Source organism: Stegostoma tigrinum, chromosome 2 (genome assembly GCF_030684315.1).
Source record: "Stegostoma tigrinum isolate sSteTig4 chromosome 2, sSteTig4.hap1, whole genome shotgun sequence".
In the NCBI taxonomy this organism is placed as follows: Eukaryota; Metazoa; Chordata; class Chondrichthyes; order Orectolobiformes; family Stegostomatidae; genus Stegostoma; species Stegostoma tigrinum.
This window is the reverse complement of record NC_081355.1, coordinates 119,286,268-119,573,946: the sequence shown is the minus strand read 5'-3', so window position 1 is coordinate 119,573,946 and position 287,679 is coordinate 119,286,268. Positions and strand designations below refer to the sequence as shown.

At 42.6% G+C, this 287,679-nt stretch overlaps 2 protein-coding genes across 4 annotated transcripts; both read right to left on the bottom strand.

The window, feature by feature from the left end:
• Positions 1-50,464: 50,464 nt before the first annotated feature.
• On the bottom strand, positions 50,465-97,263 carry msrb2 (methionine sulfoxide reductase B2). Its single transcript, XM_048524483.2, has 5 exons — positions 97,068-97,263; positions 83,416-83,522; positions 56,372-56,448; positions 52,350-52,497; positions 50,465-51,348 (listed from the first exon to the last, which is right to left on the bottom strand). The coding sequence occupies exons 1-5, from the start codon at positions 97,186-97,188 to the stop codon at positions 51,241-51,243; spliced, it is 561 nt and encodes a 186-aa protein (XP_048380440.1). The 5' UTR covers positions 97,189-97,263; the 3' UTR covers positions 50,465-51,240.
• A 17,325-nt stretch (positions 97,264-114,588) lies between these two features.
• On the bottom strand, positions 114,589-278,354 carry armc3 (armadillo repeat containing 3). Of its 3 annotated transcripts, XM_048561212.1 has the most exons (18): positions 278,276-278,354; positions 261,009-261,057; positions 253,600-253,717; positions 242,159-242,284; positions 232,041-232,109; positions 221,874-222,049; positions 210,330-210,524; positions 201,851-202,034; positions 191,926-192,078; positions 191,697-191,805; positions 181,576-181,825; positions 163,956-164,092; positions 161,464-161,632; positions 150,525-150,625; positions 143,023-143,130; positions 123,465-123,659; positions 115,057-115,219; positions 114,589-114,947 (listed from the first exon to the last, which is right to left on the bottom strand). In XM_048561212.1, exons 2-18 carry the CDS (start codon positions 261,054-261,056, stop codon positions 114,666-114,668), a joined length of 2,583 nt encoding a protein of 860 aa, XP_048417169.1. In that variant the 5' UTR covers position 261,057; positions 278,276-278,354; the 3' UTR covers positions 114,589-114,665. The 3 variants fall into 3 exon arrangements, with proteins under 3 accessions (XP_048417169.1, XP_048417175.1, XP_059497942.1); XM_048561218.1 differs by lacking the exon at positions 143,023-143,130; XM_059641959.1 differs by lacking the exon at positions 232,041-232,109.
• Positions 278,355-287,679: the final 9,325 nt, after the last annotated feature.

The following is a 287,679-nucleotide window of genomic DNA, read 5'->3' as shown; positions in this document are numbered from 1 at the left end:
GAGAGATTGAGGGCAGATAGATCAAAAGATCTTACAACTGGTGTGAATGGAGTATCAAATAATAAGTCTCTGCAGATCAGGAGTGTTAGATGGTGTGAATAAAGTGTCAACTGCTGAATAAGAAGTGAAAGGATGACCTATAATGCAATTAACTGAGGCAGGGAAATAACTACAAAAAATTAAACATAAGGTGGCACTGGAGACAAACCAAATGATTGGAATAACATGATGGATTTAAGAGTTGTATGCCAAGGGTCAAACCAAGGTAATAAGTAATCTAACACTGTATAAACTAATTAAGGTAGAGAGATCATAACAATTTGTCAAGGTTATGGTGTCAAAACAGGGCACTAAGGAAGGTTTTACAAATACAAGACAGTATGGTGGGGTCACATGTAGTGCGACATGAACCCAAGATCCCAGTTGAGGCCATCTTCATGGATACAGAACTTGGCTATTAGTTTCTGCTGGGTGATTCTGCATTTTGTGTATCTTGAAGTCCCCTTTGGAGGACACTTACCCAAAGACTGGAAGCTGAATGTCCTTGACTGCTGAAGTGTCCTCCAACTGGGAGGAAACATTCTGGTCTAGTGATTGTTGCTTGGTGTCCATTCATCCATTGTCAAAGCATCTGCATGGTCTTGCCAATATACCATGCCTTGGGCTATCCTTGCCTGCAGCGTATGTGATAGACAACATTAGCTGAGTCACATGAGTAGCTGCCATGTACTTGGTGAGTGATGTTCCCACATGTGACAATAGTATCCATGACAATGACCTGACATCTCTCGCAGAGGTTGCCATGGCAGGATTGTGTGGTGTAATGGTCGATGTTGTCCTGAAGGCTGGGTAGTTTGCTGCAAACTATGGCCTGTTTAAGGTTTGGCGGTTGTTTGAAGGTGAGAATTGGAGCTATAGGGAGTTTTGAGATCGACCTGGAGAGGATATGGTGTTGAGTCTGCTGGAGCTTAGAAAAGTAAGAGGCGACTTGATTGAAACATTTAAGATTCTGAAGGATCTTGATAGGGTGGATGTGGAAAGGATATTTCCTCATGTAGGATAATGAAAAAATTGGGATCCCTGTTAAAAATAAGGGGTCATCCATTTAAGACAGAGGTGAAGACAATGTCTTTTTTCACAGAGGGTTGTAAGAGCTCTGAATTCTTCTTCAAAAGGTGGAAGGAGAGCCTTTTAATATGATAAGGCAGAGATGGATAGATTCTTGGTAAGCAACGGGATGGAAGGTTATTAGATTAGCTGTGAATGTGGAATTGAGGTTACAATCAATCCAACATGATTTTATTAAATGGTAAATTTGGACTCGAGGAACCAAATGGCCTAATCCTTCTGTAAAGTCACATGTTTGTATATACATGTGTAATATCTCACAACCATAGACGTGCAAGAGTCTAGAAGTCTTACACCCATTCAGGTACTTCTGTAGTGTAGTCGCCATTGTAATATAGAAAATGTAGCAGTCAGTTTGTGCACAGCAAGCTTTGAAAAATTCCAATGTGGTAATGATCAGAAAGTCTCTTTTTCTGATATTGATTGTAGAATTAATTACTAGGATTAATGCACCTGTCCTCCTCCTTGCTAGTGTCAAAAGATGTTTTAAAATCCACACGAGAGAATAGATGGAGGCTCAGTTTAAATTCTGATCCAGAAGAAACCATAGAACACCTGATAGTGGAGCATTCTTTCAGTACTGTAAACTGTCAAACAAAGATATAAGTAGAGGAAGGAGGGAAAATAAAGGGATCATTGAGAGTTACTAATTAACATAGGTAGAAATGGGTGGTGAGGAATTGAAAGGGATATAAAGCTAGAGAAGGGAAACATTGAGATTGAGACACAAGATGAACTATTTCAATGGAGGCACAGTAAGAAAGTGATAGCCAGAATAGGACAGTGAGAGATCAAAATCAAAAGACACAATCCAAGGTTAGATAACAGAACAGATAGAGGGAAATAAAATGAGAGAGGAATAGAACAAGGGAGAATATGAACAGAATGGAAAAACTAGACGTAGATAAAGAGAAGAACAATAGCAAGAAAGCATGGAGTTAGAAATGATAGCGTAAAGAAGGGAAACAGAAATAAATACTGTAGTGAATAAAGAATTCATAGGATAAAGAATAAATAGAAGATAAATCAAATGAAAGAAAGAGAAAGAGGATGACTGAATTTCGCAGAGAGGAGAAGGAGAAGAAAGAGAGAGAGAGAGAGAGAGAGAGAGAGGAAAATGTGGAAAAAGTGACAGAGGGTAAGAGAAAGGGAGAAATTTAGAGAATGTCAGGACAAATAAGGAGAGGAAGTGAAAGATAGAAAAATAGAGATTGAGATGGAGAGTTGAAAAATACCTCCACAATCTGCCTATTCCTCAGGGCTGCCCATCTGAAGCTGGAATCTTCATCTCTGCTTTTGTTATGTCGAGGCTCAACTATTCCAAAGTTTTCTCTGTCAGACTCTCATCTTCCACTGTGAATAAACTGAGGCTCAACCAAAACTTTGCTACATGTTTCTTAACTGATTCCAATTCCCAATCGTGCAATACCCCTATTGGATTCAGGTCCACTATACCTCAAGTTTAGAATTTTCATTTTTCTGTTCAAAATCTTCTATGGACTTGACTCTATTTACTTCTGTAATCCCCTCAAACCCTATAATTTATCCAAATAATTTAACTTCCTCAAATTTTAACCCATTAGGCACCCACCACTTCCTTTGCGCCATTATTGGCAGCCATGATATCAGCCATTAATTTTTTTTGTGATTTGTTATTGTCACAGTGAAACGTTTTGTTTTGCATGCAGTACAGACAGATTATACCATTGAAAGCTCTTAAGCGTAATAGAAAAAAGCAAGAAATATAATGGGAATTCTTACCCTAAATGTTTGTGCTTCTCCACCTGTCTCTCATTTTTACAATGTTCCTCAAAACCTAGATGTCTGACCAAGTTTTTATTTACTCTAATGTAATCTTCTTGACTTAAATCAATTTTGAAAAATTATGCTCTAATTAAGCAGTTTAGGACATACTTCATGAAACATGCAATATAATTGTAAATTGTTTGTTGTATACATGGAGACTAAATTCACTCTCAAATAAAGCATGCAATTTTGTCATTGTCTAAAATCTAGCTTAAACCCTAGTTAGATTACAGTGTCATCATTTTGTTAAATAAAAACCAAAAGAACCGTGGATGCTGTAAATCAGGAACAAAAACTGAAGTTGCTGGAATTCAGTAAGTCTGGCAGCATCTGTGAAGAGAAAAATCAGAGGTAGCATTACCAAAACATTAACTGATTTTTTTCTTCACAGATGCTGCCAGACCTGCTGAACTTCCTGAACTTCTGTTTTTGTCATCATTTTGTTCCCTCACATGTTGGACATATTGAGAGATTGACAACAGTACAGAGGAGGCCACAAAATTCATTCCCAGTTTAAACCCTCTTAGCTACCCAGATAATTCCAAAAAGATGTGACTGTATAATTTTGAGAAGAATCTACAATGGGGCAATTTGATCAAGGTTTACAATAAGATGAATGGTCTACCTTGTGTTTATGTATACCAATTCTTAAAACTGGATGAGATAAGGATCAACTACCAAGGAGTATCCACAATTTGTTTATTCTCAAGTGCTCGGAGACATTTGTACTGCTTAACCTGAGCAATGTGTTAGACTGATACCACTTAAGAATACTTCAGAATTCAGAAATAGAGGTGAGTCCTGCAGATGATGTGCTCAAGTCATAGTGTAAGAGGACATAGCTGAGCGACTGGATAAGCTAAACATTGATAAAGTTGCAATTTTAGAAAGGCTGATTATGCTTTCTTGAAACTGATAAGTCACTGGACCAGCTGAGATGCATTCAAGGATCTTGAAGAATGTGGGAGTGGAAATTGTGGAAGAACTGACCATAATCTTGCTTAGATATCTGTGCGGCACCAGAGGATGAGAGTCTTGCACCAATGTTACAACAGGATGTAACAACAAACCCCTCACTACAGGCCATTCATTTTAACACTAGTTGTGAGACAATTTTAGAAACATATGCCAGAATCTTTCCAGCCCCAGAACAAAGTGCAATTTGTGCATTAGTTGCAGAAAAAGGGCGAAATTAGCAGAAAATGATTCTCACTGTCAAGAGGAAAAAGTACAATTCTCCAATGAAGTTTTGAATGGCAAGGAGAGAATGTCATTGGTCTTTTTGAATTCATTTGCATGGAGTAGCATACCATTATGACCTAATCTCATGTCATTTATATGCAGTTTCTTATTCTCCCAACCATTGGATAGAAACCGTAAGCTAACAATTCCCAACAAGAAAGTCAGTGTAGGAGCCTAGTGACCCCAGCTCACTGCTTGCTTCTCCAGACCTCTATGTCAACAGCATGTCATGGCCAGTGACCACCTGCACCTGCTGACCATGGATGTTGTCTCTGCAAACGTAACAGCCTCACTGTACCTCCATTGAACATCCCTGATCCACATACAATACAGCTCTGAACTCCACAGCTGTACTTTGGAGAGAATCAGTACCTTTCGTTGTAATGCTGTTGTTAAGAGCCTTTGCGTGTAGGGAAGTAACCAACTCATGAATGAGGGTGTACCTCAGAGCTCCTTACTAGCTCCTTTAGCACTGACCCACTTTGCACCTACGATGTATAAGGCGTCTCTACCCTGGCTTGCCTTTTTACACCTTATTCCCTCAAGAAGAGTTTAAAGGCTCATAGTACTTCTGTCTTGTCTTGCTGTTTAGTGCAGACACAAAGAAAAACACTTGACATGATTGCCAGTGATCAGCTAAGGGAGTGGGCATGTCGCTGTATAGCACCTTGCTATGTCGATATCACAACTGCACCAGGTGCCAGCAGTTTACATGGTAAACACGCTGCATATCATGAACCAAATGACTATGCCTCAAACTCTAAAGAGAGTAGTCCTCAGTGAAGCTAAAGGAGACAACCTTCGGTCAGACATCCTGAACAGTAAGTCGAAGGCAGCATCTGTTATCAATCCAGGGACCTGAAAACAGTGAGACTGCCACTTCAGGCATTCAGGGCCAGGAGTGCATATCACTGCAGTCAGGGAATGGGCTATGGTCAGTCCTCCAGGTCCATGACAACCAGTCAGCTAAGGCAATCAGGAGATGTACAGAGATTAGTCAGGGGCCCAGTCAGTCACGTCCTTCCATTTCAATCAGAGGATTCAATTCAATGAAAGGCAAGGGGAGATCATCAGTGATCGTTGCTGTGGTAGGGACAGTGGAGAACTCAACTGTGGTGATTGAAGGCAGCATACTGGTATGCAGAGGTACAACAATTGTGCAGGGGATCAATCCAATGCATAAGTGAGGAGACAATACAACATGCAAGGGAAAAGGGGAATAATGCAGTATGAGTCTCATTGACAGTCAACACTATCTTGACTTCAGTGGAAAATAGCTCACTGCTACATCTGTCAGGACATATCCTACAACTGAGGTACACAGGTTAATGTGGGCACCTTCACCTCAAGTTTCTCGAGGCCGGGCAGTAAGCCCACTACACTGTGCTGGGAGGACACCTCGCCAGGCTTGGAGGCCGTTGTGTCAAGCTGTTGAGAGATGCCATGCAAGACTGGGAGGCTGCCCCGTGAGGCTGTGAGGACACCACACCGTGCCATGAGAATGCTACGCCAGGTCTGCACTGAGGCTGGGAGTCCGAGGCCAGGTGTCTAAAATGCACTGAAACTGATCAAATTGGTAAAAATGAACACATTTGGGGTATGGACAGACATCCCTGTCCTTTTCACTGCCTTCAGTGTTTTCTTCCTCACTGATGTTCTGTGATTCACCCAGAAATTTATCTCCTGTTTTAGGAGAGCCTCTATTCGGAGTCAGTGAATCAGGGTTTCCGATGGTGGAACTGAACAAAATTATAAAGGCCTTTCAAGTGAAGAGCTACTCTTCACTGTTGTGTATATATTCACTTAATTATCAATCTTAACTTTGTAGCTGTCCTTCAAATTTAGCATTTTCCAAGGTTCCCCCAATGCTGCTCTTTATCCATTTAAGAAGACTGCTGATTCCTCCACCTCTGAAAAGCCTGTCTCTGATCGTCTCCACCATTACCATTATTTAATTCTCTGATTAAATGATGCTAAAAATTAGATGTTCAACGGCCTAGTTCACAACTTATTCTTCTCTATTTTCTTGTGAGCAATGCAGTAGTCCCTATGCAGCAAATGACTCATTTGTACCAAATCACTAACAGAATAAATCAAAAGGAATGTTAAAAAAAAATCGGATGGACCACCACTTAAGTGCCAGAAATAACAATGACATACCCAGTCCTGATGACCCTGCAGAGTCCAACTTACTAAAATTGGGAGAGCAGACATTGACATAGCTGACATTGTCAAACTCAGCACATCATACCTTATAGGTTAAAGCCCCAAACAACATTATCAACATCCCTGGGTATGTCCTGTCCCACTGGCTGGACTGACCTTCCAGGAGTCATGAAATAGCTGTATACAGTCAGTCAGGAGACGGTTACCCAGGGAGTTCTCAACATTGATTCCAGATACGTGATGTATCACAACACAGTAACAATGAACCATCTCAGCCTCCTCCTGAGGTCCCCCTTTTATAGATGCCACTCTTCATCCAATTCAATGCTCTCCATGTAATATCAAAGAATGGCTGAAGACACTGGGTACAGCAAATACTGTAGGTCTTGACAATATCCAGCAATAGTACTGAAGACTTGTTCTTCAGAACATGTAAAACCAAATTTCACTCAGATCTTATATTAATTTTACCATTAGCTGGAATTATAATGTTAGCACAATCGAACAAAATTGTGGTTATTGGTGGGAAAATCATCCACTTCTGAGACAGGTGTTCATCATGGTAGAGTACAGGCATTACCTTCTTTCCATCACCACATCAGTGGTCAGTGTACTGATGATGCTTACACAATCGTCCAGTAACATTTACAACTTCTAACATATTAAAGTTGTCCATGTTCAAGCCTGGACAATATCCAGACTTGAACTTTAAGTGGCAAGTGACATTCACTTCACACAAATGTTTGGCAATGACTATCTCCAACAGGAGGTAATCTATCCATCTCCTGTTAACATTCAATGGCAATGCAATGGTTGAATCTCCAACTGTTAACATTCTGGGGTAACCTTTGACCAGAAACAAATCTGGACCAGCCATATAAATACTATTGCTCCAAAACCAGGTCAGAGGCTAGGAATTCTGTGGCATATAACTCACCTGCTGACTTACTAAAGCCTTTAAACCATCCATAAGGCATAAGACAGGCATGTACTAGAATAATCTCCGCTTGTAGCTCCAAAAACATTTAGGAAGCTCAAATTAGTCCAGGACAAAATAATTCATCTTATTGATACCCCATCCACCCCTTTAAACATTACTCACCTCTACCAATAAAGCACTGTGGCAACAGTGTGTAGCATCTACAAAAGGCACAGTGGCTCAGTGGTTAGCACTGCTGCCTCATAGCGCCAGGGACCCAGGTTCAATTCCAGCCTCGGGCAACTGTCTGTGTGGAGTTTTCATGTTCTCCGCATGTCTGCATGGGCTTCTTCTGGGTGCTCTGGTTTCCTCCCACAATCCAAAGATGTGCAGGCTAGGTGGATTGGCAAAGCTAAATTGCCCATAGTGGCCAGGGAAGTTTAGGTTGGTGGGTTAGACATGGGAACTCAGGGGTAAGATAATGGGTCTGGGTGGGATGCTCTTCGGAGAGGTGGTGTGGACTTGTTGGGCCGAATGGCCTGTTTCCATACTGTAGGGATTCTAATGATCTATGAACACATCATGCTTCTCTTGACAGCACTTCTCAAAGCTATGATCTCCACTGCCTAGAAGAACAAGGGCAGCAGATACACAGGACATATCCTCCAGCAAGTTCCCCTTCAAGCTACACACTATCCTCACTTGAAACTTGGTCACTGTTGCTGCAGTGTCAATGGGTTAAAATACTGGAACTCCCTTTCTGAACAGCCTTGTGACTTTGCCTGTAGTAGATGATTTTCAATGATTCAGAAAGGTCACCATCAATTCCTCAAGAGTAATTAGATGTGGATTGCAAATGCTGGCCTACTCAGCAATACTCACATCCCCCAAAGCAGAAAAAAATTATTGCTCATTGATTATAGGACAGATGTGATACTAGGCAGTTAAGAAAGAAGACATTCATCTCAGGCACTGATTTGGGTCTCATGACTTTAAAGGCTTCATTCACTTCATCCTGGACATTATGTCTCTCTGGATTGTGTAGAGGGGTGTCATACTTCCAGCTGTACTTCAGTGCTTGCAAGGGCACTTATACCTTCACTTACTTCAGTCAGGAATATGGTGACAATGACTGCACTGCACACTAGGACTTTGTTGATTATGGAGACCTTTGTTGTTGAACATTTGATTCAATAGTTTGTACAAGGCTGAACTGGCACATCTGATCTGGTGTTGTATCTCTTTCTCAATACTGGCCTCTTGGGAGGGGTAACTGTCAAGATATGGAAAGTGCTCAACATATTCTAGAATCCCAACTTAACGTTAATGGGTGAAATATTTGACTGACTGAGTCTGGTCGAATACAAGATTCGTTTTGGCAATATTCAAGAACAAATGAAGACTATTGTATGGAGAATTGAAGAGATTGACAGTTGATTGCAAATCTAGTGCAGAGGTGGCAATAATACTGCAGTCATCATATATTGTGGGTTGTGAATGTCTTTGGTAGTCAATTTAGGTTTGGCATGGAAAGGGCCAAGTCTAAAGAATTTTTCAGCTAGGGTGTATTTCATGCTCTCATCAGAGACCAGTTGATCTTTGATGAAGTAAATAAATATTGTTAGGTTGATTGTAAAGAATTGGAGGCTATAACATAGCCTTGCTTGACACCAGTCTGATTTCAGATCTCCTACTCAAGACAGCTGCAGTCATGTAGCAGTTGCAAAATTGTGATGAAATTTCTTGGACAACCAAATCTCTGGAGTACAATCCACCAACTTTGCAATTTATTGAATTGAATACTTTGGTCATTTTCATGAATAAAATGAAGAGTTTCTGACATTGTTCTCCACAATCTTCATGGCAATAAAGACCATGTCAAAAGTCTCTCTGGAAGGTCTATACTCAAGTATCTCTTGGAGGATTTCCCCAGCCATGGAAAATAAGCAATTCAGGAGGACACATGACAGTTTTCATGCTATGGACTATAGGAAAATACCACAAAAATTTCCACAGCTTGATTTATTTCCCTTCCTTAAGACAGTTACAATATTTTCATTCCTGATATCATGGAGGAGAGAGAGGGTGGGAGGATGGGGTATGATTCTCTTTCCTCGCAAATCCATAGGATGTGTGCAAGCAGTTGTGATGTGAGCAAAACATCAACATTGCAAAGCTCAGATGAAATAATTGTTGCTCTTCATCCATCTGATTTTTTGTTACATCTCCCTGTTGATGTTGGTCCATCCGTGGATTTTCATGGCAGACTTTTAAGGAATATCTTGAACAGTATCAGATGCTGCAGGGGGTGCGTGGTTAACCGTTGTTGAAAATGTTCTCTGTATACAGATGTCATTATAATTCTTGAGAAGAGAGACACCAACCCATGAACAAAGATTTTGTCCATTGGACCTTGGTGTATAAATAGTCCTTGTGGCTGGAAACATGTTTTTTCATGTCATGACGCTTAGTACACTATTGGATCTCTTGGGTTTCCTCTTCACAGCAATATCCTTTATCTTTCAATTTTGTCTTTGGGCATCAGCATTGGAATGTTCTGTCAGTCAGTAACAGCTGATTATTTTTGTTCCAGGCAGTTGTATATTTTATCACTTTTCATAGAATCCCTACAGTGTGGAAACAGAACCTTCAACCCACCAAGTCCACAGTGACCCTTGGAGCATCCTATCCAGGTGCTGTGAGGCAACAGTGCTAACCACTGAGCCACTGAGCTGCCCCTTAAACTAATCCTAGCAACAGTGATGCACAAACCTAATTGTGGGGACACTGTTGTTTTGTGCAACTGACTTTATTTGATTTATATTGGGGCTAGCGTTCATGTTACATTAGTTCCATCTATTTTACTGATGTCACACACCTATCCCCTCCCTACCTCCCCACCTACACTCATCTCCACTGGCTCCATCCCCACCCCTTTAACTTTTCTGCCTTGTCTCCACCTATCTTCTCCTCCATCCATCTACTATCCACCTCCCCCTCTCTCCCTATTTATTTCAGAACTCTCTACCCCTCACCCTTTTCTGATGGAGGGTCAAGGCCCAAAATGTCAGCTGTTGTGCTCCAAAGATGCTGCTCGGCCTGCTGTGTTCATCCAGCTCCACACTTTGTTATCTCACACACAGTCTGTTGGTAGAGGAAAGTTGCTCCACTTTCAGAGGCAGGTGATATGTCAGGACCAGCTTCTTAAGGTCATAATCATCATGTCTAACCAAATGCTTCTGTACTTAAAATCTTCATGTTATCCAAGTTCATTGGCTGTTTTGTACATAATCAAGTATGGAGTCTGCTCTCCTGCTAATCACTATATAATGATCACAGCACGAATAACTATAATGAGCAAATATACTATATAACAATCACAATACAAAGCAAAGATTAATAAGAATTGGTAACAGAGAACTAACATCAAACAACCCCTTCTCAGTACCACCTACTGATGAAGGTAATAAATACCCCCAAATGTGGTCATTTGGAAAAGGCCCCAGACTGCACTACCACAGGTCAGACCCCACCCTCTCAACCATGAAATCCCTGTGATGTGAAAATAGGCCATCCAGCCCAACAAATCCACACCACCTCTCCAAAGAGTATTCCATCTAGATTTATTCCACCCACCCCTATTACCCTGCATTTTCCAAGGCTAAACCACCCAACCTGCACGTTTTTGGACTGTGGGAGGAAACCAGAGCAAACCCACACACACACAGGCAGAATGTACAACCTCCACACAGACAGAGTCACCCAAAGCTAGAATTGAATCCCAGGCCTTGGTGCTGTCAGGCAGCAGTGCTGACCACTGAGTTGCTAATGCCACCCCATGAGGGGAAAGAAAACCAGAAGACCCAGAAGAAATTTTTAGAAATTGAAGCAAATAAGTTTACTATTTTAAAAATGTTATTGCTGTAGGAAGACACTATTAGTTAGCAGTGAAAATATGATTACTAAAAGAAATAGCGACAGTCATAGAAGTAGCAAAAAAGACAAGCTCAGCAGTCTGAAAGCAAAACCTCATTCAGAAGTAGGTATGAAGTGCTGAGCTAGGAGTGCAGAAGAAATAGAGTGAGAAACCAATTCTGTTCTGCAAATAGAGATCTGACCAAAGGAGACTCTGCAGGGAGCAAAAGATGACTCCAGAAGTAAAATTAGATATCCCCAGGGAAAAGGGGATAACTTTATGACTTCAAGACCAAAAATGGGAGGTAAGGGAATGATAGAAAAGAATTCTCATTTCTTGAAATGAGTATCACCACCACCAAGATCAAGCTCCAAGAAGTAAGGAACAGTAAAGGGACTAGAAGACAATTTTAGACCAAAGTTGCAGAATCAAGAAGGCCTCAGAATTCATTTTAACTGGAAAAGAGCATATATAAAGAAATCTATAGAAAATGCTTAGAAAAAGAAGAAAAACCAAGAGAAACTAAAGATTTAAAAGGACTGGAACTTGGTAATTAAGCCATTAATATGTTGGGAAGATTTATAAAATCTGCAGTCAGAGACGTTATTTAAAAAATTGTGTCGAAGAAACAGCTTGCGGTTTTCCAAAAGCGTTTAGGAACTTTCATCACAGAGATCCTTTCATGATAATTTCGTACACGCCAAACGTCTTCACACCCAAAATAAACACTTCCGAACTCGGTCGATGTTTTGATATATAATGTAGGAAACGTGATGGTTGGAACGAATGTGTTCTTTGAAGACTAACTTGTTTTGTGAATATGAGTTTAATTGCTTCAGTTGCATTCACATCTGAGATTATCTGATACTACTTTAACGTCGGATTTATATTTAAACAGTGACGATTAATAGTTGCGTTAATTATTTAATGTTATATAGCATCTTAGATCATATAATTTGGAATACACAATGCAAATCTGAAAGTTCTGGCACATTTGACTTCTCTTTGCTCTTCGTTTGCTCTGATCGTGCGGTGTATTCCAGGGTGCCCTGTTCGGTACCCACAATTACTTTTGTGTTATTAGTTTTCATCCTTTTCTTTTCCTTCTCGGAACACGCTCGTTTTCCCACGTATAATGTACAGTCCATCTCGCAGCAGTTACCGCAATTGCAGCTCGTCGATCGGTACAGTTCTTATGGCGGCGGTTCGCTTTTAGCAAACTTAAACATAATGCTCTTGCGCTAGTGACCTGCACCAACTCGACTATATGACCTCGAATTAATTGCTGGTAACATCCACCTATTTAACGCTGCCCAGGGTACATATATTTTACAATAAGCATCAGTAACCTACTGACCCTGATGAACTGTAAAGTTTTCATAGGAGGGCAGAGATAACAGAAGCAGGATCATCAATCACGGTGACCATAGCTCTGATCAATACTATGTCGGTGAAAACCAACTGATTGCAAATAGTCAATGAGACTGTTCACGCGGTAATGGGCATAGAATGGGTATGCATTTCATTAACAAAGAAGGGGCGTTCTGTGTCTTTTCAAACGGAACTAGTTTCCAACCCGAAACATCTTTTTACTAAATGAGATATCCTCCCTTCCCCATTAAAATGTTGATGTAACATATTGTGGAAGTTTAACAAGAGACAACCAAACTCTAAAGCTGACAATCTGGGCAGATGGTCAGAAACTGAAAAGCCGAGTCAGATCCTACGAAAGGAAAGGCGGAACATTCTCCGGGTTCCTGCCTGGTTAACCCCTTGTTGGCTTCACTGACATTCAGTGATGCCATTTGGGATAATCACGTAGGAATTTTTCTCCAAGACAACAGTTTGGTTTAATTGCGTCCAAATGTAATTTTTGAAATCACCTAAGAAGCGAAATTTGGGCAAGTACTTCTGGTTTCTCGAAACAGTCAACCAGCCATCTTCTACTGAGAACTATTCAGAGTATAATTATAGAACAAAAAGTGAGATTCGAAAAGACCGGCTTGTTCTCTGCATCAGAATTTGCTTTTCTGAAATTAAAATGTACAAACGAATTATGATTAATGATAAGATGTCTCTTTAAAACAAACCTCTGAAATAGGCCAGCGGGCACGATTTTACCGTAAAGCCTTCCTTCAAATTCTAGCATCAATTTGCTGTCGTTTTGCTGTGCAGGGCTGAAGCAAAGATTTCAGAATGCAGGAATGACCAGACCGGACAGACCCGTCCTCAGACACTTGACACTTCCATGTTCACACTCTGACTGTTACATGCTGATTTGAAAACATTTCCCCTGCAGGTGAATCAGATCTGCCGTTTATTGTGCACGTGTTTGAAATATTACTTAAAGCGTCACATTTTGGTGCACAGCTTAATAATTAAGAGGTAAATATGATCTCGAACACGGGTGACACATAGAATAGGATGGAATCGTCTCTACAACACAGAAGAAATCCATTCACAACCTACCCGTTCTCATAAGGAGCAATTCATTACCTCTTCAGCTATTTAAAAAATCTTGTAAATAGCGCGGCACAGGAGGCCATTCCGTCCATCGTGTTTGCACTTACAGGAAGAAGAAAGCACCGAGCCGAATGTTGTTCAACTAGTTTACGATAACTAATACAAATCAACATCGGATAACATTTACATATAGGTTACTTTGAAGAGTTTGATAGCTACTTAAGTGGTTAACATTAACAGATCAAACGCTAGGCATTAGATGCTCACCTTTCACATAGTGTTTGCTACAATGGCCCTTATCATCTTTAATGAGGTGTGAAACGCCTCTGGGTTTTCGAAACAATAGTTCCAAATGCAGCAATAAGTTGGTAAATCGACGTATGCATCATAAATTTATTGCACAGGATCCTGAGTTTGTAAAGTTCCTTAGATTATTGTGTACACCATGTAAAAAGTAGAAGACTCCAGAGGTGGATTTCCAACATGCTCATACGGACATCATCCCATCCTGGTCAGCGAGAATAGAGGTGATAGGTCAATGGCATTTGGTGGGAGTAAGAACTTGGGCAGGAGAATTGAGGTTGACTCAATTTTATAGAAGGTGCAATGTGGAGAGTATTCTGGAGTAGTCAGATCTAGAGGCAGGGCAGAGTCTGATTTTTTTTATTGAGTTGGAAATAGGGAGTCTTAATAGTGGTACAGATGGTCAAAACTCATTTTGGGGTCAAATGTGACACCTTTTTTAAACAGTGGTTCATAGATCATAGAATCCCTACAGTGTGGAAACAGGCCCTTCACCCCAACAAGTCCACACCAATCCTCAGAGCATCCCACCCAGACACATCCCCTTGTAACCCACCGAACCTACACATCCCTGAACACTATGGGGAATTTAGCATGGCCAATCCACCTAGCCTGCACATCTTTGGACTGTGGGAGGAAACTGGAACACCCAGAGGAAACCCATACACGTGCAAACCATACCCATGAACGTGCAAACTCCGCACAGACAGTTGCCTGAGGGTGGTAACTGAACCTGGGTCCTGGCGCTGTAAGGCAGCAGTGCTAACCACTGAGACACTGTGCCACCCTCAGAAATTTGGCACTGAGAGACTTGAAGCCAATGGCTGGGGAACAGTGTCTGTGGTGGGATCCAATGACAATGACTGTCACTTTACCAAAACCTATTTGGAGGAATTTCTGCATATCTAGGACTGGATGTCATTCAAACAGTTTGACAATTTAAAGTCTGTCAAAGCCACTGCCAGATCACACATGTACAACAATGGTTTTGTGCCAGTGTTCTTGATTACTTGTGTGTAAATTTTAAATTCAACTTTTCACAATTATTTATCTACAATTTGCTAAATATATTGATTCACTGGTATTAAGTCCCGAGTCCAGGTACATTTTGTTACAACAAGCAGTCACCCCTTTGGCAATGTGTTTAATTTTTAATGTTATATGTACGTATTTGTTGTGATATTAATATTCACCCGTCAGTCCTTCCAGTGCTCATTGACACTGCTGTCCCACCATGTTACATTCTTCTCTAGGTGACACTATAGATAAGATTTTCATGCCTGTCCTTGATTTGGGTATTTGTAGTTAGGTTTAAGTTTTATTTTAAGTTGACTTTAAGGTTCTAATTCTATCCCTCCTGGCTTTTACTGGTGAGACAACTGGTATCTTGAGGCCTCTTCTCTGGCCTCATATCTCCCACTTGGTTCCCAATGTCTTCTATTCTCTTTCCATTTCTCAGTCCCCCAGTTGCTCTATCCCAACTTTGTTACTCCTAAAAATGACCTCTCCAATGGCTCTTTCCTTGGGGGTCCTCTGGATACCTTTTAACAGCTTCCTCATATAGAACTGGAGACTTGTCCCTTAAGTATTAAAGTGCTCATTTAATTTTTATGTACCTGTTGACTATGTGTTACATTCATCTGTGTGTGTTTTTTTTGGTGGGCTTAGTATTGGGCTAAGAGGAACTTTTAGAAGATGCTTTTGAAGGGAATTTGATAAACCAGGAGATGAGAATAGGGGTTTTCAGGCAGAGTCTTTGAAGGTGCAAACAAGGACACAAAAGGACAAGAAAATCCAATAGACTTGGAGTTACGAAATACAGGCAGAAGCCTTTTCCAGGAAGGAAGACGTAATTAGAAAAGATGATCCAGAAGACATAGAAGGGAGTATGACTGTAGGATTTGGTGAGTGGAAGGGAGAAGAAAGAGGAGCCATCAGATCTAGTGGTGGTTGGAGTGGGACTAAGAGTGGGAATGGATGAATAGAAGAAGCAGGGGGAATACTTCTAGATGACACTATAGGAAGTAGTGAGAAATGGAGCATGCGATTGATGAGCTGATGAGGACAAAGAGAAAGGGAAGAAGAATAAATAGATCATGGTGAAAGGGCTTTAAGGTGAAAGTCCAGAGGGAGACAGCCTGACCTCATATGAAACAGTAAGAAAGTGGGAGAAGTGGGAATAGATGGTCATAGTGGTCATGCAGATAGATGGTCAAAAGCTCAACTTGGAAATCAAAAGTGACATCAACTTTGTTTACAGACTTCACAAGTTGGATACAAAGTTCATTAAGATATATATTCAGATAGATGGTCAAAAGCTCATCTTGGAAATCAAAAGTGACATCAACTTTGTTCACAGACTTCGCAAGTTGGATACAAAGTTCATTAAGATATATATTCCAAGTCATTAAAGAAATATAGATAACAGGAAGGCTGGATGTGGAAAGAACCAAGATAAATAAAGCAAGGAAGAATAGAGGATGGACCAGTAAACAGAAAGAGAGGAGGGATGTGGAAGGACAAAGACTGAACTGCAGGAAGAAGGAATAGAAAGATGGAGGCTGGATAAAGAAGAGGAAATGGCAAGAAAAGACCTTGTAATTACATGGGTCAGAATTAGGGCTGCCCTCATTTGAGTACCACCTCTTTCCTAAGAGACTTACAATCATATTTTGCAGAGCCATATCTTGTGCACCTGAGCCTTAGAATGCCCCCAAAAGGAGTTTTAAATTAAGTCAAATGGCTTCTAACAGTAAGGGGAATTAAAAAGTTCAACAAGGTATGCATTGTAATGTTAGAAAGTGGTTGAAACAAAGCATTTGCTGATCATTACATTTTCCATTTACATACAATGTACAGAATTGTATAGCATTAACATAATTGAAAACAAGAAATTAGATGCATTAATATGCTGTCAATATTGATTGGCTTAATTTGATGAGTAGGGAAGATGCCCATGATAGGCTGTCTGCAAATGTTTTTGAAGCCAGTAAAGTTTGATCTTCTGCTTCTCATTTGGGCTGTTTCCCTTTGTTAGGTGTAATATCCCAGCTTTCTCTTCTCCTTCCTCATGGCAATCAATGTCCTTTCTCAGGGAAGAATTGAATGAGGCATTGAGCACAATCACAATACTACAGACTCTGCTGGATGTATACTGGAGACCTCCTCAATATTAATCTATGCTTTCATAGAACATAGAATATTACAGCAGCACAGTACAGGCCCTTTGGCCCTCAATGTGTGCCGACCTGTTATACAAATCTGAAGCCCATCTAACCAACACTATTCCATGTACGTCCATATGCTTGTCCAATGATGACTTAAATGTACTTAAAGTTGGCGAATCTACTACCGTTGCAGGCAAAGCGTTCCATTCCCTTACTACTCTCTGAGTAAAGAAACTACCTCTGACATCTGTCCTATATCTTTCACCCCTCAATTTAAAGCTATGCCCCCTCGTGCTCGCCATCACCATCCTAGGAAAAAGGCTCTCCCTATCCACCCTATCTAATCCTCTGATTATTTTATATGTCTCAATTAAGTCACCTCTCAACCTTTTTCTCTCTAACGAAAACAGCCTCAAGTCCCTCAGCCTATACTCATAAGACCTTCCCTCCGTACCAGGCAACATCCCAGCAAAGGCAACATCCTAGTAAAAAATTTCAAATTTAACAATGAGCATTTCCACTTCATGAGGTGCAGTGGGCACCTATACATATGATTATTCATAATGGCAATGGATAACCATTCTCATCCAATGAACTAGAATAGTAGCAAATGCAGGAATTGCTTTACAAACTCAGCAGGTGTGTCAGTATCTGTGCAGAGAAGGCTGCGTCAATGTTTCAAGACTAGTGACTCTTCTTCAGAATTGTTCAGAAGTAGTTGCTTCAGAACTGAAGAGTCACTGACTAGAAACATTAACTCTGTTTTCTCTCCACAGATGCCAACACACCTGCTGAATTTCTCCAGCAATTTCTTTTTTTGTTCCAGATCTTCAGCATCTGCATTCCAATGTTCTGGCTTAAATAAAACAATGAACTTACATAAAGTGAATTAAGGCAGCTGCCAGAAAATCTAACATTTACATGAAACAATGTCACTATCCCAACTGCCTCAGATGCACCTGTACCCATGGTCACTGCTGTTGACATCCTTCTTGAGAATGAACCAATGGAAAGCAACTCGAGTCTCTGATGCACTCAGATCCTATGTGGACCAGCTGGCGGGAGTACACACAAATCTTTAACTTCTCCTTACTACTGCTTCAAGAAGACCACCATTATCCTGGTGCCAAAGAAGAATCATGCAGTGTACCTCAACAACTACTACATTAGTGGCTCTGACCTCCATAAATATGTTGTGCTTTGAGAGGTTAGTCATGGCTTATATCAACTCCAATCTATGAAATTGTCTTGATTCTTTGCATTTTACCTATTGGTGCATCAGCTCCAAAACAGATGCCATCTTCCTGGCCCAACACTCAGCTCTGGAACATCTGGATAACAAGGAAAACTTTTGTCAGGCACCTAATTATTGACTACAGTTCCACCTTCAATATGGTAATTCCAAACAAGCTCATCCCTGAACTCTGAGACCTAGGTCTCAACTCCTCCATCTGTAACTGAATTCTTGACTTCCTAACCCATAGGCGGCAATCAATAAAAATAGACAGCCTCTTCCACCATTATCGTTGACACTGGTACCTGACAAAACTGTGTACTCAGCCCCCTAATATACTCCATCTAAACTCATGATTGTGACCAAATTCCACTGCAACTCTATTTGCAAGTTTGCTGATGACACCACTGTTTTAGGTCAGATCTCAAACAACAATGAGACAGAATATAAGAAAGAGATTGAGTGCTTAGCAGCAAGGTGTAAAGATAACAATCTCTTCATCACTATCTGCAAAATGAAGGAGCTGGTCAGGGACTTAGGAAGTGGAGGGAATTGGCACGCCCCTGTTTGTATCAATGGTGCCAAGGTGGAGATGTCGACAGTGTCAAGTTCCTGGGAGTGATGATCACCAACTATTTGTCCTGGTCCACCCATGTTGACATGATGGTCGAGAAAGCACAACAACATCTCTACTTCCTCAGGAGGCTAAAGAAATTCAGCATATCCACAGGGTTCTTATCAATTTTTTATATCTGGGTGCATCACAGCATGGTATGGCATCTGCTCTTCCCAAGCCCACAAGAAACTGTAGAGTCGTGAATACAGCCCAGTTCATCACGCAAACCAAGCTTCCCATCCACTGACTCCATCTATACTTCTTGCTGCCTCGGAAAAGCAACCAACATAATCAAAGACCCTTCCCAACTCAGTTATACTCTATTCCACCCTCTTCTGTCAGGCAGAAAATGTACAAGTTTGAATATACGTACAAATAGATTCTAGCCATCTTCTTCCCTGCTGTTGTCTGACTTTTGAGCAGACCTTTCAAATGTTAATTCTGATCCCTCTCTCTGCAGCTTCTTTGTGGCTGTAACACATATTCTGCACTCTGTTCTGCTAGTCTGATGCACTTTGTACAGTACAATCTGCCTATGTAATATGCAAAACACTTTTCACTATTTCTTGGTACATGTGACAACAATCAATCATGTGGATAATTTTACATTACATTCCAGATTCACATTCAACAAGTGGAAGCCCTTACAGAATCAATTAATTTTGAAACAGATAGACTGTACTCAGGCTGACACATAATAAGAATCTATAAGGGTTCCACTTCAGAAATTCAGCAAGTGGCATGTATGTGCTCCTCAGCTGCTACTCGTGCAGTTATCACAGAAGTCATTTTTATAAAACAGCAAGAAGCCAACAAAGCTGGCATTCCTTCCTGAAACTCAAGGAATTTTTTTTGTAGATTATAGCATCGTAGCAATTTACAATAAAACTTGAACTCATATGAAGGAATGAGGTTATATGTGATCTGGGCATTACCATACCATGCTTTTCTATTAACTTGAGGTTAATAGTAGAATCTATTATGTTACACAGGTGACATTTAAGCAGTGTGCACTTAAATTGCAGCAATATAAAACTATAAAGTCCTATCAAATTGGTGACTTATGTTTGTCCTGAAGACTATGTACCCAGATGTTACCCAAGTTAACAATACATCAATCTGGCTTCTTGAAATTAGCTTGCAGTACAAATGTTGATGCAATTTCATTTTCTGTCACTGGCAGAGCTATTTACATACATGATTGTAGTTGTAGGTCCTCTAGTGTCTTTTTAAGGAATCACACTCTTCGAACACAAGACTCCTTATTAAGGTCTTCATTGATCTGGAATGTAACTTTAGAGCACTGTTAAATGAGGTTTAGAAAAAGCTCATGGATTCTGGTTTTGCCATTCAGTTAATTGGTTGACTTTGAACTTACTGTTTCCTTTTACACAATTTGCTTCTCCTCCGAGCTCAGTGTCAACTGTAATCTTAGATGTATAACTCTATTCTTCATAAAAGTCATTGATAGATATGGTGAATAGTTTAGATCCCAATAGGAATTACAGAGAACTATTCCACAAGAGTACACGCCTTTTATTCCTCTGCTCTAACTACTACCTCACAACAAACTTGCCATCTTAAATGATGGAAAAACAAAAGTAAAACAGGTAACTGTAGCTCGTAGTTATGCTACCTGATCTAATAATTGGCGAACATTGCTTCACATGCCAGCATGGCAGCTGGGGAACTTAGATTTAGTCAATTAAATAAATTGAATTAAAATCAAATATTAGTGATTGTCCAACCCTGGGATTATTGTATCTCGTTCATTACTGTCTTTCAGGGAAGAAAACTTAGATTTCTTATCTTATCTGAGTTTAGAAGATTAGATTCCCTACAGTGTGGAAACAGGCCCTTCGGCCCAACAAGTTCACACCATCCCCTGGAGCATCCCACCCAGACCCATCCCTCTATAACCCACACACCTCTGAACACTATGGGAAATTTAGCATGGCCGATCCACTTAGCCTGCACATCTTTGGACTGCGGGAGGAAACCGGAGAACCCGGAGGAAACCCATGCAGACACTGACTACATTAACACTAAAATAAGGTTGACTTTGAAAGCACCTTCTGAGGTGGCCTAATAAGTCATTCTGTTCTGCTTTGAGCAAATAGCAGCAGCAAGATTGCATTCTCCAACAATCAGTAACTTCTTGGCCAACTCATTCTTCATTCTATCATTACCATAATTTCTGGTAAAATCCTGGTTCACCAAGGAGTGTAGAAGAATGTGCCAAGAACACTAAAAATACCTAAAAGAGGATACCAACTGGGTAAAATTACAACACAGAACAACATGCCTACCTCAACACTCTTACCACTCTATACCTTACCTACCTGTCACCCTGCCACCATTTCCATCTACTACTGTATACACCTGCTACTCTAACCACCTATCTTCTTACCGCCTGCCACCTTACCACTTCACCACATGGCAACCTGCTGACTTGCCACCCTATCCATCTGTGATCTTATCCATATTGGTAACTCAGTTTAAGATCATGTTGCAAATAATCTGGTTCAGCCTTGGACAATGGTCCTGAAGAGGAATGGGTAGAGAGTCAATAGCTAGAGCACAGACATGTGGTACTGGCTGAAGACAATGACTTTGATCCTCCCACTATTTAATTGGAGAGAATGCTATTAATCTCATGCTGAATACTGGCCAAATCCAAGTCCTGAAGAAGGATAATACCCGAAACATTGACTGCTCCTTTCCACCAGGTGCTGCCTGGCTTGCTGTGTTCTTCCAGCCTCCTGTTGTCTATCTTGGATTCCAACATCTGCAATTTTTTTTGTCTCTAACTAACGCCTTTCCTCCATTGTCCAACTGATGGGGACTGCCATTGCTGTCTTCCATTCTCACCTGCCTGATCACAGCCACAGATAATTTCCTTCAATTTCTTCTCATCTTGCTCCCATGCCATTACCTCTGGATTCCCAGAGGGTCTATTCTTGGCCTCCATCCATTTCTTAGCCCTCCACCACATGATGAGAAAACAAAGATATTAAACAAAGAACGGCAGATTATTGATTGATTGATTGTCACATGTACTGAAAAGCTTTGCTTACAACTACAGGCAGATCACTGTAAGCAAGGATGTACAGACCAGAGGTTGTAAATAGTCTTAGAGGCATACAGATTACATTGCTCAGGGCACTAGGCATGATCAACATTAGCAAGATCAGCATTATTTGAGGCTAGTGAGTCTATTCAATCAGTCTAATAACAGCCAAGAAAAGCTGTTCTTGAACCTATTGGTGCGTGCATTCAGGCTTCTGTATCTCCTGCCTGATGGAAGAGGTTGTAGGGCATCATTACTCGGGGTGCAATGGGTCTTTGATGTTGTTTGAGCTTTTCCAAGGCAACGAACCACGTAGATGGAATCCATGCATAGAAGTCTGGCTTCCGTGATGGTCTGGGCTGTGCATACCACCTTCCATAGTTTCTTATGGTCCTGGGAAGAGCAGTTACCATACCAGGCTGTTATGCACCCAGGTATTGTGCTTTCAATGGTGCTTCCGAAGAAGTTAGTGAGGGTCTTTATGGACATGTCAAATTTCCTGAGCTGCCTGAGGAAGAAGAGATATGCTTGCGCCTTCTTGAACATCTACATGGGAAGTCAAGGACAGGTTGTCAGTTATCATCACTCTGAGGAACTTGATGCTCTCCACCCTCTCAACCTCATTTCCATTGATGTGGATGGGCGGGGGGTGGTATTCTCCTCCTTTCTTTCTAAAATCAATGATCGGTTATTTAGTTTTGCTGACGTTGAGAGAGAGGTTGTTCTCATTGCACCACATGACCAAGCCGTTTATCTCCCGTCTGTATGTTGATTCATCATTGTTAGATGTCCGTCCTTGTACACTGGTGTCATCAGCGAACTTGTAGATGGTGTTCACTCATAATTTGGCAACACAGTCTTGGGTGTACAGGGAGTGCTTTAGGGAGCTAAGGACACATCCTTGGGGGCTCCAGTGGTGAGTGTTATTGTGGAGGAGGTGCAGTTACCTAACCTCACTGATTGTGTTTTTAGTCAAAAAGCTGAGGATCCAATTGCAGAGGGTGGAGCCAAGACCAAGGTCATGCAGTTTTGAGATCAGACTGGAGGGGATAATGGTGTTGAGTGCTTGGCCGGAAACACCATCCAGGCCCATCGCTTTCCTTGGGTTGACTCCCAGGAAGACTGATCTGACATCTGAAGTGGTGACTGAGAGAACACATGTGTCTAGGGCTGTTGGGGCAGGTGTCAATGCACCGCGGCATTCTGCTAAAACTGAGCATAGAATAGAGTTATCCTGTATTGTAACATGTGCTCCAGTACAGAAGTACTATGAAAAGATTTTACAATGACTGACTTTAATAGCACCATCTTAGGTACGAGTCCATAGGTACAAATCTTACAAAGTGAAAAAAAGGTAATGTTGTTACAGAGTTAAAAGCAATTTAGATTAGCATGAAACAGTGAAAAAGTCCAGAATGATAATAAGTGACCATAAGTACTTAAGTTCCAGTCCATGCCTGCAGGCCCCAAAGCACTAGGCCATGTGCCAGCCTCCATCCAGGACTCGCACTGCTTCTGATCCAGGAATTGCCCAATCGCTCTGCCACGGGACTTGGCCTGCTCACTCCATGCCTCAACTTCACTCTCCAGTGATGAGGGCAGAAAAGAAAAGCTATGAAGAGGAGAAAAAAGGGAAAGCAAGAGGGACTAGTGAGCAGAGGAGCTCCAACCGGCGCATCCTACTCTGCCACCATGTTGACAGAAAAAAGCATTGAGCGCATCAGAGAGAGATGTGCCTTTGTCTGCTATCTTGCTTAGCTTAATTATGTATCCCGTAATGCTGCTTAGGCCTTTTCATAGGTGGCAGGAGTCTCTTTAGTAGGTTTGGGCATTTAACCTGGTCTAGTACTGCCTCTTGGCATCCCTGATGGCATTGCTGAGGTCATATCTGGATTTCCTGTATTGTTCTGCCTCATCCAACTTGAATGCTGCATGTCTGGTCTTCAGTAGGGATGCTGGTGATATGAAACAAAAACAGAAATTGCTGGAGAAACTCGGCAGGTCTGGTAGCATTTGTAGAAAAAAAGCAGAGTTAACATTTCTAATGTGGTGACTCATTAAAACTGACAAGATCAGTTTCCACATTAAACAAAACAAAGAACAGCAGGTATCAGAGATCTCAATCACACTAAAACAGAAATTGCTGTAGAAACTCAACTGTTCTGCTGAGGCCTCCAGGCCTGCTGAGTTTCTCCAGCAAATAATGTCTTATCCTTTTTCTGTCCATGAATGTAGATGATGTCCAGCTTGATGCCAGCACCACACCACATCGGGGAAACCAAGAGGAGGCTTGGAGACCACTTTGTGCAGCACCTTCGCTTGGTTTGTGACAAATGACAACACCTCCCAGTCATGAACCATTTCAACTCCCCCTCCCACTCCTTAGACGACATGTCCATCCTGGGCTCCTCCAGCATCACAACAATGCCACCTGAAGGTTGCAGGAACAACACCTCATATTCTGCTTGGGAACCCTGCAGCCCAATGTGGGCTTCACAAGCTTCAAAATCTCCCATCCTCATCCCAAGACCAGCCCCTCCCATCCCACCTCCTTGACCTGTCTGCCTTCCCTCCCACCTACCCACCCCTCCCTCCTCACTGACCAACCTCCATCCCAACTCCCTACCTACACACCTTTACTGACTCCATGCCTGCCTCCTTGACCTGTCAGTCTTCTCTTCCACCTATCTTCTCCTTTATCCACCTTCCATCATCCCCTCCCCTCTATTTATTTCAGAGCTCTCTTCCCCTCCCCCATTTATGAAGAAGGGTCCAGACCAGAAACGTCAGCTTTTCTGCTTCCCTGATGCTGCCTGGCCTGCTGTGTTCATCCAGTTCTACACCTTGTTACACCTTTTGAATTCTTCATTCGCTCTGATTTGTCGGGCTCATCGCCCCATTCAGTACTGCACGAGCAGAAATTTTCTTCGTCACTTCAATGTCAGGCGTTTTCGCTTTGTGATATGTTTATCACTAGAAAAGGCCTCTCTGTAATAAATTGGTTGCATGAGGGAACAAGTGAATCATTGTCAGATGTAGACAGCAGTATAACCCTGGATGACCCAGGAAGCGGTGATCCTGCTGTACAAGAAATCTACACCTAAGGACAACTGATAAAAAAAAGCTGTAACTACTAAATTCAATTTAAGTGCCTTCATTAACATAAATCCCGTGATTTAATTCCTGGCGTGGTCTTTTGCCCAAAAGAAGCATAGATCAGAAATTTTCCTTGGCTTATTCCTGATTTTACCTTAAAAGTGTGCAGGTAGCAACTTTGCCGCACTGACAATCGCAAAGCGAGTCTCAATGCCCACATCTGTGCTGCATGCCCTGCGGGACAGGGACGCACTAAATTAGTAACATCTAACCCATTGTTGGTCCTGGTTTTCATTGCAATAACTCTGAATACCTCCCCATTGCTTCCAAACAAATGTGCTCTATGCACATTTATAGATCTGCAAGAACAATCTTTATAAACGAAACCATGGTCTTTTATAATCATGTGCTATAAATTTAGGGTTGTATGTTGTGTCTGTTTCAACGTGTTGTTTGGTTACAAAGGAAAAGTGTCAGACACAAGTACTTGACTCTGTGTGGTCTGACTGCGTTGAGCCTGCGGGCGACACCTGCCGGAGGGACTGACAGACAGCACAGTGCCCAAAGCTGGTACCTCGCTTCTTTTACCGGTTTTATAACGAATGTCGTGCTTGTCTACGCCATTCTGTCCAGAATCATGAAGGTCACGTTGTTAAAAACATGAAAACCCTTTTCAGCCCCGCCTGGCAATGCCTGGAGAGCGGAAGGGAAAAAGCGCTGAGAATCCCAACACATGCGTTCTTTCAAACCAGCAAGGGGGCTGGACGCTATTCATGTACAGAAAACCGGGGTCTTCCATCTGAACGTTATGAATTATGCAGCCATTTCATATCGCTTCAGAGAGCCTTCAGCAATTAAATTAAATGTTACGTTGCATGATGTCGACGCTATGCAGCCTTGAGAAAGTAGTATGCTTAAAATCATTAATAATTTACTGATTTCTCGGCATCTTCCGCTATACGCGTTATGAGGTTTCAGTGATATCCAGGGAGTTGCCCATTTCCATCGATTCCTTGGAGCGTTGTCTAATGTCTAGACAATACACCGATATATTGATATACCAGAATTGGTTGGAGGCGTTTGCTGCATGCTGTATTAAGTGCACAATATTTATCGGCGCTTACTTTGATTTTTTTTTAAGTAACTCTTTTCTTAAACAAAAATGCCGTGCATTTTAACCTGAAGACTAATAGTGGCTTGACATCTTGAGACTGCAAATACTCTCCCAAATTTACGAGGGGAGCATGAATTTAATCGAACAAAGCTGCTACCGAGTATTTTAGTTTTGCTAGTGTAACTTGTTCCAGGCTGGCAATCGTACCTCAACATTTCCTCAGACTGTTACAATCAGAACTGCAAGTTGTTGAAGAAATGCAAATACTGAACTGATTACATACAGTATCATAATAACACAGGCCATTTCCCCTCGGAATCGTTCAACAACATCATCATCCGTCTCTCGTCTGAATCAAAATCGTTTTGAAATGATAGGCTGTACATTTGCCACTAAGGAAATTAAATATGCAGAAAACTTGGGAGCGTGCTGTTGCAATCTCTGTCCCGGTCATGAGGAAAATCCTCGTGCGTGCTATCCTTTACGGAAATACTATGGAAGTTACCGTGAACCGAACAGAAAACCATTTTAAATTTATTTTAAGTCGTTTTCAAGTTATATTCTCGGAATAACAGTATAGCGATAGCAAATTCTAAACGAAACGATGTAGAAATGTGGAACTGATTGAAATTTTGATACTGATCCAGTCTTTTAATGGAGTTATTAAAGCACAGGCGATTCATTCATACTCAATTTACCTGCATTACTTAATGCAGAATTCAGCAGACTACAATCCAGTGACTTAGTGAAAGGGAATACTTCGTACATTTCGGCACCAAACAAAGCATTTTCGCATTAATTCAAGTAGTTGGATAGGCTTTTATATTGCAATAAAGTTCCATGTTTCGCGTTTCCATTGAACGGGACATCGCTTTAATTATAGAGGAGCAAAGATTGGCCCAACAGTGACAATAATGAAGACTAAAAGAAACTAAAACTTTTGTGAGGCTTGTACATTTCATGATATTATTCTTCCGTGCATGTGTCTCCCCCTATCGAATTTTGTCACCCGTTAGTGAACCGTGCCTTCTCCAAGAGTACTGCACTTCCTCACTTCAGTGTATGTAGCTCCGCCTAGTGACCTGTCTCCCCCGAGCGAGTTCCGCCTTCCCCCTGTGAAGACCTGAACTGAAGACTGAACTGTGAGTCCTGCAAGAAAGTCCGAATGATGGAATTGGACTGAGGGTGAAGAATATTCTGTACATTTGTCAGTCTATAATTAAGGATAGTTTGTTTTGTTTTCAAAACTGCCATTTTAATGATAAACATTCATTTCGCACATTTCTAAGAAATGTGTTGTAACTGTGTTTAAAGTCTGAAAATGACGGCGAGGATTCCTCAGTTGTGAACACGGACATTTATGCACTTGTTTATAAGGCATGTCGACGACTTACACTGTGTCCAATTAAAATAGCTAAATCAGATTGCTGGAGAAGCTCAGCCAATCTGACTATCTGTGGAGAGGGGTATTATGGTTTTGGGTAAAATTATAGTTGTTGAATGTGGCCTTTGTTTATATTTTAAAGCATTTCAACTGACATATTCACTGCTTTTGACCAATAAGATTTTGAATTAACATTTAAAGATGCAATGTTGAACTATTTCTGGGCCCCTGTCTTTGCTCAAGTGTCTGGCGGCCTCTGGTGGAAAGTGTGTGGAACATGTTTTCTTCTATACATCTAATAATAAAACTATACACTTCAGTGTGTAGTTCTACAGTTGAATTGCAATTGAAAACATGGAGTTCACGTTTTGTAGTATTAAATTTAGAATGTTTTGACCATGCAAGATTTATTTGGAGTAGATCTCTCAAAACAGTTCTGAATTTTGCAAATTTGTGATGCAATATGCATGTATTGAAATAGTGTGATTTGCTTTGAAACCCAAATATATGAGTCCAAGGGTTAGTAAACTGGTCCAGTTTTTGATTCGTTCATAGCTTGTTGTGCTTCTGCCAGACCCACCTTTTATTGTCCATTCCTAATTGCCCCTGAGAAGGGCGATGAGCCACCAAATCTCACCCTCTTCTCACCAGCAGGTTCTCACTGACTAGAAATTGAACGCAACCCTCTATTTAAATTCTACGGCTACAAGTGGCTGAGTCAGGAGTTACCCTCCTTTTAATTTCTGCAGAAACTGTTCACATGTGTAAAATAAAGTTGAGTGTGATGCCTGGATGGCATGAACTCAAATAATGCTCAAAAATTTTGACACTATCAAAGTCAAAGCAACCCACTGCTGGTACCCCTTCACTGACACAGAGTGGCAGCGACAGAGTCCATTTGCAAGCTGAACTACAGCAACTCATCAGGGGTTCTTCACAGCCCCTTCCAAATCAACACTTAAAGATCTTTGCCTAGCAGGATATGGATAGCAGATGCACGTGAACATCATCACTTGCAAGTTCCTCTCCACATTATACACCATTCTTACTTGGAAATGTAGCACCATTGCTCCATTGTTGTTATGTCAAAATCCTGAACTTCCCCAAACAGCACTGTGGGTATCACTACAGGAAATTGATTGCAATGGCTCAGCAGCGGGCTTACCACACTTTCTCAATGGAATGGTGAGCTCACCTTCCGGTCAATAATTGGCCAATTTGAAGAAAATCACAACCAGGTGATTGCTTCCCACACACTGTAGGATTGTGACTACTAAAGGATCTTGGTGTCAAGCCACTAACCGAGAAGCCAAAATCCTGTCCCATGTCTCCAGATCATTCATCCAGCTTTTTGAGTTACTTGTCTGGAAATATACTCAACATGCTACCATAGCCCTCTTTGCAGCATTACCAGCTGAGATTGTTCTCATTCTCTCGAGAATTTCTGCCTACAAGAAATAAACTTGGTTGCCAACAAGAGTGGACTTGAGAAAGTCAGAATGTTGTTCCTTTTCCAGTGTGCTAACAGCCAAACTGAGGAAAACTGTGAGTGGGGAGGGAGAGAGCCTTTTGCATTACTTATTAGTAACATTTTATGTTTGTGAACATTGATGTCGGGATGAAATGCTAACAATTTGGCATGTATGAACTCACAATTTCTATTCTGTTTTTAGTAAGATCCAGAACCCACAAACTCATTGCCCACTGAAAGCCGATAATGAAAAGTTCCACATTCTCTTAGTTTTAATTCACCCAACTCACCCAGGATCTTACACAGAATGAGGCTGTGATTCAGAAGTTATTTTCTAACAATTGACTATTGTTCAAATCTATTGGAGCCTTCACATTTAAATTGTTCCCCCAAAATAAGATTATATTGAGTCAACTGGGCTCTAGCATGCCTATGTAAAGGATAACTTACTTGTTACTTAATATCAGGGTAGTTCAGCCAGCCCAGATTCCATGTTGGATTTTGAAATACCAGAAATCTTTGCATGCTCATTTAAGTTGGAGATTAATGTATACTCCAAAGCAAATTTTGCACACTTTAGAATGAATCATTGTTTGATTTCTGGAGGAAATAAAAATACATATTTTTAATTAATGTCACAAAAGCATTCAGAACACAGCAGAACCACTGTTTATCCACATGGTATGTATGAAATTATCTAATAGTTTAATATTTATATTTTTATATATAGCTAATATTTGAATCCTCTTGTCTGATGAAAATGCTAATTAGGCATTTCATAGTGACTACATGGTCGTAGCAGAACATAAACAAAGTGCCTATTGCATCATCATTTTTCAGATAAAGTCTTTATTTCTTTTTCTTGTCTGAAATGATGTTGTTGCACTTTTAATATAGACTATAAGAAATAGGAGCAGGAGTACTCTATTTGGTCCTTAATGCTGGCTCTATTTCTTAATGACATCTTTATTGATCTTCAAACTCAATCTACCTTCCCACGCTTTGCACACATTCCTTGTTTCCTTTGTGCCCCAAAAACTTATTGATTTTTATCTTCAGTATAACAACTTCTGGAACTACACAGCAGAGGATTTCTAAGATTTACAATACTTTGAATAAATTTCTCCTCATCTCAGTTATAAATGACTGACCTTCATTCTGACAATAAGATCCCTACTTGTACAGAGGCCAGCCAGGGAGAAACATCCTCTTAGCATCCACCTTGTTCAGCCTCATAAGAAAGTTATATGTTTCAATTAGATCAAACATAGTACTTGTAATTTAAAGGGAGTATAGCTTAGTCCACTCAATGTTTCCTCATAGGATAAACTTCTCACCTCATGAATCAAGATAATTAACCATCATTTCATTGCATATGAACATAAGAATCAGAAGTAGGAATTGACCATACAGCCCCCTTCAATGAGATCACACCTGATCTGATTGTAAAGTCAGATCTGCCTTCCTGCTGATTAGCACAACCTTTGATCGTTGTCAAGAATCTCTTCCTATTACCACTGCATTAAAACTAATCAATCATTGCTTCTACCATATTCTAAGGAAAGAATTTCAGAGTAATGACCCTCTGAGAGAAAAAAAATCCTTCTTTTCTCTGTCTTAAATTAAAAACTTATTTTTAAACTGTTCCTTCTAGTTCTCGTTTCTCCCAGAAAAAGAAACATTTCAGCATCCGCCTTGTCAAGTTCTCTTAGGATCTTTTATATTTCAATATGATTACCTCTTATTCCAAACTCCAATGGATACAGGTCCAGCCTGTCAAATCTTTTCTCATAGTTAACACAATGCCCTCGCCAATGCCCAGCTACCATCCACGGTATCATTCAAGTGAACCTTTCCTGAACTGCTTCTAACATATTTGTATCCTTTCTTGAAAGAGACTAAAACTATATACAGTATTCAGATGTGGACTCCTGAATGTCCTGTGTAACTGAAGCAAAACATCCTTACTTCTTTATTACATTCCCTTTGCAATAAAGAGCAACATTTGATTTGCCTTGCCTTCCTAATCACATGCTGTACTTGTGAACTAAATTTATGGGATCAATTTTATCAAAAATTGGCTATATGTCAATTTTGGTGAGTTTCACAGAGGGTCTTCTTTCCATGAGCCCTAGTTATTATTGTTCGCTACTCATTACTAATCACCATGTCTCAATGGCACCCTGCTTGCCCTGTCTTGACTCACATCAAAGGTGAAAGTGTACGCATTGTTGCGATCTCCTGGGATTCCTAATGCAATCCTTAAAGGCCGGCCTTGCACCAAGTCAAGCATTGCCAGCCAGGAATTTTGTGTTTATTCATTCATAGGATGTGAATATCACAGACTGGGCAGAATTTATTGCCCATCCCTAATTGCTCTAATTGCAGTCAATCACATTGCTGTGGGTATGAAGTTATATATAGGCTAAACCAGGTGAGGATGGTATTTTCCTTCCCTAAGGGATATTAGTGAATCAGATGGGTTTTTCTGACAATGGTTTCAAAGTCATCAGTAGACTATTAATTCCATATTGTTTTTTGAATTCAAATTCCACCATCTTCCATTCCAGAACATTAGTCTCGGTCTCTGGATTAATAGAATTTTGATAATACCATGAGGCCATTGCCTGCCGTGAGAACTGCCCTTCAATGTGAGGTAGTGGGAGGTTAACCAAATAAAAATGCTTCTGAGGACACTTAAGTGACACAGTGATAATTCATTGTCAATATAGGTGCACATTCATAAATATATTGTTATTTAAGAACCAAGTAACAGAAGTTTCCCATTCATAGCATCATCCCATCTTAATACCCTGTCTAAGTGAATGCTATTCTTTGCACAATGCACAGCATAGACTACCACCTTCTCATTGTTCAATGTGTGACCATCACATACTAGTAAGCCTTTAAATGTTTGAAAAGAACCCTAACCCTAACTTAATTCAGCAACAGCAAAAGCAAAGGAAAACTAACAAACGTTTAATTTGCTTTTGCGAACAGAGATTGCTTGCCTTTAAAGCAGCAACAAATTTACATCAGTAACAATCTACATTGCTTGTTACTTGCTCAAAAACTCTGATGAGTTGATGAAATCTGATTTCTCTTTCACAAAACCATGCCCACACTGCCTGATTACATTTGAGATTTTCAATGTGACCCCTCCTTAATAGAAGGTTGGGGCACTTTCCTTATGATAGATGTTAATCTAACCATTATTTTTACCAGAATTTAAGGAATGTTGAAAAATTAAAACCAATGCATCCACTATCTCTACAGCCACTTCATTTAAGACCGTCAGGAGTCCAACAGGGCCTGGGACTTGTCAGCTTTTAGATCTAACATTTCTCAACACCCTTTCACCGTTGAATGTAATTGTTTTAGACTATTTTACTTTCTGATTAACAACTATTTCTGAAATATTATTGATATCCTCTACACTGAAGACAGTCACAAGTGTCTGTTACGTTCGTTTGCCATTTTCCTATTTTCTAATATTAATGCTTCAGACTTCATTGTCTAGAAGCTTAACATTCACTATGTTCACCTTTATTTAAGATGCCTGTTGAAACTCTTACAATCTGTACTAATTTTTTAAAGCCAGCTTTCCCTCATACTCTAATTTCTCTCTCCTAATTAATAGGCTAGCAATGATTTGTTGTTCAATCTATTTTGTCTAATCTTCTGGCTGTTCCACTGACCATTGCAGAGTTATGTTTTCTTTAAGTTTGACACTGTCTTCTTTAGTCAGTCACAGCTGGTGTATCCTTTTCTAAGAGTCTTTCCTTCTCACTGGAATATACTTTTTCTGAGTATTCTGAAATACCTCCTTACATGTCACAAGGTTGATGCCAGGTTTGGAGGGGGCTGTCTTATGTCGTGAGGCTGAATAGTTGGACCTGTAAACTGTGGATTTCAGAATAAAGAGATGCAGCATTATTGAAATTCAAGACTTTTAAGGGATATAGCAGTTAAATACCAAGAGATTGTTTCCCCTTGTGGAAGAATCTAGGACCGGACAGCCATTGTCAGAGTAAGGGGTCACCCATTTAGACAGAGACAAGGAGGAATTTCTTCTCTCAGAGGGTAGTGAATCTGTGAAATTTGTTACCTCAGAGAGCTATAGAGGCTGGGTTGTTAAGTACATTCAATGTGAAGATAGATTTTTAATCTGCCAGGGGATCAAAGGATTATTGGGAAAAGGTAGGGAAGTAGAGTGGACGATTATCAGAGCGCTCTTAATCTCATAGATTGGCAGAGCAGCCTTGATGGGCTGAATGGTCTACATCAGATTCTGCATTTTATCGTTGAATATTATGCCTCATTCTATGAATTGTTTCTTTCTAAAGAGAAGGTCGAAGAAGTCGTACAACTTATTCATAAGCCAAAAATGCAGCACTCTTCTCTGGGTGAATCACTGCCTCAGCTCTGCGATATACCAGTCACACAGCGAGCCATTAAGTGTAACAAAACTGTCAGCTGCTGCCACTAGACGTGTAAGGATAAACATTGAAGAGCAAATCCAAGTAATGTGATACCATCTGCAGGTCATTCCTCAAATATAAGATCATGACAAATATATTTCAGGCACAGTGAACTGTATCTTTCAGGCAATGTACTGAGCTTAAGCTGAGGACATTATTCCAGATGGCAAATTTAAAGTAAACACCCGACATGGTCCTTGCTGATTTTGTACAAATGACACCTATAGTTACATTCATGTTGAAAATATGTGATATTAATGAGAACCTATTCTCTGTTATTTCAAGTGAATTTTTAGTTGAGCCAAACCATTATCTTCAAGTGGTTTCCTCAACAGTTTGTTCTCTGAATACAGGTCCATACTTAAAACTGTCCTGTTGATCATACTTCCAGATCAACAGGACAGTTTTAAGTATGGACCTGTATTCAGAGAACAAACTGTTGAGGAAACCACTTGAAGATAATAAACTTACAGTTTACATTTAGAAGGTGCTGTCTGAGGATTTTTGGTGAATTTCTGCAATGCCCATTAAACCCAATGTGAATTATTAGGAAAAAGTACATATAAATGGCATAAGACTTCAAGTTACGTATTGGAAGTACTACCTGTTGATCATACTTCCAGATCAACAGGTAGTACTTCCAATACGTAACTTGAAGTCTTATGCGTGAATTATTAGGAAAAAGTACATATAAATGGCATAAGACTTCAAGTTACGTATTGGAAGTACTACCTGTTGATCATACTTCCAGATCAACAGGTAGTACTTCCAATACGTAACTTGAAGTCTTATGCCATTTATATGTACTTTTTCCTAATAATTCACATTGGGTTTAATGGGCATTGCAGAAATTCACCAAAAATCCTCAGACAGCACCTTCTAAATGCATGGCCACTTCCATCTAGAAGGGCAAAGGCAGCAGATATATGGGAACACCAACACCTTCAAGTTCCCCTCCAAGCTACTCACCATCCTGACTTGGAAGTATATTGGTGTTCCTTTACTGGTGCTGGGTCAAAATCTTTGAGTTCCGTCCCTAATAGCATTGTGGGTCAATCCACAGCAGGTGGACTGCAGCAGTTCAAAATGGCAGCTCACCACCACCTTCTCAAGGGCAACGAGGGATGGGCAATAAGGGCTGGCCCAGCCAGCAAAGCCCACACCCACAAATGAATAAATTTTTAAAATCTAGTGTTTAGAAATATATAAATGGGTAAAAATGATATAGTTTATAGCAAGTAGTACAATGAAAAGGAGTAACTTGACCTCATAAGTTTAAATATGAAAATCCTCAGCAGAATTTGAAGATGAATGTAAAACTTATTTCACCTTGACAATAGTGAAGCCAGAACTTATTTGACTTCTGCTTTTAAAATAAAAATATAAATTACTGGGAGCACTCATCAGGTATGTGTATCAGTTGAATGGTTTCTGTGATTGGTGACATTAAAGGCTGGACTGCTGCTGTCTCATGAAAGGCAGTGTTATGAATTAATTTGTCATATTCCCTTTTTGATGACTTGTGACTTTTTTCTAATACTTGTGACCCTCTGAAAATTGAAACTTTGTTGTTCGATTTTTCGTTTTGCTTTGATGACAATAGTTTCAAAAGAAAAAGCATCTGCGCAGTGGTAGAAGAAAGGTAGTTAGTGTTTCGGGTTGCCTTGTTTGCATTTAAACTGTAAGTTTATTAATCTCTTGTACCTGCCTTTGTAGCAACATTAAACAAATATATCTTTACTTCCGAGATAGTAGGAACTGCAGATGCTGGAGAGTCTGAGATAACAAGATGTAGAGCTGGATGAACACAGCAGGCCGAGCAGTATCAGAGGAGCAGGAATGCTGACGTTTTGGGCCTAGACCCTTCTTCAGAAATGGGGGAGGGTAAGGGGGTTCTGAAATAAATAGGGAGAGAGGGGGAGGCAGATGGAAGATGGATAAAGGATAAAATAGGTGAAGAGGAGAGAGACAGGTTAAAGAGGCAGGGATGGACCCAGTAAATGTGAGTGTAGGTGGGGAATTAGGGAGGGGATAGGTCCGTTCTGGCAGGACGGACAGGTTAAGGGGGCGGATGAGGCTAGTAGGTAGGAGATGGAGCTGGGGCTTGAGGTGGGGGGAGGGGATAGGTGGGAGGAAGGACAGGTCAGGGAGGCAGGGATAAGCTGGGCTGGTTTTGGGATGCGGCTGGGGGAGGGGAGATTTTGAAGCTTGTGAAATCCACATTGATGCCATTGGGCTGCAGGGTTTCCAAGGAGAATATGAGTTGCTGTTCCTGAAACCTTCGGGTGGCATCATTGTGGCACTGCAGGAGGCCCAGGATGGACATGTCATCTGAGGAATGGGAGGGGGAGTTGAAATGCTTCTCGACTGGGAGGTGCAGTTGTTTATTGCGAACCGAGCGGAGGTGTTCTGCAAAGTGGTCCCCAAGCCTCCGCTTGGTTTCCCCGATGTAGAGGAGGCCACAACGGGAACAGCAGATACAGTATACCACATTAGCAGATGTGCAGGTAAACATCTAGTTGATGTGGAAAGTCTTCTTGGGGCCTGGGATGGCGGTGAGGAGTGAGGTGTGGGAGCAGGTGTAGCACTTCCTACGGTTGCAGGGAAAAGTGCCAGGTGAGGTGGGGCTGGAGGGGAGTGTGGAGTGGATGACGGATTCACGAAGAGAGTGGTCCATCTGGTAAGCAGATAAGAGTGGGGAGGGAAAAATGTCTTTGATGGTGGGGTCGGATTGCAGATGGCGGAAGTGTCAGAGGATGATGTGTTGGATCCGGAGGTTGGTGGGGTGGTATGTGAGGATGAGGGAATTCTGTTTTGTTTGTTATTGCGGGGACAGGGTGTGAGGGATGAGTTGCGGGAGACATGGTCGAGGGCGTTTTTGACCACTTCCAGGGGGAGGTTGCGGTCCTTGATAAACAAGGACATCTGAGTTGTTCGGGAGTGGAATGCGTCATCCTGGGAGCTGGTGTGGCAGAGGCAAAGGAATTGGGAATAGAGGATGGCATTTTTGCATGAAGGTGGGTGGGAGAAGGTTTATTCTAGGTAGCTGTGGGAGTCAGTGGGCTTGAAATGGATATCGGTTTCCAGGCGGTTGCCAGAGATGGAAACAGAGAGGTCCAGGAAGGAGAGAGGTATCGGAGATGGCCCAGGTGAACTTAAGGTTGGGGTGGAAGGTGTTGGTGAAGTGGATGAACTGTCCGAGCTCCTCATGGGACTCATTTTCCAAGAAAGGTATATCCAGAATAACTGGATCCATCATCTGGGTTGCACACAGAAGCTTTCCTAATCTGTCAATTATCCGTTTTCTCCAGATTGAATTCTCATCATTGTTAATAAAAGTGAGTAAAACAAGCAGTAGTCACCATGGTGATGATGCCTATTGGGTTGCCACCTTGCTTCGTTCCCTCAGCTCTGAAAGCTGAGTTGAAATGGATGGAGAATGTTTTCCTTTTGGACTGTGTGGCAATCACCCTGATCACCAGAGATCACAATTACTCCATGCCTCAGGCCACAACTATCATCCCACTTTATAACTAAGAGAATGACTGACCTATTTCAGGACTAAGCCTCTGCTGCCACTTTTAAGGAAGACTGGCCAAGTTATTGGACCGCTTTGGAAAGTTTCTAGGAATGTTGCTTACATAATTTGCTTATTTCTGATAGAGGCGCAGTGTCCAGATCCCAATCTTTCTGAGCAGGTTAATCTAATGGGGTGTTCATCAGCAATTGGATTACGAGAATTGAACAGAAAGAACAATTCACAGACAGAAATGTATTTATTTGGGACATTAAATCTGCAGTAGCATTTACTGCCCAGCCTGTATTAGGTGTCAAACTGTTTTGTTGATGCAATGTCCTACGGGTGTAGATAGGTTCCAAGATTTTGACCCAGCAAAGGAACAATGATAAATATCCAGGTCACAATGGTGCCAGGCATGAACAGGAACCTGCACATGCTGGTGTTCCTATAGATCTGCTGCCCTTGTCCTTCTAGGTGGTAGAGATCACCTTTTTGGAAGGTGCTGCTATGTAATCAGTATAGTGCAAATATCGATTATTTTAGGAGAAAGAGCCATAAAAGGGATTGCAACCACTTATGGCTAATAATGTACCAAGAACACTATTTCTTGGATATTATTGGTGTACAGTGCCATATAACTTCTACAGTAGTTTATTTGTTGGCTTTGTGCTATGCAGTTGTAAATGAATTCTGCTAAATCTCTGCTGCCTCCTCCCCTAAGTCTTGTGGTGGGGCTTTAATGCATGGTGTGACTGTCGATTGATTCCAGTTTCAAGGCACTACAGCAAGTTACCAGCGAACAAGAAACAAAAAAATGGAGCAGGTACAGCTTTAGCACATGGTCATGAAATTAAAATTTTGGAAGAATGCTGAGACCCGAGATGTATCAGGCAGCATCAAGGGTGAAAAACTTTTGGTTGAAACTGGCAGTTGCTTCTAGAGGAAATACAGGAACAGAGTGAGCAACTGGAATGGGTTGTCATTAGTTGAAGGATAGGTGATTAAAAAAGAGATACAATAATGAAATGTTAAGGCAAAACAGGTAATAATACAAGGAATTAGAAAAATAGGTATGTTTTAGAGACCCTAAGGATGTATTTTGTAAAATGATTATTCCAAAATACCAGAGAGGACATAGGCAAAAACTGGGAAGAACACTGTCTCCCGGATTTCCCGCAACACATCCCTCACACCCCGCCGTCGCCACAACCGCCCCAAGTGGATCCTGTCCGTCTTCCCTGGACTGACCTATCCCCTCCCTACCTCCCCACCTATACTCTCCTCTCTACCTATCTTTTTTTCTCTCCATCTTCGGTCCGCCTCCCCCTCTCTCCCTATTTATTCCAGTTCCCTCTCCCCATCCCCCTCTCTGATGAAGGGTCTAGGCCCGAAACGTCAGCTTTTGTGCTCCTGAGATGCTGCTTGGCCTGCTGTGTTCATCCAGCTTCACACTTTATTATCTTGGATTCTCCAGCATCTGCAGTTCCCATTATCACAAGAACACTGTTTCCAACCTCTACCTATGAACTGGAGAATAAACATCACAAGTTCAAAATTTGATCCCAGCATAGTCATTGCTGACAAGACTTTGCCTTGCCTCCGACGGGAAGCTTTGTAAAGATAGTATCTGGCATACATTTCACTTACTTCATTCCTTTAATAGTCATCAATTATGTTGCCATATTGCATGCACATTGAGGACTGCTTGATGTAACATCTGCCTGACCTAATTCAATTTAATTTTGCTCCATCTGACACGCTTTGATATGGCTCCCCTTTAGAACTGCACAAATTCGACAACAAATCTGTCAAACATAACTTCTAAAATTCATTTCAGCATTGTTTTGAGTCCACTACCCGTAATTCTGTTATCTTTCATTATGAGTCTGTGTCTGAACTGTTTCAAAATGATGCTAATCTGTTACACATATCCTTGGTCTCCCAATATTGCTTGTCTTTGCCATACTTCAGAAATTGCCACTAAATTACTGAGGACCTACATACACTAAAAGGATTCCTTCCTTTATTTGCTAATCATGACTGTCCGAAGATCTCACTTACAGTCAAATATATCAATAAACATCAATCAGCTCCCAGCTGACTCACATTGTAAAGAAAAGTATTTGGAACCCTAGCAAAATTTCAAAATTTATTACCAAAATACAGCCTAATAAACTGCTATGATTTCATTTCATCTTAAGTGAGGCTTGATATAGTATTCAAGCAGTATTTACAGAGAACAGTTGAGAATTACATTGCTCATAACCATTCAAAATTATCCAGTGGGACATACTCCCAAATCCATCCAGTCATATATGAGTCCATGTCTCGAGTCTAACTAACCAGGTGAAAATACCTGCAGTGACATAGCCTTTTGAACTTTGCTAATCTGCTGTCCAGCCTTAACACTCGCAATGAACCTTTCCATTTACATAGTGATGACATAATCCAGGATCTTGATGACAAAGTTGTATGTATTGCAGTAAAGGCCTGTTTTAACATGCCTTCCCTTGATTCTAAGAGGATTATGACAAAGTTAATAAGGCTACCTTAGCTTAATTAAAAATGCAAATTGCAAATCTTAATCACAAACAATGGTCTAAAAAGGTTAATGATGAAGATTAGTAAAATGAATTCATTTAGTATATTCGATAGTTTACATAAGTTTTACATTCACTTAGACGTTATATAGTTAAGAGCCAACACACAGAAAATTGGAAATGGTCTTTGTTCGTCTCCAAAGCCTTGCTTCATAAAAGTGCTGTTCTAGCTTGCGTGAGTTTCCGTGATGTACCCAACACCTGCAGTCTGAAAGCTATGGAATCGTGCAGAATAGCAATTCTAATATAAATCTGAAGTCATTTAACTTTTACAATGTCTGATCCCTTAAAATCACACAATTACCAGAGGATAAAGTTACAAATTACATTAATGTGTAATCCATCACATCCACGAGACCCAAAGGTCCTCAGAACCAAATAATAGGTGTGGGAATGAACAAAGAGTTAGCCTCAGTTGTGTCACCTTAGTTTTTTGCAGTTGTCTTCCTTTCAGATTACAGAAACTCAGTCGCAGCTCCATAATAACACATGATGTAGGTTTGTGACGAGTGTGTGCATTGTTAATTATAATCTGCTTTCTGTACTTTTGTTTTCTAGTGCATCCATTTTGACTTATTAAATGTCCGAAATAAGAATTTAGGTATTAAACAAAACAGCTTTTTATTTCAGTTGTTTTGAGAGACATACCATTTTAAGTAGCGGTAACATTAACTGGAAGAAAGATGGACAATAGACAATTGGTGCAGGAATAGGCCATTCGGCCCTTTGAGCCAGCACCACCATTCATTATGATCATGGCTGATTATCCACAATCAGTATCCTGTTCCTGCCTTATCCCCATAACCCTTGATTCCACTACCTATAAGAGCTCTATCTATCTCTTTGTTGAAAGTATCCAGAGACTTGGCCTCCGCTGCCTTCTGGGGCAGAGCATTCCATGTCCACCACTCTCTGGGTGAAGAAGTTTTTCCTCAACTCTGTTCTAAATGGCCTACCCCTTATTTTCAAACTGTATCCTCTGGTTCTGGACTCATCCATCAGCGGAAATATGCTTCCTGCCTCCAGAGTGTCCAATCCCTTAATAATCTTATACGTCTCAATCAGATCCCCTCTCATCCTTCTAAACTCAAGTGTATACAAGCCCAGTCACTCCAGTCTTTCAACATATGATAGTCCTGCCATTCTGGGAATTAACCTCGTGAACCTAAGCTGCACTCCCTCAATAGCAAGAATGTCTTTCCTCAAATTCAGAGACCAAAACTGCACACAATACTCCAGGTACAGTCTCACCAGGACCCTGTACAGCTGCAGAAGGACCTCTTTGCTCCTATACTCAATTCCTCTTGTTATGAAGACAGCAGTGTACCTTGTCAATATACCAACTAACTTTGCTGCTTTCAATCATTCCAAAGCTTGTTTAGACTTTACCTGCAGTAAATCACTAATAACAATATATTCAATTATATTTAAAATTAAAGTAGAATGTCATTGTTGACAAATGAGTTTAAGAATGTGCCAGTTTTCTACCAGCGTGGATACATTAGAACCAGTTGTAAAGGACTGCCTCAGATATGTCACACAAAAAAGGATAGTGTAGCCTTTGTTGTCTGTACGATATTCCAGATGAAATTTTGTTTTGTAAAAGTAAATTGTATACAAGGAAAGCATTAACTCCATAAACTGAGAATGAAACATTAATGATCATCTACTGGCATTGAAGATTTTTTTTCCCATTTCTCAACTACTTCTGAGGCTCTTACTACCCACCTATCTATAACTCTTGGTTAAGATGCGGATCATTGAGCAGATAAGTTACTGGAACCAATGCCTGAATATTTGGCTTTACTGTTTAAAACTTGAATCAGGTCAGCTAGGATCCCAAGATGGGGTCCTTGGTATGTTATCTCTGATCTCAAGAATTAGAACATAGAACATAGAAAAGTACAGCTCAGTACAGGCCCTTCGGCCCACGATGTTGTGCTGTGAAATAATCTGAATCCAAAAATAAAATAACCTAACCTACATTCCCCTCAATTCACTGCTGTCCATGTGCATGCCCAGCCGTCACTTAAATGTCACTAATGACTCCGCTTCCATGACTACGACTGGCAAACCATTTCATGCGCTCACAACTGTCTGGGTGAAGGACGTCCCTCTGACGTCTCCTCTATACCTTCCTCCTAACACCTTAAAACTATGACGCCTCGTGGCAGTCAATCCTGCCCTGGAGAAAAGTCTCTGGCTATCGACTCTATCCATGCCTCTCATTACCTTGTACACCTCGATCAGGTCACCTCTCTTCCTCCTTCTCTCCAAAGAGAAAAGTCCGAGCTCAGTCAACCTCACCTCATAAGACAAGACCTCCAGTCCAGGCAGCATCCTGGGAAACCTCCTTTGCACCATCTCTCCAAAGCCTCCACATCTTTCCTATAATAGGGCGACCAGAATTGGACACAATATTCCAAGTGTGGTCTCACCAGGGTTTTGTAGAGCTGCAGCATAACCTCGCAACTCTTAAACTCGATCCCCCTGTTAATGAAAGCCAAAACACCATATGCTTTCTTAACAACCTTATCCACCTGGTGGCAACTTTGAGGGAGCTATGCACTTGAACACCAAGATCCTGCTGTTGCTCCACACTGCCGAGAATCCTGCCTTTAATCCTATATTCAGCATTTAAGTTCGACCTTCCAAAATGCATCACCTTGTATTTATCCAGGTTGAACTCCATCTGCCATTTCTCATCCCAGCTCTGCATACTGTCAATGTCTTGCTGAAGACTGCAATAGCCCTTGATACTATCAACGGCACCTCCAACCTTTGTGTCATCAGCAAACATACTAACCCACCCCTCAACCTCCTCATCCAAGTCATTTATAAAAACTACAAAGAGCAGAGGCCCAAGAACAGAGCCCTGCGGGACACCACTCAGCACTGACCTCCAGGCAGAATACTTACCATCTACAGCCACTCTCCGCCTCCTGTCAGCCAGCCAATTCTGAATCCAGACAGCCAAACCGCCCTGTATCCCATACCTCCTAACTTTATGAATGAGCCCGCCATGGGGAACCTTATCAAATGCCTTGCTGAAGTCCATGTACACCACATCCACTGCTCAACCCTCGTCAACCTGTCTCGTGACCTCCTCAAAGAACTCAAGATTTGTGAGGCATGACCTGCCTCTCACAAAGCCATGCTGATTCCCTTTAATCATGCTATGCTTTTCCAAATAGTCATAAATCCTATCCCTCAGAATTCTTTCCAAAACATTGCTGACCACAGACGTAAGACTGACTGGTCTGTAATTTCCAGGGATTTCCCTATTCCCTTTCTTGAAAAGAGGAACAACATTTGCCTCCCTCCAATCTTCCGGTACGACTCCCGTGGAGGGTAAGGAAGCAAAGATCTTCACCAGCAGCTTAGCAACCTCCTTGCTCGCTTCCTGGAGCAACCAAGGATAAATCTGGTCTGGCCCTGGGGACTTAGCAATCTTAAGGTTCGCTAAAATTTCCAGCAGATCAACTTCCTCAATCTTGATCTGTTCAAGAGTGTTTTCCTGCTCCTCAAAGTTCTCCTCACAACAAGGTCCCTTTCCTTAGTGAAAACCGAAGCAAAAAACTCATTTAGGGCTCCCTCTATCTGCTCAGACTCCATGCACAAGTTCCCTATGCTATCCCTGATCGGCCCTACCTTCTCCCTGATCATTCTCTTATTCCTCACATATGAGTAAAATGCCTTCGGGTTCTCCCTAATCCTTCCTGCCAAGCCTTTTTCGTGCGCCTTCCTGGCCCTCCTCAGTCCACTTTTGAGCTCGTTCCGAGCAAGCCTGTAATCCTCTAAAGCTGTGCTAGACCCTTGCTCCCTCCACCATACGTAAGCTGCCTTTTTCTTTTTGACGAGAAGCACCTCTGTTCCTGTCATCCAAGGGTCCTTCATCTTACCCCTTCTTAATTGGCTCACAGGAACAAATTTATGCATCACTCGTAACAACTGCTCCTTAAACAGTCTCCACATGTCTGTTGTGCTCCCAATCTGTACTTCCCAACTCCTGTCTGATAGCGTCATAGTTTCCTTTTCCCCAGTTAAATATCTTCTCCTGTTAACTGCTCCTTTCCCTTTCCATGGCTATGGTAAATGTGAGGCTGTTGTGGCCACTGTCGCCAAAGTGTTCTCCCACCGTGACATCTGACACCTGTCCTGGCTCATTGCCAAGCACCAAATCCAAAATGGCCTCTCCCCTCGTCGGCCTGTCCACATACTGAGTAAAGAAACCCTCCTGAATACACCTGACAAAAGCGGCTCCATCCAAGCCATCTGCACTAAGGAGGTTCCAATCAATATTGGGAAAGTTGAAGTCACACATAACAACAACCCTGCTACGTTTGCACTTCTCAACAATCTGCCGGCCTATGAGTTCTTCGATCTCCCTACTGCTATTTGGAGGTCTGTAGAAAACCCTCAATGATGTGACAGCTCCCTTGCTGTTCCTAACTTCCACCCATACTGACTCAGTCGACAAACCTTCCTCGGCAACATCAGTAGACAAGTCCTCATCAAAAGTTCTTTCAGCCACCGTTATACTGTCCTTGACTAACAAAGCCACACCTCCCCCTCTTTTACCACTTTCCCTGATCTTAATGAAAGATCTAAACCCTAGAACCTGCAACATCCATTCCTGACCCTGCTCTATCCATGTCTCCGAAATGGCCACATCGAAGTCCCAGGTACCTATCCAAGCTGCAAGCTCACCTACCTTATTCCGGATACTCCTGGCATTAAAGTAGGCACATTTCAACCCAGCTTGCTGTCTGCCAGCACACTCCTGTGACAGTGAGTTACTGTCCATGTCCTCCCTACGCTCATCCTCCTGTGTACTAGGACTACACCTCAGTTTTCCATCCCCCTTCTGAGCTAGTTTAAATCCACCTGAATAACACTAGCAAATTTCCCACCCAGGATATTAGTGCCCCTCTGGTTCAAGTGGAGACCGTCCTGTTTGTAGAGGTCTCGCCTTCCCCAGAATGAGCCCCAATTGTCCATGTACCTGAAGCCCTCCCTCCTGGACCATCCCTGTAGCCATGTGTTCAGCTGAAATCTCTCCCTGTTCTTTGCCTCACTATTACCCAGCTTTCTTCACGCTTAGGAGTAACTACTTCCTTGTAACTCTTGTCTATCACTGACTCTGCCTCCCAAATGATCCAAAGTTCATCCAGCTCCCGCTCCAGTTCCCTAACGCGGTCTTGGAGGAGCAAGAGTTGGGTACACTTCCTGCAGACGTATTTGCATGGGATACTAATGGCGTCCCTCACCTCATACATCAGGCAGGAGGAACATTCCTCTTCCTGCACTGCCATCCCTGCTAATCCCCTAAACAGAAAGTAAAAAAAAAGAGAAGCTTACCTTGATTTGTCCCTGGTGTATAAGAAACAAAGAAACCTACAGCACAAGAACAGGCCCTTCGGCCCTCCAAGCCTGCGCCGATCAAGATCCTGTGTCTAACCTGTCATCTATTTTCTAACGGTCTGTGTCCATTTGCTCCCTGCCCATCCATGTACCTGTCCAAATATATCTTAAAAGACGCTAATGTGTCTGCGTCTGCCACCTCCGCTGGCAACGTGTTCCAGGCGCCCACCACCCTCTGTGTGAAGAACTTTCCACGCATATCTCCCTTAAACTTCCCTCCTCTCACTTTGAACTCATGACCCCTAGTAATTGAGTCCCCCACTTGGGGAAAAAGCTTTTTGCTATCCACCCTGTCTATACCCCTCATGATTTTGTAGACCTCAATCAGGTCCCCCCTCAATCTCTGTCTTTCTAATGAAAATAATCCTAATCTATTCAACCTCTCTTCATAGCTAGCACCCTCCATACCAAACAACATCCTGGTGAACCTCCTCTGCACCCTCTCCAAAGCATCCACATCCTTTTGGTAATGTGGCGACCGGAACTGTACACAGTACTCCAAATATGGCCAAACCAAAGTCCTATACAACTGCAACATGACCTGCCAACTCTTGTACTCAATACCCTGTCCAACGAAGGAAAGCATGCCATATGCCTTCTTGACCACTCTACTGACCTGCGCTGTCACCTTCAGGGAAAAATGGACCTGAACACCCAGATCTCTCTGTTCATCAATTTTCCCCAGGGCTTTTCCATTTACTGTATAGTTCGCCCTTGAATTTGATCTTGCAAAATGCATCACCTTGCATTTGCCCGGATTGAACTCAATCTGCCATTTATCTGCCCAACTCTCCAATCTACCTATATTCTGCTGTAATCTCTGACAGTCCCCTTCACTATTTGCTACTCCACCAATCTTAGTGTCATCAACAAACTGCTGATCAGACCACCTACACCTTCCTCCAGATCATTTACATATATCACAAACAACAGTGGTCCCAGCACAGATCCCTGTGGAACACCACTGGTTACAGGTCTCCAATTTGAGAATCTTCCTTCTACTACTACCCTCTGTCTCCTGTTGCCCAGCCAGTTTTTTATCCATCTAACTAGCACACCCTGGACCCCATGTGACTTCACTTTCTCCATCAGCCTGCCATGGGGAACCTTATCAAACGCTTTACTGAAGTCCATGTATATGACATCTACAGCCTTTCCCTCATCAATCAACTTTGTCACGTCCTCAAAGAATTCTATTAAGTTGGTAAGACATGACCTTCCCTGTACAAAACCATGTTGCCTATCACTGATAAGCCCATTTTCTTCCAAATGAGAATAGATCCTATCCCTCAGTATCGTCTCCAGTAGCTTCCCTACCACTGACGTCAGGCTCACCGGTCGATAATTACCTGGATTATCCTTGCTGCCCTTTTTAAACAAGGGGACAACATAGCAAGTCTCCAGTCCTCTGGGACCTCACCCATGTCTAAGGACACTGCAAAGATATCTGTTAGGGCCCCGGCTATTTCCTCTATCGCTTCCCTCAGTAACCTGGGATAGATCCCATCTGGACCCGGGGACTTGTCCACCTTAATGTCTTTTAGGATATCTAACACTTCCTCCTTCCTTATGTCAACCTGACCTAGACTAAGCAAACATCTATCCCTAACCTCAACATCCGTCATGTCACTCTCCTTGGTGAATACCGATGCAAAGTACTCGTTAAGAGTGTCACCCATTTTCTCTGACTCAGCGCATAACTTTCCTTCTTTGTCCTTAAGTGGGCCAATCCTTTCTCTAGTTACCCTCTTGCTCTTCGTATATGGATAAAAGGCTTTGGAATTTTCCTTAACCATGTTTGCCAGCAATATCTCATGTCCTCTCTTAGCCCTCTTGATCCCTTTTTTCAGATTCGCTCTACAGTCCAGATATTCTTGCAAAGGTTAGAGGAGGTGGATGGGTGGGAGACCCTACAAGGGTAGGGTCTCGGGTTTACACAGTGATCACTTATATAGCTGAGGGATGAAAAAACTGAGATTCAAGAATACAAAAAGACAATTTCTTAAATTGCTACAATGAAACAGAACGGTGGAAAATAAATCCAGGCATGCAGCCTTTAGCAATGAACAAAATTGGCAAAATGTCAGTAGTCATTCACAATAAGGTCACAGATGCCAGGATATTGTTCATGAATGAATGTACTTCCTGGAGGAAAGAAACAATGATTGTTGACGTACTGGCAGAGTCCAAAGGGGTTGTGGTTGGATGCATAGTAAAATTTAGTTTCAATTTGCCAGTTGAAGAACTGTGACACTAACTTTTACATTATTTATGTTAGGAGAAGTTATTTGCTTAGGAGTGACTAGGTCTCTTATACCAGATGTTTGATATCAGATAATTAAACAAATGTAATAATTAATAATTATCCTGCCCAACTTTGCCTCCTCATAAAAGATTGTCCAATTTAGAGACTGAACTCATTTTAAACAATTAACATTTCATAACAGCTTATTCAATATATAGGGTCAGATGGTGTAGAATCTGTGTGGGTAGAGTTGAGGAACCACAAAGGTAAAAAAAACCACAGTTGGAATTACGTACAAACCTCCAAACAATAGTCAGGCACTAGAGCACAGGAGACAGCAAAGGTGTGTAAGAAAGGGATAATGGGAACTGCAGATGCTGGAGAATCCAAGATAACAAAGTGTGGAGCTGAATAACACAGCAGCCAAGCAGCATCCCAGGAGCACAAAAGCTGACGTTTCGGGCCTAGACCCTTCATCAGAGAAGGGTCTGATGAAGGGTCTAGGCCCAAAACGTCAGCTTTTGTGCTCCTGGGATGCTGCTTGGCCTGCTGTGTTCATCCAGCTCCACACTTTGTTATCTGTGTAAGAAAGGCATCGTTACAGGATCATTGGGGATTTCAATCTGCAGGGACTGGTAAATCAGGTTGGTGGTACTGGATTACAAGGAAAGGAATTTGTGGAATGTCTACGAGATGGCTTTTCAGAGCAGCTTGTCACGGAGCCCATGGAAACAGGCAATACTGGATTTAGTGTTGTGCAATGAGGCAGACTTGATAAGGGAGCTTAAGGTGAGGGAACCCTTAGGAGGCAGCGATTATAGTATGATTGAATTTGCTATGCAATTTGAGAGGGAGAAGACAGAATCAGAGGTGGTAGTGTTATGGCTGAATAAGGGCAACTACAGAGGCATGAGGTGGGCCAAACTGACTGGGAGAGGAGCCTAGCAGGAATGACATTGGAACAGCAATGGCAGCAGTTTCTAGGCGTAATCCCAGAAACACAGCAAAAATTCACCAGCAGGGAAAAGAAGCATGGTACAGGAGCGATGTGGCAACCATGGCTGACTACTGAAATCAGAGATAGCATAAAAGAAAAAGAGAAAGCATAAAATCTGATGAAGGGCAGTGGGAAACCAGAGGATTGGGAAGCTTACAAAGATCAAATGAGGGCAATAGAAAAAGAAATAAGGAGGGAGATGATTAAATATGGGGATAAGCTAGCCAGTAATATAAAGGAGGACTGTAATAGTTTCTTGAGATATATAAAGGGCAAAAAAGAGGCAAAACTGGACACTGAAAATGACGGTGGAGAGATAGCAGTGGGGAACAAGGGAATGGCTGAGGAACTGAATAATTATTTTGTGTCAGTCTTCACAGTGGAAGGCACGAGTAATATCCCAAAACTTCAAGAGAGTCAGGGGGCAGAGCTGAGTATGGTAGCCATCACCAAGGAGAAGGTACTGGAAAAATTAAATGGTCTGAAGTTGGATAAATCACCTGGACCAGATGGACTACACCCCAGAGTTCTTAAGGACATAGCTGGAGAGATAGTGGAGGCATTAGTGGTGATCTTTCAGGAATCACTAGAGTCAGGGAGGGTCCCAGAGGACTGGAAAATCACTAATGCCGACACCCCTGTTTAAAAAGGAGCAAGGCAAAAGACTGAAAATTACAGGATGTTTAGCTTGATCTTGGTCATAGGTAAGAACTTAGAGTCCATTGTGAAGGATGAGATTTCTGAATACTTGCAAGTGCATGGTAAAATAGGGCAAAATCAGCATGGCTTCATCAAGGAGAGGTCATGCCTGTGGAATTAATGAGCAGGTTAGATCAAGGAGAACCAATAGATGTTATCTACCTGGACTTCACGAATGTCTTTGACAAGATGCTGTACAGGTTTCTGAGTAAAATAAGGGCCCATTGTATTTGAGGCAAGGTACTAGCATGGATAGAAGATTGGCTGTCTGGCAGAGAGCAGAGAGTGGGGTTAAAAAGGTCTTTCTCAAGATGGCGGCTGGTGACAAGTGCTGTTCCACAAGGGTCAGCATTGGGACCACAACTTTTCACTTAATACATTAATGGTCTAGACAAAGGAACAGAGGGCATTCTGGCTAATTTTTCAGATGTTACAAAGATAGGTAGAGGGATGGGTGTTATTGAGGTGGCGGGGAGGCTGCAGAAGGATTTGGACAGGTTAGGAGAGTTGGCAAATAAGTGGCAGATGGAGTACAATGTGGGAAAGTGTGAGGTCATACACTGTGGTAACAATATTGGAGGTATGGACTATTTTCTAAGTGGGGAAAAATTCAGAAGTCTGAAGTGTAAAGAGACTTGGGAGTTCTAGACCAAAATTCTCTCAAGGTAAACTTGCAGGTTGAATCAGTACTTAGGGAGGCAAATGCAACTTTGGCATTTATTTTGAGAGGACTTCAACATAAAAGCAGGGATGTGCTTCTGAGGTTCTATAAGGCTCTGGTTAGGCCACATTTGGAATATTGTGCGCAGTTTTGGGCCCCATATCTCAGGAAAGTTGTACTGACCCTGGAGCGGTTTCAGAAGAGGTTCGTGAGAATGGTCCCAGGAATGAAAAGCTTAACATATGAGGAACGTTTGAGGACTCAGGCTCTATACTCATTGGAGTTTAGAAGGATGAGTGGTATTGAATTGAAATTTACAGAATACTGACTGACCTAGACAGAGTGGGTATTGGGAAGATATTTCCATTGATAGGAGAGACCAGGACCAGAGGGCATAGCCTTAGAGTAAAGGGAAGACTTTTTAGAACAAAGATAAGGAGAAACTTCTTTAGCCAGAGAATGATGAATCTATGGAATTATTTGCCACCGAAGGCTGTGGAGGCCAGGTCTTTGAGTATATTTAAGATGGAGATAGATAGGTTCTTGATTGTCAAGGGGATCAAGGGTTGTGGGGAGAAAGCAGGAGAATGTGGTTGAGAAACTTATCAGCCGTGACTGAATGGCAGAGCAGACTTGATGGGCTGAATGGCCCAACTTCTCCTCCTCTGTCGTGTGGTCTTATTATTTGGCATTCATCAGCTATAAGAATAGATATTTATGTAAACAGTGAAGTAATAATTGATTTTCAAAATTACAAAATACATTTATTCACACTATAAGTCACACAATTATCTCTAGTAAATTGAGGGTTGCAGTTTGAAGAACAGTGGATCCTCTTGATAGCTAGGAAATCTAGTTGCATGAAGGCATTTGAATAATTGAAACGTAATCTTTAGTTTTGAATACGTCTTAGAAAATGTTGTTATTGCAATGAAAACACCATCTACGTCACTTCTTAAATGTGGGTTACTCTAGGCTGGGAGGCCAGAAGTTTAATGCTGCAAAGATAAAGAGGAAAACTGCAAATTCAAGAAAGGCCTATCATTTTAGGCAATTCCGAAAGTAGCAAGAATACAATATTATAGGTAGAATTGGATTCTGATGAAGAATCTCTACTCAAAACATTAGCCTATCATTTTATATCAGTGTATCACTAACATTTTCTATATCTGATAATGTAACATTTTTATGAAATTTTAAACATTATTTGCATAAAATAAAATCACTGATATTAATTTACCATTACTTTCTTCCAAAATTATATGGCTAGTGGATTGTACACTGTAAATACTGACAAACAATGACAAACAGTTTCTAATACCTTGACACAAACACCAATGTATACAATTTGTTTCGTCTGTTAATGCACAATAAATATTTTAAAGTTTGTACCATTCAGAAGAAGCCACTAGGGAAGCAATTAGTGGCATTAATTTATGGAATTGAAACTGTTTGGCCATCAGTCTAGGTTAAACCAGTTATTACAAAACAAATTACTGCACAATGTTTTGTTACAAATTATTCTGTTGTCTTGGGTTTGAAAGTTAATGCAATGCTGTTGATGCAAAATCGATGTCCTGTAGGCTCTGGTCCATCATCAAACACGTGACCCAGGTGTGCATCACACTAAATGATCAAAATAAAACAGAGTTCAGTTGGCTTGACACAATGCTAAGAACGTCTTTTAAGCAGTTTTATTTTTATCTACCCAGAAATATTATCACACACAACTGAATGACTTTGCCACCACCAAAATCACTGTAACTTTTCCTTGTGTTTCTTTTTACACAACTAATTGCCACCAGTAATCACTCATGTAGCCAATCAAAGCATAGTTCATTGTGGGCAATATAAACCATCAAAATGATGGGGAGGTAAGGAGAAAGGGGCTAATTCAAAATGGAGTTGGAGGGGGAAATAAAGCACTATATCTCCCCGGTGCCCACCTTCTCTGAAGGTACTGAGAACATTGAAAGACACCACATACTTCCTCAAGGACTCCCGGGCGTGAAGAGAGACAGGCAGTCAGCAGATATGACCTTCGCCACAGTCCACTGCCTGGACCTGTTTGTAGCCAACATGGCCAGGCCCTTGAAACCATCTTAAATCTTCAAAATTAAATCACAACAGGTGCTTATACAGTTTAAATGTTAGTTTTACAGGGAAGGGCTCTCAACATCAAGACATAACACCAGCCATTAACAGCAAACATTTTTAATCACATCTAAAAGTACCTGTATGTTATAAATCAAACATGGCTAAGCATTATAGTTACAAATTGTAAAGTTATCGGAAAATTTGATAGAAGGTTACAGAACACTGTAACCTTCCCTGTGGTCATCTAATATTCTAACCAAGTACTGAGGGGCTTCTTTTGAAACAAATCAAAGTGTAAAGCACTTTAAATTCTACTAAGTTGGAAGTGGTGACCTTTTTAAAAGTTAGCTTCTGGACAATCATCTTGTGGCAGTCAACCTTTATTTTCATTGATGGGAGGTAGTTTACCCTGATAATACACATGTACCAATACATATGTACTGGAAAATTGGTGACTTAACAACAAGAATGAATTTTGATTAGAAACTGGCATCACTTTTTGGCAAGATTGGTTGTTTGTTCATATCTACCTTTTTACAAATAACCTCTGTTCCAGTTGATCCCATAGAGTTATCTGTTCGGCGGAGGACGTTGGTATTGGTTTCATCACTGTCCACTGTACTATAAATTTGCCAGAAAGAAGGCCAACCGGTGCCAGAATCATACTTAGTTTCGGAGCTAATGTTAACCATATAAAGTATAACAAATTAATTACTATCAACTATATCAATACAGCTCTTAATTTAATCATTTGCAAATAAACACAGATAAAAAGAGAACACAGATAAAGAAGATATGCTATAATACTGCAATCTTCACACAAAATAAAGACTCTAAATGTACATGGGATTTTAAAAAATGTATTTATCATATTTCATGGAATATTACAGCACTGCAGGAATTTGTTCCATCCATTGTGCTTGCAAGGGACTCGAAAAATTATTTACTTCAAATTCATTTCTTTCAACTTGTATCCAGTCAACACTTTATTTTTTAAATATTGATCCACTTTCTTTTCAAGGGTATTATTAATTCTGCTTCTAATATTGCTTCTAATAGGACATTCATCTCAAATTATCTATCTTCAGGATGATATCTTTTAGCATTTCCATTTGGTGAAGGTCTTACATTTATGTCTCTATAAATAGATTGTCTTGTCTACGGCTTTTGTAATCAATTAAGTTTATGTCAAAACTTTCATAAGATTCTTGGAGGTGTCAGCACATCTTTGTGACTCTATAAAAGGTTATACAACACTGGGAGTTTCCATTCAATTATGTTCCAATATCAATAGTTAATCATTTGCATTTACATAGTATTTATAATATAGAAAAGAATCCTAAAGCACTTAACAGAAGTGTAACTACACAAAAATGGTTGCTGATCGAGAGAAAATGATATTAGGTGGGGTGAGTAAAAGAAACGGATACTAAAAAGGTATCAGTGATAATGGGAACTGCAGATGCTGGAGAATCCAAGATAATAAAGTGTGAAGCTGGATGAACACAGCAGGCCAAGCAGCATCTCAGGTTCTGAGATGCTGCTTGGCCTGCTGTGTTCATTCAGCTTCACACTTTATTATCTTGGATATTAAAAAGGTTCTTGAATTAAGAATGGTGGTGAGTTGAAGGGACTTGGGAAGTGCTTTCCAGAGCATAACACAGGCATGGCTAAAGTCATAACTGTATTTAATGAGTTTGCACTTTTCCTGCAAAATATTTTTATGGAGGTTGGTAATCAGTGACAATGAGTAACAGTACTCACATAGGTATATAATAGAAGTAGATTGATATGTGAATATAACTCCTTTTCTATACAACTGCAGATGTGGGAGCCACACATCCATGTGAGGTACATACTTACCATTGACTTTGGAACCCTCTGTATTCTGTGGATTATTTCTCTCTCTCAAGGATTTCCTGGCTGTCTCTATTCTCTTCTTTGTATTATTTTATGCTAATAACTAAACTCCAGATGTTCAAAAACATCTCCAGTTCTATGTCCTAAATATTTTGAGATTCCTAATTGTGACTGATGCTGCCAGCATCTCTTTAATCAGGATTGATGTATTTCGTGTGAGGAATTTTCAGAAAAGTAAAGCTAACAAATAAATGAGAATGAAACTGGAAAATAGGAACTCGGAAGACTCTTTTGCTATAATATCATTGATATTAGCACCAATTCCCTTGGATGTGCATCCATCATTTGGAAGTGTATGGTAAAGTAGGGCAAAGTCAGTATGGTTTCATAATGGGGAGGTCATGCCTGACAAATCTGCTAGAACTCTTTGAGGAAGTAACAAGCAGGGTAGACCAAGGACAGCCAATGATGTTATTTACCAACTTCAAGAAGGCCTCTGACAAGGTGCCGCACAGGACGCTACTGAGTAAGATAAGGGCCCATGGTGTTACAGGCAAGGTACTAGCATGGATAGAAGATTGGCTGTCTGGCAGAAAACAGAGAGTGGGGTTAAAAGGGTCTTTCTCAGGATGACGGCCAGTGACAAGTGGTGTTCTGCAAGGGTCAGCATTTGGACCACAACTTTTCACTCAATACATTAATGGTCTAGACAAAGGAACAGAGGGCATTCTGGCTAAGTTTTCAGATGATACAAAGATAGATGGAGGGCCAGGTAGTATTGAGGAGGTGGGGATGTTGCAGAAGGATTTTGACAGTTTAAGAGAGTGGCAAATAAGTGGCAGATGGAGTACAATGTGGGAAAGTGTGACATCATGCACTTTGGTAAGAAGAATAAAAACATGGACTATTTTCTAAATGGGGAGAAAATTCAGAAATCTGAAGTGCAAAGAGACTTGGGAGTTCTTGTCCAAAATTACGTCAAGGTAAACTTGCAGGTTGAGTCAGTAATCAGAAAGGCAAATGCAATGTTGTCATTTATTTTGAGAGGAGTTGAATATAAAAGCAGGGAGGTACTACTGAGGCTAAATAAGGCTCTGGTCAGGCCACATTTGGAGTATTGTGCACAGGTTTGGGCCCCATATCTCAGGAAGGATGTACTGGCCCCGGAGAAGGTTTGGAGGACGTTCACAAGAATGGTCCCAGAAATGGAAAGTTTAACATATAAGGCATGTTTGAGGACTCTGGGACTATACTCACTGGAGTTTTAAGGATGAGGGGAGATCTAATTGAAATTTCCAGAATACTGAATGACCTGGACAGAGTGGAGGCCTATGGAAGCCAGCTCATTGAGTATATTTAACACTGAGATAGATAAGTTCTTGATTATCAAGGGTTACGGGGAGAAAGCAGGAGAATGGGGTTGAGAACTTATTAGTCACAATTGAGTGGTGGAGTAGAATCGATGGGCTGAATAGCCTAATTTCTGCTTCTATGTCTTATAGTCTTATTATCAAATGTCCCATAATCTTGATTAAAAATCCAAAACATCAGCCCATCTGAAATTTCTGCTGATTTTTAAGTTAATTTATTTTAGTTAAAAATTAAAGTGAAACAGCAGGGTACTTAAAATGCATTAAAATTTAGTTGTGAAGTTGATTCTTTTTACTGTCATTCATAAGTGAGAAACTGTAAAATGATACAGGCAGTCAAATTTCATTTCACTACTGCAGATTGACAACTTTGATTCTTACCGTGCCATCTTTCAGGCCTAGAGACGCCAGAACCCATGCTTTTTCATGACCTTTCCCTAATTAGGTTCTGGCAGCAAGACACAAGCTCGACATTCCAGCATGGCTGTCAATGGAATTAAGGGACATAGAAGCACCCCAGCTTGCACATGGAATCAGAAACATTGGATTTACCTCATTGGTAAACCTGCGCAGTCTGCATGTTTATTTATGTGCTGTGAGATGGGGGGCGGGGGCGTTCCCTTGATAATTTAAGCCAGAATGAGGGACTGGACCTGGTCCAACTGCTATGAGCCAATCTTCACATTGCTGCCAAACCCCTGCTCTCTTCTACCTTAATAGGCTGAGGACTCTCACCTTGGAAATGCTGCTGCTTTTGGACTCACTCTAAAAACAGGAAAATCTAGCCTTAGATTTTCATTACTTTTGGAAACTGTATTCTGTGATTCCAGCTGTTCCATCATGGATGGGTGTCCTTGATTATTTATGATACCTGCAGCTGCCAGGAGCATCCACATCAAGCACCTCTGCCTCATGTCCCATTTTCACTGAGATTCCATGCTAGCTGGTTTATTCTGTTCCATTTTCATGGATCTGTAGTTTTGGGTAGGGCTCATTTCAGCACTAAACTCAGGGTAAATCCTAAATTCAAACTGCAAGCTCTGTTAATATTCATTATTTCTGAAACGTGCAAGTCAATGAGTACATTGATATTACCTCTGACAAAACCCTCAAGACAATATGATAATCACCATATCGCTGAAAAAGACAAAAAGCTTTGGTATCTTTGAATTACTGTACAGTTATTCTCATTCCTGCTAGGCAATTGCAATTTTGAATGTTTATTTCTGTTTAAATATTAAAAAATAAACACAGAAAGATCAGATACACATATTTAATACTGATTACAGACAATAAGGTTTTGCTTTGCTCTGGTGGCTCACCTGAACAGTGCAGCATTGCAGCATACACAGTGATACATGCCTTGCTCAGTATTATTCAGATAGATTCCACTGAAAGGCTGTAAATAGTAAAAACACTGTAGTTTATAATACTAAAAATCACAATCTGTGTTCCAAAAAAAAACACAACTGGAAAATAAATATAACAGTAAAACTCACATACCATTTACGTTTGATGCTTATTATCAACCATATTCAGTGAAATGATAGGGTTTTGAGGGAGTGTCATCAAACAAAGAGATCCTAGGATGCAGGTTCATAGTTCCTTGAAGTTAGAGTCACTGGTAGACAGGTTAGTGATGAAGGCGTTTGGTACACTTGCCTTTATTGTCAGTGCATTGAGTATAGGAGTCATGCTGTGGCTGTATGGGACATTGGTTAGACCACATTTGGCATACACTGTATGGCTGTTCAATTCTGGTCTCCCTGCTATAGAAAGATGTTGGTAAACTTGAAACGGTGCAGAAAAGGTTCATAAGGATGTTGCCAGGATTGGAGGGTTTGAGCGAGAGGGAGAGCCTCAGAGGGCTGGAGTTATTTTCCCTGGAGTGTTGGAAGCTGAGGAGTGACTTTGTACAGGTTTATAAAATCATGTGGGGCATGGACAGGGTGAATAACCAAGGTCTTTTATCGAGACAAGAGGAATCCAAAACTCGAGAGCATAAGATGAGAGGGGAAAGATATAAAAGGGACCTAACGGACATCTTTTTCAAACAGAGGGTGTTGCATACACGGAATGAGCTGCCAGAGGAAGTGGTGGAGGCTGGTACAATTACAACAATTAAATGGCATCTGGATGGGTATATGAATAGGAAGGGTTTAGAAGGATATGGACCAAATGCTGGCAAATAGGACTAGATTAATTGGATATCTGGTCAGCATGGATGAGTTGGACCTAATGTTCCATTTCAATGCTATACAACTCTACGACTGTAAATGTTACAGTCACTCTCACCTCAGAAATCTAACCACTTTGTCCTTGCTTGTACAAGGCTGAAATGAGGACTGGAACTGAAAAACACAGGCAGAATCCAGAGTGAGCAGGTAACTGGGCAATTGTAAAATCAAAATCATTTGCTGATAACTGAAATTAAGCTAATGTTAGGGGGTTGGTTAATTGGTCAGATTAGATTTATTTCTTTCATAGGCACATATCTTTGCAATTTTATGAAAGGAGAAAAGCTTTCGGTTTCTTTGCCCACTGTCCCATTCCCGCAATTTCTTCAAAAGATAAAATAATTAAGTTTTCAACTATTTGAACAAGCTCAAAAATAACTGACTTCAAGTTCACAAAATGTGTCTCATGTTTTCTGGTGACCCTACTTTCATATCTTGCAAGAATCAGGTTGCTCATGATTGGGTTTAGGACATTTCATTGGCTGTGCTTCTGAAATTCTCCTTATTCTTTCCACCATATCCAAACAAATAATAAGTAGAATAATATTAAAACACTCTAGATCTCTCTCAGCCCTCAATTTTATTTATGAGTTGAAGTAGGGATGAGAGATAGTCAACATGGCTTCTGTGTAGGAAATCAGGTCTTATTAACTTGATTGAGTTTTTCATAGAAGTGACAAAGAAGATTTTGAAAGCAGAGCATTGGACATCGTCTAGAGGGACTTCAGTAATGCAGTTGACAAGGTTCTGCATGGTAGACTGATTAGCAAGGTTATATTACATGCAACGATCACATGGATCCAGCAGAGGAGGCGGCACAGTGGTATACAGTCAGGCGGGAGTCCTCAGCATTTGACTCCAGACCCCATCAAGTCTCATAGCTTCAGGTTAAACATGAGCAAGGAAACCTCCTGCTGATTACCACTTACCATCCTGCCTCAGCTGATGAATAAGTACTCCTCCATGTTGAACAACTCTAAGAGGAAGCACTGAGGATGGCAAGGGCACAGAACGTACTCGGGGTGGGGTTTTCAATGTCCATCAAGACTGGATTGACAGCATTAATACTGACAGAGCTGGTTGGGTCCTAAAGGACACAGCTGCTAGACAGGGTCTGTGGCAGGTGGTGAAGAAGCCAACAAGAAGGAAAAACATACTTGTAGACAGATGCATCTGCAGGTGGCAGTAGCAGTATCAGCAACCACAGCACAGTCCTCTTGGAGACAAAGTCTCGCCTTCACTGAGAATAACCTTCATCATGTGCTAAGTGGAACAGGCTTTGAACAAATCTTGCAACTCAAAACTGGCCATTCATGAGGCACTGTGGGCCATCAACAGCAGCAGAACTGTATTCGAGCACAATCTATAACCTCATGGCCTGGCATACCCCCACTGAGCCATTACCATCTAGCCAGGCAATCAACCCTGGTTCAATGGAGTTTTTAAGAGGGCATGCCAGGAACAGGTGTGCCTTGTCAACCTAGTAAAGCCACCAAACAGGACTGCTTGCATGCTAAACGGCACAAGCAGCAAGTGATAGACAAATCTTAGCAATCCCACAACCAGTGGATCAAATTTAAGCTCTACAGTCCTGCCACATCCAGTCGTGAATGATGGTGGACAATTTAAACAACTCACTGGAGGAGGAGGATCCACAAATATCTCCATCCTCAATTATTGAAGAGCCCAGCAAATCAGTGCAAAAGATAAGGCTGAAGCTTTCACATCAATCTTCAGCCAGAAGAGCCAAGTGGATGATCCATCTCAAGATGATCCATCCAGTTGTCCCCAGCATTACAGATATCAGTCTTCAGCCAATTCAACTCACTCCATGCGATATCAAGAAACGGTTGGAGACACTGGATACTGCAGAGGCTGACAGCTGTGACAACATTCTGGCAATAGTACTGAAGACTTGTGGTCCAGAATTTTCTGCTCCCCTAACCAAACTGTTCCAGTACAGTTACAACACTAGCATCTAAAGCAAGACAAACTCAACCCGGCCAATTACCACACCATCAGTCTACTCTCGATTATCAGTAAAGTGATGGAAGGTGTCATCAACAGTGCTCTCAAGCAGCACCTGCTCAGCAGTGACCTGTGCAGTGATGCCCAGTTTGGGTTCCACCAGGGCCACTCAGCTCCTGACCTCTTTACAGCCTTAGTTCAAACCTGGACAAAAGAGCTGAATTCCAGAGGTGAGGCGAGAGTGACAGCCCTTGACATCATGACTGCATTCGACTGTGTGTAACACCAAGGGGCCCCAGCAAAACTGGAATAAATTGATAATGAGGTGGGGGGACCTCTCCAATGGTTAGAGTCAAAACCTGACAGGTGGGAAGATGGTCGTGCTTGTTGGAGGTCAGTCATCTCAGCTCCAGGACATCTCTGCAGGAGTTCCTCAGGGTAGTTTCCTTGGCCCAACTATCTGCAACTGCTTCATCAATGAAGTGGGGATGTTCGCCAATGTCTACAAAATGTTCAGCACCATTTGCAACTCCACAGATACTGAAGCAGTCCATGCTCAAATGCAACAAGATCTGGACAATATCCGGGCTTGGGCTGACAAGTGGTAAGTGACATTCATGCCACACAAATGCCAGGCTATGGCCATTACTAATCAGAGACAATCTAACCACCACCCCTTGTCATTCCATGGTGTTACCATCACTGAATACCCAACTATCAACATCCTGGGGGTTATCATTGACCAGAAATTCAACTGGACTCAGCACATAAACAAAGTGGCTACAAAAACAGGTCAGAAGCTAGGAATAATGCAGCGAGTAACTCAACTTCTGACTCCCCAATGCCTGTAACCATCTACAAAGCACAGGTCAGGTGTCTGATGGAGTACTCCCCACGTATCTGAATGACTGCAGCTCAAACAACATTCAAGAAGTTTGACACCATCCAGGACGAAGCAGCCTGCTGATTGGCACTGTGTCCACAAGCATCCACTGCCTCCACCACCAATGCTTAGTAGCTGCAGTGTGTACTATCTACAAGATGCACTGCAGAAATTCACCAAAGATCCTTAGAGGTCACCTTCCAAACTCACTGAAAACAATCAATGCTGGCGATTACAGTGGGTCTGACAGCATCTAGACTTGAAACAGTAGCTCGCTCTCTCTCCATGGATGCTGTCTGACCAGCTGTGATCTCTAGCACTGTTTTTTTTTCAGTATGGATTACAGCATTTACTCCTTCCAAATCCACAATCACTACCACCTAGAAGGACAAGGGCAGCAGATATGTGGGAACACCAGTACCTTCAAATTCCGCTCCAAGACATTCAACGTTTGTCACTTGGAAATGTATCACTGTTCCTTCACTGTTGCTGGGTCAAAATCCTTGAATTCCCTTCCTAATGGCATTGTGGGTCAACCCACAGCAGGTGAACAGCAGCAGTTAAAGAAGGCAGCTCACCACCACCTTCTCAGGGCAACTATGGACAAGTAATAAATGCTGTCCCAGTCAGCGATGCCCACACCCCACAAATAAGTAACTAAAAAGAAATACAGGGAGAACTATCCATTTGATTACAACATCAGCTTGAAGGTAGGAGACAGAGGGCGGTGGTGCAGGGTTGCTTTTCAGACAGAAGGCCTGTAACAAGTGGTGTGCCACAAGAATTGGTGTTGGGTCCACTGTTTTTTGTCATTTATATAAATGATTTGGATGTGAATATTGGAGGTATGTTTACTAAGTTGGTAGACACCAAAATTGGTAGTGCAGTGGACAGTGAAGAAGGTTGCTTTAGGGTACCATTTAGGGTATCATTTTGGTAGAGCATGTCAGGGCATTTACACTAAATGGTAAAGTCCTTGGGAGTGTTGCCAAACAAAGAGGCTTTGGAGTGCATGTTCACAGTTTATTGAAAGTGGAGTCACAGGTGGACAGGATGGTGAAGAAGACATTTGGTATGCTTGCCTTTGTTGGTCAGTGCATTGAGTATAGGAGTTGGGAAGTCACATTGCAGCTGTCCAGGAAATTGGTTAGGCCACTTTCAGTTTATTGCATTCAATTCTGGTCCCTCTGCTATGGATAAGATGTTGTGAAACTTGAAAGGGTGCAGGAAAGATTTATAAGGATGTTGCCAGGATTGGAGGGTTTGAGCTATATGGAGAGACTGAATAGGCTTGGAGTATTTTTCCCTGGAGCATCAGAGGCTGAGGGGTGATCTTCATGAAATCATGGGGGGCATAGATAGAGTGAATAGCCAAGGTCTTTTCCCCAGGATAAAGGAGCCCAAAACTAGAGGATGTGGATTTAAGGTGAGAAGGGAAGGAGACCTACGGGGCTACATTTTCACACAGAGGGTGGTGCGCATATGGAATGAGCTGCCAGAGGAAGTGGTGGAGGTTGGTACAATTACAACATTTAAAAGGTATCTGGATGGGTACATGAATGGGAAGGGTTTAGAGCGATATGGGCCAACTGCTAGCAAATGGGACTAGATTAATTTAGGATATCGCGTCAGCATGGACAAGTTGACCAAAAGGTCTGTTTACACGCTGTGCTTCTCTATGATTCTGAGTCTAAGTACCTAGTGTCATTTTCTCGGCCTTCCACTTCAATGCAGTGAAATGATATTTGAAGAATTTGTTACGCTGAGCCAGAAAGGAAATAAACCTTTCACTATGATAATATAATGGTGCACCAGCTAATAACAACATCTTCATTCTAACTCTAGCAATTGTTACAGTCAGACTCTGAGTGAGGTTCCCCAATTCATAACAGTTCCAGATGGGGTACCCAACCTGTTCTTTCCCGATAAGGAATAAGGTTAGTTTAAGAAGGATCCCCTTCTTTGTAGACCTTTCACACTAACTAAATGAACTAATGCTTTAAAAAGGATTTAAATTAGCCCAGCTTTCTTGAGTCAACAGAGTGAGTAATTACTGAACATGAGAAAAAAATTTGTAATGCAAAATGAATGCACACAGATCAGAAGTATGGGGTGAATTCATAAGATTAAAGTAAAAAAATAGTTAACAGATCATTCTCTGAGATGTTCGTGAAGGCTAGATAAGATGATGTGGTGGCCATTATTGGGTTTCAACAGCAGCAGTGACATTGAAATTCAAATAGATGATTTTTGAGATTCTTGGTTGTAGGTTGGTGCTAGTTTGTTTGCCCTAATTCCATTTTTAACTTGTCTGTAGCACTCAGAGTGAGAGAACATCTTTGCCTACAACTCAGGAGATATAGTTCTCTGGCTGTGATTCCACAACAGTCCAACATATGAACCCATATGGGTACATAACACTAAAGTGTTAGCTCTACCAGCTACTCCAGTAGAATTGAACCTTTATTTTAATCCCTGTTCTTGTGTATTCTTCAAAAGGATAACACTAAATATATCTGCAGGGGGTGGCTTTCTGTCAATCAGTGGTTCAGCAGCTCCTTGTTATCAAACTGAAAAATCACTTTTGCTGATTTAAGCTTACTTTACCTTAAATTAGGAATTCCTTAGGAATTTGTAATTCAAAGCAGGAGTAGACAGTTCAGCCCTTCAAAGGCTCATTCATTATACGGCAACTATAAAAGGGCTGGCATATTTGTTGGCTTACTTCCTGGGAATACTGAAACATTCAGTCCACTGAGCCTGCTCTGACATTAAGATCATAGTGGATCCAACACTTCAATGCCATTTTCCCACACTTCCCCTCATAATTATTTATGTCACTAGCAATCAGAAATCTATCCATCTCTACCACATACTCAAAATTTAAGCTTCCTCAGCCTTCTACCTCAGAGATTCATAACCTTCTGGATAAAGAAAAATGCTCATCTCAGTCTCCCTTATTCTTAAATTGTGACCTCTAGTTATTTGAGATCACCTCTCAATCTTCCAAATGTTAGAGGATATTGGTGCAGTTTATCTAATCTCTCTTCATAGGAAAGTCCTGCCATTTCAGAGGGTGGATATGTCTGGAATGTACTGCTTGGGAGGGTAGTTGAGGCAGGTAACCTCACAGCCTTTTAAAAATTACTTTGATGAACACATGAATTGCCATAAAATGCAAGGCTGTAGATCTAGTGCACGAAAGTGGTATTGGTGTAGGTAGTAGTGTATTTTTGGCAGTAAAATCTCAATGGACTGAACAGCCTCTTCTGTATTGTATGACTCTATGATCCTGGGAATAAGTCTACTGAACCTTTGCTGCACTCAATCTACAGCACCAATACTCAAATTCTCTAGCAAAAAGGCGAATGTTGTATTAGTCTTCTTAATAGATTGCCGTGTATCTCAAATATTCCTTTGTGATAATGCTGAAAAGATAAGCAAGGAAATTATTAATCTGTTTGAATCATGTAATGAATGCTTCATCCATCATAACCAACACAGTCTAGTGGAACTTGAACCCAGGGCTTCTGGCTTAGAGGCAGGCGCATGATCCACTGAATCTGAAGACCTCATGGACTGCCATGATATAAAATAGTTCGTTGCCCTAATATTGCAGTTTATTTTTTGACTATTATGTAACAAACAGCAGAGAACTGGGGATACAGTGGGCTTGTACATTGTTCTTTCATATCTAGGATCTAGATGTGAAATCAGTTTACATGGTCTTGAAGGGCCCTAAATGAGCTTGCCTTTAACAATTTATGGTAGTTTCAATGAGCCCAGGAACCCCAAAATCAAAAAGCACTCACTTGCAACTTGTGTAAGGTGTTTTTATTATGTTCTTAGAATCGATGTTTCAAAAAAGAAATTTGATTTGTTTGGCCGAAACATTTCACCTGGTGGTGAGAAAACGCTTGGTACAACATTATTTTGCTTTACAACGGAAGTCCACTGATGTACATGGTGTTTAGCAGACCAGAGAAGCAGGTCATTATTACACAGCAAATTAGGAGACCTGTAAAAAAAATCTGTCTCCACAACCATTGCCTGAATGGAAATCAGTCAATCTTCTTTGAAGACAGAATAATGTAATATTCACAGCTGATGATAAAAACACCTTGAAGTTAAAGCAGCATTTATACATTAGCAGTAAAACTGACAGAAACCCCACAGTTACCCCTCGATCAGTTGGCACTCCTTATCAAAATCTTGTTCCTCGGGTTACAAAGGGCACCCAAGATACATAACTCTGCCTTCAGTTGCTGCAAGTTTAGAGACTTTGTCCCTGACTTTGCAATCAGTAGTTATTAACTTTTCACAAAATGCAGATGAGCTGGGCACTGGAACAGGTTTAAATACAGAGTTCATTCTCTTGAGACAGGAACAATTTAACATAAGAGACTCGTGTCTTTCATTTACACATAAACACACCAGTGAGAAATCAGCAGTTATTTTGAAGGTGTTTATTTCTGTTGGTATATACACATGATGTTTATATACAAAACCTTATTATTTGCAAATGAAAAACTTGTTAACTTCTAAGTGAAATTTGTTTATGTGTGAAAATGTGCCAAGATTGTGTTTTTGAATTATGGTGTCACAATTACCAATTTGGTAATTTTTTTTCTCTGTTATTTATGATCAAACTTGAATAATTGGCAGGTAAGATGGTATTGGGAGCTTTTTGAGAGTGGTCATAGAGTCATTCAGCACAAAACAGTTTCATGGGTCCAACCAGTTCATGCCAATCATAATCCCAGACTAAATTAGTCCCACTTGCTTGCGCTTGGCCCATATATCTTCAAACAGTTTTTATTCGTGTACTTATTCAACTGCTGTTGTAACTGTACCCACATCCAATACTTCCTCTGGAAGTTCATTCCACACATGAACCATTCTCTATGTAAAAAAGTTGCCCCTCATGTTTTTCATAAGTCTTTTTCCTCTCACCTTAAAAGTATGCCCGCTAGTCTTGAAATTCCACCCCCCCCCCCCACCCCCCCGCCACCCCTCTTGAACTTCTATAAAGCCAATCCTCAACCTCCTACAGTGAAAAAAGTTCCGGACTGCCCAACTTCTCCTAAAAACTGAAATCGTCCATTCCTGGCAATGTCGTGGTAAACCTTTTCTGAAACTTCTCCAGCTTAATAACATTCTTCCTGTAATAGGACGACCAGAGCTGCCCACAGTTCTCCAGAAGTGGCCTCACCAACATCCTGTAAAACCTCAACTTGATGTTCCACCTCCTACACTCAAGGGTCTGAGCAATGAAGGCAAGTGTGTTAAACGCCTTCTTAACCATCCATCTATATATGACACAAATGTCAAAGAATGATGTACTTGAACCCCTTGGTCTCTCTGTTGTACAACACTACCCAGGGCCCTACCATTAATTGTAAAAATCCTGCCCATGTTTGTTTTACCAAAATGCAATACCACACATTTATCCAAATTAAACACTATCTGCCAATCCTCAGCCCATTGACACAATTCATCAAGATCTCTTTGTAATCTTAGATAACCTTCTTCACTGTCCATTAAATCCCCAATTTTGGCGTCATCCACAAACTTACTAACCGTGCTTTCTATATTCTCACCTAAATCATTCATACAAATTTATACAAAAGAAGACCCATCACCAATTCCTATGCAACACCACTAGTCACAGACTTCCAGTCCAAAAACATCCCTCCATCATCACTCTGTATCCTGCTATTAAGCCAATTTTGTATCCAGTTGGCAAGGTCACCCAGAATCCCATGTGATCCAACTTTACTAATTAGTCTATTAAGCAGAACCTTGTCAAAGACTTTACTAAAGTCCAAGTAAACATATCTATCACTCTGCCCTCATCAATCTTCTTGCTTACTTTCGCAAAAACATCAAGTTTGTGAGATACACTTTCCCTCACACAAAACCATGCCAACTACCCCTAATCATTCCTTGCCCTTCCAAAATGCATATAAATTCTATCTTTCAGAATCACCTTCAACAACTTATCCACCACCAAAGTCAGGCTCACAGGTCTACAGTTCTCGGGCTTCTCCTTATAGCCCTTCTTAAACAAAGGCAAAACATTAGCCAAACTCCAGTCATCTGGCACCTCATGCATAGTTAAGGAAGATACTAATATTTCTGCATGGAGCCCTGCAGTTTCCTCCCTAACTTCCCACAATGTGGGATACACTAGATGAAGTCCTGGAGATTTATCCACCTTTATATTTTCTAAGACCTCTTTTGTAATATGAACTGTTTTCAAAAAATCAGAACATCCCTGAGTTCCCTAGCCTCCATTTCCTTCTCCGCAGTAAAAACTGATGCAAAATATTCATTTAATGTTACCCCCATCTCCTGAGGGTTAACACAAAGATGATCTCTTTGATTTCTCAGGGTGGCTACTCTCTTCTCTTGTTGCTCCCTTGCTCTTAATGTACTTGTAGAATTTCTTTGGATTAGCCTCAATCTTTTGTACTAAGGCTATCTGTTACCACCTCTTTGCCTTCCTGATTCCCCCTCTTAAGAATGCTCCTACACTCTTTAAACTGTTCAAGAGATTCATTTGTCCAGTTCATCTAGTTGTCTATATCTAACATATGATTTTTTAAATATTTTTGACTAGAATCTCAATACCTGTGTTCACCCATTGTTCTCTAATCCTAACAGCCTCATCTTTCACTCTACCAGGAACATAATGACTCTAAACCTTTGTTATCACACTTTTAAAAGTCTCCCACTTATGTGGTGTGGGCAGACAACCTTGAAACTATGGTTGGGAGCCAGTCAGAAGTGCCACAGTTCCTTGCAAGCTTTCTTCAAGATTTTGCTCTGTATGATTTTACTTTATGTTATTCTACTTTTAAAGGTGACGCAGTGGTCCCTCTAAAAATTGCAATTTAAAAAGTCAGTTGTGCATCAGCTCAAGTCTATTAGAAACATAAAAGATTGGAGCACGTGGAGGCTACTCAGCTCTTTGAGCCTAATCCACCATTTTTCACAATCATAGCTGATCATCTAACTCAACAGCCTAATCCTGCTTTCTCCCCATAACCTTTGATCCCATTCACCCCAAGTGCTATATTTAGTCTTTTCTTGAATACATTCAATGTTTTAGCATCAAGTACTTCCTGTTGTAATGAATTTTACAGGCACACCACTCTTTGAGTGAAAAAATGTCTCCTCATCTCTGCCCTAAATTGTCTACCCCAAATCCTCATACTGTGACCCGTGGTTCTGGACACACCCTCTAACATGAACATTCTCCCTTCATCTACCCTGTCCTGTCCTGTTAGAATTTTCAAAGTCTTTATGAGACCCCAGCCCCTCATTTGTCTGAACTCCAGTGAAAGCAATTCCAAACTAGTCAATCTCTCCTCATACATCAGACCCGCCATCCCCGGAATCAGCCTGGTAAACCTTCACTGTACTCCCTCGAGAGTAAGAGATTCCTTCCTTAGAAAAGGAGACCAAAATTGCACACAATACTCCAGGTGTGGCCTCACCAAAGCCCCGTACAACTGCAACAATACATTCCTGCTCCTGTACTTGAAACATCTCGCAATGAAGGACAACATACCATTTGCCTTCTTTACCGACTGCTGTACCTGCATGCTTACCTTCAGCGACTGGTGCACCAGGATGCCCAGGTCCCACTGCACACTCCCCTCTCCCAATTTACAGCTATTCAGGTAGTAATCTAACTCCTTGTTTTTGCTTCAGAAGTGAATAATCTCACATATATCCAAATTATACTGCATCTGCCATTGATTTGCCCATTCGCCCAAACTGACACGATCATGCTGAAGGATCTCTGCATCCTCATCACAGTTCACCCCCCACTCAAATTGGTTTCATCTGCAAACTTTTAGATGTTATATTTTGATCCCTCATCCAAATAATTAATATATTGTGAATAGCTGAGGTCCCAGCACTGATCCCTGTGGCACCCCATTAGTTACTGCCTGCTGATTTGAAAAGGACCCATTAATTCCTATTCCTTGTTTCCTCCTTGCCAACCAGTTTCCTATCCATCTCAATACATTTCCCCCAATCCCATGCATTTTAATCTTGCACATTAATCTCTTATGTGGGACTTTGTCAAATGCTTTCAGAAATTCCAAATATACTGCATCAACTAGCTCCCCATTGTCAACTCTAGTAATTACATCTTCATGGAATTGCAACAGATTTGTCAAGCATGATTTCCTCTCCATAAATCCATGCGGACTCTGTCTGATTCTGCCACTGCTTTCTAAATGTTCTGCTATAGAATCCCTGACAATGGCTTACCTCAACCAATAGCAAGTTAAAGATTCATGTGAAAAACCAAATTGCAATTTGCTTCTGATAAACTGGAAAAGCTTTTGCTATACCAAAGGTTGTAATGTAATTGTGGCACTAGAAACAACAAATCTCTGTTCACTCAAGCTTCCTGGTGCTTTATTGAAGTTCACTATGTGGTATGCTATGGACCCCATAAGAACTAGGAAGGCCTCGGAAGTAGGATGGCCCTTTACTGATTGGAAAGGTTCAACAGAAAAAAAAAACACTTCAGCCAAGACTCTTACTCCTAATCTCTGGCTGCAGGTGCACATTGGTTGAAAGGAAGGTCAGGTTTGGCTGTGATATCCTAACAGTGAAATGTCTGGCCAGCTTCAAGAACAGCCACCCGAGTAATGTATCAAAAGGAATCCAATGCCAATTAAAAATGCCACTATATAACTCAGCATATGTAGAACATGCAACAATAGACATTGCTCAAGTTATATGACTCATGTTTTAATTGAGTTGAAGGACAAATATAAGCTAGGATATTAGGTATCCTGCTTTTCTTCAAGATAGTGTAATGTGTATATCATACGTTATTTCGATTTAGTTATGGGCATTAACTGGGAACTTATAGTGCAGTGTTCATGTCCTTACCGTTGGATCAGAAAGGTCTAAGTTCAAGCCCTAACTTCCCTGAGATGTTTTGTAATACTATAGAATCGCTAAAGTGTGGAAGCAGACCATTTGGTCCATCAGGACCACACCAGCCCTCTGAAGAGCAACCCCCTTCAAAACCACCTTCCTATTCTATCCTGCATTTCCCATGGCTAATTCAACTAGCCTATACATCCCTGGACATTATGGTCAATTTAGCACAGCTAATCCACCTACTATGCACATCTTTGCACTATGGGAGGAAACTGGAATATCCAGAAGAAACCCACACAGACACAGGGAGAATGTGCAAACTCCATACAGCCCGAGGGTGGAATCGAATCCAAGTCTCTGGTGCTGTGAGGCAGCAGTGTTAACCATTGTCTGCACAGGTTGATTATAAACACATTTTTCAATAAAGTGACCAACTGCGACCACAGGGAAGTGACATGTGCTTGTTATGTGTAACTCCAAAAATAAATACTTATACAAGTATGTAAAGATTACTGATAGTCTTATTCTTCATCACCTGGCCTTTCAAACCGTAATATCATATCCATCTTGGAGATAAATGATGCCTCATTTTAATGTCTTAATTAAAACATTATACCTGCAACAATGTAGCACACCATTAGTTCTATAGTGATGTGTCAGTCTAGTTTAATGTTCTAATCCATTTGGTTGAACTCACAACCTTCTGACCCAGAAGTGAGAATGCTACCAAAGAGCCACAGGCAACACCTCAAAGTGTTAGCATAATGCAGAATTTGACAATATGAGCTGGATTTAATGAGCCAGAGGTGCAGTCCACTGGCAGGAGAGCTGGCAGTACTCCACATCTGCTTTCTTAGGGGATGCCTGCTGAATTGATTTCTACATGAGCAATAAATCCAACAGAACTGGATCTTCCTCAGAATCATGGATCTTTGAGGCAGAAGTCCAGTCTGCTAAGAATTACTGGCTTTTGATTGTTGCTTGATCCCAAGTCATAAGTTGGAGATAGCAAGTGAGAATTTATAGGTGAGAGTTTGCATGAGAAGAGGGTCAGCAACAGGACAAGGTCTCCACATCTCCACCTGACCATCCTGATACTATGCTCCTCAATCAGACACAGAATAAGGTACCCACCTCCTCTATCATGTGAATTATCACTTTAGGGCCTCAATGGGAGCTGGAGCAGAAAGGCTGACCTTTGCAGCCATGAATTTTATCAGGGCAGAGGAGGGAAGGTGATGGAATCCCATCTGTCACCCTGTCACCAAACTAAATTCCAGTTGATGATTTTGGATGTTGTCACTGAGCACGACCAAGGGTAGTTCCTTGATGAACTCCAAGGGTAACTGCGCAAGGGCAGGAACAGAATGCATTGTAGGAAATTGACTGGTTGGGTTGGATAAGATTGAATTACACAAGGACTGTGTTTCACACAGCTGAACAATGGAGAAGAGGCAAATGGGAAGGACGATGAGTGTGCCTAACTGTGCCAAAGTTTGAAAGGAAGTCGAGAAGTTTTGGAAAGGGATGTGAACTTCGTTGGGTCAGTAGTTAATCCTCAACCCTAATTACACTTGAGAGGATGGAGCTGAGTGCATTCTTGAACCACTGCAGTCCATTTAATGTAGGTACACCCATGATGCTTTTAGGGAGGGAGTTCCAGGATTTTCACCCAGCAACAATTAAGGTATGGTAATATATTTCCAAATCCCCAGTACGCATAGTGTCTTGCAATTATGGTAGTTAATTCTTCTAATATTATGTGGAAAATAAATGTTGGTAGCTTGCAGAGGCATAGAGATACATATTGTTTGTATGTTTATTCCAGACTTATTTTACCCATCACAAGTGATTCCCTTTTGGATGGAATAAGGCAGCTTTTGACTACTATAGTGGGCATTGTGAGATTATAATTCAGGGTCACATGCTTCAAAGGAGCAATGGCTGTCATGAATCTCCAACCAAATGTTAACTGCTACAAAGACCCTTTAAATCCTCACACAGACAAGATCAGTGCTTTCATGTGTCATGTACAAAGGTGAAAATTTTGGAGTTTCACCAACACAAGCAATTTCTCTCCAGAATACGGGTGATGTAAAGTATGTTTAAAAGCTCTAATGAAATTTTACAGTAAACATTGAGCATGACAGACTGCACATGGGCTTTATGCTGACAGCAGTTCCCAGGCTACAGATTGGATAGTGCATACAATTAGGCAATATCTTGGATATATGGGTTTGAATCCAATCCAAATCACAGAAACTTAAATTCTTTTCTCTCTACTCACTTGAAAGACAAGTAAACTGTCTTTAGTGAGTTACATTCTGATTTCACAAGAGTGGCTGGTGTGGGGAATGGAAAACTTACAATGGTACAGAACTGCTGCCTTTTTGAGCTACACTGGTTGTTGAATAAATTAGAAGGAAGCTTCATCCTGTACCTTACCAGTCGTATAATTGAGCTGCAAGCACACAGTATGGCAACATTGGTGTGGAAAGTAGAATAAACATCTTAAATTAGATAATGTCAGTTATCATGTGATGGAGTGCCAGTGTTCAGCAAGAAACATAAAGCTAAGAAAATAGATACACTTTTGGATCAAGAAATGAGAATAGAAAACACAGAAATCATAACATGCATAACAAAACCTACATTGAAGAATTGGATAAAGTGAAATTGTATTCAATAATGTCATTATGCCTAATGTCATAATTTCATAAAGAAAAATGTAGAATTTGCAGTTATCCACTGGTCTTCAGGACACCGCAAAACCATTCATGACCAATGCACTTTGGTAGTATGATTCACTCTTGTCATACAGAAAATATGACAGCTAATGTGCACATGGAAATATCCATGTGATTAAAAACCAGGTAATTTGTTTATGCTTTTGGGTGAAGTAGAAATACACTGTACTGGGGAGAATTTCCATGTTTTTCTTTTAATGATTCCAGGTATCTTTTGCTTTCACTGAAAGTGCAGATTAGGCCTTAGGCTAATGTCTCATCAAAAAGAGAGTTCTTCTGACACTGCAGCATTTTCTTCATATTACCCAGATTTTGTTCCTAATTCTTTGGACTGGAATAACCATCTGACTCAGGGGCGAGGACAGACAACTGTCCCATATTTCATGAGATCATCCGGTATCCAGTTCATTGGCTCTCCAGGGTGCCATTTTACCAGTACTTCTTGGACAACAACTGGGAAACAGTAGTGAATCTGTTCTTGCTGCTGTCCTTGTATCTTTGGTATTTCTGCACTTGCAGTTTTAAATGTTATGCCTCTGGTTACTTGTCCACAAGGATGAGAGGAGAAAGACTCAAGGCCATCCCTAGAGAGAATTTTCTGAAAGCAAACATTAAAACACTAACTTTACCTTCCACTGTTTCTTGCAGTACATTTTAAACATCAACAGAAAAGTATTAATGTCTTCTTTTCCACTTGATCAGACTGTAAAGCTGCTGAATCTTCAGTGACTCCTATTTGTCTTCATCCTCCTTTGTCTCCAATAACTGATGAGCGATAACTGCATTGGAGGCACTTTAGTTGGGCGCATTCTCAACTGGCTAGACTCGAGTCAACCTGCCTGTACTCAATACTGGAATGAATGGAAGTGGTAGACCTATTAAATTTAACAGTGGTCACCTTGAACTCTAGAAGTCATTGTTACAGCTCTCATTGAGTTACCTTGCCCTCTTGCTGTAAGTGGTACATCAGGCTGTCTGCCTGCCTTCCTGATCACTGGGTTATGCACTGTTACACCCAGAACCTGTGTGAGGTTCTCTAATTCGTTATGGCTCCAGCTGGGATACCCTAAACTATTAAGCTCCCAGGTGAGGAGGAATGAATATCTATAGCAGTCTTTTTAAAAAAAAACATTTTAGAATTAAGAACTGAGACTGGCTATGGTATTTCAGGGTTCCAACTCAACATCATAGCAGTGCCATGACTGCCACATCAACAACAGGTTACTTTGAGTTCTGGAGGTTCTGTTCCTGGTCTGAGTGAGAAGAATGTAAGTCCCTGGTGTCTTTGCATTGCCTTCCCATTGCTGTTTTTGCCTAAGGTTTCCTCTTGCAGTGGTGAAAAGTGGAGGTGGTGTACAGCTTCCCTTTCCCTAGGAGAGTAGAGCTGCTTGAGGTAAAGCTTGGGTCAACAGCTACTCTGTGTGCCTGCTTCTCTTGCCTTCAAGTAAAGCCAAGGTGGACATTGTAAAACTCGAATTCCGGTTTCCCTTCAGTTTGCACCTTTCTCTTTTCACTGTAACTACTAACAGGAGCTGGGTGTTCAGAATTAGGTTTTGTCCATCAACTAAGTAACAGCCTTTGTTAAACCTTCCACCTTTGCAAAAAGAAGCCATCAGGAAATGTAAGTATAAAATAGGATGCATGTTGCCAGCATTCAGTTGATCAGATTGCTAAGGCTTGAAGCCAGAGCAGACTAATTCAAATAATTTTTTAAAATTAACAGCAAAATATCGTAACTATGTTTCATACCCCAGTACAAATAATAAACTGAAGTTTCATTATTTATAACAACTGATCAATACCTTGTATTTGAGACCAACAGCAAAGCAAGGAACAGAATGATATTCAGCTCTTCGGACCTGCTGTTCATAGTGTCTAGCATCTTAACTCAATCAGCCTTGTTTTTAATCATTTGTCTTCTGCGGGCAACGTTGGCTGGATGACTACGTATTGCCTGTCACTAGTTGCCCTTGAGTTTCTTAGTTACCTTAATACTATAACATAATTCTATCAATCTCAGTTTTGAAGTTTCAGTTAAACTGGCCTCAGAGCCTTTTTAAAGGAAGAGATTTCCAGATTTCCGGTATTAATTTTTTTGAAAAAATTCTCCTTTACAGCAGTCCTAAATGGTTTGGTAGGTAATGTTTCATTTCTTTGGACTCTGTTCAGTACTGGGTTTCACATAGCTAGATGAATGACATTTTTCCTTGTTCAACATTTTGTGTGCACAAAAAGTTGTGTTTTTTTATGTCGCTAAGGGATAGTAGTTACATAAGAAATAGGAAGTGGATATCATCAAGGAAACATCCTTGAGGGATGTGAAAGGAAACTGCAAAGAAGTCGGGTGAGAAGCCAATGGAGGTGACTTTCCAACTAGTTCAAGAATTCTGAGGAGAGATTATTTACCATGGTGGTAGTTACATTAGATGTTATTTGTGATTTTATTTTAAGCCGTTTCAACTGGAGAAGAGGGAAGAGATGTTGGAAATGGGCAAGCAGTTGCAAGTATCTAGTGTGCTGGATGGCAGGGCTGGGTGCTTACATAGTCAGCTTCCCAGTTTAACATGAACCTTTCCACAGTCGAACTGTACCATCACTCTGGACTGCATCAGCTGTGGTTTCGTTGATAGCTATCTTCCTTCTGATTCCCAAGATTATGGTTCAAATCCCACTTCAAAGACCTGAATACCAAAGCTTAGGCTTGGCCTGCTCTTTCAAGAAAAGTGTGCGTTTATGCAATTTTGAAAAACAGCAGGAGAGATCAGAGGAGTAGGAGAATCAACGTTTCGGACCTAGACCCTTCATCAGGGTCTAGGCCTGAAATATCGACTCTCCTACTCCTTTGATGCTGCCTGACCTGTTGTGTTCCTCCAGCTCCACACTATATCAACGAAGTTTTACTCTGCGTAGTTTCTGAGCACGTGCAGAAGGAGGACTGTTGGAGTGATATCAGATCACATGGAACAAAAGCCTGGGTCTGGAAGGCTCCAGCTAATGTCCCATCTTACCATTCCCTATATGTAGTTATGTTCAATAAAGTCAGTTACTATTCAGTCACAAGAGTGTATATCTGATCTTACTACGTTGTAGCAATGGTGAGCAGACCCATGGAAATGGAAATGTGCAGTAAAAGCCTGAAGCAAAGGCTAGTGATGACAAAATATAAAGTCAGTCCAGTGATCCAAATCCAGTGGAGAAAATTTCTGAAGTGATGTTCAGCAGTGTGCGAGGCCAATTAGTGACAGACTTGGAGTATCATACACTGTAATCTCTGCATGCAAAAGAAAGTAACCTTGTATTATTACAACCATGAATAAATCAACTGAAAATTTTTAAATTTCTACTGTCAGTAAAGTGAATGAAAAATCTGAAATTAGAATGATTGAGTCAGAAAAAGATCTTCAATCATGTAGATATGAGCTCTTAGAACTTCAAAACAATTTCAAGGGCATTGTGCCTTCAATCAGGGTGGATAGCACTGCACCTTCTTAGGCAGAAGCCAATTATACATAACAAATATTTGTGAACATGCACAATGTACATCAACGTGAACTTGACATGTTAAAAAAAGCCTTAAATCTGCAACAAAGGTCCACCAAGTTCAAACACAATAACTTCAAGTAGCTAATGAGGAACTAAGCAGAGAGAAAGAGAACCTCCAGCCTAAAGTGGATCATGTTAATATTCAGTTTGCAGAAACTGTGGATCTGAATATGTCGCAGTTGGATGCTACATGTGAAACTCATCAACAAACTGTGAAAGCACTGGAGTGGTTTCTCAACTAAAGCCTACAACACTAGATTATTGAGCACAGAAAGCCTTTTGGGAGTATGGGAACGGCTCAAATAGCTCAGAGCTCATTAAGAATTATTAATTATCTGAGTGAGACTACTGAACTAGAAGTCTGGCTGTTAATAGTCAAACACCACAATTAATCCTTACAGCCTGAAAACAAGAAACTTGCAGAAATCTGCACTTGGACAACTCAGGATTTGGCTCAAATGGCACAGCGAAGAGATTTTTGACGCAGAAAAATCCCTCTTTGCTATAGAAATGTTCAGAACTCCAGGATCAATGTGAACAAATAAATAAAGAAAGCTTTGCTGAACTTAATAATCAAATACCTAGTCAAAAGAAAGAAACACTGGAGGGAGAGAGATAGAGAGAGAACGAAAATCTTCATTTCCTTCTTAGTTATGGCTCTCTGTTAGAAGTTGATTAGCTTTTCAAGTAGTGCTACAAATCAGAGTACCAAATAAGAGTTTCCTATTGGTCCTGCTTGGATAGTTTATTCTGAAGTTTGTGATGGTTAGTCCTACTTTCTAAAGGGGTCCATAAGAAGCCTTTGCCTGTACCTCATCAGTCTTACATGCAATGCAGTAGGCGTTGAGACAATGCCACTACCTTCAGAAAGAATTCCTGTCACGTGGTTGTAGATAAGTCTTCTCCACTTCACTTCTAGCCTAATCTTCAAAATCCTTTTCAATCTAATTCTTGTATATTATAATTGTTACTAGATTAAACAACAAAGCACATAGAAAGCAGAGTGAGATTTTCATTTCCTAGTCTTCCTTTTCTAGAGGCTATGATCATGGGATCTTCACCTTCAAATGAGATTTTACTTGATTGTTCTTCGCAGATGCTACATTCAAGTCTTCTGTTGGGTGAGATCCAAAAGAACGGCTGTCATTATACTCCACCAACATTTTGGCCTTCCAAGAAACTGACAAGAAACAATGACAAAAAAGAACCAAGAATACAGATGGAGATTAGTCCCTCAAACACAAGAAACTTGGAAGGGGTGAGGGCAGGAGGAAGAAAAGTGTTAAGTACAAATGGCTAAATGTTAGTGATTTTTAAAAAATGATATAAGTAATTGGGAGAAAATTATAGTGGCTATATCATAGTGACATCAGACTGCACTAGAACTCAAGCTCAGGTCTGTAGTGTTCTATGTAAGGTGCTCCCTCTTACCATCTTTGGTTTATAGTTATGTTCAATGAAGCATGTTGCTGTACACTCACAAGACTAACATAAAGTCACTACAATCTCAGAGGGTTGCTCTCTCATTACAGAAAGATGAGTTTAACCTGAAGGTCACCATACCTCAGGTGACAGAAGAGGTTGAGAATAAGAGTTCTTCATGGTAACCTCAGCTGGTGCAGGAATTGAATACATACTGTTGGCATCAGTCTGTGTTCCAAGCCACCATCCAGTAAACTGAGCTAACTGACTCATAGATCCCATTTTACTACAGTTCTGAATTGTATCACATGCTCTTTTGTAGTTACAACAGACACCTCTGAGCAAGGAAATGGGATGATGCACCTTACTTGTGTACAGTACTACACTGCTAAGTATGGCTGTGTGACCAAACTGCTAGAATTTTTTGAACATTCAGCTGAACTACTAAGCCTACTGCAAATTAACATCTGATAGCTCTGGAAAAGACAAGATTGAATTTCTAACATGTGTCAACTTATCAAATGATAATACCAATGACAAATTGGGAATTCATCATTCACCAAACACAATACCTTCTGGCAAGCACCCTGAGCTTTTCAAATCTGGTTGTTTTTCACTCACATTGTCAATAGTGCAATAAAGCAGGGTTCCAGCAGATAGATGTTGACATAGATGCTATGGTGATGAAAATATATGGTAATTTCTCTTCATCAGCAATATGAAGCAAAAACCTCAAACAATTTGTGGAAGTTGTTGATCTCAATCAGTTTGAGTTCATTGAGCATGTTGTTATATGCTGTTTATAACTAAGGAAAGCTGTGCATTGTGATTTGAAAGTGTTGTCTACTTTGTTCTCATACTTCAGGAGCACTGATTGTTCAACGCATTTGCAAAGCTCCTGCAGTTAACAAAGACTACTGGTCTTTAAGGGAATGCAATCATCAGTCATTAAATAGTGTCACATGCAAACTCCACCTCCCCACGACCCCCTGGCAAAGTGTCCTGAGTTGGTCAAGAGTTGGTCCCTGTGGTTGACAGCTAACATCTCAACTATGGGAAAGAACAGGATGTCAGTGAGTACCTATTTTGAAATTTATGTGCATTACTCAGTGCTAATTCTGCATTCTTTACTCCATAACAGGATCATGCCTCACATGTTAATACCAAGCCAATTCCTTCATCATAAATCTTTATTCTTTGTTAGGGTATTAACTGAATCTGTTACTGCACTTTTTGAAAGGTTTAGCTACAATTCTATTACAGGGAACATCTTGGGACTCCATTGCATGGAATGTAGCTAATGTCAGGTAAGACTTGAAAGCTGAAGAAGTGTACAATTCAAAACCCCCAGAGGACTGGAAAGGCATTGAATCAAAGGTCAGGAATGCAGTGGTGTTCAATCTGAGCTATCTGAAGAACTGTCACTGAATGTGAATTAATTGCATCTTTGATTGCACCAAAGCTATCAGTCAGCGTAGTTCAGCCAGCTGTCTTCTGACACAGTTAATGAAATATGCATGTGTCAAACAGGATCCTTCCATAAAAAGGTCTGTCCCGTCAACACATCATTGGACATAGAGGCTTGAATCATTACACTGGAATCTTTGATCATTAATTTTTTTCCACCCCTTCCTACACATCACTGAATTTATTCCTTAATGATATTGCTAAATGACCACCAATCAATTTAATTAGAACATAGAACAGTACAGCACAGAACAGGCCCTTCAGCCCACAATGTTGTGCTGACCATTGATCCTCATGTATGCACCCTATAGAACATAGAACAGTACAGTACAGAACAGGCCAAATTGTGTCAATACACAAATTATCTTTATAAATGCCACAATAACAGATGACATATGAAACAGACATCAAAGCTAAGTATTTGTAATTTGCTTGCTGTCACTGTATCTGTTTTGGTGGTTAGCAGAGCATGTAAATAATTGAGAGAATTATCTAACCAACATTTCAGAATTCAAAATGGCAAACTTTCTGCAACTACTGCTAATGTACTGGTGGCTGACAGAAGCTCTGAATACGTGATAATAGACACTACTGAGCGTGAAAGAAGAATATTCTAGATATTTCTGTTTGTTAACAGTATACTCATGGTACATTTAATAGTTTGAGGAATGCGGTTGCAGGCATGGGATAGGAATAACAGAGCTGAGAGTGTGTCATCCAGGATTGTATTAATTGATAGAAAGCCAGGAATGTTTACCATACATAACAACAGAGGGCTTGGTCTAGGGTGAACATGTTGAAAATTCATCGCATACACATAAACTCTCGATAGATACTCCTGCCAAATCATAGAATCATCCAAGGCAAATTGGATGAAAATTCGATGTGAATGTGATTAGCATTAGCTATCAGATTATTTGTGGCAAGCACAGCAGTTTTCATCAAAACACACTGAACCTCATCTCAGAATGTATGCAAGAGTTGAAGCACTCCAATTCTCACACAACCATTGTTGAGAGGAACTTTTATCCAGTATCCACCACCACATTTGATTTGAAACTTGCATCTAACTTATGTTTGGTTAACTCCTAATCATAATCCCTCTATCAGACTTCAGTTGTTAGGCCTCAAGGTTTTGAATTCCTTCCTTGAACTTCCTCCACCTCTTTCAAGACTTCTTAAAACTCACCCATTTGATTAAGTTTTTGCTCATCTAACTGAGTATTTTCTTATGTGGTCCAAGATGGTGACAGAGTAGGATGCTCCAGCCAGAGCTCCTCTGCTTTGCCAGGTCCTTTTCCTATTTCTTTCCTTTTTCCTTCTTTTTTCTGCAGTTTTTCTTCCCGCCCACTCCAAACTTTTAATTTCTTAAACTTACCCAGGGCGAAGGGAGAACAAAGGCGTGTCAAAGTTCAGCTGGGCAGGACACAAGTTGGAGACCATGTCAGAGCAGGAGGCGAGTCAGTCTGAGTCTAGGCCAATCTGGGAGATGTGTCTCGATGGTGGGCTGTGGGCTGGAGCCCAGAACGGAGGCAGTCCAAGCCCAGGCTGGCCTGGGAAATGGATCATGGAGGTGAGTCATGGACCAGAGCCTAGAGCGGGAGGCAGCCTGAGCCCTAGTCAGCCTGGTAGACAAGTCCTGAAGCTGAGACGTGGGCTGGAACCTGGAGCGGGAGGCAGTCTGAGCCCTGGTCAGCCTGAAAGATGAGTTCCAGGGGCAGGCCGCAGGCTAGAGCCCAGAGCAGAAGGCAGTCTGAGCCTGGGCTGGCCTGCGAGACGAGGCCTAGGAGCGAATTACTGGCCGAAGTCTGGCATGTGGAGGCAGCGAGGGGTATTGTTCTGAAGCCCGGCAGGCATGGACTCACCGAAAAGCACCATATTTCATGTACTTTTTAAAGATACTTTTTATTCTTATTCTGGACTTTGAGTAATTTGAATACTTTTTAAAACTTTGTAACTAGTACCTATGATGGTGCCAAAGCAGCAACCTTACAAACTTGTCACTGCAGTCACTCGAGTGTATGGAACAATGAAGTCTGTTGTATTCCATGTTGCTTTATGTCAGATTTTGTTCTGTAATGCTTTGCTGAAACACTTTGAGCTGTTTCGTTGTACTAAAGGTGCTATATAAATATAAATTGTTGTTCATTTAATGTGACAGTCCTGGACTCTGTGTGAACTGTCCTTCTTAGATGCTCCTTTCCCTTTCTTCTACAAATCTTCCTAATTTAACACAGCCAACTTCTGTCAAGATACATATCGAACTTAATAGATTTGTATTAAGATCTTTTAGCCATGTCCATTTTTGTCCCTTTCCTCTTAGTAAGACCTCATTTCTCCAATGTAACTTATTTTGTGAAGTTCTTTGAGGTGCCTTGATGCAATAAAGTGGCATATATATTCAGATTTCTTTTGACCTCTGCCTCGTAATTGTCATTTTTTCCGTCAGGTTTTATGAAAGAAGTTGCCACTAAATGGTGCTCCCCATTACTGCAATACATTAAGTCTTAAAGTTTCTTATTCTAAAGCTATAGATCACTTTGTTTGGAACTGCGTCAAGGAATAGACAGTAAAAAAGAGTTAGCAATAGGAGCTTGTGTTTGGGATTCTTAGGTGATTCTTAGGCTCCCTTTTGTAATGTGTTGCATAGCTGCTGTGCCTAGATAAAATGAGTCGGATTTTGCAGACGTATGAGAATGTGAATCAGGAACAGGAGTAAGCCTTCTGGTCCCTCATGGATGCTTTTGAGTTACTTGAGACCATTACTGACCTGATTGTGGCCTCAACTCTACTTCCCTGCCTCTTTCCTAAATTCATTGACTCCATTATTGGTCAAGAATCTACTGACCTATGCCTTAAAACTATTTAAATGACCCTGCCCACCTTTCTCTGGGGAGAGAACTCCACAGGTTCATGACCCTCTGAGAGAAAACCATCTCTTTTAAATGGGCCACCCCTGAATTTTTGTACTACTTCCTTGTTTTTGTCTCTCCCATAAGATGAAACATCCTATCAGCAACCAACCTGTCAAGTCTTCCCAGCACCTTATATGTTTCAAGAAGATTGCCTTTCAATTTTCTAAACTTCAATAAATACAGGCCCAACATGTCCAACCTTTCCTCAGCAGATAAACCTACCCTCCCTGGAATTGGTCAAGTGAACCTTCTCTGAACTGCTTTTAATACAGTTATGTCTGTTCTTAAACAAGGAGACCAAGACCAAAACTGTATACAGTAATCTAGATGTTGTTTTTAGCATTGGAAGCCTGTGACCAGCAACGTTCCACTGTGATCAATGCTGGGTCCACTGTTGTTGGTCATTTATTTAACAATTTGGATGAGAATATAGAAGGCATGGTTGGTGAGTGTGTGGATGACACCAAAATTGGTGGTACAGTGGACAGTGGGAAAGGTTATTTAAAATGAGTACAATGGGATCTTGATCAACTGAACCAAAGGGCCAAGGAGTGGTAGATGGAGTTCAATTTAGAAAAATGTGAGGTGTTACATTTTGGTAAGACAAACAGGGCAGGGCTTACACAGTTAATGCTAGGGCCCTGGGGAGTATTGTCAAACAGAGAGACCAAGAGGCCCATGTGCACAGTTCTTTGCAAGTGGCATCACAAGTAGACGGGATAGCGAAGAAGGCATTTGGCATGTTTGCTTTCATAGGTCACAGCATTGAGTAAAGGATTTGGGACTTTACATTGCAGCTATACAGGATATTGGTGAGGCTGTTTTTGGAGTAGCCTGCACAATTCTGGTTGCCCTGCCACAGGAAGGATGTTATTAAACTGGAAAGGGTGCAGGTAAGATTTACAAGGATGTTATTGGGACTGGAGGGCTTCAGTGATAAGGACAGGCTGGGACTATCTTTCCTGGAGCATTGGAGGTTGAGTAGTGATCTTTTCGAAGTTTATTAAATCATGATGGCATAGATTAAGTGAATAGCCAAGGTCTTTTCCCCAGGGTAGGCGAGTCCAAAACTAGAGGGCACAGGTTTAAGGTGAGAGGGAAAGATTTAAAAGGGACCTGAGGAGCAACATTTTCACACGCAGGGTGGTGCGTATATGGCATGAACTGTCAGAGGAAGTGGCAGAGGCTGGTACGATTACAACATTTAGAAGACCTTTGGACAGGTACATGAATACAAAATGTTTAGAGGTATACAGACCAAACGCAGGTAAATGGAACTAGTTTATTTTGGGAAACCTGGACGAGTTGGACCGAAGGGTCTGTTTCCATGCTGTATGACTCTATGAATCTATGAAAGTACTGAATAATGTATCGAGATCACAGAAGATTGATGTGAGTGCTAAATTTTGAATGTGGAAGGGTGGAAATTTGATTTGTGAAGCTTTAACATGGAGTTGAAGGCAACATGGGAACTGGTAGACACTGCTCGCATAGAGGGTTTCTGATTTGGAGGAGATTGATGAACACAAAGTAAATCATCAGTGACAGAAAGAATAGGATTGATCGGTGAGTCATTAAGATGTGGAAAGAAATAAGTGGATCAGAGGACAAAGGAGAGAGCCTTTTCCCACTTGGGACTGGATTCAAATGCTGTCCGTTTTATAAGCCTCTTTCACTTGCTGGCTGTGAAAATTTTTACTAAATTATTAAAGCAGCACACAGTTCAAATTAAATGTAGGTCAAATATCAGGAGGACGTTCACACAAGACTGAGTATTGTTTGGAATGAAATGGTTTCATAATAGAGTGAAAAACCTTGGGAACTACTTGAGAATAAGATGGAACTGGGAGAATATAGGTCTCTGCTAGAATGGTATGACTCGTCCTAATGATGTCAAAATTTGGTTTAGGCTATTGTGTTCCCGTTTCTACAGTTTAAAACAGTCCTCAATTTCCCACTGGCAATTAAGCTTCAAAAGGTCTCAAGTAGCCAAAGAACAGAGTGTCACACCTTCTGAACTTGTGCAGATGAATATTGTTGGCTAAAAAAGACAGCACTTTAAGCTATGCTGAACTGTAAATTGCCTGGGAGTGGCTGATACTGACAATGAGTGACTGAAATATGAACATATCAGTCTATAACACAAATGTCCTTTATCTAATTCATGGGAAGAAATGTGTAAAATGGTTTTAATCATGGCCTCACAGAGGTCACAGTAAAGGCTGGTGCAGATGTTTCAGATTCAGAGTTCAAAAACAAATCACTCACCAGTTCTGTTCCCTTTTCTCGAGTTACATAATATTGCTCAGGAGTTAGTTTTTTCTGCCAGTCAATATTTACAGTTGTTTCATCATATCGGGTCAGTGATCTCAAACCTGCACAAAAATAAAAGTAAATTAAATGCTCCAAACCAGCCTTAAGATATGTGATTAGTGTACTGGAAAACATTTACAGGCCTACAGGAAGAAGGTGGGGGATGGAAGAAGCCAAGTAGCCCTTGTAGACAGTTGGCAATAACATCACAGACCACAGCTTCTCCTGTGTTGCTCAAGCATTCTACGATCAGAGAACGCTTTTCTAACGTGGTGTTCCAGCACTTCAATTTGAAACTTCACGATTCATGGCTATCTCCTACTATTACCAAGCAGGGAGCATTGCAGTATAGACTGATGGAGATGGAAACATAACCAAACTAGTGAATACTCATAAAATAAAACCTGCAGTGATTATACAGTTTCATTAGGCTAGTGAAACATTACTGTCAGCAAAAGTGAGATCACTCTGTACTTAAAACAATGTGAGTCATAATTTTATAATATGTGGCTGACAAACAAAAACAACACTAAGGATTAAAAAAACAAGCAGAAAACAAAGCAAACACCTCTCAAGAATGGTTTCATTCTGGGATTTGATTTGTCCAGTATTACCTTCAGCTGGATTCATAGCAGTTTCAACATAAGAAAGGTTGGGAGGGTGAAGGGTCCTGAGGCCACAATAGCATGGATGGAGGTTTAGTTTTTTTTAGAATTAATCAAAACATAATTTGCCCTATTGAGTTACAATATTATAAATTCTCTGTTCACCAACTCACTCCATTGTGGTTCTATTCAAGTCACTCAGACACATCCTGGATACTCCCAGGATCCGTGTACCACATGCTATTGTAGAAATGCAGGACAAAAGGCATGCCCTGAAGGAAATGGGTCAAACTGTCAAAATAAAGGGTCATACCCTCAAAATACAGGATAATTGGTCACTCTTTTAAGGAATGTGATCTTGCCTCTAATAGCTGTGCCTTTAATATGGTCATGATCGATCCTAGGTCTCAACTCAACTTTGCCATCTACTCTCCATATCCCTTAAGCTCCTTACAGTCCAAGAATTTATCTTGCTCAACTTAAATATATACAACAGTTCCAAAGATTCACAATTCTTTGAATGAAGACTTGCTTTGCTCATCTCAATCCTAAATAGCTGTCCCTATATCCTGCAGCTATGTTACATGTTCTAGATTCCCCAGCCATGGAAAGCAACCACTCAGTTTGCTCTATCAAAGTCCCTTCAGAATTTTGTATGTTAAATAAGATTTCTTATTCTTCTAATCTCCAGTGAGTAAAGATTCCAATTTACTTAGTCCCTCGCCATTGGACAATGCTTTCATCCTAGGAACACAATCTAATAATCCCTTACCATCCCACCTCCAATGCAACTATATTCCTCCTTAAAGACACTCAATTCCAATTGTACATTTGTAGCAAGACTTCCTTATTCTTGTAGTCCTTTTGTAATAAAGGCTAAAATAACATTTTTCTTTCTAGGACACAAATAGAAATTACTGGAAAAGCTCAGCAAGTCTGGCATCTGTGGAGAGAAATCAGAGTTAACGTTTTAGGATGAATGACCCTTCCGCAGAACTCAACCTGAAACGTTAACTCTAATTTCACTCCCTCGATGCTGCCAGACCTGCTGAGCCATTCCAGCAATTTTTATTTGTGTCTTTGATTTATTACATCCACATTCCAATTGCTTGCTGTACCTATGTCATAATTTTTTATGTTTCCAGCTCTATCTAACCTCCTCAATGTGAAAATTTCTATCTAGCTTTGTATCATTATCAATCTTAGAAACATTACTCTTGGTATCCTTGTCGAAATCAGTAATATAGGTTGCAGATAGCTAAGCCTTGGCACTCCATCAGTTACACCTACTAACTTCAAAACATCTTATCCCCCCAAATTTTGCTTCCTGTTCATTAAGTAATTCTCTATCCATACTAAAACAATAACCCAAATTCAACAAGCCTTTGTCTTATGTATTATTCTTTTTGAGTGACACCTTATAAAATACATTTTGAAAACTGAATCATCTACTGGTTCTCCTTAATCTATTTTACTGGTTACAATCTCAAAAGTCTTGATAATTTGTCAAATGCAATTTGTGTTTTTGTAAGACCATGTTAACTTTTGCTATTCACACTAGGATTTTCTATGTGTACTATTGAGAATTCCTTAATGAAAGATTCAAGCATTTACTTGACAACAAATGTCAGGCTAGTTCCCTATCTTCTCCCTCCTTTCTTAAATAGTGTATTTGCATAGTTTCAGTCTGCAGGAACTACTGTAGAATCTTGGGATTTTTGGGAAATCATAACCATTGCGCCTTCTATTCTCTGCAGTACTTCTTCTGGAATTCTAGGATATAGACCATCCAGTCGTGGGCATTAGGTAGATTTTAGCCTCTACCAATCAGAATCCATTTGCCAATCAATCAGCACTCTTCTTTCATTCAAAACAAAAACAGGTGGAACAGTGAGTTGAGAGGGGAGTACAAATAGTTTAAAGAGAGATATTCATAGGTTAAACAGGCGGACAAAAAGTTAGTAAATGAAGTACAATGTAGGGAAATGAGAAGCTGTTAATTTTGACATGGAAAACAATAGAACAGAGTATGATCTAAATGGAGAAAAACTGCAGAAAGCTGCAACACAAAGGGACTTGGGGATACTTGTGCATGAAACACAGAAAGCTAGCAAATAGGTACATGCAGGCAATCAGGAAGGCTAATAGAATATTGGCCCTTATTTCAAGGTGGCTGGAGTATAAGAGTAGGCAAATCTTACTGCAATTGTACAAGGTGCTGGTGAGACCACTGAGTACTATGAGCAGGTTTGGTGCCCTTATTTAAGAACAGATATGTCACTGGAGACATTAGATGATCCTTGTAATGGAATGACTGTCTCATGAGCAAAGTCAATCAGATTGGGATCTATGGAATTTAGAAGAATGAGACGTGATAACATTGAAACATACAGGATTTTTAAGGGGATTGGCATGGTAAATGCTCACAGGATATTTCTCTTCATGGCAGAATCTAAGACCGGAGGACATAGGCTCAGAGTTATGAGCCACAAATATAAGACTGAGATGAGGTGGAATTCTTCTCTCTGAAGGTTGAGAGACTTTGGTACTCCTAGCCACAGGGAGCTGTGGGGAGAGAGTCCTTGTGTATATTTAAGGACTGCTCACAGCACTCCAGATGTGCTCTCATTAGCACCTTGGACAGTTGCAGTAAGACTTGCCTACTCTTATATTCCAACCCCCTTGAAATAACGGCCATTATTCCATCAGCCTTCCTGAGATAGACAGACTCTTGATCAGTAGAGCAGTCAAAGAATATGGAGAAACAGCAGGAAAATGGATGTGACGGATGTCAGATTAGCTATGACCCAACTGAATGGAGGAGCAGGCTGAAGGGGACAAATGGCCTACTTCTGTTCCTTTTTCCTGTGGCCTATTCCATAAGAATGTTGTTTTTCCTTTAGGGTGGTATTTCTTGCAATTGATGAATACAGGTCAAAAATCTTCATCAACTATTTTTTCAGACATTCATATTATTAAGTCCCTCATTTTTTTTTCTTGACCCTTTGCTAATCCTTTACTTCTGCCATGTAATTTACTATGAAGACACAAAATATTTGTCCAATATATCTGCCATTTCCTCATTTTTGATGATCATTTATCTTGCTTGTGTCTCTAAGAAGGCACCAATTACTTTAGCTGCTCTTGTTTTGATACACATTTTACATTCTATTTTCGTATTTCTGGCTAATTTATTTTCATTTGCTGTGTTTTCCCTTTTCAATCAGCTACTTGAGATCAAAAGCAGAAATTGCTGGAAATACTCAGCATGTCTGGCAGCATGTGTGGAGAGAAATTAGACTTAATGTTTCGGGTCCAATGACCGTTCGTCAGAACAGTACTTAGGAAGGGTCCCGAACTTGAAACGTTAACTCTGATTTTTTCTTCATACATGCTGCCAGACCTGCTGAGTTTTTCCAGCAACTCCCGTTTCTGTACCCTCCTGCTAGTACATATTGATCACCTTATCATTAAATTTTCAGACTTTTGGGAGACTTTTGATGATGGATTCTTCCACCACCCTAGTGTATTTTGAATACTGTTCTTAAGTCACCTGTGGAGACCTGGAAGTTAAGACTCTGCAGTGGCTTCCCAAGATCTGGAAACTAAACTGCTTTGGCTACAAGATTCATATGCAATATATTAAAATGAAATGTTTTATAAATGCAGACATTTCAACAATGATAAAAAACGTGTTATTAATCTTAATAATGGCTCTCCATCTGCAACCTCAATGATTATATTCTCTTTCTGCAGTGTTTGGTCAGAAAGTGCAATGCAGAAGTAGAGATTCACATTTATTAGATTTTTGATGCATCCATTAGCTAACATGAAAACATCAAGTATCTGGTGAGGATTTAGCCATAGGTTTTAGCTAAAATTGGAGTGAATGCATCTATTCAAACATGGGACAGCACATTTGAAAAGATGCTTATTAAGACTTGCTTTCACAAGCACAACTCCTTTCTCAGTGACTGTCTCCCGCTCTGACTTACCATACACAGATTCTAACTATGTTCCATCCTTCACATTTTGAATTCACCCAGGATCACAGGTATCTCTGAGGCATTCAATGTTCCTCAGCATTCTTGCTACATCCTAAGATGGACACTCAGTGCCTGTGTCACTACATGCACATTCCCACATTCTTTCTCTCCACCAGCATCTCCTCACACCACTGCAAAGCTGTGCCAGTCTCAGTTCCATTTCATTCTTGATCTCATTCAGTGCCTTAACAAGATACCTTTTCTCTTTCTTACAACACAAGCACCAACAACAAACAGGTCCCAACTTCCCTCTGGAGTCTTCCTTACATCTGCATCCCTCTGATTCTATCCCTTCCTCTAATCTGTTCTTCCAGTCTTCTAAGCTGAACTCGAGAGGCAATGTGAGAGTGACAGCATTTGAAGACTAAGACCACATTAGACTTAGAATAATATTAAGGATTTAGATTCAATGGGAATCAGGCAGGGGAGATCTCTCTAAGTGCTTAGATGCTGCCTTCCAATGCCATGGACATGAGTTTGATTCCAGCCTTGGATGACTGTGTAGAATTTGCACGTTTTCCCCATGTCTGCATGAAGCTCCAGTTTCCTCTCATGGTCCAAAGATATGCAGGTTAGGCAGATTGGCCAGGCTAAATTGTCCTGTGGAGTACATGTTAGGTGAGTAGTCAGGGCAAAGGCAGGGTTATGGGGATAGGGTGGGTGGCTGGGTCTGTGTGGGATGTTTTTTGGTGCAGACTCAATGGACAGACTGGCCTCTTTCTGCACTGTAAGGATTCCATTCTAAGATGGCTGTGGTTGCTGGAAGTCAGTCATCTCAGTTCCATGTTATCTTTGCAAGAGGTCCTCTTCCCACCCACTTTCAGCAACTTCATCAAAGACCTTCCATTCAGCATATGGTCAGAACTGGAGAAGTTCACTGATGGCTGCACAATGTTTAGTACCATTCGCAACTCCTTAGATTTGAAGCAGTCATGGAGTCATAGAGATATATAGCACGAAGCAGACCCTTTGGTCCAACACATCCATTTAGTATCCTAAATAAATCTATTCCCATTTGCCAGCTTTTGGACCACATCCCTTTAAACCCTTCCTATTCATATACCCATTGTTACAAAGAATGGGAGGTAAATGAAAGAAAATCTCTGATATTCACTCTATGAGTAACAAGTTACAATTTATTTATTTAACCCTAACAGTGAACAAATTTACAGAATTACTAACAAACTGAACAATTTCCCCTTAACTACTAACTATTCCCTAACTGAATTAAACTTTACTGGTATGCTGTTCCAATAAACACAAGTCACACTTCTATGAAGTCAAGTAATAAGAAAATAAATTAAAACTTAGTCTCTCAAAGTCTATGTGCCTTTCTTCTGCTGTTTCCAATCACATATGCCTTTCTTCTGTTGCTCTGGCTGTCAGGGATGTCATCTCTGTGAAGTCTTCTGTGAGGACTCTTAGCTAGAAGTGCCAGGGTAACTTTTATGGATAAATAGTGCTTTCTTGGAGAGTTTAGCAATTTCTTGTAAGAGCTAGATACTTATTTCTTGGATGGTGGTTCACTCTGACACTGATTTTCAAAAACCCTCTCCTTATATACCTGGGATGACACATCAATTTTCTTACAACAGCTTTAATCTGAGGTTGTCAAAACCATCAGATTTAAATTCAATTGGCTTTCAATCGCTAAGTGTTTAGTTTAAATTAATTGGCTGATTCCAGCCAAAACATCAAAGCAAGCCTAAGGTTTCCAACCACAAATCCAATTAATACATGTTTCAATTTCAGAACTGGCTATCCATCTTACATACAGACATTTTTTTTCTGTGTAAATCTCTAGGCATGGAAAAGCATTTTACCTCTTAAAGAACCCATGCACGCTTCTCCCTTACAATTCTTTTTACAAACAAATTCTAGCTTCCTGCCCTCCAATTCATGATTACTCTACACAACTTCATAATACCATGCAGACACCTTTTAAATGTGGTAACTATACCAGCCTCCATTGCACACACTCACCACCATCTGTGTGAAAAAGTTGCCCCTCCGGTCCCTTTTAAATCTTTCCCCTATCATCTTGAACCTATGCATGTGTACATCCTATCTTTCAGAATCACCTCCAACAACTTAAACCCACCAATGTCAGAATCGCAAGTCTATAGTTCACAGGCTTCTCTTTATAGCCTTTCTTAAATAAAGGCACAACACAAGGCACCCTCCAGTCCTCCAGCACCTTTGTGACTATATGTGATACTAATATTTTGTGTAGGAGCCCTGCAATTTCTTTCCTAACTTGATAGTACCTTTCAAACTCACAATGATCTAGATGAACGAGGGCAGCAGAAATGCAGGAACACCATCTCATTTGAGTTCCCCTTCAAGTCATTAATCATCCTGACTTGGAAATGTATCATCATTCTTTGGGGTTAAAATCATGCAACTCACACCCTAACGGCATTATGGGTGTATCTACACTAAAAAGACTACAGCTGTTCATGAAGACAGCTCCCCAGCATCTTCTCAAGAGGAATTTAGGATAGAAAATAAACACTGACCCAACCAGGGACACCCAAACCCATGAAAGTTTTATTTAAAAAATCTAAGTCAATACAGTGTGGAGCTGGAGAAAGACAGCAGGTCAGGCAGCATGAGAGGAGCAGGAAAGTTGATGTTTTGGGTTTACAACCATCATCAAAACTGATGAGTCTTGATGAAGGATGTAAACCTGAAACATTGACCTTCCTGCTCCTCTCATGCTGCCTGACCTGCTGTCTTTCTACTGCTCCAATGTCCTGCTCTTTCCCTTAAAACTGTGCCCCCTCTTCTAAACGGAATTGTTTCCCCCTATCAATTCTGCCTTTGCCCGTCAGAACCTTGTACATGCCAATCAGATCCCCCCCTCTGCTCCTCTGCTCTAAGAAAAATAACTCTACCCTATCGAGTCTCTCTTCATGTCTGAATCTCCCAGGTAATGCCTTGATGAGTTCTGCTGAAGTGATGCCAGACTCAAAGCGTTAACTCTGCTTTCTCCTCAGATGCTGTAAGACCTGCTGAGCTTCTCCAGCAATTTCTATTTTAGTTTGACATTCTGGTGAATTTCTTGTGCACACTCTCTACTGCAATCACATCCTTCCTATAGAGGTGACCAGAGCTGCACCCAGTACTCCAGCTGTCGCCTAACTAATATTATAAACAACTCCATCATAATCTCCTTGTTTTTGTATTCAATACCTTGTCTAATAATGGCAAATGTCACAGGCACCTTCTTGACAACTTACCTACCAGTCCTGTCAAGGATGAATGGACATGTAGAAATCCATAAGTCCACTTCTCAGAATGAACATCAAACTAATTTAAAAGGCAGTGAAGATATTTCTGAACATTTCTACATCTTATTTATTTATGATTTTAGTGTCTGCAGAACATTGGTAAACTTAATCATGCTCTCCAACCTCAAGGGCAGAATTTTCTCCAGACCTGGCACATTCTGGCAGCATCATCCCTAAATCAGAAAGCTGTGGCCTTAAAGTCTAACCCAGAGAACAAAGGCACATAGTACAGGCTAGAAAGCGATGCATTCCAGACAATATAAAGTAGCAGATAAATCAACTTAAGGCAGAAAGAAAGAATGTATTTTTGTACATGAAATACAGAGAAAGAAAGGACTGGGTTTGTATACACACACTATTTCACAAACTAGAGATGTTTAATGGCATTCCAAAGCCAATGTGTAATTTTGGGAAATATGAACTGCTACAATATATGAAAAGGTGGTCCAGGCAATCTTCACAAAAGACCTTAACAGAAACCTAAAGAACTGCGGATGCTGTAAATCAAGAACAAAACCAAAGTTGCTGGATTAGCTCAGTAGGTCTGGCAGCATCCGTAAAGGAAAAAACAGTTAACGTTTCGGGACAGAACTGAGGAAGGGTCACCGACCCAAAACGTTAACTCTTTTTTTTCCTTCACAGATGCTGCCAGACCTGCTGAGCTATTCCAGCAACTTTGTTTTTGTTCGCAAAACACCTTGTTTGATCGCAGCTAAACGACGCCGGGAAAACTCCCGACTTTTTATTTCAAACAGTGCCATGGGATCTTTTACATCTACCTTAGAGGACAAGCATGGTTTTGATGAAATAGCTGGAAGACAGCCGGGTGGACAAAGCAGCATTCCCTTGCAAGCCTATACCATGTACTCCACTTGGATGTTGAACCCACAGCTTTCCGATTGTGGGTTGAGAATGCTTCCTCAGGCTGAGGGCCAAGGATGGCCTTTGTATCGTCTATGCAATGGAGGGAAGCTATTGTCCATGGCATCATATCTGGCAACAATTAAAAGCTTCAGTTTCCACAACGCTAGTGGAACGGGAAGTTTTGACTTCCAGTCAAAACGCACAACGGACTGCAGGTACCCCCTCCTCCCTATGTTTACATTCCTGCCCACACAGCACCAGAGAGAGAGATCGGACTGACTGGGAAATGGAACAAACCAACTACATGTGTTTTGTTTTGCTGATGTTGGCTCAGACGAGCACAGAATATACAAAAAGAAACCCTGTGACACGACTCTTGAGTTGGTCCCGTGCCATCTCTGACCACTCACTCCGAGCTGACAGAAAAAAAATCATTTACAATACATGACATAACAAGGTGCAGAGCTGGATGAACACAGCAGGCCAAGAGGCATCTTAGGAGCAGAAAAGCTGACATTTTGGGCCTAGACCCTTCATGAGAAATGGGGGAGGGGTAGAGAGTTCTGAAATAAATAGGGAGAGAGGGGGAGGGGGATAGAAGATGGATAGAAGAGAAGATAGTTGGAGAGGAGACAGACAGGTCAAAGAGGCGGGGATGGAGCAAGTTAAGGTGAGTGTAGGTGGGGAGTTAGAGAGGGGATAGGTCAGTCCAGGGATTCTGGACAGGTCAAGGGGGCAGGGTGAGGTTAGTAGGTAGGAGTTGGTGGGGGGCTTGAGGTGGGAGGAGGGGATAGGTGAGAGGTAAAACAGGGAGGCAGGGACGAGCTGGGCTGGTTTTGGGATGCCGTGGGGGGAGAGGAGATTTTGAAGCTTGTGAAATCCACGTTGATACCATTGGGCTGCAGGGTTCCCAAGCGGAATTTGAATTGCTGTTCCTGCAACCTTCGGTTGGCATCGTTGTGGCACTGCAGGAGGCCCAGGATGGACATGTCGTCTAAGGAATGGGAGGGGGAGTTGAAATGGTTTGTGACTGCGAGGTGCAGTTGTTTATTGCGAACCGAGTGGAGGTGTTCTGCAAAGCGGTCCCCAAGCCTCCGCTTGGTTTCCCTAATGTACAGGAAGCCACACCGGGTACAGTGGATGCAGTATACCACATTGGCAGATGTGCAGGTGAACACCTGCTTGATGTGGAAATTCTTCTCGGGGCCTGGGATGGGGAGGTGGGGGGAGGTGTGGGGGCAAGTGTAGCACTTCCTGCAGTTGCAGGGGAAGATGCCAGGTGTGGTGGGGTTGCAGGGGAGTGTGGAGCGGACAAGGGAGTCACGGAGAGAGTGGTCCCTCCAGAATGCAGACAATGGTGGGGAGGGAAACATGTCTTTGGTGGTGGGGTTGGATTGCAGATGGCGGAAGTGTCGGAGGATGATGCGTTGGATCCGGAGGTGGTGGGGTGGTACATGAGAACGATGGGGATTCTTATTTGGTTGTTATTGGGGGAACGGGGTGGAGGGATGAGTTGCAGGAAATGTGGGAGGCACGGTCGAGGGCGTTCTTGACCACTGCAGGGGGAAGCTGTATGGCGCACTGACCTCTACATTGCTGCGGCCAGATGCCAACTCTCTGACATCTCCTCCTACTGCCCCCTGGATCATGACCCCACCCCCGAGCACCAAACCATCCACAACCTCATTACCTCAGGTGACCCTCCAACCACATCATTCCCCAACCCCGCACGGCCTGCTTCTATCTCCTTCCCAAAATTCACAAATCTGACTGCTCTGGTCGACGTATTATCCCCGCCTGTTCCTGCCCCACCAAACTTATCTCCACCTATCTCGACTCCATTTTCTCACCCTTGGTCCAGGAACTCCCTACCTACATCTGTAACACCACCCACAGCCTTCACCTCCTCCAGAACTTCCAATTCCCTGGACCCCAACAACTCATTTTTTACAATGGATCTCCAGTCCCTATACACCTGCATTCCCCATGCAGATGGCCTAAAGGCACTCCACTTCTTCCTGTCTCGCAGGCCTGACCAGTCCCCCTCCAATGACACCCTCATCCACTCAGCTGATCTCGTCCTCACCCTCAACAACTTCTCTTTCAATTCCTCCCACATCCTACTGACAAAGGGGATGGCCATGGGCACCCGCATGGGCCCAAACTATGCCTGTCTCTTTGTAGGTTACATGGAACAATCCCTCTTCCGCACTTACATTGGACCCAAACCCCACCTCTTCCTCCGTTACATTGACGACTGTATCAGCGCCACCTCGTGCTCCCATCAGGAGCTCGAACAGTTCATCCACTTCATCAACATCTTTCACCCCAACCTCAAGTTCACCTGGACCATCTCTGATACCTCTCTCTCCTTCCTAGACCTCTCTGTTTCCATCTCAGGTAACCACCTAGAAACTGATATCCATTTCAAGCCCACTGACTCCCATAGCTACCTGGAAAACACCTCCTCCCACCCACCTTCCTGCAAAAATGCCATCCCCTATTCCCAATTCCTTCGTCTCTGCCACATCTGCTCCCAGGATGAGGCATTCCACTCCTGTACATCCCAGATGTTCTCGTTTTTCAAGGACCGCAGCCTCCCCGCCATCAATGGTCGAGAGTGCCCTCGACCGTGTCTCCTGCATTTCCCGCAACTCATCCCTCACACCCCGTTCCCACAATAACAACCAAAATAAACCCCCTCATCCTCACATACCACCACACCAACCTCCGGATCCAACGCATCATCCTCCGACACTTCCACCATCTGCAATCCTACCCCACCACCAAAGGCATTTTTCCCTCCCCACCCTTGTCTGCCTTCCGGAAGGACCACTCTCTCCGTGACTCCCTTGTCCGCTCCACACTCCCCTCCAGCTCCACCGCACCCGGCACTTTTCCCTGCAACTGCAGGAAGTGCTACACCTGCCAACGCATCTCCTCCCCCACCGCCCTCCCAGACCCCAAGAAGACTTTCCACATTAAGCAAATGTTCACCTGCACATCCTGTATCCACTGTACCCGGTGTGGCTTCCTCTACATTGGGGAAACCAAGCGGAGGCTTGGGTACCGCTTTGCAGAACACCTCCGCTCGGTTCGCAATAAACAACTGCACCTCCCAGACATGAAGCATTTCAACTCCCCGTCCCATTCCTTAGATGACATGGGCCTCCTGCAGTGCCACAACGAGGCTACCAGAAGGTTGCAGGAACAGCAATTCAAATTCCACTTGGGAACCCTGCAGCCCAGTACTATCAATGTGGATTTCACAAGCTTCAAAATCTCCCCTTCCCCCACTGCATCCCAAAACCAGCCCAGCTCGTCCCCTCCTCCCTAACCTGTTCTTCCTCTCACCTATCCCCTCCTCCCACCTCAAGCTGCACCCCTATTTCCTACCTACTAACCACATCCCGCCGCCTTGACTTGTCCGTCCTCCCTGGACAGACCTATCTGCTCCCTACCTCCCCACCTACACTCACCTTTACTGGCTCCATCCTCGTCTCTTTGCCTTGTCTGTCTGCTCTCCACCTATCTTCTCCCCTATCCATCTTTGATCCACCTCCCTTTCTCTCCCAGATAACAAAGTGTGGATAACAAAATAACAAAGGGCCTAGACCCTTCATCAGAAAAGGGATGAAGGGTCTGATGAACAGTCTAGGCCCGAAACATCAGCTTTTGTGCTCCTCAGATGCTGCTTGGCCTGCTGTGTGCATCCAGGTCCACACTTTGTGATCGTGAATTCTCCAGCATCTGCAGTTCCCATTATCTCCCCCTCTCTCCCTATTTATTTCAGAGCCCCCTTCCTCTCCCACATTTCTGACGAAGGGTCTAGACCCAAAACGTCAGCTTTCCTGCTCCTAAGATACTGGTTGGCCTGCTGTGTTCATCCAGCTCCACACTTTGTTATCTCGGATTCTTCAGCATCTGCAGTTCCTATTGTCTCTCATTTACAGTACTCGACTTGTCTTCATCATCACCGTTCAAAGAATTCCTACAGTGTGGAAACAGGCCATTCGGCCCAACAAGTCCACACCACTACTCCGAAGAGCATCCCACTCACACCCATTGTCCTACCGCTGATTTCCCATGCCTAATCCTCCTAACTTAAACGTCCCTGAGCACTATGGGCAATTTAGCATGGCCAATCCACCTATCCTGCACACCTTTGGAATGTGGGAGGAAACCGGAGCACCCGGAGGAAACCCACGTCGATGCGGGGAGAATGTCTGTGTGGAGTAGGCACAGTTGCCCGAGGACAGGACTGAACCCGGGTCCCTGCGCTGTGAGGCAGCACTGCTGAATACTGAACCATCGTGCTGCCCGTTTTTATAAAGCAACCATCAAACTGTTCTGACCAAATAAGAAACCAGGGCTCGACCAGGAGTTGAACCCAGGACATCTCGGAAGACGCACGGTACAGTACCCTAAGCGAAGATCGTACCCCTCGACCAACGAGCGATGCCCAAACTCGCTTAAAATCACTACTAGGAAATGCATTAAAACAAAACAGTCCCAACACTATGGTTTCAGAATCAGTGGAATCGCGATATGCTAAGAGCTCAAGAGACTAAAAAATCGCACGTTTCAAACCAAATCCGGTGCAATTATTAAAAAAAACACTAAGGAGCATGCTAAAGCGCGTTCGCTTCAAAGGTCTGAGCAGTTGTTTTTACTTTTGTAACTGGAAAAGCGGATCCCCAGACGACAGGGTGGAAATTTCCACTCCAACCTGCAGTCCAGTATGTTTTTAATCTCAGAACAGATTCAGATCCCAGCAAACCGACATCAGCTCCACCTACCCGTCAATACATAAACATGTCGTGGCCACTGATGACTCTTCGATGCGATGAGAGCTTTGGGAAAGTTTTCCCAGAAGAAAACTTTGGGAAGACGAGCGACGAAGCCAGCTGCCATCGCCATCGGGCTGCCGTCCCCGGAGCCGATGGATCCTCGCCTCGGCTCACAAACCCAGCTCGCTGACGTCGGCTGTTAGTAACATATTTGGTCAGCTTCGTCAGCGTGTCAAAGGGTAGTACCGCCCCCCCCAACCCTCTCTACTCCACACTCCCCATAACAGGCAGGCCGTACAGCCAGGAGACAGCAGTGGTGTTAAAATATTGCACCATTCCTTCTGTAAAGGATTGTCAGCCACAAACAGAATTCGGTTTGTTTCGGTTTGCACGTTTAAACGTGCGTTGGTGAACCCTTTCGCTGCCATCCAATTGCTCAGGCAAAATGAAGGCAAGCACCGCGAAAGAGTTGCATTTGCTTAAGATACGTCTTATCTCTGAGAGCCAATTCACCCTTGCTGGAAAATTGTTGGTAGATTTCGAGCTGCCTGGAGGAAACGAGTTTCATCTACATTCATTTTGCTCAAGTTTTATTCAGCTTTACCAAAGCCCTTTGATCTGGAATAGTTAAATACATGAAAACACAATTTCTTAAAATGGAATTTGAGTATAGAACATCACTAATAGGAACCCTCCATACTGTGAGTAATATATAGTGCTATTACAATTAAAATAAGTTATCTTAGATAATAATTGTTCATATTATCTCCATTTTACAAACTGCAAATAGAAAAGAAACATCATAATTCTTATTGATTCAGAGATAGTGGGAACTGTGATGCTAGACAATCTGAGATAACAAGGTGCAGAGCTGGATGAACACTACAGGCCAAGCAGCATCAGAGGTGCTGGAAAACTTATGTTTCCGGTCTAGCCCCTTCTTCGGAAAAAGGTCTAGACCCAAAACATCAGCTTTCCTGCTCCTCTGATGCTACTTGGCCTGCTGTGTTCATCCAGCTCCACACTGTGCTATCTCATAATTCTTACTGAGTTGGCACACAGTTACTAATGGAATCCCAACCTAATGCAAAAAGAGTCACACAAAAAGTTTGTTAGAAAAAAATGCACCTGTGCACATATGCTTTTGAACCTTTTCAAACTGTCATACCTTGAAGATTTCACAATTAAGGGTACTGCAGATCAAAATGGTCTACTTCATGTGCCCATGAGGCAAAAAAATTTCAACTGAAATTTATGATGATATTCCAACTTCTCAGCTTCCCTAGTCTTTCTAGGTGGTAGAGGTTGAGGGTTTGGAATGTGCACTTCAGAGTCTTGTTGAGTTGCTGCAGTGAAGGAAGTTAATGTTACACGTCCACTAATATCCTTCAGGGAAGGACATCTGCCATCCTCACCTGGTGTGGCCTACATGTGACTCCAGACCCGCAGCAATGTGGTTGATTCTCAACTGTTCTCTGATATGGCCTAGCAAGCCATTCAGTTGTACCAATCGCTGCAAAGTCTCAAACAAATTAAACTGGACAGATCAGCTGGCATCAACCTCGGCACCAGAAAATATAATGGCTGAAACAGTCCTGTTGACCTTCCTCACAAATGTCTGGAGGCTAGTGCCAAATTTGAGAGAGCTGTCTCGCAGACTAGTGAAGCATTGGCCTGACACACTCATATTGATGGTATCATACAATGTCCAAGACACCACCATTCCTGTCCCTGGATATCTGCCTGACTCACCAGCAGAAGTGGGGTCTCAGTGGCGTACAATTGGGAAGGAGTTGATCTGGGAGTCGTCAACATTAACTCCAGACCCAGTAAGTCTCATGGCTTCAGGTTAAACATGGTCAAAGAAATGTCCTGTTGATTACCATATACCGTATACCATTAATGCACCTTTAGCTGATGAATCAGTACTTCTCCATATTGAGCAACACTTAGAGGAAGCATTGAGGATGGCAAGGGCACAAAATGTACTCTGGGTGGGGATTTTAATGTCCACCACCAAAAGTACCTCGGTAGCAGTACTACAGACCGAGCTAGTCGCGCTCTGAAGGACATAGCTGCTAGTTTGGGTCTGCAGCAAGCATTGGGGGAACCAACATAAGGGAAAAAAATCATCTTTACCCATCTGGTAGCTGCAGATGCATCTTTCCATGAAAGTTTTGGTAAGAATGACCACCGCACAGTCCTTGTGGAGATGATGTCCGGCCTTCATGTTGAGAATAACCTCCATCGTGTGGTAGTACTATCACTGTGCTAAATAGGACAGATTTCAAACAGATGTAGCAACTCAAGACTGGCAATCCACTGTACTCCAGCATAATCTGTAGCCTCATGGCTTGGCATACCCCCACTCAACCATTATCATCAAGCCAGAGGATCAACCCTGGTTCAAGGGAGAGTGCAGGAGGGCATGCCAGCAGCAGCACCAGGCATACCTGAAGATGAAATTTTTTTTCTTTATTAATTTACAGGATGAGAGTGTCACTTTTTGGCAACATTTAGCTTTCCTGCTCCTAGCCTGCTGTGTTCATTCAGCTCTACACCTTGTTATCTCAGATTCTCCAGCATCTGCAGTTCCTACTATCTCTGAGGCAGTTGAGAGTCAACCATGTTACACAGAACATAGAACATTACAGCACAGTACAGGCCCTTTGGCCCTCAATGTTGTGCCGATCTGTCATACCGATCTCAAGCCCATCTAACCTACACTATTCCATGTACGTCCATATGCTTATCCAATGACAACTTCAATGTACCTAAAGTTGGCGAATCTACTACCGTTGCAGGCAAAGCGTTCCATTTCCTTACTACTCTCTGAGTAAAAAAACTACCTCTGACATCTGTCCTATATCTTTCACCCCTCAATTTAAAGCTATGCCCCCTCGTGCTCACCGTCACCATCCTAGGAAAAAGGCTCTCCCTATCCACCCTATCTAACCCTCTGATTATTTTATATGTCTCAATTAAGTCACCTCTCAACCTTCTTCTCTCTAATGAAAACAGCCTCAAGTCCCTCAGCCTTTCCTCGTACGACCTTCCCTCCATACCAGGCAACACCCTAGTAAATCTCCTCTGCACCCTTTCCAAAGCTTCCACATCCTTCTTATAATGCGGTGACCAGAACTGTACACAATACTCCAAGTGCGGCCGTACCAGAGTTTTGTGCAGTTTCACCATAACCTCTTGGTTCTGGAACTCGATCCCTCTATTAATAAAAGCTAAAACACTGTATGCCTTCTTAACAGCCCTGTCAACCTGGGTGGCAACTTTCAAGGATCTGTGTACATGGACACCAAGATCTCTCTGCTCATCTACACTACTAAGAATCTTACCATTAGCCCTGTACTTTGCCTTCTGGTTACTCCTACCAAAGTGCATTACCTCACACTTGTCTGCATTAAACTCCATTTGCCACCTCAGCCCAGCTCTGCAGCTTATCTATGTCTCTCTGCAACCTACAGCATCCTTCGTCACTATCTACAACTCCACTGACCTTAGTGTCATCTGCAAATTTACTAACCCATCCTTCTACGCCCTCATCCAGGTTATTTATAAAAATGACAAACAGCAGTGGACCCAACACTGACCCTTGTGGTACACCACTAGTAACTGGTCTCCAGGATGAACATTTCCCATCAACTACCACCCTCTGTCTTCTTTCAGCAAGCCAATTTCCGATCCAAATTGCTATATCTCCCACAATCCCATTCCTCCGCATTTTGTACAATAGCCTATTGTAGGAAACCTTTTCGAATGCCTTGCTGAAATCCACATCAACCGGTTTACTCTCATCTACCTGTTTGGTCACCTCAAAGAACTCAATAAGGTTTGTGAGGCATGACCTACCCTTCACAAAACCGTGCTGACTATCTCTAATCAATTTATTCTTTTCTAGATGATTATAAATCCTATCTCTTATAACCTTTTCCAACACTTTACCAACAACTGAGGTAAGGCTCACTGGTCTATAATTACCAGGGTTGTCTCTACTCCCCTTCTTGAACAGGGGAACCACATTTGCTATCCTCCAGTCATCTGGCACTATTCCTGTAGACAATGATGATGTAAGATCACTGCCAAAGGCTCGGCAATCTCCTCCCTGGCTTCCCAGAGGATCCTAGGATAAATCCCATCCGGCCCAGGGGACCTATCTATCTTCACACTCTGTAGGATTTCTAATACCTCTTCCTTGTGAACCTCAATCCCAATTAGTCTAGTAGCCTGTATTTCAGTATTCTCCTCGACAACATTGTCGTTTTCTAGAGTGAATACTGTTGAAAAATATTCATTTCATGCTTCCCCTATCTCGTCTGACTCCACACACAACTTCCCACTACTATCCTTGATTGGCCCTAATCTTACTTTCGTCAGTCTTTTATTCCTTAAGTACCTATAGAAAGCCTTAGGGTTTACCCTGATCCTATCCGCCAACAACTTCTCATGTCTCCTCCTGGGTCATCTGAGCTCTCTCTTTAGGTCTTTCCTGGCTACCTCGTAGCCCTCAAGCACCCTAACTGAGCCTTCACATCTCATCCTAACATAAGCCTTCTTCTTCCTCTTGACCAGAGATTCCACTTCCTTTGTAATCCACGGCTCCTGCGCTCTACAGCTTCCTCCTTGCCTGACAGGTATATACTTAGCTAGGACACACAGGAGCTTTTCCTTGAATAGGATCCCCATTTCTAATGTGCCCATCCCCTGCAGTTTCCTTCCCCATCCTATGCTCCCAAATCTTGCCTAATCTCATCGTAATTGCCTTTCCCCCAGCTATAACTCTTGCCCAGTGGTATACACCTATCCCTTTCCATCACTAAAGTAAACATAACAGAGTTGTGAGATAATAAAATGTGAGGCTGGATGAACACAGCAGGCCAAGCAGCATCTCAGGAGCACAAACCCCAACCATAACAGAGTTGTGATCGCTATCACCAAAGTGCTCACCTACTTCCAAATCTAACACCTGGCCGGGCTCATTACCCAGTACCAAATCTAATGTGGCTTCGCCCCTTGTTGGCCTATCTACATACTGTGTCAAGAAGCCCTCCTGCACACACTGGACAAAAACTGACCCATCTATAGTACTCGAATTATAGTATTCCCAGTCATTATTTGGAAAGTTGAAGTCCCCCAAGACAACTACCCTGTCTCTATCAGGATCAAAAAGGTTTTCCTTGTATCTCCTCTAAACCTTCTGTCCCTTCCCTTAAATCTATGCTCCTTGGTCACTGGTTCTTCCAGGAAGAGGGAAAATTTCTTCCCATCTACCCTATGCCCCTCATAATTTTGTACATCTCAATCAGGTCCCCCCTCAATCTATCCTCCTTGAAGGAAAACAGACTGTCCGATCTCTCTTCATAACTGAAACTCTCTAGTCTGGTAAATCTCTTGTGCATACTCTCTAGCATTATCACATCCATGCTATAATATGGATTTTAGAACTGCAGACAATACTCCAGCTATGGCCTAACCCTAGTGTCATGGCAATATCTCATGGCCTCTCTTGCTATGTTGGATTCTTGTTTACTTGCTAAATAATGCCAAGGGAGATCACTGTCATCATCACCAGAATTCAGTTTTTATGTCAATTTTTGACCAACATTGCAATAAGTTTAGAAATCAGACAAACCAGGTTATAGTCCAACAGGTTTATTTAAAAACACAAGCTTTCAGAGTCTCGATCCTTCTTCAGGTGATAGCGAGGTGGTATCAGACACAGAATTTATAAGTAAAAGACCAAAGGGTCACTCCACTGATGAGGATGTATTAACCAAACCTAGGATGCTGTTAAATCCTTAATCAGTTGGAAGGTTTTAGTTGATTAATACGTATATGTAAACCCCCAAATTTCTTTCAAGTCACTGCCCTGAGAGAATTAAAAGTTTTATTGGTGTAAGCAAGAGGTAACATTTTAGGTCAGACAATGCTTGTTAGGTATGAGGCCTTGTTTAGAATCTCTTTGTGTTTTGGTTTAGAGTCAGACTGGCTTTATTTTGAAAGTAGGAATTTATGAAACATCACATTGATTGACTGTCTATAAATTATGTGCTTTTTGAACAAAATAGCATGTATCTGCAAATACAAATTCACCCCATAGACTACATGTGTATATGTGCAATGAGGGAAGAGAGTGAGTGAGAGTGTGTGTTGAGGGGGTTGGCTGGGTGCAGAGACAGAGAGAGAGAGAGAGAGAGAGAGAGCGCGCGCGTGCGTGCGTGTGTGTGTGTGTGTGTGTGTGTGTGTGTGTGTGTGTGTGTGTGTGTGTGTGTATTTGTGTGAGTGAGTGCATGCGTGTATGTATGTGCATGTGAGAGTGTATAGTGCGACGGAGTCACCTGTAGTGCGACATTAACCCAAGGTCCCAGTTGAGGCCATTCTCTTGGGTACCAAACTTGGCTATCAGCCTCTGCTGGGCAACTCTGCATCGTTGTGTATCCCAAATTCCATCTTGGAGGGCATATACTTGATGTTTCAAGGCCAAATGTCCTTAACCACTGAAATGATCCCCCACAGGAAGGGAACATTCCTGTTTGGTGATTGTTGTGTGGTGTCCATTCATCCATTGTCGTAGCATCTGCACGGTTTTGCCAAAATACCACGCCTCAGGGCATCCTTGCCTTCAGAGTAATGAGATAGACAATGTTGGCCAAGTCACATGAATATCGGCCAGGCACGTGGTGGGTGGTGCTCCCACATGTGATGGTAGTATCCATGTCAAAGATTAGACATGTTTTGCAGAGTTTGCCATGGCAGGGTTGTACCGTGTTATGGTTGATGTTGTCCTGAAGGCTGGGTAGTTTGTTGTGAGCAATGGCCTGTTTAAAGCTCAGCGGTTGTTTGAAGGCGAGAAGTGGAGTCATGGCGAATATCTTGGTGAGGTGCTCAACATTATTGATAATGTGTTGAAGGCTGTGAAGAACATGGCATAATTTCTCTGCTTCCAGGAAGTCCATGCTGTTGTTTGCCATACAAAGAATTGACATAGCTGGATCCATCTATTTCAGACAGCATGAGTCAGGCTGCACTATTGATCAGAAACATAATAGTTTAATTGAATTTCACTTGGGTGTGTGTTGAACTTGTGTTCCCAATGGGAGTGACTTAATGTCGTAAAGTGTATTTAATGGTTTTATTAACTTCAGTGGGGATTCGTAGATACAGTCAGTTCAACACATCTTACTTTCGATGTGAAAAATCCAATTGTACAACAACATAATTTGGATGGGATGTGCAACTGAAAATTGTGCAACATGAATGTAGTAGGGATCATAAATTGTACTTGAAGTTGGAATATTATTTCAAGATTCTGGATTGATACAGTGTTGTAGCTTTTTGAATGAATGCTGGGAGATTCATATTCTTGTTACAATATATCATGTTGTAACCATAACAGACAAAAGCATCAACATATCACCTAACAAGAAGCAACTGAGAATAGATTTAACTATACTGTGGTACTACTAATAGTCAGGCACATCGCTGCAGATTTTGAGTCACATGATGGCCAGGGAAGGATGGTATATTTCCTTCCTTAAAGAACGTTAGTGAATCAGATGCATTTTTTACAGCAATCAGCAATGGTCATCATTAGAATTCTAATTCCAGATTTCTTTCCAAATTCAAATTCAATCATCTGCCAAGGTAGAATTCAAGCTCAGGTCCCTGGAGCATTACCTGGGTCTCTGGATGGCAGTGCAGTAACAATATCACAAAATCATCCCCTTTCTGAGAGTATTAAAATTAAGGACACCTTCAGCATCTTGAATCTGACATCAGTGAGGCAGTCGATCTCATTTTCAAACTAGATTATCAATCTGGTTGATCAAAGAACATTGAAGGGCAGATTGGAAGTAGCACCAGCTATGAAGGAACAAGTGGTATGGGAAGAAAACAGGAACAGGGTACTAAGTTGGATGATCAGCCATGATCATATTGCATGGTAGCAGATTTGAAGGGATGAATGGTCTACTGCTATTTTCTTTGTTTCACTATTCTATCCCAGATCCCATTTAGATCCCACTTGTTCCTGCTTTCTCTCTTTAGCTTGGAGAATTATATCTGATTCCATCTTGAAAACATTCAATGTTTTGGCCTCAACCACTTTGTGTGGCAGAAAATTCCACAGGCTCATTACTCACTGGGTGAAGAAATTTGTCCTCATTTCAATCTTAAATGGCCTACCATACCCTTTATCTATGACAACTGGTTCTGGACACTCCGGTCATCGGGAACATCCCTATTGCATTTACCCTGTCTCGTCTTGTTAGAATTTTATAGGTTTCTTTGAGATCCTCCCTCATTCTTCTAAACATCTGTGAATATCATTTGAACTGATCCAGTCAGTTCGCATATGTCAATTCTGCCATCCCAAAAATTAGTCAAGTAAACCTGTTTTGCATACCCTTCAAAGCTAGAACATCTTTGATCAGATAATGAGATGAAAACTGCACACAATATTCCAGCTGTTGTCTCGCTAAATGGCCCTTTACAAATGTAGCAAGACACTTCTCTTCATAGAGTTATTAGCTGCCACTGTAAAATTACCCATTTATTCCTACTCTTTGTTTCTTGTCTGCCAACCAGTTCAATGCCATCAATTTCCCCAGTATCATGTCAGTACACTATCTCCCAAGCCCATGTACTTTAATTTTACACGCTCTTTTCTTTTGTGGGACCTAATTAAAAACGTCCTAAAAGTCCAAGTAAACCACATTCGTTGGATTCCCCCTTATGCACTCTACTAGTCACACTCTCAAAGAATTCCAAAAGATTTATCAAGCATGATTTCCCCTTCAAAAATTCATGCTGGCTGTCCAAACCTGTCACTGTTTTCCAAGTGCTCTTTTATAATGGACTCTAGTGTTTTCCTCATTACTGATATCAGGCCAACTGGTCTATAAATATTTGTTTTCTTTCAACCTCTTTTCAAAATAATGGAGTTATATTCACTACTCTAAATGGGGTACTAGGTACTATCCACTCTGTGGACACTGTTACAGAGTTTACTGAATCTTGAATGATAGCCACCATTGCATCCACTATTTCTAGGCCCACTTCCTTAAGTGATCTGATCTGATCTGATTTGATTTATTTATTGTCACATCTATCTTTTTACAAAATCATAGTGAAAAGTGTCGTATAGTGTCGCCATTCTCTGGGGCCATCTTAAATTGCAGAAATATAAACCAAAACATTGAATATAAAGGCAGAAAAATAAGGAAATAAAGAAAAAAAAAATCCTTCTTGTTCAGTGCTGCAACATGGGCCATGGGCGTGGTGGCCAGACATGAGTTTCCTTTGCTGTACTTCCGCCAGCGGAACAAACCACTTTTTGGCGCCTTCTCACCTCCACTGACCTTGCAAATACAGTCGTTTCCATTGCCACCTGGAGGTGCACTAGCCCAAAATTGGACTCCATCACCACCATGAGTTTGTTTTGGGCCCACCTTGCTAATGCAGCTGCTGCTGATGCCCTCAGGTCTTGAACTGGGCCCAAACTCACCTCTGTTGCTGCTTCCTTGAATCTGCGCTGGACACAGACGCTGCTGGGGACCCAAATCTGCCTCCTTCTCACCAGGACTGCCTCAGCAATGCAGAAGCCGCCAGGAACCCAAACTCACTTCCAATGTCAATGCCACAAATTCACGCTGCTGGGCCTACCTGAGTCAGAAATGCTGTCACCACACCGAGCACTTCACCAAGACATAAGTAAAGTAAAAGAGAAAAAAGAAAAAAAAAACAAAAAGAGAAGCAAATGGAGTGGATGACCCCAGGCTCGGAAGCCCCACCTCGCTGCCATCTTACCTAGTGTCTTACCAAATTACCTCTGGGATGTAGATTAACAGCTCCTGGGATTTATCACCCTTAAATCCCATCAATTTCCCCAGTACCATTTCCTTACTCATACTTATTTTCTTCTGTTTCTCACTCTTACTTGACCCTGGATTCTGTTATACTTTTGGGACATCATTTGCATCCTCCTTTGTGAAGACAGAACCAAAGTAACCTCGACTCCATCCTCTCCCCCTTGGTCCAGGCTCTCCCCACACACATCTGTGACACAAATCACCCCCTCCAGCTCTTCAGAAATTTCCAGTTCCCTGGATCCTAGCGCTTCACCCTTACTATGGATGTGCAATCCCTATTCACGTCCATACCTGACAAGGACAGCCTGCAGGCCCCCAGTTTTTTCTTCTCCATCAGACCCATCCAATCTCCCCCAAGCAATGCCTTCCCCTCTGCCTCGCTGAATTAGTCCTCACTCTCCATAACTTTTCCCACAATTCTTCTCACTGTCTCCAAATCTAAGGGGTGGCCATGGGCACTTGCACTGGCCCCAGCTACATCTGCCTCTTTGTCAGTTATGTCAAACAGCCCCTCTTCAGTAAGTACAACGCTACAGTTCGCCAACTCTTCCACCATTACACCGATGACTGCATCGGTGCTGCATCCTGCACCCATGCTGAACTGAAGCAGTTCATCAATTCCGCTTACAACTTTCACCCCGGCCTCAAATTTACTTGGTCTATCTTGGACATCTCTATCCCCTTTCTTCACCTGTCCATTTCCATTTCTGGTGATGGTTTATGGACTGTTATTTACTATAAATCCACAGACTCCCATAGCTACCTGGACTACACCTCCTCCCAACCTGTATCCTGCAAAAACCCCATCTCATTTTCCCAATTCCTCTGTCTCTGTCACATGTGCTCTGATGAGGAGATATTCCACTCCCAAGCATTCCAGATGTCCTCCTTAAAACAATGTTCTTTTCCCTGCTCTGTCATCCAGACAGCCCTCCCCTGCACCTTCTCCATTCCCTGCTCCACAGCTCCAAACCCCCCTCAAACATATTAAAGATACGGTCCCCTTGTTCTCACTTTCCACCCCACCATTCTCCATATCCAACGTAGCATGCTCAAACACTTCCACCAACTCCAATTAGACCCCACCACCCAAAACATCTTCCACTCCCCACCCCTCCCTGCCTTTCACAAGGACCATTTCCTTAGTCCAGGCCACACATCCCCCAACTACTCCAATCCCCATGGTACCTATCTCTGTAACTGTAAAAGATGCAACACCTGCCCGCACACCACCTCCCTCACCTCCATCCAGGGCCCTAAACAGTTCTTCCAGGTGAGACAGAGTTTCACCTGCATCTCCTCCAAACTAATCTACTGCATCAGGTGCTCCCGATGTGGTCTTCTTTACATCGGTGAGACTAAACAAAGATGAGGTGACCATTTTGCCAAGCATCTTCACCTGGCCTGAAATGGCCAGCCTAACCTCCTGGTCACTGCCCATTTCAACTACCCCGCCTACACACCAAATGCCATGTTCACCATTGGCATCCTCCAGAGCCGTAGGGAAATCAAATCACAGATTTGAAGAACAACACCTTATCTTCCAGCCGGGCACCCTACAGCCCAGAGAACTTAACATTGAGCACTCTAATTTCAAATAACCTTCCCAGTCATCCCCAGGCTCCCTTTCCAGCCCCGCCTCCTCCCTTCCATTCCATATACCAACCTTCCCTTCCAGCTATCCACCGGCTTTGTCCCTCCCATCAACCAACCAGGTCGTATCTACGACTGGTCTCCATCTATCACCACCATTCTGCTACCGCCCATCCTTTATCTGCAGCTCCCCCTGCACCCACATCCAGTTCTAAAGAAAGATAATACCCAAAACATTGACTGCTCCTTTCCTCCAGGTGCTACCTGGCTTGCTGTGTTCTTCCAGCCTCCTGTTTGTCTACCTTGGATTCCAGCATCTGCGTTTGTTTTTGTCTCATGCATTTTATTGGACACCATTTATTTCTTCCACATTTTAACTTTGCCTGTTTCTGACTGGAAGGGACATACATTTGTTTTAACTAATCTTTTTCTTTTCATATACCGGTAGAAGCTTTTACAATCAGTTTGAATGGTCCCCCCTCTGCTTACTCTCATACTCTATTTCGCCTTTTTAATTAATCCATTGGCTCCCTTTGCTGAAATCTAAACTGTTCCCAATCCTCAGGTCTGCTGCTTTTTTGGGCCCATTTATTTTTGTGCTAGACAGGAATGACCAAATGTTGCAGTTCCTCCATATGTTCTTTAAATGTTTGCCATTGCTTCTCTACCATCATCCCTTTAAGTAGCATTCTCCAAGTTATCAGAGCCAGTTTGCACCTCATAGTTTCCCATATTTAGATTCAAAACCCTAGCCTCAGAATCAGCTATATCGCTCTCCATCTTAATGAAGAATTGTATCATATGATGGTCATTTTTCTCCAAGGGGGCCTCACACAGCTTGACTGCCAATTATTCCTTTTTGATTGTGCAATACCCAGCCTGGAGTGGCTTACTCTCTAGTTGATTCCTCAACATATTGATTCAGAAAACCATCCTACACACACTACAAGAATTTTTCCTCTGTGGTATTGTTACTGATTTGATTTGCCCAACTTACATGTAGATTAAAGTCACCCATAATTAAAGCTGTACTTTTATTTTGTGTGTCTCTAATTTCCTGCTTAATACCTTCTCCGACATTACCACTATAGTTTGGGGATCTATATTTAATGCTCACTACTGTTTTCTGCCCCTTTCTAAGCTGTACTCACACAGGCTTCACTTCACCAGAACAAGTGCCCTTCCTCACTACTGTGTTAATTTCCTCTTTAAACAACAATGTTAACCTGTTTATTTTTCTTTTTTGTCTGTCCTTCCTCGAAACTGAATACCCCTGTTCCCATACCTGGTCAGGTGTCTGTAATATTAACAGTATTATACCTGTTTATATCTTTTTCCTCAACTAATTTGTCCACTTTATTGCATATGCTCTGTTTATTAAGAAATAATGCCTGAAAGCTTGCTTTTTTAACATTCTCAGTCCAAGTCACATTTATTTTGCACTTTGGCCCTATTGATTCTTTCCCTCGAATTTCCTAATTCAGTCATTCAGTCTTTAGTTTCTGCTCTTGCCTCCCTCTTTTATGTCTCCCTGTATAGGTTCCCATTCTCCTGCCATTTCAGTAAACTGCTCCCCAATCACACAGGTACAACATCCCCTGGGACATCAGTTCCGGTCCTGTTCAGGTGTACACCATCCAGCTTGTGCTACCTCCAGCAGAACAGGTCCCAATGCCCAAGGAATCTGAAACACTCCCTCTCGCATCCTCATACCAGCCTGGTATTGATTTGATATATCCTGCTTTTTCTACTCTTGACTAGCATGTCACACTGGAAGTAATCCTGAGATCACTACCCTCAAGACCTTAATTTAACTTGCTTCCTAATTCCCTACTTTCTGCTTTTAGGTCCTCATCCTTCCTTTCAATATTGTTGGTATTGATGCGTACCATGACCACTGAGTCTTCACCCTCCCACTCCAGAATGTCTTGTAGAGACTCTGAGACATCCTTGCACCCAGGAACCACCATGCCATCCTGGAGTCTTATTTGTGGCCATAGAAATGTCTATATATTCCCCTTATTATTGACAGCACTATAATTATAGCCTTTCTACACATATTCCTCTTCCCAAGTGCAGTACAGCCAACCATGGTGCAACAAATTTGGCTGTTGCTATTTTTCACAGAGAGGCCAACTCCCACCAACTGTATCTAGTGGTATATTTATTTGGCAAGGAAATGGCCAGAAGGGATTCCTGCACTACATGCCTAGTTTGCTTTCTCTGCCTGGTGGTCATCCATTATTTCCCTGCTTTTGCAGTCTCAGCCTGTGGAGTGACCTGCTCACTCTACCTGCTATCCACAATACCCGTAGCCTCATGGATGCTACACAGTGTCCCCCAGTCACCACTGTGGCTCCGAAACTCAGGCTTTCAGGAGCTGCAGCTAAAGAATCTTTCTGCACACATTCTGGGCACATGCATCAAAACTGTGTCTGGCTTGCCTCATAGAGGAGGAGAAGCACACCAGACCCTTGAGCTCTCCTTCCATGACTTATACTTTCAAGTTAACCCTTAGATTGCCTTTACAATCAAACAACATTAATTATTCTAGCACTCTTATTCTCTGGATCTCTGTCCTATTGTCTGTACAAGCTATAGACATAAAATAAAGATTTTACAAATTATAAGCAATAAAAGTAATAGAAATACTTACGTGATCTTACTCTTGCAATCAGCTTCTTCTTTTTGACACTCTTCCTGGACAGCTTCATTGCAATGCTGACTGCAGGAGATTCTATCCAGACTGCTTCACTATGAGATAACACAGTGTGAAGCTGAATGAACACAGCAGGTCAAGCAGCATCAGAGAAGCAGGAAAGTTTGACGTTTCGGGTCGAGACCCTTCTTCAGAAAAAGATGCTGCTTGACCTGCTATGTTCATCCAGCTTTACACCGTGTTATCTCAGATTCTCCAGCTTTGGCAGTTCCTACTATCTCTGCTTCACTATGATGCTCACTGAGACACTCTTCCGAGCCTTCTTACTTTATCCTCTTCTCTTGTTCCTCCTCTTCTGTGCACTGTTGTCATTTATATTACCTCTGTTCCATTTTCAATTTGTGCTACAGCCCAAGAATAACAGCAACTACAGATACTGTTAGTGAAATAGACAAGCCAACAAATCCCAGTGCCCCCAAAAAAATTTGCTAATGCTGAAAAACTGAAATAAAAGCAGTGAGTGTTGGAAATAGTCAGCTTCCCTACAGTTCAGATAATGTGATTCTGAGAATCTTTACGGCACAAAAGTACTGAACCCTGCACCTCAGTAGAAACTAAATCCATATTCCACCATCCGAAATCCCTCCATTTTATGCATGCTGTTTGCTCATCTTCTGTTCTGGTCATACCATTTTCCTTAAGGCCATTTGAAGTTTGGAAGCCATCAATAAAAATAACTGGAAGGTGGAAATTAAACTGCATTTTCATTTACATTTGCCAATACATTAGGCAATGACATAGTTATAATGACATGTGAATTTCCTTGTGCAACTAAAATAAAGTTTTTTTTCTTCTATGTAGTGCTGTAGAGCTAGAGGCAGGTTACTAATTTGCCCATTTTTACAGTTGAGATACCACAGTGAATAGCCTTTGGATATGGGGCTCGAAAGGATCCTGCCAAAGATTGCCCTATCTGCATCTGTGCAGGTCAGACCTGGTCATCAGAGTGAGAGTTTTTTCATGTGAGGATCTTACTGTAGGTTAATATAAGTGGGTAAAAAATGAAAAGTGGGAATACCTTGAAAAGATTCCCCACTTTACTGCACCTCTCCTCTATTTTTCCTCTCATTGGCCATTCACACATTCCTGCTAGCCAAGAGGAGAAGATCACATTGATGCAATTCAGTGATGCCAGACTAAACATTCCTCCATCCTGTTTAAAGGGCTGTTTCATTGGTCAGGGCAAGCATATACTCAACTGCCTACCAAATCTGATCATTGAGGCAAACTTGATAAGGGAGCTTAAGTTAAAGGAACCCTTAGGAGGCAGTGACAATAATATGGTAGCTTTATTCTGCAATTTGAGAGGGACAAGCTGGAAACAGATATAACAGTATTACAGTTGAATAAAGACAACTACAGAGGCATGAGAGAGGATCTGACCAGAATTGACTGGGAGAGTAGCCTAGCAGGAAAGACAGTCTTTTAAAATTCATTCAGGAGATGAGGGCATCACTGGCTAGGCAGCATTCATTGCCCATCGCTAATTGCCCAGAGGGCAGTCCTAAGTCAACCACATTGCTGTGGGTCTGGAGTCACATGTAGGGCAGACCAGGTAAAGCAGTTTTGTTCCCTAAAGGACATTAATGAACCAGATGGGTTTTTCCAACCATCAGCAATGGAATCATTCATTATTAGACTCTTCATTCCAGAAATTTATTGAATTCAAATTCCACCATCTGCTGTGGCAGGATTTGAACCCGGATCCCCAGGGTCTCTGGATTAACAGTCCAATGATAATACCACTCAGCCATTGTCTCTTTGAGGAGGTATCAAGCAGGTTAGACCAAGGAGTGCTAATGGATGTTATCTACTTGGACTTCAAGAAGGCCTGTGACAAGGTGCTGCACAGGAGTCTGCTGAGTAAGGTAAGAGCCCATGGTGTTACAGCCAAGGTGCTAGCATGGATAGATGATTGGCTGTCTGGCAGGAAGCAGAGAGTGGGGATTAAATGGTCCTCCTTAGGAAGGCAGCCAGTGACGAGTGGTGTTCCACAAGGGTCAGTGTTGGGACCACAACTTTTCACTTTATACATTAATGATCTAGATGAAGGTACTGAGGACATTCTGGCTAAATTTGCTGACAATACAAAGATAGGTAGAGGGATGGGTAGTATTGAGGAGGTGGGGAGGCTGCAGGAGGATTTTGATAGGTTAGGAGAGTGGGCAAAGAAATGGCAGATGGAATACAATGTGGAAAAGTGTGAGATCATTCACTTTGGTAGGAAGAATGGAGGTATGGACTATTTTCTAAATGGGGAAAAAATTCAGAAATCTGAAAAGCACAGGGACTTGGGAGTCCTAGTCCAGAATTCTCTTAAGATAACCTTGCAAGTTGAGTCAGTAGTTTGGAAGGCAAAAATAGTGTTGGCACTTATTTCAAACGGACTAGAATATAAAAGCAGGGATGTACTTCTGAGGCTTTTATAAGGCTCTAGTCAGACCAGACTTAGAATATTGTGAGCAGTTTTAGGCCCCATACCTCCAGAAGCATGTACTGGCCCTGGAGTTGGTCCAAAGGAGGTCTAGGAATGAAAGGCTTAACGTATGAAGAATGTTTGAGGACTCTGGGTTTATACTTGATGGAGTTTAGAAGGATGAGGGAGGATTTAATTGAAACTTACAGAATACTGAACAGCCTGGACAGAGTGGATGTTCGGAAGATATTTCCATTAACAGGAGAGACCAGGACCTGAGGGCACATCCTTAAAGTAAAGGGATGCTTCAGAACAGAGGTGAGAAACTTCTTCAGCCAGAGAGTGGAGAATCTATGGAACTCATTTCCATAGGAGGGTGTGGAGGCCAAGTCATTGAGTATATTTAAGACAGAGATATGTAGGTTCTTGATTGTCAAGGGGATCAAGTGTTATGGGGAGAGTCGGAGATTGGGGTTTCGAAACTTATTAGCCATGACTGAATGGTGGAGCAGACTGTATGGGTTGAAAGGCCTAAATCCTGCTCCTATCATAGAATCCCTACAGTGTGTACACAGGCCCCTTTGGCCCAACAAGTCCTCACCAAACCTCAGAGCATCCCACCCAGACCCATCTCCCTATAACCCACCTAACCTACACCTCGCTGAACATACCGGCAATTTAGCATGGCCAATCTACCTAACCTGCACATCTTTGGACTGTGGAAGGAAACCGGAGCACCTGGGGGAAACGCACATCTTATGGTACTTGATAAAGTTTAAACGGATGGAGAGTATCTCATTGAAACTTACACAGTAATGAGAGGCCTGGATACGGCAGATGTGGAGAAGGTGTTTCCACCAGTAGCACAGACTATTTGAACTAAACAAACTGATGCACTTGTCCATTTTTAAGGTGGCATTTACAATTTTGTAGCAACAATTTATAAACTGTTTAAATTCTAAATTTGAAGGTGTCAAGTGCAGACTTTAACAATTTATTTATTTTCTTTCAAAGTGATCCAGGTACCAAGACAACTGTTTGCAACATTTACAAGGTGTATGTTTACAAGTAGTGAAACTTTCATAATGTGCTGCATCAGGACTGTCAGTTCTCATCAAGCTGCCTACTTGGTGCACAAGATCCACAATGTATTTTGTTGGTGGAATGAAAAGCCCAGTGACATCTTGAGCTGATTGATCAACCAACATGACTTCATTCCAGGCTCGGTTGTACTCTCCACGAACAAGACTGCAACTGATTCCTATTCTATCTGCTAAAGCCTGAAATAAAAATATATTCATTAAACAATTTATTACAAGTATTTCAAATCACTTCATTTTGAAAACTGTTTGACTGAGTACTTTAATTTTTTATTAGAAGAAAATCTACCTTGAATAGAAGGGCTCTGTGGTAGTAGATTCCTTTCTGAATTTTTCCAATGGGGATGATGTTAGATTTTAATTCAAATTTCAGTTCAGCAATGTGTAGTTCCCAGGTGAATTCGTGAAGCTTTTCCTTGCTTATAGGTCCACCCATCTTTTCAGAAACAAACCTGGTATTTAGAATTAAACAAAGTAAGTGAAATCAGCTGCATTAGGCTAAGGGGGAAAATGAATGAGGAAAGGAAGTCAAGGATAGAACACCAGGGTACTCTGGATGTTACTCCAGGAGAAGCATATCAGTGACATGGTTAGTTTTTTTTCTAAATTCACCTGTGGGACGTGGCCAATTCTTGCTGGGCCAGCTAGAACTGCTGCAGTCTATGTGCTGTAGGTAGACACATTATACTGTTTGGGAGGGAATTTTAGGAATTTGGCCCAACGCACTGAAAAATGGTGATGGATTTCAAAGTCAGGACGGTGAGTAGTTGGAGGGAAACTTGCAGGTGGTGGTTTTCCCATGTATTTGGTACCCTTATCCTTCTAAATAGTGGCAGTCATGGGTTAGGAAGGTGTGTTCTGAGGACGTTTGGTGAATTTCTGGAATGCACATTGTAGTCAGTTCAGACTGCTGCTCCTGAGCATTAATGGTGGAGGGAATGGACATTTGTGGATTTGGTGCCAATCGAGTGTACTGCTTTATCCTAGATGGTGTCAAGCTTCTTGAATGTTGTTGAAGCTGCAGTCATCCAAGGACATGGGAAGTATTCCATCACACTTCTAACTTGTGCCTCATAGATGGTGGACAGGCTTTGGGTTTTTGGGAAATGAGTCACTTGCTGCAGTATTCCAAGCCTCTGACCTGCTCTTGTAGTCACTGTATTTATATGGCCAGTCCATTTCAGTTTCTGATCAATGATAACCTCTAGAATGTTGACAGTGGTGTATTCAGTAATGGCAACACCATTGAATGTAAAGGGACAGTGGTTAGACTGTCCCTTACTGGAGATGGAGCCTGACAGTTGTATGGCATGAATGTTACATCTTCAATTCTATCCTAATGATGGAGGGAAGATCATTAATGAAGCAGGTGAAGGTGTAAAGACATACTATGAGGAACTCCTGCAGAGATGACTTGGAGCAGAGATGACTGACCTCCAGCAACAAAAAACACCTTATGTGCCAGGTGTGACTCAAATCAGCAGTGAGCTCTCCACTGATTCTCATTTAATCCACATTTGCTACAGCTCCTTGATGCCACACTTTGTTGAATGCAGCCCTGATGTCAAGGGCTGTGACTCAGCTCACCTCTGGAGCTCAGCTGTTTTGTCCATGTTCGAACCAAGGTTGTAATGAGGTCAGGAGCTGAGTGGCCCTGGTGGAGTCCAAACCGGACATCACTTTGCAGGTCCTGCTTGATAGCACTGTTGATGACATCTTCAATCAATTTACTGATGTTCAAAAGTAGACTGATGGGCAATAATTAAGTGTGAAGCTGGATGAACACAGCAGGCCAAGCAGCATCTCAGGAGCACAAAAGCTGACGTTTCGGGCCTAGACCCTTGTCTGATGAAGGGTCTAGGCCCGAAACGTCAGCTTTTGTGCTCCTGAGATGCTGCTTGGCCTGCTGTGTTCATCCAGCTTCACACTTTGTTATCTTGGATTCTCCACCATCTGCAGTTCCCATTATCTCTGATGGGCAATAATTGGCTGGGTTAGATTTCTAATGCTTTTCATGTTCAGGACATAACTGGGCATTTTTCCACGTTGTTGGGAGATGCCAGTGTTGTCACTGTACTGGAACAATTTGACTAGAGTTGCAGCAAGTTCTGGGAGAACTAGTCTTGCTGGAATGTTGTTAGGGCTCACAGCTGTTGTAGCATCTAATGCTTCCAACTATTTTTTGATAGCACATGGAGCAAATTGAATTGGCTGAAGACTTGCATCTGTGATTTTGGATTCTCTAGTGTAGGCCAAGACAGATCATCCATTTGTTATTTCTGGTCAAAGACGTTCGCATATATTTCAGCCTTATCCTTGGCCCTGAGATAGTGGCCTTCTACATCATTGAGGATGGTAATTGTGTGTGTGTCCTCCTCCACCTAGTTGTTAAATTATTCACCACCATTCACAAGTGGATGTGGCAGGATTGCAGAGCTTGGATTGGATTCATTGGTTGTGGGATCACATAGTTCTGTCTATCATTTTCTGAAAATGTTGTTAGGATGTAATTGTCCTTTTCTGCAGCTTTATCAGATTGTCATCTATTTTGGCAGGAATAACAGTAAAAAGGGCTACTATTTGAATGGTAAAAAATTGTAGCACGTTGCTCTGCAGAGGGACCTGGGGGTCCTTATGTATGAATCGCAGAAGGTTGGTTTGCAGGTACAACAAGTAATTAATAAAGGCAAATGGAATTTTATCCTTCATTGCTAGATGGATTGCGTTTAAAAGCAGGGAGGTTATTTTACAACTGTATAGACTGCTGACAAGGCCACACCTCTTGTAAGGTGTGCGGTTTTGTCTCTTTACTTGAGAAAGGATGTACTGGCACTGGAGGGAGGGCAGAGGAGATTCACTAAGTTGATTCCAGAGTTGAGAGGGTTGGCTTCTGAGGACAGGCTGAATAGTCTGGGATTACATTCATTGGAATTTAGAAGAATGAGGGAGAATCTTATAGAAACATATAAAATTATGCAGGTTGTTTCCATTGGCAGGTGAAACTAGAATAAGAGGGCATAGCCTCAAAATTAGGGGGACCAGATTTGAGATTGAATTGAAGAGGAACTTCTTCATTCAAAGGGTTGTGAATCTTTGGAATTGCCTGCCCAGTGAAGTAGTTTAGGCTTCCTGTTGAATTTGTTTAAAGCTAAGACAGATAATTTTCTGAATAGTAAAGTAATTAAGGGTTATGGTGAGAGGGGGGTAAGTGGAACTGAGGCCACGAAAAGATCAGTCATAAGCCGATTGAATGGCGGAGCAGGCTCGAAGGGCTGAATGGCTTACTCCTGCTCCTGGTTCTTATGTTATGTTCTTATGGACAAGGTTGCCTCTTACTGATTACCACCTACTGTCTTTTCTGAATTGATGAATCAGTATTCATCTATGTTGAATATCACTTGAAAGCAATACTGAGTGTAGCAAGGACACAGATGTAGTCTGGCAGAGGTATCTTAATGTCCATTATCAATATATAGCACCGCTCCCATACTTTTCATTTGTCTTTTTTTTACAGCCTATGGACATTGGTGGCTAGACCAGTTATATGTTGCCCTGAAAGATATGAGTGTCAAACTGTACCTGCACTTTTTATGAGACCCATCATAAAGAAAAACCACAGTTGTATTGCTTGAATGATTACACATGCTGCTTTGGGAGTTGCACTGAGGAAGCCTGTAATGTGATACTACTGTTGTATAAAATGCAATAAATTCATAGAACATAGAACATTTCAGCACAGTACAGGCCCTTCGGCCCTCGATGTTGTGCCAACTTGTCATACCGATCTGAAGCCCATCTAACCTACACTATTCCATGTATGTCCATATGCTTATCCAAAGACGACTTAAATGTACCTAAAGTTGGCGAATATACTGCCGTTGCAGGCAAAGCGTTCCATTCCCTTACTACTCCCTGAGTAAAGAAACCACCTCTGACATCTGTCCTATATCTTTCACCCCTCAATTTAAAGCTATGCTCCCTCGTGCTTGCCATCACCATCCTAGGAAAAAGGCTCTCCCTATCCACCCTATCTAACCCTCTGATTATGTTATACATCTCAATTAAGTCACCTCTCAACCTTCTTCTCTCTAATGAAAACAGCCTCAAGTCCCTCAGCCTTTCCTCGTAAGACCTTCCCTCCATACCAGACAACATCCTAGTAAATCTCCTCTGCACCCTTTCCAAAGCTGCCACATCCTTCTTATAATGCGGTGACCAGAATGTACGCAATGCTCCAAGTGTGCCCGCACCAGAGTTACGTACAGCTGCAGCATAAACTCTTGGTTCCGGAACTCGATCCCTCTATTAATAAAAGCTAAAACACTGTATGCCGTCTTAACAGCCCTGTCAACCTGGGTGGCAACTTTTAAGGATCTGTGTACATGGACACTGAGATCTCTCTGCTTATCTACACTACCAAGAATCTTACCATTAGTCCAGTACTTTTCCTTCCGGTTACTCCTACCAAAGTCCATCACCTCACTTGTCTGCATTAAACTCCATTTGCCACCTCTCAGCCCAGCTCTGCAGCTTATCTATGTCTCTCTGCAACCTACAGCATCCTTCGTCACTATCCACAACTCCACCGACCTTAGTGTCGTCTGCAAATTTACTAACCCATCCTTCTACGCCCTCATCCAGGTCATTTATAAAAATGACAAACAGCAGTGGACCCACACCGACCCTTGCGGTACACCACTAGTAACTAGTCTCCAGGATGAAAATTTCCCATCAACTACCACCCTCTTCTTTCAGCAAGACAATTTCCGATCCAAACTGCTTTATCTCCCATAATTCCATTCCTCCGCATTTTGTACAATAGCCTACTGTGGGGAACCTTATCGAAAGCCTTGCTGAAATCCATCTACACCACATCAACCGGTTTACTCTCATCTACCTGTTTGGTCACCTTCTCAAAGAACTCAATAAGGTTTGTTAGGCACGACCTTCCCTTCACAAAACCGTGCTGACTATCTCTAATCAATTTATTCTTTTCTAGATGATTATAAATCCTATCTCTCATAACCTTTTCAATACTTTAACAACAACTGAGGTAAGGCTCACTGGTCTATAATTACCAGGGTTGTCTCTACTCCCCTTCTTGAACAGGGGAACCACATTTGCTATCCTCCAGTCATCTGGCACTATTCCTGTAGACAATGACGAGTTAAAGATCAATGCCAAAGGCTTGGCAATCTCCTCCCTGGCTTCCCAGAGGATCCGAGGATAAATCCCATCCGGCCCAGGGGACCTATCTATCTTCACCCTCTGTAGGATTTCTAATACCTCTTCCATGTGAACCTGAATCCCACCTAGTCTAGTAGCCTGTATCTCAGTATTCTCCTTGACAACATTGTTGTTTCCTAAAGTGAATAATTCTAGCAGCTTAAAACTGATCATTCACAATGCCATCAGCAGCAATACTGTACTGCACTAAAATCTGTAATATCATGGCATAGCATATCCCTGACTTTACTATTACAATCCAGATTAATGAAGGTTTCAGTGGAGTAGAGAATAGCATGCCAAGACAAGCACCAGGCATACCTAAAAATGAAGTGCCGACTGGTGAAGCTGAAACACAGAATTACATTCATATCAAACATCAGTCTTCATGGTAGAGACACTAGTAGCTTTCCAAAAGTACCAAATCAAGGGGCAAAATGTGGAGAAGATTTTTTTTTCCTCTCTAGCTATAGTCATTGTCTTAGGGAAATGGAGCTAAAGGCCAGTAAGTCCCCTAGACTTGATAGGTTGCATCCTATAATAAGAAAGGAAGTAACTAGGGAGATAGTGGATGCAGTAGTTGTAATCTTCTAAGGATCCTTAGATTCTGGAAAAGTCCTACAAGACTGGAAGACTGTTCAAATAACACCCTTATTTAAAGAGAAGAACATAAAAAGCAGCTATCTCTGGACTTGTTCTCTTATCACCTGCTATTGAGAAAATATTAGAGTCTATGTTAAGGATGTAATTAATATCTCAGCATTTAGAAATGCACATGGAAAACGCATAGACAAATCAACGTGGCCTCGCCAAGGGGAGATCACACTTGCCAATTCATGAGACATTTTCGCAGAGGTAACAAACAGGTTAAAGGGGAATAGGTGGATGGAATATACATGAATTCTTAGGGGTCTTCACAGGGTGGAAAAGGTGGTTCTCCTTGTTGGAGGGTCTAGGAATAGAGGGCATATCTCAGACTAAAGGTTTGCCCATTTAAGACTGAGATGATGAGGAATATCTTCTCTCAGAGGTTAGTGAATCCGTGGAATTCTTTACTGCAGAACTGCCGATGCTTGTTCATTAAATATATTCAAGGATTAGATGGACAGATTTTTAATCAGTTAAAGGAAATTGAGGATTACCAGATCTTCCATGATGTCATTCAATAGTGCAACAGATTCAATGAGCAGAACTGCCAAATTCTGCTTCTACATCTTATTGTCTAACAGCAGAATAAGCATGCTGTAGATAGAGCTAAGCGATTCCACTACAATGCATGAAATGAAAGCTTTGCACTCTTGCTACATCCCAATAGTGCTTGACAATTAAAAGACTAATGGGAGGAAGCAGCACCAAAAATATTCCTGCCTTCAATGATAGTGGAGCTCCACAGTCAACTGCGATCATGTTGAACATTTGCAGCAGTCTTCAGTTAGAAGTGTGCAGTGCATGATGCACTGAGCCAAACAGCAAAACATGAAGGTCCCACTTTGTCAAACTTGCCCCTCATCTGAGGCATGGTGACCCTCAAGTTAAACTATCACCAGTCATATCTCTCAAATGAGACAGCAGCCCTATTTTACACTGGAACTATAGTGACTTTATCTTATTGCTGAGGTACTGAAATAACAGAAGTCAATCTTCAATCATTTCAATACACTCCCTATGATACCATGACATTGCTGTGTATGCTGATATTGCAAAGAATTTAGACTCTGACAACAATCTGGCTGTAATATTAAAGGCTCATGCCCCAGAGCTCATACATCTCTAAGCAAAATAGTTACGCTGAAACTTTATAAAACATTCATTAAGCCTCAGGTGCAGTACAGTGTTCAGGTTTAGACATCATAGTTTAGGAAGGATGCTAAGCCCATGGAAAGGGTGCAGCAAAGGTTTACTAGGGCTGAGGAATGTTAGTTATATGGAGAGATAGCAAGACCCAGAGTTGTTCTGCTTAATGCAAAAAGGACTAAAAGGAGATTTGATGACAGTGTTCACATTTTGAATGATTTTGGTGGCATTAGTAGAACACTCTCAAAATTGGCTTAATGTCTGGTTATGAGATGACACAGATTTAAGTTCAGTAGCAAAAGAAGCGAAGGCAGCCAAAAAAAATCTGGGATTTAGAATACACAGCCTGAAAAGTGGAAGCAGATTTAAACAAAGAATAGGGCAACACTTGCAGAGCACGGAAGTGATTTTATTATGTTGCTGTCCCATAGTGTTGGCACAGGTAAAATGGGTTGAATGGCTTTCTTCTGTCCTGTATCATTCTCTAATTCTACAATAGCTACTAGCAAAAATAAATGATTAAAGATCCTCAACTACAACACACCACATTTTACACCATTTATAGATGCAAATAAGCATACTTCACATCATCAGATTTCATGTGGTCCGATGTTGTCTAAGAAGGACATCAACTGATCAAACATTTAGGAATGCCTTTGATGGACAACATAAGGCCCACTAACATCAACAGAACATCATGTGCATTGATAAAGATTGATCTAACCAATTTTGAGTGGATATCCTTTTCACCTGCAATTTAAAGTTACAGAAAGGGAGATTGGAGTAGGAGACCAGCAGCTAAGTCTCTCACTCTATATTGACTATCTCCTGCCCAGGTTCTATTGTTGGATAGCTAAAATTCATTGACATATGACATAAATCTGAATTGGCAAATTCGAAATATTATTTGATTTAGTCAAAAATATTCCTGATAAAGCAACAGCATCCAATAACAGCAGAATATAAATTGAAATGATTGTGACGAACTTTCTATGATAACTGGGGCCTTTAAGCTTGTCTTCAACTACTGGAGGTGAAATACTTGAGGAAATTTAGGGAACAGGTGAATTCACGACAGATGACAAAATGTCATTTTTTGTGTTTGAAAATCCAATTTTTTCATAGGAAATAAGGTTATTCAGCCTGTATGACTATGCTGAATCTGAAAGAGTATCCATTCAGTCAGGCAATTCCCTGTTCTTTGTAGGAGCAAATTACTGCAGATGCTGCCACTCCCACTGCTCTTTACCATTGATATTGGTATATATTTCCTTTTTCAATATAAATTCAGTATTGTTTTTAAAGTTATTTTTATTATGATTGACCCAACCTTTGAAACAGTGCCCTCCAGATCCCAATAAACTACTGCATTAAAAAAAATTCTCAAGTTCTTTTGCTTATTGTCTTAAATCTATATTTGCTGACTAAAAAAACCAATAGGCAGTGGCAACTGTTTATAATTTTAATAATAACTATTCAATTTTCAGTAACCTTTAACATTCTGAGAATAACCATTATGGCTTCTGTAGTCTCTTTACATTAATATATCTATGAAATGACCACTTGAAGATTAAGACAAACTTTACAACTCAGGAAACCAATTCAAAAATATTAACTGTTTGGATGTTTTAAATTTATGTCAGTTTATACACAAAATTTATGTAGAAAAATACTTACATTGCAAGTGCCACAATTTGTTCTTTTGTGCTGATGAGAGGTAAAATATTTCTTGTAATTTCACTGAGATAGGCATCAAAAAGTACATCATATGGACATTCCCATGGTTTATTTCTTTCTTCCTCCTCAGTCTTGGCATGCGATTGTTCCTCTTTAACTTTTTCCTCTTCTTTTTTCCCTCTGCTTCTTCCTTTGCTGCGTATGATTAAAACATTTGAGCATTTGTTAAATATGATGGGATTAATATTGTGCAATCCTTTCCCCTAATAGTGACGGATTAGGAATTGCACCCCGCAGATGTTTCCATGATCGGACCATGTAAAATAAATGTTCAAGCATCTTAAATTCCCAATTAGGTGCCCAGGCAAAATGGAAGAGGATAGCAGAGTATAGCACTTATCAGTAATCTAAAGGTGAAATCATTGTGTCAGCTTCAAACATTAACAAAGGAGGTCAGTTTTAAATATGGGTAAAAATAGATAGATCGCTTTATAAGAGATGTTTTCCCCTTTGGTCTGTTTAAAGCCTTGAATGTTGTTGTGGGTGTTACGAGCACCCGTGGCCATTGTACTTTTTTTTCATACAATTGCTCTCATGGTGAGATTTTTTGTCCATCCCTAGTTGCCCTCAAAAGGTGGTGGTGGTCTTTATTTTCTTAAATTGTTGCAGTACCTGTGGTGAAAGCATTCCTACAATAATGTCAGGTTGGTAGGCCAGTGGCAACATTTGCAGGAGGAAGGTGATCAAATGTGACAAAGGTGGCAGACATGTTGAGAAAGTCAAAAGAGATAGTCTGTCTTTGCCACAGTCATAAAGCATTGTCTGTAACTTGATAATAGTTTGGTAGCTGCAGAATTCAGTTTGAAGGCATCAAGAATGGAGTTCCCGGAAATAGGGTTACAAATTTAGGATATGACATCATGTTCAAGGACTTTGGCAAAGCAAAGGTGGTTAGGATGCGGTGGTAAGTTAGCAGGACAGAGAGTTTTATTTTGATAACAGGTCTAGAGATGACAATTTCAAAGGAGACAGGGATAAAGTCTGAGGAGAAAGAACCATCAAAAATGTCAGCTAACTTGGTAGCCAGGAGGGAACTGGATATGTTGTGTTGTTGCATAGATCCCAGACAGGCAGTGCACCTTTAAGATGGTTATGTGATATTACAACATATGATATTCAAGTATAAAGTTACTCACCTTTTTTCAGTCAATTTCTCAGTGTGATCGAGTTAATGCAGTGTATTCAGTCAGTCATGTGTATATAATGCACAGTAACTTTAGTAAGCACAAAACCCAGGCGATATTTCAGTCTGTGATATTACAGCAATACAAGTGTTGTGAATAAATTTCAAGACATCTGTCTCAATAAGAACCTAATCATTATAGTAGATTTATGTGAATTAACAGATAGTGCAGTTTTGGCAATGGTGTTTGAGCCAAGGAACCATTGGGGTTTATAGTTTGGTGGTAGTAGGATCAAAAAGAAAGAGGTGGGTCTAATGGACAAGATGAGCTCAAAGATGGCATGAGGGAAGCTTGGATAAAAATGTGAGAGGTTAGGGCTGCTTTCAAGGAATCTGTGGGCCACTGAAAAGACTAAGTAGCAAAGGAAGGTGATCAGATAATCTCAAAGAAAACCACGAGCTGCTTGAAATTAACTTCTCAGGTGAGGGTACAGGAGACCAGGGAGATAGCTAGCTCTAAACAAACGAAGCCAGGGATACTTTTGCATTGCTGGATGATCCTAAAGTAGTAAAAAAATTTCACAGACAAGAGGAAGATTTGATTTAAACTGTAAGTGGTTCTGCCAGGTCTAGTGTCGAATGGCTAAAACAGCTACTGGCCATAACTGTGCAACAATGTGACTCTTCGACTTAAGGGATAGGGATGGAAGCCATAGCAAGAGGAAATATTCAGAGCAAAAGACAAGAAAAGTTTTAATGATGCCTAAGGTAATATAGGCGGAGGTGAGCAAATCATTTGCTGTAGAAATACTATAACAAACAGAGGGCCAAAGCCTCTTGACAGTACAAGAGTATGGGATTTAGGGCAAGGTTTTAGCCTAGTAGGGGGACTAAGATATGAAAATGGGGAGTATTGCAACTAAGTAATGGGAATTGGTGATGACCTTAATTGTAATTGATATAATGGGTGTAATAATCTCATATGAGAGTTGGTCAGGCTCAGTGAGCTACCATGCATCCTGAGTTTCTGATCTTTATTCTGGTCTCCAAAGCCAGGGAAAACATAATCCCTTTGTCCATTTATCCAGCCCTGTAACAATTTTATAATGCTTCAATGAGATCCTCTCACATTCTTGCAAGCTCCATGCCCAGTTGACCCAATCTCTCTTCATGTTACAAGATTGCCTTCCCAAGGATCAGTCTGGATGTGGCCTCATCAAGGCCCCGCACAGCTGCAGCAAGATTTCCTTTCTCCTGCATTCAAACTCATTTGCATTCATTTGCCTTCCTAGCTGCTTCCTGTACCTGTATGCTTGCTTTCAGTGACTGGTGTACGACGACACTCGGGCACCCTTGTACATTAACATCTCCCAATCTGTCACCATTTAAGTAATACTTTGTCATTCTGCTTTCCCTAACATATTAGACAACTTCACATTTATCCAAGCTGTACTGAAACCTGCCATACATTTGCCCTCTCACTCAACTTATCTAAATCACCTTTAAGCCTCTTTACATTCTCCTTACCATTCAATCTCACCTAGTTTTATGTCATCAGCAAATTTGGAAATATTACATCTGATTCTCTCAACCAGATCACATTATGAATAGTTACAACCCAAATACTGATCCCTGCAATATCTCACTTTCTGAAGAAGGGTCTAGGCCCAAAACATCAGCTTTCCTGCTCCTATGATGCTGCTTGGCCTGCTGTGTTCAGCCAGCTCTACAGCTTGACACCTCACTTGTTATTGCTTTCACTCCAAAAATGGCCCATTATTTAAACACAAATGCATATAAACTTAAGGTACATAGACCTGAAATTTAAAGGCTTAGAAGTGATGCAGTGTTGAACAAACCTAAGATGGTTGTTAAATCTTTAATCAGTTGGAAAGGATTAATATGCAAATTCCTGACTTTCTTTCAAATCACTTCTCCCCGGAAAATCGAAAGGTTTTATCGGTTCCTCCAGTATACCAGAGGTGACATCCCAAATCAGACAATGAATTTAGGGTTGTGCAAGTTAGGTGGTTTGGCGATGCTAAATTATCTGTTGTATGCAGTCTAGGTGAATAGCCACAGTAAATGCGGGATTAGGTGTTGGGATGGGTGTGGGGTTTGCTGGGTCTGAGTGGGATGCTCTTCAGAGGGTCAGTGCAGACGCAATGGGCCTAATAGCCTCTTTCCACACTGTAGGGATTCTATGAAATAGAGGCAAAGAGCACAAAGCAAGGAAGTTATGATAAACCTGAGATTCAATCTGAGTGTGAGCATTACATCCACTTTTCTCGTAACACCTTTAAAAAGAACCTGACAGCATCAGAGAAAACACTGTGTGGAGCTGGAGGACCACAGCAGGCCAGGCAACATCAAAGGAGCAGGAAAACTGACATTTCGGGTCAGGACCGCTCTTCAGAAGAAGTCAGTTTTCATGTTCCTCTGATGCTGCTTGGCTAGCTGTATTCCTCCAGCTCCACACTGGGTTATCTCTGACGCCAGCATCGGCAGTTGTTACTATATCTGGCAGCATTAGAGATTTCTGAGAATAGCTTGAGGAATGTGAAACACGAGTCACATTGATAGACTGGAGAAGCTAGGGCTATTTTCCTTGGAAAAAGTTGAGAGGAGATTTGATAGAGATGTTCAAAAATATGAGAAAGCTGGGCAGACCAGCTGGGAAGAATTAAGGACCAGAAGTCACCGATTTAAGGTGATTTTCAAAGGAAGCAATTACAATACAAGAAATCTTTTTATGCACTGAGTGTTTAGGATGTGGAATGCAATGCCTGGGAGTGTTGTGAAGCAGATTCAATTGCTGCTTTCAAAAGAGAGGAGGAAAGTTTCGTAGAACTACTGGCAAACAATAAGGGAGTGAGACTCACTTAACTGCTCTTGCAGAGACCAGGCACACACACTACAGGCAAATGGCCTCCTTCTGTACTATAACCATTCTATGATCTCCTACTATTAGAAGACTTTATGTTCTATGTTCTATTCTGGTATATATTAAAATTCTGAAAACATTACAGCAAATATTCTAATAGCCTGAGTTTTAGTCCTGCACTGATATTGGGGACAAAAAGCTTTCAGTTGATTGTCAGCACATTATTTTCCTAAAGGAGAAAGGGGGTTAGTTGTGGGACAAATGAGGATGCATTCTTTGAATGACTCTATTGACTTGTGCCTTTTTTCAGCTGTCACACCTGCATCATATTGACTGGATGTACACAATCATTTTAGGATAAAAGAACCAACATGGCACATAGACAATTTATCTTCACCCAAGATGGACACCAATGAATGAGATTCCTCACTTGAACAGGCGTAGAGATAAAAACATCTACGAATTCCCACACCAGTTTTTACCTGTAGAATTATCCAAATCTTGTCATGTTTCCAAGTTTGAAACTTAACAGTTCAGAAATGAGTTTATCATAAACAGATGTGAATAAACCATCTATTTCCCTGTTGCACAGCAATGGATTCTAACTTCTGGACTTGGAAGAGTTGATCACAAGGCTAAAATTGTCTTTATATAATGAATCTTATTATCTCCAGAATCAGGGGACACCAGTCAGTCTGGAAACAGGTCAAAAACAACAATTGTTCCAGATAAAAGAACAGAACTCGAACAACCTGCCAACTCAGGAAGTGTGAGGGTTACTAATTCATTTTCACCTCTTCAGAAACCTGGCGATGACCTTGTTTGGAAATTCTGAGATTTCCAACCTTTATTATTTTCTAAAACATCATGAAAGGCAACTCATCCAGGTTTGCACTATGTACACCTTAAAGACCTCAACCTGAGCGTAATTTTAAAAAAAGAACTGCAGGTGTTGGAAATCTGAAACAAAAATGGAATTACTGTAGAAATTCCTTCTGATAACGAAATCACTGGATCCAAAACTCTGACTCCTGCATTCTCTCCATAGATGCTGCCAGACTTGACAAATTTTTCCAGCAATTTCTGTTTTTGTTTCAATCTGAATGTGATTTGTTTCTTGTATTCTACATTCTTTGTTTTCTGGAAACTATGTTTGTCTGTGTGCATTACTATCTTTACATTTTAGGCTATCGCATCAAGAAAACTTTGCAATTTATTTTGACTTAAACATATCTGAAAGACTGTTTTTAGTTCATTACTAAAAATCAAAACATGCTCAAAAGGCAAAATACTCCCTCTAAGAACACATCTTTTTGTAGATTCTCAATAGGTGAGAATAAAGGGGCAAGTTATCGTATCATCCCTCTCTTCATCTGCAACACAATTCATTTTTTGACCTCATTTTCAGGAGCAGGAATTCTTGGAAATCCTGATGCATGGAGAAACAGGGCAGAAACGGTTTTACAGTTTTGTCTTATTCCTATATTTAGTAAACGGAATTTAGTTATTCCTTGGACACCACTCAAGAATAATAGCCTTCTTTTCTTTTGTGACATTGTTGATCTCCTGAGCTGCTTCAAAGAGACTGGTTATTTTTTCCATCCTACAAGTATTTAGATTCCCTTCAAACAATTCTGCACCTGTCAACTGTTCACCACCCAGTTTCCTTAAATACAACTGCATTTCTTCTTGAACCTTCACAAATTCAGCATCCCTTTCTTAGACAGCATATTCTTACATGTATCAGTCACATATTACACACATTTCTCAATGGAGTCAAGTTAGGTAAAGAGGAAGTACAACGAGATCTAGGTGTTCTTGTACATTAGTCAATAAAAGCAAGCTTGCAGGTACAGCAGGCAGTGAAGAAAGCTAATAGCATGCTGGCCTTCATAACAAGAGGAATTGAGTATAGGAGCAAAGAGGTCCTTCTGCAGCTCTACAGGGCCCTGGTGAGACCGCACCTGGAGTATTGTGTGCAATTTTGGTCTCCAAATTTGAGGGAGGACATTCTTGCTATTGAGGGAGTGCAGAGTAGATTCACGAGGTCAATTCCTGGAATGGCGGGACTATCATATGTTGAAAGATTGGAGTGACTGGGCTTGTATACACTTGAGTTTAGAAGGATGAGAGGGGATCTGATTGAGACGTATAAGATTATTAAGCGATTGGACACTCTGGAGGCAGGAAGCATGTTTCCACCGATGGGTGAGTCCAGAACAGAGGACATAGTTTAAAAATAAGGGGTAGGCCATTTAGAACAGAATTGAGGAAAACTTCTTCACCTAGAGAGTGGTGGATATATGGAATACTCTGTCCCAGATGGCAGTGGAGGCCAAGTCTCTGGATACTTTTAAGAAAGAGATGGATAGAGCTCTTATGGGTAGTGGAATCAAGGGTTATGGGGATAAGGCAAGTACAGGATACCGATTGTGGATAATCAGCCATTAATCATAATGAATGGTGGTGCTGGCTCGAAGGGCCGAACGGCCTACTCCAGCACCTATTGTCTATTGTCTATTACGGAAGATTATTCCTCATATACAAAAGAAATTGAAGGATTGAATTTGGCATGATAGGGCACTTCTGTCAGATTGAGATTTGAAAATGGCATTAGCTGGATTGATATAGCCAACTTCTGCTAGAAAATTTTAAACTGTTCAATTTTTTTAATTAAATACTGGGATAGGACATGACTGGCTAGGCAGCATTTATTGCGCATTCCTAATTGCCCAGAGTGTAGTTCAGAGCCACCCACATTGCTCTGGTTCTGGAGTCACATGTAGGCCTGACCAGGTATGGATGGCAGTTTCCTTCCCCAAAGAACATTAGTGAATCAGATGGGTTTTTCCGACACCCGATAATACATTCATGGTCACCATTGGATTCTTAATTCCAGATATTTTATTGAATTCAAATTTCACCATCCGCCACGGTACGATACAAGCCCAGGTACCCAGAATGTTATCTGGGTCTCTGGATTAACAGCCCAGTGATAATACCGCGAGGCCATCACCTCTCTGAAGTATTGGAACTGTTGTGATTATTGTTATGATTTGCTATGGTAGTGGAAGTAAATTCAACACTAACTTCTGAAAAGCAACTGCGTGTGCAGCTGAAAAGGAACAAAATGTTACTCTGTTGATAGGAAGGGATAAATGGGATTAATTGTATAGCCCTTACAAAGTTCTAGCACAGGCATGATGGGCTGAATGGCTTCCTCTTGTACTGAATGAACTAAGTATGCAGAATAGTCAGATCATGATGCCAATTAGCATCCAACACTGACTTGATACCAGCACAGTTATTTTTGAGCTCCACGCTTACCCTTGGATGATGTTAAGTAGCATGAGTTAGCATTTGTACTATTTAAAGGGATGGTCATCTGATCATTTTTAACCTATTTTCTAATCAACGTGTTGAGAAACGTTATTACACATCTCTGGAGCAGGGTGGACTTGAACTCAGAATTACCAGTCCAAGGGTAGGAATACTACCACTGTGCAACAAGGGAACCGAATTAAAATACATTGCTGCTTATCCCAAAATAAACTGAATTTAAGGGATGATGATATACAGATTCATTGTTACTTGATTTCTTCTGACTGTTGCAATTAGCAACGTAGGTACAGTTTCTGCCCTTGTTAGTCTATAAACATTATATTTAAAAAGCTAAAGCTCTTGTAGCATAGAGGAACTATCCTGACCAAGAGGTCTTGGTCCAACCAAGAGGTACCGGTTCAAGACCTATCTGCTCCAGCTGTGTGTAATAACATCTCTGAACACAGTAATTAGAAAAATAGATTAAATAACCAAAACTTCCTAAAAAAAATTTAAAAATCTAGGGCTAACATTGTTTCAGAGATAGTAGGAACTGCAGATGCTGGAGAATCTGAGACAACAAGGTGATAACAAGAAGAAAAGTCTAGGCCTGAAATGCCAGTTTCCCTGCTCCTCTGATGCTGCTTGGCCTGCTGTGTTCATCCAGCTCTACACCTTGTCATCTAAAAATCTACAGCTGTTGTGGCACAGTGGTAGTGCTCCTATTCTGAACCAGGAAGCCTCACCCAACTGCTCCAAAGATTAGGACATCTATAAACAATATATCTTAAATGCAATGCTCTTGTGTTGCACTGGTAGTGTCCCTTTCTCTGAGCCAGGAAGGCCCAGGTTAAGTCCCACTTGCTCCTAAGGTATGTCATAACATTTCTGACAGGTTGATTAGAAAACACCTATATCTCAAAAGCTAACTGACAGATTTCAATTAAATTTGGGACATAGGATATGACCCAAGAAAACAAACTGTTCTTTTGGCAAAGCCAAGTAGTTTAAAGAATTCGTTAACATTGTGCTTTTGTGCGAATTGGCTTAATATCTTAGATGCTGCTTGATTTAAAATATTATTGTTTGCTTTAGGATGTTGTGAATTGTTTCACTTGCTGTGGTGAGATTTGCTAGAGCTGTAAAATGATCATTGTAGAATCCCTACAGTGTGGAAACAGGCCCTTCAGCCCAACATGTCCACACTGACCCTTGGAGCATCTCAGATCCATCCCTGTATAACCCATCTAATTTACACATCCCTGAACAATATGAGCAATTTAGCATGGCCAATCCAGCTAGCCTACACATCTTTGGATTGTGGGAGGAAGCCGGAGCACGTGGAGGAAACCCGCGCAGACACAGGGAGAATGTGCAATCTCCACATGGATGGTGGCCCAAGGCCAGAATTGAACCCAGTTCCCTGGTGTTGTGAGGCTGCAGTGCTAACCACTGAGCAACTGTGCTGCCCCCATTTTTTTTTATTTTCTTATGTGGGCTAAGTTTTCAAAACAGGTTTTTAGATGTGGATTGGCTAAAATCCTGCTCAGTTAAATTCAAGCCCTTAATACAAAGATTTATCATTCCACCTTTGTAATTAGAGCATTCACTAGGGAGCAAAATGTCTCACCATAACAAATGCCATTTCACCTCTTCCTTCCTCCTCAATGTCCAAGGGCCCAAACAAATCTTTCTTGTGAAGCAGCAATTTACTTGTACATCTTTCAATTTAGTCTACGGTATTTGCTACTCACTATATGGTCTCCCTTACATTGGCAAATACAGATTGGAAGACTGCTTTGCAGAATACCTCAGCTCTATCTGTAAGAATGAGTCTGATCTTTCAGTTGCTTGCCATTGCAACAAACTATCTTGCTCCCACGCTAATATTTCTGTCCTTGGGCTGCTGCAGTGTTCCAGTGAAGCTCAATACAAGCTAGAGGAACGGCACCTCATGGTGTATTTTTTTAAAAATTTACAGATTTCCGGCACAACATTGAGTAAAACAAATTCAAAGCATCACCTCTCTCCTCCATCTTAAATACAATTTGTGTGTACCTTGTTTGTGTCTTGATAGCTTTTCTCTCAGCAGAGCAGATCCAGTTTCTCCTTTTCACACTATAATAAAGTGTGAAGCTGGATGAACACAGCAGGCCAAGCAGCATCTCAGGAGCTCCTGAGATGCTGCTTGGCCTGCTATTTTCATCCAGCTTCACACTTTATTATCTTGGATTCTCCAGCATCTGCAGCTCCCATTATCTCTCCTTTTCACACTGTTCATTTACACCTATTCTATATATGTATTCCTCCCTTAATACCATTAGTGCATGCTTTGAGCACCCTCACAAACGGTTCTGTTCACGTCTGCTCCCCCTTTGTTAACAGCATGGAAAACACCATTTTCTAGGGCCTTTCAGTTCTCAAGAACACATATCAGATTTGAAATGTTAGCTCTGTTTCTCTCTCCACAGATGCTGTCAGACCTGTTGAGTTTCTTCAGCACTTTCTCTTTTTATTTTAGACTTCCAGCACACACAGCACTTTACTTTTGTTTTATATATTGGCTGTTAGTTCCACGCTGGAAAGGATGGGTCCTTGGTTTACACAATGCACTATGTATGATAGTTACAATGAAAGTCAGCTTTCTGGCACATGTCCCAAATCACCAAGCACCTGAGTGTTAGACTCTATTTTACTTTATTCAGTAGTCAAGGCTATTTAAGGTATACCTGAGTCCTCTGTAGCAGAGCTCATACACGTTTGCCTTCAAATGAACTTTCACCAAGATTGTCCTTACTGCCCGTTTTGGCCATAGTGCATTTTTGTCCATGTATCTTCATATGCTGACCCTGTCCCTCTTCTATCCTCTAAAATACATACAATATCAACATCTGACTGAAAGCTGAGAGTACGAAATGAAGTGACAATGTGGTTTCTTCACTGATTGGTCTTAGTCTGCTGTGACTGAGCAGGTTAAAATTTTAGGTATCTGAAATGAAAGTGAAGGACGAGTGGGAAAGTGAAATTAAGAGCTTCAAGCTTAGACTATCGTCAGCTTTTAAGTCAGAAGAAGAGATGATGGAGAAATAGGATGTGACCAGAGGATTTGATGTGAAAATATGGAGACCGATGGATTCAGCCTGCCACTGGTCATGGCCTCAGCAATGACCCTTTCAATAATGCCCAGCACCATCTTCTCCACGGGGATTACAACATGCATTCTAACTCTTCAGCTGGTTCCTGTTGAACAGTGTGTGCAAATTGTGGACAACAGGTCTGAGGTTTGCAACAAGGCTGAGTATTTGAAATTTGATGAAGCTTATTGAAGTTAGTTATGAGTTCTGATTGATATAGATTGTTGGTAGAAGTATTGGGTGTGTGGTGAATTGAGAGGTGTCTATATTGGGTGGTACAATTGGTAGAATATGGCATTTTAAGATGTATTCACTGGCTATGACCATTTGTGCATGGTATTTCAACTTCTTGCATCAGGGAAGGCAGTGGTGTAATGGTTTTGTCACTCATGGCTAATCCTTTGGGGATATGAGGTTGAATCACTTTATTACAGATGCTGAAATGTGAATTTAATGAAATCTGGAATTACGACTAGTCTAATTGTGATAATGTAACCATTGCCATAAGAAGCTATTGTGTTTTCCCGCCTGATATTTAAATGCTGGTTTTCGTTGGATTTGATTACCTCATTTCTTGTTTCCCTTCACAGTGGTGTACATATAGGGTCCGGTGCTATGTGTTTGTTGATGGCCTTCTTGGTGGATGGCCTTCTTAGTTGAAGGCCATCAACAAACACATAGTACCGGACCCTATATATACACACCACTGCGAAGGGAAACCAGAAATGAGGTAATCAAATCCAACAGAAACTAGAGTTCAAATAACAGGCTGGAAAACACAACAGCACTTCATCGGAGGCTGCACTGATGATGTTAACCAGCAGGGTAATGAAATATCTGTGAACTAACAAACCAGCCTGGCAAGTGAACCAACCATAGCACCCACAACACGAGCTACAGATCTACTCAAGAACCTTAGACATTGCCATAGAAATCCATCTGGTTCACTAATGTGCTTTGGGGAAGAAATCCAATATCTTTGCAGCTCTGGCCTAAATATGACTCTAGATGCAGAGAAATGACTTTTAACTGTCTTAAATGAAATGAAATTGGATGGACTATCTTGCATCAACTGAGGGACTAGAAACAACATTGGCAAACCCAAACCTACTGACCCTGCAGAGTCCTCCTTACTAACATCCAGGGCTGGTGCCAAAATGGGGAGACTAGTCAAACAACAGCCTGAAATAGCCATACTCACAGAATTATACCATAAAGCCAATGACCCAGATACCACCATCATCATTTCTGGGTATGTCCTATCCCACCACAGGACAAAACCAGCAGAGATAGTGGTACAGCAGTATACAATCGGAAGGAGTTATCCTGAGAGTTCTCAACATAGGGCACAGAATATAATCTAGGTGTGGGAACTCAATACCCGTCACCAAAAGTGACTTGGTAGCACCACCACTGACTAAGCTGATCAAGTCCAAAACTGTTATGGCTATAATGGGTGGAAAGAGCTGATAGTCAAGCCCCACTACTCCACCTGTCACACCATTGGGTGTGTTTGTTGTTTCAATTGTCAAAATGGCCAATTCAATTTTTACTCCTCCTTTAGGGCAGCACAGTGGCTCAGTGGTTAGCACTGCTGCCTCACAGCGCCAGGGACCTGGGTTCAACTCCAACCTCGGGCGACTGCCTGTGTGGAGTTTGCACATTTTCGCTGTGTCTGCATGGGTTTCCCCCGGGTGCTCTGGTTTCCTCCCGCAATCCAAAGATGTGCAGGCTAGGTGAACTGGCCATGCTAAATTGTCCATAGTGTTCAGGGATGTGTAGGTTAGGTGGGTTATAGGGGGATGGGTCTGGGTGGGATACTCTTAGGGTTGGTGTGGACTTGTTAGGCCAAAGGGGCCTGTTTCCACACTGTGGGGATTCTATGATTCTATTTACCACTGCACTGAATAAAAGAACATTGCCCAAGGTTCTTTCATGATACAAAATAATCCGTTTATAATGAACAAATTTGTCTTGGAACAATTCACAACCACTGATTAACACCTAAACTATGATCTGGAAATAGAACTATATCTCCTTAATCACATGCAAACACCACTCACAATGTAAAAAGGCAGGTCTCTTCACAGATGATAGTTTTCTTTTGTAAAAGGCAATAAAAACGGGAAAAAAAAGGAAGTAATTTCCATGGGCCAAAGACTGGAAAGAGAGGATAAAAGGTGATAACTTTTCATGTCCACTGAGACGTCCTGTCAATGCAGAATTGTTGAGAGCAATAGATTAATGATAAATTCTAGTTCTGAATCCAATCAAATTAAAGTACAATGGATGCTAGTGACCTAATGTAAAAATGAAGTGCTGGAAAAACTCAGCAGATGTGGATTTCTTCTAATGATTCAAGTTTTCAAGAGAGATAGCAGCTTCAAGGGAGTTTTATCTAATCACTAAATTCTGGGTCTAGAAAAACAGAATTCTGAGACCAAATAGGGTTGTTTGGCAACTAATCTTCTCAAAGCCAAGTTAGTTCCGAGGAGGGTCTCCACACTCGAAATGTTAACTCTGATTTTTTCTTCACAGATGCTGCCAGACCTGCTGCGCTTTTCCAGTCACTTCTGCTTTTGTTCCTGATTTACAACATCCACAGTTCTTTCCATTTTTATCTCCCCAGTAATTAAAGCAAGAAATCTCATTTTTTATTCTCCTTGCTCTGCTTAGCTGCTTGATTTCCAGAATAAATACACTCAGGTGCTGCCCACTGCCTTCTTTGGCAATGAGTCCACAGATTCACCATTCTCCAATTTCACCCTCCCCATCTCCAGAACAATTTCCAGAAAAGCAGGAGGTAGCTTATAGTACACTTTAGACTTTTAACCTCAGTAATTACTATGTGGGGCACAACCCACTTACTGCCGAACACAAATCAAGGAAATCACATGATCTTGTCAATCCAGAAAATGTTGAAATGTCAGTGAAGGAACTAACAAATGGGAGAAACCTACTTGGTGTATTTCTGTACATCCATGACAGTATAAGTCTGACCACAGAAAAGACCTTCGCATGTAGATATCTTCCAATGTGTTGTGTGGCAATAACATCATCCTAAATCGGACTGACCTTGAACAAATTTGGTGATTCAAAACTGGGCATTCTTAGGTGCAGTAGACTATCAGCGGTGCAGAAATGTCAGATGAATAACAATTTATAAAGCCTTTAGAGTAGAAGAAAACATTTCAAGGCCCACACAAAGAACATAGTCAATATCCCTCTCTTCCTGCCACTTGATGTATCTGTCAAGAATTCTCTTAAACATCACTATTGCATCCACTTCTACCACCTCTTTTGGCAGTGCGTTCCATACTGTCCTGCATTAAAAAATACTTGCCAATTCTCCTTTAATGTTTTCCCCTTTTAACTTAAACACATGACCCCTATTTGTCGAAACATCTTCTCCAAATGCACCTTATCCAGGTCTCTCAGTATTCTGTAAGTATCAATCAGGTTGTCCCTCGTCCTTCTAAACTCTATTGAGTACAGACCCAGAGTCCTCAACTATTCCTCATATGACAAGCCCTTCATCCCGAGACCATTCTTGTAAACCAGTATGTAAGAGGCATCAGCCTAGTGCCAGACTATTGACCTACAGACCCAGGTAATGTTCTGGGGAAATAAAAGCCAAAAGAGCTGTGAATTCTGTAAATCAAACACATAAAAAAGAAGTTGCTGGAAAAGCTCAGCAGGTCTGGCAGCATCTGTGAAGAGAAAGCAAAGTTAACGTTTTGGGTCTGGTGACCTTCCCACCAAATGTTCTGGGGAACTAGGTGTGAATCCCACCATGGCAGATTTGTGATTGTCACGAGGTCAGCCTACTAGGCCACGCAGAAGATAAATTCCCTGATTAGGGCAGTTAGTCTGGTCCAATTAGGGAGCCCTGGCTAGCATATGAAAAGGGTGAGTATTGGAGATATTGACACTCTGGTAATGGACTATGAATGAAGCAGTACCACATGTAAATAAGCGGCAACCTGGAGCTAGGATGCCAGGCTCCGGAATTATTTCAGTGGTGATGAGAGTAAAGTGCAATCCTGAAGAAACTTGCTTGCAACAATCATCTTTGAGTTGGGGTAGCATTTCTTACATCATACCTTTGTTTGGGAAGCTTGACTTGTTTGACCCTGCTGTCAAGGACTGGGCCCAGTATGTGGAAAGAATGTTATTTTTTTCTTAGCAAATGTCATTCTGGCTGACCAAAACAAATGCAAAATTCTCTTGACAGCTTGTACAGCTGCAGAATTTTCTATCATTGGGAGCCTACCTTTCTCTGAGGCATCAGATACTAAAACTTTTCAAAAATTGACAGGTAAGAAATATTATGACTCTCAGACTCCTCTAATTCTAAGATGATATCACTTTTACTCAGCAATTCGAGAAACAGGAAAATCCATACTGGAATTTTTGATTAGCTTAAGAAAACTGGCAGAAGCCTGTGACTTTAATTTAATCCTTAATGAGATGCTTAGAGGCCATCTAGTATGTGGGCTTAATGATGTAACTATGCAAAAACGCCTAAGAGTTGAAGTCCAACTGGGCTTCAAACAGGAGCTACAGCTGGCTTTATCATTGGAAAGTATAGCAAGTGGAGCATATGAGTTGCAGGATATTCCTATGGAAGTGGACACCCTCGCCAGTTCAATTGAGCTTACATAATACCACTTGAATGCAGGCAATTGCACAGCCTCACCCAGGACAAGTTCTGATCAGAGGGACTCTAGGTTGACCCACAGCAAAACCTCTAAACAAATCCAAGCCTTGGCCAAACGGTTAAGATTTTCTTCAGGATCGTGACCAGCAAGGCATTGTAATTGTTGTCAGTATGCAGACTCACAATAGCAAAAGAATCCTATGAGACTTAAATTGAGGGAGATATCTTATAGACCGATATTCAGGAGAGTTCCAATCTTGGAAGGTCCACCCAGACCTGGATCTAGTGCTCAACTTTGCGCATGGCCTCAGCTAGGCTGAGAACCTGTTCTGTGGAACTTTTACAGATTAGGGTACAACTATGGTTCCAGTCTCTTATGCAAAGCAGCTAGTTCAGGTACCAGAGACTGTAGTAAAAGAGTTGGGCCCAAGTTTGGTGAGGCAAATGAGTTGCACCTGAATTAGCTCAATATGTTTCAATTAGAAAATGGCTGCCTGAGTGAAACCCCCTGATTAAATATTTGAAAGTTTTCCAGGAAGATGTAGATACTATCAGAGAAGCCATGGTCACCTTGCACGTTGATCAGGATGGAATTCCATGATTCTGCAATGCCCGCCAAATACCATTTTCTTTTGGGCAAAAGTAGAGGCAGAAACCAGAAGGCTGGAAAGTGAAGGAATCATCAAGCCTGTCTAATTCGCAGAATATGCAGCATAGGTTGTACCAGTTTTGAAGGCCAACGGGTCGGTTCACCTTTGTGGAGATTTTAAACAAATGGTAAACCAATTTTCACAGCTGGATAAATACCCAATCCCTTGGATAGAGGACTTATACACAAAGCTAGCAGGGTAGTGGGGGGAGGGGGAGCTGTCGCTCAAGAAACAAGAATGAGCCACGCTTACTTACAATTGTGTTTAGACCAGAATGCCCAGAAGTATGCTCCAATTAACATCCAGAAGAGCTTTTACCAATATACAAGACTGCCATTTGGGGTATCGTCAGCCTGTCCATTTTTTCAGTGGACATTGAAATGTCTACTTCAGATCGCCACTTACCTAGTTAATGTCCTAATAACAGGTAAAACTAATAAGGAACATTTAGAGAACTTGGATACACTCCTATAGCATTTTTCCAAGGCAGGTGTACATCTCAGAAGGGAAAAACGTATGTGACCTACTTGGGCTACAGTCAACAAGACTGGGTTACACAAGACAGTGACAGCCCCAGCTGTCATTTCTGTCCAGGAGCTTAGGTCATTTCTTGGGCTGGTAGATTATTATGGAAAGTTCCTGCATAATCTGGCATCCATTCTGGCACCTTCGCATCAACTTTAAAAAAAATGGAAATGGTTGCATAGACAAGCTGTGGCTTTCAATGAAGTAAAGAAAAACAGTTATTTCCTTTAAAGATGTTGGGACACTATGATCCCAAGAAAGATCTGGTATTGACACATGATATCTCCCCAATAGCTTTGGGGTGGTTTTAGCTCATAGGTAGCCCAATGGAGACAAATGCCCAATAGCGTATGCATCCAGGACTTTGGCTAATGCACAGCATAAATATGTTCTGATAGAGAAAGAAGGATTGGCAGTCATATTTGGAGTCGGGAAGTTCCACCTATAACTTTATGGATGAAAACTTGTGATAATAATGGACGACAATCCCCTACTTGGTATGCTTAAAGAGTACGAGACAGTGTTGTCCATAGCTTTGGGCCACATTCAGCAGTGGGCTCTAATACTAACTGTTTGTAATCACAAGTTAGAACATCATCTGGGAGGCCAAGTAGCAAACGTGGATATTTTGAGGCACTTCCCATTAGCAGATACACCACTGCGGGTTACCCACAATGGAAGAGTCTGTAAATGATATGACACACTCCCAGTTACAGCAGACGTTGGATGCAGAAAAATTCATTCCTTTCAAAACTAAAATAACTGGTATTAATTGGGGAAGACAGAAGGCTGTCATAACTAGAACTGAAACCTTTTTAGACCCAGATAAACCAGCATATGGTCCAGAACAGCATACTGTTATGGGAAACAACGTTGATTGTCCTGAGCAAAGGTTGCCAGTAAATACTGGCTCAACTCCACTAGGGCCATCCAAGGGTGTCCCAAATCAAGATATTGGTGAGATGTTATGTCTGGTGGTCAGGCTTGGATACAGAACTAGCTATATTGGTGGAGCAGTGCCCAGAGTATAAATAAGGGCAAAAATTACCACCAGCAGATCTCCCACATCCGTGGTAATGACCTGGCAAACCCTGGTCTTAGTTGCAAGTTGACTGCACAAATCCTTTCAAGGGTTCACATGGAGTCCTGGAAGTGTTGGTCACAGATAATGGGCCGTCATTTACCAGCAGGGAATTTGGTTATTTCTTAAAGTCAAATAGGATCTGGCAATATCTGGCAGAAGGAGGAGTCTAAACTTTGAAGACTAGCTTGAAGAAACAACCTGCAGCGTCGCTAGACACAAAGCTTCACAATTCTTATTTGATATATAGGGCAACTGCAAGGATAGCACTGGCTGAGTTACTAATGGGTAGAAGGCTGCACAGATCAAGTCTGATATGAAAACATGGTATGAAAAAGAGAGAAACTTCTTAGAGAGTGTGATGGGATTTGTCTTCATGGAGTGAGTTTTACCAACAAACACAAACAGTCATGCATTAGGCTACTGTTGGAGGCAGGTATGATTATTTTGACTTGGAGAAAAATAAACTTCTTGAAAAAACAACTTAGTTTACAGTATGCTGAAATCATGGTTGAAACTGGATATTTAAAACAGTTTCTCCTGATGAAGGAAGAAATCAGTTACTTCAGTGTAATGAATTGAGTTTGAAAATTTCAGAAGTATTTGGTTAATATTTTGAAGGGATTATTTGAAGCTGAGGAAGTCTAACCTCAATGTATGAAGACTCAAGAAAAATGCTAAAGACAGGGAACTAAAGTATCTGTTAAGTTAAGTGATAGAGAAGGGAATTCTGTCTGTTGTGAGTACTATAAAAGGGTGCTGTTAAGGTTAATGGCATTGTAATTTACTGTGTTTCAAAAAATCTTCAAACTTATGTTTATATATAAATCATTTGACTTATTCTATTCTATTTTAATTTCTTTTGCGTTGTAAATTTCTGTTATTGTTAAAGCTAAATTTGAAGCATTGTGTGCTTGTATTTCAGCAAAAGACCATGTTAATAAAACCCCCAAAACATCAAAAATATGATCTATCAAGCCAAATTTCAATTAGTGATCAGACTTGTCCAGCAATAACAGCTGGGTTCATAATACTACCTTTCTCTCACCTTCACATGGTCCATTTCCAACACTCCTCTTCCTTTCTTCAATCTCTCTCCACTTCAGAGGATAGTCTGGTTAGTAATATTTATTATAAGTCTAGCAAACCCACAACTATTTTGCTGACACTTTTTTTTAAACTACTGCTTCCTGTAGAGACTCCATTCCATACTCCTGGTTTCTCCATTACATCTGTTCTGGCACATTTCTGGCTGAACCAAGAACTCCCAGTCTGTGATAGACAGGCCCGCAAATATGTCTGAATGTATTCCCACACTCTCACACCCTTTCCTCCTTTCCAATAGTCCTCACTTTCTGTCACACCAGTCTTCATATTGAAAGGATGCTCTCATGCACACTACTGCCCTCAGCCTGTAGTCGTGTTTCAGTGAAGCTCCACATGCTGCAATGCACAGCATCTCATCCTCCAATTAGTCATTTTATATACTTCTGAACTCGACACTTAGCTCAACAATTTCTGACAATGAATTCTGTTCCCCACTACGATTCTGTATTTTCACCATGTGCTGGTTTGAATTTTGGTTTTCATGTATTTGTTTTCTGACAGAGCTGTTCACTATTCTGGGGCACTCATTCTGGATATAAACCTTATTCCCTTTATTTTTTATTCTATGACATCTTTGCCATTTAATCTCCTATCCTCTAGTCTCCATCCTAAACCTTCCCTCTGATATTCCTTCCTCCTTTTAATGCCACAAATCCTATCACTTCTCTACCCCCTTCAGTTTTGAAGGAGTTATTTCAACTCAGATTTCTCTCCCCAAATATGCTACCAGACCTGTTAAGTACTTCGAGCAATTTCTGCTTTTACTTCATGGAACCTTAAGTATTTATAATATTTTGATTCTAAAGTTACCATCATATGAATAAAGTAAACAAAATCAAAAAATGGGGAACATAACTCAGAGAAAGAGATTTTTGCTTCAGAATTGAGATGCTAGATACTCAGGTTATCACCACCAAAATTTTGATAAAGTTATAGTCTCTCAACCACTCACCTGATGATGATAATTATTTTAAAATTTGTAGAAAAGTAACATGAAAAGAAACTAGTCAGACCTGGATGGTTTATCTTTGCTGTTTGCTTTGCTAGAAGGGAAACGATTACTGACAGCTAACGGAGCCTCAGTGAGTTTTTCTTCTATAGGCAATCCTGCCATCTGGTGTCTACAAAATAAGACATTGAATTCAGTACTTTTCATTTCCATGGGAGGAACAGAAAATTAATCTACCACTTCTAACAATACTATGTTCCAAAATTGTTAGAATTTTCAGGAAAGCTATTTAAGACATGGGACAAAGTCTTATATTCTACAAATTTTCTGGCAATCAAAAATGTTTTCATTTCTGATTTCAGGCTAAAAAAAGTCTTATGTTTTTGGTGCAAGAATCACAATTCACAATAAAGTTCCAAATCAGCTGGTGATGGGCAGCCTGTAAATTTGTTATTGCCAACACAGTGTCATGATTTTGGCTTTGGGCTCAGCAGTCTCCTCGGTGCTGGCTTCACTGCCTCCACTCACAGCAGAGGACCAATGAACATTGGGCTAAATGACGGAACGAGCCATTTTTCTCAAAATCGGTCTGATCCTCAAAGTGAAGTTACACTGAACTATGTTGGCATTTAAAACATAGAAATTGAAACACCGGGATTGAATGAATGCTCCAGGATGACAGATTGGGAGACAAGTGAGGGTTGGACATTTGAAGATACTTTTAATATTTTGAGCTGTCTGTGGGTCCCTGGGACAGACAACTTCTAACTCTTAAATATACTTCCAGGCCTGTTGATTCTCTGCAGCACTACCTGTTTTGAGACCAACTGCTATTTTTTTGTTGTTGATTCCCTCTGTGTCACAAAATAGTGTAGGCAATCAGAAGAAGAATTTGGTGGTCATGGAAAGGTGTCAAATGCTTTGACAGAGTAATTACAAGAGACCATAGCTAGCAGCTAACCAGCAATTCTGCTGAGACATCAAGTCCACAATTTTGGCTCACTTTTTGCTTCAGTTCACCTCAGAGCTAAAAGCCACCTTAATAATGCAAGTTTTTAATAGATTAGAACTAACCTGTAAATTGTCATGTTGCATCAGGAAGGGTTTTGATGTGGAGACATTTACTAGCTGGCTTAAGTCAAGTCACGAATGGAGTGGGCAGAACAAGATGGAAACCCCCATGATGTTGTTGCCTTGAAACCTGGGAGATGTTGATACTTAAGCCTTGCTTTCTTTTGACAGACTGGAATTCTGATCGAATTAGGGATTTTGTAGCCCAACCACATTCTATTCAATTTCTCAAACAACACTTGAGGCCTAATTAAAAACAGGAGAGCTTCTTTTAAAGAGGGATTGCTTCTCTTCTTGGATTTTCTATTGAAGAGGATATCATGTTATGTAAGATGATTAAAAAGTTTCCATAAACCATAACTATCTTAGCTATATCTTCCATCACCTGCCCTGTCAAAGCCATCGTTGTGGAAATATGGCTGTTAAAAGCAAATCATATCTTCACCTAGTCTCCTACTCTTCTGACAATTCCCCCTCCTTTGAGCACCTCACCTTGCTCAACTACTCAACCCCCTTATTTACAATCCCTGGTCTTCATTGCCAACCCAAACATAATCATGTTTTCCAACCAAAATATCTTTGCTATTTTCTTCCCACAACCTTTGCACCAACTGACTTCTCGACCTTCATTTCAACTCATTGTGCTCTCTATTAACTGAGTTCACTGGTCTCTTATCCTTCCTAACCTCTCCTTTCACAAACTCTCCAACTCATATTCACAGGCACCTCCTTTTACGTGCAATCTCATCTGCATTCAGTCCGTCCACTGGATCATCACAGTTAAGGCCACTACTGATCACTTCCTTGAATCAATCACCAACTACATCTGTCTTCCATGTCCCAAACCTTCCTCCTTTTGAGTCTGTTTCTAGAAAGCTACAACTCCTGCAAGTCACATTCCTTGCAATTTCAAGTCCCATCTGTTTAGCCTTTGGCTCTCTACATCATTTCTGCAACTTATTTATAAATTAACTTTCACCTTTGCTCTAGGCCACAATAATATCAATACTCTCATCCTGGCCATTTTTCTAAGTATAGCTCTCGTCTCTACTTCCTCAAGCCCAGAGGTTGTAAACTTGAAAGGAAGTGATCATCTTGAACAGAATAGTGTGTCATGCTGCATTAGATCTCACTGCACCCTATATATCATTATTGAGTCACTGTATCTCCGTTTAAAATGGCTCCTACTCAAGGATCTTCTTGGAAAGCACAGAAACTCATGGTTTCTTGTCTTTACTGCAAATCATCTTCTTAAATACCCCTCCCCTAGTCTCCTCCATCCTCACCTTTGGAGTTCATGCACATGTTTGACACAATGATTGAGATTATTTAATCAGCTACCTCTGGGCTCCCCGGCTTCCAAACCTTAACTCCAGCAATTTCACAAGGCATCAATCCAGCTCCAATCTCCTTTTATTCATTGTGTCACCTTTTAAATCTTTGGCTCTTTGCAACAGTACTGAATCTTTCCTTACAAAACTCTCAAATGTCTATGTGATTTTGCCTCTTCATCCTCCTGTCTGTGGTTTTCGACATGACTAACAACACTATTTTCCACAGATGAATATTCACTGTTTCCCAGTTGAGTCTAACTATCTTACAGGTTTTATTCTTATCAGTAATTTTAGACAGAATATCACTTACAATAGCTTCACTTCATGCTCCATTACCTCTGATATGCCACAAGGATTTAGCCTTGTCAAACAGACACTTGCCATTGGAAAGATAATTGCAAATCAATGTGTTAGTTTCCACATCTGCCAATTTCTGTTTATCCATCATCCCTGTGTTTAATTACCCATATTGGCATCCTGTCAAGTAATGCCTCAATTTTAAAATTCTCATATTATTTTTGTAGTAGGTCCTTTACATTATTATCTCTCCCCTCCCAATAAAGTCTTTAAGAATTGCAATTCTGGGATATACATACCTCAGAAATAAGAATGGCTAAACCTATTCAAAAGATTTAAAATGCAGAATGGTGAAGCACGAATCTTCAAAAATATGCTAGCCCTCATCCTGCTGTGTGCCACAATCACCATGCTAAATGGAACAATTTAAAACAGATCCAGCAATTCCAACCTTGCCATTCCCTCAGCTGTTGTGAACTATCAGCAACAGCAGAAATGTAAATTCAAATATGATCTATAACCAAATACCTGTTATATTCCCTCATTCCAACCTCAATCAAGCCAGGAGATCCATCCTGGCTCAACAGAGTGGAGGAGGGCATGTCAGGAGCAGCAGCAGGTATACCTAAGGATGAGCAATTAACTTGGTGAAGCTACAACACAAGACTATTTGTATGCCAGTGGAAGCAGCATGCGACAGGGTTAAGTGATTTCATAGTCAGTCAATCAGATCTAAGCTCTGCAATACTGCTATATCCAGTCATCATGGTAATGGAAAAATGAAACAACTTAAAAGAGGTGGAAGCTCCACATAGATCCCCATCCTCAAAAATGAGAAAGCCCAGTACATCAGTGTATCAGACAAGATGGAATATCTGTATCCATCTTCAGCCAGATTTATCAAGTGGATGATCGATCTTGGCTTCTTCTGGAGTTCTTCTAGATATCAGTCTTCAACAAATTCAATTCACTCCATGTGATATGAAAAAATAGTTGAAGGTATTAAATGCTGCAAAAGCTATGGGTCCTGGCATAGTCTCGCAATGGATCTGAAGACTGGTGCTCTGGAACTAGTCACATCCCTAGATAAGCGGCTTCAGTAAAGCCGCCACAACACTGGCATTCATCCAACAATGTCCAGTCTGCAAAAGCAGGATAATTCCAACTCAGCCAGTTAACGTTTTATCAATCTATCTCGGTTATTGACAAACTGACAATTGCAAAGAATTAACCTGATTACTGATAGCCAATTTGGGTTTCACCAGGGCTACTTGGCTCCTGACATCATTGCAGCATTGGTCCAAACATCAACACCAACAACTGAGGCAAAGTGAATGTGAATGCCATTAACATCAAGGCTGCTTCTGCCTGAGTATGGCATAAAGGAGCCCGAGCAAAATTGCAGTCACTGGGAATCTGCTTGAAATCTCTCCAATACTTGGAGTGATACCTACCACAAAGGATTGTGGTTATGATTGTTGGAGGTCAGTCATCTCAGCTCCACAACATCACTGCAGATATTCAGGATAGTATCCTAGGGCCAACCATATTCAGCTGCATCATCAATGACCTTCTTTCCGATGTTTGCTGATGATTGCACAACCATTTGTGATGCATCAGATTCTGAAGCATTCTGTTCATACGCAGAGAGTCCTGGACAACCGTTAGAAGTGGTATTATAAATGGCTTAGTGGTATTAATGCTGGACTGTTAATGCAGAGATGCAGGTAATGTTCTGCGGACCTGGATTCAAATACTGCTATGCAGATGATGGAATCTGAATTCAATAAATATCTGGAATTAAGAGTCTAATGATTACCGTGAATCCATTGCCAATTGTCGGAAAAACCCAACTCGTTCACTAATGTCCTTTAGGGACAGAAACGTCCTTCTTTACATGGTCTGGCTTACATGTAACTCCAGACCCACAGCAATGTGGGTGACTCATTACTGCCCTCTGCGCAACTAGGAATGGACAATAAATGCTTGCCTAGCCAGCGACACCCTAATCCCGTGAATGAATCAGAAAGTAATGCTCATGCCAGACAATGCAATACCATTGCTAAATCATTCACTACCAACATCCTGGAGGGTTAATCGTGGACCTAAAATGTAATTGGATCAAAAGCTGTCAATACAAGAGCGAGTCAGAGACTAGGAATTCAATGGTGATTGACTGACCTCCTGTCTCTCCAATGACTGTCCACCATCTACAAGGAAGATATCAGACTCAGAGACAGTAAGAACTGCCGATGCTGGAGTCAGAGATAACAGTGTGGAGCTGGAGAAACACAGCAGGCCAGGCAGCACTAGAGGAGCAGGAAAGTTGATGTTTCGCGTCAGGACCCTTCTTCAGATATCTGAATTGTGATGGATTACTTGCCACTTGACTGAATGGATGCAGCTCCAACAACATTCAAACGTCTTGACATTACCAAGGACAAAGCAGATTGTTGAAGTGATCTTCAATATACACTCTCTTCACTACCATGGACAATGGAAGTATTATGTGCCATCAATATAATGCAGTGCAGTAACTCACCAAGGCTCCTGTGGAAAATGTTCCAAACACACGATCTTTGCCAACCTGAAGGAAAAGGGCAGTGGATTCAAGGGAATCATTGTTCCTTCATTGGTGCTAGATAAAAATCCAAATACCATTGTGGTGTCCCTCCATCCTTAGAACTGCAGTAGCTCAAGAATATGTCTCACCACAACCACCTTCTCTGGTGCAGTCATGGATAGTCAGTAAACGCTGCTCTAGCCAATGGTGTCCACATCCAAATGAACAAATTTAAAAAAGCAACCAACTATCAGATTAATTGTCCACTTTACTCCTTTCTTACTGGGACGCATTGATGTCAGATCTAAAATCAAGTCTTTAGACTGTCATTATACCTGATAAACTCATAAATGGAAACTATGAATGAAATTCTTGTTCACATGACTGCAGTGATGTTTTATATTGTATATAGGAGAGGATAGAGCAAGACAGTTGAAATTCCGTACTAACTGACCACTCTTTAGCAATTATAAGGCCGTAAGACTAGAGGAGAAAAATTGGGCCAATCAGACCATCAAGTCTTCCTTGCCATTCAATCAATCCCGTTCTCCAGTCTTCTCCATGTAACCATTACCAATCAAAAATCTCTGTGTCTTAAACATACTCAATGTCTTGGCCTACACAGCCCTGTCCTGCAATGGGTTCCACAGGGTAACCAATGACTGGCTGAAGAAATTCTTCTCCATTTTGGTTCTAAAGGTTGGCCTTGCACTCTGAGGCAGTGACCCTGGATCTTTGTCTCTCCTAATGGTGGAAACATCTTCTCCAGGTCTGCTCTATCCAGGCTTCTCAGTATTCTGTCAGTTGCAATCAAATACCCCCTCAACTTTCTCACTCTGAGTATAGATCCAGAGTGTTCAACTGCCCCTCAAATGACAAACCCTTCATCCCCAGGATGATTCATGTAAACCTCCTGTAAACACCAGCACATCTTTCCTTCTAAAACTGTTCACAATACTCCAAATGGAGTTTGACCAGATCCTTATAAAGCCTCAGCAGTACATCCCTGCTCTTATATTCTAGCCCTCTTGAAACAAAAGTAAATATTGCATTTGCCTTCTTACCTGCTAACTGAACTTGCACGCTAACCCTAAGAGAATCATGAACTAGGGCTCAAAGTCCCTTGTGTTTCAGATTTCTGAAGGCTTTCGCCATTTAGAACATAAACTACACCTCCATTCATCCTTCCAAGTGCATAGCCTCACATTTTCCCACATTGTGTTCTACCTGCCACTTCTTTGCCCACTCACCTTGCCTGTCCAAGATCTTCTGCAGCCTAACTGCTTCCTCAACCTACCTGCAGCATCTCCCCGCCCCCACCCCACCTATCTATGTATCATTTGCTAAATTAGTAACAATACGCTCAGTTACAGTCAGAGTCAAAGCGGTCTACAGTATGGAAACAGGCCCTTTAGTCCAACTTGCCCGTGACAGAGATAATAGGAACTGCAGATGCTGGAAAATCTGAGATAACGAGTTGTAGAGCTGGATGAACACAGCAGGTCAAGCAGCATCTTAGGACCGGGAAAGCTGACGTTTCGGGCCTAGGCCCTTCATCAGAAATGGAGGAGGGGAAGAGGGTTCTGAAATAAATAGGAGAGAGGGGGAGGCGGATCGAAGATGGATGGAGGAGATGATAGGTGGAGAGGAGACAGACAAGTCAAAGAGGCGGGGATGGAGCCAGTAAAGGTCAGTGTTTACCAGTAAAGGTAAAGGTAGGTAGGCGATAGGTCAGTCCAGGGAGGACGGACAGGTCAAGGGGGCAGGATGAGGTTAGTAGGTAGGAAATGGGGGTGCGGCTTGAGGTGGGAAGAGGGGATAGGTGAGAGGAAAAACAGGTTAGGGAGGCGGGGACAAGCTGGGCTGGTTTCTTCAATGACAAAATTGTACATGCTTCCACCAGACTGTTCCAGACACTCAACACCCTCTGTGTGAAAAAGTTGCCCCCTGATGCTTTTGTATCTCCCTCCCTCACCTTAAAAGTCCCTTTTTCCAGATCGTTAATGTATAATGTGAATAGTTGGGCCCTTAACAGATCCTTGTGGAACTCTACTACTTACCAGCTACCATTCTGGAAAAGATCCCTTTATCCCTACCCTCTGCTTTCTGCCAGTCAACCATTCCTCTATCCATGCCAGTATCTTGCCCCTAACACTCTGGGCTGTTGTCTTATCTCTTTTGAATGCTAATATTTTGAAAATTTAGCTCAACCATCTTGGTTTCTAAGTGACTCCCTTTAAGACTCAAAATATTGATCCATGTCAAATTTAATTGGCAGTACTTAAATGAAACATAACTCACCCATCTGCTCTTTTGGCATTAATTAGCAGTATTGGCCGGTGCTGGTTCACCTCTTGATTACTGTGTTCTTCCAGAGTCAAGACCTTCATGCTTGGTTTTATCTATAAAGGTAAATTTTAGTTAACTTAGCTAATGTTCTTAACACATAGGACACCAGACGACAATCTGCAAAAAGCTTTGGAAAATTCATTCACAGGGACGCCCAAACAAGGAGGACACCATCAAATGTGGAAGGAACTAAATTTATGAGGAGCTATCCTTCCAAAGACAGCCTGTGTTTGTCCTGAGTTTGCTAGAGGTAGGCTCATGAATGGTAGGAACAGATGCAAGGAAATGATGCTTGTTAGGGGTAGGTGTGGTGAAAGTGGGGAAGGCAGTGAAGGATGAGGTGCCTGCAGTGGGTGAAGGGTGTGGAGAATGCACCATGATGAGGGAACAGGATGTAGTAAAACAGGTTGCCTGCTAAGGGTATAGAAGATACAACACAGGAACAAGTCCTGTGGCCCACCGAGTCTGCACTGACTAACGTGTAATTCTAAAGTAATCCCATCTGCCTGCACATGGTCCACATTCCTCTATTCTCTGCCTGTTCATGTGCCTGTCTAAATGTTGCCATTGTATCCACTTCTACCACCTCCTTTGGCAGCACCTACCACCCTCTATTAAATATCTTGCCTCACATATCACATAACTTACCCCTTTTTACCTCAGACCTATACCCCTGATATTTGGCTTTTATGCGCCAATCATCCACCCTATTCATGCCTTTCATAATTTTATTTACTTCTATCAGGTTGCTCCTCAGTCTCTGTTTTCACGAGAACATCAATCTAAGTTTGTCCAACCTTTCGTTATAGCTAATACTCTCCTATTCCAGGCAACATTCTGGTATGGGATAACGCAGCGTGGAGCTGGAGGAACACAGCAGGCCAAGCAGCATCAGAGAAGCAGGAAAGGTGATGTTTCAGGTCAGGAGCCTTCTTGGTAAACCAAGTTTGCACCATCTCTAAAACTTTCAGATCCTTCCTATAGAATAGCAACCAGAACTGAAAAAACTACTCCAAATGTGGCCTAACTAAACGCTGCAGCTGCAACGTAACTTGCCACCGTTTAAACTCAATACTCCTACCAATGAATGCATGCATGCCACAAGCCTTTTTGCCACCTCATTCACTTGTGTTGTCACTTTCAGGGAGCTGAAACATTAAGATTGACAAGTCGCCAGGCCCGGACCAGATTTATCCTCGGCTGCTTTGGGAAGCGAGAAATGCAATTGCTTCGCCACTTGCGAAGATCTTTGCATCCTCGCTCTCCACTGGAGTCGTACCTGAGGACTGGAGAGAGGCAAATGTAATTCCTCTCTTCAAGAAAGGAAATAGGGAAATCCCTGGCAATTATAGACCGGTAAGTCTCACGTCTGTCATCTGCAAGGTGTTAGAAAGGATTCTGAGGGATAAGATTTATGACCATCTGGAAGAGCATGGCTTGATCAAATACAGTCAACACGGCTTTGTGAGGGGTAGGTCATGCCTTACAAACCTTATCGAGTTTTTTGAGGATGTGACTAGAAAAGTTGATGAGGGTCGAGCTGTGGATGTGGTGTATATGGACTTCAGTAAGGCATTTGATAAGGTTCCCCATGGTAGGCTCATTCAGAAGGTCAGGAGGAATGGGATACAGGGGAACTTAGCTGCTTGGATACAGAATTGGCTGGCCAACAGAAGACAGCAAGTGGTAGTAGAAGGAAAATATTCTGCCTGGAAGTCAGTGGTGAGTGGGGTTCCACAGGGCTCTGTCCTTGGGCCTCTACTGTTTGTAATTTTTATTAATGACTTGGATGAGGGGATTGAAGGATGGGTCAGCAAGTTTGCAGACGACACAAAGGTCGGAGGTGTCGTTGACAGTGTAGAGGGCTGTTGTAGGCTGCAGCGGGGCATTGACAGGATGCAGAGATGGGCTGAGAGGTGGCAGATGGAGTTCAACCTGGATAAATGCGAGGTGATGCATTTTGGAAGGTCGAATTTGAAAGCTGAGTACAGGATTAAGGATAGGATTCTTGGCAGCGTGGAGGAACAGAGGGATCTTGGTGTGCAGATACATAGATCCCTTAAAATGGCCACCCAAGTGGACAGGGTTGTTAAGAAAGCATATGGTGTTTTGGCTTTCATTAACAGGGGGATTGAGTTTAAGAGTTGTGAGATCTTGTTGCAGCTCTATAAAACTTTGGTTAGACCGCACTTGGAATACTGCGTCCAGTTCTGGGCGCCCTATTATAGGAAAGATGTGGATGCTTTGGAGAGGGTTCAGAGGAGGTTTACCAGGATGCTGCCTGGACTGGAGGGCTTATCTTATGAAGAGAGGTTGACTGAGCTCGGTCTCTTTTCATTGGAGAAAAGGAGGAGGAGAGGGGACCTAATTGAGGTATACAAGATAATGAGAGGCATAGATAGAGTTGATAGCCAGAGACTATTTCCCAGGGCAGAAATGGCTAGCACGAGGGGTCATAGTTTTAAGCTGGTTGGTGGAAAGTATCGAGGGGATGTCAGAGGCAGGTTCTTTACGCAGAGAGTTGTGAGAGCATGGAATGCGTTGCCAGCAGCAGTTGTGGAAGCAAGGTCATTGGGGTCATTTAAGAGACTGCTGGACATGTATATGGTCACAGAAATTTGAGGGTGCATACATGAGGATCAATGGTCGGCACAACATTGTGGGCTGAAGGGCCTGTTCTGTGCTGTACTGTTCTATGTTCTATGTTCTATCGACTTGCACCCCAATATTTCTCTATGAATCTATGCTCCTGAAGTCCTGACATTTATTGTACGCATTCCTCTTGCATCTGACCTCCCAAATGCATCATCTTACATTTGTCCAGATTAAACTCCACATGCAATGTCTCCACCCAACTTTCCAACTGATCAATATCATGCTGTACCTTTTGATAACATGCCTCACCATCCACAAATCTACCAATTTTCGTGTTGTCTTCAACCTTACTAATTAGGCCACCTACATTTTCATCCAAATCATTTATATACATATTACAAACAGAGGTCCCAGTACTGATTCTTACAAATCAGTGCAAATCACAGCCTTCCAATCAGAAAAACACCTCTCCACACTCCTGTCTTCTATAACCAAGCCAATTTCGTATCCAACTACTAACTTAACGTGGATCCCATTTGACTAATGCTTCTGGACCAGCCTACCATAAGAAATCTTGTCAAATCCTTTTCTAAAGTCCACGTAGATAATATCTACTGCCCTAGCGTCGATAATTTTCACCATTTCCTCACAAAACTCATTTAAGCCTGAGAGACAAGACCTACCCCACACAAAATCATGCTGACTATCTCTCGTAAGTCCATTCTTTTCCAAATGCAAGTAAATCCTGTCCATAGGCATCATCTCCAATAATTTCCCTCCCATTGATATAAAGCTTACTGGCTTATAATTTCCTGGATTATTATTGTCTGTTCTTAAACAAAGGAACAACATTGGCTATTCTTGTCTTCTCGGATCTCATCTTGGCTAAAGAGGATGCAAAGATCTCAGTCAATTCTCTAGCAATTTACTTCCTTGCCTCCCTCGGTATCGTGGGATAGATCCTATTACGCCCTGGGGACTTCTCTATCTTAATATCTAACCCTAAACCAACAGCTCATCCTTCTTAATATTTACATGCCCTAGAAAATGAATATACCCCTCCTTAATCTTACAATCATCCATGGCTTCTTCCTTGGTAAATACTGATGCGAAGTACTCATTGAGGACCTCACCCACTGCACCTGGCATACATTTCCTTTGTCCTTGAGTGGACCTACTCTTTCCAAAGTTACCCACTTGCTCCTAATATACATCTCAAATGCCTTGGGATTCTCCTTTATCTTACTTGCCAAGAACACTTCATGGCCCCTTTTAGCCCTCCTTGTTTAAGTTCTTTCCTACTTTCTTTATATTCCTTAAGGGCCTTGTCTGATTACACTTTGCTAAACATTATGTATGCTTCCTTTTCCTTTTTCAGGAAACTTTCAATATCTCTTGACATCCAGGTGTTCCCTAATATAGCCATCCTTATCTTTCATTCTCATAAGAACATGCTGATCCTGAACTCGGATCAACTGATTTTTAAAAAGACTCCCACAGACCAGACATGGATTTACCTGTAATAAAATCTAATTTCTCCAGTTCCTATCTAATATTGTGTAATGAGTGGTTACAAAACATCTTCTCCATCTGTAGAAACAGCAAGCAGGTCTCAGGAGTCAGTCCCACTGCTCTTTACCCATTTTGTTTAAGAAAGTTCAGGATCTTGACCCCTGTCCAGATGCCTATCCTCATAAGGAGGCAGAGAGGTGTTAGAAGGTACCCAGCTGGAGGTAGAACCACACACACAGGCTCCTCTGGACTTTCCACTCAGGTCGGTACAAAGGTAACTGCACCTTCCACCTTCACCCTGCCTGCTCCCTTCCAGCTCTCAGAAGTTTAAGCCAAGAAGGGTCAAATTGCCTCTGACAAGATGGCACATATACAGTGTCTGGCTCATCCAGACACAAGTACCTGGAGTTTCCCCACCAAATCTCCAGTAATATCTGGCCCTACTTCTGAGCAGGCTCTCTCCATCCTAGCTGTGGAAGACATAGTGTGTGTGTGAGGGAGAGGGAGAGGGAGAAAAGGAGAGGGAGGGGGAGAGGGAGAGAGAACACAAGGACGGTCATGACAGTACACTCAACAGTCTTTCTATGTATCTCACCACCATCTCATTGGCCCCTATTTCCCCATCAAAGGAAAATTCAACCCATAACAGGCCTCGAGATGTTGTTCAGGGTCCAGCATAGAGATTGTTTGGAGTAAGCAGCAAGCTACATTCATCAGATACATTCTCTGGTTTCCTTGGTGAGTATTTCCAATGTCTAGCGTCTTTGGTGAATTTGGTAAGATGCAATCAGAATATTAATGAGGTGAGCAGTGGCATTAATAAGATGTTTAACAAATGTTAATCTCCATCAACTGGTACATTGTCACTACCTAGTGAGAATCTCACCACCATACTTGCAAAAAGCACATGAATTGGAGTGAGATAATCTCAAACGAGGATGGAGCTTATCAGATTTCTCATCTAATTCTGCCACACTCTTGCCACAGTCCATGTTCGTCAGATCCCTATATGATTCCAGCTACAGTTAATAGAGACAGTCAGGAAGTTAAAGGTTTGCCGAATACTCATCAGGGCTAACGTACAAGGAGGTGGCTTGATAAAGGGACTCCTACTTGTGCAGCATGAGAAGATAGTACTATTTGGTTGGCCGTCCTTAGTAAGGAAGCACACGTTTGGAAGGGCATGGAAATTGTGTCTATATCTTGCACCCTAGTGGTGATGAGTGCCAAGAGAACAGCTTCAACTTTCCTTTCAATAAATGCTGTACTACCAAGCAATTAATTATATATACAGTTCAGTGTGTGAGTGAGGCAGCTGTAAATCATTGTCTTCAAGTGATAACTGTGGAATGTGTTTCGGAAATGGAAAGCTCCGGTGATTTGTTTAAGTACCATTATCTAATTCTATTTGCTTAGCTGACATGATAGGGAGATAATTAGTGCACACAAAGTAATGGTCATGATCAATTTGAGGAATCAAATTCCAAAAGAATTATCCTACCCTGAAGAAAATAGAACACTAATTTACTCCACCCACTTTGCAAGCAGAACCAGCCAATTTGTTCAGTTATTGGGCAGTTTTCATTTCAGCTGACGTGGCAAGGTTCCAACTCATTTTTACTGAGTGTAACATGCAAGCTGTGCTTGTGTTGTAAGAAATTTCCCCTATCCTTCATTTTTTCTTTGGTATTGTTGTCCTGTGGCTCCTACAAACTTTCAGCCTCCCCAAATTTCCTTTGAGGCCTATTATATAACTAACAATGTCCCTAATTCAACCTGTGTCAATGACTTTGAAAATTCATATGCCATTATTAGTCCTTCAGCCTTCCCCTATAGAGGCTAGAGTGAGCATGAGCTAAATGAACAGCCCTTCCAAAATCAGATCTCCAGATCTACCCCCTTCACTATGAGGTTTTACTCTACTATCACTGTCTCTATTTCCTCAACAACCCAATACAACAAAGCCCATCTTCAGACTTGAGTTGCCCATTTTTCCCCAAGATTCCATAGGGCTGTCCCCTTGATAAGACTTATTAAGCAAACCCCCAGGACTGACCACGGCTCATGCACAGGACCGACTTGGCAGGACATCCTGACAGACTATGGCCAAGTCCCTGTGCAGATGTCTTCACAGCTCCCCAAATGATCCACCTGGAACACTCTAGATTGGTTGCACTTGACCTGTAGGACTCTCTGGGGCCCAGTCCATGGTCTACAAGGAACACAGAATTCTGGTTTAGATAGGATCAAGCATCCGACAGACCGTGGCAAACACCTAGATTGGAATCGAAATTGGCTCTTGACTGACTGTGACATTATCCCTGACTTACCTTAATCCAAAGTGATACCAAAACAGCAACCTAAAACTTTCACGCAGAATCATTTGCTAAAAGCAAATTAAGTGGTGTGTTTGGTGCATAAACTGCTAACACATGCTTTAGGTGTGATTTTGAGTAGGCACAATTCATCCAGTGATAAGCCCACCTGCTCAGTTTTCGCCACCACAATAAGCTGCCTGCCACCCCTGCTGTGCTAAAAACATGCAGATGCAAACCACAGGGGCTAGTAGCCTGTTAGTCAATGAAGAAGTCAATAAATGCGTGTTAGGAAAGCAGTGAAGTATACAAAAGACAAACAGCCTCCAAGCATGCATCAGGTGACTAAACGCTACGAAAATCCAAAAGCTGCATCCTATGTAGATTCATGTGTGTCCCTGTACACAAAATGAATGTGCAAGAACTATGAAAGTAGTAGGTGTCTCGGAGCTCCAGAATGCAGAAAGCCTGAAGTTGAGTGAATCTATCCGACAGCAAGCATGATGATATGATGAAGCTGGTGGTTTGTTAATTCTGATTGCATGGACAAGGAGTTGTGGAAAATGGTGTCGGTGGGGCATGTAGGGTCATTGTGCTCAACAAACAGATGATGGCTGGCACGAGCAATTGTATGACGTACATGTTGACAGTTTCCACCATCCAGTTTCTCAGGAAGGAAAAGTGAATCGGGGTCACATAAATGAGGCGTGTTATGTAAGTCGGGCATTAATAAGATGCATATCTAGGAGATTCTGGTTGCTGTTTGGTCTTGCAATCTCAGTTAAAGCCTATGGGGAAAATTGAAAGACTGTCAACATCAAATTTCTGATTTTTTTTTATTCCTTCTCTATTTTCCAATCAACGAACAAACCACACTAAAGGTGAGGAAAATTTTGCCTATAATGTGGAAAGACAGAACCAAGTTGAGTTAAATCAGCAATGATCTTGTTGAGTGGTGCAGCAGATGCTAAGGATTAAATGGCCAACTTCAGCTCACATGTCATGATCATGTGCACAAAACTGCATGCAGTCCAAGTGTAACCTCATCCATGTCTCATTCAACTGAATGAAGACTTAACTTTTGTATTCTAATACTTCGACAATAAAGATGAACACTTTTTGATTTCTTAAATCGCCTTTCCTTTATTCTGAGATTGTGATCCCTAGTTCTAGAATCTCCAGCAAGGTAAACATCTCCCAAGATCTCCCTGCAACCCTGTCAAGCCTCTGATTAAACTTTTAAATTCATGAAAAAAACCTCTCATTCCTCTTGTATACACTGATTATCAAACCTTTGCACAATGAACTGATTCCTTTTTGCATCAAATTACTGTTCAATAGCATGATCCCAATACTAAAATGCCCCAGTGCGTAAATATGGTATGAGCCATTGTAATTGTAAGAAAAACAGGCAGAGCAATGCTGTAACTCTGGTCACATGGGAAGACACTACTTCAGGTGACCATCATCCTGAATAACTTGTGGTGTTAGAGTGTGTAGCACGGATATCTAGGAAATCACTCCGAAAGATATTTGCTGAAGGCAGGGATGTGGCAGGACACATTTGAGACAATGACTATTGCCAATAAGAGAAAACCTCACCAGCTTCTCTTGCAATTCAATTATGTTGCCGTTTTCAAATATACTTGGTGTCAGGATTGACTCAAAAATTAGTTGGACTAGCTACATAAATAACACGGCTGCAAGAGGAAACCACAGAATACGTAGTTTCTGGCTATGATTTAGCACAGGACTCCTCATTGTCATTTTACCATCTTTCATGAACAAATCAAAAGTGAGAAGGAATGCTCTTTTCTGAAATGGTTATGTTCAGCTCAACAAGTACACCGTCACGTGGAATAAAACAGCCCACCTGACTGGTATCTTACCCATTACCTAAACTTTCTCTCTTATTTAATCTATTTTTTTTCTAATCAACCTGTTCAGCACTTGTGTTAGACACCTCTGAAGCAGGTGGGACTTGAACCCAGGCCTCCCAGCTCAGGGATAGAGACACTGTAACTGTACCACAAGAGGGCCCCCAAGTTTCACTTTTTACATCATTGGGGAAAATTGGTTGCAGTGTGTTTCAACTAAAAATATACTACAGCTATGTATTGAGATTTCTTCAATAGCACATCCCAAACCTTCACTATTACCTAGAAGAATAAGTGTAACTGATGCATAGATAACCGCCAAGTTCACCTTCAAGTCACACAACATAATAAATTCAAAATACATTGCTGTTCCTCCTGAGAAGTTGGCAGTGGGCTGCTTTCTTGAATTGTTGCAGTTCATTTATTGTAGATAGATCCACAATGGATCCATTGTAACGTAGGTGGCATTTCCAGGATTTTGACTCACCAGTGAAGGAATGATGTCATATTTCCAAGTCAGGATGGCGAGAGGCTTGGAGGGAAATTTGCACGAGGTGGTGTTCCAAAGTATCTGCGCCCTTGTTCTTCTAAATGGAAGTGGTCGAGGGTTAGGAAGGTACTGTCTAAGGATTTTTAATGAACTTCTGCAGTGCATCTTGTAGATAGTATACACTACTGCTAATGAGTATCGCTGGTGGAGTGACTGAATGTTTGTGGATGTAGTACCAAGCAAGCAGGATGCTTTGTCCTTGATGGTGTTAATCTTCTTGATTGTTGCCAGAGCTGTATTCTTACAGGCAAGTGGGAGGTATTCCATCACACTCCTGACTCATGCCTTATAGATAGTGGACAGGCTTTGGGGAGTCAGGAGATGAGATACTCACTGCAGTATTCAGAGCCTCTGATCTGCTGTTGTAGCCACTGTATTTATATGGCAGGTCTAGTTCAATTTCTGATCCTTGATGGCCCCGGAAGTTGATAATGGGGATTCAGTGATTGTAATGTTATTGAATATCAAGGCCAGCAGATTGTCTCTTATTAGTGATAGTCATTTCCTTGCATTTGTGTGGTGTGATTGCCACTTACCACTTCGTAGCCCAAGAACAGAAATTGTTCAGGTCTTACTGCATTTGGGCATAGGCTCCTTCAGTATCTGAGGAGATGGAAATGGTGTGAGATACTGCGCAATCATCAGCAAAAATCCCAACTTCTGAACCTATGATGGACGGAAGGCCATTGATGAAGCAGCTGAAGGCATTTCGATCTAAGACACTACCTGAGGAACTCCTTCTGAGATGATTGACCTCCAATAACCACAACCATTTTCCGATGTGCCAGGAATGACTCCAATAATAGGAGAGTTTCTCCTGATTCCGTCTGATTCCAGTTTTGCTAGGGCTCCTTGATGCCACACTTGATCAAATGCAATCTTCATGTTAAGGGTTGTCACTCTCACCTCACCTCTGGAATTCAGCTCTTTTGTCCCTGTTTGAATCAATGCTGTAATAAGGTCAGGAACTGAAGGCCCTGGTGGAACCCAAATTGGGCATTAGTGAGCAAGTTATTGTTGAGCAGATGCTGCTTATAGCACAGTTGAGGACTCTTTCCATCACTTTATTGATGATCGAGAATAGATTGATGAAGTGGTCATTGGCCAGGTTGGACTTATCCTGCATTTTGCATTCAGGACATGCCTGTGCAATTTTTCACAATCTCCATGACCAACCAGAATTGTCACTGCTACTGGAACAGCATGGTTAGGATTGCTGCAAAGTCTGGAGTACAACTCCATTGCTGGAGTGTTTTCAGGGCCCATAGCCTTTATAATATCAGTGTTTCCAGCCTTTTCTGGACATCGCAAGGAGTGAATTGAATTGGTTAAAAACTGGCATTTGGATGCTGTAGACCCCTAGGTTGAACAGGCTACTGGGTCAATATCCTGCAATTGCTTTTCTAACAGTACTGTATTTTCACGAACAGATTAGAGAGATTCACGAAGGAAACTAACCAGCACCTGCTCAAGAGCAATTACTGATGGTCAATAAGCAATAGACTTGCCAGCAATGCCCACAGTCCATGAAAGAATAAATATAAAGAGTCAGGCACTCCCTTTCAGTTATCTGTTTACTGCATTTTTGCAAAAATGTAATAATTGGCAACATGATTCTGCAAAGCATGCAGCACTAATGCCTTCACATTAATTTAAAACGAAGGAAATCAGCTGTCTCATTCATCAAGATGAGGAGATCAACATGATCCAACTGACAGAAAAAATTTTATAATAATTAGCATTTAAATGGTATTAATAACTGTTCTGCAGCCAATGAAAATTATTGGAAAGGTTTTTCTCCAATTCTCTAAAGGAGAACTCAGATTTTGACATGCAATTGTGGTTGCTGTTGTCAATTTAAGTTTTGTTATCTTTCTCTGGGTTTATCAATCAATTTACATGACATCAAAACAGAGAACGGGGTCGGGACACCTATTTTGTTTTAATTAGTTGACCATTTGTCAGTATGGACTAGTTTGACTGTTTGGCCTGTTTCTATGTTGTATATCCTAAGCAAAATGAGATAGATAATTAAAATTTACCTGACCGGGATCATAGAAACCATCTGTGATGATGTCATCGAATGACAAGTAGCCAGTCAGACAATATTTGAGAGCTGCATTATGGTCAAGCAGTCTTTTCACAGCTGCATCACTAAAATTATTCTTGTGACTTGAGGATAGGTTTATTTCTTGCAGGATGTCCAAAGCACTATAAAACAAAATTAAACATCCACTCAAACAGCACACTGGAAGACTGTTGTCCTTCTACCTTATTGTATAAAAACAATGTGAGAAAACTCTTGGATGGATTTTAATTGTTTGAAACAAAATGATTTTGAGAAGTCTAACATTTGGAGAGGCATGGCGGCTCAGTGGTTAGCACTGCTGCCTCACAGTGCCAGGAACCCGGGTTTGATTCCACCCTCAGGCAACTGTCCATGTCAAGTTTGCACGTTCTCCCCGTTTCTGCATGGGTTTCCTCCGGGTGCTCTGGTTTCCTCCCACAATCCAAAGATGTGTGGGCTAGACAGACTGGCCGTGCTAAATTGTCCATTGTATTCAGAGATGAGGAGATTAGGTGAGTTAAATGGGGCATGGGTCTGGGTGTGGTGTTTGGAGGGTCAGTGTGGACCTGTTGGGCTGAAGGGCCTAACTTCACACTGTAGGGATTCTATGTTTAATGGATTATGTGGAGTTCTTCCTTCAAAGTCAATACCAGAATCATGCGACTCAGTCAAAGGGTAAACAAAAATGTTAGAAATGAAAGTCATGTTAGTATAATCAAACACTTTATGAGTAGAACCTTGGCACATTTTGTTTAGTGTCCTGCATTGTATCTGACCGTGAGATTGTTGGACGGTCTCATTTCCCAACATTGGATAAACACAACATTTTTTTAAAAATATGCAATATAAATTTAATATATGCAATGTAAAATCAATTTCAACTACTTGTTGTTCATCAACTAGAAAAAAAGAACACATAGTAGCTATTAGGCAGGAAACTACTAACATATATTTCAACCAAAGACCTGATTCCCCATGGACAACTGTATGAAAGTTTATGAAAACCAGTGGATGAAAAATTATGACAATCTTCTGCCATTCATATGCACCACTAGTTGACAGAAAAAGTAGGTAAGCCATGAGTATCTTCCTAATAACAAGGCAACTGTTTCTGAGATAACAAGGTGTAGAGCTGGATAAACACAGCAGGCCAGGCAGCATCAGAAAAGCTGATGTTTCGGGTCTGGACCTTTCTTTGAAAGAAGTTCCAGAGCCGAAATGTCAGCTTTCCTGCTTCTCTGATGCTGTCTGGTCTGCTGTGTTCATCCAGCTCTACACCTTGTTATCTCAGATTCTCCAGCATCAGCAGTTCTCACTATCTCGGAGATAATGGGAACTGCAGATGCTGGAGAATCCAAGATAACAAAGTGTGAAGCTGGATGAACACAGCAGGCCAAGCAGCATCTCAAGAGCTAAAAAGCTCACGTTTCAGGATGAAGGGTCTAGGCCTGAAACATCAGCTTTTGTGCTCCTGAGATGCTGCTTGGCCTGCTGTGTTCATCCAGCCTCACATTTTATTATCTTGGAATTCTCCAGCATCTGCAGTTCCCATTATCTCTAAAGTCTGCCTACATGCAGGTTAAGTGACACCAGGTATGCCACCAATGTTTTGTTGAATATTTCCAGATGATCCAAGAACCAACTATCCTTGGACCAAACTAAACAATATTTGGACAGCAAGCCAAGTAAGTGATTGCATAAACCTCGTTTCCCTTGAGGAGGATGGGAAATCAAAGAGAAAATCATGCACGAGTACTCCCGTGTGGTCCCAGCAGAAAATTATTTTATTTATTACCTATTACAACTTGTTTTTCTTTCAGAGATGGTTTATGAATGGCAAAAAGGTTAAATTAATTTTAAAAATTATTTTGTCAATTTTAAAATTAATCTTACATTTTATGAAAAACAAATTACCAATTGATTGAAGCTGAATTTAATTCAGACTGATGAGTGCAGCTCAGTCAACAATATAATCCAAACATATCTATTGTCAACTGCTCTTTGAGAATTATCATAAATTCTTACAATATATCTATGTTTTCATTAAAATAAACAAAATTGAAATTGTTAACTGAAGAACTGTTAGTACAGAAAAAAATTTAGGCTTTACCAAATACAGGAATGTTTATTCCATCTGTTTAAGGTGATTATTTTTAATGATTAACAGATGCAGTAAATGTAATTACTACATTCACTAACCAGTAGCCACAAAAAGCCATTTAAATGCTACTTCCTGGGGAGAAACCTGCATAATTGTCTCTCAGATTACATAGGAGCCTAAGCCATAAAAGCTACCTAAAGGGCATTTATAATCTAAAACATTGTTTAAGCAATATTATACACTATAGCTGACTTGCCATGACAAATCATTTCAAAGATTCGTGGAATTTGAAAGGATGCTGTGTTAATTTTTGTTTCCTGACACTTTATATTCAATTATAGCTGCTTATTGCTCTCCATACTTACCCCAGTTTACAAAGTTCAGCTGTTGTCGGCTCATCTTTTCCACAAACAAGTACAGCCCAGCAGGCATTGCGTTTCACTTCATCATTAGTAGAATGGAGCAGTTCAACAAGTGGTTCCAAACCACCTACATTTCTAAGCTGTGAAGAACAGCCTCAATTAGAAATAAGCTTTATTTACATTGATCCAATTGCAAATTTTCAGACAGAAAAACTTAATTAAAAGTGTCACATAAGAAAGTAAATATTTTGTGTGAAAATATAAGGTTCAATTCACTACATAGTCAAAAAAATGACTTTAACCTTTCTAAGGCCTGAATCCTAAATATTTCAAATAATTCTAAACTTAGGGAGGTCTGAGTGACATATGCTAATATGAGATCTGCAGCAGAATCAACTAGAAATCCAGTGACGCCCACTTTGACATTTGAGCATCTTGCCTCATGTTTTCTGCTCTTTGCATGGTGAGTTTTTGTGTGGCAACAGTGAATGTCCAATTAAAGGAGATTACTGCTTGTTAAACTCCTAACTTACAGTCCACCAAACAAGCTAGACATGAAAAAAAAACTTGACATGGAAAACAGAGTGGCTACCTGACGAATTCAGCTCATCACTTACTCCAAAGGACCTCCATGCTGTGTATGACCAAAGCATATTGCAGGCCATGAACCATTAGTCACCAGCTGCAAGCACTCCTCATCCATGGACATTGGCATTCAGGATTCACTAATAACTCAGGACCACAATAACACCTTTCAGGTACAGGGCACTCTGGCAAGGCGCACCAGCAATGAGCACTGAAAGACTGCTGTAAGTACACTTTGCAGGTATGGGCAGGCACTCAGTTCATAGACTGGATCAAGCTGCATCACCATTCTGCCACTCTCACATTCCGGTCACTTAATTTTAAACTATCAACATCCTTTCTCCCCCAGCACTCCACCCTAAACACCACTATTGCATAAATGCTGTCCCCTCCACACTTCAGGTCAGCGCTGATGAAGATTCTTCCAGACTTTAAACATTAGCTTGCTTTCTCTCCATGGATGCTGCCTGACCTGCTGTGATCTCCAGCATGTTTTGTTTTCAGTTCAGATTCCAGCATCTGCAGTAATTTTCACCTACATCTTAAGGCTGCTCGCTAGCTGCCTGAATGCTCATTCACTTAGCACCTACCCATATGCTCATAAGCAGTTGTCCTGCCTTGCATTTCCTTGCCTTGCCATCCAATTAGTGCTGTCACACAATCAAGCAGATTGCCTTGCTGCTCTGCAGCCCCTATGCGTGTACATCTTGTTATTTACCACTGCTGCATAAATCTCACACCTACACTCTGCACCAGCAGTCTATGTGCCAAAAACACTGCATGGGCAGCAAGCAAGTAGCCATGTTTCAAAGTCTTATGGGAGTATTTGTCTCTGAACTTTATGGAGACAACCATTAGCCAAGAGGTACCACTACAGCAAGTCAAGAAAAGCCTCTCATTCAAGAACAGGGAATTGGTCGCAGTCAGGCATCCAGAGTGATCTCTGTCAGGGAATCTGTGCCTCTTGTGTCCAGGAATTGGGTCAGTCAGACTTGAGACTACATAGCAGCCACTCTGAGGTTTTGAACTCATGTGTTCAGAGATATGTAGAGCCACCAGTCAGAGGTTTGGGCACTTCTCATCCAGGGCTATCCAGTTGGGTTGCTCAAGGGGGTGACCACAGTTAGTCCATCAGCTCACGCTTGAAGGTAGGGGATAGAGGGTGGAGGGTTGTTTTTCATACTGCAAACCTGTGACAAGCAGTGTGCCGCAAGGATCAATGCTGGGTCCACTGCTTTTTGTCATTTATATAAATGATTTGGAAGTGAATATAGTAGGAATGGTTAGTGAGTTTGCAGATGACACCAAAATTGGTGGTGTGGTGGACATAAAGAAGGTTAATCCAGTGTACAACTGGACCTTGGTCAGGAGAATCGATGGGCCGAGGAGTGGCGGATGGAGTTTAATTTAGATAAATGTATGGTGTTGCATCTTGGTAGAGCAAAACAAGCCATGACTTATACACCTAAAAGGTAGGGTCCTGGGGTGTGTTGTCAAACAAAGTCCTTGGAATGAAGTTCAGGGTTTCTTGAAGGTGGAGTTGCAGGTAGACAAGGTAGTGAAGAAGGTAGTGGTATACTTGTCTTTATTCATCCATGCATTGCGTATAGGAGTTGGGAGGTCATGTTCTAGGCTGTATAGGATATTGGTTAGGCCATGTTTGGAATACAGCATTCAGTTCTGGTCTCCCTGCTATAGGAAAGATGTTGTTAAATTTGAAAGGGTGCAGAACAGGTTTATGAGAAAGTTGCCAGACTTGGAGCTCCAGGGAGAGACTGAATAGGCTTGGGCTATTTTCCCCGGAGTGTCAGAGGCTGAGGATTGATGTTTGAGGTTTATAAAATCATGAGGGGCATGGATAGGGTGAATGGCCAAGGTGTTTTTCTCAAGGATAGGGGACTCCAAAAGTAGGGAGCATGAGTTTAAGGTGAGTGGGAAAAGATTTAAAAGGAATCAAAGGGGCAACACTTTCATGCAGAGAGTGATGTATTATGGAATGAGCCTCCAGAGGAGATGGTGGAGGCTGGTACAATTACAACATTTGAAAGGCATTTGTATGGGTACGTGAATAGGAAAAGTTTAAAGGGATATAGGTCAAAAGCTAGCAAATGGGACTAGATTAATTTAGGATTTCCGGTCAGCATGGACAAGTTGGGCTTAAGGATCTGCTTCCATGCTGTCCAACTCTATGACTAATGGGGACTTGGGCAACGGTAGCTGCGGTCACAGGAAATAAACCTTATAAGTTATCCTTTGGGGCTGGTGCTGTTGGCTGGGAGGAAGGTGGGTTGACAATGGTGAAAGGCAACAACACTATCTACAAGGGAGAGGGGGTCATGTGGTAGGGAAGGGTTTATGTCCATGGTCAAGACCACCCTGGCTTCAAGGAGAGGCATTGAATGACTACAATTGGCATAGTCACTCCAGATGCCAGGGCTGGATAGGAAAGGCAGGCAAATGTAGGGTCATGCAGACAGATTGGATAGAAACATGGGGAGATGAGGAGCTTGTAGGGTTTATGGGAAGGGCTACCAGGAAAGCAACGATTGAGGTCTCATCAGCAGGTTAAGACAGAGGCTGCAAGCCAGTGGCTGAGATGCACTCACTGTCATTTTTTACTCTGCTGGAAATTGAGATCATGCAATGGTGAGGAGAATGGCTGTGATCACATTTGGTGTCCATGGGGTAAGTGAATCCACCTGCGAGAGACCCATCAATGTTAGGGCTATTAAAGGCAAAAAACATTGCACACAGATACATGTACTGTACAAGCCAGAGATATGCAGGGGACTCAAAATCTGGCCATCCTACCTCATTGTGTTGTGTCATGTATCCCTGCTACAGCCATCACTGATTATCTCATTCACACCAACACTTTTAGTCAGAGAAGGGCAGGAAAGAATAGAGATGTTATATAGGAAGGCCAAAGTGCCAGCAGCATTCACAGTCCTGCATACACAGTTTGTTTCTGTTGCTTCCAGATGATACAGCAGGCTCTCAGCAAATAACTCCAACCATGGAACATTGTCTGTGGTTATCGTGTTATTCCTCATGCTATTACGACATTCAGGGCTATATAGTGACAACCAGATTTAAGGAATCAGTGAGGTTTAAAAAAAAGTACAAAAACATATCCAGAATAATGTCACCTGGCCCACTAAACTGTCCCCAGTCATCATCTTCCTCTGCTTCCCAATACATCTGAGTGTACACCTTGGTTTGCAGCTTGTGTAGAGGGAGGCTGCTTGGCAGTGGAACTCCTTGGCCCTCGATACTTGGTCGGGCCAGACATGCCAAGTGTCTTCTCAGATGCAAGTTGATTCTCATTGGCTTCTACTTTCAAGGGTAAGAGAGGGCAGGAAGAATCGTGATGGAAGGACCAGCTGCCTCTGAATCGTCCTGAATGAAGCATTCTAAGGACGATGCATGTGGTTCCTATTTGAGCTGATGCCCCGTGGCACCACCCTGTTTCCTTGGGAGGAAGAAAGATCTGCAAAGTGCACCAGATTCTCTGTCCCCTGTCACTATGCCTTCAGTCCTGAGGACCAATGCCTGACACACTGGAAAGTGAATGTGTGTACTTCTCCAGCAGACCCTAGGTGTGCTGGACTTGGTCATCCAAGGCAGTTCCAACCTGGCCATAGAGACAGCTGGACCTCACTGCACTGTTGCAACTTCTGGGCAATGGGGATCTTTGCATCCCATATATTTGTCTGCTGCTCCGGCCCTCCATGTGCATATGGACAAAATTCTTGCTTGCCAATAGCAGTGGGTCCTCTCCTGCCTGAAGCAAAGCAGCTGTCTCATCTCCAAAAGTCCTCTGAATGCCAACTGCCTGGGATGTTTGTTCCTTAGCCAGATGCAAAGCTGTCACAGCGAACTGCTCACTAGATTGGGCCCCATATTCTCTATTTTTTTTTTCCATTCATTTGTGGGATATGGGCGACGCTGGCTGGCCAGAATTTCTTGCCCATCCCTAGTTGCCCTTGAGAAGGTGGTGGTGAGCTGCCTTCTTGAACCACTGCAGTCTGCCTGCTGTAGGTTGACCCATAATGCTATTAGGGAGGGAATTCCAGGATTTGACCTAGCAACAGTGAAGGAACTTCCAAGTATTTCCAAGTCAGGATGGAGCGTACCTTGAAGGTGTGGTGGTGATCCATCATTGTGGAGGTGTTGGATGCACCAGCAGAACCTGCAAGAAATGAATATGCGTGGCTCAAAGAGTGGTGTGGGAGAAGTAGATTCCAGTTCCTGGGGTGTTTGCAACAATACTGTGGCAAGTGAGATCTGTAGCATTGGGACAGTCTATACTTTAACCGTACTGGTACTCTTGTGAACCGCATAACTAGGAAAATGGAGTGGATTTTAAACAAAAAAGAGTTGGTGGCAACAATCCAAATTTTTGGAGGTTTTGGTGAATGAAGACAAGGCAACAGAGGAAGGAATCAATGTAAGAAATAATAAACAAACAGTGACAGGAAGGGACAGAGAATACAGATCTAAAAATAAATCAGCAGATAAAAGTAGAGGTCAACAAAATAATAAAAGGACAAACTTAAGGCACTGCATTTAAATGCATGTCGCATTAGGGACAGAATAGATGAACCAGTAGTGCAAATCCAGATTAAGATAAGTACAATGAGAGTTGGGTGCAGAAGGACATAGATTAGAACCTGAACATTGAATTGTGTGCGACATTCATGAAGGAGTGGAAGTGAGGAAAGATTTGAGGAGTGACACTTAATGAAAGATAATATTAGTACATTAGAAAGAGATATGTTAATTCAGGAAACCAGAATAGAGAAGCAGTCTAGGCAGGGATAAGAGATGATAAGTGCAAGGGATTACTTTTGGATGTTGTGTGCAGGCCTCCTAATGGTAACCAAATGTTGGGAAAAGGTAACATTTATAGAAACATAGAAGATGGGAAGAGGCCATTCAGCCCTTCGAATCTGCTCTGCTATCCGTCACGATCATGGCTGATCGTCCAAGTCAATATTCTAATCCTGCTTTCTTCCCATTCGTTCCAAGTGCTATACCTAGTCACATCTTGAATACATGAAATGTATTGGCATCAACTACTTCCTATGGTATAAAATCCACAGGTTCACCACTCTTGGATGAAAAAAAATTCTCATCTCCATCCTAAATTGTCAACTTTGACTCTTCATACTGTGATCCCTAGGTCTGGACATATCCACTATCAGGAACATCCCCCCTGTATCTACCCTGTCCAGTTCTGTTAGAATTTTAAAAGTCTCTATGAGATCCCGCCTCATTTGTCTGAGCTCTAGCGAAAACAATCCCTACCTAGTCAATGTCTTCTCATAGATCCTGCCATCCCCAGGAACAGCCCAGTACACCTTCGCTGAAGTCCTTTGAGGACAAGGGCATTTTTCCTCAGAAATGGAGACCAAAACTGCACACTATATCCAAATATGGTCTCACCAAGGTCCTGCACAACTGCAAAGAAATAACAGGACCTTGTCAAAGGGTGCAGTGATTATTAAGGGGAGTTTTAATCAACTTATAGACTGAAAATATCAATTGAGGAAAAAGTAGAGATGAGGAATTCATTGAACGTTTCCTGGGACAATCTCTTAGACCAGCATATTATGTTATGGCATCACAAGGCTGCAGGTTATTGTAGACTAGATTTTTACCAAGGAGATAGGATTAATTACTAACCTTATAGGGAAAGCACCCCTGGGTAGCAGCAAACATAACATGATTGAATTTCACATATAGTTTAAGGAAGACAAGTGCAGGTGCAAGACAAGTATAAGGACGTGACAGCAGAGCTAGCAAAGGTGAACTGGTAATTTTAAGGCATGGTTAATATAGAGATGCAGTTGTAAAAGTTAATGGAATATTCCAGAAAGTGCAGAATAGGTACTTTGCAACAAATAAAAACAAATTTTAAAAATGAGTTAACCAAAGTAAGTGTTGGTCCTAACGAAACTGAATCTGGGAAATTCTTAACCGAGAATAAAGAGATGGCAGACAAACTGAATGGATATTTCATGACAATCTTCACCAGAGAGGATATAAGTAATATCCCAGAAAGAGCTGTACATCAAAAATTGAAAGGGAGGGTAGAAGTCAAGGAAATTACAATTACCAGGTAAGTAGTACTGAGTAAATTATTGGAAGGGTGAGCAGACAAGTTTCTGGGTCCCGATGGATTTCATTCTCGGTTCTGAAATCAAATAGCTAGTAAGATAGCTGATGCATTGGTTTTAATTTTCCAAAATTCACTCGATTCAGGGAAGGTTTCTTTAGACTAAAAAATACTTAACACAACTTGTTTATTCAAAACAGGAGAGGGGACAGAAAGCAGGAAACTAAAGCCATTTAGCTAAACATCTGTCATACAGACAATGTTAGAAGCTAATATTTAAGAACTGATGACAGGGCATTTGGATCTGTCCAGGGTAATCAGGCAGAGATAATTTGGTCTTATGAGAGGAAGCTCATGTTTTTCTCATTTACTGGAGTTTTTTGAAGTAGTAACTTGTGCAGCAGATAGTGGGAAACCTTATTGTACTTCTATTTCTAGAAGGCATTTGATGAGGTGCCACTGGGCAGACCTGGGCCAGTCTAGTTATGGATGAAATGGGCCAAGTAAAATTCATGCCACACAAATGCCAGACTTTGACCATATCCAATGAGAGACAACCTAACCATCACTCATTGACATTCAATGGCGTTACCATCACTGAATATCCCACTATCAACATAAATTGACCAGAAACTGAACTAAACTTGCATATAACTGCAATTCCCTTTGTCAAAAGGCAGTGGATGCAGAATCCTTAAATATTTTTAAGGCAGGGATAGATATATTGATAACAAAGGTGATGAAAGATTATCAGTGATATGCAGGAATATACAGTTAGATTAAAATCAGTTTGGCCATGACCTTTTTGGATGTTGGAGCAGGCTCAAAGGACCAAGAGCCCTATTCTTCTTTGCTTTTTACATGTAATCTTCATATGCTTTCAGAGAGAGAAAGCATGCAACCAGTGGTTAGAAGCAATGTGCATTGGATGATAGCGGGGTTAATGTAAGAGTTGTAATAGAATTAAGACTCGACTTTCTCAGCTGCTGGGGCATATTGTCTCAGCATTTCAGTCTTCCTGGAACAGTCCTGGTTTTCTCCTGAGACAGTCAGGATTCTTCCCTTATATGGGGTGAGGAGTCTAATGCCTGGTACCTTTGACCCATATGGGATCATTCTGCCCTGTTATGGGCTGTTTTCCACCATAATGAAGGAAAGGGAGATGGCATAGGATAACATAGCTGTTTGTTCTGAAGCAGGTGGGCAAAAGGTGATAAAGATATTCCAGTGTAGTAAGGAGACATTGCAGATATCAAGCAGGATTAATGGTGTAGGAGGTTAGGGGTTGGGGTAAAGTTGAGAATTAATGAGGTAAGATGTTACAGCAATATCAGGAGCATCAGAGCAAGAGCCTTAGTAGAAGTTGGGTGTGTAGTAGCAGACAAACAGTTAGTGTGAGGTGGCATTAACCCTGGCATAACAGAGATCATTGACCTTCTTAGAACATTGTTGGCCATTCCTCCAGACCTTGGAGACAGCACTAAACTACATGGCAACCTTGTATCAGGCTGCCAGGATCGGGTGAAGGATATCCTCCAGGAAAAGGATGGTCCTCCTCTACATTACCACCTTAACCAGGAGCATCAGGTCCCTGTTGGAGAATCACAGAAGCTTCGTCCCCTTCTTAGACGTGTTCAGAATATGTCCTTGATTAGGGCAGCTTCAGCACACTAGTCCTTGGCAGGGTGCACATTGGCGTGTTAAATATGGTGCAGACACAGGGTATGCTAGATTTTCAGCAGATATCCACTGAGTGGTGAGTTTATCTGGGAATTGCACATGGTAGGCTGAAATCAGATGTGATGGAAGCTTTAGGGACAGTAGGCTTTGCAGTGGAAACCTCTCCAAAAAACTCAATGCAATTTGGTCTAAGCCAATAAACCATAAGATTCAGCACAATATATTTGATTGATCTCCTGAACTCATAGCTTGAGGAGGCTTTTTTTTCCGCAAATGAGCTTTTGCCACAAATTACAGACTTGACCATAAGAATTAAATTTTATAATAGTGACTTCTCACTGCACATTTTCATTCACCAAGATGACATTCCACATTAAGCAGAGGTTCACCTGCACATCTGCCAATGTGGTATACTGCATCCACTGTACCCGGTGCGGCTTCCTCTACATTGGGGAAACCAAGCGGAGGCTTGGGGACCGCTTTGCAGAACACCTCCGCTCAGTTCGCAAAAAACTGCACCTCCCAGTCACAAACCATTTCCACTCCCCCTCCCATTCTCTTGATGACATGTCCATCATGGGCCTCCTGCACTGCCACAATGATGCCACAATGATGCCACCCGAAGGTTGCAGGAACAGCAACTCATATTCCGCCTGGGAACCCTGCAGCCATATGGTATCAATGTGGACTTCACCAGTTTCAAAATCTCCCCTTCCCCTACTGCATCCCTAAACCAGCCCAGTTCGTCCCCTCCCCCCACTGCACCACACAACCAGCCCAGCTCTTCCCCCCCACCCACTGCATCCCAAAACCAGTCCAACCTGTCTCTGCCTCCCTAACCGGTTCTTCCTCTCACCCATCCCTTCCTCCCACCCCAAGCTACCTACTAACCTCACCCCACCTCCTTGACCTGTCCGTCTTCCCTGGACTGACCTATCCCCTCCCTACCTATACTCTCCTCTCCACCTATCTTCTTTTCTCTCCATCTTCGGTCCGCCTCCCCCTCTCTCCCTATTTATTCCAGTTCCCTCTCCCCATCCCCCTCTCTGATGAAGGGTCTAGGCCCGAAACGTCAGCTTTTGTGCTCCTGAGATGCTGCTTGGCCTGCTGTGTTCATCCAGCCTCACATTTTATTATCTTGACATTTTCATTCACTTCCTATTTAGTATGACATTTCATTTTCTCAGATTTAATATTAAACAAATTACAACTCCTAAGTTAAATGCACAAAATATTTACCAACAAAACAGAATACAAACTGAGAATTCACTAACAATTTTAAAGTCCTTTCAGTGGGAACCAAAGATGTCTCAGTAAAAGATACAAGAACTGAACCAAATATAACACTTTTAGAAAATATTGCATCCTCCAATTTTCCCCTCATCATATACTGACAGGTTAAAAGCAGGTACCAATTTGTAATGCACTTGCAAACAAACATATTTTAAAAGTGCCATTAAATTATTAGCTCACTATAAAGTTGTCCAACTCCAGAAATAGAGCTAATTAAATTTTACCCAGAATCTAATTTCAGTCATGTCCTTGGAGGTGACTTTCTAACCCATACCACTTTCTATCAGTTTGGATCTTTGTCCTAAATTTGCTTAAATGCAATTATTAACTCCAAGCACTACATTCTTTTGGATCTGAAGAAGTCGCTATTCCTTGTCTCTTGCTTTGCTGTCTGTATGAGCCAAGTTCCAGTGTAGGCCTATCATGCATTTTCTAATTTTTTAAAAAAATTATGCCTTTATATTTGATTCCTGCTTTGATACTAATCCTAAGAGAACCTGTATTGAATTATACAAGTTACCTTATGGACAGTGAATCATAGGATTATAGGAAGTTTACAGCATAGAAAGAGACAATTTGGATCATTATGTCTGTGACAGCCAAAAAGCATGTCACCCTACCCAATTTTTTTTCCAGTTTTTAAGTTTGTGGCCCTGCGGATTAAAGCTTTTCAGATATTTGTCCAGTCATCTACTAAATGAGTTTAATATGTCTGCTTCTACAATCCTTTCAGCAATGAGTTTCAGACCAGTACTATCCTTTGGGTGAAATTAATTTTAATCTCCCCACTAAACTTTATTTTATTGAGCTATTGATCAATTACACAATCATAGTAGCATTATTAACTGTGGGATTACCACCTTCTGCCTGAACTACTACTTTCTTTCTTCCAGCTATATTTGAGAAAATAAAATGTTTCCTTTCATTAAGAGGAGAACTGTAGTTATTGGCTTTGACGATCCTTGAACTACAAGCCAGGAAAATAAATGACTTCGTACATGGGGTTGTCAACTAAGATGTGGAGTCAGAGATGGAGTTTGATTGTGGATTGTAGATGGGAAACTCAATCAAAAAGATGTGTAAATAGCTTGAGTTCTGTGGAATCTACAAGCCTTTCAATGCCCATGATAAGAATTTGATAACGACTCTTTTTCAGATTTGTTTTGAGAAATTCTGGGTGGAGGCCTCGCAAGGCTGAAACGATCTCAGAAATTGGACTTAAGGATGGTAGAGCATCCAGCATTTAGGAATGCAACCATCATGAACAAATCAACCTTTTCAAGCTACAGAGGAAAGGATAGCAAGAGTGGCTGACTGGAGAAACCACCCTCATGCAAGGTTAATTGAAGATCTGGTCATGTAATTATTAAGAGAACCATTCCATTTCGGTGAGCTGTTTGGGTTGTTATTACCATTTTGATGAGTTGCCTTGAATGGATTAATTTGGGTTTCCAGTTACACAAGAATAAAGTTGTCTCTTTTTCTTTATGTTATATATGGATACATTCACAACATGCTTTATTTGATTCTAATGGAGTTATCTTCCTTTCCTTCTTTTCATTTTATTGTATATAATTGTTTACTAATTATTTAATATATTTTAAACATATTATGAGACTGAGGTCCACATTCCTGTTACATCTAATGTACAGTTCCAAGCCTGAGTAAAACTGCAGCATACTCCAACCCAACACCAGGAATGCCTTTCCAGGAATGGTGGTTATTAAAAAGTCACCACCATAGATATCTAAGCGTGGAGCTGGATGAACACAGCAGGCCAAGCAGCATCTCAGGAGCACAAAAGCTGACGTTTCGGGCCTAGACCCTTCATCAGAGAGGGGGATGGGGGGAGGGAACTGGAATAAATAGGGAGAGAGGGGGAGGCGGACCGAAGATGGAGAGTAAAGAAGATAGGTGGAGAGAGTGTGGGTGGGGAGGTAGGGAGGGGATAGGTCAGTCCAGGGAAGACAGACAGGTCAAGGAGGTGGGATGAGGTTAGTAGGTAGCGGGGGGTGCGGCTTGGGGTGGGAGGAAGGGATGGGTGAGAGGAAGAACCGGTTAGGGAGGCAGAGACAGGTTGGACTGGTTTTGGGATGCAGTGGGTGGGGGGGGGGGGAAAGAGCTGGGCTGGTTGTGTGGTGCAGTGGGGGGAGGGGACGAACTCGGCTGGTTGAGGGATGCAGTAGGGGAAGGGGAGATTTTGAAACTGGTGAAGTCCACATTGATACCATATGGCTGCAGGGTTCCCAGGCGGAATATGAGTTGCTGTTCCTGCAACCTTCGGGTGGCATCATTGTGGCAGTGCAGGAGGCCCATGATGGACATGTCATCAAGAGAATGGGAGGGGGAGTGGAAATGGTTTGCGACTGGGAGGTGCAGTTGTTTTTTGCGAACTGAGCGGAGGTGTTCTGCAAAGCGGTCCCCAAGCCTCCGCTTGGTTTCCCCAATGTAGAGGAAGCCGCACCGGGTACAGTGGATGCAGTATACCACATTGGCAGATGTGCAGGTGAACCTCTGCTTGATGTGGAATGTCATCTTGGGGCCTGGGATGGGGGTGAGGGAGGAGGTCTGGGGACAAGTGTAGCATTTCCTGCGGTTGCAGGGGAAGGTGCCGGGTGTGGTGGGGTTGGAGGGCAGTGTGGAGCGAACAAGGGAGTCATGGAGAGAGTGGTCTCTCCGGAAAGCAGACAGGGGAGGGGATGGAAAAATGTCTTGGGTGGTGGGGTCGGATTGTAAATGGCGGAAGTGTCGGAGGATAATGCGTTGTATCCGGAGGTTGGTAGGGTGGTGTGTGAGAACGAGGGGGATCCTCTTGGGGCGGTTGTGGCGGGGGCGGGGTGTGAGGGATGTGTCGCAGGAAATGCGGGAGACGCGGTCAAGGGCGTTCTCGATCACCGTGGGGGGAAAGTTGCGGTCCTTAAAGAACTTCCACATCAAGCAGAGGTTCACCTGCACATCTGCCAATGTGGTATACTGCATCCACTGTACCCGGTGCGGCTTCCTCTACATTGGGGAAACCAAGCGGAGGCTTGGGGACCGCTTTGCAGAACACCTCCGCTCAGTTCGCAAAAAACAACTGCACCTCCCAGTCGCAAACCATTTCCACTCCCCCTCCCATTCTCTTGATGACATGTCCATCATGGGCCTCCTGCACTGCCACAATGATGCCACCCGAAGGTTGCAGGAACAGCAACTCATATTCCGCCTGGGAACCCTGCAGCCATATGGTATCAATGTGGACTTCACCAGTTTCAAAATCTCCCCTTCCCCGACTGCAACCCTCAACCAGCCCAGTTCGTCCCCTCCCCCCACTGCACCACACAACCAGCCCAGCTCTTCCCCCCCACCCACTGCATCCCAAAACCAGTCCAACCTGTCTCTGCCTCCCTAACCGGTTCTTCCTCTCACCCATCCCTTCCTCCCACCCCAAGCCGCACCCCCCGCTACCTACTAACCTCATCCCACCTCCTTGACCTGTCCGTCTTCCCTGGACTGACCTATCCCCTCCCTACCTACACTCTCTCCACCTATCTTCTTTACTCTCCATCTTCGGTCCGCCTCCCCCTCTCTCCCTATTTATTCCAGTTCCCTCCCCCCATCCCCCTCTCTGATGAAGGGTCTAGGCCCGAAACATCAGCTTTTGTGCTCCTGAGATGCTGCTTGGCCTGCTGTGTTCATCCAGCCTCACATTTTATTATCTTGGAATCTCCAGCATCTGCAGTTCCCATTATCTCTGATACTAGAGTCAGAAATCCATCTTTATCCTGGCCTGGTCCCTAAATGCTTCTATTGCTTCATCCAACCCACTCCATTTTTAGCCAACCAACCACCACTTGCTCCCACTGCCACTCACCATACCACCTGGAAATGCCTCCATGTCAGGTTGCAGCATTAGAAAGGCATCATCAGGCCCCAGTAAGATTATTGTAGAGTCATAGAGGTATACAGCACGGAAACAGACAATTCAGTCCAACTCATCTATACTGACCAGATATCCTAAATAAATCTAGTCCCATTTGCCAGCATTTGGACCATATCCCTCTAAACCCTTTCTATTCATATACCCATCCTGGATGCCTTCTAAATATTGTAACTGTATCAACCTCTACTACTTCCTCTTGCTGCTCATTCCATACATGCACCACCCTCTGCTTGAAAAAGTTGCCCCCTAGGTCCTTTTAAAAATCTTTCCCTCTCATCTTAAGCCTATTGTCTCTAGTTTTGGTCCCATCCTAGGGAAAAGACCTGGTCTATTTACCCTACGTGTGCCCCTCAAGATTTTATAAATCTCTATTAGGTCACCCCTCAGCCTCCAACACTCCAGGGAAAATAGCTCTCACCTTTTCAGCCTTGTCATATTACTCAAACCTGCCAACCATGGCAACATCCATGTCAGTCTTTTCTGAACATTTTCAAGTTTCACAACATCCTTCCCACAGCAGGGAGGCCAGAATTGCATGCAATATCCCAATAGTCCTGAACCCACAAATATTTATTTTTAGGCCATGGACCCCACAAATATGTACATGTATGGCTTTAACACTAGTTTGAGTTTAATTTATTGTTGTCACACATACTGAGATAGATTGAAAAGTGTTGCTTTGTGTGCTTTACAGACAGATCATATGATACAAAGTGCATCAGGGTAGCAGAAGAGGGTGCAGTATACAGTGTTATAGCCGCAGAGAAGGTGCAGAGACAGAGAGATCAACATTAAGATTTGAAAGGTCCATTCAAAACAGTGGGGAAGCAGATCCAGGAATAACTGTGCTCTTGGCTGTAACATCAGAAAATGACCCAGTTAATAGCCACATTGATTGCAAACACTTCTACTAACCGTCATCATTTCAGCATGTGTGGCCATCCACCTTTGGAGTCATCCAAACTTTGCTTCAACACTACGAATCATAGAGGATCACAGAATCCCGAAATGCAGAAAGAGGCTATTCAGACCACCAAATCCACACAAAAACTGCAAAAAGCATCTCACCTGGACCTAGCTCCCAACATTATCTCATAACCCTACCTTTGCTATGACTAATCCACCTAGCCTGTACATCCCTGGACACTAGGTGGTCTAAGAAGGTCTTTGTCTACTTTTGTCTTGAGAATGGTAGGTTGCAGGATAAATGCAACTGTAAATGATGTAGGAGATCTTGGCATGGAAATGCACAGGTTCCTAAAGGTGGCAGTACAAGTAGATAATGTTGTAAAGAAAGCATATGGAATGTTCTCTTTCACTGGCAGAGGTATAGAATGCAAAAGTAGGGATATAATTACAAAAACTTATTAAGACACTGCTGAGGCCACAACTGGAGTATTATGTGCAGCTCTCGTTACTACTTTGCAAGAAGGTGTAATTCTTCTGGAGGCAGTGCAGAAATTTACTGAATGTTGCCAGCACTGGAGAAGTATAGCTACAAGAAGAGGTTAGGGTTGCATTCCTTGGAACAGCAAAGCTGAGGGATGACATAATTCAGGTATACAAATTTGTGAGGCGTACAGATAGAGTAGACAGGAGGAAGCTGTTCCCCTTAGCAGAGAGTTCAAAAACCAAGTGGTCACAGATTCAAGATAATAAAATGTGAGGCTGGATGAACACAGCAGGCCAAGCAGCATCTCAGGAGCACAAAAGCTAACGTTTCGGGCCTAGACCCTTCACCAGAGAGGGGGATGGGGAGAGGGTTCTGGAATAAATAGGGAGAGAGGGGGAGGCGGACCGATGATGGAGAGTAAAGAAGATAGGTGGAGAGAGTATAGGTGGGGAGGTAGGGAGGGGATAGGTCAGTCCAGGGAAGACGGACAGGTCAAGGAGGTGGGATGAGGTTAGTAGGTAGATAGGGGTGCGAGGAAGGGATGGGTGAGAGGAAGAACAGGTTAGGGAGGCAGAGACAGGTTGGACTGGTCTTGGGATGCAGTGGGTGGAGGGGAAGAGCTGGGCTGTTTGTGTGGTGCAGTGGGGGGGAGGGGACGAACTGGGCTGGTTTAGGGATGCGGTGGGGGAAGGGGAGATTTTGAAACTGGTGAAGTCCACATTGATACCATTAGGCTGCAGGGTTCCCAGGCGGAATATGAGTTGCTGTTACTGCAACCTTCGGGTGGCATCATTGTGGCAGTGCAGGAGGCCCATGATGGACATGTCATCTAAAGAATGGGAGGGGGAGTGGAAATGGTTTGCGACTGGGAGGTGCAGTTGTTTGTTGCGAACTGAGCGGAGGTGTTCTGCAAAGCAGTCCCCAAGCCTCTGCTTGGTTTCCCCAATGTAGAGAAAGCCACACTGGGTACAGTGGATGCAGTATACCACATTGGCAGATGTGCAGGTGAACCTCTGCTTAATGTGGAATGTCATCATGGGGCCTGGGATAGGGGTGAGGGAGGAGGTGTGGGGGCAAGTGTAGCATTTCCTGCGGTTGCAGGGGAAGGTGCCGGGTGTGGTGGGGTTGGAGGGCAGTGTGGAGCAAACAAGGGAGTCACGGAGAGAGTGGTCTCTCCGGAAAGCAGACAGGGGTGGGGATGGAAAAATGTCTTGGGTGGTGGGGTCGGATTGTAGATGGCGGAAGTGTCAGGGAATGATGCGTTGTATCCGGAGGTTGGTGGGGTGGTGTGTGAGAACGAGGGGGATCCTCTTTGGGCGGTTGCGGCGGGGATGGGGTGTGAGGGATGTGTTGCGGGAAATATGGGAGACGCGGTCAAGGTCGTTCTCGCAAACCATTTCCACTCCCCCTCCCATTCTTCAGATGACATGTCCATCATGGGCCTCCTGCAGTGCCACAATGATGCCACCCGAAGGTTGCAGGAGCAGCAACTCATATTCCGCCTGGGAATCCTGCAGCCTAATGGTATCAATGTGGACTTCACCAGTTTCAAAATCTCCCCTTCCCCCACCGCATCCCTAAACCAGCCCAGTTCGTCCCCTCCCCCCACTGCACCACACAACCAGCCCAGCTCTTCCCCTCCACCCACTGCATCCCAAAACCAGTCCAACCTGTCTCTGCCTCCCTAACCTGTTCTTCCTCTCACCCATCCCTTCCTCCCACCCCAAGCCGCACCCCCATCTACCTACTAACCTCATCCCACCTCCTTGGCCTGTCCGTCTTCCCTGGACTGACCGATCCCCTCCCTACCTATCTTCTTTTCTCTCCATCTTCAGTCCGCCTCCCCCTCTCTCCCTATTTATTCCAGAGCCCTCACCCCATCCCCCTCTCTGGTGAGGGGTCTAGGCCCGAAACGTCAGCTTTTGTGCTCCTGAGATGCTGCTTGGCCTGCTGTGTTCATCCAGCCTCACATTTTATTATCTTGGATTCTCCAGCATCTGCAGTTCCCATTATCTCTGGTCACAGATTCAAGCTAAGTGACATAAGGATTGGAGGGAACATTAGGAAAAATATTTTTATGTAGAGGACAGTGGATGTCTGGCATTCACTGCCTGAGTTGCTGATGTAAACAGAGCCTAAACTCTTTCAAAAAGTACCTTAATCTGCACCTTAATTGCTCTAAAAGGCAGAACTATGGGCCATGTGCAGGAATATGGGATTATAAAGGGCATCTGAGTGTCTTTGGTTCGGCATGGTCAAGATGAGCCAAATGACCCCCTTCTATGGTTCAATAATCATGGAAAAACCTTTGCTCTGGGCATTATTTTGAGGAATATCTGTGACTAGCCATGTTCCAAAATAATCATGCATCCATGCTGGCTCTCTGCTTTGATTTGCTGCCAGAGAAGAAATTATTTTTCTGCATTTCCTTACCTGAGAGCCATTTAATATTGAGAATTATAGGCACATAGCTACTGTATTTCTATGGTGTGTTCTATACTCTAATACATTTGGAATTTCTTACCAAGTTGTTCAAAATTTTACAAGTTTTATTTTTATCTTTATAATTATGTTTAACATTCTGAACTTTATCACGACTTTGTTTTCACTGCTTTGAATTAATTCCTACCTCTGCTCTTCCAATTACATCACAAGCTAATGAAGCTACAAGTAGTGCAGCCTTGCTCTGAACCGATGTGTTGGTAGACTTCAAGGGTTCCACGATAGCAGTCATAGCCCCACAATTCTGAATACTGGCACGTATTGGTTCCTGTAAGGCGAGATTAGTAATTGTGGCAGCAGCATTGATAACAATGCCATCCACTGGCTCAGTCAGCAATTTCACCAATGGTTCCACACCTTCAGCATCAAATACAGCACTGTTTAAAATGAAACAAATATTAGAAGCAAGCATTTATTCTTAAAATTGGTGAGAATTTTTAAAAAGTACTTTCTTTGCTTTGCTACTTTCTTCTAATCTGCTTGCCTGCTGAGACAAGTTTCCTCTAAAGCTTGTCCTCGATCAAACCTGAATTTGTATCATTTCCCTCTTTTCTCTGCTATGCACTCTCCAAACTCTTGTCAATGAGGTCCACCTCCTGCTCCACTGTCACTGAATTGTTGGCAGAACAATTTCCCCTTCATTGCCAGATTAGCTTACATTGTTAGCAGCTCCCTCTCCTTCAAATTTGCAGTCATCTCGTTCTTCCTCAAAAAAAAACCTTGACTGTTCCATCCTTTCAAACTACTGCATATCTACAACCTGTCTTACTTCTCACATACTTAAGGACACAAAGGCACAAATGATATCCAATACGATTACAGCTAAACTAAATTTTCCCTCCTCACTCATTTCAACATATCTAAAGCTTTTTAACAAGGTTGACTACACCATCTTCCTCCACCATTTTCCAGCTGGGTGTGCATGCTCTAGATTTACCATTTGCCAGCATTTGACCCATATCCCTCTAAATTCTTCTTATTCATACATCCATCCATATGCCTTTTAAATGTTGAAATCATACCAGCTTCCACTACTCCTCTGGCAGTTCATTCCATACAGGCACCACCCTCTGCATGAAAATGTTGCCCCTTAGCTCCCTTTTAAATCTTTTCCCCCTCACCTTAAACCTGTGCCCAGAGATAATGGGAACTGCAGATGCTGGAGAATCCAACCCATCAGATGAAGGGACGAGGCCCGAAACGTCAGCTTTTGTGCTCCTGAGATGCTTCTTGCCCTCTGTGTTCATCCAGCTTCACACTTTGTTATCTTAAACCTGTGCCCTCTAGTTTTGGACTCCCCTACCCTAGGGAAAAGACCTAGTCTATTCAGCCCAGCCATGCCCTCATGATTTTATAAATTTCTATAAGGTCACTGAGACAGGCATATCCAACCTAACCCCGTCTGGGCACAGTGGTACTTAATGTGTATGTTCTTATCTTGCAGAAGGACAGGTGCATCAAGAGAATGTTACCTGTATTCAAAGGTAAAAATTGAGATGTCAATCCTCAGAGCTGCAAATGTCTGTTTTTGTACAGGTAAGAAGAATGTGATTTAAGGCATCTGAGGATTCGGGGTCCTGAATGAATGAATGAACGTAAGAACATAAGCAATAGAAGCAGGAGTAGGCCATCTGGCCCCTTATGCCTGGTCCACTGTTCAATATGATCATGGTTAATCTTTTTGTGGACTCAGCTCCACTTCCCCACTTGATCACCCTAATCCTTAATTTCTTTACTATTCAAAAATCTAACTAACCTTTTGTTAAAAACATTCAATGAGATAACTTCAACTGCTTCATTGGGCAGGGAATTCCAGATTCACGACCCTTTGGGAGAAGACGTTCCTCCTCAACTCAGTCCCAAATCTTCTCCCCCTTATTTTGAGGCTCTGCCCCCTAGTTCTAGTTTCACCCACCTGTGGAAACAACCTCCCTGTTTTATCTTATCGATTCCCTTCATAATTTTATATGCTTCCATACTATCCCCCTGCCTCATTCTTCTAAACTCCCAATAAATATAAGCCTAGGCTATGATTTAAAAAAGTGTGAAGCTGGATGAACACAGCAGGCAAAGCAGCATCTTTGGAACACAAGAGCTGATGTTTCGGGACTAGACCCTTTATCAGAGAGGGGGATGGGGAGAGGGTTCTGGAATAAATAAGGAGAGAGGGGGAGGCGGACCGAAGACGGAGAGAAAAGAAGATAGGTGGAGAGGAGAGTATAGATGGGGAGGTAGGGAGGTGATAGGTCATTGTACCCGGTGTGGCTTCCTCTACATTGGGGAAACCAAGCTCTCTCCCTATTTATTCCAGAACCCTCTCCGATGAAGGGTCTAGGCCCGAAACGTCAGCTTTTGTGCTCCTGAGATGCTGCTTGGCCTGCTGTGTTCATCCAGCTTCACACTTTGTTATTTTGGATTCTCCACCATCTGCAGTTCCCATTATCACTAATCCTAGGCTATGCAGCCTTTCCTCTTAAGCCAATCCTCTGAACTCTGGTATCAACCTGGTGAACTTTCTCTGTACCCTCTCCAGTGCCAGTACATCCTTTCTCAAGCAAGGAGACCAAAAATACATAATACTCCAGGTGTGGCCTCTCCAGCACTCTATACACCTGCAGCATAACCATCCTACTTTTAAACTCCATCACTTTAGCAATGAAGGACAATATTCCATTTGTATTCCTAATTATCTACTGCACTCACAAACCATTTTTTTGTGATTCATGCACAAGGGCAGCCAGATCTCTCTGCAAAGCAGCATACTGCATTTTTTCACCATGTAAGTAATAGTCCATTTTGCTGTTATTCCTATCAAAATTGATGATCTCATATTTAACAACATTCTACTCCAACTGCCAGACCATGGTCCACTCACTTAACCTATCCATATCCCTCTGCGGGTTTTCAGTATCCTCTACACACTTTGCTGTACCACTCATCTTAATGTCATCTGCAAACTTTGATACCATATACTTGGTCCCCAACTCCAAATCATCAGACTCCTGGTGCACACCACTAGCCACTGATCTCCAATCAGAAAAAAACACTCATTGATCACTTTTCTGTTAATTAACCAATCCTCTATCCATGCTAATATATTACCTGTAACACCACAATGCCGTACAAAAAGTTGCTGGGAAAGTTCAGCAGGACTGGCGTCACTTGTGAAGGAAACAGCAGTTAACATTTTGGGTCTGGTGGTACTTCGCAGAACAATTCTGAGGAAGGGTCACCAGACCCGAAACGTTAACTCTGATTTTGTCTTCACAGATGTTGCCAGAGCTTTGTTTTTGTTCCTGAGTCACAGCATCCGCAGTTCTATTGGTTTTATTTAACATAATGCTGTTACTTGTAATGGTGCTTCTGTTTTGTCAAAGAGTAAGAGTAGGTGAAAGTAAATAAATCATGATGGCTGTGCCTGTGGTATCTCTGGGCTGATCCGAACAAAGCCACTTTCTAACGTTGTGCCCTTGTCTCATGCAACATTTTAGTGAAAGTTCATCAGATGTGTAAATTCTCGTAGTTCTGATGAAATGTCAGTGACATGATGTTGTCTGAACAGCTAAGCATTGTAGATAACAAGGCATTGAGCTGGAAGGCTGGCATTTCGGGCCTAGACCCTACTTCAGGTTAGGGTCTAATCCCGAAACGTCAGCCTTCCTGCTCCTCTGATGCTGCTTGGCCTGCTGTGTTCATCCAGCTCTACACCCTGTTATCTCAGTTTCTCCAGCATCTGCAGTTCCTGCTATCTCAGCTAAGCAGTGTAGCTCCTTTTATGTTTTAACTGTGAATGTGATCCAATGTATGACAGCCAGGACCATCCATGGTGCAAGTAGTGCAACAATAGTAGCTCTCATTAACTGATTATTACATAATTATATAGTACCCATGAGATATCTGATAGAAATGCCTGGTGCCCAATCTTCTACAATAACAGTCCTCTGCAGTAGCAAACTTACAATGCTAAGTCAGACTTATAAAGGCATGAAGTATTGCGTAGACACTGGCATTTACTCTGGTGAAGCACAGCAGACCATTCAACTTTTCTGGCAGAGGAGCCAGGTTCTCTTCAGCAGGCACTGCTCTCCATAGTGAACTCAGTCCAGGCTACCCTTGTCAGTTGTGTAGACCACCTGCTACCACACCACAGAAATAGTACATCCCGTCTCTCCCAGACAGCCTGCATAAGAACATCTCAGGAGTTGTCACTGAAACAATGGTGCTTTCTGTCTCAGACAACTCCATAGTAAGTGATGATAATCATCACAGGTTGACAATCACTCCTATTTTGTGAAGTGGTGTCTGGGTGCCTTTGAAAGGTGCCTGGAGGTTACAGCCCAGGAGCTCCCAGTGGTTTCAGAAGTTTCTACTATTAAGATTTGGCATGCATATTAGCTAAGAAGAACATTATCATGAAACAGTTGTTATGATCCCAGTTAGTGACAATACTGGGCAAGTCAGATTCCACAGTGAAATCTGGCTAGACATGTTATGAGTAACTAACTAATATTTATAGCTGATTATTGTGGTGATTAGTCACCGGAAGTATTTACATGAGGCTGTCAATGTTATTTAACAAAAGAACAAGTTCATTACATGAATGAAGAAAAATGGCAGTTTAGAACAATCTTAAGATAAACAGTAAAAATAAAAATTCAAACCTTTTTGCCAGTAATATCTCTTATGGATAATCAACCATATCATCCTTTCTTGACTTTAAATGTCTTCTTCAACACACGTGCACATACATAAATTAACAAATTCTTTGACTTAAGAGAAGACGTAAGAGAAATTCAGCCCTTCTCCATTAACTGACAAAAAAAAATTTAAAAACTTCCCCCAGCCTGAAGACTTCCATAAACTCATTGCTCTTTTGCTGGTATGAATTGCTTTCTTCTGAACAAAACCCGTTAGATGTACTGTCTATCTGTTTGTCCATAACTCAATCTCTTAATCATTCAGCAATTAATTTCTCAGGTACTTATCTCGGTGAAACTGGGCTAGTAATCAGAGCCCCTGGCTAATGTTCTAGGGGACATTCGGGCAAATCTCCCACCATGGCAAATGGTGAAATTTGAATTACATTTTTTCAACTGTCAGCTTTCTGCTGATGATGTAACATTGCCAGTTGTTGTAAAAACAAACCCACCTGGTTTAATAATATACTTTAGAGTTGGAAATCTGGTATTCTTACCTAATCTGGCCTACACGTGACTCCAAACTAAGAGCAATATGGCTCACTTTTAACTGCCCTCTGGATACTTAGAGATAGACAAAAAATACTGGCCTGGTCAGCAATAACCACATACCATGAATGAATTTTTAAAAATTAGCTTCAATCGCATGCTTTCTTGGAAATGACATTTGAATTCACCGTTCTTCTTTAAAAAAAAGCAATCTTCACAGAACTAAAACCAAGAACCTATTTAAAGATAATAAAATGTGAGGCTGGATGAACACAGCAGGCCAAGCAGCATCTCAGGAGCACAAAAGCTGACGTTTCGGGCCTAGACCCCTATTTAACTCAACTTTAAAATCCAAATTCCCAAAATGATGATGACATTTACCTTCATCACGCAGTCCAACCCATCCGTGAATGCAAGGATATTCTACTTTTAGGCTCAAAGCCACACTTTGTCTTAAAAAGACAAGATTCCACCCAAGGTATTAATCAGGTCACAATCTAACTCATTGTTGAAACAAGCTCAAGGTGCTGAATAGCCTAATTATGTTAATACATAAATCAACCTTCGTCTGTTTTACTATTCTTTGAATTGCCCAGCTGTTCTGAGTCTCACCTGAAATCTCAAACCATGCATAAGATTCTTACATTTTTAAATAGTATGAAGTATTTTAACAAAGTAATTTACAAGTGAAGGAATTCAGTACATTGTCCTTTCACTTTTGGAACCAAAATTTAAATTTAAGCTATTGACTAAGTTTGGGGACTTTAAACATTGCACCGCATGGACGTAGCCTCAAAGTACAATTTTTTCATAACACATACATAACAGCAAATGGAGCCATACATGAAGGAATTCATACTGATGTAATGAAAAATATTCTTCTGCAGTTGTGATTAGGGTTTCTGTTAGCCCACTGTGCTCAGAACTTTAGAAATTGGAAGTCTGGAGTTTTGCTGTGCTAACGCTAGTGCAGCACAGCAAGACATCTGTGTGTGTTTCTGCACATAAAGCCACACATCATATCTCAAATTATGCAGATGAGATTATTAATTTGACCAAGGCAGGTTTCTTTTTCTGCAAAGGCACTATGGCAATTTTAGTGGTCTACCAGCAGATGGCAGTGCACCCCATAACCATTCTGCTAGTCTAAGAGGAAACAGAAGTCTTTTTTTTAGTTCTTAAAGTAGCCACAGGGCATTTAATTAAACATAACTGTCCACCACTGGGATTGATTTTTGATGTCTAAGCAAGGTCAACAGAGGAGGTAGTGGAAGCAGATACGATAGTGACTTTTAAAGTGCGTCTTGACAAGTACATGAATAGGATGGGAAAAGTGAGATATGGTCCCTGGAAGGATAGGGGGTTTTACTTGTGACCGACAGCATGTCGGTGGAGGCTTGGGGGCGGGGGCAAAGGGCCTGTTCCTGTGCTGTAATTTTCTTTGCTCTTTTTGTTGCTCTTTGTAAATCAACAAAAACCCCAATCAAAATTTAAAATGGGGGAAATAGGCAAAATTTGGAGAGTAGCTCAGAACCTCCGATGTGGAGACAGGCAGAAAATGTGCCTTTCCATCACTGAATTCACATGGCACTTCAAACTCAGAGTAGAACCTCAGCATATCTAGCCCAAATTCTTATCTCCACCTCTCATTAGAATTCTACTTCTCTAATCTCTTCCAGTTTAGGGCTTTCGATCCTTACTTTGCATTTTATCTCAATTAAACTGACTTCACAGTGATTCATGTTAACATTGTGGCATTGAAATTATCACATGCATTCTTAAATAAAATGCTTTTCTCCTTTAAATCTTCTTCAACAAATAACTGCAGACAAAAGAATTTCAGATAGATTAAATATTTTGTAGATTGACATTTACAAAGTTCAAACTTTGATGTTGCAAAATGGGTAATGGTTCCATTACTTATGGATTCATAGAATCATTTCTTTACAGTACAGATGAAGTCATTTGACCTATCGTGTCTGTGCCAGGCTCTTGGAAGAGCGACCTAGCTTGTCCCACTCTCCTCAGCCCTCTATATTCAACAGTTTTAAATACATATCCAACTCTCTTTTGAAAGGTCATATTGAATTCACCTCAATGCAGTCTGGAGCTGGAGGAACACAGCAGTCAGACAGCATCAGAGGAGCAGGAAAGTTGACATTTCAGATCAGGAACCTTCATCAGGAGAGGAAAAGGAGCTGGGAAATAAATGGAGAGAGGAGGGGTGGGGCTGGGAGAAGGCAGGTCGGATGTTGATAGGTGGATACAAGTAGGGGGTAGTGGGGATTGGTCAGTGGGAAAGGTGGGCGGATAGGTAGGAAAGAAGGTAGACAGGTTGTCTCAGGCAAAGGAGGTGAGGAGGACAGGGAGGGTTGCACGTGGGATGAGGCCAGGGGTGAGGAGGTTTTGAAATTGACGAATTCTATGTTCAGGCCATTGGGTTGTAGGCTCCCAAGATGGAATATGAGATGTTGTTCCTCCAGTTTGCGAATGGCTTCACTGCCCTCAAGGAGGCCCAGGGTGGACATGTCATCAAGGGAGTGGGAGGAGAAGTTGAAATGGCTGGCAAACGAAATGTGTTGTTGATTATAGGGTATAGAGAGCAGATGCTCAGCGAATCAGTCCCCAAGTCTAAAATTAGTTTCACCAATGTACAAGAGACGACATCAGGAGCAAGAGATATAGTAGACCAGGTTGGAGGGTGTACAGGTGAACCCATGGTCCGATTTGGAAAGTTTGTCTTGAGCCTTGAATGGAGGTGAGTGGTGAGGTATAGGGGCAGGTGTAGCACCTGCAGTTGCAAGGAAAGGTACCGGGTGTGGTGGCATCAGTGGGGTTGGTGGGGAATGTGGAGTGGAAGAGGAAGTTGTGGAGTGAACGGTCGCTACAAAAGGCAGATAGAGGTGGGGACGGAAATATCTCTTTGGTGGTGGGGTTGGATTGTAGGTGGCAGCAGTGGTGGAGAATGATGTGCTGGATGCGGAGGTTGGTGGGGTGATATGTGAGGACCAGGGAGACTCTGTCCTTATTTTTGTTGGGGTAAGGGGTTTGAGGGCAGAAGTGTAGGAAATGCAAGAGATGGGGTTGACAGCATTATGGATCAATGGAGTGGGGGAGGTTGCGGACCTTGAAATAGGAGGACATCTGGGGTGTCAGGGAGTTCAATGTTCCATCTTGGGAGCAGGTGGGGCGGAGACGAAGGAATTGGGAATAAGGGATCACATTCTTGCAGGAGGGTGGTTGAGAAGAGGTGTAGTCAAGGTAGCTATGGGCGTTGGTGAGTTTGAAACAGATGTTGGTGCTGAGATGGTTACCGGAGATGGAGACAGAGGTACAGGAAGGGGAGGGAGGTATCGGAGATGGTCCAGGTGAATTTGAGGTTGGGGTGAAAGGTGTTGGTAAAGTCGATGAACTGTTCAAGCTCCTCAGATGGGTTTGAATTGAAAGCATTTTTCCCAGGGATCAATGTTGGGGCTCTTGCATTTTTCTAATTTATATAAACAATTTGGAGATAGATGTTGAAGGTAAAACCTCTACACTTTGCAAAAGATACTAAGCTAGGGAGAATAGTGAATTGTGAGGATGAGGCTGAGTGACTACAAAGGGACATTGACAAGATGGCCAAAAGGCAGACTCCTGGCAGGTGACAATACAGTCATCAACGTAGTGGAGGAAGAGGTGAGGGATGGTGCCAGTGTAACTGTGGAAGAGGGACTGTTCCATGTATCCTACGAAGAGGCATGCATAGCTCGGACCCATACAGGTGCCCACAGCCACCCCTTTAGTTTGTAGGAAGTGGGAGGAATTGAAGGAAAAGTGTTGAGGGTAAAGACAAGTTCCGTTAAGCAGATGAGGGTGTCAGTGAAGGGGCACTGGTTGGGCCTGCGGGAGAGGAAGAAGCAGGCAGCTTTTAGGCCATCTGCATGGGGGATACAAGTGTACAGGAACTGGGTGTCTATGGTGAAGGTGAGGTGTGAGGGGCGTGGGAATTGAAAGTCTTGAATGAGGTGGAATCTGCCTCCACCATTATGCCAAGCATCATATTTCGAATCCTAAAAACTTTCTGAGAAAAGAAGTTTCTCCTCATTTCACTGCTAGCTCTTGTGCTGACAGTCTTGAAATTATGACCCCCGGTTACTGACATATCAATCAGTGGAAATGAAATATCCTTCCTCACAGTGTCATAATTGTTCAAAATTATGAACAGCTCAATAAGGTCACTTCTAAATTTTCATTGCTCTAAGGAGAGCAAGCTCAATTTCCCCATTCTTTCTGTGTATCTAAATACCCGCATTCCTGGCATCATTCCAATAAATCACCTTTGCACGTTCTCAAGGTTTTAATATTTGTCTTTTAAATTAGGTGCTCAGAACTAAACACAATATTCTAAATGTGGTTTGACCAATCGTTTGTAAAGATATTACATCACTTCCTTGCTTTTATACTGTATGCTCCTATTTATAAACACACAGAGCCTATAAGCCTTTTTACGAACTATTTCAAATTGCCTGGCCATCTTTAGAGAATCATGCACATGAACCCTAATGTCCCTCTGCTCCTGCACCCCTTCAAAGTTGAAAGTCTCTGCATTGAAATTCACCTGCCAAGAGTCTGCCTTTTGGCCATCTTGTCAATGTCCCTTTGTAGTCACTCAGCCTCATCCTCACAATTCACTATTCTCCCTAGCTTAGTATCTTTTGCAAAGTGTAGAGGTTTTACCTTCAACATCTATCTCCAAATTGTTTATATAAATTAGAAAAATGCAAGAGCCCCAACACTGATCCCTGGGAAAAATGCTTTCAATTCAAACCAATCTGAGAAGAGGCATCCATATCTAACCTCCATTTCCTACCTTTTAACCAACATTTAATCCATGTTGCCAAGGACCCATCAATCCCAAACATTTCTAATTTGCTAACCAACCTGACCTGTGACACCATATCAAGTGCTTTCAGTAAGTTATCACCGATATTCCTCTTCCAATGAACAGAAAATTTACAGAGCAACATCTACAAAATAAACTCAAGTGCATAGTAAGCATAGGATTAATAATGAATGTTACCTGGCATTGCTGGAATTAGCAGTTGTTAAATTTGCTAGAGCTAATGTAGCAGCTTCTCTCATTTCCACACTGTCACTTGTTAGTAGTGGAACTATCTGAAAAATAGCTTCTGCAAAAAATATATTAGAAATCTATTTTCAACTTTATATTATCTAGCTGTCTATTAAATGTTTGCTATTCACGGAATGAAAATTTAACTAAAGAATGATATTAAATCATTCATGCTTACCTTCTGTTCTGAAAGCCTCTTTACTAGAGTCAGATGCACACATAACTGACACTGCTTCACAGGCAGCTATTTTGACTGCATCATTATTGATTCCTAAAAGCATCACCAATACTTTTTCCAAACCTTCCTGATGGAAAATGTTTCTCGTTTCACCTTATTGAGAAAGAAACCAACGTGAAGTTCCAAAAAATAAAAAAAATCTTAGTACAACAGATGAAATGAAAAAATGACTGAATAAATAAAACATAAAATGCTGAAAACTTTCAGAATAACATCTTAATTTAATCTTAATATACCATACATTGATTTTAATTCACCCACACATTGGTTATTCACATCCTTTAGCATGTTGAAAAGTTAATAAAATTCATAGCAAAATGCTGAGCAATCCAGTAAATTTCACCCTACCAAGCCTTTACTATAACTTTTTTTATATCTACAACATTCCATGCTTTGGTTTGAAATTTCTGCACACTGCAAAAGACCACACATTGTTACTATCAACAAGATTCAATCAACTTTACAGAAGTTAATTAAGGAAAATAAAATATATTTCACGTGATGTACATGTCTTGAATTTAGAGGAGTGTTCTTCAAGTAAAATCAGGCAACTGTCTCCATATTGGCTAGAATTTCTTATTTTTCTTGAAGACTTATAGTGACACAAACACAGTCAGCCAAATTTCACTGGGATCACGGACACAACAAAACCAGCATCTGTCATAAGTCTATGACTAGCCTAAGCAAACTGAAATCATCCATAAAATGGAAACATACATCTACAGAAATCCCATGCTCCAGAGCGATTTCAAGACTGTATTGCAAACTTGAAAATCAAATGATAGAATAAAACAGCACAGAAGGAGGTCATTTAGCTACAGCCTACTATTTTTAATGTCACACGGATTGCTTCAGTAAATTATTGACAATAACTCCCAAATATCCATAATTCTGAAAATTGTAGGTCAAAACTATTATTATTGCATTTGCAATTCGGATCTTACAGGCTTGTTGCCAAGCTATACAACACCTATAAAAACCTGTTTTTTGTACAGGACAGGAAACCATGGGGCCCAACTTTCAAAGCAGTTACTACTTCACAGGATTGCTTGTGAAATGTGTTTTGCAGAAAGTGGTCCTTGGGGAGTTTATATAGTTGCTTGGTATTTCCAACCTTATTATTTGCCAAACTCAAAATCTAAAGGAGGAATCCGAAGAAAGTAAAGATACTCTTGAAGCACAGATGTTGCTCTATGGCCCTCTATTTTAGATGACCTGACTAAATTGAAACATGCCCACAGTAGGGAAAGTTTGATAACATTGCCTACTATTCTTGCTGGAAATCTATGTAGTAATGCAATCCTTAATTTGGAAACTGAAGGGAAAATTCTCCATTGATTAGGCCACAACCCCCAACACAAACAAAAATGATTGTGATTACGGGAGGCTAACCATCTGAGCCCCAAACCATTGCTGTTGGGATTTCTCAGAATTAGCTTCAATCATCTTCAACTTCTACATCAGTGCTTTCCATCCCCCATAAAGCTATCACAGGTGGGGAAATCCTTTGAGAGTTGCAGTATTCAGCAATGTTTGCAACTCCTTGGACAACAAAGCAGACTGTGCCTACATGCAGCATCACCTGAACAACATTCAGGCTTGGGCTGATAATAGGAAGCAACAAGTGTCATGTACACAGATGCCAAGGCAATGATCATCTCCAAGCAGGGGAAAAAAAAAATCGCCATTTCTCCTTAACATTCAATGGCATCAGTGGTACTGAAAGCCCACATTAAAACTCTGGGAGTTAACATTGACCAGAAACTTAATTGCACCAGTTGTTTAAATGCTGCGATTTCAAGAGCAGTTCAGAAGCTGGGAATTATGTGACAAGGGTCACATGAAGATGAAGGGCCTAGGCCCGAAACGTCAGCTTTCGTGCTCCTAAGATGCTGCTTGGCCTGCTGTGTTCATCCAGTCCCACACTTTGTTCCCTGGGATTTTCCAGCATCTGCAGTTCCCATTATCTCTGATCACACAGTGGCAGCAGGCCCAGTTACAGCAATCACTTGCCTTTCCAAAGGATTCCCAGTGATTACATCCTTCCTCAAAGCTGCTTTTGGCACCACTGATTGCTATGCATAGAACTTGAGTCGCTGCTTATGCATGCAGCCCGTGCAGTTTGGAGAGAACATTACCCACAACTGAAACAATGGCTGGCTTGCCAATCCCACAGTTAAAAATTTAGGAGGTTTACAAAATCTTGACCTCAACCACATAACTTATTGTGCCTTCTAAGTTAACTTGGATATGCAATTCTCTATTCCATTATTCAAGGCATTAACTTGATCTAATAGTGCTGATTCATCCCAAACTCCACCTGTCATATCTTACTAATCACAGAACTTGCCCTTTAGTATTACTGGAAAGAAAGACATATTGCCAAATCTTTTCATTCTACTTGCACATGATGAATGCAAGAATGTCAAATTTTAAACACTCACAATAAATTAGACAATAGAGGAGGTGTGTTGCTTGGTTAGCAAGTAGGCTATAACTAGATGAGGCTTTGCCATACAGAAAGCAATGGAGAACTATAAGCTACTCAAGCTTCTAGATAATTATTTATTAAGTGCAAAGCTTGAATCTAGTCCTTTTGTTTGTAGCGTATGTGTCCCTGAATTGGAATGTATCTTATTTCTAGCAGACATAATTTATTAAATTAGTTGTTAGGGTAAATATTAGCATGCTTAGGTTTGTTCAGCAAGGGCTTCCCAATTGCAGATGCATACCTAACAGTGGACGGTTCCTTTTAGGTTTAGTGTACAGTAGTCTGCTTGTTACAAAGAATTAGAGGAACATGTTGTTAGATTCAATCGCCAGTTGTTAACAATTACAAGCTGTGTATCTGCCATCACATCAGCACTAAAACTCATACATGACTTTGTTCAAATGAGTTGTAAGAAAACATCTGTTTGAAATTGCAGCAGCACCCTCATGGCGGAAAGTACCACCAGCAACACCTTTGCATTGTAGGAGGGTAAAATGGTTTGCTTAATCTGTTGTTCAAATGTCTGAGACTTTCCTTTATTCCTATTCTCAGCCTCCAATCTCCCAACCAATTAATAATTATTGTAACATTATTTATCTCCAATTACATGCTCTTTCAAATTTATAAATATTTAAACTTGGAATACTGCGTCCAGTTCTGGGCGCCCTATTATAGGAAAGATGTGGATGCTTTGGAGAGGGTTCAGAGGAGGTTTACCAGGATGCTGCCTGGACTGGAGGGCTTATCTTATGAAGAGAGGTTGACTGAGCTCGGTCTCTTTTCATTGGAGAAAAGGAGGAGGAGAGGGGACCTAATTGAGGTATACAAGATAATGAGAGGCATAGATAGAGTTGATAGCCAGAGACTATTTCCCAGGGCAGAAATGGCTAGCACGAGGGGTCATAGTTTTAAGCTGGTTGGTGGAAAGTATAGAGGGGATGTCAGAGGCAGGTTCTTTACGCAGAGAGTTGTGAGAGCATGGAATGCGTTGCCAGCAGCAGTTGTGGAAGCAAGGTCATTGGGGTCATTTAAGAGACTGCTGGACATGCATATGGTCACAGAAATTTGAGGGTGCATACATGAGGATCAATGGTCGGCACAACATTGTGGGCTGAAGGGCCTGTTCTGTGCTGTACTGTTCTATGTTCTATGTTCTATTGTTTTCTTTGGGAGATATGATATTATCAAACACCATTGAAAGTCCACATGAATAGCTTGCTTATAGACATACCTCTACTTAATTTCCCAATGATCTTAAAATATCTAACTCATCAGACATGATCTACTCTTCACAGATCCACATACGCTCTCTTTAATCAGTTCATGTTTACTCTAATCAACTCGCATTTGTTGTCCACAGCTCTTGCTAAATTGATCAGCCTGTAGTTACTTAATTTTTCCTTCCCTCTCTTCTGAAATAATGGAATTTCATTTGAAATTAGATCTTCAATAGCAATGACTTAATTCAAAAGTAATGGCAAAGATGGACAGTTATTTTTGATCCTCTGCAGAGTCCACAGGATTAGGACTTTGCGGGGCAAATGATTCAGAAAAGCGGTTGGCAAGATTAGCAATTTCTCATGAGGATATTTCACCTTGATAAGGCTATATTAATTGATTGATTAATTGACTATCACGTGTACCGAAGTACAGTTTACAAGCAGTATAGGCGGATCATGGTCAACAAGGATGTACAGATCAAAAAAATTTAGTCAGAGGAATACACGTTACATTGTACAGGATGTGTGCAAGGCGAGATCAATGTTAGCAAGAACAGCACTCTTTTGAGGCTAGAGAGAGTCCATTCATCAGTCTAATAATGGCCTGGAAGAAGCTGTTCCAGAACCTGCTCGTGCATGATTTCAGGCTCTAGCTGATGGAAGAGGTTATAGGAGATCATTACTGGGGTGCAATGGGTCTTTGACGATGTTGACAGCATTTTGTGGCAGCGAACTGTGTAAATTGTGAATTGAATTTATCGAATTCTTTTAAATTCTTTGAGGAGGCGGCCAAACACGTGGATGAAGGTATAACAGTGGATGTGGTAAACATGGATTTAAGTAAGGCGTTTGAAAAGGTTCCCCATGGCAGGGTCATGCAGAAGGGAAGGAGACATGGGATAGGGGGAAATGTGGCAGATTGGATTCAGAATTGGCTGACCCTTAGAAGACAAAGGGTGATAGTGGGCGGAAAATATTCAACACGGTGCTCAGTTACGAATAATAAAATGTGCGGCTGGATGAACACAGTAGGCCCAGCAGCATCTCAGGAGCACAAAAGCTGACGTTTCGGGCCTAGACCCTTCATCAGAGAGGGGGATGGGGTGAGGGTTCTGGAATAAATAGGGAGTGAGGGGGAGGCAGACCGAAGATGGAGAGAAAAGAAGATAGGTGGAGAGGAGAGTATAGGTGTGGAGGTAGGGAGGGGATCGGTCAGTCCAGGGAAGACGGACAGGTCAAGGAGGTGGGATGAGGTTAAAAGTTAGGAGATGGAGGTGCGGCTTGGGGTGGGAGGAAGGGATGGGTGAGAGGAAGAACAGGTTAGGGAGGCAGAGACAGGCTGGACTGGTTTTGGGGTGCAGTGGGTGAGGGGAAGAGCTGGGCTGGTTGTGTGGTGCAGTGGGGGGAGGGGACGAACTGGGCTGGTTTTGGGGTGCGGTGGGGGAAGGAGAGATTTTGAAGCTGGTGAAGTCCACATTGATACCATTGGGCTGCAGGGTTCCCAAGCAGAATATAAGTTGCTGTTCCTGCAACCTTCGGGTGGCATCATTGTGGCACTGCAGGAGGCCCATGATGGACATGTCATCTAAAGAATGGGAGGGGGAGTGGAAATGGTTCGCGACTGGGAGGTGCAGTTGTTTACTGCGAAGCGAGCGGAGGTGTTCTGCAAAGCGGTTCCCAAGCCTCCGCTTGGTTTCCCCAATGTAGAGGAAGCCATACCGGGTACAATGGATGCAGTATACCACATTGGCAGATGTGCAGGTGAACGTCTGCTTAATACGGAAAGTCATCTTGGGGCCTGGGATGGGGGGAGGGAGGAGGTGTGGGGGCAAGTGTAGCATTTCCTGCAGTTGCAGAGGAAGGTGCCGGGTGTGGTGGGGTTGGAGGGCAGTGTGGAGCGAACAAGGGAGTCACGGAGAGAGTGGTCTCTCCGGAAAGCAGACAAGGGTGGGGATGGAAAAATGTCTTGGGTGGTGGGGTCGGATTGCAGATGGCGGAAGTGTCAGAGGATGATGCGTTGTATCCGGAGATTGGTGGGGTGGTGTAGTGTGTGAGAACGAAGGGTGGTTGTAACAGAGGAAGAGGTGGGGTTTGGGGCCTGTGTAGGTGCGGAAGAGGGACTTCCTCCGTTACATTGATGACTGTATCGGCACCGCCTCTTGCTCCCCAGAGGAGCTCGAACAGTTCATCCACTTCACCAACACCTTTCACCCCAACCTTCAGTTCACCTGGGCCATCATCAGCACATCCCTCACCTTCCTGGACCTCTCAGTCTCCATCTCAGGCAACCAGCTTGTAACTGATGTCCATTTCAAGCCCACCGACTCCCACAGCTACCTAGAGTACACCTCCTCCCACCCACCCTCCTGCAAAAATTCCATCCCCTGTTCCCAACTCCTCCGCCTCCGCCGCATCTGCTCCCACGATGAGGCATTCCACACCCGCACATCCCAGATGTCCAAGTTCTTCAAGGACCGCAACTTTCCCCCCACAGTGGTCGAGAACGCCCTTGGCCGCGTCTCTCGCATTTCCCGCAACACATGCCTCACACCCCACCCCCGCCACAACTGCCCAAAGAGGATCCCCTTCGTTCTCACACACCACCCCACCAACCTCCGGATACAACGCATCATCCTCCGGCACTTCTGCCATCTACAATCCGACCCCACCACCCAAGACATTTTTCCATCCCCACCCTTGTCTGCTTTCTGGAGAGACCACTCTCTCCGTGACTCCCTTGTTCGCCCCACACTGCCCTCCAACCCCACCACACCCGGCACCTTCTCCTGCAACCGCAGGAAATGCTACACTTGCCCCCACACCTCCTCCCTCACCCCAATCCCAGGCCCCAAGATGACTTTCCATATTAAGCAGAGGTTCACCTGCACATCTGCCAATGTGGTATACTGCATCCATTGTACCCGGTGTGGCTTCCTCTACATTGGGGGAACCAAGCGGGGGCTTAGGGACCGCTTTGCAGAACACTTCCGCTCAGTTCGCAATAAACAACTGCACATCCCAGTCGCAAACCATTTCCACTCCCCCTCCCATTCTTTAGATGACATGTCCATCATGGGCCTCCTGCAGTGCCACAATGATGCCACCCGAAGGTTGCAGGAACAGCAACTCATATTTCGCTTGTGGACCCTGCAGCCCAATGGTATCAATGTGGACTTCACCAGCTTCAAAATCCCTCCTTCCCCACCGCATCCCAAAACCAGCCCAGTTCGTCCCCTCCCCCCACTGCACCACACAACCAGCCCAGCTCTTCCCCTCCACTCACTGCATCCCAAAACCAGTCCAGCCTGTCTCTGCCTCCCTAACCTGTTCTTCCTCTCACCCATCCCTTCCTCCCACCCCAAGCCGCACCTCCATTTCCTACCTACTAACCTCATTCCACCTCCTTGACCTGTCCGTCTTCCCTGGACTGACCGATCCCCTCCCTACCTCCCCACCTATACTCTCCTCTCCACCTATCTTCTTTTCTCTCCATCTTCGGTCCGCCTCCCCCTCTCTCCCTATTTCTTCCAGAACCCTCACCCCATCCCCCTCTCTGATGAAGGGTCTAGGCCCGAAACGTCAGCTTTTGTGCTCCTTGGATGCTGCTGGGCCTGCTGTGTTCATCCAGCCTCACATTTTATTATCTTGGATTCTCCAGCATCTGCAGTTCCCATTATCACCCGCTCAGTTACAAATGTTGTACCGCAAGGTTCTGTTCTGGGTCCTCTTCTATTTGTGATTTTTGTAAATGATTTGGATGAAGGAATGGAAGGGTGGATTATTAAGTTCGCAGATGATACGAAGGTGGGTCGTGTTGTGGATGGTGTGGAGGGCTGTTCTAGGTTACAAAGGTACATTGATAGGATGCAGAGCTGGGCTGAAAATTGGCAGATGGAGTTTAACCCTGAAAAGTGTGAGGTGATTCATTTTAGAAGGACAAACTTGAAAGCAGAATACAGGGCTAACGAAAAGATTCTTGGCAGTGTGGTGGAGCAGAGGGATCTCAGGAATCATGTCCACAGTTCCCTGAAAGCTACCACCCAGGTGGATAGAGTTGTTAAGAAGGAGTATGGTGTGTTAGCTTTCATTAATGGAGGGATTGAGTTCAAGAGTCATGAAGTTATGCTCCAGCTATACAGAAACCTGGTTCGGCCACATCTGAAGTTTTGTGTCCAGTTCTGGTCGCCTCATTACAGGAAAGATGTGGAAGCGTTGTAAAAGGTGCAGAGGAGATTTACCAGGATGTTGCCTGGATTAGAGGGAAGGTCTTTCGAAGAAAGGTTGAGAGACTTAGGGCTTTTCTCTTTAGAACGACAAAGGATGAGACATGACATGATAGAGGTGTACAAAATGATCAGAGGTATAGATAGAGTGGACAGCCAGAGACTTTTTCCTAGGGTGGACATTTTTGCAGAAGCTATTACTTATTACGAGGGGACATAGTTTTAAAGTGAGTGGAGGTAGATGTAGAGGAGACGTCAGAGGTAGGTTCTTTACTCAGAGAGTGGTTGGGGTGTGGAATGCATTGCCGAAGAGAGTAGTGACGTCAGCCTCATTAGGTGCATTTAAGCTGCTATTAGATAGCATATGGATGATAGTATAAGGTAGGGGAGGAAGTTAGATAGACCTTGGGATTACAACATCGTGGGCTGAAGGGCCTGTTCTGTGCTGTACTGTTCTATGTTTTATGTTCTATGTTCTATGTTCTAAATGGAGTCCATAGATGGGATGAGTGATAATGGGAACTGCAGATGCTGGAGAATCCAAGATAATAAAATAATAATAGACCCAAGGGTCTAGGCCCGAAACGTCAGCTTTTGTGCTCCTGGGATGCTGCTTGGCCTGCTGTGTTCATCCAGCCTCACATTTTATTTCCATGGATGGGATGTTGGCTTCCGTGATTGTCTGGGCTGTGCACACCACCTCCTGTAGCTTTTTTACGGTCCTTGGCAGAGCAGTTGCCATACCAGACCGTTATGTACCAGACAATATATTTTCAATGGTACATCTGGACAAGGATCCTTATGGACATGCCAAATTTCGTGAGCCCGCCTGAGAAGAGGCGTTGTTGTGCCTCCTTGACTGTTGCATCTACGTGAGAAGTCCAGGACAGGTTGTCGGTTATCGTCACTCCAAGGAACTTGACACTCTCCACCCTCTCAACCTCAGTTCCACTGATGTAAAGAGGGGCATATTCTCCTTTCTTTCTGAAGTCAATGATCAGTCCTTTAGTTTTGCCAACGTTGAGAGAGAGGTTGTTTTCATTGCACGTATCACCTTTAAAAGCTGATATCCTTGCAGCCTGTGAGACCTTAGTTATGAGTGGGATAGAAGTGTCTGAAATGGTAAAAGCTAAAGTGACATGACTGAATAACAAGTAGCAGGCAAGTGATAAGGACCCAACAGAAAAAGAGGGAGATATAAGTAATAGCTTCTGCAAAAATGTGCATGTGAATGTCTGCAGCAGGAATTCAGGTTACATCAGCATGGAAAAGATTAGTTGAGATAAATTGGGGATATGGAGAAGAATATGAGAAAGTCACAGTTAAATTCTGAACCTGTCGTTGAATTAAGTTATGACGTGGAGTTAACATAGATTGAAAACAGTCAGCATGAAGAATTGATGACCCTACCTAACACTACCTAACCCTCCACCTATCTCTATGCCATCTGCAAACTAAACAACAATGCTCTCGTCTTTCATCCAGATTGTCCATAGAATGTTTTTGGTAAGGGTATGAAAGAGTATGGAGTGGAGTGCGGGTCACCAGTGAGTAATTTGAATAAGGGGCCGACTCAAGGCAGTCAATGGAGTACACCTTTTCCTAATTTTCCAATGTCATTTCAAATGGCAATTCAGTTTCAATTCTGCAGTTAGCAGTTGTTTATTCCCTCTCCCAGAGTAAATGATTCTAGAAGAACTGTTACTTTGTGGGCTAACACCATAAGTGATTCTACTACACAGCACTATTTAATTTTCATACAAAAATATGCTGTACTGTAATATGTGTATAAGTAAATGGTATTATATTGACTTAGAGTTTTAGGTTTTGTCAAAATCTTTAAGTTTTAGAAGTAAATTACAACTTATGAAAATTTCATATTGGTAATAATTAACTTTAAATAAATTTGGTAAAATTAAGTTCTAACATACTGTTACGAGCTGATCTTGTGATTGCATTAGTTGCATGCCTCTGTGCTTCAGGAAACGAGGACGCAGCTAGAAATAACAAAAACTTTTCCAAAGCTCCTGATTCACGGATAATCGTAACATTTTGTGCCTCTTCCAGACAGTTTGCCAGGACATGCAATGCATCTGCATGAAGATCGCTAAATTCCTAGGAGAAAAAAAAATTGCAATCACACACTAATAAAATATTCAATGAGCATTAACCACCGTTAAAAATTCTTATTATCATATAACTTTAACAGTAATAAATTGTCAAAAATGTCTTTCATAAATGTCTTTGGTTCAGAATAACAAACATTAAATTTCATTGAATCAAGCAAAGCAAACTCTAGCAGACATAATGATTACCTGTAACTGGAAGTAAATTGTAATTGCATGACATGATTTTACACTCCTATCCATTGGTCAAAGATATTGACCAATGAACTGGTGCATACCACAGTAAGTTGAAAAAAAACTTGATTTTAAAGGTGGCCGTTGGACTATAAGCACATGCTTCATCTGAATTGTGCAACCATCCATGTGACCAAAAAAAATCCAATTTGGATGCATATTAATTACAGACTCATATGCACCTAACCCTAATTATGCAAATCAAGTGTCCCTGAAAGGGGGAATAACACTAAAATTTCAGTGAGACACTATTTTAATATGACCATAAGACCATACGACACCTGTCTACACCTGGGCAGGACTCTCCCAATGTCCCAGGGGCTGCTTTTGTTAACGCTGTTGGGGAAGGTTTAAACTAATGTGGCAGAGGGATGGGAACCAAATGAGGAGGTTAGTGGATAGTAAGGAGGTAGTAACTAAGCCTGTAAGGAACTGGATAATGAAGTCAGTGTGACTAAGGGGCAGAGTAGGCAGAGAGCAGATGATGAATGCAGTGGGACAGGTGGTCTGAGGTGCATTTGTTTTAATGTGAGAAGTGTAGTAGTAAGGCAGATGAACTTAGGGCTTGGATTAGTAACTGAGAGTATGACGTTGTTGCTATTACGGATACTTGGTTGAGGGAAGGGCAAGATTGGCAACTAAATATCCCAAGATATAGATGCTTCAGGAGGGCTCGAGAGGGAGTAAAAGGGGTGGAGGAGTTGCATTACCGGTCAAAGAGGATATCACAGTTGTGCTGAAGGAGGGCACTATGGAAAACTCGAGCAGTGAGGCAATATGGGCAGACCTCAGAAATAGGGAGGGTGCGGTAATAATGTTGGGGCTGTACTACAGGACTCTCAACAGCGAGCATGAGATAGAGGCACAAATATGTCGACAGATTATGGACAGATGTAGGAGCAACAGGGTGGTGGTGATGGAAAATTTTAATTTTCCTCAACATTGACCGGGATTCACTTCGTGTTAGGGGTTTAGATGGAGCAGAATTTGTAAGGAGCATCCAGGAGGGTTTTTCAGAGCAGTATGTAAATAGTCCAACTCGGGAAGGGGCCATACTGGACCTGGTGCTGGGGAATGAGCCCAACCAGGTGGTTGAAGTTTCAGTAGGGGGATAACTTTGGGAATAGTGATCATAATTCCGTAAGTTTTAGAATACTGATGGGCAAAGATGAGATTAGTCCTAAAGGAAGAGTGCTGAATTGGGGGAAGGCAAACTATAGCAAAATTCAGCAGGAGCTGGGGAATGTGGATTAGGAGCAGCTGTTTGAGGGTAAATCCACATTTATATGTGGGAGGCTTTTAAAGAAAGGTTGATTAGAGTGCAGGACAGACATGTCCCTGTGAAAATGAGGGATAGACAGGGCAAGATTAGAGAACAATGGATGACAAGTGAAATTGTGAGACTAGCAAACAGGAAAAAGGAAGCATGCATAAAGTCTAGGCAATCGAAAGCAGATGAAGCTTTGAAAAAATATTGGGAAAGTGGGACCAATCTGAAATGAGGAATTAAGAGGGCTAAAAGGGGCCATGAAATATATTTAGCAAACAGGGTTAAGGAAAATCCCAAAGTCTTTTATTCATACATAAAGAGCAAGAGGGTAACTAAAGAAAGGGTTGGCCCACTCAAGGACAAAGGAGGGAAGTTGTGTGAGGAGGGAGGGAAAATGAGTGAGATTCTTAATGAGTACTTTGCATCAGTATTCACTGAGGAGAGGGACATGATGGATGTTGAGGTTAAGGATAGATATTTGATCACTCTAGGTCAAGTTGGCATAAGAAGGGGGAAGTGTTGGGGATTCTAAAAGGCATTAGGGGGGGCAAGTCCCCAGGTCTGGATAGGATCTATCCCAGGTCACTGAGGGAAGTGAGAGAGGAAATAACTGTGGCCTTAACAGATATCTTTGCAGCATCCTTAAACACGGGTGAGGTCCCGGAGGACTGGAGAATTGCTAATGTTGTCCCCTTGTTTAAGAAGGGTAGCAAGGATAATTCAGGTAATTATAGACCAGTGAGGCTGACGTCAGTGGAGGGGGAGCTGCTGGAGAAGATACTGAGGGATAGGATCTTTTTACATTTGGAAGAAAATGGGCTTACTTGTGATCGGCAGCATGGTTTTGTGCAGGGAAGGTCATTATCAACTTATCAACTTGATAGAATTCTTCAAGAAAGTGACAAAGTTGATAGATGAGGGAAGGGCTGTGGATGTCATATACATGGACTTCAGTGAGGTGTTTGATAAGGTTCCCCATGGCAGGCTGATGGAGAAAGTGAAGTCACATGGGGTCCAGGGTGTATTAGCTAGATGGACAGAGAACTGGCTGGGCAACAGGAGACAGAGAGTAGTAGTGGAAGGGAGTTTCTCAAAATGGAGAACTGGGGCCAGTGGTGTTCCACAGGGATCAGTGTTGGGACTATTGTTGTTTGTAATATACATAAATGATCTGAAGGAAGGTATAGATGGTCTGATTAGCAAGTTTGCAGATGACACTAAGAAGGGTGGAATAGCAGTTAGTGAATGGGGACTGTCAGAGAATGATACAGAATATAGATAGTATGGAGAGTTGGACGGAGAAATGGCAGATGGAGTTCAATCCAGGCAAATATGAGGTGATGCATTTTGGAAGATTCAATTCAATTCAAGAGCGAACTGTACGATAAATGGAAAAGCCCTGGGGAAAACTGATGCACAGAGAGATCTGGGCGTTCAGGTCCATTTACCCTGAAGGTGGCTACGCAGGTCGATAGAGTGGTCAAGAAGGCATACGGCGTGGTTTCATTCGTCGGATGAGGGATTGAGCATAAGAGTTGGCAGGTCATATTACAATTGTATAGGACTTTGGTTCGACCACATTTGGAGTACTGCGTACAGTTCTGGTTGTCACATTACCAAAAGGATGTGGATGCTTTGGAGAGGGTGCAGAGGAGGTTCACCAGGATGTTGCCTGGTATGGAGGGTGCTAGCTATGAAGAGAGGTTGAGTAGATTAGGATTATATACATTAGAAAGATGGAGGTTGAGGGGGGGACCTGATTGAGGTCTACAAAATCATGAGAGGTATAGATAGGGTAGATAGCAAGAAGCCTTTTCCCCAGAGTGGGAGGCTCAATTACAAGGGGTCACGATTTCAAGGTGAGAGGGGAAAAGTTTAAGGGAGATATGCATGGAAAGTTCTTTACACAGAGGTTGGTGGGTGCCTGGAACGCGTTGCCAGTGGAGGTGGTAGGCGCAGACAACATAGTGTCTTTTAAGACGTATCGGGACAGGTACATTAATGGGCAGGGAGCAGAGGGGTACAGACCCTTGGAAAATAGGGGACAGGTTTAAATAGAGGATCTGGCATGGAGGGCCAGTAATTTTCTTTGTTCTTTGACACAGGAGCAGAAATTTGGCCATTCAGCCCATTGAGTCTGCTCCACCATTCAATCATGCCTGATAAGTTCCTCAACCTCATTCTCCCACTTTCTCCCTGTAACTCTTGATCCCCTTGATGATCAAGAACCTATCTAGGTCAGTCTTAAATGTACTCAATGATCTGGCCTCCACAGCTTTCTGTGGCAGTGAATTGCATAGATTCATCACTGTCTGGCTGAAGAGGTTTCTCCTTAACTCTGTTCTAAAAGGTCTTCCCTTTACTCTAAGGCTGTGCCTCGGGTCCTAGACTCTCCTACCAATGGAAGCATCTTCTCAACATCCACTCTGTCCAGGACATTCAGTATTCTGGAAGATGAATTAGATCCCCCATCACCCTTCTAAATTCCAGTGAGTATAATCCCAGCGTCCTCAAACATCCCTCATATGTTAAACTTTCCATTCCTGGGACCATTCTCGTGAGCCTCCTCTGAGCCGCTCCAGGGCCAGTGCATGCTTCCTGAGATATGCGGCCTAAAACTGCAAACAATACTGCAAATGAGGCCTCACCAGAGTCTTTTAAAGCCTCAGTAGTACATTCCACCTTTTATATTGAAGTCCTCTCAAAATAAATGCCAACATTGCAATTGCCTTCCTGATTACTGACTCAACCTGCAAGTTTACCTTGAGAGAATCCTGGACTAGAACTCCCATGTCTCTTTGTACTTCACTTTGCTGAATTTTCTCTCCATTTAGAAAACAGTCCATACTTTTATTCTTCTTACCAATGTGCGTGACCTCACACTTTCCCACGTTGTACTCTATCTGCCACTTCTTTGCCCATTCTCCTAACCTGTCCAAACCCTTCTGCAGCCTCGCCACGTCCTCAATGCTACCTGTCCCTCCACCTATCTTTGTATCACCTACAAACTTAGCTAGAATGCCCAGGGTTCCTTCATCTAGATCATTAATGTACGAAGTGAAACATTGCAGTCCCAGCACTGATCCTTGCAGAACACCACTTGTCACCGGCTGCCATCCTGAGAAAGATCCTTTTAACCCCACTCTGCTTTCTGCCAGACAGCCAATCTTCTATCCATGCTAGCACCTTGCCTGTAACACTGTGGGCCCTTATCTTACTCAGCAGCCTCCTGTGTGGCACCTTGTCAAAGGCCTTCTTGAAGTTCAGGTAGATAACATCCATTGGCTGTCCTTGGTCTACTCTGCTGATTACTTCCTCAAAGAATTCTAGCAGATTTGTCAGGCATGACCTCCCTATGATGAAACCATGCTGACTTCGCCCTACTTTACCATACACTTCCAAATATTCAGAAATCTCATTCTTTACAATGGATTCCAAAATCTTACCCACGAGCGAGGTTAGGCTAATTGGTCTGTAATTTTCAGTCTTTTGCCTTACTTCCTTTTTAAACAGGAGTGTCATGTTAGTGATTTTCTAGTCCTCTGGGACCCTCCCTGACTCTAACGACTCCTGAAAGATCACCACTAATGCTTTCACTATCTCTTCAGCTATCTCCTTTAGAACTCTAGGGTGTAGTCCATCTGGTCCCGGTGATTTATCCATCTTCAGGCTGATCAGTTTTACTAGCACCTTTTCCTTGGTGATGGCCACCGTTCTCAGCTCTGCCCCCAACTCTCTTGAATTTTTGGGAGATTACTCATGTCTTCTACCGTGAAGGCTGACACAAAGCAATTATTGAGTTCCTCAGTCATTTCCTTCTTCCCCACTACTATCTCTCCACCGTTATTTTCCAGTAGTCCAGTGTCCACTTTTGCCTCTCCTTTGCCCTTTATTTTTTTCTAAAGAAACTCTTACAGTCTTCATTTATGTTACCAGCTAGCTTACCCTCATATTTAATCATCTGCCTCCTTATTTCTTTTTTTGTTGCACTCTGTTGGTCTTTGTTAGCTTCCCAGTTCTCTGGTTTCCCACTGCCCTTAACCAGATTATATGTTTTCTTTGATAATGGGAACTGCAGATGCTGGAGAATCCAAGATAATGAAACGTGAGGCTGGATGAACACAGCAGGCCCAGCAGCATCTCAGGAGCACAAAAGCTGACGTTTCGGGCCTAGACCCTTCATCTGATGAAGGGTCTAGGCCCGAAACGTCAGCTTTTGTGCTCCTGAGATGCTGCTGGGCCTGCTGTGTTCATCCAGCCTCACATTTCATTATATGCTTTCTTTTTTGCTTTTACGCTATCCCTGACTCTCTTAGCCATGGTTGCCTCATCCTCCCTGTACCATGCTTCTTTTTCCTAGGATGAATTTCTGCCGTGTTTCCTGAATTACTCCCAGAAACTCCTTCCATTGCTGTTCCACAGTCTTTCCTGGTAGCTCCTCTTCCAGTCAATTCTACTCAGCTCCTCGCTCATGCCTCTGTAGTCAACTCTATTTGGTTGTAATACCGTTACCACTGATTCTATCTTCTCCCTCTGAAACTGCAGAGTAAATTCTATCATCTTATGATCACTGCCTCCTAAGGGTTCCTTTACCTTAAGATCCCCTATCAAGTCTGCCTCATTGCACAACACTAAATCCAGTATTGCCTGTTTCCTTGTGGGCTCCACCACGAACTGCTTCAAAAAGCCATCTCATAGACATTCCACAAACTCCTCTTCCTGCAATCCACTACCAACATGATTTTCCCTGTCCACCTGCATATTGAAATCCCCCATGATCACTGTGAATTTACCTTTCTTGCACATCTTTTCTATCTCCTGGTGTATCTTGCGCCCCAGCTCCTGACTACTATTTGGAGTTGTGTACATAACTCTAACTCGGGTTTTTTTTACCTTTGTGGTTTCTGAATTCTACCCACACAGATTCTACACCATCTGACCCTACATTGTTTCTTCCTATTGATTTAATTTCATTTCTCACTAATAAGGCAACCTCACCCCCCACTGCCCACGTAGCTATCTTTTCGATAGGATGTATGTCCTTGGACATTCAGTTCTCAATCCTGATCCCCTTGCAACCACATCTCCATGATGCCTACCACATCATACCTACCAGTTTCGACCTGTGCCACAAGCTCGTTTACCTTATTCCTTAAACTGCGTGCATTCAGGTATAACACCTTCAGTCCCACATTAACCCTCCCTCTTCTCATTTTCTTTTGTTTTTCCAGTGTTTGATTGCTAGGCCTTTCCAAACACTGTGTCCTATTTGTGTCTGTGCTGGAGACTTTGATAACATCTCCTGAGTTCTTCTTCCCTGATATTTCTTTCATATTTTTCCACATAGTTGAATCCACTGCTGCAGATGTTAACTTGCTGCTTTGTTTGCCACTGGGGCAAGTTTCACTATTCTCTTCCCCCCCACTTTCTAGTTTGAAGTCCTTTTGACCAGCCTATTTATCCTTTTCACTAGAACATTGCTCCCAGCTCGATTCAGGTAGAGACCGTCCCAACGGTATTCATCCCTCCTGTTTCAATACTGATGCCAGTGCCCCATGAAAAGGAACCCCTTTTTCCCGCACCACTCTTTTAGCCACATGTTTATCTCCCTTATGCCAATTAGCACGTTGCTCAGGCCGTAATCCAGAGACTATAAACCTTGAGGACCTGCTCTTTAATTTGGTTCCTAGCTCTTGACAATCTCTGAACAGGTCCTCTTTCCTAGTCTTGCCTATGTTGTATGTTCCGGCATGGACCACAACAACTGGATCCTCCCCCTCCCATTCCAAAATCCTTTCAAGCTGGTCGGATATATCCCTTACCCTGGCACTGGGCAGCCAACACACCATGCGGGACTCTCGATCCTGCTTATAAAGGATACTATCTATCGCACTAATTACAGAATCCCCTACAACTACTACCTGTCTTTTTGCTGCCCTTCTTGAATGGCCTCCCATACAATGGTGCAGTGGTCAGTTGGCCTGCAGGCCTTTCCCTCATTCACACAGGGAGCAAGTACCTTGTACCTGTTGGATAAGGTCAAGAGCTGAGGCTCCTCTGTTCCTGACTGCAGGGTCCCTCTACCTGCTTCGCTTATTTTGCTGGCCCATGCAAACTGACTTTCCTTGGAAACCTGAGAAAACTAAATAAATTTTTGATTTGATTCAATTGTTTACAAAGAAAAGAAGTTAAGCCAGCACACTTCAAGTTAACCTAGCATTGCTAAATGATTTTCAAATGTGCTGTTGAAATAGCACTACCTTTTTCAACAATAGAAAGTGAATCAAAATGAACATATTGTTTTGTTTGAGTAGGAGAAGGAAAAGTTTTTGGAAAATAATTTTGAATCAACAGTAATTGTTAATATTGTGTAAGACATATAAAGGATATATAACTGTTAACTCTATAGGACATGTATATCACACATATATACTGTATAGGACATAGATATAATTGATATTGATGCTATATAACAAAGTATATTAATTTCAATGGCATTTAATATTGTATCACAAACAGAAATTGCTGGAGAAACTCAGCAACTCTGGCAGCATCTGTGGAAAGAAAATAGAGTCAATGTTTTGGGCCCAGCAACCCTTCTTCGGGATAAGTACATATTAATATTGGCATATTTTTCATTATGGTAATGTCTGCCAAATGATTTCCAAGTTGAACAAGAAAGAACTGAGACTACTTTCATTCATGAATCATGTGGTTAATAGTTGCATCAAACACTGAATACATTTATGAAGGCACTATTTACTGTATAGATTTTATTACCGGTGTATCAAGAACCTGCAGAAGTGTTTCATGGCCTTCATTCTGAAACAGTGCCTTTCTGCTCCCTGCATCGCTGGAGACAGTTATTAGGGTTTGCAGTGCCAATTGTTGGATGACAGGATATTCAGAGTTTAGTAAATTCAGCACAGGATAAATTCCATTCATTTTATTAAGGGCAACACGACACACATAATCCTAGAAAAAATATTGAAGAGGAAAGTTATTTCCATAACTTGAAATAATTATTGAACACAAGTTTTTTTTTAAATCTATGAATTTGATTCTGTTAAAATCTAATTACCTCAATATTGTGTAATTCTTCGTACCATGAGATCAAAGGAGTTGGAGCAAAGGTAGGTCATTTATCTCATCAAGTCTGCTCTGCCATTCAATAAGATCATGGCTGATCTAATCCTCAACTCCACTTTCCTGCCATTCCCTTATATGCCTAGGTTCCCTTATTGATTAAAAATCTGAGCTTTGACATTTCTCTCTGGTAAACAATTCTACAGATTCACTACCCTCAGACCCTCTGAAAAAGAAATTCTCCCTCATCTGTGTCTTCACTGGGTGACCTTTTATTCTGACCTGTTGTTCTCTGGTCCTAGACTCTCCCACAAGGGGAAACATTCTCTTCACATCTACCCAGTGAAGTCCCTTAAAATCTTTTCTTTTCAACAAGCTCACCTTTCATTCTTCTAAACTCCGATGAGTTTGGCCCAACCTACCCAAACCCTTTCCAGAAGAAAATCTCTCTACATTTAGGATCAACCTACGTGAACCTTCTCTGAATAGACTTCAACATCAATATGTCTTTCCTTAGAAATGGAGACCAGAACAATTCATGGCACTCTGGCTGTGGTTTGACTAATGCTTTGTGTAGTTTGAGGAAGACTTCCTTATTTTTGTACTCTATTTCCTTTGAAATAAAATCCAACATTTAATATCCCTTCCCTATTACACAGTGAACATGTACATTAACGTTTTGTAGGCTATGCACGAGGATCCGTAAATCCCTCTATGTTGTCATTCTCAATTCAGGTTTTCTGTTCTTCCTGCCAACATGGATAACCTTACATTGTGTCAGATTATATTCCATCTGCCAAGTTTTTGGCTACTCACTCAGCCTGTTTGTATCCCTCTGTACACTCTGTCATCCTCTCTCTTTGTCTTGCCACTTATATTGGTGTCATCTGCAAACTTGATGATAATGCATTCACTTCCCTTGTCCAAATCATTAATATATTTTGGAAATAATTATGGGTCCCTAGCACTGTTCCATGTGGCACTCCACTAGTTAATATTGTCATCTTAAAATCGCCTCCAAATGCCAACTTTCTGTTTTCTATTAGCTAACTAATCCTCAAACCACGTAGTGGAGTTGGTTAGCTCAGTTGTCTGGACAGTTTGCCATGCAGAGTGACACCAATAACTCAGGTTCAAACTTATACTGGCTGCAGATACCCATGAAGGTCTACCTTCTTAGCTTCTCTGGAGCGTGAGGACTCGCAGGTTAGACTCACCCCGGTCATCACTCTCTCATGAGACAGCAGTCCAATGGTCCTCTGTGACTTAGGCAACTTCACCTTTTACCTCAACCAATCCGTGCTAATCTAGTGTCCCTAAAACCATATGCTACCATTAGTAGCCTTTTGTGCAAAACCTCATTATTGCCTTATAGAGTCATACAGATGCACAGCAAGAAATTGACCCTTCAGTCCAACTCATCGAATGATCTTGAAGCAGTCCTTCTGGAAATCTAAATATGTTACATCTCATGTTTCCCCTTTTTGCATCCTGCTTGTTAACTCCACTTTCCTTCATAAGTCATGCTGTTTCTTTTTGGTTATATTATGCCTTGATAAGTGCACTACTATTACATCCATTATAACAGGCTCTAACATTTTCCCCATGAGAGATATTAAATTAATTGGCCTGTCATCATTTGTTTTTATCTCCCTCCTTTTTATAATAAGGATGTCAGATTGGCAATGTTCAAATTCTAAGGGACTTTTCTAGAGTCTAAGAATTTTTGGACAAGTGGTCCACTATCTCTGTAGATATTTCCTTTGTATCCTAGGATACAACCCTTCAGGTCAGGGGAGTCATTGGCCTTTAGTCTCATTAGTTTCTCTGATACCTTTTCTCGAGTGATAGTTATTGCATTTATTTCCTACTCAAGTTTTGCCTCTTAATTTTGTATTTTTTGGAATGTTATTAGTGTCCTCTCATGTGAAGACTGACGCCATGTAATTATTCAACACCTCCGCAATTTCCTGGTTCCCCAATATTATTTCCCTAGCTTCATGTTCTGTCTACCATCAGCAATGCACAAATCAGGAATGTGGCATAACATTCTCCACTTATCAGGCTAAGTGCAGCTTTAACAACACTCAATAAACTTGATACCATCATACACAAAGTAGCTCACTTTACTGGCACCATATCCACTCGCTCCACCATCTACAAGATGCATTGAAGGCCTTCTCCAGGGCTCATTAGGAAGCACCTTCCAAACACTTTACTATAGTCATCTAGTAGGCGAAGGGCAGCAGATATAGACGAACACCACCAACTCCAAGTTTCCCTCCAAGCCTCACACCATGTTGTCTTGGAAATTCTTTTTGTATCACTGAGTCAAGATTCTGAAACATCCTTCCTAAAAGCCTTTGGGTCTGCCTACAGCAAATTGACTGCAACAATTCAAGAAGGCAGCTCACTACCACCTTCTTAAGAACATCTAGAGATTGGGAATAAATTGTGACCCAGCCAGTGACGCCCACATCCCATGAATGAATAAAAGATGGAGTTGATGTTCACTTTGGCCTCATTCTTCCTTTTCATATACTTAAAGAAGATCATACTGACTGTTTTTATATGTTTGCTGGTTTACCCACACAGATTGCTTTCTCCTTTTAGGTTCTTTTGGTCATCTTTTATTGTCTTTTAAAATTTACCTAATCCTCTAGTATACCACTAATCTTTACCACATTGTATATTTCTTCTTTCAATTTGATGCTATCCTTAACTTCTTTCATTAACCAGGGTGCATTTATCCCCTTCCTAAAATTGTCTTTCCTTACAGGGACACAACTTTGCTGTGCATCATTAACTATTTTCTTAAATGACTGCCGTTGTTCATCAACTGTCATTTCTGCTAAACTCCTTTCCAAGCTCACAGCAGCCAACTTTATCCTCATTCCTTTGTAATAACTCTTATTTAAGTTTTGGACAGTTGCTTCTGACCGAAGTTCCTTGCTTTCAAGCTGAATGTTAAATGGCATCATATTATGGTTGTTGCTTCAGAGGGTATGGTTACTCTGAGATCATGTATTAAACCTGTCTTATTACACATCTCCAGATGCAAAATAGCCTGATCCCTAGTTGTATCTACAATATATTTTTTTAGGAAATGGACCCAACTACACTCTATGGATTCTTCCTCATGACTACCGCTGCCAATTTGATTTTCCTGATCTACACGAAGCTTAAAGTCACCCATGATTAATGTACTATATTTTTGACATGCCCTCATTACCTCCTAATTTATTTATTATTCCTATCAGTGTATGCTTCCCTTCATTTTTTCATCTCTCCACTCATATTAATTCTGTATCTTCTGATCCAAGATCAGCTTTTGCTAACATACTTACTCTGTCTCATATTTACAAAACTGCCACTGTCCTTTTCTACCTGATTCTCAGTTTGAAATGTCATTTAGTCATGAATATTGTGCCCATAGCTTTGATTGCCTGCCAACTATGTCTCCATAACAGTTATAAGATCATTACCATTAAACTATGACTGTGTCATTAATTCATGTTTTTTTTTCCCAATCACTACACACATTTAAGTAAAGAGCAATTAATTTTGCATTTTTATCATTTCTTCTACCTCTGAACCTATTTCTTCCGTTTCCAAAAAGAAACTTTGGTATATTTTGTCCCTTCCTGTGCCACACTGAATATCATTATTCACATAGCTTTTCTGCAATGTTGTCATATCCTTTTACGTTGCCAGCCTACAAATTCCCTCAGTAGAATCATCCCCACCCACTCCCACCAATTAGTTTAACACCATGTCAACAAGTTTAGTTACTTGACTCACCAGAACACTTGCCCCAGTATGGTTCAAATGAAGTCCATCCCACTGAACAGCTGCCTTTTGCTCTGTGCAAGTGACAGTGTCCCATAAACTGAAATTCTTTCCTCCCACCTGAATCTTTGTGCCACAAATTTAATTCCTTGAATTATTTACCTCATGCCAGTTTGTTCAGTACTCAGAGTAATCCTGAGATTATGACCTTAGAGATTCTGTATTTAAATTTAGCTCCTCTCTGTTCAAATTCTTTCAATAGAACCTCATTTTATCAATGTCATTAATAGTAACATAGATATTGGCAGTTGAAACCCTCCCCTCCCATTCCTAGTTGTTCTTCACCCTGAAGATGATGTTTTTAACCCTGTCACAGGGCAGGCAACACAGCCTTCAAGACTCATGCTCATAATTGCGCAAAAAAAAATCAATCAATCTTCCTAACTGCTGGCCCTAACACTGGCTACATTCCTATTACCTCACCACACTTCAATAGCTTCCTGTACCACAGTGCAGGGGTCAGTCTGCTCATCCACCCTGCAGTCCCTGCTCTCATCCACACAGGTTGCAAGAATTTCATTTACATCGGGCAATTGCAAAGGCTGCATCTACTTTAAAGCCAGGTCATCGATCCCCAAAACCGCCTCACCTGCAGACATATGGTCCTGTCTCCAGTCACAGATCAAATCTGAATTACCCAATCCAAAGAGAGTGTGACAAATTCCAGGAATAAAGTATTTGGGTAGCTTTCCCTACCCCTGAGGTGTCTTAGCGGCAGCTCAGACTCTAGTTCTCAACTCGGATTCAAATTAACTTGCGCTGCAAAACTTTGCCACAGATATGTTCATTCTGGATTAACTTGTCAGCAGCTCCCACATGCTACAGCAACAGCACATTATCTGGCCTGCTGTCTCCATAATAACTTACTTTTAAATAATCTTTCTTGTATCCCTGTTCTGTACACTTGAAAACTCTCATGCCGTTTACGCTTCATTGTAATTATTTTTTTCATTTACAAGTACACTTTTATTTTCCAACTATTCAACATTTATACATTTTTCTTTATCCTTTCATGCCATATGGACATTTCTGGAAAGGCCAGCATTTGTTGCCCTTAAGCTGAAAGACTTTCCAGATGAATACAGTGAGCAGTTAAGAGTCAAGCATGCTGCTTTTGGACTGGAGTCACAAGTAGACCAAACCTGGTTATTTCTGTCCCTAAAAGACATTGATGAACCTGAAGCAAAAACAAAAATTACTGGTGACACTCAGCAGGTCTAGCAGCATCTGTGAGAAGAAAGCAAAGCTAACTTTGAGTCCAGTGACTTCTGATGAAGCATTGATGAAGTCACATGGCTAACAACCTCCTTGAATCTTTGTCCATGGAAGTTGGCATTGGCAAACTACATCAGTATGTGGATACACAAGCACAAGTTTAGATGAGTCAGAGGTAAACTTCATTGAAACGTACCAGATGCTGACAGGACTTGAATGGATGGATGTTGAAACAATGTATCCTCTTGTGAGAGAAATTAAAACAAGTTTAAAATTGGGGGAGGCATCCATTTAAAATAGAGATGAGCAAACATTTTTTTCTCTCAGAGGCTGGAGAGTCTTTGAAATTCCCTTCCTGAAAAAGCAGTGGATGCCAGAATCTTTAAATACTTTTAAGGCTGAGGTGGGTAGATTCTTGATTACCAAGGGGCTAAAAGCTTGTTGTGGGTATGCAAGAATGTGTAGTTGATGCTAAAATCAGATCAGCCATGATTTTATCGAATGGATGAGCATGCCCAAAGGGCCAAGTGGATGGAGAAAATGCTCCTGAAGAATGATTTAGCTGGAGAGAAAACAACAGCTTTTTCTATAATCATGGATTGTGCGAGTGAGGCTAACGAGATGAACAGTTGCAAGAGCAGCTTCCAGATATTTATCCACTGTGTGTAGCAACCAGACTAACAGATAAACAAAGTTAATTAGCAGAGACACAGTGATACGGCAAGCAAATGTTAGGCTAGTCCAAACTCTATTTAAGAAAGATGATGATTCAAACAAAGCTTTTGGATGTCTTCATTAACTGAAGCTCAAGAAGCAAATGCAAAGTTAAATATATTAACACAAAGTTCTGTGAAGAAGTGTAGTTTCCTTCACAGATCCGCGGATGAAGAATGGATGGTGTTCATCAAATTGTGGCAGTGCTTAGAAATCACAAGGAAACATCACCAGTAAAACATGAAATTCCTACAGCAGAACAAAAAAAAACAGAAGACGCAAGCATCATTGAATAGGTATTTAACACGTCCAAGGCATCATAAAGATGTTGCATAGTTCTGTAAATTGTGTCATACACATCAAAGAGTAGGAAAACCTCAACATGCACCACTTTTCGGAAGAACCACTTAATTGGGTTACAGTAGTTTCTATAGGATCAACACCAAAAACAACAACAGGGCATTAGTATATGTTTAGAATTATGGATATGATAACACAATTTCCAGGCGCTACTCTTTTAAGGACCATTACAGCTAAGGCAGAAATATGTTGAGCCCATATCATCGCTGGGAAAAGGATAAGGAGGAACAAGTATTTCAGGAGTTAAGAGTAGTGGATGCTGACAGAGACAAAAAGAGTGAGTTGGAAGGAGAGTTAGGCAGTTCCTAAAGTGAACCTCCTACAATTTGATGAGCCAACACAGATATACTGGGACAATTAGATACTGTGTTCTGATATTTAGAGGAAAGGTAACGTGAGCATTTTCCATAGCCCTGAGACAAGAGCACTTTGACTAAGTACACCCTTCCATTTCCTATTCGCTGACAATCCCATGACATTTATCACTACCTGACTCGATTCATTCCAAACTAATAGGTCTTGATCCACTTTGTTACAAAGACAAAAGATAAAGAGCAAACTCAAACCAAAAAAAACCTTAGCAAACAGATTTTTTTAGCAATGGCAAAAAAGTGACTGATCACTCTCTAGTGCTTATTATTGCTAGTTTTCTCATGTGACCTTGCAGGACAAACTCTGGGCCTAATCTTTAGGCTGAAGTAGTCTGGACTAGCTGTTTGTGTGGGCCCAGCAAGGGTTGCTACAGAGGACATAGATGCAGATGCGGAGATGAATTCTTCTGTCTCCAGTGGTAGCCTGTTGTCTTATATTGCATGGGAACTCTTTCAATAACTAGTTGTGTTAATGCTAGCCATGAGAGGTGTTTGTAGAGATATATAACAAAAAGTTGATGGTCTTTGTGTGAGATGCAAGTTATTAATCCATAACACCACTCCCCTGCATTTTTGCCAGTCTTACAATTATTTTCTTTTCATGTAATGATCCAATTGACTTCGAATGTCACAGCCAAGACAGCCTCCTAAGCACATTCAGGCAATTCATTTCTGCAACCAAGCTGCTTAAAAAGGTTTTTCCTCATGTTGCTTTTCCTTCCATCAATAGAAAAAGTTACTCCCTATCCGCTATTCCTTGTTATGTGGGAAGGGAAACTGTGAATTTGTGAAAAGCCTCCAATTTGCACCAGGAGCCCAGTCGGGAATCACAGAACCCCACTCCCTTTCACTGGACATTGGCTTTCACCATAAAACCTACTGTGCCGCATAGAGATATAAGAAATAGGAGAAAGAGTAGGCCATTCAGCCCTTTGAGTCTGCTCCGCCATTCAATATGATCATGGCTGACATCCAACTCAGTATCCTGTTCCTGCTTTCTACCCATACTCTGATCACTTTAGGCCCATGATCGATATCTGACTGCTTCTTGAAAATATTCAATATTTTCACCTCAATCACATTCTATGGCAGAGAATTTCACAGACTCACCACTCTCTGGGTGAAGAAATTTCTCCTCATCTCAGTCCTAAATGACCTCTCCTATATCCTTAAACTGTGACCTTTGGTTCTGTACTCCCCATTCATCGGAAACATCCTTCCTGCATTTACCCTAATCGATCTTTATAGTTTTTATGAAATCCCCCTACCCATATTCTTGTAAACTCGAGTGAATTTAGTCCTAACCGATCCAATCTCACATCTTACATCAGTCCTGCCAACCACAACAATTCCACCACACAACAATTTGCCTGCTATGCCAGGATAACAAATTGTGAAGCTGGATGAACACAGCAGGCCAAGTGGCATCTCAGGAGCACAAAAGCTGACGTTTCAGGCCTAGACCCGTCATCAGAGAGGGGGATGGGGAGAGGGTTCTGGAATAAATAGGGAGCAGGGGAGGCGGACCGAAGATGGAACGAAAAGAAGATAGGTGGAGAGGAGAGTATAGGTGGGGAGGTAGGGAGGGGATAGGTCAGTCCAGGGAAGACGGAAAGGTCAAGGATGCGGGATGAGGTAGTAGGCAGGAAACGGAGGTGCGGCTTGAGGTGGGAGGAAGGGATGGGTGAGAGGAAGAACAGGTTAGGGAGGCGGAGACAGGCTAGGCTGGTTTTGGGATGCAGTGGGGGGAAGCGACGAGCTGGGCTGGTTTTGTGATGCAGTGGGGGGAGGGGAAGAGCTGGTCTGGTTTTTGGATGCAGTCGGGGGAGGGGAGATTTTGAAGCTTATGAAGTCCACATTGATACCATTGGGCTGCAGGGTTCCCAAGCGGAATATGAGTTGCTGTTCTTGCAACCTTCGGGTGGCATCATTGTGGCACTGCAGGAGGCCCATGACGGACATGTCGTCTGAGGAATGGGAGGGGGAGTTAAAATGGTTCGCGACTGGGAGGTGCAGTTGTTTATTGCGAACTGAGCGGAGGTGCTCTGCAAAGCGGTCCCCAAGCCTCCGCTTTGTTTCCCCAATGTAGAGGTAGCCACACCGGGTACAATGGATACAGCATACCACATTGGCAGAAGTGCAGGTGAACATCTGCTTAATACGGAAAGTCATCTTGGGGCCTGGGATGGGGGTGAGGGAGGAAATGTGGGGGCAAGTGTAGCACTTCCTGCGGTTGCAGGGGAAGGTGCCGGGTGTGGTGGGGTTGGAGTGGAGTGTGGAGCGGACAAGGGAGTGACGGAGAGAGTGGTCTCTCCGGAAGGCAGACAAGGGTGGGGATGGAAAAATGGCTTGGGTGGTGGGGTCAGATTGTAGATGGCGGAAGTGTCGGAGGATGATGCGTTGCATCCGGAGATTGGTGGGGTGGTGTGTGAGAACGAAGGGGATCCTCTTGGGGCAGTTGTGGAGGGGGCGTGGTGTGAGGGATGTGTTGCGGGAAATGCGGGAGACGTGGTCAAGGACGTTCTCAACCACTGCGGGGGGAAAGTTGCGGTCCTTGAAGAACATGGACATCTGGGATGTGCGGGAGTGGAATGCCTCATCCTGGGAGCAGATGTGGCGGAGATGGGGGAATTGGGAATGGGGATGGAATTTTCGCAGGGGGTGAGTGGGAGGAGGTGTATTCTAGGTAGCTGTGGGAGTCAGTGGGCTTGAAATGGACATCAGTTTCTAGCTGGTTGCCTTAGATGGAGACAGAGAGGTCCAGGAAGGTGAGGGATGTGTTGGAGATGGCCCAGGTGAACTTGAGGTTGGGGTGGAAGGTGTTGGTGAAGTGGATGAACTGTTCGAGCTCCTCTGGGGAGCAATAGGCGGTGCTGATACAGTCATCAATGTCACGGAGGAAGAGGTGGGGTTTGGGGCCTGTGTAGTTGCGGAAGAGGGACTGTTCCACGTAACCTACAAAGAGGCAGGCATAGCTTGGGGCCATGCGGGTACCCATGGCCACCCCCTTTGTCTGTAGGAAGTGGGAGGAATCGAAAGAGAAGTTGTTGAGGGTGAGGACGAGTTCGGCTAGGTGGATGAGGGTGTCGATGGAGGGGGATTGGTCGGGCCTGCGGGACTGGAAGAAGCGGAGGGCCTAATTAAGCAGATGTTCACCTGCACATCTGCCAATGTGGTATACTGTATCCATTGTACCCTGTGTGGCTGCCTCCACATTGGTGAAACCAAGCGGAAGCTTGGGGACTGCTTTGCAGAACACCTCCGCTCGGTTCGCAATAAACAACTGCACCTCCCAGTCGCAAACCATTTTAACTCCCCCTCCCATTCCTCAGATGACATGTCCATCATTGGCCTCCTGCAGTGCCACAATGATGCCACCCGAAGGTTGCAAGAACAGCAACTCATAATCCACTTGGGAACCCTGCAGCCCAATGGATCAATGTTGACTTCATAAGCTTCAAAATCTCCCCTTCACCCACTGCATCCCAAAACCTGACCAGGTCTTCCCCTCCTCCCAGTGGATCACAAAACCAGCCCAGCTCGTCCCCTCCCCCCACTGCATCACAAAACCAGCCCAGCCTGTCTCCGCCTCCCTAACTTGTTCTTCCTCTCACCCATCCCTTCCTCCCACCTCAAGCCGCACCTCCATTTCCTACCTACTACCTCATCCCGCCTCCTTGACCTATCCGTCTTCCCTGGACTGACCTATCCCCTCCCTACCTGCCCACCTATACTCTCCTCTCCACCTATCTTCTTTTCTCTCCATCTTCGGTCCACCTCCCCCTCTCTCCCTATTTATTCCAGAACCCTCACTCCATTCCCCTCTCTGATGAAGGGTCTAGGCCCGAAATGTCAGTTTTTGTGCTCCTGAGATTCTGCTTGACCTGCTGTGTTCATCCAGCTTCATACTTCGTTATCTTGGATTCTCCAGCATCTGCAGTTCCCATTATCACTGCCTTCTATACCACACTGGTGAAGGCAAGAAGAGGTCCTTAATTGGTCACTTAAGTGGCTCATTTGGCATTTGGAGTTGGGAGGGTGAATGACTTTTTTTTAACCTACACTACAACTGGTAAGATCGCATGACAGTGGGAAGAAAATAGGCACTCCACAAACTCCCATAACTTGAAAAAAAATCCAAGAACCATAGCTGCTGGTAATCAAAAACGCAAACAGAAATTGCTGGGAAAACTCAGCATGTCTGGCAGCACTGTGGAAAGAAAGCAGAGTTAATATTTTGGGTCTAGTGACCCTTCTTCAGAAAGGTCTTCTTCAGATCTGAAGAAGGGTCACTGGACCAGATACATTAACTCTGCTTTCAGTTCACAGTTGCTGCCAGGCCTGTTGGGTTTTCCCTGCAATTTCAGTTTTCATCACTGCAATACCTTGTTATTTCATGGCCCCACTTCCTTGCCTCCCAAGCCAATCCCAGAAGACTCGTAAACTGAATAAATATGGATTGGTTTGTTCGGAATTTGATTTGGAGTCAAGGTTATGGGATAAAGCAGAAAAGTGAAGATGAAAATTAGGTCAACCATGATCTCATTGAATGGTCAAGTAGATTTGATGGGCCAAATGCTCTATATCTGCTCTCATGGTTTATTTTTAAAAAATCATAATTCCAATTCTCATGCGTTCTAAACTTTTTAAAATCGTTTCACACATCAATTATATTTGTTGAATTAATACAGCGCTAAGTGAACCATAACTGAAGAAAAGTAATTCTTACCTTAACTAAATTTGAAATACACTCAATGGAATTTTTTTGAACATCAGGGTCAGGGCTTGAAAGAAGTTGAATTAGTGGTCCCATCCCACCTTTCTCATAAATCTCCACTTTACTCGTGAAATCAACAGACATGGAAGATAGGCACAGTGTAGCAAGTTCATGGACAACAACATCATCTACAGTGAGAGGATCAGAAAACCAAAAATGCAATAAACCAATACAATTTCTCATTCTTTTTCTCTGTCATAGTTTAAAATGTAACACTACTAATACATATTTATTTAACCTATTTTCTAATTAACCTGTTAAGAGAGATGTTACTACACACTCCTGGAGCAGATCAACTTGAACCTGGGACTCGCGGGAGGGACACTATTACGGTGCCATGACAGGCCTCACACTATACACATGCAACAAAAACTCAAAGAATGGAATAAATTGGATCCTTTTACTTCTTAATGGGTTCTTCTGACCTGGAATCAAAACTTAATAGGCAGTTTAATTGTCCTCTAGTTGAGCTGAAGTGTTTAATGGAACTGAAATTCTCCGTTTTTGCTTTTTAGGCAACTTCACTAGAGGTTTGCCTACAAAAGTCTAAATCTAGCTCTAAAATATCAGAATGATCCATACTTCATGCTGCATATTAGGAAGGCTACAAATCCATTTTTACTGCTTGTCCTAGAAGGCATCCTAAGCATGTACAGAGTTTTGTCAAATGCCAAAATAAATCAATGAGTAATTAACTTTATGTAGTTGATGATTTATTTAGCTCGTGTTAGTAAGTTGGTGTCAGTGTGGGTCTGTTATTCTGCTTAAACTGTGTTCAGCTACAACGTGTTTAGAGGATGCTAGGTGGACCTTGGAGCCCCAAGATGGCAGCACTGGAGTCAAGTCAGTGTTGTAAACTGACTGGTGTATAATGTGACTGTTCTGCAAACTTCTTGTAATTGACAGCTGCATACATATTTTACGTGACTATGTTACAGTAACTGTACCCGTCTTTGAAGTGGATTTTCGATGCCGACATGTTGAATAAGATTCAAAGGTTAGTGGATAAATGTTTCCTCTCCTGGTTATATTTGACTGACAGTTTTATGAGATTGTAAGAGCAATTCATTTCAAAGGCATGTCGAATGTCTGATCTGATGTTATTTTATGTGCAATTCAAAGACTTAATGGTGAAACAGCGCATGAGTTGTCTAGCTCAGTGAGTGTTAGTGGAGGATGCATGACTGATATATACGACAGTTAGAACATTTAGGGAGGATCAGAGGGAGAATTGGGCCAATTTTTCAATGGACGGAAGTAGGCCATCTAACCAGCCTGAGTGTGCATTTGCCCACCTCCACTGCTATCTCAGGCTATTTTGAGAAGTGGCAGACCAATCCCCAAACCTTGTCTACTTCCAAAAGATGAAAATAGACAACAGATAGCGACAAACCACCTTAAAAATGCAAATCCAGCCCCAATGTGTAGAGCAAGGTCTATTGAGGGAAATAGCATAGATGTAAGTGATTAAAAGCTAAACAAGCATATGAGGCAGAAAGAAATACAAGGATATGCTGTTAGGTCAGATAATGGGAGATGGGAAGAGATTCACATGCAGCATAAATGCTGATTTTGATAATTAGGGTTTTGTGGCCTGTTTCTTCATTGTAACTCTTGAGTGAGGAATTATAGCAATCATACATTAATCACTCAATTGGAGCAATATTTTAATTCATATTCACATTTAATGCAACATCCAAAGGGAAGCAAAAGTAGGGCAGCACCCTCGAGGAATATCACTCAGAGGAGGAACTACCCATGACTTTGAGAATACTGCAGAGTTTGAGATTAAAATGCAAATTTCTGCTGATTCTGCAAATGTGAAAAAGAAACAGAACATACAGTACAACACTCAGCAGGTCAGACAGCATCTAGAGAGAAACAAGTAAAGTTTCACATTGATGATCCTTCAAGTTTTATATCCATGTGACTTTCTTTCAAATACCCAAACTGCTATAATTTAGCAGATTCAAGCTGTAACATCAGATAGTGATTGCCAACTGCAGCCTCTGAAGAGAAGACATGCTGCCTGCTGGACCTCATGGCCATCATTACCAATGACTGTCAAAGGCCACCACAACAATATTTTAGCTTTTGAAATCTTCTATAGATCTAAGAAAATCATATCCAGCAATCCTAATCTTATGTCCATAATGGTAAAACACAGCCAGCAAGTTCAGAATGGATGGACACCAATGCTTTCACCTCTGGTTGACTTCTCACAGCAGCACTCAGAACACCAGATACAACAGGAGTTTTCATCAATCACTTTCACTTTACTAATATGCAGCTTTGTTAATTAGCAGAGGCAGTAATGCAGAGACTCGAACAAACAGCTCTGCCAATCATCCAACCCAAACTTTGGGTCTGCTACATGGATGACACCTTTGTCATCACGAAACAAAACAAATTAGAGGAAACCTTCAAGACCATCAGTAATACCCTTACGGGCATAACATTCACAAAAGAGGAGGAAAACAACAACAAACTGCCATTCCTAGATGTCACAGTAGAGCGAACAGTCAATGGGGAACTTCAAACCAGCGTCTACAGGAAAACAACACGTACGGACCAAATACTGAACTACAGGAGCAACCATCCCAACACCCACAAACGAAGCTGCGTTAGAACATTATTCCAACGAGCCACCACACACTGCAGCACACAGGAACTACGCAGAGCAGAGGAAAATCACCTATACAGCGTATTCAAAAAGAATGGGTACCCTATGAACACAGTCCGCCGATTTCTCAGCAACAAACCCAAACAAACAGACAAAACAGGCCCAGAAACCATAACCACTCTCCCCTACATCAAAGACATTTCCAAAATGACTACCAGACTACTCGGACCTCTTGGCATCAGGGTAGCCCACAAACCCACCAACACACTAAAACAGCAGCTAATGAACTTAAAAGACCCTATAAGGACAACAAGCAAGACGAACATCATCTACAAAATACCTTGCAAGAACTGTGACAAACACTACATTGGACAAACTGGCAGAAAGCTAGCCACCAGGATACATGAACATCAACTTGACACAAAATGACATGATCCACTATCACAGGTATCCTTACATACAGATGAGGAAGGACACCACTTTGATTGGGACAACACATCCATCCTAGGACAAGCCAAACAGAGACACGCATGAGAATTCCAAGAAGCAAGGCATTCCAACCGGAACTCCATCAACAAACACATTGATTTGGAGCCAATCTACCATCCTCTGAGAAAAAGAACAGGACATGACATCACCAACACAGGAAATGACATCACCAACCCAAGGAAACCTAAACAGATAAATGGAAAGTGGGACATAACACCAGTGCTTCACCGGAGGCTCACTGATGATGTTACCTAGAATGGTGACGAAATGTCTGGGAACAAACCTTCCAGCTCAGTGAACCAGCTTACATCTGGAACAAAATAAAGACCCACTCTTTTGTGGACCGAGAAGAGGAGATCGCGACTGTGTTGGAGGAGGAACAAAGACATTGGGTTGGCTATGCACCCTTGCAACCAGTGAATCTTAATGCTGGCTTTGGCCTAACGCTGGTTCAGGGGAGCAGCCAACCTGCAACGATGGCTGCGGCAAGTGCTCGTGCCCCCGGGGGTCCAGAACACCATCTGCGTTTCCGTGAAGAAGGTGGATGAAGCTGCACCTGTGGACCGCACCTTCTTCGTGAAGAGGGTCCTGTCGGACTGTTGTGGGTTCACTGCTGCGGGCATTTACTGCCTGCAGGATTTCCCCGGAAGAGGTTTTTACGATGTAACCTTCAGGAGTGCCAAGCTTTGTGAGCGCTTCCTGGAGGTTTACAAGGAGAAAGGAGGTGAGGGCCCCCTCTCTGTATTGACCGCTGTCCCGCTGTTCATGATGCTGGTGCAGAGGAGCCATATGGTGACTGTACACATGTACAATCCGCATTTGCCAGCAGTTGATGTCCTGACCTTCCTTGGAAGGTATGTGAAGGTGGAAGGGGACCTAACCAACATCATGGACCCCTTCGGGATCTGAACCAGTAAGAGGCAGGTCAAGGTGACGCTGAGGACGGGCGTGGATGGGAACATCGTACACCCATCGTCCAGCTTCGCGATCGGCGGGAGCAAGGGTACCTGACCTACGCAGGGCAACCTAGAGTCTGCCATGCCTGTGGTCACGTGGTGGCCGACTGCAAAGCTACCATCTGCAGGAACTGCAGGGAGGAGGGACACCTTGCAAAGGATTGCTCACAAGAGAAAAGCTGCAACCTTTGCGGGGAAGCGAACCACCTCTATAGGGCATGCCCGTGGCGGGGGCCACCTACGCCCAGGTCGCCGGCAGGGGCAATGCGGGGCCCCCAGGAGGAGAGGAAGGCACCAGGGCCCTGCAAGGACCCCACTAATATGCAGGAGGGCCAGGTCGTGCAGGAGGGCCCAGCCCCGCAGGATGGACCCGAGGCCAGCAAAGCACCCCTGCAGGCTCTGCTCCCCCCCCCCCCCCCCCACCCCCGACAACCCGGAGTCGATGGAGGAGGCGACAGGTGACCCAGGGGAGTGGACAACAGTCCGGAAAGCGAGGAGGAAGGCGCGCCGGTGGGCCCAGGCACTGCAACCAGCAGGCGGGAAGAGGCAGCTACAGGGGGGCTATAAGAGCTCCTCTGACAAGGGAGATTCGGAGGAGGCCCGCCCTAAGCAGAAGCTAAAGATCTCAAGGGAGAAGGAAAGCAGCACCACGCTTCCAGGTGATGGGAGGCATCCTGAGGCTCCCTCCGACACCCAGCGATGCGCCGCTGGGGCCCTGGAGGGGCCCCCGGAACTTTCAGGCGGGAAGGAGGAAACAGCGTGTCCCCAGCCTGACCCAGAGCTGGACTCTCCTGCCTCCGTACCCCCAACGGGGTATGCCACCCGGAAGGCAGCACGGACAGTTTCCTGAGCCCGGAGAGCGTCCAGCAGTTAGCCCGGGCAATGGGCATGAAGGGACAGATGGAGGGGCTGGACCTTGGACTTGGGAAGGGTACTGCGGCCACTGCCCACAATGGGGGTACGAGTTGCGAGCATTAAAGTGCGCAGCGTCCAGTCCACCGCAAGATGTGTGTCCACGTTGGCCTACCTCACCACCATCAAGGCAGACCTCCTGCTTCTGCAGGAGTGCGGGATACCGCACCTCAGCAGGTACGGGAAATGGTCCGACGGCTGGACCTGTGGGCCTTCGATCTGGTCGGGGGGTAACGACTGTCGCTCCTCGGGCCTGGCTATTCTGCTGCGGGGGCGCAACTTCACCATTTCTCAAGTTCAGGAGGTGGTGGGGGGGCGCCTCCTAGTGGCTGATGTCACCTACAGGAACACTCCCCTGAGGCTGATCAACGTGTACACCCCAGCGGTACGGAGTGAGCAGTTGGCCGTCCTGCAGTGGCTTCCACCCCTGCTGGCTACGTCCAGGCCAGTCATCCTAGGCGGAGACTTCAACTGCATCATTGACGCAGATGGAAGATCCGGCGTGGGAACAGCGGGTGGGGGACGTCACGTCCAGATTCTGGATGTGAGTTTGCTCACTGAGCTGGAAGGTTAGTTTTCAGACGTTTCCTCACCATTCTAGGTAACATCATCAGTGAGCCTCCGACGAAGCGCTGGTGTTATGTCCCGCTTTCTATTTATCTGGTTAGGTTTCCTTGGGTTAGTGATGTCATTTCCTGCATCCTACAACGCAGGAAATGACATCACCAACCCAAGGAAACCTAACCAGATAAATAGAAAGCGGGACATAACACCAGCGCTTCGTCGGAGGCTCACTGATGATGTTACCTAGAATGGTGACGAAACGTCTGAAAACTAACCTTCCAGCTCAGCGAGCAAACTCACATCCAGAACCTCAGCCTCAGCTACAAATCTTCTCAAAACTCGCTATCACGTCCAGATTCCTGATGGGCACAGTGCAGGACGCCCAGCTGCTCGACGTCTTCAGCACCCCTGCAGAGGGAGCGCAGCGGAGATACACCTGGTCGCGGCCAGACGGGTCTATCCACTCAAGGATAGACTTCCTGTTTGTGTCACGGGTGTTCTCGGTCAGGTCCACCGGCGTCAAGCTGGTGTTCTTCTCTGACCACTGCCTCCTGCTGGCCGACTGTCACTTACAGGACAGCCAGCAGGCCGGCAAGGGGACGTGGAAGCTCAACACGACTCTGTTGACCCCAGAGAACGCCGAGGAGCTTAAGAGGGAGTACGCTGGTTGGAGAACCGTGAAACCCCTCTTTGAGTCTCCGGGCGACTGATGGGAGACGGTGAAGGAGAACTTCAAGAGGTTCTTTGTCCTCAAGGGTGTTCGGAAGGCGAGAGAGAAGCGGGGAAAGCTGCCAAGACTCCAGAAAAGGGTGCAGAACCTGCTCCTTCTGCAGTTGATGGGGGTCGATGTCACGGAGGTCCTCCGCGAGGTGAGGGGCCAGCAAGCCTCGCTCTTCGCCGCGGAGGCCTCCAGGATAATCTTCCGGTCCAGGGTCCATTCCGTGGAGCAGGACAAGACGTGCTCACGTTTCTTCTTTCAGAGGGTGCACAAAGAGAGCTCTGTGCTTAGCCGGCTGAAGGAGGACGACGGCTCGGCGATGTCTCGGCCCGACATTTTGAGGATCAACAGATCCTTCCATGCCGGACTGTACGATGCGAAGCCCACGGACAGCACGGCCTCCAAGTCGTTCCTGTCGTCTATCATGGAGATCTTGGACGACAGTACGAGGGAGTGGCTCGACCGGCCAATATCCCTGGATGTGCTGACCAGAGCCCTCAAGTCCTTGGACAGGAATAGGACTCCCGGGAGCGACGGCTTACCGGTCGAGTTGTATTCCGCTCTGTGGGACCTGGTCGGCGAGGACCTGCCGGAGGTGTATGAAAGTGCGCTTCGGGCAGGGGAAATGCACAAGTCCATGAGGAAGGGTATCATCACCCTCATTTACAAGAAGAAGGGGGAGAAGGAAGAAATTAAGAATTGGCGTCCCATTTCACTATTGAACGTGGATTACAAAATCCTGGCCAAGGTCATAGCCAACCGGGTCAGGTCTGTCCTGGAGTCGGTGATTCACCCTGACCAAACCTGTGCTGTGCCGGGCAGCAAGATCGCTGAGCGCCTCGCGCTCATCAGGGATACGATCGCCTACATGCAGGACAGGCAGGTGGACACCTGCCCCATCAGCCTGGACCAGGAGAAGGCCTTCAACAGGGTCTCTCATGCTTACATGAGGGACGTCCTCTCCAAATTGGGGTTCGGGGAGGGCATCTGCAATTGGATCCAGCTGCTCCACACCAACATTGTTAGCGCAGTCTCGATCAATGGATGGGAATCAGACAGTTTTGCCGTCAGATCTTGAGTCAGGCAGGGCTGCCCGTGCTCACCTGCCTTGTTTGTGTGCTGTGTGGAGCCCTTCGCCACATCCATCAGGAAGGACGTGAGCCTGAAGGGCATGACTATCCCAGGCAGCGGAGGCCTTCAGGTCAAGACCTCCCTGTACATGGGCAATGTCGCCGTCTTCTGCACCAATCGTCGGTTGGTGAGTAGGCCGTTGGACATCTGTGGCCAGTTTGAACTGGCCTCGGGTGCCAAAGTCAATAGGGGTAAGAGCGAGGCCATGTTCTTCGGGAACTGGGACGACCGCTCCTTCACCCCCTTCACCGTCAGGACAGACTACTTGAAGGTGCTGGGTGTTTGGTTTGGTGGAGCTCGGGCGTGCACTAAGACTTGGGAGGAGCGTATCACCAAACTGAAGCAGAAGCTGGGCAGGTGGACGCTCCGGTCCCTCTCCATCGCGGGTAAGAACCTGGTTGTCAGGTGCGAGGGGCTTTCGGTACTGTTGTATGTGGCGCAGGCCTGGCCTATTCCCTGGACCTGCGTCGCTGCGGTCACCCAGGCCATCTTCCACTTCATTTGGGGGTCGAGGATGGACCGGGTCCACAGGGACACCATGTACAAAGACCTGGAAAATGGGGGAAAGGGCGTACCGAACGCCACCCTCGCCCTGACGGCTACCTTTGTGTGCGGCTGCATCAAGCTGTGCGTAGATCCTCAGTACGCAAACACCAAGTGTCACTACTTACTGAGGTTCTACCTGTCCCCGGTGTTGCGAAGGATGGGCCTGGCCTCGTTGCCGCGGAATGCTCCGAGTAGTTGGACTGTCCCGTACCACCTGTCCTTCGTGGAGAAATTTTTGAAGGGAAACACCTTTGACCACAAGGCCGTCAGGCAGTGGTCAGCACGTAGTATCCTCGAGACCCTTCGGGAAAAGGAGAGGGTGGATCCCGTCGTGTGGTTCCCCACGCAGACTGCCAAAGTCGTTTGGCAGAATGCCTCATCGCCACAACTTTCAAACAAGCACAACGGCATTGCTTGGCTGGCGGTGAGAGGGGCTCTGCCAGTGAGATCCTTTATGCATGCCCGGAATCTCTGCGCCACCGCACACTGCCCTCGAGGCGGCTGCAGGGAGGTCGAGACTGTCGATCACCTCCTTCGGGAGTGTGCCTATGCGCAGGAGGTCTGGAGGGGGAATGCAGTGGTATTTGTCGAGGTTCGTCCTGAGCAGCTCCGTGACACGGGACTCCGTGCTCTATGGGCTGTTTCCTGGGACACACACCGAGACCAACATCAACTGCGCCTGGAGGACCATCAATGCGGTGAAAGACGCTCTTTGGTCTGCACGCAACTTGCTGGTCTGCCAGATGAAAGAACTGACCCCGACTGAGTGTTGCAAACTGGCGCACTCCAAGGTCCAGGATTACATGCTGAGGGACGTGCTAAAGCTTGGGGCACCCGCCGCCAAGGCGCAGTGGGGAAAGACCACCGTATGAAACCCCTCGTCCAGAATAGAAAAAAAGGGCCCTATCTGGTAACTGGGCCCAGCTGGCGCCTTCCCCAACTGGTCAGGGGGCCAACGGGGTCTGTGCGGGGAGACGACTGCCGGGGTATTTTCTTTGCTTTGTTTTTTTTTTCTTCTTTGTTTTGTTTTTGCCTTTAGTTGGTGTACGTACCCCCTGGGTAACCCGGAGCGGCTTGCATGCATGGGTAGGTGTATAAATGTTTTTTTTTGTACATTCTATGAATAAAGTATATTTTTTCAAATTAAAAAAAAGCGACGAAACGTCTGAAAACTAACCTTCCAACTCAGCGAGCAAACTCACATCCATAATATGCAGCTAGTGTGCAACCACAAAAAAAATGTTATGCAGGTGCATACAAAATTTGAGGGAGCATGTCAGCCATGATTGACTGGCAGAGAAGACTTGATCGGCTGAACGGCCTGTTTTTGCTCTGATATATTACTGTCTCATGGAAGGCTGTCAAGATGTTTCTGTGTTTAGGAGCATAACAATCATAAACATTTGACTGTAACTCATTGTAAAGCATTAAACAACATTAAGATAGGCCATATAGGATTGAGATGAGGAGAATCTTCTTCACTTGAAGAGTGGCAAAATTCTCTTCCACATAAGGCTGTGGAGACAAGTCACTGAATATAGTTAAGAAAGAAATAAATGGGAAACACTAAAAATAGAAAAGAATATGTGTAGACAGCAGGAGTATGGCATTGAGATAGAGGATCAGCCATGATCATATTGAATGGCACAGCAGGTTCAATGAACCAAATAGTCCACTCCTGCTTCAGAGATAGTAGGGGCTGCAGATGCTGGAGAATCTGAGGGAACAAGGTGTAGAGCTGGATGAACACTGCAGGCCAAGCAGCATCAGAGGAGCAGGAAGGCTGACATTTCGGGCCTAGATCCTTCTTCAGAAATTTCTGAAGAAGGGTCTCGGCCCGATACATCAGCCTTCCTGCTCCTCCGATGCTGCTTGGCCTGCAGTGTTCATCTAAGTCTACACCTTGTTATCTCAGTTCAATTCTGCTCCTTTGTTTTATGTTTTAATGCATGGAGTAGAATCTATTTTAAATGAGCTTGCAGTCAAAAGGTTTCATTATGAATCTGCAACAGCAGTCATCTAAGCTAAAATTCTGTTGATGATGTCAAACATTTTGTTGGCACAGCAATAGGTTATGAAAAATAAGTAATAATCTGGGAAGAACTGTTTTTCATTTAATTTGTTTCTCAGAATTACACTATTTATGGAATACTCATAATAAAAGTGAGATTTACAGTTACCATCTGGAGCTAGGCATGCAATAATGGATGGTAGAAAATCCAACTGCCTTATTGATTTTCGAACTTCACCTGAAAACAGATGAAAACATCAGTAGGAAAGAAAATAAATTAACAGCTCTAAATATTTTAGTCACTTTATCAAAGCAGAACAGTTGCAACCAAAGGCTATTTTAGTCGATGGCATTACAAATAATTACTCAAAAAGAGAGTAGCATTTTAACGTGGAGCAGTGAGTGTGTGTGATTCAGTCTTGCATTGGAGTAGCCAAAGATGCAAACGTGTTCAGAAAACTACTCCAATAAGCTGATTACCAGCTCAGGCATCTTCGACGTATTGTGTGCAACCCAGATCAGAAATATGTAGGTGTTAACTGCTACATGAAAATATGTTATTTCAATGTACAACTGAATTTAACAAAGCTTCCACTGTTTTATGTTCTTTATGAAACTATCCCTTGAAATCAAGGTATGGTTCATGGGTCTCATTATATCAGGTAAATGTTTCCATAAATAATCAGTGCTCTTATTGTCAAGTTCGTTTTCGGAGACCCTAACGGACTTGCTGCAATAACAAGACACTGACCTGTTCAGAAAAACACAAATCCTTTTATTACCAAGCAAGTACAAACTGTGGAGAATCACTGTTCTTAACCCGGCACAGAGTACAGAGTCTCGCAAGTAATTCTCCCCGAGCAGCAGACAGTCCCCGCTTTTTATAGTTTACAAAAGATATGATACATAAAACAGTTTCACATTTTACAATGACATGATACATGAAACAATTACTACAACAGACAAAGACAGGATACCAAACAATTATTACATCAAGAACATAAAAGACCAGGATATAGTATCGATTGCTAGTGAAGTGGCTGCTAATGGCAGGAGGCGATTTCAAGTTGTTATCGGGACAGATTGTGATTTCAAGTTGCCGGTGTGTCTGGCTAGAACAAAGTCAGTGCCCTGGCCCCTTTGTCAGCAACAGAAGTTACATGCTTTAGAAGTCTCACACCTTTACAAATGTTCCTTACTTAACCTTATCTGAAACAGTTTAATTCTAATTTTATTCAGTCAGGAAGCTTAAGACAGTGTCTGCATACCGATGTGTGAGAAGATAAGGAGTTACAAAAGTTTTACACTGAATTTCTAGCTGGGCAGGAAGCTTCAGGGCAGTGCTTGCATACCTATGTGTAGGCAGATAAAAGACTTTAATTTATAGAAGTATAGAAATCAAAGGCAGATAAAAGACCTTAATTTATAGAAGTATAGAAATCAATGGGATGCTATCCCATTAACATCTCATCATCAGCTTTCTTATCTACCACTGGAAAAGGTTTGTTCAAAATAGCTGTGGTGTAACAGTTGTTTCTAAACTTTGTAGAAATCCAGACTCACAATAGGATGGGTGGCATCTTATTTGCTTACATTGGGCCTTCGACAATGCACAATAGCAACATAAAGCAGTCAGGAAATTTACAGAGCGGGGAGCAGAAGAAGAGTCAAATTTAATGGTAGTACCCATGTAACAGAGTGTGTAAGCACAGGTTTAACTTTCACAACCTTTAGAAAAAGAGGAGTGTTACTAGGGACTCAGATGCTTGAAACAGGTGGTGAAAGACATTTGCAGCCTCTAGGGGACATCCTCCCTGGTGGACCTACTGGCCATTCAACAGTGACTGTACAAGTGTCCACTGACCTCCAACAACACTCAAGAAAGCTTGCTATCATCTGAAACAAAACAACCTGTTTAGCTGGCACCCCATACACCACCTTAATTATTCACTCCTTTCAACAATGCTACACTTAGCCCATGTTATCTATCAGGGCATAGACTTCCCGTGGTAACAAAAAAAAGCAGCTACCACTTCTATGTGAAACGAAGGACCAAGCCATGTTTACTGAGGCAGACTGGATGAGACGATGGTGAAAAATAACAGTTTTGGGAATAGACTTCACAAGTACAGGAATCTGTGGTAGCAAATCAACAGATAATGAGGACTGAGTGTATGCACCAAGCACAACACATTCTGCAAAATCTCACCAAGGTTCCTTTGACAGCACCTTCCAAGACTGTGAACTCTAACTGGAAAGTCAAAGGTAGTAAACACAAGGGAACATCATCAGCTCTGAATCCTTCTTTAAATCACACAGCATCTTGACAAGGAACTATATTGCTGTTCCTTCATCGTCACCTATAACTCCCTTCCTAAAGGTGCTGTGGACAAAAGAAAGTAAGAACCAGGAACTGAAGTATGCAATTCAGCCCTTCAAGCTTGTTCCACCATTCAATATGATCATGGCTGATCTCATCCTGGCCTCAACTCAGATGCACCACTGAAAGCATACTGTCCAGGTGCAAAACACATGCAAGTGCTCTGCCCAAGACCATAAGAAACGACAGAAGGTTGTGTGCACAGCCCAGGCCATCATGGAAGCCAACCTTCCATCCATGGACGCTATTTACACAACTTGCTGCCACGGAAAGGCGGCCAACATCATCAAAGACACATCGTACCCTGGTAATGACCTCCTACAACCTCTTCCGTAAGGCAGAAGATATAGGAGTCAAAACACACAGACAAGCAGGTTCAGGATCAGCTTCTTTCTGGCCATTATCAGACAAGCGAATGGGCTCTAGCCTCAAATAATGTAACCTGTATGCCTCTTAAGTCTTTTTGATCAGCACATCCTTTTCTTGCCGTGATCTGTCTGTGCCGCTCATAAACAAAGCTTTTTACTGTAATTCGGTACACATGACAATAAAATCAATCAATCAAATCCACTTTCCTGCTCATTCTCCATCACCCTTCAAGCAATTATGAATTTAAAAAATATCTTTTCCTTAAATTTACTCAATATTCTAGCAGCCACTGCACTCTGGCATTGTGAATTCCACAGATTCAGACTCTTTGAGAGAAGTAATTTCTCCTCACTTCTGTTTTAAACCTGCTATCCCTTATCCAAAATCCATGAGCTCTCATTCTTAATTGCATCAAATGAGGAAGCTTTCTATAACTACATAGCCATTCCCACTCAGCATCTTATGTACCTCCATGGGATCTCTTGAAAGAATTCTGAAGTTGATAACTGAGGACGTTGCACAGGATTGGTAGGGATTTTTCGGGAATCGCTGGAGGCAGGGAAGGTCTCAAACGACTATAAAATGGCTAATGTAACATCCCTAGTTAAGAAGGGAGTGAGGCAGAAACAGGACACTATAGGCCAGTTAGCAACAACAACGAAGTTCAGGCTAAGTTTACAAATGACACAAAGGTAGGTGGAGGGGCACGTAGTGCTGAGGAGGCAGAGAGGCTGCAGAAGGACTGGACAGGCTAGAAGAGCGGGCAAATAAGTAGCAGATGGAATACAATGTGGGAAAGTGTAAGGTTATGTACTTTGGTAGGAAGAATAGAGAAGTAGACTATTTGCTAAATGGGGAAGGGCTTTGGAAATGTTAAATACAAAGGTACTTAGGAATTCAAGTACAGGATTCTTTTAAAATTAACAGACAGGTTCAGTTGGCCGATAGGATGGCAAATGCATTCATTTTAAGAGGACTAGAATACAACAGTAGAGATGTACAGCTGAGGCTGTATAAGGCTCTGGTCAGATTGTATTTGGAACATTATGAGTGGGTTCAGGTCCAGTATCTAAGGAAGGGTGTGCTGGCAGTGGAGGGAGTCCTCAAGAATGATTCCAGGAATGACGGGCTTGTCATATGAGGAGTGGTTGAGGACCCTGGGTCTGTACTGGATGGAGTTTAGAATGAAAAGGGCAAGGGGCAATCTAATTTATGTGATTTGATTTGATTTATTATTGTCATATGTACACAGGCACAGTGAAAAGTTTTGTTTTGCATGCAGTACAGACAGATCATGCAATACAAAGTGTATGGGATAATAGAACAGAGCAAGGACTACAATGTTACAGCTGCAGGGAAAGTGCACAGCGGGGAAGAATTTGTTCTTGAATCTATTGGTACATATGTTTAAGCTTGTGTCTTCTGTCTGATGGAAGAGTTTAACTGAAGTGGGAGGCACCTTTGATTATGTTGGCTGCCTTTCCAAAGCAGCAAGAAGGACAGATGGAGTCAATGGATGAAAGGTTGGCTTGCATGATGGACTGGGCTGTGTTCACAACTCTCTGTAGTTTCTTGCGGTCTTGGGCAGAGCAGTTGCCATACCAAGCTGTGATGCATCCAGATGGAAACTGGCAGAAAGCGGAGAGGCCTGGATAGAGTGGTCATGGAATGGATGTTTCCAACAGTAGGCGAGACTAGGGCCCAAGGGCACAGCGTTAAAGTGAAGGGATAAAACTTTAAAAGTGAGATGAGGAGGAATTTCTTCAGCCAGAAGGTGGTTAATCTGTAGAATTCATTGCCACAGTGGGATGTGGAGGTCAAGTCATTGAGTGCACTTAAGATAGAGACAGGTTCTTGATTGGTCAGGGGATCAAGGGTTATAGGGAGAAGATAGGCAAAGGGGATAGAGAAACATATCTGCCCTGGCGTAACAGATTCGATGGATCAAATTATGGGTCATTTACATAAATGATTTGGATGTGAACACTGGAGGTATGGTTAGTAAATTTGCAGATGACACCAAAATTGGAGGTGAGGTGTTGCAATTTGGAAAAGCAAATCACAGCAGGACTTATACATGTAATGGTAAGGTCCTGGGAGTATTACTGAACAAACAGACCTTGGAGTGCAGGTTCATAGCTCTTTGAAAGTGAGGTTGTAGGTAGATAAGATAATGAAGAAGGTGTTTAGTACGCTTGTCTTTATTGGTTATTGCATTGGGTATAGGGACAAAAACAGAAGTTGCTGGAAAAGCGCAGCAGGTCTGGCTGCATCTGTGAAGAAAAAAATCAGTGTTAATGTTTCGGGTCCAGTGACCCTTCCTCAGAGGATCTGTTCTAAGGAAGGGTCACTGGACCCAAAACGTTAACTCTGTTTTCTTTTCCTTTACAGATGTTGCCATACCTGATGAACTTTTCCAGAAACTAATGTTTTTGTTCCTGATTTACAGCATCCACAGTTCTTTCTCTATTCAATGAATATAGGAATTGGGAAGTCATGTTGTAGCAGTAAAGGACATTGGTTATGCCAGTTTTGGAATACGGCATACAATTCTGGCCTCCCTGCCATAGTAAGGATGTAGTGAAATTTGAAAGGGTTCAAAAAAGATTTACAAAGACGTTGCCAGAGTTGGAGGGTTTGAGCTATTGGGAGAGGCTGAATAGACTGTGGCTATTTTCCCTGGAGCAACGAAGGCTGAGGGGTGACTTTATAGAGGTTCATAAAATCATGAGGGGCATAGGTAGGATAAATAAACAAGGTCTATTACCCAGGGTAAGTGAGTCTAAAACTACAGGTCACAAGTTTAAGGTGAGAGCAGAAAGATTTAAAAGGGACCCTATAGGCAGCTTTTCACACAGAGGGTGGTGCACGTATGGAATGAACTGCCAGAGGAAGTGGAGGATGCTAGTGCAATTACAATATTTAAAAGGCATCTGGATGGGTAAATGAATAGGGAGGGTTTAGCAGGACATAGGCCAAATGCTGGCAAATACGACTGGATTTATTTAGATTTCTGGTCAGCATGGATGAGTTGGCGGAAGGGTCTGTTCCAATGCTGTATATCTCTATGACTCTAGTACTCTAATTCTGCTCCTACATCTTATGGTCCTCTCATTCTTCTGCAATCTAAAGAGCCTAAGTTGCTCTTCATAAACTCTCTTCAAAAGACAAAGCCCTCATGAATCAATCTACTGAATATCCTCTGAACTTCTTCCACTGCGGCTACATCCCTCTCAAGCAAGGAGACCAAAGCTGTATACAATACTCCAGGTGCGTCAGACTAATGCCTTGTACAGTTGCAGCAACACTTCCCTACTTTTATCCTTTATTCCTTTTGCAATAAATGCCAAAATTCCATTTGGCTTCCTTAATATGTGCTGTGCCTGTATACTGATTCTCTGCAATTCATGCACAAAGACATCTGGAAATCTGTGATTCTGCTCTATTCAGATAATAAGTTGCCTTTCCACTTCTCTGACAAAAATGTGTTTTTTATTTGTTCACAGGATGAGGGTGTCGTTAGCTAGGCCAGCATTTATTGCCCATCCCTAATTGCCCACAAGACAGTTAAAAGTCAACCACATTGCTATAGGTCTGGAGTCACATATAGGCCATACCAATAAGGATGGCAGTTTCCTTCCCTAAAGGACATTAGTGAGCCTGATGGACTTTTTCTGACAATCAACAATGGATTCATGGTCATCATTAGATTCATAATTCCAGATATTTTATTGAATTCAAATTCTACAAATGCCATGGCAGGATTTGAACCCTGGTCCCCAGAACATTATCTGGGTCTCTGGATTAACAGTCCAGCAATTATAACCTTCGGCCACGGGCTCCCCTTGCTCACTAACACTCATTCACAATAGGAGGCAATAGCCTAGTGGTATTATCACTGAACAGTTAATCCAGAGACCCAGATAACATTCTGGGGACCCGGGTTTGAATCCTCCCATGGCAGATAGTAGAATTTGAATTCAATAAAATATCTGGAATTATGAATCTAATGATGACCATGAATCATTGTCAATCATTGGAAAAACCCATCTTGTTCACTAATGTCCTTTAGGGAAACAAACTGCCATCCTTGCCTGGTCTAGCCATGCGATTCCAGATCTACCAGCAATGTGAACTCTGAACTACCCTCTGGGCAATTAGGGATGGACAATAAATGCTGCCTAGCCAGTGATGTCCTCATCCTGTTAATGAATGGTGGGAAAAAAAACTTAATCTGCCAAAGTTTGGCCAATACATCTAACCTGTTCATATCATTGCAATTTATTGTCCCAACTGTTTTAGTACATTCTATCCCTGCATCCAAGTCATTAATATAGATTGTAAACCGCTTGGGCCTTGTTGTACCACACAAGTTACATCTTTCCACTTCCTTTAAGACCCTGGGTATTCGGATATCAGGCTCGCATCTGTCTTCAATCCAAATAGCTTTCTCATTACCACTTCCCTAGTGATGATGATTGTTACAAGTTCCTCCCTTTCTATAACCTCTGCAACAGGTTGATACTGCCATTCTGCAGTGAAAATTGATGCAAAATATTTAATGACTCATTTCTGCGTTCACCACTATTTACTCTCCAGTCTCATCCCCTAAGAGATCAACATTTACTTTAGCTAATTTCTTCCCTTTTATATATTTAGAGAAACTTTTGCTATCTACTTTTATATTTTGTGCTAGCTTTCTTCCCTAATTTATGTTTGCTCTTTTTATGGCAGTCTTGTTGATCCTTAAAAGTTTCCAATCTTCCAGATTGCCATTGGCCTTTTTGCAATGTGTCTTAGGTTTTATTTTTGTGCAGTCATAGAGTCAGACAGCATGGAAACAGGCCCTTCGGTCCAACCAGTCCACGTTGATCATAACCCCAAAACTAAACTAGGCCCATAACTATCCATTCATGCATTTATCCAAATGTCTTTTAAACAATGTAACTGTACCCACATACGCCACTGCCTCTGGAAGTTCATTCCATACATGAACCACTCTCTGCAAAATGGTTGCCGCTCATATCCTTTTTAAATCCTTCTCCACTCATCTTAAAAATATGTCCCATGGTTTTGAAATTCCCCGCCATAGGAAAATTCATCAGCCACTCACCTTATCCATACCCCTCATGATTTTATAAACCCTATAAGATCACTCCTCAAACTTCTACGCACTCTGAGAAAAGTACCAACCTACCCAACTTCTTATAATGAAACCATCCATGACCAGCAACATCCTGGTATTATTTTTTTCTGCACCCTCTCCAGTTTAATAATATCCTTCAAACAATAGGGGCAATCATAACTGGACACAGTGCTCCAGAAGAGGCCTCACCAATATCCTGTACAACCTAAAAATGATATCCTAACTTCTATACTCAAAAGGTATATTATTTTTAACTTCCTTGCTTTACCATGGATGCTTTTTCAATATTTTATAATCATTCTTCTTTTCTAGAATATATTTCCGTTGGAAGTAATTGACCTAGCACACAATGCACTGCAACAGTTCGAGAAGGCAGCCCGACCTCATTTTAATCAAGACATTAGGGAATGCGCAAAAGTTTTGTTTTTTCCCCAAGATGCTCAAATTTGAAAACAAAATTTTTGAAAAAAATCACAAGGGGCAAAAACATGTGAGATATGGATTTCAACCCTTCTTCTTCTTAGGAATCCCTTCAGATTGAGGAAGACTTGATTCCACTTTGGCTCAATGGTTTCTAAGATCTCTATTAAGTCTGATGAACAATGTGCACTCTGTCACATATGGGACAGATGGTAATTGAATGGTCTGGTACACAAATGGTGTAGCAGTTTGTGCTCATTACCTGATGCTTTGACTTAGTTTCTGTGTATTTCTAAACTCTCTTGTGTTCAGTAACTTCCAGAATTGACCTCTACTTCGGCTTGTAATAAACCGTGGACTACCATAAATCAGTAGGGATACATTGTGGACATGTCAAAACATTTCTGCTGTTGTCTTAAGAGTCTCCTGCTCCAACTGTGCTCCAAATGGAGCTCTGATAGTCGGTGTCAGGCAATCAAACACGTCCTTCAGAGCTGGAATTGAGTGATTAGTAATTTGCAGTTGGGCATGTTGGTTTAGAAGAGAATGTTATTTGTTGGACCACCTTTCTGCTTGCCACTGGATTTGGATAATCTTGCAAGGGGACTACTGGTGATATTTCTCCAGTGCTTTGAGGTGCCTGTTGTAGGTTTGCCAAGTTTCTAAAACAAGGCAGCAAGAGGAATACTATCATCTAGTAAACCACAAGATTCTGGTCTTCAAATAATCTTTACCTCAGTTGGCCAAAGTGTTCGCTAGAACACTGGAAGTGACAATGAATTTTGTTGTGTATGTTTGCCTTCATTGACAGGAGGTTCCCAACAGATGTAAAATGGTCTGTAGTTTTCAGGATCTCACCTTTGAATATAATTGTTGAAAAGGCTAATGGAGTATCCTCTCCAAAATCAGGGTGCCGTCAAAAATTTGTTGCTGCTTCCACCTAGTCTACAATGACAGTCCTCTCCAGCAGAACCATCATAGATCTTATTTTCATGAAAACGTTGGTCAAACAAAGCTGTGACATTGCACCAATGCAGTGTCATAGAGATGTACAGCATGGAAACAGACCCTTCAGTCCAACCCACCTATGCTGAACAGATATCCTAAATTAATCTAGTCCCATTTTCCAGCATTTGGCCCATATCCCTATAAACCCTTCCTATTTGTATACCAATCCTGACATCTTTTAATCTTGTGACTGTACCAGCCTCCACCACCTCCTCTAGCACCTCATTCCATACATGCACCATGTCTTCCTTGTTGAAATATTCACCTTCAGAAAATTCCCCACAGTCATGGAGGTAATTCACAGAATAGACAAGAAAGTGTTTAATTATGCTGCCTTCAACCCAAAACTGAAATCATCCCAACTTCAGTCATTGAGCTCGAGCATGTAGATGATTCTTCTATGTGTGCTCAGTAGCTCTAGGTCATTGTCATTACTTTCTCTGAATCATATGAAAAAAATGGGCCTTTCATTAAAAGCCTCATTCTGTCATGCAATGCAGGGCAACCATTTCCTTTCAGTTAAACTGAACTCTCACTAAGCTGAAGTTTATTCATCATTTAAATCATGTTGTTAACAAAAACAAACTTGCCTGATAAGCAATCTCTCCATCACAGTTTTTCCAGCATCTCTTAATAGTACTATGCTATTGCTTCTCTTAGCTTTTTGTTTTGTATCTTCTAAATTTCAACAATGCCTTCTGCTAACAATAGCAATAATCATGACAAAATGAAGATTAATCATTTTCTACAATCAGTCTTTCCTTGAATGCAAAATGTGCTGGCTATGCCCTTCAGTCTTTCTCCAACAATATTTGTAATTTTCAAACTAAGCTAAACTATCTCTTGATTTATTTTGAACTCTTTTTTATTCTTCTCAATTTTAGTCATGTCTGTCACTAAGGGCTTCAGTTATTTTGATCCTTGTCTTTCCTCAAGGTCATTAGATATAATCACAGATACTTACTATTGGTTGCCATCACTCCAAATCCCATGGTAGCATACATATGGATTTGTTTGTCATCATGGGATATTAATTTAGCTAATTTTGGAACAGCTCCAAGGGCCAGGAGAATCATTTTGTTTTCATCACCTACAACAAAAAACACACGATCATCTATTATGCCAATCTTAAAACATATCAACAATTTAATTCTGCTAATTTAAACATAATAATAAATACATTGTGATTAAAACAATCTCATGAAGTGAGTTGATAAGATTCAAAATTTTTTTCTTTCAGAAGGGTAGCAGTCTAGACTTTGACTAATGAATTTATATGGGTCAATTTTCCTCACTGATCGACCTGAAATTATTATGAAGGCTTCATATTTGATTTTCTAACCATTTGAGTTTTGGAGGGCATTGAATAAATCACATTTAAACTTTGGACCACTTTGTTTTAACAAGAATTTCTTGGAAACTATATACTTTCAGCTAATTACAACTGTAATTACAACAATACGATTGAAGCTCTGTGCTCCAGGATTTGCAGCATCCTAGCCAAGCTGTTCCAGTACAGCTACACCACAAGCATTTACCCAGCAATGTGGAAAATTTCCCAAAAATGGCCTGTATAAATAACAGGACAAATCCTACCTAGCCAATTATCGCCCAGCAGACTATTCTCGATCATTAGTAAAATGATGAAATATGTCATTGACAATGCTATCAAACAACACTTGTTCAGCGACAACCTGCTTCCTGATGCCCACTTTGGGTTCCACCAGCACCACTCAGCTCCTGGCCTTATTACAGCCTTGGTTCAAACATGGACCAGAGAGTGGAATTCCAGAGATGGGGTGGGAATGACAGCCCGAGACATCAATGCCACATTTGACCCAAGTGTGGTATCAAGTATCCCTAGCTAAACTAGAATTAATAGGAATCTAGGGGCTCTCTACTGGTTGAAGCCATAACTGACACATTGTAAGAAGATGGCTATGTTTGTTGAAGGTAAGTCATCTCAGCTCCAGTATGTCTCTGCAGACGTTCCGCAGTGTCCTGTACCCAACCATCTTAAGCTGCTTCATCGATGACCTTCCCTCCATCATGAGGTCAGAAGCGGGGATGTTCAGCAATGATTGCACAATGTTCAGCGCCATTTGCAACTCCTCAGATATTGAAGCAGTCCTGTTCAAATGCAGTAAGACTTGAACAATGCCGAGGATTGGGCTGACAAGTGGTAAGTAACATTCGTGCCACAAAAATGCGAGGCAATGACCATCTCCTATAACAGACAATCTGACCACCAACCTGTGACATTCAATGGTGTTACCATTACTGAATCCCCAATATCAATTTCCTGGAGGTTACATTTGATCAGAAACTCAATTGGTCCCACTTTCTGGGCTCGCCATATGAATACAGTGGCTACCTGAACAGGTCACAGTCTAGGAATACCACAGCGTTAAATGCACTTCCTGACTCCTCAAAGTCCACCATTTATAAGGCACAAGTCAGGAGCGTGGAGAAATATTTCCCACTTGCTTAGATGAGTACAGCTTCAATAACACTCGAAGAGCTTAATATCATTCAAGAGAAGTTGGTTACCATCATATCCATTCCCTCCACCAGCAATGTTCAGTAGCAGCAGTGTGTACTATCTACAAGATGCACTGCAGAAATTCACCAAAGATCTTTAGACAGTACCTTCCAAACCCACAACCATTTAGAAGGTCAAGGGCAACAGATACATGGCGGCACCACCGCCAGGAAGGTCCGTCCAAGGCTCTCACCATTTTAACTTGGAAACATATTTCTTTAGTGTTGCTGGGTCAAAATTCTGGAATTCCCTCCCTAACAGCATTGAGGAATAACCGGCAACATGTGGACTGCAATGGTTCAAGAAGGCAGCATGCCACCACATTCTCAGCAGCAACTAGGAACAAGCAATAAATGTTAACCAGCCAGCTACGTACACATCCTACGAATGAATAAAAAATGATCACTGGTTGGCGGACACTCTGGGGTCTAGTGGTCTTCCATTTGGTTATACTCCTGCGCAGAGGGAATTCCAATTTTTTTTCTTATTTATTAACAGGATGAAGACATTACTGGCTAGGCAGCATTTATTGTCCATCCTTAATTGCCCAGAGGGCAGTTCAGTCAACCACGTTGTTGTGGGTCTGGAGTCAAATGTGGGACAGACCAGGTAAAGGTGTCAGTTGATAGTGATAATGGGAACTGCAGATGCTGGAGAATCCAAGATAATAAAGTGTGAAGCTGGATGAACACAGCAGGCCAAGCAGCATCTCAGGAGCATAAAAGCTGACATTTCGGGTCTAGACCCTTCATCAGAGGCAGTTTCCTTCTCTAAACAGCATTAGTGAATCAGATGGGGTTTTCTGACAATCAACAATGGATTCAGGGTCATCATTAGATTCTTAATTCCAGATATTTTACTGGATGCAAATTCCACCATTTGCCATGGCGGGATTCAAGCCCGGGTCCGCAGAATGCTATCCAGGTCTCTGGGTTAACACCGGCAGATCTCACGCTCTCTGGATTAACGGTCCAGCATTAATACCACTGGGCCACTCTAATATGCCCTGACCTCAAGAACTTACTTCAATAGCCTGGGGTCTAGGCTTGAAACGTCAGCCTTCCTGCTCCTCTGATGCTGCTTGGCCTGCTGTGTTCATCCAGCTCTACACCTTGTTATCTCATTATTTTGATTTAGTTCCCTCCTTGTCTTCCTTCCCTTTTGGTTTTTGTTATTATTTGTCTTTGTTACTGCCCCTTGCGGATGCTGCTTGTTAGTTATTACTTATTTAATTGTTTAATTAGCTAATTTGATGGTGGGTCTTTCAAAAGAATTTTCTTATAGTTAAATCGAGAATTTATGGCTCTTGTGGCACATTGGTAATGTTCCTACTTCATAGGCCAAAGGACCCTGATCTACCTTCCAGTCAGTACATACTGTTTCTACTGAGTGTCGGTGGTGGAGCACGGAGATGCTTGTGGATATGATGTTGTGGATGCTTGTGATGGTACCCATCAAGCGGGCTGTTATGTCCTGGATGAAGTCATCTTCATGAGTGTTGTTGGAGCCCCACCCATTCAGGAAGTGGGGAGTATTCCATCACACTACTAACTTGTGCCTTGTATAAGGTGGACAAGGCTCAGGGGAGTCAGGTGGTGAGTTATTCACTGCAATATTCCTAGTCTCTGACCAGCTCTTCTAGCCACTGTATTTGTGTGGAAAGTCCAGTTGAGTTTCTGATCAATGATGTCCAGGATGTTGATAGTGGAGTAATCAGTGATGGTGAAACCATTTTACGTCAAGGGGCGGTGGTTCATTTTTTTTTATTAGAGATTATCTTTACCTGACATTTGTGTGGCATGAATGTTATTGACCACTTGTCAGCCCAAGTCTGGATATTGTCCAGATCTTGTTACATTTGAACTGAGGAAGGGTCACTGGACCTGAAACATTAACTCTGTTTTCTCCTTCACAGATGCTGCCAGACCTGCTGAGATCTTCCAGAAACTTTGTTTTTGTCCCTATATTCCAGGTATGACTCCAATCAGCGAACAGTTTACCCCCAATTCTCAGTGAGTTTAGTTTTACTTGGGGTCCTTAATGCCATACTCTGTTTAATGCAGCCTTGATGTCAAGGGTGGCCATTCTCACCACCACCTCTGGAATTCAGCTCCTTTGTCAACATTTGAATCAAGGCTGTAATGAAGTCAGGAGCTGAGTCGTCTTGGTGAATACCAAACTGGGTGTCACTGAGCAAGTTGTTGCCGGGTCATGCTGCTTGATAGCACAATTGATGACACTTCCCATCAATCTTCTGATGACCGAGAGTAGACTGTTGAGGTGATAATTGGATGGGGTTGCCCTTTATATTTGCGTACAGGGTATAAGTGGACAATTTTCCACATTGTTGGACAGAGGCCAGTGTTGTGTCTGTACTGGAAGAGCTTGGCTAGGTGAGTGACAAATTCTGGAGTGCAAGTATTCAATACTATTGTTGACATGTTGTCAGTGTCCATAGACTTTGCACTATCCAATACTCCAAGCCCGTTGCTTGATATCATGTGGAGTGAATTGAATTGGCTGAAGACTAATATCTGTAATGCTGAAGAGGCTGAAATGGATCATCCACATGGCACATCTGGCTGAAGTTTGCTGCGAATACCTCAGCATTATCTTTGCACTTATGTTGGGCTGATCCATCACTGAAGGATATTTGTGGCGCCTCCTCCTCCAGTGATCTGTTTAATTGTCCATGACAATTCCTGACTGGATGTGACAGGACTGTGGAGCTTCGATCTGATCTATAGCTTGTGGGATCACTTAGCTCTGCCTACCGCTTGTTGCTTATGCTGTTCAGCACACAAGTTTGGTAAGTGCACCAGGTTGTGCTGGTATACAATTGTACTGCTGTTGATAGCCCATAGCATCTCATGGATGTCCAGTCTTGAGTTGCTAGAAGTGTTCAAATTCTAACCCATTTAGAATAGTGATAGTGCCACACAAAATGAAGGAGATTATTCTTAACGTGAAGGGGAGATTTAGACTCCACAAGGACTGTGCAGTGGTTATCGATACTACCATAAACAGAGGCACCTGCCACAAACCCAGTCTAGCAGCTACGTCCTTTAGGACCTGACCAGCTTGATCATTAGTGCTGTTGCTGAGCCACTCATGGTAGTGGACACTGAAATCTCCTATCCAGAGTCTATCTTGCACCTTTACGAACCTCAGTGCTTCCTCCAAGTGTTGTTCAACACGGAGGAGTACTGATTCATCAGCCAAGGGAAGATGGTATATGGTGATCAGCAGGAGGTTTCTTTATCCATGTTTAAATCTGAGTCAATGGTGAGGACCCCCAAGACAACTCCGTCCCCACTGTATCGGACTGTGCCATCACCTCTGCTAGGTCTGCCCTGCCAGTGGAACAATACGTATTCAGGGATGGTGACAGTGGTACCTGGGACATTGTAAGTTTTGATTTGTTAGCATGAATATGTCAGGTTGTTGCCTGACTAGTCAGTGACACGACACAGCTCTATCAATAATGGCACTAGACCCCAGATGTTAGTGGGGAGTACTTTGCAGGGTCGACAGGGCTGTTTCTGCTGTTGTCTTTTCCGGTGCCTAGGTCAGTTCTAAGTGGTTTGTCCAGTTTCATTTCTTGTTGCGACTTCACTGCAATTTATACAATTAAATAGATTGCTAGGGCAGTTCAAGGTCAACCATATTGATTGGCGCAGGCTTGGAGGGCTGAAGGGCCTGTTCCTGTGCTGTAGGTTTCCTTGTTCTTTGTTCATATTGCCTTGGGTCTGCAGTCACACATGGCCTGATCAAGCGAGGATGGCAGATTTCCTTCCCTGAAGGGAAGGAGCCAGATGGATTTTTCTGACAATCAACAATGGTTTCATGGCCATCAGTAGATTGTTAATTGTATATTCTTTTATATATTGAATTAAAATTCCACCTTCTGTCGAGATGGAATTCAAACCCAGTTCCCTAAAACAATAGGTGAGTTTCTGCATTAAAAGACTACATTAATAAGACTGCATTAGGTTCAGGCACCATCATTTCCAGGTGACGGATGGCATCGGCTACAAGTTGGAATTCGATCACTGTCTGCTCACCAACTCCTTAAGCCCCCACTACCCAGCACATCCCTGAATCTGGTCATCCGTGACCACAACCGTTGTTTCTGTCAGCCACTCGAACCCATAATGATGGAAGTGGAGATTCCTGAGCACTGCTCCTGACGGTGGGAAGACATAAGGCCAGCTAACCATATTCCAGGCATTGAAAGGCAGGTAACACCCTGAGGAAGTTCTGAAGACTATTGTGGTCCATAAATAGAATTTGTATGTCGTAATTCATATTGTGTACCTAATGGAAGAAATGCGTTATCAGTGTGCACCATCCAAGAAGACGTTTGACATCAATTGATCACTGCAGGTTCTGAAGGCAAAAGTCGCCAATTGGATACAAGGTATATCAACAACCAACCACATTCCTTAATGGAGAGACTCAGAACCTCTGTGGGAACCCAGTGCATCATCTTGTACGAGAAGAAGATAACCAACATCATCTTCTGGATTTTTCTGACAAAACAATGGGAGGTCAAAAGAACCAGTCAGTACCACAGCATGTGAGTCAACCAACTGGTTGGTAATCAACGTACAATCCCTATAAGTCTCAGAGCAGTCCTTTCCAGCACCCTCGGCAAGCCAAGACTTTGGTCTCCAGCTCCTGCTGGTTCACCTATCAGGATTCCTGAAACATGGCTAAGATAAAACCCCATAAACATTAAGACTTATTGAGAGTCAGTTTTATCTCTTCTTTTTATTCATTTGTGGGATGCAGGTGTCACTGGCTGGGCCAGCATTTATTGCCCATCCCTAGTTCCTCTTTGCAAGGTGGTGGTCAGCTGCCTTCTTGAACTGCTGCAGTCCACCTGCTGTGGGTTGGCCCACCATGCCCATTAGGGAGGAAATTCCAGCATTTTGCCCCAGCGACACTGAAAGAACCGCAATATATTTCCAAGTCAGGATGATGAGTGGTTTGGAGGGGAACTTCAAGATGGTGGTATTCCCAAGTATCTGCTGCACTTGTCTTTCAAAATGGAAGTGATCATGGGTTTGGAAGGTGCTATCTGAGGATCTTTGGTCAATTTCTGCAATGTATCTTGCAGATAATACATACTGCTGCTACTGACTGTCAGTGGTGAAGGTAATGGATGTTTGTGGACGTAGTGCCAGCCACGCAGGCTGCTTTGTTCTGCACGGTGCCAAGCCTCTTGATTGTTGTTGGGACTGCACTCATCCAGGCAAATGGGAGTTATGGTTATGGTTAGATTTAGATTTATTTAATATTGTCACTTGTACCTGGGTATGTGATAAAGTGGATAATGTTGCCACATTCCAGCAGCATCTTGGATTACAGAATAAATGAATGAATAAGTTGTATGAGTGGTAAAATACAGAATAACTTAAAATGAAATTTATATAACTAAAACTGAAATAGCTTCAAAAGCTTTATTTTTCACTCATCTAGACTTCACCCTCACTGCTCCTTCCATTGGCTACCATCCGAAGTCGTCCACAGGAAAGTGGCAATGCGCTTCTTTTCTGTGGCTACTGGTTCCATCGCTTCCACATCTGCTGCTCCCGAGCTGGAGTTAGAGTTAGAGTTAGGGTAGATATTTTTAATCACCTGTTCAGATGTGTCTGACACACTTCTGAAGCAGGTAATACTTCATCCAGGGTCTTCTAGATCAGAAACAGGGGCACTACCACTATGTCACAAGAGCCTTTTAACACATCTTAATTTTTAAATTTTGTAATTAATTCGTTCAGCAGTGAAATTATTACGCACCTTTAGAGTAGGTAAGACCTGAACCCATGCCTCTTGGCTCAGAAAAAGGGACACTACAACTCTGCCACAAAATGATTAAATGAGCAATATTCATGCAGAGAGTTAAGGTGCTACTTGCCACAGGTGCCCTTAAACTATCTCTATACCTTTAAGGAAATTTGTTTTTATCACCGAACCTTATCCCCTGATGCTATTAATACTTAACTTACATTCTACTTCAAAGCATCAGGTTTTGTTAAGAGGATTACAATCATGCAAATTTGTGTAAAGTACAGATCAACTGACTTTCCAAGCATGTTCCATATTAAGTTTCATTTGAAGACTTAGCACAGGGTATTGACTCAACATTAAGAGTTTTTAACTGGAGAATATGTCACCATTTACAAACTGGCTGCCCCAAGTATTTTACATGGAATGACAACTCCTTTTATTGACTTCACAGTGTTTTAATTGCTAAATCTAAAGTAAGTGGTACTTTTACATTTCTAAGTTTGAATCAATATTCATGACTTGATGGATCAGGATAATATTTTTAAATCAGTTCCACAACACAACTCTACTTGCAGTTTGAGTGTAAGGAGATTCACAGGACTAAAATCCTTTGTGACCAATACAATTCATATTCAAGATAATAAAATGTGAGGCTGGAACAACACAGCAGGACCAGCAGCATCTCAGGAGCACAAAAGCAGACGTTTCAGGCCTAGACCCTTCATCAGAGAGGGGGATGGGGTGAGGGTTCTGGAATAAATAGGGAGAGAGGGGGAGGCGGACCGAAGATGGAGAGAAAAGAAGATAGGTGGAGAGGAGAGTATAGGTGGGGAGGTAGGGAGGGGATAGGTCAGTCCAGGGAAGACGGACAGGTCAAGGAGGTGGGATGAGGTTAGTAGGTAGGAGATGGAGGTGCGGCTTGGGGTGGGAGGAAGGGATGGGTGTGAGGAAGAACAGGTTAGGGAGGCAGAGGCAGGCTGGACTGGTTTTGGGATGCAATGGGTGGAGGGGAAGAGCTGGGCTGGTTGTGTGGTGCAGTGGGGGGAGGGGACGAACTGGGCTGGTTTTGAGATGCGGTGGGGTAAGGGGAGATTTTGAAGCTGGTGAAGTCCACATTGATACCATTGGGCTGCAGGGTTCCCAAGCGGAATATGAGTTGCTGTTCCTGCAACTTTCGGGTGGCATCATTGTGGCACTGCAGGAGGCCCATGATGGACATGTCATCTAAAGAATGGGAGGGGGAGTGGAAATGGTTCGCGACTGGGAGGTGCAGTTGTTTATTGCGAACCGAGCGGAGGTGTTCTGCAAAGCGGTCCCCAAGCCTCCGCTTGGTTTCCCCAATGTAGAGGTAGCCACACCGGGTACAATGGATACAGTATACCACATTGGCAGATGTGCAGGTGAACCTCTGCTTAATATGGAAAGTCATCTCGGGGCCTGGGATAGGGGTGAGGGAGGAGGTGTGGGGGCAAGTGTAGCATTTCCTGCGGTTGCAGGGGAAGGTGCCGGGTGTGGTGGGGTTGGAGGGCAGTGTGGAGCGAACAAGGGAGTCACGGAGAGAGTGGTCTCTCCGGAAAGCAAACAAGGGTGGGGATGGAAAAATGTCTTGGGTGGTGGGGTCGGATTGTAGATGGCGGAAGTGACGGAGGAGATTGTAGATGGCGGAAGTGTCATCTTTATCACGCCCTTCTTCAGAATTCTCTTCATCATGTTCCATTTTGAGCTATTCTGCCTCTTCACTTTACAATATTCAATCACATAAATGGGACTTAAATGCCACTAATCATTCACTAATTGTTCTTTAGGAATTTCTACGATTCATTCCCAATAACATGCTGGCCATAATACGGAACTTGTTGTCCAGAAGTGGTTCCTATCCAAGCTGTTCCAGTAGAGCTGCAACACTGGCATCTAGACACGAATGTGGAAAATTGCCCAGGTATGTCCCTTACATAAAAAACAGATCAAATCTAATTCTGCCCACTCAGTCTATTTTTGACCATCAGTAAAGTGATGGAAGTACATCAACAGTGCTTTCAAGCAGCACTTGCTCACCAAAAACTCAATGCTCAATGGAGTTCTGCCAGGGTCATTTAGCTCCTGACATCAGTACAGCATCGGTTCAAATATAAACAAAAGAGCTGAATTCCAGACATGAAATGGGAGTAACTGCCTTTGACATGAACACCACATTTCACCAAATGTGGCATCAAGGAGCACAGCAAAACTATAGCTTCTGCTGGTTGGAGTTGTACCTGTCATAAAAGAAGACCATTCTGGTTGTTATCTCAGCCCTATGATGTCTCTGCAAGGGTTCCTCAAGTTAGTATCCTAGCACCAAACATTTTCAGCTGCAATATCAATGTCCTTCTCTCCATTATAAGGTCCGAAGTGGAGAGATTCACTGAAGATTTACTCTGCTGAACATTGTGCAATACTTTGAGTCCAGTGACTCTTCATCAGATGAACAGTTGTCAGGTTCAAACTATTAACTTTGTCCCACAGACACTGCCAAATCTACTGAGTTTTTCCAGCAATTTCTGTTTTTGTTTCGGACCTCCATAGCCCACAGTTCTTGGTTTTATTTTACCATTTATGACTTGCCAGATATTGAAGTAGTATTCAACTGAAACAAGACCTGGACAATATGGGCTGAGAAATGGCAGATGGAGTTCAAGCTGGATAAATGCGAAGTGATGCATTTTGGAAGGTCGAACTTAAAGGCTGAATATAGGATTAAAGGCAGGATTCTCGGCAGTGTGGAGGAATAGTGGGATCTTGGTGTTCAAGTGCACAGCTCCCTCAAAGTTGCCACCCAAGTGGATAAGGTTGTTAAGAAAGCATATGGTGTTTTGGCTTTCATTAACAGGGGGATCGAGTTTAAGAGCCGCGAGATTATGCTGCAGCTCTACAAAACCCTGGTGAGACCACACTTGGAATATTGTGTCCAGTTCTGGTCACCCTATATAGGAGAGATGTGGAAGCTTTGGAGAGGGTGCAAAGGAGGTTTACCAGGATGCTTCCTGGACTGGAGGGCTTGTCTTCTGAGGAGAGGTTGACTGAGCTCGGACTTTTCTCTCTGGAGAGAAGGAGGAAGAGAGGTGACCTGATCGAGGTGTACAAGGTAATGAGAGGCATGGATAGAGTCGATAGCCAGAGACTTTTCTCCAAGGCAGGATTGACTGCCACAAGGCGTCATAGTTTTAAGGTGTTAGGGGGAAGGTATAGAGGAGACATCAGAGGGACGTTCTTCACCAGAGAGTTGTGAGCGCATGGAATATTTTGCCAGTGGTAGTCGTGGAAGCAGAGTCATTAGTGACATTTAAGCGACTGCTGGTTAGGTTATTTTATTTTTGGATTAGGATTAATCCATGGCACAACATCGTGGGCCGAAGGGCCTGTACTGTGCTGTACTTTTCTATGTTCTATGTTCTAATATCTAGCCTTGAACTGATACATTCCACTCAAGTGCTAGGCAATGACGATTGCACAGGAGAAAATATAACTATTGTAACTTGACTTTCAATGGCATTACCATCACTGGATCCTTCCTATCAACATCTTGGGTGTTAACATTGACTGGAAAATGAACTGAAATAGCCATATAAATACTGTGGCTACAACAGCAAGTCAGAAACTAGGAATGCTGTGGCAAATCATTCACATTGTGACTCCCAAATCCTTGTCCATCATTTACAGGACACAAGTCAGGAGTGTGATGAAATACCCTCCACTTGCTTGGAGAAGTGCAGTTCTAACAGCCCTCAAGAAACTTGACATTATACCGGGCAAAGCAGACGATGACACATTCCATAAAAAATTTTGCACAAACTTACATCTTAACTCACAAATACTTAACATTTGACAATGCCACTATGTCAGATATACATGAAAATATCACCTTTATAAAAACATCTTCAATCTTTGATTGAAGTTTAATTCTACAAAAGCAATGTAACAATGATGCAATGATAAAGCAAGTATTTGTATCATGTAACATTACATGCTTAACATCACGCAACGTCAACATCATGCGATACGATAAACGCAATTTAACTTAAACTAACCTTTTTCAGCAAATTTGTATATGGCTTCACATGCTTTAAGCAAAATTTCGTCTTCTGGTGAATCCAGCATAAGAACGACAGTCTGCATGTTTTTGCTCTCAATAATAAGTGTATTAAACTGTTGAAGACAGTAGAGTTTATTTATTTGTGAGTATATTTAAATAGTTTATCACTGCACAAAATTAATAAACATCATTGGTGCAATGTCCATTGTGTGTGCATCACCTGTCGAACCATGTTTAACATATCTATCAGATGAAAAACTTATTTAGAAGGCCTATTGCTCCCAATGTTCAGAAACCTGGTAAGGCATAAATTTCAAACAATATGCAATAGAAGATATAATTTGTTAATGTAAATATTCTTTATTAAAAGTATTCCTGACCAAATAGAATTAGCACAAATAAATCAATGTCACAGACTAAATTCTTTATAGTTTAATTATTATTTCTAAAGTGCACAGAAAAAGAGCTATTAAAATGATTTTTGTAACCTCTGCTGTTTTATCAAAAAAACTAGAACAAAGGAATAAAATCCTTTATTCTATTTTCTGCGAAGGAGATGTATATTGAGTCAAGTAGTTTGGGCCACATTCAAACTTCTCTGGTTCAGACGATGTCAAACGCTTTGAGTGCTGTGCAGGTTGGATCACATATATTCCATTGGCTAGGTTGTAATTCTCCCAGCTCCAGCTTTACCGCTGGCTGAGTGATTTTGAAGGACTAAGAAGTGATATATTCATTACAGAATACCAAGCTTTTGTCCTGCTTGTGCTACCATGGGGTTCACATGGTAAGGCCAGTTACATTTTTGTTGAATGGTGACCAGAAATTTCTAACCACACCACATTGCTGATAATGGGGTATGCAGCAATGGTGATATCATTGAAGGTCAAGGGAGAAGTGGCTTTTTCCAACTTGTGACAGTGAATATCTGGCATTTACACCTTACGAATGTTACCTGTCAGTTTTCAGCATAATTCTGAATGCTACTTAGGTTGAGCTGTAGGCTGATATTGGCTCTAGTATCATAACAGTTTTGAATGGAACTGAATAGTGGAATTACTAACAAACAGCCCAGTCATGGCCTTATTGTGAAAAGAAAGTCAAGGAGAAAACATCTGAACATTCAAATAAAAGCAAAATACTGCAGATGCTGGAAATCTGAAACAAATACAACAAGTTCCAGAGACTCTCAACAAATCTTGCAGGATATGTGGAGAGAGAAACAGAGTTAACACTTCAAGTCTAGTGTGACTCTTGTTCAGAACTCAGAATTCCCTTCCTAACAGAATTGTGGGACTGCCTGTAGCACATAAACTACAGAAGTTCAGGAAGGCAGCTCACCATCACTTTCTCAAGGGCAGCTAGTGCTGGCCAGCCTATGACACACATATCCCACAAGAAAATGAAAAATAACTGAAAGGACTTGGAAAAAGAGAGATATTTTTTAAACTTTTGATGTGGGTGGGGTAAGAGAAGCAAAGAAGAACAGATTCCATGGGGCTCCAGTTCAAAAGGCAAAGGAGTTATTAACTGTGGAGAAAGAGAAGAAAAGATTTGAAATGAATGTAAATTAAAGCATGAAAGGGACAAAATGGGTCCTCTCTGAATGCTGAACATTGCTAAGCCAAGGATCCTTCCCCAAGGAACTGCACTGAAATTCTGGAGTTTTAATGACTGCTGTTTGGTAGCTGTATCAATGTGTTAGGTGTGATACCAGTTATCAGTATATTTCCCAACCTTACAAGCAGGGGAGAATCTTAGCTCAAAAATACATGTGCCAGTTTCACTGAGTTTCATGGAAGGCTTCCCTCCATGAACTCTTGCAAATTTTCTCACTGCATCTTACTAACCTTGCCTCATTAATTCAGAGACAGTAATAACTGATGTTGCTGGAGTCAGAAATAACACAGTGTGGAGCTGGAGGAACTCAGCAGGCCAGGTAGCATCAAAGGAGCAGGAAAGTTGACATTTCGGGTCGGGACCCTTCTTCAGAAATGGGGGAGGGGGAAGGGAGCTCCAATATAATTAGAGAGAGGAGGGGTGGAGCTGGGCAAGATTGGTAGGATGGTGATAGGTAGGCAGTGGTGCGGATTGGTCAGTGAGGTGGGAGGAGCAGATAGGTGGGAGAGAAGATGGACAGGTTGTATCATTGAGATCACTGGATTGTAGGCGCGCAAGGCAGAATATGATGTGCTGCTCCTCCAGTTTCCGAGTGGCATCATTGTGACAATGGAGGAGACCCAGGGTGGACATGTCATCCAGGGAGAGGGAGGGGGAGTTGAAGTGGTTGACAACTGGAGGGTGTTGTCATTTGTCGTGAACAGAGCTCAGAGGCTCTACAAAACGGTCTCCAAGCCTCCCCGTGGTCTCGCCGATATAGAGAAGGAACGTTGGGAGCAGCAGTTGTAATAGACCACTTGAAGGATGTGCAGGTGAACCGCTTTGACTGAAAGTTTTGTTTGGTGCCTTGGATGGAGGTGAGGGGGCAGTAATGGTTGTGGTATGATGCACTGAGCTTAACACAGCCAAGGCAAGGTGCCAACACTCTGACACCTCCTCAATTATGACCCCACTCCCTGACCATCCATAGCCTTATCATCTCAGATGACCTTCTGCCTACAGCCTTCAACCTCATCGTTCCCCAACCCCACACCACCCATTTCTATCTCGTTCCCAAAATCCACAAACCTGGCCTGTCCCGGCCGACCCATTGTCTCTGCATGCTTCTGCCCCACTGAACTTATCTCCACTTATCTTGATTCTATTTTCTCCCCATGGCTCAGGAACTCCCAATCTACATCCAGGACACCCTCCACCTCCTCCCAGACTTACAATTCCCTGGCCGCCAACACCACATCCTACTATGGACATCCAATCCCCGTACACTTGCATTCCTTATGCAGATGACCTAAAAGCCCTCCGGTTCGTCCTCTCCCACAGGCACAACTAGTCCCCTTCCACCGACACTGACACCCTCATCTGCTTAACCAAATTCATCCTTACCCTTAACAACTTGTCCTTCAACTCCTCCTACTTCCTACAGACTCAGGGTGTGGACATGGGAGCCCGCATGGATCCAAGCTATGCCTGCCTCTCTGTAGGATCAGTGGAACAGTCAGTCTTCCATAGCTACACTGGCACTATCCCCCACCTCTTCCTCCGCTACATTGATGACTGTATCGGCACTGCCTTGTGCTCCCGTGAGGAGCTTGAACAATTCATCAACTTTACTAACACCTTCCACTCCAACCTCAAGTTCATCTGGACCATCTCTGATACCTTAGTCTCCTTTCTGGACCTCTGTCTCCATCTCTGGTGACCACCCCAAAACCAACATCTATTTCTAGCCCACCAACTCCCACAGCTACCTAGACTACACGTCCTGTCACCCAGCTTCCTGCAAGAATATGATCCCCTATTTCCAATACATCAGCCTCCACCTCTCCCAAGATGGGGCATCTTCCACTCCCGAACATACCAGGCGTCCTCTTATTTCAAGGACCGCAATTTTCCCGCTACAGTGGTCAAAAATGCTCTTGACCGTATCTCTTGCATTTCCCGCATTTCTGCCCTCACATTTCCACTCCGCAACAAAAAAAAACAGAAGCTCCCTTGTCCTCACATATCACCCCACGAACCTCCATATTCAACGTATCATTTTCCACCACTTCCACCAACTGCAATCCAACCCCACAAACAAAGATATATTTCTCTCCCCATCCCATCTGCCTTCCGTGGGGTCCGGTCTCTCCACGACACCCTCGTTAGCTCCACACTCCCTCCTAGCCGCACCACCCCCAGCACCTTTCCCTATAACCGCAGGAAGTGCTACGCCTGCCCCTACATCACCCCCCTCACCTCCATTTAAGGCACCAAACAAATCTTTCACATCAGACAGAAGTTCACCTGCACATCCGTCAATGTGGTGCATTTCTCCCAACATGGCTTTCTCTACATCGGTGAGACCAAGCGTCCTCAGAGACCATTTTGGGGAATGCCTGCGCACTGTTCTCAACAAACAACAACACCGTCGGGTTGCGAACCATTTCAACTCCCCCTCCCACTCCCTAGGAAACATTTCCATCCTGGACCTCCTCCAGTGTCATAATGACACCACCCGGAAACTGGAAGAGCAGCACCTCATATTCCGCCTTGGGAGTCCACAACCCAGTAGTCTTGATATGGACTTTACCAGTTTCAAAACCTCCGCAACTCTCCCTCTCATCCCCTCTCTATGACCTGACAAACTGTCCATTTTCTTTCCCACCTATCCCCTCCTCCCACCTCACTGGCCAATCCCCACCTGCACTACCTGCACTCACCTATCACTATCCTACCTACCTTCCCCAGCCCCACCCCTGCTCTCTCTCTATATTTCAGAGCTCATTTCCCCCTCCCCCATTTCAGAAGAAAGGTTCTGGCCCAAAATGTCAACTTTCATGCTCCTCTGATGCTGCCCGGCCTGCTGTGTTCCTCCAGCTCCACACTGTGTTATCCCTGACTCCGGCATTGGCACTTCTTACTATCTCTGTCTCTACTTATGCCAGTTGTATGACTCCCCGCTTGTCCGATTCTAGCCCTATGCTACCATCACCATACCCAGAACAATTCATCAGTGCTGGAATATCCAAGAATGACTGACAATCCTGGTGCTACTGCCAACTTCAATGAACTATTCTGCATGTAGACAAGCTAGTCTGAAGCTGCCCTGCACATTCCCTGATATTATCCCTGGACAAGGCGGAGAAGGGAAAATCAGTGCACTGCATTGTGAAAGGTGACCTGAAGGCCCTGATGGTCAAAGTGGCACAAAAACAGGAAGTCTTCCTACTACAGACCATGTAAGGAGGCTACAACACCAGAACACGCAAACCATGTCCAATGTTGCCATCCAGGGTAAAGCTGTCTGGAGAAATGCATAGAAATGTAGGAAGAAGGTCAATGCCCTTGCAGTTTGGGTTCTGAGCAATATTCCTGATTTTTTTTAAATCTTCTGCATGGATCTCCAAGATTCATACCTGCTAGTGATTTTCAGAACCAAAATGGCTTTAGAAGTTCAATCACTATGCAAGGAACGCTTGAAGCGGCTACATGTAGCCACAAAACTGAGAGGCAGATGAATTGCAGGGGTTTTTTCTGGGGCGGGGGGGGGAAGGAAGTGGTAGTGGTGGTGGTGGTGGAGGAGAGTCTCATAGAGCCTTATAAAATTCTAACAGGACTGGGCACGAAAGACGTTCCCAATGGTGAGCGTGTCGAGAACCAGGGGTCACAGCCTGAGGATTCAGGATGGGCCATTTAGGATGGAGATGAGGAGAAATTTCTTTACCCAAAAGAGTAGTGAGCTTGTGGAATTCATTACCACAAAGAAGGAGTTGACGCCAAAATGCTGAAATGTGTTCAAGAGGCAGCTGGATATCGCACTTGGGGTGAATAGGATCAAAGGTTATGGAGAAAGCAGGATTAGGCTACTGAGTTGGATGATCAGCCATGATGGTGATGAATGGTGGAGTAGGCTCAAAGAGCCAAATGGCCTCTTCCAACTCCTATCTTCAATGTTTCTATGTGTTTCTACATAGTGTTGATTGTGAGATGTCGAAATCCAATGTTTGATCTGCAGAATCTGTCAAATATGGATAGGTGGTATTTGGTGAGTCACACAGGGAGTTTCCTGCCATTACTGAGTTCTAAACAGAGCAGTTGATTCAGAAGTCCGAAGTGTCAGATGTACAAATAAATTGTCCCAACCAGTGCACCTGAGTTTGTGTAATTAGCACTTCAATGCTGGTTATCTTGCTTTAGGAGAAGATGCTACTATTGGACAACATTTCTGTCTATTCAATTTGGAGAATCGTGAGAAAGCATCGCTGGAAGTACTTCTTCAATACTTTTATGTGTATTCTATAGGTTGTCCAAGTCTCCATAATATGTAAGAATTCAGAGATCACTGATGTCTTGAAAACCATGACCTTACTCCCAGATTAAAGGTCCTCAAATATTCATTTCCCCAGTCAGCTAAAGGCTGAGCTGGCATACTGGAAGCAACAATGAATTTTGCCATATATGTCTACCTTCATTGAAGAGAAGGCTCCCAAGATATGGAGGATGGTACTCATTTCAAAGGATCCCACCAATGATCTTAATCAAATTGGGGAGGTGTTGTGTTGTTGGAGTTTTGGATGAGGATCTTTGTCTACCAGTTATTTAGAGAAAAACCCATTTTCTGATAAGCTTCACAAAAGAATTTGACTGACCTGGAGCTCAGATTTCGAGTAAGTGGGAACAAAAGGGTACTGAATAACAATTACTGAATCTAGAGTCATTTTGGATTGATGGCAATGGAATAATTTTCTATCAATTCTCTGTATGATCCTAATGCCTGTGGTTAATTTTCTGGAGATGATGTACAACACTGCAAGAAGCAAGAATGGAGAAGAGGGCTGATGCTACGTGGACTAATTTGAAACCAGTTTTTACCAAAATGATGTCTGTGGTAGTTCTGCTGGTGAACATCATGGCTTGCATGTTATCTTGGAATAGACAGCGAATGGCAAAAAATTTCTGAAGGCAGTCAAAGTTGAGGAAGATACTCAATTTGTTTTGCGGGTGATTGAGTCAAAAGTATTTTCTGAGAGCAGGAAATTGTATATACAGTGCTCAGTGCTGCTGTTCCTTACGTTTTCCGAGAAATAAATACCATGTTTGTTTATAAATTAGACAATGCAGCTGAAAGGCTGGTGTGGGGAATTAGCAGGGACAATGTGTTGGAATGTTGTCTGCCTGAATCTCCAGGTTTAAAAAATAAACAGCCCAGATTTAGAAACAATGAAATTCCCCATGTGATTAATTGGACTCGGATTATCTAGTGGGCAATATTCCCTCTAGGGTCTCCACAGCAAGATGAAAAAGGGGGCTGAAAACTTAAATAAATCACCTATGCAATCCAAAAACAATTACAAGGTATGTTGTTATTGGAACTTAATAAAGCTCCATATGAGGTTTATGAAAAAGAATTTAACCTAGATGGAACTAATGGCAGATTAAAACTTATTAAACAATAAAAAGAAAGTTAAACATCAATTAAAAAAAGAGTCTTTCCAGTCAGAGAGATGAATAATGAAGTTCTGGCATGTCTCTTTCAAGTCCCTTGCTACTTACACCAGTGATAACTATACAAAGGTTCAATGAATTTGTCTAGCTCATTAACTACGACTACAGCATTTTTTTTGAACAGCAAAAAAAGCCATCTGGAATTTGGCTTTTGTGGGAAACAAAATTCAAATTAAATGTGGATCTATGCCTGATCACACTTCTAAACATCAGTTTTGCATAACTAGTCAGGATGTGAAATATTTCAGGAAGTGACTAATGGTTTTGTGGACATTTATATTTAAAACAATAACTTACTGCATCTTTTGGAGATGCCTCAACTTCCTTCTTTTGTTTCTTACCCATCCTATGTGAAAAAAAGCACAGATATAAATGAATGAATTATTTTACATTAGTAAACATCTAAATAAATGTTCAATCTAGTCAGAGTATTAAAAATACTTCATACAAATCTCCATAAAGTGCAAAAACATGAGCAGAAGAACATTTGGATCAGGAGCAGCAGTAGTCATTGCTGCAGTAAACAACTCATGCCCGCCCCACTATTCAAAAACATTATACCTGATCTCATCTCAATGACTTTTCTTCCCCCTTACTTTTCGGGAAGTTTTCTAACTCTGCCTCAAATTTTGAAGTTTCTGCTTCCATCACCTTTTGATGAAAAGACTTCCAAAATTTTAGGACCTTATGTGAGAAAAAAAATTCTCCTAACCTCTGCTGCAAACGGGCAACCCATTATTTTTAAAATGTGACCCCGAGGTCTGGATTCTCTCACAAACAAAATATCCCATTTCATATTCACCACGCCAGACTCCCTCAGGATATTATATGCTTCATCGAGTCCCCTCTTCCTCTTCTAAACACCGGTGGATATAACAACCTGTCCAACTATTCCTCATAATACAACTACCAATTCCAATAATGAGAGTCACAGAATTGTTATTGTGCTAAAGAAGGCCACTCAGCTCATTCTGTTTGCACTGTCTTTTTGAGCACTTTAATTTATTACCAACCTCCTGCCTTTTCAGAAGAGGTGACATATCAGGCTCAGTAAGTTAACTCTGTTTTTCTTTGAACAAATGCTGTCTGCTGAGCTTCTCCAGCACTTCCTATTATCACAGATACATCAAAGTCTTTCTGCTTTAGCACATTCTTTAGAATAGTACAATTTATTTTATACTGTCTCCCTGTGTTCTTCGTACTTTGTGTGTGGAGTCAGAGGAGATAGGGGAAGCACTAAATGAATATTTTTCAACAGTATTCACTCTAGAAAACGACAATGTTGTCGAGGAGAATACTGAAATAAAGGCTACTAGACTAGGTGATATTGAGGTTCACAAGGAAGAGGTATTAGAAATCCTACAGAGGGTGAAGACAGATAAGGCCCCTGGGCCGGATGGGATTTATCCTAGGATCTTCTGGGAAGCCAGGGAGGAGATTGCCAAGCCTTTGGCATTGATCTTTAACTCGTCATTGTCTACAGGAATAGTGCCAGATGACTGGAGGTTAGCAAATGTGGTTCCCCTGTTCAAGAAGGGGAGTAGAGACAACCCTCGTAATTATAGACAAGTGAGCCTTACCTCAGTCGTTGGTAAAGTGTTAGAAAAGGTTATAAGAGATAGGATTTATAATCATCTAGAAAAGAATAATTTGATTAGGGATAGTCAGCACGGTTTTGTGAAGGGTAGGTCGTGCCTCACAAACCTTATTGAGTTCTTTGAGAAGGTGACCAAACAGGTAGATGAGAGTAAACCGGTTGATGTGGTGTAGATGGATTTCAGCAAGGCGTTCGATAAGGTTCCCCACAGTAGGCTATTGTACAAAATGCGGAGGAATGGGATTGTGGGAGATATAGCAGTTTGGATCGGAAATTGGCTTGCTGAAAGAAGACAGAGGGTGGTGGTGGATGGGAAACGTTCATCCTGGAGACCAGTTACTAGTGGTGTACCACAAGGGTCAGTGTTGGGTCCACTGTTGTTCGTCACTTTTATAAACGACCTGGATGAGGGCGTAGAAGGATGGGTTAGTAAATTTGCAGACGACACTAAGGTTGGTGGAGTTGTGGATACTGACGAAGGATGTTGTAGGTTACAGAGAGACATAGATAAGCTGCAGAGCTGGGCTGAGAGGTGGCAAATGGAGTTTAATGCAGACAAGTGTGAGGTGATGCACTTTGGTAGGAGTAACTGGAATGCAAAGTACTGGGCTAATAGTAAGATTCTTGGTAGTGTAGATGAGCAGAGAGATCTCGGTGTCCATGTACACAGATCCTTGAAAGTTGCCACCCAGGTTGACAGGGCTGTTAAGAAGGCATACAGTGTTTTAGCTTTTATTAATAGAGGGATCGAGTTCCGGAACCAAGAGGTTATGCTGCAGCTGTACAAAACTCTGGTGCGGACGTACTTGGAGTATTGCGTACAGTTCTGGTCACCGCATTATAAGAAGGTTGTGGGAGCTTTGGAAAGGGTGCAGAGGAGATTTATTTGGATGTTGCCTGGTATGGAGGGACGGTCTTACAAAGAATGGCTGAGAGACTTGAGGCTGTTTTCATTAGAGAGAAGAAGGTTGAGAGGTGACTTAATTGAGACATATAAAATAATCAGAGAGTTAGATAGGGTGGATAGGGAGAGCCTTTTTCCTAGGATGGTGACGGTGAGCACAAGGGGGCATAGCTTTAAATTGAAGGGTGAAAGATATAGGACAGATGTCAGAGGTAGCTTCTTTACTCAGACAGTAGTAAGAGAATGGAACGGTTTGCCTGCAACGGTAGTTGATTTGCCAACTTTAAGTACATTTAAGTCGTTATTGGACAAGCATATAAACGTACATGGAATAGTGTCGGTTAGATGGGCTTTGGATTGGTGTGACAGGTTGGCACAACATCGAGGGCCGAAGGGCCCGTACTGTGCTGTAATGTTCTATGTTCTATGTACATCAGCTCACACTTCCCTATACTGAACTTGATCTGTCATGCATCTTCCCACTCCACCATGACAATGTCCTTTTGAAGTTCTACACTGTCCACTTCACAGTTTACAATTCCCCAGAATTTTATGTCATCTGCAAACTTCGAAAACATCCCCTGCATACATCTAGATCATTCATACATGAGCATCAGGGAAAAATCCCACTAAAGGCTCACTAATGTCCTTCAGGGAAGGAACTCTGCCATCCTCACCAAGGCTGGCCTCCATGTGACTCCGGACCAATAGCACAGCAAGCAATTCAGTTGTACAAGTCGCACAAAATCTCAAGAAATGAAACCTGACAGAACACCTGGCATCAACCTAGGCACCAGAAAAGACAACAGCAGAAAAAACCCTGATAATCCTGCATAGTCCTCCATACTAACAACTGGGGCCGAGTGCCAAAATTGGGGGAGCTATCTCACAGTCTAGTCAAGCAATGATCTGACACAGGCATACTTACAGACAATATCCCAGACACCACCATCACAATCCCTTGATATGTCCTGTCCCACCGGCAGGAAATACCCAGCAGCGGTCATGGCATAATTGGAGGAAGATGCACTGGGAGTCCTCAACATTGACTCCAGACCACATGAACACGGGCAACGAAACGTCTTGCTGATTACCATGCACTGTCCTCCCTCAGCTGATCAATCAGTACTCTTCCATGTTGAACACACTTAGAGGAAGCACTGAAGATTGCAAGGGCTCAAAATGTACTCTAGGTGGGGAATTTCAATGTCCAACACCAAGTGTGGCTCAGCAGCAGTACTATTGATCAAGCTGCTCCGATCCTAAAGGACATAACTGCTAGACTGTGTCTTCAGCGGATGGTGAGGAAATGAACAAGAGTTAAAAACATACATGACCTCATTCTTACCAATCTGCCAGCTGCAGATACATTTATCATGACAGTATTGATAAGAGCGACCACCACACAGGCTTCCACATTGAGAATAACCTCCATCATGTTGTGTGGCACTATCACTGTTCTAAATGGAACAGACTTCAAACAGATCTAGCAATTCAAGACTGGCCATCAACACCAGGAGAATTGCAATCCAGCACAATCTGTAAACGCATGGTCCAGCATATCCCCCACTTGACTGCTACCATCAAACCAGGGATCAACCTTAGTTCAACAGAGTGTGCAGGAGGGCATGCCAGGAGCAGCACCAGGCATAACTGAAGATGAGGTGCCAAACTGGTGAAGGCTCCAAACAGGACTACTTGCATGTCAAACAGCATAAGCAGCAAGTGATAGACAAAGCTAAGCGATCCCATACCATGGATTCAATTTAAGGTCTGCAGTCTGCCACATTAAGTTGTGAATGTCGGTGGACAATTAAACAACTCACTGAAGGAGGAGTCTCCACAAATATCCCTAACCTCAATGACGCAAGAGTCTAGCACATCAGTGCAAAAGATAACGCTGACGCTTTCACAGCATTCTTCTGCCAGAGTGATATGTAGATTTTCCATCTCGGCCTCCTCCAGTGGTCCCCAGCATTACAGATACTAGTCTTCAGCCACTCGATTCACCCTAAATGATATCAAGAAACAGTTGAAGACATTGGATGGTGCAAAGGCTAGAGGCCCTGACAACATTCCAGCAAGTACTGAAGACTTCTGGTCCAGAATTTGCTGCTCTCCTAACCAGGCTGTTCCTGTACAGATGCAACACTAGCATCTACCCAACAATATGGAAAATTGCCTAGGTATATCCTGTATGTAAAATGCAGGACAAATCCAACCCGGCTAATTACCGCCCCATCAGTCTACTGTTGATCATCAGTCAAGTAGTGGAAGGTGTCATCACGCAGCACCTGCTCAGTAATAACCTGCTCAGTGATGCCCAGTTTGGGTTCCAACAGAACTACTCAACCTCGTCACAGCCTTGTTTCAAACATGGACAAACAGCTGAATTCTAGAGGTGGCAGGACTTGACATCAAGTCTGCATTCAGCTGACTGCGGCATCAAGGAGCCTAAGCAAAACTGGAAGCAACGGGTATCGGGGGGCCAAACTCTCTTGTAGTTGTAGTCATACCTAGCACATAGGAAAATGGTTGTTGTTGTTGGAGGTCAGTTATCTCAGCTCCAGGACATCTCTATAGGTGTTCGTCAGGGTAGCGTCCTCAGTCCAACCATCTCTGGCTGCTTCATCAATGTCCTTCTCTCCATTAGAAGGTCAGAAGTGGGAATGGTTGATGATGATTGCACAATGTTCAGCACGATTTGCTACTCCTCAGGTACTGAAGCAGTCCATTTCAAATGCAACAAGACCTGGACGATAATAAAGTTTGAAGCTGGATGAACACAGCAGGCTAGCATCTGCAGTTCCCATAATCTCTGATGCAAGACCTGGACGATGCCCAGATTTGAGCTGACGAGTGGCAAGTGACATTTGCATCACACAAATTCCAGGCTATGCCCATCACCAATAAGAAACAATCTAACCACCGCCCCTTAACAATCAACTGTATTACCATTACTGAATCCCCCACTATCAATATAATCGGGTGTTATTATCTATCAGAAAAATCAACTAGACTCACGACATAAACAAAGTGGCTATAAGAGCAGACCAGATGCTATGAATACTGTAGCAAGTAGTTCACCTCCTGACTCCCCAAAGCCTGTCCACCATCTGCAAGGCACAAGTCAGAAGTGTGATGGACTACTCTCCACTTGCCAGAATGGATGCAGTCCCAACAACATTCAAGAAGCTTGATACTAACCAGGAGAAAGCAGCCTGCTTGACTGGCAGTACACCTACAAGCATCAACTCCCTCCACCACCAATGCTCAATAGCAGCAGTATATGTTATCTACAAGATGCACTGCAGAAATTCACCAAAGATCCTCAGACAGCACGTTCTAAACCCATGACCACTTCCATCTCGAAGGACAAGGGTAGCAGATATATGAGAACACCAACACCTTCAAGTACCCTCCAAACCACAAACGAGTCTAACTTGGAAATATATCACTGTTCCCTTTCACTGTCCCTCGGTCAAAATATTGGAATTTCCACCCTAACGGTTTTGTAGGTCAACCCACAGCAGGCAGACAGCAGCAGTTCAAGAAGTTTGCTCACCACCACTTTCTCAAGGGCAAATAGGAACAGGCAATAAATACTGGCCAGTGAGCAATGCCCACATCCCACAAGTGTATATAAAAAAAAGTACAAAACCTTCTTCCAGCCTGAAAAATACCCAAAAACTGTTACTCTCCACTTATTATTATTAGCTAATTTTGTATTCACGTTGCTATTATCCCTTTCATTCCTTTGTTTCATTTTCATGGCACTGCAGGTTGTGCCTTTCGGTAATCTGGTTCTAGCAGTTCTGGATGCCTAACTCTATCCCTGGTTGGGAAGACGTTGCTGCTTCAAGATGTCACTCTGTTAAGATGTATTTCTCCAAAATAGCTGCTTTCAATCACAATCAAAATGGAATAGCTGTAAACATTAATTTGAATGAAATATTGTTCCACAAACCAAAGTCAATGGTGGTGAAATTCCTCGAGATACCCATTCTCTATCCTGTGCAACATTGCAGAAGCTTTTGAGTATTCACACTTTGCGGCATCTAAATGGGCTAGTCTGGAATCCTTGGATTATTTAATGACATCTGCATTTGATTTTTAAGACAAAACAGTCAGCAGTTGAATCCAAAAGAGAAAAGTTAGAGAGAATGTTGGTCCCAAATAATACTTTATTAATTTACTTATCTTTACTAAAGTGTCTTCTTGTTCCCCCATACATTAAACTTCAAATTTTCCTCCTCATTTTTATGTAATTTCATTCCGTCCCTCTGCAACCTCCCTACACGTACAGAAATTTCTGCATTCTTTGGTCCTCTGGCACTAGTTTTCCCTTCACCATTACTACCTCCATCTGAAAATCTCACCTTAAACCACTCCAACTGTAAAGATTTATCAATATGTTTAATTTCAATAATACATTCAGGCACACCATTCTAATAATTCAGTCTGTGACTTTGCTACACTAGCCTTTCTATTTCAATTTGTAAAGTGCTTCAGAAGATTTTCTATATTGAAGCTGCTATCTAATTGCAAGCTGTAATGTGTACTGTGTCTCAGTCATTAGCATTGCTGCCTCACAGCACCATGGATCCAGAATCGATTCCAGCCTCAGGTGACTGTGTAGAGTTTGCATATTCTCCCTGTGTCTGTGTTGGCTTCTGCTGGATGCTCTGTTTTCTTCCCACAGTCCAAAGATGTATCAGTTAGGTGGATGCTAAATTGTCCATAGGTCCACAGATGGGTAGGCTAAGTGGATTAGCCATTGTAAACTTGGGGTTATGTGTATAGGGTAGGGGCTGAGTCTGGATGGAATGCTATTCAGTGGGTCTGAATAGACTCTTTCAGAACTGTAGAGATTCTATAATTCTGTGTACTTGTGGTTGAATGGTTAAGTGATGGGTTAGCAATCCTCTGGAGGAAAGCCTGCACAATTCTGAATTCTGCTAATTACCTCTAACACAGTCCATGTTACTGTGATTAAGGCTCTTGTAGTGCAATGGCAATGTCCTGATTCAAGTCCCACCTGCTCCAGAGGGTGTCATAATCTGTCTGAAAAGGTTAATTATCTACAAGTATCTATAATTGCAAGCTATTAACTGCTGACAATAATCTGGATTTTCAGAGAGTTGCCTGCCACTTCAACGCACCACTATGTTACCTTGCCAATACATATTTCACTGCCTGCTGTGCTCAAGCAAGGCTCAATGCAAACTGGAAGAACAGCATCACATTTTCTCCTTAGGGGCCATTTAGCCTTCAGGATTCAATATTGAGTTCAATGATTTTAGAACCCAAACAGCTGTTTCCATGTCCTTTACCCACCTCTGTTCTCCAGGGCCTGTCATAAAATGGGCTTCTTCCAGCCAATCCAATTTCACCTACTTATGGTACTCATTGTCAGCTTTTCTTTCTCCCTAACACACTATTTTCCATCCCTTTGTCTCCCTAGCTATCATTCTGTTCACCTGGGCTCCATCTCCATCTATCCACTCACTCCTTCCCCTACACCTTCAACACATCTATCATCTTTTCCTAAGTACTATCAGTTCTGAAGAAGGGTCACTGGACTCGAAATGTTAACTCTGCTTTTCCTCCACAGTTGGAACCTACTGTGTTTCTCCAGCAATTTCTGTTTAAATATCTAAGAATGAGGTGTCAACCTGGTGAAGCTACAAATCAGGGCTACTTGCCTGTCAAATAGCATATGCAGGTGATTGACTGAGCTAAGCAATTTCAAAATAAACAGGCGAGATTGAAGGTCTGCAATCCTGCCACAGCAAGGCATGAATGGTGGTAGGCAATTAAACTGCTCACTGATATCGATGGTCCACTGTGGCTCACGGATGCCCAGTCTTGAGTCAGTAGACCTATTTGAATGTCTCTCATTTATCATGGTGACAGTGCAACACAACAAAATCTACTGTATTCTCAATGTGACAAAAAACTTAGTCTCCACAACAACTGTGCAGTGGTCATTCCTAATTGTACTGTCATGGAGAGGTGCATGTGCAACCTGTCACAGACCTAGACCCTATACCTTTTAGGTGTCAGCAGCTCATTCAGTAGTGATTTTGCTGATCCACTAGGAATCAACCCACTCAAGTCAATCATGGTGCTGCTGAACCACCTTTGTAATGGGCAATGAAGTGTCCCACCTACAGTACATTCTATGTCCTTACCACCTTCAATGTTTCCTCCAAATAGTGTTATAGGATGTTCTAATCAGCAAGAGTTTTCCTTCCCCATGTTTAATCCAATGCCATGAGATTGTATGGAATGCGGAATCAATATGGAGGGTTTGTAGCTTTTCGGTTCTCTAGTTGTGGGGTTGGGTCTATCGCCACCTGTTGGTAAGTGTCAGTATCTGCAAGCATTTCATCAATATGGAAGGCTCCAAGTGCAACTGCCTCTTGACTTTATACCACAGTGCCACATCCCTGTTGTGTCTGTTCTGCTGGTGGGAAAGGACATACCAAGAGATGATGGTATTGACTGGCATATTTCTTGTAAGATATAATTCTGTGAGCATAGCTGTGTCAGACAATTGCTTACCTAGTCTGTAAGACAGCTCTCTCACTTTTGGCACTAGCTCCCAAATGTTGGTAAGGAGGACTTGTAGGGTCAATGGAATGGAGTTTGAAATTATCATCAGTGCATTAGTCAATGTCAGGTGATTTATCCAGTTTCACGCAACTTTTGAGACGTTGTAACTGTTGCTACAACTGAATAGCTTGCTATTCCATTTCGGAAGGACAAACACATGGCGGTGGGTTTGAAGTTACATGTATACCAGACCTGATAAGAAAAGTTTCCTTCCCTAAGGGACATCAATGAACCAGATAAGTTATTATGACAGTCAATCTTGGTCATCGGCAGAATTTTTAAATTCCAGATTTTTTCTGAATTCAAATTCCTTCTCTGACATGAACATGTCATCCCCAGAATGTGACCAGGGTCTCTGGATAATTAGAGATAATGGGAACTGCAGATGCTGGAGAATCCGAGATAACAAAGTGTGGAGCTGGATGAACACAGCAGGCCAAGCAGCATCTTAGGAGCACAAAAGCTGATGTTTCGGGCCTAGAACCACCATCAGAAAAGGGGGCTGGGGAGAGGATTCTGAAATAAATAGGGAGAGAGGGGGAGGCGGACCAAAGATGGATAGAGGAGAAGATAGGTGGAGAGGAGAGTATAGGTGGGGAGGTAGGGAGGGGATAGGTCAGTCCGGGGAGGACGGGCAGGTCAAGGGGGCAGGATGAGGTTAGTAGTTAGGAAAGGGGGGTGCGGCTTAGGTGGGAGGAGGGGATAGGTGAGGGGAAGAACAGGTTAGGGAGGCGGGGACGAGCTGGGCTGGTTTTGGGATGGAGTGGGGGGAGGGGAGATTTTGAGGCTGGTGAAATCCACATTGATACCATTGGGCCACAGGTTTCCCAAGGGGAATATGAGTTGCTGTTCCTGCAACCTACGGGTGGCATCATTATGGCACTGCAGGAGGCCCAGGAAGGACATGTCATCTAAGGAATGAGAGGGGGAAGTGTCCAGGCCCGAAACGTCAGCTTTTGTGCTCCTAAGATGCTGCTTGGCCTGCAGTGTTCATCCAGCTCCACACTTTGTTATCTCTGGATAATTAATCCAGTGACAATACCACAATATCATCACTTTCCCCTATTGCATCAGTTTGGACCACAGATTTTGATGAGTCGTTTCTTTTGGCACCTTCTAATTATTTTTAGTTCTTTGCTGATGAAACAAGGTTGTTTGTACACTGCTTCTCTCTTTCATTCACTGTTTAATAATTCAGCCTTTCACTGTCTTTCAAGGCATTTTATTCCTCCTTCAAGACGGAATTTGTAGAGAAAGGCGAGTGGAAGACAGCTAGCTGTTATTGGAGACATTCTGACACTTTTTTTTCCTATTCATTTGTAGGAGGTAGACGTCGCTGGCTAGCCAGCATTTCTTGCCCATCCCTTGTTGCCTTTGAGAAAGTGGTGGTGAGCTGCCTTTTTGAATGGCTGCAGTCCTGCTGCTGTGGGTTGATCTACAATGCAATTCCAGGATTTTGACCCAGCAACAGTGAAGGATCGGTGATCTATTTCCAAGTCAGAATGGTGAGTGATTTGGAGGGGAACTTGGAGGTGCTTGTGTTCCCGTATGTCTGATGTCTTTGTCCTTCTGACGGACATAGTCATGGGTTTGGAAGGTGCTGTCTGAGGATCTTTGATAAATTTCTGCATGTATCTTGGAAATAGTACACACTGCTGCCACTGAGCATCGGTTATGGAGGGAGTGAATGCTTGTGGATGTAGTGCCTTTCAAGCAGGTTGCTTTGTCCTGGTGTCAAGCTTCTTGAGTGTTGTTGGGACTGCACTCATCCAGGCAAGTGGGGACTATTCCATTACACTCCTGACTTGTGCCTTGTAGATGATGGACAGGCTTTGGGCAGTCAGGAGATGAGTTACTTGCTACAGCATTCCTAGCTTCTGGCCTGCACTTATAGCCACTGTTAATGTGGTGAGTCCAGTTGAGTTTCTGGTCAATGGTAACCCCCAGGACGTTGATAGTGAGGGATTCAGGGATGATAACACCATTGAATGTCAAGGGGCAGTGGTCAGATTGTCTCTTATTGGTGGTGATCATAGCCTGGCATTTGTGTGGCACAAATGTCACTTGTGAACCGAAACCTGAATATTGTCCAGATCTTGTTTCACGTGAGCATGGACTGCTTCTGTATCTGAGGAGTCACAAATGGTGTTGAACATTGTGCAATCATTGGCAAATATCCCCACTTATGATGGACGGAAGGTCATTGATGAAGCAGCTGAAAGTGGTTCGGCCTAGGACACTACCCTGAGGAATTCCTGCAGAGATGTCCTGGAGCTGAGATGATTGACCTCCCACAACCACAAGCATCTTCCTATGTGTCAGGTATGACTCCAACCACCAGAGAGTTTACCGCCAGTACCCATTGATTCCAATTTTGCTAGGGCTCCTCGATGCCACACTGTCGAATGCAGCCTTGATATCATGGGCTGTCACTCTCAACTCACCTGCACGTAGGTAGAAGAGACAAGGAAAGAGATTTTTGCTGCTTTTGCATTGCAGGCTGGATTTTTCTCTGCTGCATCTGCTCCATACAAGCCATGGTCACCTAGTCAGGAGCTAGTCAAAACATTATTGCCAAGCCATTGTCTTCCTAGTTCAGACTTTGTGTTGTCTAGTTTTAAGTTCATAAGGCCATTAGAAATAGTAACAGGAGGACTCCGGCTGGCTTCTCAAGCCTGCTCCACTGCACAATGACTGATCCTCATGTCCACTTTCCTGCCCTTTCCCCTACTGATCAAATATCCGTCCGTCCGTCTGTCCCAACCTTAAATATATTCAAAGATTCTGCCCCACAGTTCTCTGTAGTAAGGAGTTCCAAAAACTCTCAATCCTTTGAGTTGAAATTCCTCCTCATCTCAGTCTTAAGTTGGTGCTCTGAATTATGACACTATGCCCTCTCGTCCAAAACTCTCCAAACCTCTCAGCCTCTATCCTGTCTAACCCTTTAAGAATCCCATATGTTTCAATGAGTTACCCCTCATTCTAAATCCCAAGAAGCAGAGTCATAAACTGTTTAAAATTTGCTTATAAACAATCTCTCCATAACAAGGATCATCCTAGTGAAGCTTCTGTGAACTGCCTCTGATGAAATGATATCTTTCCTTACATAAAGGGAGCAAAACTACTTACAGCAGTCTAGATGTGGTCTCATCAACACCCTGTACAGTTGCAGTAAGACTTGTCACTTTTATATTCTCATCCCCTGGAAATAAGGGCCAGCATTCCATTAGCCTTCCTGATTACCTACTGCATCTGTGGGCAAGTTTTCTATACTTCACGCATGATTATCTCCAATTCCCTTTGTGTAGCGGTTTTCTGAAACTTTTCTCCATTTCACCAATTCTTCTCCCTTCCAACATGAACAATTTCACATCTTCCCACATTGTAATCCAATGCCAACTTTTTGTCCGCCTACTTAACCTATCAATATCTATGTAAATTGTTTGTAACCCTCTCACAACCTGCCTTGCCAGTTATTTTTGGGCCTCCTGTAAATTAGTTTGACATGATGTCCCTTTCATGTTGATGTTGCATGATAAGATTGTGATTTTGCAAATGTTTGGCTAATACTTGCTTAATAATCGATTCCAATACTTTTCCAATAGATGTTAAGCTAATCCACCTGTAGTTATCTGCTATTGCCTCCCTCCCTTCCTTCCTTTTAGAACAGGTGTGTCAGATTAGCAATTCTCTAATCTTTCAGTACTTCTCCAGGATCAAAGGTTTTTGTTGGAATGTTACAACCAATGCTGCCATTAGCTCACTAGCTATCAAAGGGCAAAAAAAATAATAAGAAGGGAGAGGATTAAATATGAAGGCAAGCTAGCCAGTAATATAAATGAAGACTGTAAGAGTTTCTTTAGGTATATAAAGGGCAAAAAAGAGAGGCAAAGGTGGACATTGGATCACTAAAAGTGACACTGAAGAGATAGTAGTGGGGAACAAGGAAATGGTTGAAGACCTGAATAATTACTTTGCATCAGTCTTCACAGTGGAAGACATGAGTAATCTCCCAAAAATTCAAGAGAGTCAGGGGACAGAGCTGAGTATGGTGAACCTCACCAAGGAAACGGTGCTAGTAAAACTGATTGGCCTGAAGGTGGATAAATCACCGGGACCAGATGGACTACACTCTAGAGTTCTAACGGAGATAGCTGAAGACATAGTGGAAGCATTATTGGTGATCTTTCAGGAATTGCTACAGTCAGGGAGGATCCCAGATGACTGGAAAATTGCTAATATGACACGCCAGTTTAAAAAGGGAGTAAGACACAGGACAGAAAATTACAAGCCGATTAGCCTAACTTCGGTCGTGGGTAAGATTTGAGTCCATTGCAAAAGATAAGACTTCTGAATACTTGGAAGCGTACGGTAAAGTAGGGCAAGTCAGTATGGTTTCATCATGGGAAGGTCATACCTGGCAAATTTGTTAGAATTCTTTGAGGAAGTAACGAGCAGGGTAGACCAAGTCAGCCAATGGATGTTATCTACCTGGGCTCCAAGAAGGCCTCTGACAAGATGCCACACAGGAGGCTGCTGAGTAAGATAAGGGCCCACGGTGTTACAGGCAAGGTGCTAGCATGGATAGAAGATTGGCTGTCTGGCAGAAAGCACAGAGTGGGGATAAAGGGGTCTTTCTCAGGATGGCAGCTGGTGTTCCGCAAGGGTCATTGCTGGAGCACAACTTCTCACTTTTTTTTAAGATTAGATTCCCTACAGTGTGGAAACAGGCCCTTCGGCCCCCCAAGTCCACACTGCCCCTTGTAGCATCCCACCCAGACCCAACCCCATCCACCTATAACCCACACACCCCTGAACACTACGGGCAATTTAGCATGGCCGATCCACCTAGCCTGCACATCTCTGGGCTGTGGGAGGAAACCGGAGCACCCGGAGGAAACCCACGCAGACACAGGGAAAATGTGCAAACTCCACACAGACAGTTATCTGAGGCTGTAATCGAACCTGGGCCCCTGGCGCTGTGAGACTGCAGTGCTAATCACTGAGTCACCGTGCCGCCCAATTAATGTACATTAATGATCTAGATGTAGGAACTGTGGGCATTTTGGCTAAGTTGCAGATGATAAAAAGATAGGTAGAGGGACAGGTAGTATTGAGGAGGTGGCGAGGCTGCAGAAGGATTTGGATAGGCTAGGAGAGTGGGCAAAGAAGTGGCAGACGGACTACAACATGGGAAAGTGTGAGGTCATGCACATTGGTAAGAAGAATAAAAGCACGGACTATTTTCTAAATGTGGAGAAAATTCAGAAGTCTGAAGTGCACAGAGACTTGGGAGGTCTAGTCCAGGATACTCACAAGGTAAACTTGCAGGTTGAGCCAGTAGTCAGGAAGGTAAACGCAATGTTGGCATTTATTTTAAGAGGACTTGAATATAAAAGGAGGGATGTACTACTGAGGCTCTGTAAGGCTCTGGTCAGGCCACATTTGGAGAAATGTGTGCAGTTTTGGGCCCCATATCTCAGGAAGGATGTACTGGCCCAGGAGCAGGTTCAGAGGGTGTTCACGAGAATTGTCCCAGAAATGGAAAGCATAACATATGAGGAACATTTGAGGACTCTGGGAGTACACTCGTTGGAGTTTAGAAGGATGAGGGGGGGGGGGGAGGAATCTAATTGAAGCTTACAGAATACTAAATGGCCTGGACAAAGTGGATGTTGGGAAGATAGTTCCATTGGTAGGAGAGTCCATAATAAAAATGAGGTGTTGGGGACCGGGGAATAGGAAGTTCTGGAGGAGGTGGAGAGCACGGCTGGTGTCATGAACGTAGATAGGGAGTTCCTGGGCCAAGGGGGAGAAAATGGAGTCCAGATAGGTGGAGATGAGTTCAGTGGGGCAGGAGAAGGCGGAGACAATGGGTCAACCAGGGCAGTCAGGTTTGTGGATTTTGGGAAAGAGATAGAAGCGGGTGGTGCAGGGTTGGGGAACAATGAGGTTAGAGGCTGTGGGTGGGAGGTCACCTGAGATGATGAGGTTGTGGATGGTTTGGGAGATGATGGTTTGATGCTCAGGGGTGGGGTCATGATCAAGGGGGCAATAGGAGGAGGGGTCAGAGAACTGGTGTCTGGCCTTGGAGATGTAGAGGTCAGTGTGCCATACTACTAGTGCACCTCCCTTGTCTGTGGGTTTTATGGCGAGGTTCGGAATCGAGCAGAGGGAGTGGAGGCCTACACGTTCTGTGGGGGAGAGGTTGGGTCTCATATTTCGCTTGGGAATCCTGCAGCCCAAGAGTATCAATGTGGACTTCACAAGCTTCAAAATCTCCCCTCGCCCAATCACATCCTAAAACCAGCCCAGCTAGTCCCCGCCTCCCTAACCATTTCTCCCACCTCAAGCCTGACCCCCATCTCCTACCCACTAACCTCATCCTGCCTCCTTGACCTGTCCGTCCTTCCTGGACCAAACTATCCCCTCCCTAACTCCCCACCTACATTCACCTTCACTGGCTCTAACCTTGGCTCTTTGGCCTGTCTGTCTCCTCTCACCCTCTCTTCTCCTTTATCCATCTTCTATCCGCCTCCCCCTGTCTCCCTCCTTATTTCAGAATCCCCGTCCCCTCCCCAGCTTCACACCATGTTATCTTGAGTAACATATCAGCCATGACTGAATAGCAGAGCCGACTCGATGGGCCAAATGGTCTAATTTTTGTTCCCATGTCTTATGGTCTTAAGATCCAAGGATACAAACCATCAGAGCCTGGTGACTTATTTGCCTTTTGCTTTCACTGTTCCAGAAAAAACATCAATATTGTAGGCAACTCACAATGTGCTCAAATAAATAGGATTTTTAAAACAGCAAACATCTTTTAGCACCATCCCCTAAGTTTAAAGCAGTATCTTCTTCTTCAGTCCACAGTCCCAAAATGAAGAAAGTTTTAAAATGCAGCCTGAACAACCACAAAAACCAAAAGAACTACAAATGCTGTAAATCAGAAACAAACAAATTGCTGGAAAGGTTCAGCAGGTCTGGTAACATCTGTGGAGAGAAAACAGAGTTAACATTTCTGGTAGAGTTCCCTTCCTCAGAACAACTGCGATATATTTGGCTACTGAATTCTGATGACAGCTCATCGGACCTGAAATGTTAATTCGGCTTTCTCTTCGCAAATGCTTCCAGACATGTTCATTTTTTCAGCAATTTCCATGTTTGTTTCTGATTTACAGCATTCTCAATTCTTTCCTTTATATTTGGCTGCTTATCAACAGCACTATTGCAGAAGGTTTGACTTCCCCCTAACTTGGCACTAGCCTAGATATCAAGGTGTAGAGCTGCATAAACACAGCAGGCCAAGCAGCATCATAGGAGCAGGAAAGCTGATGTTTCAGGCCAAGATCCTTCTTCAGAATTGGGGAAGGGGAAGGGGGTTCTGACATAAATAGGGAGAGAGGGGGAGGCAGATAGAGGAGAGTTGCAGTGAGAGAGAGATCCACTGAGGTTTTCCAGAGGGAGGAGGGTAACTTCTTCAGGGTAGGCATCCATAGAAGAGGCTTCGCAGTGCAGTTAAGGTTGTTTCAGAGACAGTAGGAACTGCTGATGCCGAAGAATCCGAGATAACAAGGTGTAGAGCAGGATGAACACAGCAGGCCAAGCAGCATCATAGGAGCAAAGATGACGTTTCGTGCCTAGACCTTTCTTCCCAGACCCGAAGTGTCAGCTTTGCCGCTCCTCTGATGCTGCCAGGCCTACTGTGTTCATCCAGCTCCACACCTGGTTATCTCCGACTCCAGCATCGGTAGTTCCCACTATCTCTTCGGACTAGACGACCTTGGGATACCGGGAATTCCCATCACACCAATCATTACATCATTGTGGTTAACGTTTTTCAAGTAATGAGGACCGTTGCAAAATCCAAACATACTTGTATTGATTTGGTTATTGATACTTGCCCTGATATTTCTGGGCTCACGTCTCTTGCCACCCAGACTGAATAATCAAAACGCATCTAGTTGATAGTTTAACGTATTCGTCTCTTCATCTTAGTTCATATATCAGTTATTGCAAAAAAAAGTCTGACCGTGGTGGCCAAAAATACTTCATAAGACAACCAACGAACAGAAACATTCGCAACAAGGGTAGCATTCATCCCCGTGAACCTTTACTGTCAGTTTAATAATACTCAAAATGAAAACGAAGTGCTGGAGAAACTCAGCGTGGTCCGGTAGCAGCTGTGGAGAAAAAGATTTCGAGTCCAGTGACACTTCGTCAGTGTTTAATGTGACTCTCCTGGCTTACAATGGAGGCGGGAATGAACGGGGCATCATTAACCGACACCAACACCTCCAAAGGCCACGCCACCTGCGGCCCCACGACGGGGAAACAGACAAGGCGATAGTAAACAAATCGAGAGTCAGTCAGTCAACCAACCGATCACGGATTGGTAGCCGACTGTACGGACACCGAGCGGGACAAGCGAGCCCAGACACCCACCTGCCTTCAGACAGCGATGCCAGGCGCCAGGCCTCAGGCCCCGTGAACGGACGGTTGCCAGGCGACAGGAAAACGCCGCGCGAGCCCGCGCGTGTAAACGGCTAGTGCCGCGCGCACAGAGCGAGCGTGGCGAAATCTGGCATTGCATCCTGTTTAAAGGCAAGAGATTCACCCGGCTGGAGGCAACTTCGGTGGGTGAGGTTGCTGAATTTTCCCATTTAAACCCTTCGAGCCGCACGTTTTTGAGAGGTACATTTGGCACTAAAACTGAAGCCTTGGCGATGGATTACGTTGTATCTGTTCTATCAGATAAATTCCTTTTCGTCCTGAAGATGGCTAACGAAATATAGGCTACAATTTAATTCCACTCGCTGACATCCCTGTCAATAATGCATCGTTGCCTTATAACCTACCTGAATCTACATCTCACCCCTTGGGCATTTTCTCTCAATCTGCTATTTAAAAATAAATATCTTGACTTATCTTCTACAAGGCCAAATCTTACAAGAGTTTTAAAACTATTTAAGATTCAAGAATGTTGACAGTTGTTGGACACAAGACTGTGCATGAAAAAATTCTAAGGACAATAACTGTGAGGTTGTAACTGTCACAAAATGAGCCGTGGATGCTGTAAATCAGGAACAAAAACAAAGCTGTGCTCCTAAGATAACAAAGTGTGGAGCTGGATGAACACAGCAGGCCAAGCAGCATCTTAGGAGCACAAAAGCTGACGTTTCGGGCCTAGACCCTTCATCAGAAAAGGGGGATGGGGAGAGGGTTCTGAAATAAATAGAGAGAGACGGGGAGGTGCACCGTGCTCCTAAGATGCTGCTTGGCCTGCTGTGTTCATCCAGCTCCACACTTTGTTATCTCGGATTCTCCAGCATCTGCAGTTCCCAGTATCTCTCACAAAAACAAAGTTGCTGGATAAAGCTTAGCAATTCTGGCAGCATTTGTGAAGGAACAAACAGAGTTAACCTTTCAAATCCAGTGACCCTTCCTCCAAAGTGATGGTTGCTGAGAAAATGTCAGTTTAGATGCAGAAAGAAGGGAGGGTGATAAGGTAGGGAGTAAACAATAGGATAAAGCCTAAAGAGAGTGAAGAGCGGGTGGACAGACAAAGATTTGATAACAATCAGGCTGGGAGGGTGAACAGTTGTTAATGGGGATTATTAGTGACCAACAACAGGTGATGTGTAATGGCAGGCTACGTGATAACGCTGATGAAGGGTCTAGGCCCGAAACATCAGTTTTTTTGCTCCTAAGATTCTGCTTGGCCTGCTGTGTTCATCCAGCTCCACACTTTGCTATATGTGATAACAAGGCCTGGTGTGTGGAGTAGGGGGCTGGGACTCCTCCCTTCCCTTCTTCAACATTTTTCTTTCCATTTCTGGGGATAGACAGGCCACTAATATCCACTACAAACCCACTGAGTCCCGCATCTACCTAGGCTATACATCCTCACACTCCACTTCCTGTAAAGACTCCATCCCATTCTCTCAGTTCCTCAATCTCCATTTTAGATGTTCAGAGGAGGCCAACTTCATCAAGAGAGCCTCTGAAATGTTCACTTTCTTCCTCAACTGAGGATTCCGCAGCTCCATTGTCAACACATCTCTCAATCAGGTCCAAACTATCTCCCACACTTCCACCCTCACCCCTTCTCTCCCTTCGTGCAACAGTAGTTGTGTTCCCCTTTTCCTTACCTACCATCCCAACAGCAACCACATCCAGAAGATCATTAGACACCATTTCCACCATACCACTATTCCAAAATGCCACCGTCAAACACATATTCCCCTCTCCTCCCTGGTCTGCCCTCCACAGGAACTGTTCCCTCAGTGATACCCTAGACCATACTTTCTTAACACCCCACAACCCTACAGCACATTCACCTCTAACCAGTAAAGGTCCAACAACTGCCCATTTACCTCCTTCCTCCCTAGCATCCAAGCACGCAAACATACCTTCCAGGTGAAGCAAAACTTCACCTGCACTTCCTAGAATCTAGTCTACTGTATTCGCTGTTCACAATTTGGTCTCCTTTACATTGGGGAAACGAAGTGTGGTCTGGATGACTGCTTTGCAGAATATCTACATTCTACTCACAAAAAAGACCCTGAACTACCTGTTGCCTGCCACTTTAACATACCACCCTGTTCCCTGGCCAACATCTATCTCTGGCTTGCTGCAGAGTTCCAGCAAAGCTTAAAGCAAGCTGGAGGAACAACACCTGATTTTCCACTTGGGGACCCTGCAGCTGTCCAGACTTAATATCAAGTTCAATTATATTAGGGCCTAAACTTTTTCATGTCGCAGGCCCCTATCTCACACACCAGGCCTTGTTATCACGTAACCATTACAAACCACCTGTTGTTAGTCACTGGTAGTCCCCATTAACAACTATTCACTGTCCCAGCCTAATCGTTGTCAATTCTTTGTCTGTCCAACTGCGCTTCTCTCTCTTTAGGCTGTATCCAATCGTTTACTCCCTACCACATTTCCCTCCCTTTTTTCCGTGTATAACTGATGTTTTCCCAGTCGCCATCAGTTCTGAGCAAGGGCCATTGGACCCAAAATGTTAACTCTGTTTTTTCCTCTGAAAAGAATAGCTGTTTTAATGCAAACTAATTTAGTTGGTTCTTGTCACTTTGGTCATCCTAACTAAAGAAAAAGTGTTCAATTTTACAGTCCTTCTTGTTAAGTGCTCCACCATGGGCCAGCCATGAGTCCCATCCACTGTGTTGCCCCTGCTGGAACAAAGTCACCGCTCTTGGGCACTGTCTCGCCTCCACTGATGCCCCTGCCATTATGAGTCCTCATTAGACATAGCCAATACAGACACCACTGATACTACACTGGCCATGAATCCACTTCAGCCTACCCTACCTTGCCAATGCATCTGCTGCCAATGCCACGAGGTCTTGTCATGGGGCCAACCTTCCCTCTGCCACTACTTCTATGAATCTGCAGCTGGATGCAGATGCCATTGGGAACCCAAAATCGCTTCCATTGCAGCAGGCATGAGTCATCGTTGGGACCGGCTCATTATTGCCGAAGTTGTGGGCCCACTTGCTGGCTGCCACAAGTCCATACTGTGTTCAGTTGCCCCCAACCATGCTGATGCCAAGACTGAGCTCTTCAATAAGAGCCGAGTAAAAGAACAAACAAAGAACAAGAAATGATTAAAAAGAAGAGAGATGTAAAGAAAAGCAGATAAAGTGTGGCGATCCTTGGGCTCAGGACCCTACTCTGTCACCTATTTCTTCTTATCTTAGTCCTAAATAGTAATCCTCTTACTTTCGTACTTGAGTCCCCAGGTTCTAGACTCCCCTACCAGGAGAGACATTTTATCTCCACCTACCTTGACTGTCTCTAAGTATGTTTGAGTTTCAGCTCAATCAATTCTCATTCTGTGAAATAAAGGCAGAGATAATAGGAACTGCAGATGCTGGAGATTCCAAGATAACAAGGTGTGGAGCTTGATGAACACAGCAGGCCATCTTAGGACCAGGAAAGCTGACATTTTGGGCCTAGACCCTTCGTCGGATATAGGCAGAGTTTGCCCAATCGTTCTTCATAGACAGTCCCACCATCCCAGCAACAGCGTAGAAAAGTATAGCATGGGAACAGGCCTTTCAACCCACAATGTCTGTCCTGACTATGATGACATTCTAAACCAATCCCATCTGCCTGCATAGATCCATATCCCTCTATTCCTGTATATATCTGTCTAAATGCCTCTTAAACATTGCTATCATATTTGCCTGTATCAACTCGCCTGACATTTTCCAGGCACCTACCAGTCTGTGTGTAAAAGTGCCTAACATATTTCCTTAAAACTTTCTCCCTTCACCTTAAACCTATATACCTCAGTATTTGCTATTTCCATCCTGCATAAAAGACTCTGACTATCCACCCTAATGATGCCTCTCATAATTTTTTACTCTTCTGAAAGATTGTCCATCATCCTCTGACATTGTGGTCAGTCCAAGTTTATTTTAAGATAACAAGGTATAAAGCTGGATGAACACAGCAGGCCAAGCAGCATCAGAGGAGCAGGAAAGCTGACATTTCAGACCGAGACCCTTCTTCCCATTCATCCAGCTCTACACCTTGTTATCTCAGATTCTCCAGCATCTGCAGTTCCTTCTATCTCTGAAACAAGTTTATTTAACTTCTCTTTATAGTTAATACACTCCAATCCAGGCAATATCTTAGTTAACAAAGTGTGAAGCTCTGATGAAGAGGCTAGGCCCGAAGCGTCAGCTTTTGTGCTCCTGAGATGCTGCTGGGTCTGCTGTGTTCATCCAGCTTCACACTTGTTATCTTGGATTCTCCAGCATCTGCAGTTCCCATTATCACCAATATCTTGGTTAACCTCTTTTGCACCGTCTCCAAAGCCTCTACATCCTTCCTATCATGTGGCAAACAGAACTGCGCATGATACTACAAATGTGGTCTAACTCAGGTTTTATACCATTGTGACGTGACCTTGCCAACTTTTTGTACTCAATGCCCATACCAATGAAGACAAGCAAACCATAAGTCTTCTTTACCACTTTATCCACCAGTATTACCACTTTCAGGGAACTTTAGTCTTGCACCCCAAGATCTCTCTGTATATCAGTCCTTCTAAGGATCCTTCCCTTTACTGTCCACATTCTCCTTGCATTTGACCTCCCAAAGTGCATCACTTGTTAAGATCTATCTGCCATTTCTCCACTGATATATATCCTACTGCATCCTTTGATAACCTTCTTCACTATCCACAAAATCGGCAATTTTCATGTTGTATGCAAACTTACAAATCAGACCACTGACATTTTCATCCAAATCATTTATACATATAAATCACAAACAACATAGGTCCCAGCACTAATCCTTATGGAATACTACTTGTCACAGACCTCCAGTCTATAAAACACCATATCTACAACTAACCTCGTGTCTCAATGATCAAACCAATTTTGTATCCAATTTAACAATTCACCATGGATTACATATGACTTAATCTTCTGGATCAGCTTACCATGACATCTGTTGTCAAATCTTTAGTAAAGTCAATGCAGACAACATCCATTTCTCACCAATCGTTTTCAAATTTCCTCAAAAAACTCCATCAGATTGCTGAGACAAGACCTCAACAACACAAATTCATGCTGACTATCCCTAATAAGTCCATTCTTTTCCTATAATTTTCTCCTATAATTTTGCTTCTGCTGATGAAGGGCTCACCGGCCTATAGTTTGCCAGATTACCCCTGTTCACTTCTTAAGGCACAACATTGGCTATACTCCAGTAACGAAAACAAAGTTGCTAGAAAAGCTCAGCAGGCCTGGCAGCATCTGTGGAGGAGAAAACAGAGTTAATGTTTCGGGTCCAGTGACCCTTCCCCAGAACAATATTGTCCAGTACTCTGGGATCTCACTTGTGGATAAAGAGGATGCAAAGATCACTGTCAAGCCCTAGTAGTTTCCTCCCTTGCCTCCTTCAGTATCCTGGGATATATCCCATTAGGCCCTCAACACTTACCTCTCTTAATATTTTGTCATGATACCCAACGCCTCCTCCTTAATATCAACATGCCCGAGAATATCAAAATCCTTCAGAATATCCTGTGCCCATTCAGAGACGTCCTGCACCCAGGCACCAGGGAGTCTACACAACATTCTGGAGTCTTGCTTGTGGCCTCAGAAATGCCTATCTGTGCTCCTGACAAGATCACTTCTGCTCACCCACACTTCACCCCTCCTCTGTACAACAAGCCAGTCCTGGTGCCACTGACCTGATTGGTGCTTTCCTCTGAGAGGCCATCACCTCCAACAGCATCCAAAACAGTATACCTGTTTGTGAGGGGATGTATATCTTGCTTGCTCATGCTTACTAGTCTTCCTGTTGGTCACCACCTTTCTCTGTCTGTGTAGCCCTTAACAAGTGTTGTGACCAGCTCACTAAATATGCGATCTATGACATTCTCAGCCTTAAGGATGCTCCACAGTGAGTTCATCTGCAATTCCAGGTGTTCAACATGGCAAATCAGGGGTTACAGTTGAACATACTTTAAATGTAGTTGCCATGGACAGTTGAAGTGTTCACAATTTCCCATATATTGCAAGACGAAAAGCAGGTAACGAAAGACCAGTTAGCTTAACTTCGGTAGTGGGGAAAATGCTTCCATCTATCATTAAAGGAAGAAATAGCAAGACATCTGGATATAAATTGTCCCATTGGGAACAACCAGCATGGGTTCAAGAAGGGTAGGTTATGTTTAACTAGCCTGGTGGAATTTTTTGGTGCACAATGGGGAACCTGTGAATGTGGTGTATCTGGATTTCCAGAAGGCATTTGACAAGGTGCCACACCAAAGGCTGGTTCTTAAGATAAAGTTGCACGGTATTACAGGTAATGTATCGGCATGGATAGAGGATTGGTTAACGAGTTGAAAGCAAAGAATAGGGGTAAATGGGTGTTTTTCTGTTTGGCGGTCAGTGGCTAGTGGTGTGCCTCAGGGATCAGTGTTGGGACCATGGGACCATAAGACCATAAGACATAGGAGTGGAACTAAGGCCATTCGGCCCATCAAGTCCACTCTGCCATTTAAATCATGGTTGATGGGCATTTCAACTCCACTTCCCTGCACTCTCCCCGTAGCCCTTGATTCCTTCTGTGATCAAGAATTTGTCGGTCTGCCTTGAAGGCATCCAACGTCCCGGCCTCCACTGCACTCCGTGGCAATGAATTCCACAAGCCCACCACTCTCTGGCTGAAGAAATGTCATCTCATTTCAGTTTTAAATTTACCCCCTCTAATTTTAAGGCTGTGCCCATGGGTCCCAGTCTCCCCACCTAATGGAAACAACTTCCTAGTGTCCACCCCTTCTAAACCATACATTATCTTGTAAGTTTCTATTAGATCTCCCCTCAACATTCTAAACTCTAACGAATACGATCCCAGGATCCTTAGCCGTTCATCATACGTTAAACCTACCATTCCAGGGATCATCCGTGTGAATCTCCACTGAACACGCTCCAGGGCAAGTATGTTCTTCCTGAGGTATGGGGCCCAAAATTGGACACAGTATTCTAAATGGGGCCTAACTAGAGCCTTATAAAGCCTCAGGAGCACATCACTGCTTTTATATTCCAACCCTCTTGAGATAAACAACATTACATTTGCTTTCTTAATTATGGACTCTACCTGCAAGTTAACCTTTAGAAAATCCTGGACCAACACTCCCAGATTGCTTTGCACTTCTGATTTGCGAATTTTCTCACCATTTAGAAAATAGTCAATGCCTGTATTCTTTTTTCCAAAGTGCAAAGCTTCACATTTACTCAAATTGAATTTCATCAGCCATTTCCTGGACCACTCTCCGAAACTGTCTAAATCTTTCTGCAGCTTCCCCACCTCCTCAGTACTACCTGCCTGTCCACCTAAATTGTTTACAATTTACATAAATGATTTGGAGTTGGGGACTAAGTGTGGTGAATCAAAATTTGCAGATGACAATAAGGTGAGTGGTACTGCAAAGTGTGCAGAAAAGACAAAGTCTGCAGAGGGATATAGATAGGGCAAAGGCCTGGCAGATGGAGTACAATGTTGATCAGTGTGAGTTCATCCATTTTGGTAGGAATAACAGCGAAATGGACTATGTTTTAAATGGTAAAAAATTGCAGCACGCTGCTGTGCAGAGGGGCTTGGGTGTCCTCGTGCATGAATCGTTAAAAGTAGGATTGCAGGTGCAGCAGGTAATTAAAAAGGCAAATGGAATTTTGTCTGCCATTGCTCGAGGGATGGAGTTTAAAGACAGGGGGGCTATGCTGCAGCTGTATAGGGTCCTGATGAGGCCACACCTGGAGTACTGTGTGCAGTTTTGGTCTCCTTACTTGAGAAGAGATATACTAGCACTGGAGGGGATGCAGAGGAGATTCACTCAGTTGATTCCAGAGTTGAGAGGGTTGGATTATGAGGACAGACTGATTAGACTGGGATTATACTCATTAGAATTCAGAAGAATGAGGGGAGATCTTATAGAAACATATAAGATTATGAAGGGAATAGATAAGGTGGAGGCAGGGAGGTTGTTTCTGCTAGCAGGTGAAACTAGGACTAGAGGGCATTGCCTCAGAATAAAGGGAAGCAGATGTAAGACTGAGGTCAAGCAGAACTTCTTCACCCAAAGAGTTGTGAATCTGTGGAATTCCCTGCTCAGTGAAGCGGTTGAAGCTACCTCACTGAATGTTTTTTGGACAAGGCTGGATAAATTTTTGAACAGTAAAGGAATGAAGAGTTATGGTGAGTGGGCGGATAAGTGGAGCTGGGTCTCAAAAAGATCAGCTACGATCTTATGAAATGGCAGGCGGGCTCGTGGGGCCAGATGGTCTACTCCTGCTCCTAGTTCTTATGTTCTTATGTCTCACTCTCACTCTGTTGCTGGCAGACTACAATTACAAAAAGTGATCATAGTTCTTTAAGTTTTAAGATAGTTGTGGATAAGGATAAGACTGGTCATTGGATGTTAGTGCTAAATTGGGGGAAGGCTAATTGCAACAGTATTAGGCAGGAACTGGAGAAATTAGACTGGCACTGACTGAGGATGTATCCACATCTGATGTTTGGGAGTCTTTTAAAGGCCAGTAAGTCAGACTTCAGGAACAGCATGTTCCTGTGAGGATGAAAGATATTGAGATCAAAATTTGGGAATGCTGGATGATGAGATATTGAAAGTTTAGTCAAAAAGAAAAAGAAGGCATAACGAAGGTTTAGGAAACTAAACTGCAGGCAAGTTCCTTGACAAATATGATGGAAACAGAAAAGAACTTAAACAAGGAATTAGGAAGGCTTAAAGGGGTTATGAAATGTACTTGGCAAGTAGGACTAAGGGGAATCCCAAGGCATTTTATACATATATTAGGAACAAGAATGTAGATAGGGAAAGGGTAGGTCCACTCAAGGGCAAAGGAGGTAATTTAGGCATGGAACGAGAGGAAGTGGGTGAGGTCCTTAATGAGTACTTTGCATTGGTATTCACAAAGGAGAAGGTTATGGTAGATGGTGAGTATTGGGAGGAATATGCTGATATAACAGGACATATTGAGATTAAAAAAAATCAAAGTGGTCTTTCACATCCCTGCTCCCGACATGGCCTCCTCTACATCGGCGAGACCAAGTGGAAGCTCGGGGACTACTTTGGAGAGCATCTGCACTCTTGTTCGTGACAAACAACACCTCCCAGTCACGAACCATTACAACTCCCCCTCGCACTTCCTGGGTGACCTGTCTAGCTTGAGCCTCCTCCAGTGTCACACTGATGCCACCCACAAACTGGAGGAGCAGCACCTCATATTCCACCTTGGGAGCCAACAGCCCAATGGCCTAAATGTGGATTTTACCAGTTTCAA

Bases quoted from the DNA above. Each gene is read 5' to 3' on its own strand.
- msrb2 (XM_048524483.2), bottom strand. From the start codon at position 97,188: ATGGCGATGGCAGCTGGCTTCGTCGCTCGTCTTCCCAAAGTTTTCTTC. The intron at 83,523-97,067 runs GTAGGTGGAGCT...ATTTTTGTGCAG, and splicing joins ACATGTTTATGTATTGACGG to GTTTGAGATCACTGACCCGA. The intron at 52,498-56,371 runs GTGAGCCACCAG...GGTTAACATTAG, and splicing joins TGCAATGCTGCACTGTTCAG to CTCCGAAACTAAGTATGATT.
- armc3 (XM_048561212.1), bottom strand. From the start codon at position 261,056: ATGGGTAAGAAACAAAAGAAGGAAGTTGAGGCATCTCCAAAAGATGCA. The intron at 164,093-181,575 runs GTAGGAATTAAT...TGTTCTTCACAG, and splicing joins ATGTAATTGGAAGAGCAGAG to CTTAGAAATGTAGGTGGTTT. The intron at 143,131-150,524 runs GTGAGTTATGTT...CTTATTTTGTAG, and splicing joins AATGCCAAAAGAGCAGATGG to ACACCAGATGGCAGGATTGC.